Consider the following 229,072-nt stretch of genomic DNA (forward strand, 5'->3'; position numbering starts at 1 on the left):
TCCCAGGAATTAGCAGGCAGTATTCTGACTCCCACCTTGCTCCTCGGACCCCTCCCCACACCCTGGCCCATTCCGGTACGAGGGGGATTTGGTTGCCTTCATTATAGACTATAGCACAAAAACACAATAAAATAAAACGAATGTTTTCTCAGCGAAAATCCATTAGATGAGTTACTGTTGTAATTTAATAATGGGATGGGAAACTAGAGCAAATTACTGAAGTATATAATTAAAGTGAATCTATTTTAAAGTCCTTTATTGCTCAGTAGCTCTCAGACCCCCGTCTCTCTTTCACCTTCACTCCCCTCTCCCCGAATCCCCCTTCCCTTTTTCTGAGCCTGAGGAGGGGGGCTGGGTGTCACGGGTTTCTCTGAAGTTGTCAGTGCCTCGGTGGCAAACACAGCTTCCTCCTGTTTCCAAGGGAAGATCCTTGGCCCAGCACCCTGAGGCCCCAGGCGGGCCTCCCTCTGTCAGAGCAGGGGCAGAATGACGCTGCTACCGACTGACCCAGGACCCGGCTCTGCTGGATCCTGGGGAGTGAGGCTTGATTCTTGCCCTAAAAGCTAAGCCGGCCAAACCGGGCAGAGGGTGGTGAAGGAGAGTGGGGAGATGTCCACACTAAGGACACTTCCCCAAGGACAGCTGTCGCTGACTCTTGCACCTCAGATTTGCCAGTGATTGCCAATCCCAAAACAGTATTGTGGTTAAGAGGCAGCAGGAAGCTAAGGCTCAGAGAGGTTTAGAACTTGCCCAGGGTCACAGAGCTGTAAGCGTCAGAGCTGGAATTTGATCTCAGGCACTTGACATAGGACCAGCTGCCTCCAAGAAGCTCCCAAGTCTGGGTTCCTGCGTGCGGGGTGTAAAAGCCAGCAAGCCTGGCCAACGATTGCCATTTTCAAAGGAGGAAAGAGGAGAGGAACCAAGCAGCTATTACCTCCACGCTCATCTGCTTTCTGAAGAAGGAGAGCCCCAGGAGTGGCACAGTCAAGCCGAACCTGGGTGCAGGCACACCCAAAATCCTCTCCCAGCTCTGCCCCGCCCCCTCCTTGGTAAAGAGATAACTTACCTTCATCAGAAGGGCCAGGCTAGGTCCTTGGGGGGCTCACTGGAAGCCCGAGCACCTGAGATTGACCTGGCCTGCCCTAGGGAAGAGGATGCTGCAGCCGGCCAGCTCAGGACAGGAAGGGACCAGCCAAGCCTCTGGTCACTTAAAGTGAGCTTGATGTAAGAAGTTTTGTGATTCATTCAAACACAAGATGATGCATTTTCCCCCTTTCCGGAGCCCCCGGACTGCACTCAGGGACCTCTGGGCTACTGGCAGCCACAGAAAACCAAGTGACCCAAATGAAGCCACACAGACGCTTTGAAATCACAGTGAGCTCCTGGCCTGAGAGAGAAAATAACTCCCAGGGAAAACTCCCCCTGCTCAATGATGAGTTTTCCAGGGAAAGTTGGACCTCTGGAGATCCCATGCTGCGAGAGAAGCCACTATCCCACCCCAGTCCCACGAATGAGTCCTGTCTCCCTCCTCACCCAGCGCAGAACCGAGCTTCTGCAACCGAAAAGCCACCCAGGGCCCCAGGTGGCTAAGAGATGCTAGAAAGAGATGCAGTCTTTACCAGGTTCTGAGTCCATGCAAATGAGATGCAAAGTGAAATGCAAATCCAAGCTTCTCTTTCTGAATCTCAAGTTGTCATCTGGTGGCTGAGCCTTCCCAGTGCTCTGAAGGCCACTGTCTCCTTCCAGCCTCTTGCACATCAAGGACAGGGAGCTCTGGGGATGGAGCCACAGGGCCAGGTGCGCAGGGTTTTGTGGATGGCAGGGGCAGGATAGCTGCTGACCGCCCCGCAGGCCTGACAATCCCTCGGGATGCCGGACCCAGTGCTGTGTTTCCTGGAGCTCAGTGGCTGCCACTGCCTTCTCTGCAGCCTTCCTTCTCAACTCCAGAAAGGTGCCCCAAGTCATGGACCTCAAAGCCCCAAGGCAATGCCCCAGCCCAAGACACCACCCCAAGGGAATTCACCGCCCAAGGCTGAATGCACAGTGACTCCGGGAATGCGGATGCCACACTCACCCCTCACCTGTTTGGCTGCAAGAGGTAGTTGTTGAGCCTGGGTACCTCTGAGGGTGGAATTCTCCCCCAGGGTTTTCAAGTTTGGAGCCATCTTGAGCTGCTTCCCACATGAAGGAAGAAAGCCGAGTGGGGGTGACGCGGAGCGTGCTCTGCCTACTCAGCCGGGACTGTGCCTCTGAAACCACCCTTCAGTGCGCTCACAAGTTCAAGAGCTCAGGGCCCCCTCTCAGCCCCCATCTGGCATCTGTTCCCAGGGGGGAGCACCTAGAACCTGCTTAGAAAGCGCTTCTTGGAGCGTGTGAGAGCTGCAAGGCTCTGAACTAAAGAAGGAGCCAAAATTCATAACGATGGTGACATAGAGGCCAGGAGCAGAGGGGCTGGCCTTGGAGCAGCCACTTACAGGACTGGGAAGGGGACAGCTGAGAAGGGAAGGGGCTCTGGAGGCAAAGGAAAAGCAGGCAGTGCAAGAAACCTTCGAAAAGGGTCACGGGGTGACAAACATCCCCCAGCCCTACCCTCCAGCCCCGTCTGCGGTCTACCCGCCATGCCCATGGAGCTCAGCGTGGAGCTCAGGAGGACCCAAGGTTTCTCTGCACAGCCGCGGCCCCCAGCAACCCCAGGCACCTGGTCAAGGCCTCTGGCTTTTCTCTACACTTTCCTGTCCCTGCAACACCTCCAGGGTGGGGGTGAAAAGGTGGAAGCCCCGGTGGTATCCTCCTTTAGATCTCCATCAGGGCATGGCCTTCTGAACCCTGTGGCCCTGGGCTAGTGCCTGGAGTGGGAGGTGCCATCAAAGGTGCAGCTCCTTCCCTGAGACGGCCCAGGCAGGCACCTTCTTGCCTCATGCAGCCTGAACAAGGTCCTGCTGGTCCTGTGATCTGCCCCACTCTCCAGAGGAAGAGTGCGCTGTTTCAGAAATCCCCCTCCGATCAGCGGATACGAATACTCCTGATGCCCACAAAGCTGTATACAAGAACACGATGTACTTCTCTGGCCGTGAGCACATGCTGAGCTTCCGGTGCAAGCAGGCTCTGTGCTGGCCCCAGGGTCCAGGGATAGCCAGCAGGGGGAGTTTTCTCTGGCACACCCCCATTCCCTTCCCGTCCATGCCCATGCTGGCTCTGTGCCTTCTGCAATTAATTTCAGAATTGGGGCTTCCCATTGCTCCTCCATGGTGAACATGACCCCAGGCACAGACAAAGCCCTGAGAAAGGACAGGATAATTCACCAAACTAAATGGAAAGCCAGATCCTGTCACTGAAGCTACTCCCTCATACGGACAGGGTGCTGGCATCTCCCCTGATCATTAGGCAGCCCCTCTGGGTAATGTTGGTGGCAGCAGAGTGCTGTGGACTGAACTGTGTCCCCTCCAAATTTGTACGTTGAAGCCCTAACCCCCAAACCTAACGATGTGGTGGTATTTGGAGATGGGGCTTTGGAGGTGCAATTAACATTAGATGAGGTCATGAGGGTGGGACCCGTTGATGGAATTAGTGCCTTAATGAAGAGATACCAGAAGAATCGCTCCCTCTCTGCCATGTGAGCACACAGCAAGAAGGTGGCTGTCTGCAAACCAGGAAGAGAGCCTCATCAGAGCCAACCAGGCTGCTCCTCGATCCCGGACTTCCAGCCTCCAGAACTGCAAGAAAATACATTCCTGTTGCCTAAGCCCCCAAGTCTACGGTATTGTGTGCCTACATGTGCTTTTTAGAGCTGATTAACAGGCATGGAATAAGGTTTGCTTCAGAGGCCACAAATAACTCTCTAGAAACAAAGCATGGAAACAGGAGTCTCCTCTGCCCCAGATGCCAGGACCGGAGCCATCTGGACACTGTCTGGATTACACACTTTCCCTGCCACCCTCCTGTGTGTCCACAGCTGGCTCTGCTGTGATCTACCTGGACGGCAGTACCAGCCAGCCGGCTGGGTGCACAACCCCAGATCCCTGTCCTTGATCTGCCATGCGGAGCTTTCAGCTCTGAGCTGTATGAGTGGGATGAAGAGCCAACAGAGGAAGTTTGAGCGATACTCCCCTGCGTCCCAAGTGCACATGCCACCAGGGCAGCTCTTGGAATTTCCACCAACTCTGCCTGTTGGTTGCGGGAACACCACAATTGCTGCCATGATAAACAGCCTGGGTGCAGGAGTGGGCTGGAGGCACATACCTGTTGGTGGTGGGGAAACAGGGTTTCAGTCCAGCTGGTCCCCTGATTAAATTCCTACCTTACAGCTTCATTCTACTGGTCACACTCCTAGCTATGTGACTAATGCTGTGCTTTATTGAGAACTTTTTACAGAACAAGCATTTCATTAAATACTCACATACGATATTTCATTTATTTATTCTGTGAGGAAAGGGGAGATACTATCTGATAACGGTTTGGCTCGGTGTCCACACCCAGATCTGATCTCGAATCGTAATCCCCACGTGTCCAGGGAGGGCCCTGTAATCCCCGCGTGTAGAGGCAGGGAGGTGATTGGATCACGGGGGCAGTTTCCCTCCGCTGCTCTTGTGATAATGGCTGAGTTCTCACGAGATCTGACGGCTAGGTAAGTGTTTGGAAGTTACCCCTTTGTTCTTGTCTCTCCTGCCGCCATGTGATGAAGGGCTTGCTTCCCCTTCACCTCTGCCATGATTGTAAGTTTCCTGAGGCCTCCCAACCCAAGTGGAACTGTGAGTCAATTAAACCTCTTTCCTTTATAGCAGGCATCCCCAAACTACAGCCCACCGAGGCCATTTATCTGGCCCCCTGCTGCACTTCAGGAAGGGGCACCACTTTCATTGGTGGTCAGTGAGAGGAGCACAGTCTGTGGCGGCCCTCCAACGGTCTGAGGGACAGCGAACTGGCCCCCCGTGTAAAATGTTTGGGGATGCCTGCTTTATAGATTACCCAGTCTAGGGTGTGTCTTTTTTTTTTTTTTTTTGAGATGGAGTTTCGCTCTTGTTCCCCAGGCTGGAGTGCAATGGCGCGATCTCGGCTCACCGCAACCTCCGCCTCCTGAGTTCAAGCAATTCTCCTGCCTCAGCCTCCTGAGTAGCTGGGATTACAGGCACGTGCCACCATGCCCAGCTAATTTTTTAGTATTTTTAGTAGAGACGGGGTTTCACCATGTTGACCAGGATGGTCTCGATCTCTCGACCTCGTGATCCACCTGCCTCGGCCTCCCAAAGTGCTGGGATTACAGGCTTGAGCCACCGCGCCCGGTGGGTGTGTCTTTATAGCAGTGTGAAAATGAATGAATATGCTATCTCCACCTCCATTTTACATGTGAGAAAACCCAGGCTCATGGGGGGCAGATAACACATCTAGCACGACACAGCTAGGAAGCAGTCAAGCTGGATTCACACCCACACGTTCTGGCTCCAGACCCTGTACTTCATCACTGTCCGCTGGAGCCATCCTTGCTGTCACTCCTGGAACAGCAGCCAGCACGTAGAAGGCTGTCAGTGAGCGGTGGCTGCCCTCTCACCCCATGCTCACTATGGTAGCATGGCCTCTTGTGTAAGTCAACCAACCTAAGCTCCCACACAGGGTCTCTGCCTGGGGTTATTAATTCGCTTATTAGTTAGGGCTGCATAACAAATTATGCCAACACACAGTGGCTTAAGACACCGACTGGGGAAGGGTCTGTTTCCAAACTCATTTGGTTGTTGGTAGAATTCTGTTTTTTGGTGTGTGTTTTCTTTTTTTTTTTTTTTTTTTTCATGGTTCACCGATGTCTTTTATTTTGAGCACAAAACCACTGGGGATCTTGCCTGTGGCCACCCCGGAGATGACACTGGAGGTTCATACTGCTCCAGACACTTGGTGGAAAGCGGGGTGAGAAAAACAATGATTTGGGCCAATTACATGACTGCAAAGCTAGGGCTGCCAAGAGGGCTCCAGGGAGCCTGGCTGCTGCAGAAGTCCCAAGGAAGCAGTGCGAACTCCACGGTGGTGGGCGAGGGGAGCTAACTAGCAGGGCCCCTGCGAGTGTTGGTCGGGGGGCCTGGAGCAGCCCGAGCTGACACGAGGGGAGGAGTCTAATTAGCCAACAGGCGACTGAAGGCCTGGCCGGCCCACTGCTTCCTTGGCCAGGGGGTTCCTGAAGTTGCTGCCAGCAAACAACCTTGCTGCCCAGCTCCTCTTCAATTCTGAGGAGCTGGTTGTACTTGGCCAAGCACTCAGATCGGCAAGGGGCACCAGTCTTGATGTGCCCAGTGCACAGCCCCGCCACCAGGTCGGCAACGAAGGTGTCTACAGTCTCCCCAGAACGATGAGACACCATGATGCCCCAGCCACAGGCCTGTGCCGACTTGCACGCATGCAGAGACTCGGTCGCAGAGCCAGTTTGGTTCACTCTGAGCAGGAGGCAGTTGCAGGACTTCTCATTTGCGGCCTTTGCAATCCTCTTCGGGTTGGTCACTGTGAGATCATCCCCCACCACCTGGATTCCTGCACTGGCTGTGAACTTCTGCCATGCTCCCCAGTCATCCTGGTCAAAGGGATCTTCGATAGGCACCACTGGGTAGTCCTTGATGAAGGACTTGTACAGGTCGGCCAGCTGGTCAGGTGAGATGTACCTGCTGGGGTCATCAGGAGACTTGAAGTCCAGGTCATACTTCCCAGACCTGTAGAACTCGGAGGCCGCCACATCCATGCCGACGACCACCTTACCGGTGGAGCCAGCTTTCCCAATTGCAGTCTTCAGCAGCTCCAGGCCTTCCTTATTCTCTAGGATGTTGGGCGCAAACCCGCCTTCGTCGCCCACATTGGTGGCATCTTTCCCATATTTCTCCTTGGTGGCATTCTTCAGGTTACGGTAAACCTCCGCTCCAATGCGCGTGGCTTCCCTGAAGCTTGCGGCACCCACGGGGAGGATCATGAACTCCTACACGGCCAGCTTGTTACCAGCATGGGAACCACCATTGATGACGTTGAATGCCGGCACTGGCAGGATGACTTCAGTGTTGCTAGCCAAGCCGGCGATGTGGTGGTACAGAGGGACCCCCTTCTCTACGGCACCAGCTTTGCAGACGGCGAGGGACACCCCCAGAACGGCATCCGCACCAAACTTAGATTTATTTTCTGTTCCATCCATCTCGATCATCAGTTTGTCAGTCTTCTCTTGTTCTGTGACATTCGGTTTCTTGCTAACCAGGGCAGGTGCAATAGTTTTATTGATGTGCTCAACAGCCTTTGAGACACCCTTCCCCATATAGCGAGTCTTATCATTGTCCCGGAGCCCTAGGGCCTCAGAGATACCAGTTGAAGCACCACTGGGCACAGCAGCTCTGAAGAGACCTTTTGCGGTGAGGAGATCCCAACCTCAACAGTGGGATTCCATGAGTCAAAAATCTCCCTGGCATGGATCTTGAGAACAGATATGGTGGATTTCTAACCGCCGGGTCTCGTCCCCTGGAAGAGAAGCGGAGTTGTTTTCTTTTTTTTTTTTTTTTTTTTTTTCTTTTGTGACGGAGTTTTGCTCTTGTTACCCAGGCTGGAGTGCAACGACGCCATCTCAGCTCACTGCAACCTCCACCTCCTGGGTTCAAGCAATTCTTCTGCCTCAGCCTCCCAAGTAGCTGGGACTACAGGTGCGCGCCACCATGCCCAGCTAATGTTTTGTATTTTTAGTCGAGACGGGGTGTCACCATGTTGACCAGGATGGTCTCGATCTTTTGACCTCTTGATCCACCCGCCTCGGCCTCCCAAAGTGCTGGGATTACAAGCGTGAGCCACTGCGCTCAGCCCTTTTGTTTTTAGATGGAGTTTTGCTCTGTCACCCAGGCTGGAGTGCAGTGGCGCAATCTTGGCTCACTGAAACCTCTGCCTCCTGGGTTTAAGTGATTCTCCTGCCTCAGCCTCCTGAGTAGCTTGGATTACAGGTGCCCGCCATCATGCCTGGATAATTTTTGTATTTTTAGTAGAGATGGGGTTTTACCCTGTTGGCCAGGCTGGTCTTGAACACCTGACCTCAAGTGATCTGCCTGCCTCGGCCTCCCAAAGTGCTCGGATTACAGGTGTCAGCCACCAAGCCCGGCCGGAATTCTGGTGTTTTTGCAAGCTGTTGAACTGAGAGTTTCAATTTCTTGCTGACTCTCAGCTGGGAGCCAGCCACTCAAAGCTCCTTCACACCTGCCCCCTTCCGTAGGAAACTCACAATGTGGCCACCTGTTTTGTCAAAGCCAGCAAGGAAGAGAGGAATGCCATCTTCTTTGCTAGATGAATTCCTATATGGCAATCTAATTGCATGGTCCCCACCCACACTCAAAGCGAGGGAACCACACAAGGGCATGAGCGGCAGGAGGTGGGACTTGAGGCAGGACACCTAAGAGTCTCTCAGTCCAAGTGTGACATGACAGTCGCAGATGATCAGGTCCCAGATCCACAGATGCAGGAGGAGAGGCAAGGGCAAGTGAAGGACTCACCGAGGCCAGCTTAGCGTCAGTGTCCACATTTCGGATTCCCACCAACACCTGTGATGTTGCCCAGCCACGTGGACACATCCAGTAGATAAAGATGCTGTTGCTATGGAGTCCTGGCATAGGCAGACCAGGGCCAGAAGTGATCAAGGTAATTTGCAAATATCAAGGCAATCAACCCTAGACTGTGAGTCCCATGAGCCAGGAGAACACGCGTTTTCCTCACTGCTGCATCCCAGCACCTAGCAGTGCACAGGACTGCTTCCTGCCCAGCCAGTGTCTGCTGGGTGAAATGAATGGACCCACTGATGGCAGCAATCAGAACTGGCTTCCGCTCAGAGGGTCATTTGTGAGGAGGGGGAGAAGGCCGGAGAGGAGGCGTGGAGTAGGTAGCCAGGCATGGGACAGGTAGTATGCCACACTTACTCCTCTCCATGCCTGTCTCCTCATCATAAATGGAGAGTAAACACAGTGCCTCACACCTATAATCCCAGCACTTTGGGAGGCCGAGGCCGGCGGATCACCTGAGGTCAGGAATTCAAGATCAACCTGGCCAACATGGTGAAACCTCGTCTCTGCTAAAAATACGAAAATTAGCCAGGTGTCCTGGCATGCACCTGTAACGGCAGCTTCTCAGGAGGCGGAGGCACAAGAATCACTCGAACCCAGGAGGCGGAGGTTGCAGTGAGCTGAGATCGTGCCACTACACTCCAGCTTGGGCAACAGAACAAGATACCATCTCAAAACAAACCAACCAACCAGAAAAATGGCGAATAAAGAAATGAAGTGTCCAAGGAGCCAGAGAAATCCTCCAACCACCTCTTTGGCCCGTGCTAGTGTCAAAGGGGCTAATACAGCCTCAGAAAACAGGGAAACTCAGGTTGCATAGGGCAAGTAGGGAGATGATTTTCCCCCTGGAGCCTGGACTCGCCTTCCAAGCCACAGCCCTTCACCTTTAGGAAGAAAGAAAAGGCTTATCGTGTGATGAGAGTCCTTGTTCAAAGAAAGGAAATGCAGTCTCGTCAGAAGCCCAGTGGCAATACTTCCCGAACACAATGCACGCTGGTGACAATGTCTAATGAAGACTTTTATGACAGGGATGTAATTGTAAAAATAAAAAAAAAAAAAGATTAAAAAATTGGTTTCAATGCTTTGCCATCCAAGAGTTCATTTGTTCTCTCATTCATGCACTAAATAAGCCCCTAATTAATCTTGAACCTCAGAGAAAGGCGACTGGATTGCTATTTTCTCCATAAGGACGCACTTCACATTTTGGGAAGTTTGAAGAGGCTCTTCAGCATTTTCCTTTAGTGGTATTTTATCAGCATTTTAGAGAAGCTTCATTAGGCTGCCGAAAGCTGCTAATTGCATTACCATATTTTTAAGCCTCTTGGGTTCCGGTCAGAGTCATCGTTCCCCCAATCCTCCCACTAATCTGCGGGTTTGACACGCTGGAGATCCACCCATCGAGGGGAGAGGCCACCGCTCACGCCAGCGGGGACCATGTTGCTTTCTCTTCTCAAGGAAAATTTAGCTTCAAAAGTCATTGTGACGTCACCACTCTTAGGGAGAAAAATAAAAACCTCCAGCTTTCCAGCCAAGAAAAGAAAAACAAAAGGGCTGTGTGTGTGCATGTGCGTGTTTGTGTATAGACAGCTAGACATGAATATAGATGCACAAATGTGTGTTTAGAGAAATAGAAATATAATCTATATGCACAGATAGGAATAGCTGGATGTGTGTATGTAGATATGAATATATGTATATATGTGTGTAGACAGATATAAATATATGTATATGTGTGTAGATATGAATATATGTATATATTAGTATATGTATTTGTGTGTAGATAGATATGAATATATGTATACATTACATATACATGAATATATATGTATATATGGAGATGGATATGAATATGCAAGTATGAATATATAAATATGTGTATATATAAATAGATGTGCGTAGATGTGTGTATGTGTATAGATGACGTGTGTATCTGAATATATGCACAGAGGTATATATGTAGATAATGACTACATATGTGTCTCATGTGTGTACTAAACAATGATGCTTATATTTTATCTGGATTCTCCCCTCTCTCTAAAGAAAATTCAATGGAAAAAACTAATTTCCAAGCCTAGGCAGCTGAACACGCTACCAGGAGCTTCACAGACATTATCTCATTTAATCCTCTCTACAACCTTGCGAAGAGATAACTATTTCTGTCATTTTGCAAAGAGGGAAATGGATTCTCAGAGTTCATAAGTCACAGAGCTCACAAGCGGCAGAGTCAAAACTTGAAGCAAAGCCTGGGGAGTCGCCAGCATCCGTGCTCAGTCGGTAATGTTCTGCCTGGGAGTCGGGAGTCAGGAGTCCGGGAGGTGACGGGCCTGGGTCCACGCTGGCTCCACGCCTGCACACAAGCATCTTTACCCCTGTGAGCACTGATTCCTGCCGATGGAGTGATGCTGTCCACCTTTGTGGAGATAAGAAGATGAAATGAGATAAAACATGTAAAGCAGTAAACCCTGGCATGTCCACCAGCTGCTCACACCGGGGCAGCCCTGACTGGGGGCATCTCAAGACAGCTGAACCCCATAAAAGCAGGGCAGGCACCCCACATACTCAGCAGACCCCAGCCAACACACGAATCTGGGTCCTGCCAGCCGGCACAACTCAGAGACGGGATGGGGACAGTCCCATCTCCTGGCTTGAGAAGACCTACCCAGTTCCCCTCTTCCGAGTCTCACCCCTAGAGTCTAAATAAACACTGTATGAAGTCGGGTCCCCAGCCGGGCAGTGACACTTTTGCCCCTCCTGCTCCACTTCCAGTCTCCAGAGTCTTTTTTCTTCTAACACGAGAGCCTGGGACCCAGCGGCCACTTTTCAAGGAGGGCTCCTCCACTTGCCTTCTCTCCTCCCTCCTCCCCTCCTGTTCCACTCCCCAACTCTGGGGCTCCATGCAAGCACAGCCAGGACGGAGCTGGGCTTCGGGGCAGCAGAAAGAGAAGACTGAGAGACCCCCTCCAGCTGTGGCCTCAGGTCCCTGAGATCGCCACCTGGGGCATGCTGGCAGCAACTGGGGAGAGTTTTAGCCACCGATGGGGCAAAGAGGCTCTGTGTTGACACAAGGACAGCCCCCGGAAATGTGAAGCCCTCTCGGAGCTGGGAATACAGGGCCTCTGGGCCAGCACTGCCCAAGGGCCATCTGAGTCTTTGTTAATCACAAAATAAGGAGACTCCCCTACCCCAGGCTACCAGGCAAGGGCCACCTGGTCTGACCAAGGAGGAAGGAGGCAGCAGGTGGCCACAAGAGTTTCCAGGGCAAGACCCAGCTGGTTCCCTCCTACCTGTGGCCTGCTCGCCAGGAAGCCCAGACCATGTGTGCCATGCCCAAGAAGCCGGCCGCTGCCTTCCATCAGTCATGGAGGGGCCTGTCTGCGGGGTGTTGGCTCCAGCGGGTCTGATGCCTGGAAATCTCTGGCTTTTCTGCTGCCTTGGCAGGATTGGGAGATGAGCAGAGGGGCTTCCAGTTTGCTGTGTAGGACCTATCCGTGCCCCCACGTCTTACTCAGGGAGGGTGGCAGCAAACGGGCTCGGGAACTTGCTTGCACAGGAACCTCCAGACGGAGAGGGGTATCGTTTCCAGCTTGGGTTTTGCAGTCAGGCAGACATGGGTCCAAGTGTTGGCTCTGCCACACCCTACATGGGTGGCCTTGAGCAAGTGACACACCCTCCAGAAAACTGTTTCCTCCCTTGCAAAATGCAGCTAAGATCGTCACTACTTCTAGGATTGCTAGAGGATTAAATGAGATTCAATGACAATTAAATAAAGGTCAAATAGGACCAGTCATTCTGCAAGTATTTCTTGAGCGGCTACCCTGGGAACACAGGTCCCTGGCCACACAGGGCACATGAGCTGCTGGGGACACAGATAATACACAAGGAAGCCAGCAAGGTCAACAGACTGGCAGCGAGCGTGCGGAGAAGGAGGAGGTGTCACCAGGAGAAGAGCAGGGACCGGCCAGGGGTCGGTGCAGGCCTGATGCTTGGGCCAAGGGCTAAGGAACGAGAGGAGCCAGACGGGGAGACCCAGGCAGAAGGGAGTGTGCCAGCCCTGAGTGGGGAAAGGCTGGGTGTGTTGGAAGAACTGAAAGTGGTAGTGGTCAGTGGACTCGGACAGCGGGGAGCAGGGCGAGCCATGCAGGCCCAGGGCTCATGCTCCATCATTGCGGGGTGGCAGGCCTCGAAGCAAGGGTGCCTGGTCATGACCATGCCTTTTCCCACTGGGAGGGCTTCCCTGGAGAGCTTCCTCTCCTGCCCCAAGGAGGCTTTCCACTGACAAATCTACATCTGGAAGCCAGGAATGGCCACACGCAGAGAAACCCCAAACATACCCAGATCCCATCCAATCCCAGGTCCCGGGCTCTAGAGCTTAAACAATGTCACGTGCCCTGAACGCTGTTTTCTCTTATACCAGGGAATCCTATTTCATTCTGATTTCTCTTTTGATTGATCTCACTAGAAACTCAGGCCAAGAGAAAACACATCATACAAGATAGCTAGGAACGATTTTCTATTCCAGACCATTCACATTCTCTTTCTTTCTCTCTCCTTAGACACACACACACACACACACACACACACACACACACACACACCCTGGCTAGCCATAAGGGCTAGCCAAGGGCTACAGTGAGCCCTAAAGATTCACAATAATGGCCAGGCACGGTGGCTCACACCTGTGGTCCCCTTGGGAGGCCAAGGCGGGCAGATCACCTGAGGCAGGAGCTCGAGACCAGCCTGGCCAACATGGTGAAACCCCGTCTCCACTAAAAGTACAAAACTTGGCTGAGTGTGTTGGTGGGTGCCCATAATCCCAGCTACTTGGGAGGCTGAGGCAGGAGAAGCACTTGAACCCGGGAGGCAGAGGTTGCAGTGAGCCGAGACCGAAACACCGCACTGCAGCCTGGGCGACAAGAGTGAGACTCCACCTCAGAAAAAAAAAAAAACATTCACAATAGCACGACTATTTCCACACCTGTGCAACATTAACCTACCACAGTCTTCACCGCCAAAGAGTGATTTAAAAAAAAAAAAAAAAAAAAAAAAAAACAAGCTAACACACAAGCCCAATAAAACAGTTGTAAAATGTGGGAAGTGTGGGTTTTACATGTAAAACATGCACACGTGCACACACACACACATGCCTACATACATGTATCTACCTTGGGCAATGAAATTAGCCAGGTGATGCCCCTGAAGTACAGATTTTTTTTTTTTTTTTTTTTGAGACGGAGTTTCGCTCTTGTTACCCAGGCTGGAGTGCAATGGCGCGATCTCGGCTCACCGCAACCTCCGCCTCCTGGGTTCAGGCAATTCTCCTGCCTCAGCCTCCTGAGTAGCTGGGATTACAGGTACGTGCCACCACGCCCAGCGAATTTTTTGTATTTTTAGTAGAGACGGGGTTTCACCATGTTGACCAGGATGGTCTCGATCTCTCGACCTTGTGATCCACCCGCCTCAGCCTCCCAAAGTGCTGGGATTACAGGCTTGAGCCACCGAGCCCGGCCTGAAGTACAGATTTTTGTCCCATTTGACAGAAAGGAATTCAAGCCCCCGTCACTTACTCCAGGGAACAAGGTGACTGAGCTGGAGGGCCAGGTGACACTGACGGCGGTCCCACACTCTGCCATCTCCCAGAGCTTTGCTTCCTGACAAGTGACACTTCGGGCCTGCCTTTTGTCCTGGCTCGCTGACCTGAGAACAGGGACCATGTCTCCTGTATCTTGGTGCCCATCCCTAGGATCTAGTCAGGTATCTTTCATATGGTAGGTGCCCACGCAGCACGATGCAATCGCCCCAAGGCATAGGTTGACGGAAATTAAGGCGTGAAAAGGGTGACTTGGGATCCCCACAGCACCGCCCTCTCCCCCATCCCACGTCAACACTGTCCCACCTGCCTGGAAGCCCTGCCCTCCCCACACCTCACCCCAAGATGAAACACCCAACTCAGACATCAGCGGGCTTCCTCCAGGCGATAAATTTCAAAACAGAAAGCTAGGGACCCAGCACGGGCAGCCCACTCATCTTCCGAGTAGGTATTTTCAAAGCATTGGCCGTTCAAAATCACTATTAGTTTACAAAACAAAGCACTTTCTAACACCAAAAGGTGGAAGGGATATATTCTCAGGAGATGGAGCTGCCCTTGAAAGGACCACGCCCAGCCAGTGGTGTCACCGCTCTGTCCTGGTTCTTTTCACTGAGCCTCCAACCACAGACCCTCATCAGAAGCCGGAGGAGCAGCGTTTAGGAAGCGCCTGTCCAGGAAGGCCGCCCGCCCGCCGTGCCAGCCAGCGGGGACAGGAGCCAGGCCAGGAAGCCAGAGGCAGCGTGAGAGGGCAGCGGCTCCCAGTCAGAAGTGTGCGGATGCGGAGCAGGTGCCCGGAGTCCTGCCCGAGAGCGCCCGCCCGGGAGCCGAAGTCCAGCGCTGGGACGCCAGCCAGGCTCGGAGCAGGCTTTCTCCTAGAGAGCTGGGCGGGGAACGGCAAGCCCTAAAGCCTCCTCTGGACCCCGAGAGCCTTTCAAGTGTCTCAGTTCGACAGCGGGTCACAAATCGCGTTCCAGGCGGGGTCTCCACCGGGTCTCTGATTTGACACATTTGACTGTGGTCTCATTTTCCACAGTCGTTTCCTGCGAAACTCAAGAACACGGTTGTCAGGATGATTAGCAGGGAACAAGGAGGGCTACCTGCCATCTCAAGGCTAGCGGGAGACCCCCCCCCAACTTCCTTGACCACCTCCCCATCCCACCTGCCACACCCACAGCCTGTGGAGGCGGCCCTGCAAACATCAGCTAGAAAGCGGGAGCAGCCAGCCCGCCACCTCACAGCCACCCCCATGCTCAGCTCCACCCCTAGTCCCACACCCCATCCAGCCACACGCCTGGCACCCAAGAGGAGAGTGCCTTCTCCATGCCAGGCACACTCGTGATTCTCCTCCACCAAAGTGTCCTGCCTGTGGGATTGGTCTTGGAGGCTTTCCTGCTCCTTCCCCTTCTCCCCCAGGCCCCCTCTCCCGTCCCCCGCACTGCCTCTCCTGTGAGGTTCTATCTGGGGCGTTGACGATGTTTAAGTGTGATCGATGGCTAATCCCAGGGGGGCTTGGCTCTGGCTGCGACCTGGTGAGGGTCACTGGGGGAGGGGCTATAAAATTGGGGGTGCCCAGGCCTCATCCCAGAGACCCTGATCCAACAGGTCTGAGGTGGGGCCCAGGCATTGAAGGTTTTCAAGGGTCCCGCCAGAATTCTAGTGTGCTGTTCGAGTGAGAACCGCTGGTGCCAAACAACCAAGACACACCCGTGGGACCCCTGTGTTAGCAAACTGCCTCCCAGTCTTGTCATCTGGACAGAATGAAGCTCTGGAGCTTTGAGTGATTTAGAGCAGAGCCATGTGGTACTTGGGGCGGGGGCTCCCACTTGAGAAGTCCTCCCAACACCCCAAGACAGGCACAGACCCAACGGAAGAAATGTGTCCTTCTGCTTCCCTCCCATTCCCTGGGTCTCCCTCTCCCCCGCTCAGATTCCAAGCTGGGCTCCAGGCTCAAAGCCAGTTCTCTGAAACCCAACTCTCCGAAGGGGGCCAACTCAGGGAGTCATCTTAGCAGGCAACTGGGGACTGGCCATGTTCCAGTAGGACCTCCCTCTGTGCTAGTCATAAGCATTAAATAGCTACTCAATGTAAAGCGTTTTACATTTTCTACGTGTGCACGGCGTATTCACATGCTTCATGGCACCAGGTGTGTAGCCCCCGGAATCTCTCTTTTGCACCCATTTCAACAGTTCAGCTCCTCCATCCAACTCCAATTCCTCTTTCTCTGCTCCCCGAATATCCCCAGGGTCACTGCCTCAGCCCAGCACCTGGTGAAGTGGAGTGCTGTGCAGAGGAGGAGCTCAGTAAAGGCTGGAATGACGGGACAGAGGGTAGCCCCAAGCGAGCGGCGGGTAGATCTGAACCGCACCACCACCCGCCGGGCACTCCAGGTGGACCTCTGGGCCCAGCCCCTCACTCCTCACTCCTCACTCCCCCTCACCATCCCCAGGCTGCACTGATCCCCCCAGCCCCACCATCCCAAGGCTGTGCCAACCCCCTCAGCCCCACCATCCCGAGTCTTCATCGATCCCCACCCCCGCCCCACCATTCTGAAGCTTCACCGACCCCCCCAGCCCCACCATCCCAAAGCTGCACTGACCCCCCCGGCCCCACCATCTCGAGGCTGCACCATCCTCCTGCCCTTTTCTCTGCAGCTGCCCCACTTCCACCCCACTCTCCAAATTGGGTCCATCTTTGTCCCCGGAAGATGTGCACATGAAATTACTGACCATCACGTTTTTCCCAAGTGATGGGCTTCTTAGAACACAAATGTGAACCGAGCCAAGGTTATTTTTCCTCCATGAAAGACATCGTCACTTGGGTGCTTCCGATCCAGCACGCTTTCCTAAGAGCTGAGAACAGAGGGTGTCATCCCACCCCAGACCAAGGGAGTGTGGTTCCTGGGATTAGGCACCTGTCTCATGGGACCTCTCTGTGTGCCTCTGTTTCCTCATCTGTAAAATGGGAGAATTACAGGAGCTCCCTGACAGGGGTGTTGTGAAGATGAAATGAGTTGCTACTTGCAAAACTTGCAGCACAGTCTGGTCCAGCATGTTCACCATTATTATTAGCACTATCATTATTATTTTCAAGGGTGCAAGAAGCGACCTGAGGACTGTAGTTCTGCACGGTGGCAGGTGATGGCTTCAAAGTTACTGGGTTGGTCATTTCCCTCCGCTCATAAAAATCCCTCTGTGGCTCTCCAGTGCCCTCAGGCAACCTCCTTCAAGATCTGGTCCCTGCTGATCTTGGCAATCTAATTTCCCACCACATCCTCCGTCCCACCCACCACCCAGCCACCTTCAGCAGCCAACTTCTCTGGACTGGGTGGTGATGGGTCAGCGTAGGGCTAGTCCTGAAAAAGTCTTCATGGTTTTTTTGTTTGTTTGTTTGTTTGTTTGTTTGTTTGTTTGTTTTTTGAGACCAAGTCTCACTCTATCACCAGGCTGGAGTGCAGTGGTGTGATCTCGGCTCAGTGCAACCTCCTCTGCCTCCCGGGTTCAAGTGATTCTCCTGCCTCAGCCTCCCGAGTAGCTGGGATTACAGGCTCGAGCCACCATGCCCGGCTAATTTTTTACTTTTAGTAGAGACAAGGTTTTACCTTTAGGCCAGAATGGTCTCAATCACCTGACCTCATGATCCACCGGTCTCGGCCTCCCAAAGTACTGAGATTACAGGTGTGAGCCACGTCCACCGGCCTTAAGCCTTGCTCTTCAATCTGTTCAATGCAGCAGGATTCGTTTGCACAGCAACAGATCACTATCCGCCCCAGGGGGTGTCCTCTGGTTTAAGGGCAAAATGCAAATGACAAATCCTGAAATCATCAGCAATCAAGATTACTTATCTGGGGCAGGGAGCGCTTCCTTCCCCAGCAAATGCCGCCCGGTGGTGCCTGCCATATTTCCGGACGCTGTTTGTGTGTGTCACGAGCGTCTTATCTCATTCCACACTATTACTTTCTAGAGGATAAGATAGTGATGTTTGCTCTACTCAGAACTATCAGCCTGCGATTGCAGCTACCTGTGCTTTGCATTCACTGCTGAAACAGAAAAGCCTTCTAAGACTGGTAAAACCAACCTGAATTTGGCGGGGAGCGGGTGGGTGTGGATATAAAAGAATGAAGTCCATCGTAAGAGCCGAGGAGTAAAATATTATCTTGATTAAATATGGGGCGGGGGGGAGCTAATGTACTGAGGTTAAAAGGCATAGTATTTCTTTTCTTTTCTTTTTTTTCTTTTTGCAAATTGCGTTCTTGCGTGTTTCATGATGACTGATATGATATATTCTTGGCTTTCAGAGCAAGAAAAGTCGTCAGGGTTTCATATGTTATGTTTATGCCAAGAGAAATCAACCCCCACAGACACAAAGAAGGCCACTCGCACTCCCGGTGCTGTCTGGGGAATCGGCCGGCCACATCCTTGGCGGACGGCGGAACAGATTCTGGGTAAGACACGCCTTGGCCTTATTGATCACAGAGCTTCTTCATTACTTCTGTGGAGCTGCAGATCAATAGGCTCACAGAAACATAATAGATTTTTTTAGAAAATCAATTAAACAGAATATTTTTTACAGAATTGAGTTTGCATGTTCGTGTCTTTGGTGTGCAGTTTCACATTTTGAATGCAGTTTCTCTGTAAGAGCCGCCTTATAATGAAGAGATGGCAAAGCCTTGTTTAAAAGTTCATGCCTAGCAATAGGGACGGGTTGAATGAGAGGGAAGGAGGCAAGACTGCCTCTCCGGGGAACACGGAGAGCACGCGGCCGCAGCCTTGCTGGGGAGCAGTCGTGTCGGCCCCCTTGCCTGCCTATTGCCTACCCGTCGTCATCTGGGCAAAACCTACCCGTGTGCCTCCTCTCGGTCTAAGAAACGGAACTGAAACTTCTTGGAAAGCTCACATTGATGTCTGAATTTCCCCATTCTGAAAGCAGAAGGAAGCTCAGCAGGCATAAAGGTGAAATATGGCCAGGCTGCGGCTGTCCAGATTTGCCGTGGTGAACACATGGCTCCCTCCCCTGAGCTGCACAGGAGTCTCTGGAGGCGTGGAGATATGGGGTTCAGGCTTCGAAACAACGGTGGAGGGGGGCTGTGGCCCGGATCCCAGCCCATGGGCCACACACATGGAGCTTTTCGGGTCGCAGATACGAAAGCCATTTCCCACGGTGCCTGTTTATGCAGAGTGGCCCTTGCAGGTGCGCTGCAGTGCCCCAAACCACAGTCCTGGGCCGGCAGGGGCTGACACCATCCTGACTCCCTGTGCTTCCCTCCTCTTACCGTGTTCCTCTTGATGTGGTGCAATCCTGGAAGACAGGCATGAAGAAGAAAGAGAAGAAGGAGGAGGAGGAGGAAGAAGAAAGAGGAGGAGGAGGAGGAGTAAAAGAAGGAGGAGGAGGAGGAGGAGGAAGGGGAGGAGGAGGGAGAGGAAGAGGAAGAAGGGGAAGAGGAGGAAGAAGATGAAGAGGAGTTACTAGAAGAAGAATTAGAAGAAGAAAGAAGTTCCCCTCCCATTTCTGGCAACTCTATGAAGAACTGTTCACACTAAGCGTTGAGAAACCTGGCGGGAAGGCCGGCCTGAAAGTGCTCGGACTCTGCCGAACGCGGGACTTAAATGTTCCCACCGGTGCCTGAGAAAGAACAAAGCTGTAGCTCCACAGAGGAGCCCAGGGCCGACATTTAGAAATCTCCTTTAGCTTTGCTCTCACGGTCTGCGCCGTCAGAACCCCAGGACGGAGTCTCAGGCTTCACGTGTGTCCGTGTCGGGGCTGTGTGTTAATATCATTTCCTTCGGCCTGCCTCTTGTCACCCTGGGCTTGTTCTTCGGTAGCTCGGGTGTTCTTCCTGGGCCTCTGCCCTCCCGCTCCACCCCAGGGAAGGACAGAGGGCTCACCTCCGAAACTCTAGATCATTTACGTCGCTAAAGGGGCATCACTAAAGGAGCAATGTCTGGGCTTTGAGTCGCTTGTGATGCTTCTCTGTAAATTGTCCCCTTTCTGTTTCGTTTTGTTTTTACCCTGAGTTGGAAAGATTCTGAATTGCATCCTGAAAGCCGGAGTGAAATATGAAGCCCTGATTCCTTTCTGCAGGGCTAGAATAGAATCAGAAAGGCCCCCAAAACGAATCTAAGGCTGAGTTTGCCTAGAGACCAGCACGTGCCCAACTACGTTCATTCTCTGTTCCTTTGCGTCCGTACAGGCGGCATGACCAGGGAGCGACCCGAGGGTGCTGGGGCTGCAGGTGTTGTCTGGGGAACTGGGAACATTAGAAGGAAGTGCAAACAGAAACCTTTCAGATCCAATAATTTGGGGAAAATTCTTTCTTCCAAGGCATGTTTTCAGCCCAGTGGATTTCATGGCACCTAGTACGTATCTCAGCAAAACAGCGAATGAACCATCCAAGCATCAGCTGCCAGCCTTTCACATGTCATCATTCAAAACTCAACCTCGATCCACAATAGACACTAGAACGCAAGACTCTGAGAAAACTCTAGGGAAAAACAATCGCACTGCACAAAAAACAACGTGGAAACAAGAAACTTCCTCTGTGCCCTGCTGGGACATTTTCACCTGGAGAACCGTCCCTCTAAATTCTCACCTTGCAGAGAGAGGCCCAATGGGACGTGTGTAGTAAATATTCACTGAGTTCTGCCACGTGTCGAGTCTTCTAAGGAGATGACTCCTAAATAATTAGAAAAAGTGCCTGCCCTCGAGGCGCATACATTCTATGAGTGAGACAGTTAGACAAATAGACACAGATGTGACTGGCCACCGCAGCGCAAGGATTTTGTCTGCACGTTCATTGCGGAGTCCCCATGTTTGGCAGAGTACCTGCACGCTCACCTGGCAGGGGAGGCACCATGATCACAAAGGTGGTTTTCCCAGGCTTAGGTCCACGCATTGAATTCCAGGTGCACTGACACCTGCAATTTCCCCAAATGCAGGAAACCGGACTGTGTAGTCAGTGGCGGGCAGGGACTGTGTTTGCACTTTTCCCTGTGGCTTTTTTTTTCTACTATTAAAAAAAAAGAAGAAGGGGCTGGGCAAGGTGGTTCACACCTATAATCCCAGCACTTTAGGAGGCCAAGGCAGGTGGATCACCTGAGGTCGGGAGTTTGAGACCAGCCTGGCCAACGTGGTGAAAACCCATCTCTACTAAAAATACAGACATTAGCCAGACATGGATTATAGATGGGCACCTGTAATCCCAGCTACTCAGGAGGCTGTGGCAGGAGAATCGCTTGAACCCAGGAGGCTGAGGTTGCACTGAGCTGAGAGGGTGTCACTGCACTCCAGCCTGGGCAACAAGAGCAAAACTCCGTCTCAAGAAAAAAAAGAAGAGTACCCTGCACACAGCAGGCCCTCAGTGAACCATGAAGCAGACTGAGTCTGTATCACAGCGCATGTCAGGTGGTAACAGGTGATGTGCGTGCCCAGAAGAGTCTTCATAAGCACAAAACCTAAAGGCCCTACAGGCGCTGAGTGTGAATAGCCTTGACCCTGAAGGAGGACCTCATTTTATAGACCTCAAAATAGTCCCATGCTCACCCTTTGCACACCTCTCAATCGAGCCCACAGACCTTGCATGCACACACACACACACACACACACACACCTCACATACACAGGTACACACGTCCCTACCCATGGACCACACACACACACACACACACACACACCTCACATACACAGGTACACACGTCCCTACCCATGGACCACACACACACACACACACACACCCCACATACACAGGTACACACGTCCCTGCCCATGGACCACACGCACACACACACCCCCCACATACACAGGTACACATGTCCCTGCCCATGGACCACACACACACGCCCCCCGCATGCACAGGCACAAACATCCCTTCCCATGAAACACACACACACACACACACAGACACACACACGCCCCCCACATGCACAGGCACACGTGTCCCTGACTTGAGTCAAGCACGTTCTCATCTCATTCACAACAGAACCTGCAGTCCACACGCATTTTCTGCGGGCCATGCCTTGGGCCTCATTTCACTCCCAGAGCAGGTCGTTTTTAACCCCCTCCCCACATGACAAAACGATTTTTGGTCATTGTGGTGGGCCGAATAATGAGCCCCCAAAAACCCAGGTCCTAATCCCTAGAACCTTTCAACGTGACATTATATGGGAAGAAGGACTTTGCAAATGTGATTAAATTAAGCATCTTGAGATGGGGAGATTATCCTGATTTATCTGGTGGGCGCTAAGAGTCATCAAACGGATCCTAATCAGAGGCAGACAGAGGGAGACTTGAGAGCAGAGGAGACTGTAACCACGGAGGCAGAGACTGGAGTGAAGGGCTCTGAGGGTGGAGGAAGGGGCCCCGAGCTAAGGAGTGCAGGCTCAGAACCAGCACAGACTCCACGGAAGTCCCCAGGGCAGCCTCTGCAAGCTGGAAAAGACAAGGCAAGGAATGCCTGCTGGAGCCTCCAGAGGGCGCGCAGGCCTGCCAACACCCAAGTTTGGGGCGGATCAAACCCATTTAAGACTTCTGGCCTCCAGAACCGTAAGATTTATGCTGTGGCCAAGGCAGGAGGAACACTTGAGGCCAGGAGTTCAAGACAAGCCTGGGCAACATAGCAAGACCCCAAGTCTACAAAAAATTTAAAAGTTAGCCAGGCATGCTGGTGTATGCCTGTAGTCCCAGCTACTTGGGAGGCTGAGGCTGGAGGATCGCTTGAGCCCAAGAGTTTGAGGCTGCAGTGAGCCAAGATCTTACCCTTGCACTCCAGCCTGCGCCACAGAGCAAGACCTTGTCTTTTTTTTTTTTTTTTTTTTTTTTTTTGAGACGGAGTTTCGCTCTTGTTACCCAGGCTGGAGTGCAATGGCGCGATCTCGGCTCACCGCAACCTCCGCCTCCTGGGTTCAGGCAATTCTCCTGCCTCAGCCTCCTGAGTAGCTGGGATTATAGGCACGCACCACCATGCCCAGCTAATTTTTTGTATTTTTAGTAGAGACGGGGTTTCACCATGTTGACCAGGTTGGTCTCGATCTCTCGACCTCGTGATCCACCCACCTCGGCCTCCCAAAGTGCTGGGATTACAGGCTTGAGCCACCGCGCCCGGCCAAGACCTTGTCTTAAATACAATTTCTGCTTCTTGAAGCTACCAAGTTTGTTACAGCAGCCTTAGAAGACTAATAAAGTAATAGACATTCTTTTCTTGATTTATGATTTAAAACTGTTTTAATAGAAGAATAAATTTTCACGTTAAAAAATTATTCAAATTCAGTAAAATATTTCATGTATGAACTAAAACTTTTATTTGCCAAACACAAACACTTCTCCTTGCAGTTCATACTGTTTCATTTCTTTGCTTGTTTGAGACGGAGTTTCACTCTCGTTGCCCGGGCTGGAGTGCAATGGCACGATCTCAGCTCACTGCAACCTCCACCTCCTGGGTTCAAGTGATTCTTCTCCCTCAGCCTCCCGAGTAGCTGGGACTACAGGCATGCACTACCAAACCTGGCTAATGTTTGTATTTTTAGTAGAGATGGGGTTTCACCATGTTGCCCAGCCTGGTCTCAAACTCCTGACCTCAGGTGATCCACCTGACTCAGCCTCCCAAAGTACTGGGATTCCAGGCATAAGCCATTGCGGCTGGCCTATTTCAGTGTTTTGTGTGTGTGTGTGTCTGTGTGTGTGTCTGTGTGTGTGTGTGTGTGTGTGTCTGTGTGTGTTTTAATATTTTATTTTTAAAGAATAAAGACGGGGTTTCACCATGTTGGTCAGGCTGGTCTTGAACTCCCAACTTCAGGTGATCCACCCGCCTTGGCCTCCAAAGTGCTTGGATTATAGGTGTGAGCCACCATGCCCGGCCTGTTTCAGTGTTTTGTTTGTTTGTTTGTTTGTTTAAGAGACGGAGTCTTGCTCTGTCACCCAGGCTGGAGCGCAGTGGCACAATCTCAGCTCACTGCAACCTCCACCTCCTGGGTTCAAGCAATTCTCCTGCCTCAGCCTCCCAAGTAGCTGGGATTACACGTACACACCGCCATTCCCAGCTAATTTCTTTTGTGTTTCAGCTTGTTGCCCAGGCTGATCTTGAACTCCTGACCTCAGATGATCTGCCCGCCTCCACCTCCCAAAGTGCTGGGATTATAGGCATGAGTCACCACACCTGGCCTGCTTCACTGTTTTAAATTTAAATCACAAATAAAGACGCTCTGTGGTCACACAGAGTGATGGGGTTGAAATAAGTCCAGCTCTGTTGCTTCGTTGTTGCAATCCCCGTGCTGTCATTGTTCATTTCTAATCTGGTAAATGAAGGAGAATGCAATTCTGCAGGGGTGGGACACACGGACGACACCTGAGGTGCCCCAAATAATCCGACATCTCAGAAACGGACTCCCAAAACGAACAGCAGTGGCCAGCCTTGTGCTGGGAGCTGACTGAGCTTCCGGCCTTTTTCCAAATTAACTGCCATAAAGAATGCAGTGTTTATCAGAGTGAGTAATAAAAATGTGCTAATTTGGGCCGGGTGCGGTGGCTCACGCCTGTAATCCCAACACTTTGGGAGGCCCAGGCGGGTGGATCACAAGGTCAAGAGATCGAGACCATCCTGGTCAACATGGTGAAACCCCGTCTCTACTAAAAATACAAAAAAAAAAGTAGCTGGGCATGGTGGCATATGCCTGTAATCCAAGCTACTCAGGAGGCTGAGGCAGGAGAATTGCCTGAACCCAGGAGGCGGAGGTTGCGGTGAGCCGAGATCGCGCCATTGCACCATTGCACTCCAGCCTGGGTAACAAGAGCAAAACTCCATCTCAAAAAAAAAAAAAAAAAAAAAAAAAAAAGTGCTAATTTGAAGCTGACATATACATTATTAGAACTCAACAGTAAGCAGAAATTGTTTAGAGTAGAGACCAACCAAAACAATTTTCAGGGACATTGTTTAGAACTGCGGATGCGTGCTGTAAATAATCCACAGACCAACTTTTCGCCAGTTTTATTATTGTCTGTAAATTCCCTACGGATACTGCCTGCCCTCACTGCCCGCCCTGAGTACCACACTGATTTCTCATGGTGCAGGAAAAAGGAACACTGTTAACGTGGCTTAGGCGTTAAGTCTTCCTCGGCCCTCAGTGCGCCCAGAGGCTGAACGGAATCTCCAGGGCTGTGGCTGGTGGGCAGAGGACCGGAGGAAGAGAAAATTCCACAAAGGGCCCCAAAGGCCTTACTGGATGTCAAGTGTAAGGAGGCTTCCCTCTGTCCTAAGGCCGGGCAGCTTGCAAGGGATTTGAGGGCAGGGCCAGCCTAGACAAAAGCAGCACAGACCCCAAGTGGGTCCCTGTGCGTCCCTTCTCCCTGGGGTACAGCAGCCCCCTGAGCCCGGCCTCCCAGAGAGACTTGCCCTCCCTCCCAGCCCTTGGAAGTTCCTACACTGGCTTGGCCTGTTTCAGTGTTTTGTGTGTGTGTGTGTGTTTTTAATATTTTATTTTTAAAGAATAAAGACCGGGTTTCACCATGTTAGTCAGGCTAGTCTTGAACTCCCAACTTCAGGTGATCAGCCCACCTTGGCCTCCAAAGTGCTTGGATTACAGGTGTGAGCCTGTAATCCTTACCGCCTCATCCCCAGGAACACACCCCCAACTTGGAAATCATGGCTCAGCTGGAGACCAGCCATGTGCCACTCCAAGTGGCTGGCCCTGCAAATTGAGGGGATCTGGATGTTTCCTACCATGTGGCGGTGCCAGGCTGGTGAAAGAGTGAAGTCACCAGGAAGCAGAGAGGCAGCAGGAACAAGAAAGCAAGAAAGAGGTCACCTGGCTCACAACCTCCAACCACCCTGCACCTGCTCCCGTACATGGTCACTGCTGCCTACACAGGGGACCTTTCTCCTCTGAATACCCCAGGCTGCAGGCAGCCTCTTTGTGACCAGAAGACTCGGAAGTACCTCTGTGCTTTGGAGTCAGGAGAAAGAGCTTGAAGCCCTGCCTGCCGCTGTTTGCCCTCAGACAATGTTTCACCCCCTCCCCCAGCCCCCCAAAATAAGAGACTGGAACTGGGCACAGCGGCTCACACCTGTAATCCCAGCATTTTGGGAGGATGAGGTAGGTAGATCGCTTGAGCCCAGGAGTTTGAGACCAGCCTGGGCAACATGGTGAAACCCCATCTCTACAAAAAATACATATAAAAATCAGCCAGGCATGGTGGCATATGCCTGTAGTTCCAGCTACTCAGGAAGCGGAGGTCAGAGAATCACTCGAGCCTGAGGAAGTCAAGGCTGCAGTGAGCCGTGATCGCACCACTGCCCTCCAGCCTGGGCAACACAGCAAGACCCTGTCTCAAAAAAAAAAAAAAAAGAAAGAAAGAAAGAAAACCAGGGCTGGAAGGCTGAGCAGGGCAATGGTGCCTGTGAGGATACCCGGTGCGAGGGCGGGCTTTCGGTCTTCACCCCCCACTCCCCTCCTTCTGGGCAAATGCTCATGGGCACATCCAAATAGCAGGGCACAGTGCCATTTGCCCTGAGCCCCTCTTCCCTGACACCCAACAGGAAGGAGCTGGTCTGCTACCTCGAGTCAGCGTCCACCATTTCATAGGAGCCTTTCGTCTCCTGCCACCAAAGCCTCCTATGTAGCATTTTCAGCAGTCCCAGTGAAGGAGGCATGCAAGGACTCTAGGTGACAAAAGGTGGCTGCCGGGGCAGGCAGCCCCACTTTGAGTTGAGCTGGAGTGGGAACGGGGCAGGAGAAGGGAGGGTGAGCAGTTCCCGCCCCTTCAGTATGCAAATCACTCGCCGCTGAGATAAATGATCCGGCAGGATGGCAGGCAGGGCTCCCAGCGGGAGCCATTTGTCATTTCTACTCCTGGTGCGTGAGTGAGAGAGTGAGAGCCTCGCCCAGCCCTCCCTGCAATGCAGGGAGCTCAGCCAAGGCCCAGGTGTCTGGGACAAGAAGCATCTCCCTGACCTCCTCCTCCCTGAGTCTGGAGAGCAGCCTGCCTGGCACAGCCCTGGCTGTATGGGAGAACAATCCTCGGTGGCCAGAGAGGGGTGAGCCCTTTGTCTCCCGGCAGGACGATGTCAAACCGTAAGCCTCCCTCTCTTGGCAGTCAGCTCCCTGGCTAATTGACAAGGCATGCGTTGCTAAGATTTTTCGTGACATCAGCAGAGCCCAACCATATCTGGGGTTCACAGGGCGGGCCTGGCACAGAATGGGGAAGGGTCAGGCCAGGTTGTGTTCCAGCGAGACTTTGCCTAATGTTTGGACCCCATGGGCTCATTTGTAAACGGTTGATGAAGGGACAGAAGAATCAATCGATCTTGGAGATCTTGCATTTGCCAGAAATCCAATCCAACCATCCTGCCCTTTCCTATTTGGAGCCCCTCGTCTCGAGAGCAAAGCCTTGAGAGCACCACACTGGGAACGACTCAGAATGTCTGGGAGCAAACGGCAGGCACTAATGATTTACTGAGAGAGCAATGGGCCGCCCGTCCTCGCGGCCAGGGACACTGTCCCACGCACGCTTATAAGCTTCCAGTGCTTAGAGACGGTTCCCACCGTGGTGAAGGGCTGGGCTGGTGCGTCCTGCCCTTTGCTAGAGCTCAGAATCTGCCCAGAGTAGGGGGTCCAATAAATTCTTGCTGATGAATTGGTAAACGGCCAGAGAAGGCCCCTCATAGGACCACATAGCCCCGCCTTAATTCTGGAAAGAGATAAAGCTTTTTGGCACAGTCAGGGGTTGAACTTACAACGTTGGTGTAGGAAGCATATGGTCCCAGCTTGTTCTTTCAGTCTCTTGCTCTTTCCCTCACTCACTCACTCATTCATTCAAGAACTGGTTCTTGAGGACTCACTCCGTGCTCAGCATTGGACAGTGATGATTCTCAGTATGCCATGGGTTACCCATAAGCAGGATGCCGAACAGCGACCGGGGCCTCTCCGCTGACAACAGCCAGGAGTTCCCAGACACAAAGGGCCCCACAGCTCCTGGTGAATCCCAGATGTCACTAGGCTCTGCTGACATCACGGAAAACCTTAGCAGCTCATGCACCGGACGCACGTTTGTCAATTAGCTGGTGAGTTTACAAGCCAAAACAAGGGGCTCGAAGCTTTCCATTCCCTTTCCAGCAGAGAGTCTCGGCCAAAATGTAGCACCATCCGGGCCGCCTCTTCGGGAGGGTCCGTCTTTCTCTTGATGGTGAGAGGTTAGACAGGTCTGCCGTCTCCCACTCCAGGTCCCATCAGAGCACTCTGAGGTCAACTCCACCGACACTCTCCCACCACCAAAACTTGGGATGGCTCCAGAAAGGCAGATTTGACCCAACTCACTTCAACAACACGTTCTTTGATACCTCCTAATGCCAAAGTCCAACTACCTGCAGGGCAAGCAAGCTCTGAGATGGGGCTTAGTCCATGAAGGTTCTTGGTCTTGCCCAGGAAATAATTCAAGGGCAAGCAAGGATAGAAGCAAATGGCTTTGTTGAAGCAGCAGTGTTACAGTTGCGATGATGTGACAGCTCTGTAACTGCCCCAATGATGTGACAGGTCTGTGACTGCCCCCGCAGAGCAGGGCTACCGCACGGACGGTGTGCTGAGGGCTGCTGCTCAGGGCAGGTTTGCAGTCAGATTTATACCCACTTTTAATTGCATGCAGATTAAGGGGCAGTTTATGCAGAAATTTCTAAGGAATGAACAGTAACTTTTGAGTCATCAACATTGCCGTAGCGAAAGGCAGTAACTCCTGAGTGTAGCCACGGCAGTGGTAAACTGACGTGGCCCACGGGTAGCCGTGTCTGACCGGAAAGCTGCATCTGCACTGGTCTTGTTTCAGCCAGTCCTCAATCTGGTCTGGTGTCTCCACCTCTGGAATCAAGTCTCACCTCCGACCTCATTATGGTCAAACTTACCAGGAGGAAAAAAACCAAGTCTCTTTTCTTCAGGTACTGATGTCCTAGAGAAGAGAGGCGGAAACACCAGTAGCTGTAACGTAAGAGGGAGGCCAAGGGTCGCCGCCCACAACGGGGTGCAGTCGCAGGTGACCCGATGCTGGTGAGAGAAGGTGAGCCAGGTCTGCTCAGGGGCTGGGAGGCAGGGTCAGCAGGTGACAGCGATGGCGTAGCAGCTTACTCAAAAGAAGGGGGGGCTGGGCTGGGCGAGGTGGCTCACACCTGTAATCCCAGCACTTTGGGAGGCTGAGGCGGGTGGATCATCTAAGGTCAGGAGTTCAAGACCAGCCTGGCCAATGTGGTCAAACCCCACCTCCAGTAAAAATACAAAAAAACTAGCCGGGCATGGTGGCAGGCACCTGTAGTGTCCCAGCTACTCGGGAGGCTGAGGCAGGAGAATTGCTTGAACCTGGGAGGTGGAGGTCGCAGTGAGCTGCGATCACGCCACTGCACTCCAGCCTCGGCAACAAGAATAAAACTCTATCTCAAAAAAGTAAAGTAAAAAGAAGTGAGGCTGGAACCTGGGGAGGCGACAGGGAAAAGTGTCAGTTAGGAATCCTCCATCTCTTCCAGTCCTGAATGGGCCAGAGGTGCAGAGACACAGGCGAAGCTGCGGGAGGCTTCGGCCTGAGGGAGGCGCGGCAGACATTGCAGGGGGTCCAAATTCATTCAGAGAAGAGGGTCTCTGGCACTTGCAGGGGAAACTGAAGGATGTGGCAGGAGTCTGTGGGCTCAGAAGGAAAGGGCAGGAGGCCTGGACGGGGAGGGTGGAAGAGGATCAAGACAGAGTGGGCAAGGAAATCTCAGAATCAAAACCGGGAGCTGCCTCTGGAGCCTAGGCGCCACGAAACGCCTCTGCAGGGCCCGCAGCGCAGTGGCAACGTGCGTCTGCTGCGTCTGTTGCCACGTGTCCCTGTGTGCGTCTGTGACATGGCCCCAGTCATGCGTTTGCTGCAGACCCAGCCAGTGTGCACTCACTGCCCTCTCAGGATCACATTCCACTCGGGGAGAGAAACAACAAGCAAATGCACTTGATGAGTGAAGAAAAGGAAGCCGGCTGCCGGGGAGGGCAGCGGGAAGTGTGCACAGAGAGGAGGCTGGGACACGAACCTGCATTCGACGAGTTGCAGGGAGGTCTCCTTCTGGCTGGGCGAGATGGCTCATGCCTGTAATCCCAGCACTTTGGGAGGCCAACGCAGGCAGACCGCTTGAGCGCAGCAGTTTGAGACCAGCCTGAGCAACATGGTGAAACCTCATCTCCATAAAACATATGTTTTAAATTGGCCAGGCGTGGTGGCATGCACCTGTAGCCCCAACCACTTGGGAGGCTAAGGTGGGAGGATCGCTTGAGCCTGGGAAGCTGAGGCTACTGTGATGGCACCACTGATGAAAAGAGAGAGGGAGAGAGAGAGAGAGAGAGAGAGAAAGGAGGGAAGGAGAGATGGGGAGGGAGGGAAGGAAGGAGAGAGGGAGGAAAGGGAGAGGGAGAGAGAAAGAGAAAAGAAAGGAGGAAGGGAGGGAGGAGAAAGGGGAGGGGGGAGGTTTACTTTCTCCTGGGCAGAGTCACCCCTGAGAGGCTGGCATTTTCAGCTTTTCCAAGTCGCCTTTCACCCCCACTGGGGATGTGTGCTCCATCAGGTGCACCCACCAACTCCCTCCCCCGGCTGCTCTCTGAGGGCCACAGGGGAGTAGCTGGTTTTGACTGTGTTCCCGTGGTCTGACCCTCTGGGTTTGATCTGAGCCTGGTCCCAGCAGGTGGCTGTGGGGCCCAGCAGGGCCCCCTGAACCCCACTGAGAACGCATGCTCTGATCTTGTCTCTTGGCTGTGGAGAACAGAATTTGAAGCAAGATTGCAGCTTTAGAGAAAGGCAACCTCAGAAAGCAAAGCTCATCCTCAGTTCCAACCTGGTAGAGGCACAGAGACCCCACAGTTGTCCCTCTAGGAACAGCGGGCCCCGGCCTGACGCAGGTCCGCTCCAGTCGGATGCACCACCATGCTCCCAGCGGGTCCTGGGAGGGGCTGCGGGCTTCCAAAGCCTGCTTCTATCACCACCAGCTGCACTCATTTCTTTCTCGGCCACCAGCATCCCGCTTCCTGCGTGAGAGTCCACCCACGGGCTTCTCCACCCCTAAAGCTGGTTTCCTTCTCCAGACCCCAAAGCTGGTTTCTCCTCCCTGTTCCTTGCTGTGCCCCTCCTTCTTCCTGTCCCAGATCTCCCAAAGCCCTGAACTGCTGGGTAGAATCGAGTGTTCACTTTTTCTCCTCCACTGAAATCAGGCAGCTGGCAGCTACTGCTGCACTGAGGTGGCATTTGGGCAAGGTGAGAGACGGCCAGCGGCTGCGGGAGCGGGGGTTCCGGAGCAAAGGGCTGGCACCTTGCAGTCCTCAGCCAGACCTCCAAGTCCGCCTGCCCCTTGGCCGAGGCCAGACTCCCTGCCCCCCTTACCCGGGGCCCACCTGGGATCCTTCCTGCTTGTCCATGGTAGGCTGGGACTCACCCAAGGCTGAGTGTGTCCAGGAGGCCACTGAGCCTCCTGATGTCCACTGAGGAGTCCATGTGACCAGTCAGAGCCCCAAGCATGGACCACAACACATCACCAGGGCAGCAGAAGGGAGCCAGAGGCCAGCGACTCACATTTTTTAAAAGAAGGTTCTGGCCCTAGGACCAGCTTCCCTGTCGAGGCTTTGCCGCGCCCCTCTCTGTTCTCACCTCCTGCCCTTCTCTCCACCACTCCCAGCCTCCTTCCTGAAGCAAGGCGGGGGCCCAGAGTGAAGAGTGAAGTCCCGAGCCTTGCCTCGGTCTCTCTTTTTGTGAAATAAACAATCCTATGACCCAGAAAGAATAAAGGCTTTGAATATATATATATATATATATATCTATATCCATGTCCTAGTCTCTGGATGCGAATCCTCCCAACCTAGGAGTCCTCTGCTAGAGAGAAGGCCTGACCCAGCTCCCCAAAACCAGCTCTGCCTCCAGCCTCCCCTCCACCTCCATTCTAGCTCCCTTCATCCCAGCTTCACCAGCTCCAGCTCCCCGCCTCTGCCCCCACCCCACCTTCCTCACCCGGCTCCACCCTGCCCTGCCCCCACCAGCTCCCCCTACCCAATTCTCTCCCCCTCCCACCTCAGCCCTACCTCCCCGCCCCGCCCATCCCTCCTTTGCCTTCCCTGCCTGATGAAGCCTCCCCTCCCCTTCTGCCATCCCTCAGCTGTGGCCTGGCATGGAGATGTAATTACTGCATTAGCCCAGTGGCCTGAAGAAAGACTGGGGGTGGGAGGGGGGTGGGCTGAGAACTCAGGGAGAGAAAGGTTCTTTATTAAATGCAGATGTTTTTAAATCACTGTAATTAACTGGAATGGATACCACGAATCACAGGCATAAAAGCTAAATGGGCTTTTGTTTTAACTGTTTGCCATATATTTAAAAGGGTCATTGGAGAACGCGGCACATGGAGATGTTCTTGCTCTCTGCCTGGCAAAAACTTTCTTTGAACGCATTGGTGAACGCGCACATGCGCACACACACCCCCATCCATCCATCCTCTCCTTCAGAGTCTCTCACACCCACGCACATACACTCTGCACACACACCCTCCCTTCTCTCACACACACACTCAGTGGGACTGGCCTGGAAGGGTCCTGGCGGCAGAGGAGTGGGTATCCACCAAGCCAGCTGTGGAAGAATCAAGTTTCACCCCTTGGGAAGTTTCCTGGGAGGCCCGGGGAACGCCTGCCCCAGCGGCTTCTCCGTGACACACACAGGCCCATGCTCAGACACGTGCTAGAGCTAGAGGCAGATCCAGGGAGACACGCTGCCCAACTCCTCCCTCGTTTCATGGAAAAGGTAGGGACCGACACACACCCACTTTGGGACAGACTCCCCCTTTCTCCCCGGGAATGTGGAGCCATTTTTCTACTTGAGCACTGTTTTCCCAGGTCCAAGGCATCAGGGAGGAGGCAGGGCCAGGCCCTGCGGGTGGGCTGGGTGCCGGGAGAGGCCTTGAAGGGCCCCTCTGGCCAAACACTTCCACCTGCCCCTCTTCTGGGGCCTGTCCGCAAAATACTGGGTGACGGCAGGGCCTGCAGCCCACGCACGGCGCGTGGCAGAAAGTGAACGGCGCGGCAATGTGCACTGAATTCACCCTCAGCGAGGGTGCTCCTGGGCTGTCTCTTGTCAACCCACACCCACCATGCCCGGCATAGATGGGCCACTGCAGGAAGAAGAGCCAATGCCAGCTCCGTTCCTTTCGAGGGAAGCTGCCCCAGTGTGGAAGCCTGCGGCTCTGCTGCTGCACAAAGCCAAGGCCCTGGGGCCAGACCACGAGGCACGCACCTCTGCCTCCAGCCGCCGCCGGAGCCTCCCACGCCTTGCCCACCCCCATCCTTCCAGCACTGCTAAGTGTTTCCCTTCGACACTCTCTGCCTCTCTTCTCCCTCTCCAGCCCCCTTGCTGGAGCTAAGCTGAACCAGAGAGGAGAGCAAGGGGGGGAGGCTCCCTAGATTTGGGGGCTACTGATTGAGGTTCTCCCGGAACACCCCACTGAAGCCAGGAGCTCACGTCCTACTGTCCATAGAGTCCATGGTAGGCCAGTAATTCTGTATCAAATTTAAGGTTGCAATTTAGCTACACTCTGAGCCAAGCTAGGCCCCCGGCTCCACTGGAGAAGGAGACTCCGATGGGAAATGAGTTCTGGACGCAGCCCGCGTGCCAGGAAGTTTCATCGTTCGGGACGTCGTCCTTCCGTTCCGTGTGGCCAGGGGACAAGCCCAGGTGTCCAGTTTCCTGGTCAATGCCAAGTTCTCCTCCCCTGGCGCTTCTCTCTCTTCCCCTCCCCCACACCCCACCCGGTACTTTAAGAACTCCTTCTCTTGGGCAATATCTTTCTGTCTGGGTTCTAGGGAGGGGCCAATGGGTTTCTTATCAACCAAGATCTTCAATAAGGGACACATTCCATATCTTGGTCCAGTAACACACACACACACACACACACACACACACACACACACACACTTGTCCTTGTATATAAATAACTGAAACAAATGTCACAAAAGAGCATACCTTTACACAGCCTTGTACACTAGTATTTTCTATTCTATTTTTCTTTCTTTTTTTCTTTTTTTGAGACACAGTCTTGCTCTGTCGCTAAGGCTGGAGTGCAATGGCGTGATCTTGACTCACTGCAATCTCCACGTCCCGGATTCAAGTGAGTCTCCTGCCTCAGCCTCCTGAGTAGCTGCGATTACAGGCACTCCCTGACTACACCCAGCTAATTTTTGTATTTTTAGAGAAGGGGTTTCGCCGTGTTGGCCAGCCTGGTCTCAAACACCTGACCTCAGGTATCACCCACCTCAGCCTCCCTAAGTGTTGGGATTACAGGCGTGAGCCACCATGCTTAGCCTAGATCTTATATATATATAATACATAATATATATTATATCGAATATAATATAATAATATAGAGTATATATTATATATGTATATTATATATACATATATATTATAGATACACATATAAATTGTATATATGTATGTTTTTGAGACAGAGTCTTGCTCTGTCACCCAGGCTGGAGTGCAGTGGCGTGATCACAGTTCACTGTAGTCTCAACCTCTCAGCCTCAAGTGATCCTCCCACCTCAGCCCCCCAAGTAGCTGGGACACCTAGCACACATCACCATGCCTGGCTAATGTTTTAACTTTTTTTGTAGAGATAAAGTCTCACTGTGTTGCCCAGGTTGGTGTTGAAGTTCTGGGCTCAAGTGAGCCTCCATCTCTGCCTCCCAAAGTTCTGGGACCACAGGTGTGAGCCCCCAAACCTGCCAGCATGATTTTCTCTATTCTATTTCCAGTTTTGACAACGCACAACCTGGATTTCACCCACGAGTGGGTCTCCTACTGCAGTCTGAAAATCACAGGGCCTGCTCTTCCGTGACACAGGCTTCAGAAAGCTCTCTAGGCCCAGGCGCCAGCTCTGCTCTCAGAAACCTTCCAGGACTGGTGGGCGCGTGGTGGCTCCCGCCTGTAATCCCAGCACTTTGGGAGGCCAAGGCGAGTGGATCACCTGAGGTCAGGAGTTCAAGACCACCCTGCCAACATGGTGAAACCCTGTCTCTACTAAAAATACAAAAATTAGCCAGGTGTGGTGGCGGGCGCCTGTAATCCCAGCTATTCGGGAGGCTGAGGCAGGAGAATCACTTGAATCCAGGAGGCGGAGGTTGCAGTGAGCCGACGTCGTACCACTGCACGCCAGCTCAGGCAACAAGAGCTCCAGCCTGGGCAACAAGAGTAGGGACTCCGTCTCAAAAAGAAAAAGGAAAAAAAAAGAAACCTTCCAGGGGTGATTTTTGTCCTTTCTTTTCACCAGCTGAAACACACATGAAAGAGAGCATCCCGCCTTAGCGTTGGTCCGTCACGCTGTCCTTTCTTCTGGTCTCCTCTCCTGCCCACCTCTGTCCTGGCACTGCTCGGCTCCTTCTGTCCATCTCCTTCCTCGCAGTTTCCTCCATTTTCCAAACTCTTGAAAAGCTTCATTATTCGGAGAAGACGACCTGAGTTCCACCACTTGGAGAGCTCACAGGGAAGAAATCCAACTTCTTTCAATGTAAAGAATTCAGCTGCATGTCTGAAGCCCAACTTGACATTCAGCTGTCCTAATTCTGGCCAGCAAAGAGATAGTCTAAATTTGTAGAAAGGGTTTTTCAGGAAAGAGGGGGGCTCAGTGTTTACTGAGCAGTTACTATACACCCAACTCTCTCTTTGGAGTTCTACTGGGCATTATCTTTTTCACTGCTCTCAAGAAACTTATGAAAGGCAGGATGTGGTGGCTCGTGGCTGTGATCTCAGCACTTTGGGAGGCCAAGGCCAGAAGAGTGCTTGAGGCCAGGAGTTCAAGACCAGCTTGGACAACATACTGAGATTTCCTGTCTTTACAAAGTATTTTTAAAATTAGCTGGGCATGGTAGAGCATACCTGTGGCCCCAGCTACAGGGGAGACTGAGGCAGGAGGATCACGTGAGCCCAGGAGTCTGAGGCTACAGTAAGCTATGATCACGCCACTGTACTTCAGCCTGGGCAACAGAGTGAGACCCTGTCTCAAAAAAAAAAAAAAAAAAAAAAAAAAAAAAAAAAAACTTAGAAAATAGGACTTTTTACAACTCTTGCACGAGGAGACTCAGAAGAGGGAAGTGAGGGCCGGGCACGGTGGCTCTCGCCTATAATCCCAGCACTTTGGGAAGCCAAGGCAGGCAGATCACCTGAGGTCAGGAGTTGGAGATCAGCTGGCCAACATGGCAAAACTCCATCTGCACTAAAAGTACAAAAATCAGCCGGGTGTGGTGGCGGACATTTGTAATCCCAGCTACTCGGTAGGCTGAGACAGGAGAACTGCTGGGATCCAGGAGGAGGAGGTTGCAGTAAGCCAAGGTTTTGCCACTGCACTCCAGCTTGGGCAACAAGAGTGAGACTCAAAAAAAAAAAGGAAAGGGAGGGGAGGGGAGAAGAAGGGAGGGGAGGGGAGGGGAAGGCAGGGGAGGGAGGCTTAGGGGTTTAGGGGCTCTCATCTAAGGGGAGGAGAGTGAGGAGAATCACACGTTGGCTCCTGAGGATGATGAAGTCAAGTGTTTTCTTCTAGGGAGGTTGTTTCCCTGGGGGGTGATCAGATGGCAGAACAGGTCTCCAGACAAACAGGAATTGTTTTGCTAAATGAACGTGAACCAGTCTTTCCTAAAGCTTCCCACACACTCCTCCCACCCAGCTGTAAATTTCCAAGCTGAAGCCAATTGTTCTTAGGGTACCCTAGAACCAAAAACGGGAGGGGTGGCGAGGCACGAAAGGAAGAAGGGACACAGGGAGGGAAGGAGAGAAATGGCGAGAAAGAGAAAAAGAGCGAGACAGACAAAAACAGACAAGGAAAAAACCATCATACCTCTTAACGCATTTTCTCCATTTGAAAATAAACATTTTTGGCTGGGTGTGGTGGCTCACGCCTGTAATCCCAGCTGCTCAGGAGGCTGAGGGCATGACACTTGCTCGAACCTGGGAGGTGGAGATTGCAGTGTCGGGATGGTGCTACTGCACTCCAGCCTGGGCCACAAAGGGAGACTCTGACTGGAAAGAAAGAAAGAAATAGAAAGAAACATTGTTTTCATTTTTTTTTTTTTTTTTTTTTTTTGAGACGGAGTTTCGCTCTTGTTACCCAGGCTGGAGTGCAATGGCGCGATCTCGGCTCACCGCAACCTCCGCCTCCTGGGTTCAGGCAATTCTCCTGTCTCAGCCTCCTGAGTAGCTGGGATTACAGGCGTGCGCCACCATGCCCAGCTAATTTTTTGTATTTTTCATAGAGACGGGGTTTCACCATGTTGACCAGGATGGTCTCGATCTCTTGACCTCGTGATCCACCCGCTTCGGCCTCCCAAAGTGCTGGGATTACAGGCGTGAGCCACCACTCCCTGCCGTGTTTTCACTTTCTAATGTTCCAGAAATTGAAGTGAATCTTATAATCAATGTCGAAAGAAACTTATCAGCTAATGATACATCTTACAACCGAGGTGAATTGGAGTGGAGGAAAAAAAAGTAGTTGAAGATCATCCCTGCGGCTCCCAAGGTGAAAGCTGCCCTGAAGGTGTGTGTGGATTTTTCTTGTTTGCTATAAGAAGGTCTCAACATCATCATGGTCACCATGCTTTTAACCACACTGATTTACAGGGAAGGATGCTTTGGGGCCACAATTTTATTTCTATTTGCACAGCCTTATGTGTCTATTTTTGGATGTATACTCTTAGCAAAAAAAAAAAAAAAAGAAAGAAAGAAAGAAAAATTGCAGTAGCAATTAACCTAATAAACCACCTTTTCAGTGTTCTGCATGTAGATTAATCACTTCAGAGAATACCAGATCAACACAGTGTTTTGCATGCCTGCACCTTCTGAGAGGAGGCTGCTCTTTCAGAAGCCAGGCAGAACAAAGGGAGTCCTCTGGTGCAAGCCTGGTAATTAGAGAGAAGAGGCCCCTCAGGTAACTGCTGAGAAAGGTCCCTTAATTTGACCCTGCTTCACACAGTCCAATTTTCAATAAAAAGAGACACTTCAGCACTGTCCCTTAGGAAATCGCCTGGGAGTCCATAATCCCTCTATCTTCCTGGGGGTTATCCAGTTTAAAGTCCTCCCTTCTGATCTGTTTGCGTCAAACCAGCCATCCCTCTTCCCGCCGGGTATTTACCCAGGGACGTTTCCAGGACCCAGGCCTCGGTGCCCGGTGGCAATGTTGACCAAAATAGTCAAACTCTGTAAAATATTTAAAGAGAGTTATTCTGAGCCAAATATGAGTGACCATGGCCCGTGACACAGTGCTCCAGAGGTCCTGAGAACATGTGCCCACAGTGGTCGGGGTACAGCTTGCTTTTACATGTTTTAGGGAGGCATGAGACTTCAATCAAATACGTTTAAGAAATACATTGGTTTGGTTCAGAAAGGTGGGACAATTCTAAGTGTTAGGGGGGCTTCCAGGCTATACTTAAATTTAAACATTTTCTGGTTGATAATTGGTTGAGTTTATCTGAAGACCTAGGGTTAAAGGAAATGCTCAGGTTAAGATAAAAGATTGTGGAGATCAGGTTTTATTGTGCAGAGGAATCTCTCAAATAGCTGACTTCAGAGAGAAAGCAGGTTGTAAAATGTTTCTTATCAGACCTAAAAGGGTACCTGGCTCTCAGATGATTATCTCCTGGATCTGGTAAGAAAGGGAGAAAATAAAGGGGAAAGGAGATTCTCTGTAGGATGGGGATTTTTCCTACAAGAGACTTTGCAGGGCAATTTATTTATTTATGTTTGAGACAGAGTCTCTCTCTGCAGCCCAGGCTGGAGTGCAGTGGTGTGACCTCGGCTCACTGCAACCTCTGACTCCTGGGTTCAAGCGATTCTTCTGCCTCAGCCTCTGGAGTAGCTGAGACTACAAGAGTGCGCCACCACACCGGGCTAATTTTTTCTGTTTTTAGTAGAGACAGGGTTTCACCGCGTCAGCCAGGATGGTTTCGATCTCCTGACCTTGTGATCTGCCTGCCTCGGCCTCCCAAAGTGCTGGGATTACAGGCACGAGCCACCATGCCTGGCCTTTTGCAGAGCAATTTTAAGGTATGGCAAGGAAATAGATTTTGGGGTAAAATATTTTGATTTTTTTTCCTTGTTATGCCACAGTCAGATGGAAGTAAGTCACAATACACAGGGTCAAATAAAACCCATCTGATGAGAATTTGCGGTTTGTAGGGCATGACTCCCCAGACCCCTTAGATAGGAATTTGGGCAAGATTAAAAAAAAAACTCAGAGTGTGGCCCTCAGCAATCTCAGCCAAGCGCAGAGGCTTCCTTCTCCTTTGGTGCGCACCGCCCTTATCATTCTTGCTGATGATTTGCTTGAACTTGCTTCTCGTTCTCACTGTCAGTGGAAATCCAGAGCGGTTATCTGATGGTTTCTTTATTATTTACTTATTTGTTTATTGAACTGAACTTCTACTGCAAGTACGTTTTTATCAGAAGTAGAAAGAAAAATACGTGCCAGCTCCTCACCCCCAAACGCCCCTCCCCTGCCCACCCCGGATATACGCAGGATACACACTTAGGATCCGAAACAGCCCACACGCACTGATGTCTTTCCTCCCCGGGTACTTTGGAGTCCAGGTTTGTTTTTTTGTTCCCAGGTTTCCTTCTTTGAAGTCTCATCTCCTGGTAGCCCAGAACTGTGACAGTGGCTGCATCAAATGCAACCTTCCTTCTGGCAGAATTCTCTTCGTCCCCAGAAAACGGACATTTCCGAACAGCCACGGTTCTGCCTGCAGCGCTTCCTCCTCCGCACGTGTCGGCATTTCCCACACAGACCTCTGAAGTCGCATGGTCTTGGGCACCAAGGAACGCATCAAGGATTCGGGGCCTTGCTGTCCACGGCTCTCACACACGTTGCTGGGGACAGAAGGGCTTTCCAGGTGAGCCAGTGGGTCGGCAGAGTTCTGGGAGGAGAGGAACGTGGCCATTTCCCTTGGTTCCGGTGATCTGTCCCAGCATCAGATGTTGAAGGACACTGTGAGGATCGGTGAATATTTACAACGGAACTGTGCCCTACCCCTACATTCTATTTATTTATTCCCTTATTTATTTTATTTTATTTTTTTTTATTTTTATTTATTTTTTTTTTTTTTTTAGACGGGAGTTTCGCTCGTTACCCAGGCTGGAGTGCAATGGCGCGATCTCGGCTCACCGCAACCTCCGCCTCCTGGGTTCAGGCAATTCTCCTGCCTCAGTCTCCTGAGTAGCTGGGATTACAGGCACGCGCCACCACGCCCAGCTAATTTTTTGTATTTTTAGTAGAGACGGGGTTTCACCATGTTGACCAGGTTGGTCTCGATCTCTCAACCTTGTGATCCACCTGCCTCGGCCTCCCAAAGTGCTGGGATTACAGGCTTGAGCCACCGCGCCCGGCCTTCACTTATTTATTTTTGAGACCGAGTCTCGCTCTGTTGTCCAGGCTGGAATGCAGTGGTGCAGCTCGGCTCACTACAACCTCCATCTCCTGGATGCAATCAATTCTCCCACCTTAGCCTCCCAAGTAACTGGGATCACAGGTCCACACCACCACGTCCAGCCAATTTTTGTGTTTTTAGTAGAGACGGGGTTTCACCACGTTGGCCAGGCTGATCTCGAACTCCCGACCTCAGGTGATCTGTTCACCATGGCCTCCCGAAGTGTTGGGATTACAGGCGTTAGCCACCACGCCTTCCTTTCCTAGTTATATGACCATTCTTCCCCCTTCCTCTTTGCGGTTGCTCCCCCCTCTTCTAGCCCTTTAAACCTCACTGTTCTTCGGGCTTCCACAGCTTGGTCTCCAGCCCTCATTGTTCTGTATTTCTCCTTAAATGACCCCATCACTTTCGTGGTTAAACCCCCACCTTTGTGGAAATAGTTCTCAAATCTATGGCTCTCACTTGGGTCCCAGTCCCACGTTAGGCTGTCTCACCACCATCTTGGTTGGGAGAGCTCCAGGGCTTGGGGTTCCCAACAAGTGCCATCTTGTATCAGCGATTCCTTCCTCACTCACCAGACAGTCCCCTGAATTGCATGAAGCCTGTGGACCTCAGTTATAAAGCAACTGTATTGTATTTCAGCACTGTGAGTTTCGATGCGATACTCTGAGCATGTAACTGGCTTTTCACCAGACGCTTGAGAAGGACCGGAGCACACTCCATCTACTCAGAGCCTCCAGGGTGTCAGTTAGTTCCACGTCCCCTTTGGTACCAGAACGGGCAGTGCCCTGCCCTTTCATTCCCTCTTTGGCAAAGGAACTTCCCCCACTTTTTTCCCAGAACAAGGTAGAAAGAAAGGTGACATTCAAACATGTTCTGCTTCAGGTGTTCCATGTGTGTTCTGAGTCCCCCAGTCTGCTCTAGCAACACTCCTGGAACCACACACCTCAAGGCAGCATAGCCCAAACCAAACTCATCAACATCCCGCAAAACCCACTTCCTTTTTGTCCAGTCTCAGTCCCTCGAGGCCCAGACCCAAAGCACTGGTCCAGACCCCTCCCTTTTCTATGCTCAATACAGTCAGGCCCCATAGTCCTACTGATTCTGCTCCCTAAGCGTTTCTTCGACTTTTACCTCCTGTCCCCGGGTCCACACCTTCATCACCTTCTGCCTGAACCTTTGTGTCACACCTGGTCTCAACTGTGTGCCTTTCACATCCATCCCTCAACTGCCATTAGTTTCTAAATGACACGTTTGCCCATAATCCCCCAGGTTAGCCCCTCGAAGGACCCCCCCACAAGATGCTCACTCTGGCCCACCTGCCCGTCCATGGTCAGCTCCTGCCTGCCGTGCCAGCCTCACCAGAGTCGCTCCTTGCTTCACACCGAACCCCCTGGCTGCACTGAGAGGCTCCCAGCTTCCTGCCTTTGACTCACTCAGCTCGTGCAAGGTTTAGCTCGGGTATCTGTTCCTCCAGGAAACCTCTCAGGGTCCAGACTCAGCTTCTGGTCCCCCTGGAGGCCACTGTACCACCCCACACTCCTCTGAAGTTGTCTATTTGTCTATCTGTGCCCCTGACAAGACAGAAGTCCTCCAAAGGTAGTGCATTGGAAAGGACTCCTTCAGTCACAAATGACATCAACCCACCCCATTGGGATCAAGCGCAAGAAAAACCGTGCTGGCTTCAGAGGCTGAGGGTTGGGGCTTCCAATGGGGCTCAATGCTGCGGCCGCATCCTTAGGACTTGTTTCTGTCCCCTCTTGGCTTAGCTTCATTGGCTTCATTCCCAGGCAGGTGCTCTCAGCTTCGTATACAGTGGGGAACCGGCCTGGCCAACACGGAGAAACCCCGTCTCCACCAAAAATGTAAATCAGCCGGGCGTGGTGGCGCCCCCGTAGTCCCAACTACGTGGGAGGCTCAGGCAGGAGAATCACTTGAATTTGGGAGGTGGAGGCTGCAGTGAGCTGAGATTGCACCACTGCACTCCAGCCTGTGCAACAGAGCAACACTCTGTCTCTAAAAAGAGGGGAAAAAACATATATAGTAGGGAAGAGAGTCTGGTTTCTCGATAGTTCAAGTAACATAATAGAAGAGAGCCTTGCTGGACCTAGGTGGCTTGGCTTGCATCAGATACCTGTCTCAAAACAAAGCCTGTGGCTGGGGGCAATGATTGACTGAATCCAGGAGTTCACTGGAACCGTATAAAATAATAAGAAGAGCGAATTATTAGTCATCTAAAGTAGAGAGTGGGTCCTTAAACAAAACTTGGGGTACCTATTATCATAAGAAGGGGCAGTGGAACTGAGCCACAGAATCACCGAAGCCCGCAGTGCCGGGGGGACTGTGCTTGGCCATCTTGTTGGGGCGCTGATGCAGCCTTCGCATCCGAGGCACACTTGCCGAGTTGAGGCAGCCACCGACGCAGGTGCCTGGGAGCCCTCCAACACCCAGGCAGCGTGACAGTCAGCTGCAGACTTCTACGCCCTTTCAGAACCTCAGGAAACTCATCTTCACGTGTGTCTAGAGAAAGCTTTGCCGAAAGCCCTAACTGCCCAGTGGTCAGGGACACACGTCACCCCCTGAAGAGGAAACGGGGGACGCTGCAGGAGGCAGCCAGGCCCCACCCCGGGCCCCCCAGCGCCCCAGAAACAACTTCCTTGAAAGCCACCTGGATTTTCTGAGTGAGTTATTAAATCTTAAGCTAGAACGAGGAAGATAATCCAACACTGTTATTAGCCATTTTCATCAACTCTGCCAACTAATTTAAATGCTGCTGTTAAAGTTTATACTTTACTAAATGAAAACCAGGATGCAGCATATCAGCTATACCGTAAAAGCAATGCATGGTACGGAACATACTGAGAATGTAAGAAATTACGGCAGGGCACAGTGGCTCACTCCTATTATCCCAGCACTTTGGGAGGCCGAGGCAGGTGGATCACTTGAGTCCGGGAGTTCAAGATCAGCCTGGGCAACATAGCAAAACTTTGTCTCTACAACAAATATAGAAATTAGCTGGGTGTGGTGGCACATGCCTGTGGTGCCAGCTCCTTGGGAGGCTGAGGTGGGAGGATCACCTGAGCCTGTGATGTTGAGACTGCAGTGAGTGGTGATGGAGCCACTGCACTCCAGCCTGGGCGACAGAGGAAGATCCCAACTCAAAAGAAAGAAAAAGAGAAAGAAAGAAAGAAAGAAAAGAGGGAAGGAGGGAGGGAGGGAGAGAGAGAAAGAGAAGGAAGGAAGGAAGGAAGAAAGGAAAGAAAGAAAATGCTGCCATAAAAAGAAACGAGATTATCTCCTTTGCAGGGACATGGAGGGAGCTGAACGCCATTATTCTCAGCAAACTAATGCAGGAACAGAAAACCAAACACTGCGTGTTCTCACTTAAAAGTGGGAGCTGAACAATGTGAACACGTAGACACAGGGAGGGGAACAACACACACGGGGCCTGGGTGGGGGCATCAGGAAAAATAGCTAACGCATGCTGGGCTGAATGAACACCTAGCGGATGGGCTGATGGTGCAGCAACTCACCCTGGCACACATTTACCTCTGCAACAAATCTACCCATCCTGCACGTGTACCCCCAAACTTAAAAAATACAATTAAGGCCGGACACGGTGGCTCAAGCCTGTAATCCCAGCACTTTGGGAGGCCGAAGCAGGTGGATCACGAGGTCAAGAGATCGAGACCATCCTGGTCAACATGGTGAAACCCCGTCTCTACTAAAAATACAAAAAATTAGCTGGGCATGGTGGCACGTGCCTGTAATCCCAGCTACTCAGGAGGCTGAGGCAGGAGAATTGCCTGAACCCAGGAGGCGGAGGTTGCAGTGAGCCGAGATCACGCCATTGCACTCCAGCCTGGGTAACAAGAGCGAAACTCCGTCTCAAAAAAAAAAAAAAAAATTAAAAAAAAAATAGAAACAGTTACCAATAATCTCACCACCCAAAAGCAACAACTATTAACATGTGAGAGGGTACTTTTTTTCTTCCAGTCTTTTTCTTTTCTTTTCTTCTCCCTTTTTTGAGACAGAGTCTTGCTCTGTCACCCAGGCTGGAGTGCAGTGGCGCCATCTTGGCTCACTGCAACCTCCACCTCACAGATTCAAGCAATTCTCCTGCCTCAGCGTCCTGAGTAGCTGGGATTACAGGTGCACACCACCACACCAGGCGAATTTTTGTATTTTTAATAGAGATGGAATTTCACCATGTTGGCCAGGCTGGTCTTGAACTCCTGACCGTGTGATCCATCTGCCTCGGCCTCCCCAGGTGCTGGTATTACTGGTGTGACCCACCATTCCCAGCCCTTCCAGTCCTTTCTAGAGGATGTGGATGATGAACATTTTTGTGTAGCAGTGGTCATATTGCCTGTATGTTTGATGTCTTGCTTTTTCCTCTCTGAATGAGCTACTTTTCTCAGTTAACTTACAGCTTTTGTAAACATGTTAATAGTTGTGTAATAATACATTGAGATGATATGTATTACTCTATTTAAGTACTTTATAATAGGCTGCTTTTAAACATGTGCTATTATAAAAATGCAGCCCAGAGTATTTTAAGAGTTTGAATTGGGCATGAGGTATATTTTGAAGCGAATGATAAATTTGACCTCAGACAATCATCGCTGTGCTCCCAATTTCCAGATACTTCTAGAGTCTAGCTTCTCTCAACGCTCCTTAGAACTGTGAGAAGCAGAGGATGTTTCCCCTGGCATTCTGAATGCTTCCAGCTTCAACTAGGGACCCACACGGGCTCTCTGGTGACGAATTCATCACAGCGATGTGACTGCCCTCCTAAAATTCTCTTCGGGGAACAATTCTCCGAGGTTTCATGTGGTGCTTAATTGACAACTTTCTGTAATGGGCTGGGATGATAACTCTTTCTTTAAGCCACAGATGATGATTAATGGAGTTCCAATAGGACAAGGTCTTCACTTTATTCTCACCTTCATTATTTTAATCTCTCTCTAAATGATTGGCTAATGGATCTGTATTGCTGTAAGGTTCTGCGAGTGGTGGGTGGTTGTCTATAAATCCCTCAAAATCACTAGAGGTCCCCTCCACTTGATTAAGGGGGCTGCCTCACCCCAAGGCTCAGGAGAGTGAGTATAACTGGCAGAAGTGTGCATTAAGCATGACTCTCGAGTGGCCAGATGACTTCAGCCTCCCCTGAATGGCTGAATGGCGCCATCAAATTGTATTTGCTCCTTGCGGGTAGGGATAAAGAACAAAGGGTAAAATGGCAATTTGGAGGCCGTCGAGAATGCAGAGGGTAGTGAGGAATCACTCATTAAGGTGTCAATCGATGCACCCAGTCATTTAGCAATATGCTGAGCCAGCTGGTCTGTGCCAAGCCCAGTGCCGGGCATCAGGAAATCAAGATCACTGGGATGGCCTCTGGCTTCCAGGGTCTCACAGCCTCATTGTGGGAGGAAATAGCTGCAATCCGGCAATGGCCCTAGTGATAAAAGTGCTGTTAAAGACATGTAAACTAGCAGGGCCAACTTGCAGGGCCAGGGCAGGCAGCCAGTGTTGTACCACAGGGCCAGCAGGTAGAGAGACCTCACTTGGACCTCAGACTCCCGGTTCTCTGGACTCTGCAGCCTGGGTTGCAGATGGCCTATAATGGGACTCTTCACCTTGTGATCCTGTGAGCCAGTTCTTCCTAATAAACTCCCTTTCTTTTGCATTTTATTTTATTTTTTATATTTTTTGAGACAGAGTCTTGCTCTGTTGCCCAGGGTGGAGTGCAGTGGCATGATCTCAGCTTACCTTGGCCTCCACCTCTCGGGCTCAAGCAATTCTCCCACCTCATTCTCTCCAGTAGCTGAGATTACAGGTGGGCACCACCATGCTTGGCTAATTTTTCTATTTTTAGTCGAGATGGGGTTTCATCCTGTTGGCCAGGCTGGTCTTGAACTCCTGACTTTGTGATCCACCCACCTCGGGCTCCCAAAGTGTTGTGATTACAGGCGTGAGCCACTGCACCCCGCCCGCCCCATTTGTCTATCTTTCTATCTATCTGTCTATCTATCTACCTACCTGCTTGCCTATCTATCTGTCTGTCTACCTCTATCTCTACCTCTATCTCTCTGTCTCCTACTGATTCTGCTTCTCTGCAGAACCCTGATGGATACAGCCGTGTATACGGGACAGCTGTTAGCTCTGCCATGCTCCCTGCTCCTTGCCTGGGCCAGCTGTCAGGAGATGGGGCTACTGAGCCTGGGATGCATCTGAAGACTTCCCTCCTCCAAGTTCCCACCACAAGCAGCCGTGGGGGCTGCCCCGACTTGTGCCCATGGTCTGGCTGCAGGTACTTTCTCACTTGTCTCTTTTGAGGACCCCATGATGTAAAAGCCCTGCACACGGCATCTCACCAAAGTCTGCTGCCGGGACATTAGTGTAGAAAGAGAGGTCTGCATTCTTTCTGACTGCTATTGTATTTGGTTTGAGTTGGACCCCAGGATGGAGGCACTTGGTGGCAGATAATGTCCTTAAATCAAGCCCAATAAAACCTTTCATGCTGCTAATCACTGCACTGTGTGACACTCTGCACCCAGCGGTCTCCAGAGCTCGCAGAATCTCTACAAAGGGACTGTGGCCTGCCGAGCGGTGGGGGTGGTGGCTGCAGCCATTGGATGCCTAACAAGGTCCTTTAGTGAGGAGCACAGGATTCTCCAAAGAGAATTTTTGCTGAAATGTCAGGCTCTGACACTTTTTTTTTTTTTTTTTTTTTGTACATGGAAACACGTGTCATTGCTGCAGAACTGTGTTGTCTTCTGGGAACAAACACAGAGGCCCATTGTTTACGCTGCCAATTAGGAACCGTGTTTGGCTCCAACATACAAAGGCCCAGTTGTGTTCAGACAGCGGAGGGAAGTGTCTTGGATCTTTCGACACAGGTCTTTGGACAGAGGAGCCTGGGCTAGTCACTTACGGGGTTCCCGGGAGCCATTTTCTCCTGCTTAGCCGAGCTGGGAGAGGGCAGGTTGTTAGGGATGCCACCGCCTCCCATGACGTCACTGCACTGACAGCTCCCCAGCTCGGCTGCGTGCCACCCTGGGGTGTGCTGCCTCTGCAGTCCTGCAGATCTCCTCCTGCAGGCTGGAGGAGGAAGTTGGGCTTGGCAGAAGCAGCAGGTAAACTGAGCCTGTCAAAGGCTTCCTGGCTGGGCAGGGAAATGTTCCCACCCACAGGAATCCATTGCCTCCATGGGCCAGTCACAGAGGCAGCACAGGGCTTCATGAGCAACGCAAGGGGTGTCCCTGCGCCCCAGAAAGAAGCTCTGCCCAGTGGCAGAGACCCCCCCCCCCCAAGTGCAACATCAAAACCGCTTTAGTTTGACTTCTCTTAAGAAAGCTGGCCCACTTACTTGGCCTGTTTTAAAAGTAAAGACCAATAGAAATGGCGGGGCACCGTGACTCATGCCTTTAATCCCAGCACTTTGGGAGGACAAGGCAGGTAGATTCCGAGGTCAGGAGCTCGAGACCATCCTGGCCAACATGGTGAAACCCTGTCTCTATTAAAATACAAAAAATTAGCTGGGTGTGGTGACAGGTGCCTGTAGTGACAGGTGCCTGTAGTACCAGCTACTTGGGAGGCTGAGGCAGGAGAATCACTTGAACCAGGAAGCGGAGGCTGCAGTGACTGAGATCGTGCCACTGCACTCCAGCCTAGCAACAGAGCAAGACTCTGTCTCAAGAAAAAACAAAACAAAAAACTAATAGAAATAAGATCAGCCCCACCCCCCTCACTCCCACCCCGCTACCCCAGAAAAGCAGCAGTTTCTGCTCTTCAGGGGCAAATTTCAGTTGTTAAGTGGGTGAAAGCACTTAACTGAAAGGGAGGCAAGTTTTCTTTCTTTCTTTTTTATTTTTGAGACAGAGTCTTATTCTGTTGCCCAGGCTGGAGTGCAGTGGTGCAATCATGACTCACTGCAACCTCTACCTCCTGGGTTCAAACGATTCTCCTGCTTCAGCCTCCCATGTAGTACAGACTCCAGGCACCATGCCTGGCTAATTTTTGTATTTTTAGTAGAGACAAGGTTTTGCCATGTTGGCCAGGCAGTCTCAAACTCCTGACCTCGGGTGATCTGCCCGCCTTGGCTGCCATTACAGACGTGAGCCACCATGCCCTGCCTGGGGAGGCATATTTTCTAAAACACATTTGTAGCAAAACGAAGCCGAGCCCTTCAAATGCACCCTTTCTATTGCTGTCACTGGCATCACTAAACGACATCCACATGCCCAGTCCCATGAGAGAGGAGGGCTTGGATCTGGCATCCTGCATCTAATGCCTAGCAGAAGTTTCCCTAAGTAAATTATGGCAAATTCATTTGATGAAACAACATGCCGGCTATTAAAATGATTCCTACAAAGAGCTTACTAAGTAACATGAAAGATGATAATGGGAAAAAGTTTCTTACTCCTAGACTAAACATGTTCCTCTTTTCCTCACAGAGTAATTCAAACATCTTGTAAAGCGTGAGCACATCTATAGATTTTTTTTAAATTACGCTAAGATATGAGTCTGGGAGGAAACATTTTTAAATGTTAACATAGGCTTCTTTGAGGGGCAATTTTTCTTCCTATCCTTCTATATTCTCTACATTGTTTCATAACAAGTTTGTGTATTATGTTACAGTTGGAAAAAACAACATAAACAAAAATAAACAAGGAGGCGGTGCTGAGGTGACAGCATAGGGCAGGAACTTCATTGCCTAGCCTCTCCCTCGTTCCAGTGGCAGGCTATGCCCCTGGTCTGACAATCGGCAGCCGGAGACCCTGCCCAGGTTATGAGAGGTAAAGACTCAGGACCTCTCGGCCAACTCCAGGTTACACCAGGTGCCACGTTTAGAGGTTTGGCAACCTCTGAATTTCACTAGTTTGGGTTTGGAGTTTTCCCCCCACTTCTGGCGAGGGAGGAAAACACACACACACACACACACACACACACACACACACACACACACACACAGAGTCTACACATTTTGGCCTGTAGGGCTCAACATGGCACCTCGCACAGTCCCCTTGAAGGAAGGTGGACTCATTGGTAGACGCTGTCATCCCAAATCTCCGAGGGACATTGGCCCTGGCAGCCTAGCTACTGATGAGGCAGGTATTGAAGATAATCACCCGAGTCATGCTTTCCAAAATAAAGGCTTTGTTCCAAGGCCAACGGTGAGCATCAGCACAAGGCACCTCCCCAGAGCTTCTTCCTGTTAGTCCAAGAGCCGAACCTGTCCCCAGGAGGAGGGGAGCGCACTTGGGTCCCAGGAGACTGGCTATACTGTGACTGGCTCTGGGTAAACCTGCTCTCATTCCCAGTACATCAACGGACTGACACCACCCTGCACCTTGGGCAGCTGCATGAAGCCAGCGAATTTCTCTCCATGGCCCTGCTCCTCAAATTATTCAACCTGTTGCTTTTAACAAGAATTGCAGGTGAGTTCTAAGATTAGACTTGTTCCCAAATGACCAACTGAAAGAATCTGCTTCCATTGCCCAAACCGGCTCCTTCCCCCTTGCATACATGGAACCTTGAGCACGGAGCACTGCTCCTCCCTTGTTCCCTTGATACACACCTCCTCCTCAGTTCTAGTGCCTTCTTGCCGGCACCTCCCCTGACACCCATACAAAGAGGGAAGCCAGTAATGTCTGGTTTAGAAAGTCATGGGTTCTAAATTAATACCACCACTACGGAAAACAGTAAGGAGAGTCCTCAAAGAACTAAAAGTAGATCTAACCATTCAATCCAACACTACTGGGTATCTACTCAAAGGATCAGAAGTCATTATTTGAAAAGGACATATGCACATGCACGTTTATAGCAGCAAGATTCACAACTGCAAAGATATGGGACCAATTTAAGCATGATCTCAGCTTACCGTAACCTCTGCCTCCTGGGTTCAAACAAATCTCCTGCCTCAGTCTCCCGAGTGTAGTTGAGATTACAGGAGTGAGCCACCACACCCAGCTAATTTTTTTGAATTTTTTAGTAGAGATGGGGTTACTCCATGTTAGTCAGGCTGGTCTCAAACCCTGACCTCAGACGATCTGCCCACCTCAGCCTCCCAAAGTACTGGGATTACAGGCATGAGCCACTGCGTCCAGCCTAGATTAAGTTCTAATTCCCTAGCCTGGTGGCGCTCCTGGTTCCAACCTCCCTTTCTAGCTTTGTTTCCTTCTAACCTTCTATGGATAACCTACATACTATTCTAACTACTACCATATTTGCTTGGTTTGCCTGTCTAGAAAATGTACTCCCAATTCTGATGAAATCTTACCCATCTGAGGGAGGGAAGTACACAGGAAGACGGGAGGTAGTATACAAGAGACACATCCTCACCCTCTAGAGTATGATGTCGTGATGTTAAAATAGGAAAATCAAGAAGGAGAGAATAAGCACATTATTTAGAAACATTAAGGTAAATGGCAAAAGAAACAAATAAAGGATTTGAAAATAGTTGCCTCCAGGGGTAGCAATTGAGGGTGAGGCGGCTTGCAGGGCATAAGACAGGTGGGTTTTTTGCTTATTTTGTTTCAAAACTAGTAATATGTGATTGTCTTTTAAAACTACATACATGGTCGTGGTGGCTCATGCCTATAATCCCAATGCTTTGAGAGGCAGAGGCGGGTGGATTGCTTGAGGCCAGGAATTCAAGACCATCCTGGCCAACATAGTAAAACTCTATTTCTACTAAAAATACCAATAAATAAATAAATAAATAAATAAATAAATAAATAAATAACTGGGCGTGGTGCTGCATACCTGTGATCCCAGCTACTCAAGAGGCTGAGGCAGGAGAATCATGAACGCAGGAGGCAGAGGTTGCAGTGAGCCAAGATCACACCACTGCCCTCCAGCCTGGGCAAGAGTGAGACTCCGTCTCCAAATAATAATAACAATGATAAAATAAAACTATATCCATGAATTAGTTTGCATTTTAAAACTGTTTTTAAGGTCGGTGTGGTGGCTCCTGTCTGTAATCCCAACACTTTGGGAGGCTGAGGCAGGAGGATCACTTGAGCCTAGGAGTTGGAGACCAGCCTGGTCAACAAAGCGAAACCCCCATCTCTACAAAAAGTCAAAAATGTAACTGGTCCTGATGGCACACACCTGTCGTCCTAGCTGCTCGGGAGACTGACGCAAGAGGATCACCTGAGCCTGGGAGGTTGGCTCTACAGTGAACTACAATCCCACTACCGCACTCCAGCCTGGGTGACAGAGTGAGCCTCCATCTCAAAAAAACCACACTGTTTTTAATGCATACAATATAGCGAGAAAAACATTTAAATAAGAGCTAAAAATATTAAAAGAGGTAATGTATATAAAAATGCATGATGTCTGGTATGTAATAAGCAAAGAAAAATAGGGTTATCATTACTTTTGTCTTTTCTGTAAATTCTGCTGTGAAACAGGCAGGGTTGGGGATGCTAGGCTCCTTCAGGTTTTACCCTGTCACAACCCTGTAACAGCTTCCTAACTCACCTCTTTTTTTTTTTTTTTTTTTTTTTTTTGAGACAGAGTTTCAATCTTGTTACCCAGGCTGGAGTGCAATGGCGCGATCTCGGCTCACCGCAACCTCCGCCTCCTGGGTTCAGGCAATTCTCCCACCTCAGCCTCCTGAGTAGCTGGGATTACAGGCACGCACCACCACGCCCAGCTAATTCTTTTTTGTATTTTTTAGTAGAGACGGGGTTTCACCATGTTGACCAGGATGGTCTCTATCTATTGACCTTGTGATCCACCCGCCTCGGCCTCCCAAAGTGCTGGGATTACAGGCGTGAGCCACCGCGCCCAGTCCCCTAACTCACCTCTTATCCTCAGTGCTTCTGTCCCCGTATCATGCCATCCTGCCTGTCCACAGCATATCCATCTTCCTAAGACTGTTTGCAATCCCTAGCGAAAGACTAGGAAGGTTTCCTACTGTGTATTAGGAGAAGGGTAGTTGCCATTACAAACAAACCTAAACTCTCAGTGGCTTTACCTGACACGTGTGCACTTTTCACTCATCTGGTGTTCCTGGTTTTTAGGAGATGTTTCCCTCTTGAAGTTTAGGGACATGAGTCCTTTTCCTTTTGAGGCTCTTCCATCTACTGGGTCCTCTGCAACCTCCAGGCAGGAGGGGGCACAACTGCCTCTCAATTGCCTTTGTGTGGATGTGAATTACATCACTTCAGCTCACATTCCTCTGTCCAGAACTGGTCACTAGCCCCGCCCAGAAGAGAAGGGGGTCGGGAAACGTAGTCCTGGCTGGATATAGATGCCTCTTCTCAGTGGAAACTCACTGGGGAAGTGTAATACGGATTTGGGTGGAGCCATCTCTGCCGGATTCACCACCTGCAGAAACACATCCAAACTCTTGGCTCAGCCCAGTGGTTCACTTACTTAGCCAAACTGCTTGGTTTCTGCCTCCTAACAGGAGCCTTCTGTAGTCACCATAACAAGATCTTGACGTCACCCCTTAGTTCTGCACATTTGATGAGACACATTCCATCCATTTCAACACGGTGGAGCTTTTCAAGTGCAAATGCCGTCTCCTCTTTGAAGACTTTCTCTTTTTTGTAGCCATCCGCTGACTGAACCACTCGAACTGGGTTAGATGGGACCTTCGTCAGAGGGTCCAATTGCACTGATATAAGAAAAAGGAAATCCACCCAGGAAGATGAAGGAAATCCCAAAAACATGGCATTCCTAGCAAACCCATGCCCCTACCTGGCCAAGAATTCAGCCAGAACTTTAAAAGCCAGGACAGGTTATGACGTCATGAGTTTGAATTGTACGTGATGAGAACGAGCCCAGCTGACCTCGTGGCATTCGGTTTCAGTGTGAATTTGTTGTGTGGAAGCCAGTCTCCAAAATGGCCCCAAGGAGTTCCACCTCCGGGCACTCACACCCTGCGTGGTCCCCTTCGACACTGTGCCACAGTTGGTCTGTGTGACCAATGGCATCAGGCAGAAGCAGTGTGCATCTGCTATTTGATTATGAAGGACTTTGGATTCGGCCATGGTGCCTTCTCTCTTGGACTCCTCACTTGGGGGTGAGCCGTGTCATGAGTGGCCCTGTGGAGCTGTCCTTGTGGCAAGGGACCGAAACCTCCTTCCCATGGCCATGGGAGTACCTCTGGAGAAGACGCTCTAGCCTGAGCACATCTTTGGAGTTACAGACCAGGTCAACACTTGACTGCAACCTCACGAAACACTCACTCTGCAAGGCTACTCCTGGATTCCTGATTTTCAGAAACTGTGTGAGGCACACATGTTTGTTGTCTTAAGCTGCTAAATGTTGGAATAACTTGTTTCCCAGCAACAGATAACTAAAATAGTCCTTTTCATTGTCTACTCAAAATCAAGCATACCTTTTGGTTTACTTAAGAGAGGGGAAAAATTGAAAATATATAATATATTAAAGATTTTTTAAAATTGGGCTCTATAAAAGTCTCAGGAAATTTCACTTGTAACTGTTGAGTTTCTGGTTTGGGCACGGCGGCTCACACCTGTAATCTCAGCACTTTGAGGGGCTGAGGCAGGTGGATCACCTGAGGTTAGGAGTTTGAGACAAGCCTGGTCAACATGGTGAAACCCTATCTCCACTAAAAACACAAAAAAAGAGCCAAGTGTAGTGGCACACACTTGTAGTCCCAGCTCCTCGGGAGACTGAGGCAGAAGAATCACTTGAACCCGGGAGGCAGAGGTTTCAGTGAGCCGAGATTGAGGCACTGCACTCCAGCCTGGGCCACAGAGACTCCATCTCAAAAAAATTCATAATTAATAAATAAATGTCAAATTGCTGTTATTTCTTCTGTGTGTTGTTCTGGGTCTCTGAATAATTGATACACTACTAAGATAAAGGAAAAAATGAAGAGCGAAGAGGAAGAGAACATGACGGATGGAAGGAAGGAGGGAGGGAGGGAAGGACAGGACAGGACAAGAAGAGAGAAGGAAGGAAAGAAGGAATCCTCTCTATCCCTCGAAAGCCATTTTGGATCCCAAACCCCTTTGGGCCCTTTCCCTGACCCACCCCTCACACCTAATACCTAGCTGTGATTTCTCCTACAGCACATGCACATTAACTTTCTTACGATGTTAATCCATTTATCTTAATTCATTAATTGAGCCAAAATATGTATGGAGCACCTGGTGCCAGCTCTGTTCTAGATGCTTAAAATACATCAGTGAAGAGTCTTACGATTGTTCAAGCTGACAGTCTGAAGATAAACCACAAACACAGTAAGATGCAAATGGTAGGTTATGGAGGGTGATGTTACAGAAAAGAGACAAGGAGAACGGGGAGGTAAAATTGTGTCTACCTTTTTCACATCCTTGCTCTGACCATCAGTGGCTCTGGAGGGAGGACGGGAGGGTAGCCAGATGAGCTTGGAAAGTCTGCAGGGCTTTGCCGATGCCAGGTGCTTGCAGGTATTTGCTTAATTAATGTAAGACTGAAGGAGTTAACCCTGGAATGAGGCGTTCAGTCAGATGGCAAACCCAAAGTTACTGGCTGTTGACACAATGCCCTATTTCTAATTTATCATGAGCTCTGTCGGCTGAATTGGGGCAGGAAGCGCATCTGGGTAACAGCCCATGAGCAACCCTCCTTTCCGTGAGAGCCCACAGCCTGAATCACCTCATCTCTCTCCCTGGGACACCAGGTAGCCGGTTTTGTTTTGTTTTGTTTTGTTTTGTTTGAGACGGAGTTTCGCTCTTGTTACCCAGGCTGGAGTGCAATGGCGCGATCTCAGCTCACCGCAACCTCCGCCTCCTGGGTTCAGGCAATTCTCCCGCCTCAGCCTCCTGAGTAGCTGGGATTACAGGCATGCGCCACCATGCCCAGCTAATGTTTTGTATTTTTAGTAGAGACGGGGTTTCACCATGTTGACCAGGTTGGTCTCGATCTCTCGACCTCGTGATCCACCTGCCTCGGCCTCCCAAAGTGCTGGGATTACAGGCTTGAGCCACCGCGCCCGGCCCCAGGTAGCCGGTTTTATAGAACCAGATGGAATCAGCTGCAGTGCCCCCAAATCCAGCTGCCCAGTATCACAGGGTCCAGCTCAATGAGGCTGTTTTCCGTGCCTGAGTCCCCCAGACAAGTAACATCCTCATGGTGGTTACATCAGTCACCTCCTGTTCCATACCCACTTGCCCCCTACCGGTTTTTACCCCTGGGCCTTCTAGGAACAGGCCCAATGAAAGAGAGGACTTTGTAGTGTCCGAGCGCTGACCAAGGCTTGCCTCAGAAACATTGTAAGTGTCACTCTATGATTCAGACCCAAAGACGCAAAGGCAAAGGAAGCATGCCTTCCATGGTCTAGATACGTGGTCCTAGACAGTCTGGAGGCTGAAATTTGCTTTAATAATAGGCAAAGATACAAGGTGTATGCTCTTCTCTTAGGTTTAGTATACCATGAACGGAAAATTTAAAAGCAATGCTATTAAAATAAAACAGTAATTTGTACTCAATCCTAGAAACAGAACTTCAGATCTAGAAGAAATCTTCGGCCACTTTCAACTTCAACGAAGAAATAAAGAAGACTGGGTATAATGTCCTCCATTTTTTACAGATGATTCCCTAACACATGCATGCATGCACACATACAAGCTCACACACACGTGCACTCACACAAGCACTCACATGTACACACACTCACATGTATGCACACACACACGGAGACTTACCTGCCTCTGCAGCTGTCTCCATTGCCTCTTCTGGTCTCAGTAACAGAAGTGATCCTCTCCTTCCCTGCACCACTGCAGGGTCCCGCCTCCACCATGTGTCCAAAGACGGTTTTTACTCCACACTCAACCCCTTTAGACCATCTTCCCCACCTGGGTCCTCTCCTCTGCCTGACTCTTCTTCATGTTCACTGCTTGAGTCTCTCCCTTTACAAACAAAACAAAACACTGAACCAAATCCACCTTCTTGGTCTCACGTTGACCTTTAGTCCCGTTCCTTCCTTTCACAGTGTGAGTGTCCTGGGGTTGTCATAACAAGTATCACACACTGGGTGGCTTCAGCAACAGAAACTTCTTCTCTCCCAGTGCTGGAGGCTGGAAGTCCAAGATCAAGGTGCCAGCAGGGCTGGGTTCTTCTCAAGGCTCGGAGGTAGGACCTGTCCCAGGCCTTTTCCCTAGCTTCTCGTGGCTTGCTGGCAATCCTTCGTGTTCTTTGGCTTCTGGAAGCATCACCCCGATCTCTGCCTGCATCCTCACATGGGATCCTCCCTGTCTGTGTCTCTGTGTCCAAATTTCCCCTTTTTATAAAGGACACAGTCACATTGGATTAGGAACCACCCTAAGACTTTGCTTCGACTTTACCCACAAAGACTATCCCCAAATAACGTCACATTCTGAAGTGTGGGGAGTTAGGGCTTCAACGTCTCTTTTTTTGGAGGTACACATTTCAACCTGTAACAATGGCCGAACTTAAAGGCCTGGTCCGTCTTCACTCAGTCCCCATCGCCAGCCTCCCTCTCACCTTGTAGCCTCCTGCCAGCCCTGCTCTGTCACCTGAGGAGAAAATGACCTCGAGGCTGCCTGATTCCGTCGGTGCGTCCCTGCCCTGACCACATGGACACTGTTGGCCACCTGCTCCTTCCTCGACCCCGTTCCCCTTGCGGACCCTCTAGTTGAATGGGCATCTGTGGGGTTCAGCATCTCTGGCTGTCCCTTCGCAGACTCCTTTAGGGTTTTCTTCTCCCCTTGGGGCCCCTCAGGCTCGGCACGCAGCCTTCTCACTGTCCCTTCTCACCCCTATTCTCCAAGCTCATCATCTATGATCCTGCCTTAACTTCTAGCCCTGCGCAGACTGTCCCCGAGAGACTGCTCCAGCCTACACACCCCACGTCTGACCCTCACCACTTGACATGCCCCAGGTGCCTGCAACTCCAAATGTACCAAATCAGGCTCACCCCTTCCTCTCAGGGGCCCACCTAAAACCTCGAGCTCAGCCTACTCCTCCGTCCGCAGTCCCTGCCTCAGCATCCACGCTTTCTCACTGAGCAAGACAACGGAGCAACATTCTTTACCATCCTCCTTGCCCTCCAGATACGTCAGACCACAAGTCCCCGAGAGGTGCAGTTAAAGTTACCTTTCCAGCAGATTTTCTCCATTTCACCTTGACTGCTACTCGGGGGGGGCTTCCGTAAGTTCTAGTTTCCTGGCTGCCGAACTGTGCAGGCTGCTTACCCCCTGCCATCACCTCGACCCAGGCCCTTCCTTCTACATGTCATTCGCCACAATGTTCACAGAGAGGTCCCTCTGACAGTCAAGGGTGATCATGTCTCCCTTTGCCTTAAGGACAAAAGCTGAACTCCTCAAGGCCACATGAGATGCTCCTTGTGTTAATAATCTGGTCTCAGGTGTGGCGGCTCACACCTATAATCCCAGCACTTTGGGAGGCCAAAGCAGACGGATTGTCTGAGCTCAGGAGTTTGAGACCAGCCTGGGCAACCCGGTGAAACCCCATCTCTGCTAATAAATACACAAAATTAGCCAGGTGGGGCAGCACGCGCCTGTAATCCCAGCTACTCGGGAGGCTGAGGCAGGAGAATTGCTTGAACCTAGAGGCAGAGATTGCAGTGAGCCCAGATCATGCCATTGCACTCCAGCTTGGGTGACAGAGCATGGCTCTATCTCCTCTCCAAAACTAATCATCATCATCTGGCCTCTGCTCATCTCTCTCTTCTCAGATCCGGGCTGTGGCAGCCCCACTGGTCTTCCCGCCTCCTGAAAGTGCTGCGCTGTAAGCTCTCTTTGGTTTCCTCCACACATTCCTTCTTTCTTCAACACCCTTCCATCAGCTTCTGACCTATCACTGCTTCCCTCGCGTCTTTCAAGACTTAGATCTGAGGCCCTCGAAGAAGTCCTCCTGAGCGCTTCAGAATGACCTGAGTCTCTTCTGACTCAATGCAGTGTCATCGAAGCTCAAGCACCTCTTGCCGCTTTAAATCCCTGGCACCTAGTTCACTGCCTGGCACGTAATACACGGCCGTAAATATTCAGTGAGTATCGCTAACTCAGTGAGGAGTACAAAGGAGAAGTCAGAGGCCCAGAAACTCGCCTGAGGTCAAACAATTAGTGAGCGGTGGAGTTGAGACTCACTCTTATTTTAAGATTCTATTCCAATATTATTCTCAGCGTCGTGGGAGGACGAGGGCATCAAAATCACTTGGGGAGCTGATTAGACATGCAGATTCATGGGCCTCATCTGGACCTAAGGTGAATTTGTAATTCAAACAAGCTACCCTGGTGATTCTCATCGACAGAAAGTTTGAGAACCAACGCCCTACGCCTTGCTGCTTGTCCCTTGTAAATCTGTCACATTTTGCTAAGGCAATTCACTTGTTTTCTATTGGTGACAAGCAGGGAGAGCCGAGCCCAGCTTTCTTACATTTTCATTGAAAAGCCATCATGTGTTGGAGTCCTGAAGCTTTTCCCTTTAAGAGTCTGTCATTAGGATGCAAATTATACGTGTAAAATCAACAGAAATAGGAGGATGGAGTAATTCAGGCACCAGTGTGTGGTAGGAAGGGCTGGGCAAATACAGCCCCCCAAAAAGATGCCTTTATTACTCTTCTCCAGTTTTCCTGCGCCTGGGAATCGCCTGGAGGGCTGGCTAAGATGCAGATACCTGGGCCGCATCCCCAGAGGTTCTGACTCACTGGGTCTGACAGTGGGGTCTGAGAGGTCGCACTTCTAACAAGCTCCTAGATGAAGCCAATGCCACTGGTCCAGGGAACATACTTTGGGAACCGCTGAGCTAGCCAACACTTTTGCTCACTGCAGTCATCTGTTTTTGCGATAGCCATGGAGACAGGGACGTGATCATCCTGTCTTTCCGCTGAAACCCGTGCACCGATGTGGATCTTGCTACCTTTCAAAATGGAGGGTGTTTTTACAGCTTGTTGGGGTACAGGTGGGATTTGGTTACACGAGTAAGTTCCTTACTGGGGATCTGTGAGATTTTGGCGCACCCAACACCCGAGCAGTGTACGCTTACAAAATGGAGTTTCTATTAATAACTCCATTTGATAGAAACTCCATTTTGTAGGGTGTAGTGTATACTTGAAAAGAACCAAAATTTGCCTAACGCCTCTCGGGTTGGCCTCTTAGGATCTCACGGAATATATCTGTGCCTATTTGTATATGTGAGTTTTAAAAATATCTCAAGACAGCCTTCCTGTCCTCCTCGTCTCTTCTTCCCTGCCCCAATCTCTTCTGCTGCTTCGGTTGTTGCTCAAAGACTGGAGGATTTCCACCAACAACAATATCCCCAGTCAGTCTCTAACCTCGTCAATTTCTTTCTTGCGCCATAGTGCCCAGAACTGGCCAAAATACTCCGTTTGGGATCTGGCCAGCTCAGAGTACAATATCTTAAACTCAACACTATTTTATTTTATTTCTTTGAGACGGAGTTTCGCTCTTGTTGCCCAGGCTGGGGTGCAATGGCACAGTCTCAGCTCACTGCAGCCTCCGCCTCCCAGGCTCAAGTGATCCTCCTGCCTCACCCTCCTAAATAGCTGGGATTACAGGCACCCGCCACCACGCCGGCTAATTTTTGCATTTTCACCATGTTGGCTAGGCTGCTCTCAAAGTCCGGCCCTCAGGTTATCCGCCCGCCTCGGCCTCCCAAAGTGCTGAGATTACAAGCGTCAGCCAGGGCGCCCAGCCAAACTGGACACTATTTTAATGTAGCGTTGTTATTGTTGTTGCTGTTTTAAACAAACCATTTCACACATTTAGCCTTGGTGAGCATGGGGTTGTCTAAAACTAGAATTTTTTACATGACCTTGTCTCCAGCTAGGGCTTCTTCATTTGTCCTCAATTAGCTGACATTTTAACTTAAGAGAAACATTTAACATTGAATCCTCGTAAACATAATTTTGTTGGTTGTGCCCATTTTTACTAGATGATCAATTTATACCTTAGTTGTAAGGTGGTGGTGGCAGGGCTGATAAGAGGATCACCAACCCCAAACATCAACGTACCCATTTTACAGTTTGGCTTGGCGTTCCTACTCATATTGTATCAGTCCAAACGACCACTAATTAGCGACGCTACTCTGCAGTCTTAAGATTCGTGGCCACCATATGCCTCAACGTCTCTGGGTCAGCTTCAGTTTCAAATATTCTCTCTCCTGCCCCAGGTCCACATGCCAAACTACGAGTCCAGTTTGGGGTTCGGGACATACAGTACCCAGAGTTCTGCTCCTTCTCGGTGCTCAGAGTCTAATGTAATTGGAGTAAGAGGACGATTTCTGCCTGAGGGATGAGAAAAGGGAGCAGAGAGGAACTGGAGAGGTGAAAGGCACAAATCCAAAGTCAAAGACAATGCTAAATAACGTGTCTTGGTTCAAGCTTCCAAAAAGCGAAGTTCTGCTTATCACCATGATTGGTCCACCCAGATACCTGGATTCATTTATGTAGCAGTCCACTTCGTGGGCGCTGCCTGTTGTGACGATGTTATTTTGCACTCCCTTCTGGAACATGTGATAATACCTCTACCTTTGAGAAGTACAAAGGAGGCACGTTCTCCGCAGTCGGGAATTAAATGAATGTACATAAAATGAATAAGCAGAAGCCTCCGTGCCAGGTCCGTCTGCCTTCAGATCCTTCTAAGGGATGTGAGTTCTCGAGAGGGGAAATACACAACACAGCAGACATTTGACGACCCTTTAGAGGGTTGGTTTGTGAATCTAACTACCGGAGGGCTGAAAATATGGCAGTAAGAAGAAAGGAGCTCATGGGACCCTGAAGGGAAACGAGAGTGAGGAATTCGTCTCTTTCATCCACAGACGTTTCAAAGCATGACACTTGCGGTAACAAAATTGCATTGCGAAAGTACTAGTGTGTTATTATCTCCTCTTCGAGACGGGGACACGTAGACAGGGAATGGCCTCTTCCAATACCAACTTCCAAACAGCACCGCGGAACCTCCTCCGAGCGATGGGGGGAAAGCTAGCCTGCTTCTGCGACCTTGCATGAAAATGGAGAAAACTCTTGGTTTCAAAATCTTCTCCTGGCTCGAACCGAAAGTTAAAAACGGACTTTTCGAATTGCACATTGAGCGTGGCCTCACCTACCGCTAATGAATAATGGATCTCGAGGAGGAGCCGTGGAATGGAGGATCACGGCGGCGCCCAGAGCACTGGGGAGGAATCGCGGGGTGCGTAGCGGCCGGAGCGCCGGGGTTCGGCCGGGACAGAAGGCTCGCGCGGTGGGGGCGGGGTGTCTGCGCTCCGGGGAAAGGGCGGTCTCCCCGGGGCACTGTTTCGCGGCGAGGCTTGTTTTGCTCGCTGCTGGGCGCTCCCTGGGGAGCGACCGTGCGCAAGGGCGGGCCGCGGGGCGCGGGGTGAGCAGGAGGCTCCGGGGACCCTACGGGCTCGTGTGCGTGTGTGCGCAAGGTGGGGCGGCGCAGGGCGTGTGCACTGCACGAGCGGGACGCGCGCCGGTGCGGGCGCCGGGCGCCGGGCGCCGCCGCAAAACATGCCAACGCCGCCAGGCGAAATAACAGCGCAAAGCCCGGGCGCCGCCGGGCGCTGGCCGCGAGAACCCAGGGGAGGCGCAGACCCGGGTCGGCGCCCCTCCCGCCAGCACTCTCACGCGGAGCCGCAGTGCCCAGGGACCCGAGGGCAGGCGGCGACGGCGGAGGACACCCCGCGGGTCTCCACGCACCCCACGGAGGAGCGCGAGCTCCCGGGACTGGCGCGCCTCCGGAACAGGCGGAGAGCGCGCCGCTCGCACCCCGGCGCGCTCCCTGCGCGGTGTAGGCAACCACAGCGCGGGCGGGTGGGTATTAAGGTGGCAAGGAGGAGGCGTGGCCTGGCCGAAGAGCCAATGGGCCGGGGAGGGGCGCGCGGGGGAGGAGCTCAAGCGCAGAGCGCCGATTGGCCAGCTCGCCCTCCGGTATGCAGATACGGTGGGAGTCACGTGCCAGGGGCCGGGACGACTTCCTGTTGGAGGCCACCGCGGGGCGGGGAAGGGGGCGCGAGCGCCCCGTCTGGCTGTAGCGGGGGGAGGGGGGTTCTTGTCAGTTAGAGCAACAAGATGGCCGCGGTGGCAGCTCCGCACCTCAGCGCGACGGCCCCGGGACCAGCAGCCGCCGCCGTCGGCCCCGCCGCCGCGCAGCCTTGAGCGCCGCCCGGGCCGCCCCCTGACAGGGCTGTCCCCGCGCCCGCCGCGCTCCCGCCGCCGTCACCGCAGCCGCCGCCGCGGGCCCGCCCGAGCCGGAGGCGGAGGGAGCGGAGCGGCCCCGCGCCCAGCCGTCCGCAGCTGCCACCGCCGCCGCCGCCGCCTGGGACCCGGGCCGCGCCGGAGCCTCGTCCCGCCGAGCGCGAGGAGGAGGACGCGTCGCGGCGTCGCCGGGGCCGGACCTGGACCTGCGGAGACGCGCCGCCGCCCACCCGCCCGCGCCGCCCGCGCCGCCGCCGCCGCCGCCGCCCCCCGCGCCGGGACCTGAGCCCGCGGCGCCGGCGCTGAGCGGGCCCCCGCCGCCCGCGCACCCCCGAGGTCCCCGGGCGGTTGTTTGCGTCGCCGCCGCCGCCAGGCCCGCGCCGCCGGAGCCCCGCGGAGCCGCCGCCGCCGCCGCCGCCGCCCGGGACGGAGCCCAGGTGAGCGTGGCCGCCGGTTCGCTCCCCGCCGCCGCCGCAACTTTGCCCGGAGGTTCGCGGGCCCTTTGTTCGGCCGGGCCGAGCCGGGGCGGGCGCTGGCCCCGGGCGATCCGCGTGCGGCGCGGGGCCCCCCGGCCGGCCGGGGTCGCAGGGGAGCGGCGGGAAGCGGCCGGGGCCCGGGCGCGCGTGTGCGGGCGTGAGACCTTGAGACCGGGCCGTGCGGACGGCCGGCGCGCGGCACGGTCAGACGGGAGCGGGACGGGGGGCCGAGGACGGATGCGCGCCCTGCCCTTGCAAACCCGAGCGGCGGCGAAATTCGGTCCTCCCCGGGCGGCCACCCGCAGGTCCTGCGCTGGCGGTGGCAGGCGCGAGCCCGCCGCGTTCCGGCGCAGGAGCTCCGTGTCGTCGTTCGGGGGACGAGAGAGCCCGGGGCGTGCTGCGGGTGGGCAGAGGAGGACCCCTGGGCGCCCCGCGGGTCGGAAATCAGGTGGGTTTTCTCACGGTGCCGCGGACCGCGGAGTCACACGTAAGAGGAAAACGAGCCGAGCCGCCTGTGCCCTGTTAGCAGATAACGCAGCCCGAGCGCCCGGCCGCCACCTCTGCTCTAAGCGATGCCTCCTTCGCACCTTTACCTCGCGGACGAGATTTGGCTAGTTGGCCGGTAGCTATGAAAATATGCAGATGTGAATGTGTGTGTGGCTGGGGGGGGGGGGCTTCCTGCGCGTTCATCTGGCGAAGAAATCACTGGCGTGCGTGTTACACGGAGCTTTGGGGATCCTACCAAAAATGCAGGCTTGCTGCTTGGATGTGGTGCCGGGAGGTAGGGGAGGAGGAGCCGCTAGGTCGTGGCTGCACCTGGTGCCTTCGAAGGCATTTGACAGTGTTGGTGATTTCTGCACGGAATGAGTGGAGTTGTCTCAAACCTTTGCCTCCGCCAAATGAAACCTCCATTTGAGTGGTCCGCGCGGTTATTTCTAGGCGTGAACTGCGGATTCTAAACTCAAAATGGTGCTCTATAGATGTCCAACTTAAGCGTTGTTGAGGAGTTGCAAATTGGAGCCTTCTGACTGGGTTAATCCATTGTGTAGCCGAGGTTCGGTTTTTCTCGAGTATCTGGTGTTCACGTTGATGTACTTCGGCCAATACACGGTTGCCCATTGATGATCGCTGCGAGAGCCTTGTGCATCCCTGCGTGTAATTTGACCCTGTGTAAGGCTTATTTTCTGCCAGTTATTGCCTGCAGTTAGAATTGAATAACTATGCGAATGAATTGAGACCCTGGAAACCTGGCTTGAGTGATTTCAGAGGACAGTGGTAGCTGGTTTGAAATGTGTACGGATGCTGACAATTATATTCATAGATTCCAGATTTCCTTCAGTACTGTGTGAAAGAATAAATGACAAAACTTAGCCCCAGGCCAGATGAACTTGGTTGGTAGAGGGCACCTTGAGGAATGTACGTTGTTCCAGAACAACAGAGGTGGCAGTGGTCTTTGAACATCTTTCACTATGGCACCCCTAGGATGCTTTGTTGGGGAAAATAATGCAAAATAAGGTTTTAAAAATGACTAGTTATATTGTCTGAATTAATTTTGTTTGTGTTAATAGAACAAAGTAATGATGTGAACAGTTGTAACTTTGTTTACCTATACTGATAGTTTTTTTTCTAAGGAAAGTTTTTAATATTTATTTTAATAAGAGTAGACATTCTTGGAATCTGGTTTTCATACAGATTTCTCATGATCTGACAATAGACGTAGGCCATGAGAAATTGATAGCTCAGAAAATGGTAACAGTAAACACACACACACACACACACACTCAATTTTATTATAAGGATCTGATTTTAAAAGCCTGTTTGTAACTCTTCTGTGCTTCTTGTCCAAAACAAAGACCTTGCTGACCTTACTTCGGTTTTACTTTTTTTTGTTTTTTGAGATGGAATTTTGCTCTTGTTGCCCAGGCTGGCGTGCAATGGCGTGATCTCGGCTCACTGCAGCCTCTGCCTCCAGGGTTCAAGCGATTCTTCTGCCTCAGCCTCCCTAGTAGCTGGGATTATAGGTGCCCGCCACCACACCTAGCTAATTTTTGTATTTTCAGTAGAGATGGGGTTTCGTCCTGTTGGCCAGGCTGGTCCCAAATTCCTGACCGTAGGTTATCCATCCGCCTCTGCCTCCCAAAGTGCTGGGATTACAGGTGTGAGCCACCTCACCCGGTCAGTTTTACTTTTAAGGTATGAAATTAAATACAGTTGAAACTGAGACTGTCATAAAGTTTAATCTTAACAGTTTTATTTGGGATTCTGGCATTTAAATATTCTGTTAGTAATCTGGAGTATATGTAAATGTTGATTTTTAGATACTCATCCTTACAGTAATTATCGCTTTTTTTGGTCCAAGTAACATATTTCTTAACACGTAACAAAGATTATTTCGTAACAGGTTTACATTTACGTTTAATTGGCTTAGGAACTTTGGAGTAAATCGTTGCCCTTAGAATGCTGATCATAATGAAGGTAGAGTGGAATGAACTGTTTCATTTGACATTCAATGATTTAAAAAATAGCTAAGTCATACAGGGGATATATGAAACTAAATTACAGTATGTTTTGTGACAACTACCACTGCCTTTTTGTTGAACAGTTGGCTTTCCTGAGATAAATTTTTGCTTTTGCAAATGCTGCCGTTTGGCTTCTAAAACCAAGCCAGAGGAGGTAGTCAGGTCTGGAGTAGGGCAGCCTTTCTCCTTAGTGAAGAGAGCTTTCAGTTTGGAGTAAAATGGAAGACACGGTTCCTGCAGTAGCAGCTGGGAATGGCATATTTACATCACCTCTCCAACCTCAAGTGAAGGGGATGAGTTCCTGATTGTAACTTAGTCTCGCTTGACCCAGGAGAATGTTGCTAACTTGACATTTTTTTTAAAAGACTATGATGAAAGTTAGTTTATTTATGGTTTGATTTGAGTATATAGAGTATCTTTTTAAATCATAGACGCTCACTAACCTTTTAAGATTGAAGAACCATTTTAAAGACTATTAGGGGGTGTTTTTGGCCTTCGGCAGTAGGAATTGGAGCATTAGATTGCATGCTTATGCTTTGGATGACTGTTTATCATTCAGTCAGGTTTTTTGCATATCATTGTGCAAAAGTGATAGTTGAGATTTTATAAGAAAGAAAATTGGCTGTGAACTCTAGATTGTCCCATATACCAAAGTAAAACATATGAGACAATTCAGATTTGGGGACAGAGCAAGCAAAGAGCAGCTGAAGCCTGTGGGGAAAGCTTGAGAAATGGAGAGAAGGAGACGGGCAGATTGATAGACGGCCTTGGAGCTAGGAGAAGGATAGGCTGAGGGAACAGGAAGTGGGGTCCTGAACAGGCAGAGCAGGAAAGGGTCTATATAAGCTGGGAAGAACCAGGTAAGTTTATTTGTGTCTGTCTGTTTTTGTTATCTTTGACTGAAATTGTTTTGGCTTCTTTCTCATGATTTTAAGACAAATGGGTTTTTACCTTTTCTCCAGCTCTGTCTCGAAGGGTCATTCAAATATTTTTTGGATGAGAAGTAAGGAAATATTTTGAAGTGTTGGTAGCACAGTCTTTAGTCTCTCTTGCATGATAACTGGTTTCACAGTGAAGGTGACTGGATTTCAGTTAATTTAGATACTTAACATCTTAATAGTTTGTTTGAAGATGTCATATATTTGAGTAGGGACAGCAAAATGTCATGTGAGAAGTGGATCATATTTTGGGGGGAGGGTAGATCATACAGGTTTTCTTGCTTTCACCCAGTCTAATTATGACTATCCAAATTCAAACAAATGAACTTTTAAATAATCGTGTGGTCATAAGGAGAGCATTCATTACAAAATGATATAAGCTTTCTTTAAACAGACTTTAATGCAGTAGAGTCCATTTATAAATATTCAGCTTATACATAACTTTTTAGGAATATAATTGCTTAAAAATATAAAGGTTAATTGTCAAAAATAACTATATAACCTTGTGCAGAAAGTGTATATCTGATATTGCAACTGAAAAATATATAATCTTTGCCAGTGAACTCGCTTGAATAACCCGATTAAAATAATGGTGCAGTTTCCTATTATACAGATCATGCATTTGAAATGTTTAATGAAAAGTAAATTATGTAATTTAAAAAAATCTCCACCTGGGATATAACAAGGTTTTACATGTTTAAACATGCTGAAAATCCATACCCTTTGTTCCATTTTTGGAGTTTTACTAAAAATGAATTCTTTTCTTAGCCTTAAATATTTTCCGAGAATGAAGAAGCTATTGCAGGGATGGAAAGCTGTTTGTTAAGAATGCATTCCTCCTCTGTAGCCCTCAAAAGACTAGAGAGCTGTGTGCAGAGCTAGACAATCTGGGCATCCAGCCATAAAACATCACTGCTGTAGCACAGATAGTTGTTCGCACTCTCCTGAGCCCTCTGTGGCTGCAAACCACAACAGAAGGAATGGTCTTGGGAAAGCAACACTCACTGTTATTTTGAACTCTTAATATTCTCTGTGTCTCTCTGAGTTCCAGCTATGCATTGGAACTTTGGTTTTCTAAAATATAGTAGTGATTAAGGATGCACAATAATATAGCTTCTTAAGTATATGCCTCTTGTAAGCCAGCGGATTTAAATGTTTGCTCTAGGAAATAAGGGGTGTCTAGGAACTAAGAGTTGTCTGTCCCACCATCTTCCTCTTTATTTGCCTCTTTGTTGTGATACTTCTTTTCTGTTGGAGAACTGCTGCCCTAAGACCCATGTGATCACTGGGCCATGCACAGTGCAGATGGCCCAAAGAGTCATCTGGAGTCTTCCAGAGATCTTGTGGGATGGATTGGTCTAACGTGGCTCAGTTTCCACTTCCTCATCAACCTTTTTGGCATAACAGAATTTTAATTTTTTTGCATAAAAATGAAGTAGAGAGTGACTGGCATCTATTTGTATAAAAACAAATGGTTTACTCTGAAGACCCTCTGTTTTCCTCCTTCAGAGACTTTTAAAAATTAATACTCTATTGTATTTTTTATAACATCCCTCTCTGAAGGATTGAACTACAAACCTACAGTATCACAATATCAAGTCGAATTATTCTCAGCAGTTGGATAACTGCTCACATATGGAAAGTAAAGGCAGTTGAGTCCTTTGCTGATGTGCAGATTGTCTTTTGACGTGGCCAACTAATGCCAGATGCAATTTAGTGCCCAGGTGGTTATTGGGAATATGTGCTTTGTTTGATTCATTTTATGTGTGCCTTCTAGCTTATTAAGAATAAGATCTCTCACAGTTTAAATCAAGTGCTTGGTTTGAGCCTGGCAAAGGTATTGTTTAGCTTTTCATTCCCAAAGATAATTTCTTTTTATTTACTCTTTTAGGAAGCAGGGGAAACCCAAGTTAAAATAGCAACTGGGAGTTAAACTAAGATCTGAAACTGGGAAACAGCAATGCAGGCACAGGTATCACCTTTCCCACCGTCGTTGCTGTGAAATGATGTGGACAATAATTGTTCAGAAATTACGGTGGGGGAGAGGGAGGTGCGCAAGTCTTTTTTTCTCATACTACTTATGAAATATGAAACGCAGAGTGAGGGGCCAAGAGTGTAGGGAAGGAATTTAACAGGCTTGGTTCTTCAGGAGGCCATGGCTGATGTCTTAAACAAGGTTTTTTTGGTAGGGAGGCGTAGAAAGGGAAGAAGGTGATGGATCTGTGGGAACAAGTACATTTGAGCCACTGAGAACAGTTGGGAATTGTGAGGTGGGAGTGGATGAGGTTAGAAAGCACCCTCAGGTAACCAGATCTCCATTTACAATTAATCTAAGCATGTATGATGTGCTTATGTGCCAAGGACTTGAGTTTATCTTATTTAATCCTCACAACACTCCTATGAAGTGGTTGCATTTAACATTCCCATTTTACAGATGAGCAAAGGGAGTTATTTCCACAAGATCCTACAGCTTATAGGAAATGAAGCCAGAATTTAAACTCAGTACACTTCAAAGCCCTCACATATGGAGAAAGCTTGGATTATTTTGATACCTTCTTAATTAGTCTCCTCCTAAGGCCGCCAATATTAACCGACTGCCTTCTGAGCACTTTGGGTGTATGATCTCATTCATTCCTCCTCAGCAGCTTATAAGTTAGGAACTGTGATTATATTCACTTTATAGATAGGGAAGCTGAAAGCTGATGGAAGTTGAATAATTTGCCCAAAAGCAAAGCCTTAATAAATGTGTCTAGGTCCTCAGAAGCCAGAGCCTGAGCTCTCTATCATTCCACTGTGCTGCCTTCTGAAGCCTGAGCCTGGTCACATCATTCCTTCCACAAAACCTTTACACCTTCGGTAGGCAGTGGCCACATGAACTTCTTCCCGCCCTCCCTGAGCTGTCGTATTAGTGAGAGAAATTATGGGCACCAGGCAATTTGTTAAAGAGAGAGCAATACATGTTGTGAAGAAAGCCACGCACACATACCGAAAAGTTAACAACAATCGAAGGTAATGTATCATTACATAGCTGTATGCTGTTACTGTATCTCCTCTCATAAAAGGACGCATGTCAAAATACTGGATGCTCTGAGAAGTCAAGGAGCAAAAGAAATATGTTTACCTTTATTTGGCCCAGCATTTCCCAGACTTATGTGGCCATTGGACAGCGTTTTCCCTTCATACCACTTTTTAGTTCAGTGGGACTGACTTTAACAAAGTTAGGAAGAGTGCTGCATCATCCCAAGAGAGGGCCTGTGGGCTGGAGTGGGTGGGCAAGACTTCCCTTGAAATGAGTTCCGCGAAAGGCTGGCAGAGTTTGGTTGGCTGAAAGGGATAGTCTATAAGGAGACAAACAGGCAAGCCATGCTTGGGAATATTTTGTAAAGCGCATAACATAGTAACAGAGACACAGTAGGGACGGGATATAGTTAATTGACTAGATGAGTGCAGAGGCCTGGCTGTGAATGGAGGTTCTGTGTTAGCAATAATGTTTAGAAGGGTCTGGGGGCTAGCAGGTAGAACTTCTGGTTGTTGGCTTCTTAGGAATGGTTGATGTCTGTTGGTGGGCATGACATGAATCGAGCGGTGGATTAGAAACTTCCTTGAGCGGAGATACGGTGTTAAAACTGTGACTGTTGTAGCTGTGTAAGGTGATGCTTACATACTGGTAGGGTCAAACTGAAAAGGTGTTGCAGAATAAAATAATACAAAATGATTGACGTGGGTTGTTGGAAAGAATGCGCTCTAAAAGGCTATGGTACTTTCTGCTCTTCCCAGAATGTGCCGCAGAGGTTTTAAATTGATAAAGAAGCTAATGTTAAGGTATTTGCTTGGCCGGGCGTAGTGGTTCACGCCTGTAATCCCAGCATTTTGGGAGGCTGAGTTGGGCAGATCACAAGGTCGGAAACTGGGAGACCGTGAAACCCAGTCTCTACTAAAAATACAAAAAATTAGCCGGGCGAGGTGACACGTGCCTGTAATCCCAGCTACTCAGGAGGCTGAGGTAGGAGAATCGCTTGAACCTGGGAGGCGGAGATTGCAGTGAGCAGAGATCGCGCCATTGCACTCCAGCCTGGGGACAAGAGTGATAACGCCATCTCAAAAAAAAAAAAAAAAAAAAAAAAAAAAACGGAGCCCACGAGGTAGCGCGCTACCTCTAAGATGGCCGCCGCTACCTTTGTGATAGCTGCCGCCGCTACCGTGTGAAATGTGATGGCCGCCTCAGGTGAGGTGGGAAGGTAAAAGTATCACCCATCTGGCCAGGCGCGGTGGCTCCCACCTGTAAGCCCAGCACTTTGGGAGGCCGAGGCGGGAGGATCACGACATCCCGGCTAACACGGTGAAACCCGGTCTCTACTAAAAATACAAAAAGTTAGCCGGGCGGTGGCACTCGCCTGTCATCCCAGCTGCTCTGGAGGCTGAGGTAGGAGAATTGCTTCAACCCGGAAGGAGGAGGTGGCGGTGAGCCGAGACTGCGCACCTGCACTGCAGCCTGGGGACGAGAGTGAAACGTCATCTCAAAAAAAAAAAAAACGCCGAGCCCATGAGGCAGCGCGCTGCTCTTCTAAGATGGCCGGCGCTACCGGTGCGAGGGCTGTCTCGGCTCAGGTGGAAGGTAGAAAGATCCCGATTTAGCCTGGTGCGGGGGCTCACGCCTGTAATCCCAGCACTTCGGGAAGCCGAGGCGGGCGGATCATCAGGTTGGAAGATCGAGACCATCCTGGCTAACACGGTGAAACCCGGTCTCTACTAAAAACAGAAAAGGCCGGGCGTGGTGGCGCGCACCTGTCATCCCAGCTACCCGGGAGGCTGAGGTAGGGGAGTCGCTTGAACCCGGGAGGTGGAGGTTGTGGTGAGCCGAGATCGCGCCGTTGCACTCTAGCCTGGGGACTAGAGTGAAACGCTATCTCAAAAAAAAAAAAGCAAAAAAAAAAAGCCGCGCCCATGAGGCAGCGCGCTGCTCTTCTAAGATGGCCGGCGCTACCGGTGCGATGGCGGGTCAGGTGGAAGGTAGAAAGAGCACAGACCTGGCAGGGCGCGGTGGCTCACGCCTATGATCCCAGCGCCTTGGGAGGGGCGGGTGGGTCATGAGGTCGGAAGATTGAGACCATCCGGCTAACACAGTGAAACCCGGTCTCTACTAAAAATGCAAACATCAGCCGGGCGTGGTGGCGCGCACCTGTCATCCCAGCTGCCCGGGAGGCTGAGGTAGGAGAGTCGCTTGAACCCGGGAGGTGGAGGTTGTGGTGAGCCGAGATCGCGCCGTTGCACTCTAGCCTGCGGACTAGAGTAAAACGCCATCTCGGGGGAAGGGAAAAAAAAAAAAAAAAGCCGCGCCCATGAGGCAGCGCGCTGCTCTTCTAAGATGGCCGGCGCTACCGGTGTGATGGCCGCCACGGGTCAGGTGGAAGGTGAAAAGATCGCCGATTTATCCCGGCGCAGTGGCTCACGCTTGTAATCCCAGCACCTTGGGAGGCTGAGGCGGGCGGGCCATCAGGTCGGAAAATCGAGACCACCCTGGCTAACACGGTGAAACCCGGTCTCTACTAAAAATACAGAAAGCCAGGCGTGGTGGCGCGCACCTGTAATCCCAGCTACTCGGGAGGCTGAGGTAGGAGAATCGCTTGAACCTGGGAGGTGGAGGTTGCGGTGAGCCGAGATCGTGCCATTGTACTCCAGCCTGGGGACAAGAGTAAAACGCCATCTCAAAAAAAAAAAAAAAGTGCTGAGCCCACCAGCTGCCTCCGCAGCGCCCTGCTCTTCTAAGATGGCCGCTGCTACCGGTGTGATGGCCGTCTCACTCAGGTCAGGTGGAAGGTGAAAAGATCACCGATCTGGCCGGGCGCGGTGGCAAGCCTGTAATCCCAGCGCTTTGGGAGGCCTAGGCGGGCGGATCACGAGGTCGGGAAATTGAGATCATCCTAACACGGTGAAACCCAGTCTCTACTAAAAATACAAAAAATTAGCCAGGAGCAGTGGCACACGCCTGTAATCCCAGCTGCTTGGGAGGCTGAGGCAGGAGAATCGCTTGAACCTGGGAGGCGAAGGTTGCGGTGAGCAGAGATCGCGCCATTGCACTCCAGCCTGGGCAACAAGAGCGAAACTCCATCTCAAAAAAAAAAAAAAAGGTATTTGGTTAAATACACATAGTAAGTACATCCTGTCTAGATGCTGATGGGGAAAGATGACACACAAGACTCTTATTGTATGAAGTTGTGTTCTGCAGTAGAGATTTGACTCACAGCATAAATCCCAAGTATGTAATGAGCTGTGTATTTTATTATGTTAATTATGGTGAATACTCTCAATGAAATCAGATTTTCTTAGTGCCATACCCATTAAAACATTCTTGACCTAGATCTTATATAACAGTCCCAGGTATATTGTAAGTTGTATGGTTATGAAATGTTGGCAGAAAAGAAGAGAAAAAAATCTTCAATGTTTCAAGGAAACATAAGCTCAAATTATCACATAAATAGAATAGCAACATTAGTAATTATGTTGAAGTTACTAGAATTTTTAAATTTAGATAAACTTAGATTCCTTAAACTTAAGGAATAATAGATTCTTCTCTACTCCCATAGAGTGGGGAAACTTTAAAACAGATAAAAATATTTTTTATTTTATCAGTCAGGTGGCAAATGAGGATCTTATCCACTGTTGGATTTTTGTGTATATGTAGTATTGCTTTTTATTGACTGAGCATTGTTATTTATTCTTTCCTGTCAACTTTAGACTTCAAATTTGAGCACAGTTTCTTGCAGATTAATGCTCTGCAAAAAACTTTCAGTATAGTGATAATTTCTTTAGATTCTAATTACTTATTAACAGGGATAATAACATGTTTATTTTTGTAATCCCGTCATCTATAGTATTTTGAAGATATTTAGCTATCAATTTTTGAGTCATCTGTTTCTTCAGTGATACTGACAAGTCATGGGGGAAGAGAGAAGATTGATACTTTGAACACTTTTCTTCGGTTTTTGGTATTTTTGGATAATGACCAACTGGTTTTCAACTAGTCAGCCCAGTATGTGGGACTGTATCTGCAGATCTGAGGGGAGCTAGGAGGGTAACAAGTGAGGAACAGTCGTCATAGGGGCTCCTGCGCTGCTGTTTTCTGTAGGGTACCTGTAGGAATGGCCAGGGCCTTTTCCTGAGGCCCCTGGGCCCTGCCAGTAAGTGCCACTGACCAAATCATGTAAAAACAATGTGTGACATTTTTTATAGACATTAAAATTGTAAGTATGTTAGATCAATTACAGAATAATTTCTGGCTTGTCTTTCACAGATTTGATGATGGTCTTTAGATACTAGCCCATTGGAAAAATGAGTGATATGATTAACGAGATTATTCTGGCCAAGCCAGAATGTCTGGTTAGCATGTAGTCTGGATAGACTTACATTCTGTCTCCTTTAGGGAAAATTCTCTGGAAATGAGATTCTTTAAAAGAGATTGTCAGTATTCTTTTTCTTGAGATCAATTTATGTTTACTCATGATTTCAGTACTCCTTTAAAGGTTACTTTATAAAAATTTTAGATGTGGTTATTTAAATAGCTTATACATATGCCTGTTTAACTTTGAAGGGCAGAATTTTGATTAGGTAGAGCTTAAGACTTAATAAAATCGTTCGTTCTCTTTAAATTGTGATTTCCCAACTAAATCTTAGTGAACACCAATTTCAGAATTCAGCCTTTAGGAACACTCACGAAAGTTCTCATTAGTTTTCTCTTACTTTTTATTTGTCTTTCCCACAACCTTTCCCCTCTGGTTTTGCAGTTGCCCTCCTGAAACTTTGCACTTCCGAGTTGGGAGTCGAGAGAGGCCTGGTTTGAGGCAATAGGGTGAACACAGCACTCTTTCATTCTGTGTATTGTGTCGCTGAGCCTGTTAGTGTGGAGGTACCAGTCCACAGCTGGTGGAAGGATTCGAAACTTCATAGTAGCTGTAGTTTATCTTGTGCTTATGTGCCAATATAAATAATATATTAAGCTTAATGTGCTTAACACATTAGTTCATTTATTCTCCTTAATAGAGGAGGACGCTGAGGCACTCTGAAGCCAGGCCACCTGATTCAAGTGGCTTTGCTCCTCACCGCTCTGTCGTAGTATCTCATTCAGACTGGCTGAGGTAGTACAATTTCCGTTATCTTTAAAAATCTAAGAGGTCTTTGGGACCTCAGAATTGATCTGTGGCGTCTGATCTATAAAGAGAAAGCTAACCTTTACGTGTTGATAAGAATTGTTCTTTATATTTGAAAAGCCTGATGTTCTTTTCTCCCTGATTTCTACTCTTGTCATCTAGAATGCAGTGTAGGAAGGAGCGTGTCTGGGAGACAAGCAGAGATCTCACGGATTCCTCTATTTTTCCTGCCATAGCAGCACATTTTCCTTGGAGCACTATTTGAAAATTAACATTACTGAAAAAATTAAGCCCATTTAAAGGGACTCTAGTTTTGAGCTAAATTATAAAAGCTGGGAAGATACTTAAAAAAAAAAAAGAGTGTCACCTTGAAATTAGAATGCTTTAGTTAATGGGGTAAGGTACAAGTAAGCTGCCTTTGATAACTCACGTAAGAGCTGCCTATGAATGGATGATAACTGTCTTTCTTCCATTTAATTCAGCTACTTCCTATTCAATCTCAAATCTCAGTTGGAAAGCAATTTCCCTCACTTGACCTATTTTTCTTCTGCATTATATCTTTCCTGTGGTTCTTCAACATAAAAAGTTTAAAGGAATGGAGTGTTGTAAATCCTAAAAGACTTGTAAGGAGATTCAGAAACCTGGTTTGGGATAAGCGTATTTCATTATCTAGCTTTCTAGTTGGAAGGATAACAATTTTACTTCTTTATGCTTTGTATTGTTTTGTTTCTTGGTTCTTTTTGAGACAGGTTCTCGCTCTGTTGCCTGGGCTGGAATGCAGTGGTACAATCACAGCTCATTGCAGCCTCAGCCTCTCAGACTCAAGCTGTCCTCCCACCTCAGCCTCCTGAGTAGCTGGGACCACAGGCATGCACCATCATGCCTGGCTAATTAAAAAAAAATTTTTTTGTAAAGCCAGGGTCTTCCAATGTTGCTGGGATTGCAGGTGTGAGCCACCTCACCTGGCTGCTTCTTTACTTTGATATCACAGTTTTCAGGAGAGATATATGTTAAGTGACTGAGATTGGTATAGAGGCATATGGGTATAGACCAAGCTTATCCAGTCTGTGGCCCAGGATAGCTTTGAATGCAGCCCAACACAAATTCATAAACTTTCTTAAAATATGAGAGGTGTGTGCGTGAGTGTGGTTTTTTTTGTTTGTTTGTTTTTTGGGTTTTTTAAATTTTGCTCATCAACTATAGGTAATGTTAGCGTATTTTATGTGTGGCCCAAGACAATTCTTCTTCCAGTGTGGCCCAGGGAAGCCAAAAGATTGGACACCTCTGGTATAGACAAAAGTAGGTAGTCAGCCAGCCTGAGCAACACAGCAAGACCCTTGTCTTTTAAAACGTGAAAAAATTAGCTGAGCATGGTGGCACGTACCTGTAGTCCTAGCTACTCAGGAGGCTGAGGTGGGAGGATCACCTGAGCTCTGGAGTTCAAGGTTACAGTGAGCTGTGATCCTGCCACTACACTTTGGCATGGTTGACGGTGAGACCTTTTCTCAAAAAAAAAAAAGAAAGAAAAAAGTAGATGTGGGGTATAAAATTTTTGTTTTAGTAACATGGGCAATTTAAAGATGTCATAATTTTAGTAAACATATATGAAATAAGCCTCACATAGCCATATTGTAAAATGTTTATTGATGTGAGACCTAGGTCTCTTGAATTTATTCCCTGAATTAATCTATTAGCGGTATCATTAACTCATCCATTAGTTATAGGTGTCTCGTGATAACATTTATTTCACACCTTGGATGATAGAGTGCTTGAACTGGTTTCTGTCTTTGCTTGATCAAATTCTAAATTTCCTAAAATAGCTAACATCAAACCAGTCTCGTTTATGAAGCCTTCTCTGACTTCACTCATGGTAAACTATCTCTTCTTTATTCACTCATTCAGTCCTGTGACATTAAATACCACATATACACTGAAGACACCAGCCTAGACTGCCTCCCAGACTCAGTATTTGCATATCCAGTTGCCTGCCGCACTTCTCTCTATGGCTGCTTAATGGGCGTTCAGAACTGCACTCCTGTTCTTGCCCCATACCTGCTCTGCTTGCATTCCTTCCCACGTACTGAAAAGCACTGCCATCCTTCCAGCTGCTCCTCTCAGAAACTCTGGATTCCCCATTGACTTCCCTCTTTCACTCTGTATATGGGCCATCAGAAATTAAGAGGCTTCTGGCCGGGCGCGGTGGCTCAAGCCTGTAATCCCAGCACTTTGGGAGGCCGAGGCGGGTGGATCACGAGGTCAAGAGATCGAGACCATCTTGGTCAACATGGTGAAACCCCGTCTCTACTAAAAATACAAAACATTAGCTGGGCATGGTGGCACGTGCCTGTAATCCCAGCTACTCAGGAGGCTGAGGCAGGAGAATTGCCTGAACCCAGGAGGCGGAGGTTGCGGTGAGCCGAGATCGCGCCATTGCACTCCAGCCTGGGTAACAAGAGTGAAACTCCGTCTCAAAAAAAAAAAAAAAAAAGAAATTAAGAGGCTTCTAAATAACGTATAGGTTAAAGAACAGCTCACAAGGGAAAATTAGAAGATATTTTTGTGATGCAACCAAACCGTACTAGGAGAGAAATATATAGCTTTAAACGTATTAAATATAAGAAAAGGAGAAAGATTTCAAATAAATCACTTAAGCTTCCATCTTATGAATCTAGAGACAACAAGCTAAACCTATGGCAAGCAAAAAAAAAAAAAGCAAAAATTAGAGATTAGAATGGAAACCAAGGAGATACATACATTCAAAACAATAGAGAAGACCAGTAAAACCAGAAGCTGGATAATTGCAAAAATCAGCAAAATTGACAAGCCCATCGCTTGACTGACCAAAAGCAAACCAGAGGAAACACAAGTTACCAAAATCAAGAATGAAAGACAAGGCCAGGCATGGTGGCTCACACCTGTAATCCCAGCACTTTGGGAGGCCAAGGCAAGCGGATCACCTGAAGTCAGGAGTTCAAGACCAGCCTGGCCAACGTGGTGAAACCTCATCTCTACAAAAATAAAAAATTAGCTGGGCATGATGGCAGGTGCCTGTAATCCCAGCTACTCAGGAGGCTGAGGTGGGAGAATCACTTGAACCCAGGAGGTAGAGGTTGCAGTGAGCCAGGATTGCGCCACTGCACTCCAGCCTGGGCTACAGAGCAAGGCTCTGTCTCAAAAAGAATGAGAGGGGACATGACTGCTGATTTTACAGCAATTGAAATAGGTACCATAAACAACTGTGGCAACAAATTAGATGATTTGGATGAAAGTACAAATTCCTAGAAATAGCCAAATTAACAAAATCGATACAGGACAAATGGAAAATGTGAATGGACATAAAGCAAGAAATTGGATTAGTAATTTAAAATCTTCTCACAAAGAAAATCCAGGTTATTTTGTCTTCACTGGTGAATTCTGTCAAATGTAGGAAGAACTAATACCAAGGCTTCACAAATATTTCCAGAAATTTAAAAAGAAAGGTACATTTACCAACTGATCCAGTGAAGTCAATGTTAACATGATGCCAGATCCAATGACATCATAAAACAAAAAGACAATAAACTACAGTCCCAGGGCCGGGCGAGGTGGCTCACCCCTATAATCCCAGCACTTTGGGAGGCCGAGGCAGGCGTATCATGAGGTCAGATCAAGAGCATCCTGGCTAACATGGTGAAACCCGATCTCACTAAAAATACAAAAATCTAGTCAACTGTGGTGGCACACACCTGTAGTTCCTGGTATTCAGGAGACTGAGGCAAGAGAATCGCTTGAACCCGGGTGGTGGAGGTTGCAGTGAGCCAAGATCACACCACTACATTCCAGCCTGGGCAAGAGAGCAAGACTCCATCTAAAAAAATAAATAAATAAACAAACTGCAGCCCCATATTTCATAGACATAAAAATCTTCAATAAAATACAGTTTTAGGAAGCCAAGTCCAGCAGCATGTAATAAAAAGGATTGTACAGCATGACCCCTACTGCGATTTATTTCAGGACCTCCAGATTGAGTTAACATCCTAAAGTAAATTAATGTACTACACCATATTAATAGATGGAGAACAAAACCACATGATTATCTCAGTAAATGCAGGAAAAGCATTTAACAAAATCTAGCATTCTTTCATAATAAAAATTCTCAGCAAATTAAGTATAAAAGAGCTGCTTCAACTTGATAAATAGGGCATATATAAAAACATATAAAACAAAGTAACATCATGCAGAAGAGTGAATGACTGAATGCTTTCTCTCCAAAATTGGGGGGCGGGGGATTATGGGGAAGAAACAAAGACTATCAGTTCACTTCCATTCAGCATTGATCTAGAGCTTCTAGTCTATACAATCAGGTAAGAGAAAGTAATAAAAGGTACCTGGATTAGAAAGGAAGAAGTAAAACTGCCCTTATCCATAGGTGACATAATCCTGTGTATAGAAAATCCTTAGGAATCCACAAGAAAGATTACTTAAACTAGTAAATAAGTTTAGTAAGGTTACTGCTTACAAGACCAATATTTGAAAATCATTTGTGTTTCTTGATACTAACAGTAAACAATTTGAAAATGAAACTAAGAAAACTAATTCACTGTAACATCAAAAGCAACTAAGTCCTGGGGAATACATTTACAAAGGAAGTGAAGACGTTTTACACTGAAACTGCAGAAACATGGCTGAGAGAAATCAAAGAGGATCCAGATAATTGGAGAGACATTCCGTGTTGATGTATGGGAAATCACAATACTGTTAACATGGCACTCTCCCTAAGTTGATCTGTAGGTAGTTTTGATGCATTCCTATCAAAATCCCAGAAGGCTTTTTTTTTTTTTTTTTTTTTTCGGTTTTTGCAAATTGACAGGCTGATTCTAAAATTTATGCAGCAATGCAGAAAGATCTGGAGAGAGAGACAAAGTGAAAAGAGAAAACAGAGAAGGCATTTGCCAAGTTTGGTGCTAGGACTGAAAAGCTGAACAGAAAGCTGAGGTTGAACAACTAAGTAGTTTTCAGTAGACTTCTGAGGCTGGGGTCATAAAAACTGGAGTTCAGAGATGACAAAGACGAGTAAATATCACAGGCTTTTGGTTGGAACCACTCCCCTTGCCCCCTAAAAACCTCAACTTTTTACCCTACAGGTATGGTGAACGTAAAAATTTTCCTGAAATCCACTTCTCACGAAAACAAAAACTTTGTTTTGAATTGGCTGAAATAGATTGAAGTGATTCACCCCTGCTCTTAAATGCTTGTTAGAAGCAAAACTAAATCCTCTCTAGAGGAAGGTAACATTCACAGCCTCAGCTCATCTCCACAATTTTTTGCATGCAAGATTAACATTCAGTCAAAAACTGGACATATAAAAAGACAGGCAATAAGGTTACCCATGGGAGATCTGGATTTTAGGGTTATCAGTCTGGACCTTAAGGTAATGCCGATAAATGTGTTTAGTAAATTAAGAGAAATGGAGGATTTCAGAAAAAAAACTGGACAAAAAATTTAAATGGAAATTCTGGAATTGAAAAGTGCAATATAGGATGACTATAGTTTACAATAATATATTGCATATTTTTAAAAAGCTAGTAGAGATGAATTTGAATGTTTTTATCGTAAAACTCATATTTAAGGTGATGGATATCCCAGTTACACTGATTTGATCCATACACATTTATATGAATGTACTAAATGATCATACGTACCCTGGAAATATGTATATCTGTTACATATCAATTAAAAATTTAAAACATTTTTTAAAAGTACAGTAACTCAAATTTTAGAAATTAAACAGGATGGTTTAATAGTATTTTCAGCTCAAGAAAAAAATTAGTAAACTAGAAGATAGATCAGAAGACAATGTCCATGCCAAAGCACAGAGAAATAAAAGGATGGAAAATGAAAAGAAAAAGAAAAGAGAGGAAAAATTGCTAAAAGAAGATCTTAAAATCAGCCAAGGGAGGAAAAAGATACATTTCCTTCGAAGGAGCAACAATAAAGACTGACAGTCTACTTTGCAGAAGAAATGGAAATCAAAATACAGTAGAACGGTATCTTCAAAGTGTTAGAAGAAAATAACTGCCAACCGTGCCGGGCACAGTGCCTCATGCCTGTAATCCCATCACTTTGGGAGGCCGAGGCAGGCAGATCACTTGAGGTCAGGAGTTCAAGACCAGCCTGGCCAAAATGGTAAAACTACTACAAATACAAAAATTAGCTGGGTGTGGTGGTGTGCGCCTGTAGTCCCAACTATTTGGGAGGCTTAGGCAGAAGAATCGCTTGAACCCAAAAGGAGAAGGTTGCAGTGAGCCAAGATTGTGTCACTGCACTCCGGCCTTGGTGACAGAGCGAGACCCTGTCTCAAGAGAGAGAGAGAGAGAAAATGACCGCCAACCTAGAAATCTGTACGAAGCAAAAATATCTTTCAAAAATGCAGTGAGAATATAGACATTTTCAGAAAGACAAAAACTTGAGAGAGTTCATCACCAGCAGATCCACATTAGAGGAACTATAAAGTTCTTCAGGTAAAAGGAAAATTATCCCAGCTGGAAGCATGGAGATTGAAGGAGGAGTGAAGAGCACTGGAAAGGATGGATAGATGAATATATCTAAAGTAATGTGAACTGTGTAAAACAGTAAAAATATTGATAGGTGCAGCAAAACACCATGGCACATGTTTACTTGTGTAACAGACCCTGCATATCCTGCACATGTACCTGGAACTTAAAAATTTTTAAAGTGAAAACGATAAATGGCAGCAGCAGCACAGAAAGCTGGAAGAGAGTTCTGATGGGGGAAAAGGCAAGTTACTTTTCCTCGGCTCTCATTCTGTGACAGCGATCACCATCACAGAGGACTTCCTTGACCAAATGTGTGGATTTCTCCCCACATGCCAAGCAAGCAGTCATTTCTGTAGTGGACACCAGCTGGGTCTTTCTCAGCACAGAAGACTTCTGTGACTAAATGTGTGAGGGTTTCTTCCCACGCATCAAACAAGCAAGCAGTTCTGTGGACATCAGATGGGTACCCTCCAATTCCACGTTAACATTATCTACCTGGAAGTAACTCAGATCCCACATGTTGAAGACTCAGTCTCCAAGACTGTCCCTCCTTGAGACACCAGTTGCAAGTCTGGGGCTCCAGAACTTCTGACCTACTAGCTTCAAGTTGGGGTTCTCACCACCCCTCTTTAGGTTCATGCTAGGCTGATTTTTTAAAAAAAAATTTTGTAGAGGTGGGGGGTCCTACTGTGTTGGCCAAACTAGTCCCACCTTGCCTCCCAAAGTGCTAGGATTACGCTTTGGGAGCCACTGCTCCTAACCCTTATGGGTTTTTATGAGAACTTCATTGTGGGAAGGCATCACTGATTAAGCTGTTGGCCATTGGTGATCAATTTAACCTTCAGCCCCTTTACCCTCCCTTGAGATTGGGTGGTAGGGCCGAAAGTCCTAACCTTCTAATCCTGCCTTCTTGTTTATGGTGACCATCCGCCATCCTGAAGCTACCAAGTGACTGCCAGCTATCAATCAACTCGTTAGCACACAAAAAGACTTGACTTTAGAGTCTCTCAGGATTTTAGGAATTATATGCCATGAGGCAGTGTCAAAGACCAAATACATATTTCACAGTATTACAAGGATAAATATAGTTTAAGTGTCCTGAGGTCTTTGTAATTTATATGAGACTCTAATGAGTCAGAGATACATAATATCTAAGGTAGTCTTTTTCAATCACATTTGGTGAGAGAATCACATCTTAATGTTCAAAAACAGTAAACTTCAACCTGTGGGTCAAATCTAGTCTGCCAGCTGTTTTAGTAAATAATGTTTTATTGGTGCAATACAGCCAGGCCCGTTAGTTGGTATATTGGATAGGGCTGCATTCATGCTACACCATCAGAATTGAGAAGCTGCTACAGGGACATTGTGATCCACAAAGCTTAAATTTGTTGTCTAGCCCTTGATAGAAGAGATTTGACAACCCCTGGGTGTTGTGGACTCAGTGTATGTGTTCCCCAAAGATTTGTATGTTGAAATTCTGACCTTCAGCATGATGGTATTAGGAAGTGGGGCAAGTCACTCAGAATATTTTCTGCAGGGGGCTGGGCGCGGTGGCTCACGCCTGTAATCCCAGCACTTTGGGAGGCTGAGACGGGTGGATCACGAGGTCAAGAGATTGAGACCATCCTGGTCAACATGGTGAAACGCCATCTCTACTAAAAATACAAAAAATTAGCTGGGCATGGTGGTGCGTGCCTGTAATCCCAGCTACTCAGGAGGCTGAGGCAGGAGAATTGCCTGAACCCAGGAGGCGGAGGTTGCGGTGAGCCGAGATCGCGCCATTGCACTCCAGCCTGGGTAACAAGAGCCAAACTCTGTCTCAAAAAAAAAAAAAAGAATATTTTCTGCAGGGCATAATTCTTCCGTAGAACTTGAGTTGAGAAAGTTACCCTAGAATCATCACTGAAAGGATAGAAAGAGAATTTATAGCTACCAAGCTAACAGGAGAGAGGAAAGAGAATAATAAAAACCACTTACTGTGCACAAAAAGACAAAAGAGAAAAAAGGAACAATAGAGTAGAAGAGACAAGGCCAGGCATGGTGGCTCACACCTGTAATCCCAGCACTTTGGGAGGCTGAGACAGGCAGATCACCTGAGGTCAGGAGTTTAAGACCAGCATGACGAAATCCCATCTTGACTAAAAATACAAAAATTAGCTGGACGTGGTGACACATACTTGTAGTCCCAACTACTCAGGAGACTGGGGCAGGAGAATTGCTTAAATCCAGGAGGTGGAGGTTGGAATGAGCCAGGATGGTGCCACTGCACTCCAGCCTGGATGGCATCAAGACTTCATTTAAAAAAAAAAAAATAGGATAAGTTCAAAAGAAGTAGTAAGATGGTTAATTTAAGTAATAACAGGCAAAATTGCCTTTTTTTTTTTTTGATACGGAGTCTGCTCTGTCACCCAGGCTGGAGAGCGGTGGCGTCATCTTGGCTCATTCCAACCTCCGCCTCCTGGGTTGAAGCAATTCTTCTCCTGCCTCAGCCTCCTGAGTAGCTGGGACTACAAGGCGTGCGCCACCATGCCCGGCTGATATTTTTGTATTTTTAGTAGAGGTAGGGTTTCACCGTGTTGGTCAAGCTGGTCTTAAACTCCTGACCTCATTATCCACCTGCCATGGGCTCCCAGAGTGCTGGGATTACAGGCATGAGCCACTGCACCCAGCCACAAAACGGACTTTTAAGCCAAGACATTTCTAGAAACAAGGAAATTTTGTAATGAAAAATGAGTCAATCCACTAAGAAATACGTATGCACCTAATAATAGAGCTTCAAAAACCAAAAATCCAGTAGAATCAAAAGGATAAAAAGATTAAGTATCCGTATTTCTTTTGTTATGCACAAATTAGGGAGAGTGGGGTGTTTGATGAATATGGCATAAATTCACAGACCAACCTCCATATTATACTTACTGGTAAAACCCTTAAAGCAGTTTTTCACTGTTACTATATCTTGTAACCCAGACTTAGAATTTCTGCTTCCCATCATAGCAACTGAGCTCTGCTGGGATTTGGAGTTCTTGTTTTCCAATAGGGAATGTTACTACCAGAGGATACAGAATGGTTCCATTGAGTTGAAAGATGAGGCTACAACCCATTTGAGATTGTTGATGCCACTGAACCAACCAAGGTCACTCTGCTGACTGGAGGGCTTTGTTCTAATTACCAAGGCAAAATGGGGTTATGCTGTACAGTGAGGGCAAGGAGGATGATGTTTGTACCTCAGGATTCTCTAGAGCAGGCATCCCCAAACTTTTTACACAGGGGGCCAGTTCTCTGTCCCTCAGACCGTAGGAGGGCCGCCACATACTGTGCTCCTCTCACTCACCACCAATGAAAGAGGTGCCCCTTCCTGAAGTGCGGCGGGGGGGCCGGTTAAATGGCCTCAGGGGGCCGCAGTTTGGGGACGCCTGCTCTGGAGTGTCTCTTAGTAGTTCTTTATACCATATTAAAGACTAATGAAAAACTGCAGTACTCAAGAAAAGGCAGGTCTGTTGAGGAGTCAGATCTTTCAGGAATGAAAGGTTAGGTCACCCTGTCATGTTGAGAACCCAGACTGTCTGAAATTCTGATTGAGGTCACAAGATATGTTGCATGCATAGTGAAAGAAGAAGGTTAGGGATACCATCCATGGCTTTATCACCAGGTGCAGAAGCAAGGATTATAGTAACTTAAGGTATTTTTCTTGTGTCTATATATTTATATGTATTAATTTTTCTTTCTTTTTTCCCTTATATATAAATGACCGGAAGTTAATTTAACAATATGATCTTTAGAGAACAGAATATTTAGTGGGACTGAATTTTAAGGAGTAATTAATATAGCCAGTGATTAATACAAAGTCTATTAGGACTGCAGCTCATTTTAGGGAGAAGGTGAGAACATGTTCATTTATAGGAAGGTAGCTGGATGTTATTAGGTGGAATCAGAGTTGTTTGGATACTTAAAATGTGTATAGAGGGTGTATGTATGGAAGCCAAGTAGCCAAAGGGGGTGTACTGTGCCAGTGATTGTCACTCACTCCCCAGTTTATGTAAATCCAAATCCATTTATGCCCTGCTTTTGATATAGGAGCTCAGCACTGTAAACATTTCCTTTTGGTGAGCTGGCTTCACTTTAGGCGTTGCCAGTAGAAGACACTGGAGGCACAACGTTAGGAGGGAGAGAGGAGAAAAGATACTTCCCGCGAGGCACGGTAGCTCTGGCCTGTAATCCCAGTGTTTTGGGAAACCAAGGCAGGAGGATTGCTTGAGCCCAGGAGTTCGATGTCAGCCTGGGCAACGTAGCAAGACCTCGTCAGTACTTAAAAAACGAAACAGAAGAAAACAGATTAGCCACGTGTGGTGGCGCATGTGGTGTAGTCTCAGGTACTCCAGAGGCTAAGGTGGGAGGATCGCTTGATTGAGCCCAGAAAATTGAGGCTGCAGTGAGCTGTGATTGCACCACTGCACTCCAAGTCTGAGTGACAGAGCTAGATTCTATCTAAAAAAAAAAAAAGAAGTGGGAGGGTATCCCCACCCCCCCGCCCCGTCTTCGCACTTCCAACGTGCGTGCTTTTGGTGCAGCAGTCAGCAGGCTGGCATAGGAGAGCTCTGGCAGTGCTCACCTCAGTGGTGCTTATGAAGCAGCCTCAGCCTACCTGTAGCCTCAAGGACGTTTCTCTGCCTCCCAGTAGGGCCCTCCTATGGACCACCTCTTCCCTGTTCCCTCTTCTAGGTCTTTGTGCTACTCTCTGGCTGTGTGTTCTGTGGCAGCCACATCCTCTCCAGTCCCGCATGGAGGGATCTTCTTTTGAGTTCTTAGACTCTTTGTTATTCTCTCTCTCTCTCTGTCTCTCTCTCTCTCTCTCTCTCTCTCTCTCTCTCTCTCTCTCTCTCTCACACACACACACACACACACACACACACCCCTTAGCTTGGAGCTATTATAATAAGTATCCGCTTTTTGCATTTGCTCCCTCTGGACCCCATAAGGAACTATTTTTACCCCACTTAAAACATAACCACCTTTTACTAGTTAACACGTCTTCATGTTATCTCGATCCTGTTCAAGTTATTGATATGGTTTCTGGCCTGACTATTCCCTGACTGCTAAGACTTGCTAGCAACATTGCATTTAATCTTTAATATTGCTGTCTAAAGATGGGCCAGTTAAATAAGACACGTGTATTCATTTTCTGTTTTTACATACTTAAAATGTATATAGTATGTAAACTTAGAGGTTTAAAGCATGATTATTGTTACTTCATAGTCCTGTAGGCCAGACATCTGGCATGACATGCCTGGGTCTTTGCTTATGATAACACAAGGCCAAAGTCCAGGTGTTAGCCAGGCTGAATTTCCATGTGGATACTCTGGGGAAGAATCGGTGCTCCAGGCTTCCTTGGTGCTGATAGAATTTCAGCTCCTTTTGGTTATAGGACTGAGGTCCCTGTTTCCTTACTAGCTGTCAGAGTTGCTCTTAATTCCTAGGCCACCCACGTTCCTGCCTTGTAGCCTCCATTTCTAAAACAGCAATTGTTGAATCTGTCTCATACTTTGAGATTCTGACATCATTAAAGGGCTAATGTGATTGGGTTAGGCCCACTTGGATAGTCTTTCTTAAGGTCAACTGATTAGGGATTTGAATTACATCTGCAGAGTCCCTGCAAATGGTACCCACATCCGTGTTTGATTGAATAACTAGGGGAAGGTATGTGTACCCCAGGGGCCAGGAATCTCTCGGGTAATCTTAGTATTCTGACTACCAAAACACAGAATAGACATTAAACCATTAAAAAAGGTTATTTACAGATTGTATACTCAGAAAACCCAAGATGATTAGCTAAAAAAATTATTTGATGCAGTGTAGATATGTCAGTAACTGGCCTAGACACTTAGTAAACATTCAGGCAATGCACAGGATATTTGATCTAATACATAAAATCAAATTTAAAAAATTATAACATACCTAGAAATGAGGTTAACATGTAGAGGAAATAAACATGAAGAAATGGGCTAGGCACAGTGCCTCGTGCCTGTAATCCCAACACTTTGGGAGGCTGAAGCAGGCAAATCATCTGAGGTCAGGAGTTCGAGAGCAGCCTGACCAACATGGAGAAACCCCGTCTTTACTAAAAGTACAAAATTAGCCAGGCATGGTGGCACATGCCAGTAATCCCAGCTACTTGGAAGGCTGAGGCAGGAGAATCACTTGAACCCAGGAGGCAGAAGTTGCGGTGACCGAGATGGTGCCATTGCACTCCAGCCTGGGCAACAAGGGTGAAACTCTGTTTTAGAAAAAAAAAGTGAAGAACTGACAGTTTGACTGAAAGAGGGAAAAAAGTAAATGGAGAGATGTTCTCAAATAGGAAAATTAATTCCTACAGAGCTGTCAGTTCAGTTAATTTTTACGTTTACAACAATTCTAATTTTTAAAGATATGATATTTTTCTTTTGGAACATGACAAAATGATTGTAAATTTTATCTGGAAGGATAAAATCATACTTTTTAAAAAGAATAATGAAAGGAACCTAGTGGTAGCAGATAACCAAAATTTTATGAAACTGGAATAATTCAGTGTTATCGTGGCAGAAGCATGCAGTTATTAATGGAGAAGAATGGTCTTCAGGCCCATCTGTTATACATGAATTTGATGTATGAAGAGTCATTGTCACAAATGAGCAGAGACAGGAAGGATCATTTAGTCCTGGTGTACTAAATGACTCCCAAGCACTGATCGTTAAAGAAAAAAAAGGTAGATCCTACTGTCTGCCACACACCAAAATAACCCTTAAATAAATCTGTATAATAGAAAAAATTCTAAGAAATCTAGAAACTAAAAATGGCTAATTTGAATAATTTCTATATGTAGAAGTAAAATCTCATGAAAATCTTCTGTAGAATTTGATTAGCATTTAAAACTTGTAAATGCCAAAAATAAAAGACAAACAAAAACTGGGGAAATGTTTACAGCAACATGATTAAAGGTTAATCCATTTAACATGTAAAAACTTGATACATTTATTGTGAAAAAGCCCACTAAGAACTGAACAGATAGGCCAAGATACATAGACAGGCAGTGTACAGAAGATGAAATTCATGTGGGTTAACAAATATGGGGAAATATGTTCCTTAAATAATCAAAGAATTGTAAGGCCATTGAAATACTCTATCAGATTAGCAAGGATTAAAAATTATAATACTCAGTGCTTATGAGAGCATTGTAAAATAAGCACACTTGTATTCAGCTAATAAAATACAGATTATTAAAATGCTTTTGGAAGCAGTTTGGTAATGAAACCCTTAATTATACCCTTTTGTTTTAGGAAGAAAAATCTCTCTTAAGACAATAATCACAAATACAGAACAAACTGAAATAATCACCAATACAGAACAAATACAAACAAAGGGGATTGGTGATAAAAACAGTGTAAAATGGGAACACCTAAATAAACAGTTGGGGGAATTAAGTAAATTATGGTCCATCAACACAAAATATTTTCTTGTCATTACAAATTATATTTGTGGAGAGTTTGTTTGTTTGTTTGGTTTTGTTTGTTTGATTGGTGTTTTGTTTTGTTTTGTTTTGTTTTGTTTTAATGGAGATGGAGTTTCACTCTGTTGCCCAGGAGGGACTGCAGTGCTGTGATCTTAGCTCATTGCAACCTCTGCCTCCTGGGTTCAAGCAATTCTCCTGCCTCAGTCTCCCAAGTAGCTGGGATTACAGGCACACACCACCATGCCCGGCTAATTTTTGTGTTTTTAGTGGAGACGGGTTTTCACCATGTTGGTCAGGCTGGTCTCAAATTCGTGACCTCAAGTGGTCGAACTGCCTCAGCTTCCCAATGTGGTGGGGTTACAGGCGTAAGCCACTGCGCCCAGCCCCAAGATAAGCATTTATAAGAGTGTAAATTAAGTTGGTGGTCAACTGTGTACCAGCAGTACTGTGCTAATGAGAAACATGTATCAGCTATAGCCAGGCTCAGTGGCTCATGCCTGTAATCCCAGCATTTTGGGAGGCCAAGGCAGGAGGATTGCTTTAAGCCAGGAGTTTAAGACCAGCCTGGGCAACAGAGCGAGACTACGTCTCAGAAAAAAAAAAATGAGACCCCCGTCTCTACAAAAAAATTAAACTATAAAACTGAGCTGGGTGTGGTGGTGTTGCACCTGTAGTCCCAGCTACTCAAGAGGCTGAGGTGGGAGAATACTTGAGCCCAGGAGGTCCAGTGAGCTGTGATGTAATAGCACCACTGCACTGAGTGTAGCCTGGGTGGCAGAGTGAGATCCTGTCTCTTTACACAAGCACACACATTTTCCAGCTGTTTATTCTTCCATTGCATCTTCATCACAGCATCAGAATTTCTTCTCTTCATCTGCCTGTCTGCAAATCTGTTCTCATGGAAGATTGTTCCTGTGCTTTAATGATTCCCCCTGTTAAAAATTCACAGCTTCCATTTTTGTTTTATCTGACCATAGTTAGAATCCACAAAAGTTTGGTTATAATGAGCATTTTTACTACCAGGGGCTACTATTTGTATTTCAAACAGTTTTTCAAATTTTAACACTGCTTCAGTGGAATTTGAAACTATGTGGTTGTTTCTTTCAGTGTTGAGCATCATTCTTTGGGTGATGAATGTTTAAATTCTATTTTATGGTACATGTGTCTAGAAATGAAGAACAGTTAGTGGGGAAAATAACATTAACGTTCAAGGAGACTTTTTGTATTTTAACCTGAGAGATGCAAGGGTATATAGATTTTAAATGTGAGAGTCACATTCTGGATCATCTTCATTTCAAGTAGTTGGGTTAGTTGGGTTGACTGTAGCTTTCTAAAATGAAAGCTCCGTGAAAGCAGGGACCTAGAACATCATGTGGCACGTATAGTACACTCTTCATAAATATGTATTGAATGAAAGATTGAATTTTCACCTGGTGGAAGTATCTACAACTAGAAGTCATGAGTATGTAGACCTCAGAGCATCTGAATTTCTTGGAATCTGTGTCACTTAACAAAATGTTACTTTATTGTCTTAAAGTGGCAGTTCTGAAGAAGGGAGGGACCAGCCCCTTCACCTTTGGAATGATGGACTTGTATTTAGGGATATCATGTGATTAGAGTTGGGCATGATGGCATTTCGTGGGTAGGAGCCAGAGATCCTAGGTATTCTGTGCCTGGACCTAGTCCCATGCAAGAAAGACCGTTACTGCACCTGTTATGACTTCCAAATGTTCGTCTGGAAATTATGTAGGTGAAAAATTCATTGAAGCTCAGAACCTGTTTTACATGTTTACAATTTTTTGTACTGTTGTAATATATGCTGAGTTTCTGGAAACTCAGGAAAGCAACTGTCATTCACATTCAGGGAAGATTGTCTTTTGTCTGGGACTTGCTTAGTAGTTAACTCATCATTTTAGAAAGTTTTCACCTGCTAATTAGTTCCAGTCATGGAATTTGAGTTCAATGCCAATTTTACTGTCTTCTTAGGACTTATGAAATTACTTATGAAAAACCGAAATTACTTTATTTACCTGTGTTTTTATTTGTTTACCCACTAACTGTAAGCTCTTCATAATAGAGATCTTACGTATCTTGCCGCTGGATATCCTTACACCTAAAATCAAGTTTGGCACATTGTGTGGTCAGTTATTAATGAATGTTGTGCAAATAATGGACAGATGTTTGAATGAGTGAATCATCCCCTTGGGCCTGATCTTTAAATGCTGCTGTTTCTAAGCCCCTGTCCCCCATCCCAAGCCCTCTTTTCTGTTTACTCTGAAACTCCCTTCCTACCTGATCTCAGCTATAACCCTCGCTTTGATTTATATTTCTGCACTGACATCTCCTGAAACTTTTCTCCAGTCTGGATCTTTCCTCTGAACTCTGGAGCTTTACATTCAGCTTCTTTCCCTAGTTTAACGTCTCGAGCATCTCAAACTCGGCAGGTCGTTCCCCAGTGTTTATCTTAGTGAACGGTGCCACCACACACTTAGTCACACTGGTGAGAAGCCTAGAGATTGTTCTTGACACCTCCCTCTCCCTTATGCACATATTCAATTCATGACCAAGTTCTGTTCATTTTATCTCCTAAATAGTGTGTTCAAACCCTGCTTTGCATCCCCAGATCTAAACTACTGAGTCTAAACTCTTATGCTGACTGCAGTAGCCTACTCACTGGTTTCCACCAGTCCACTCTTACCTTGAAATCCATTCCACATAGGAGCCAGAATGATCTCAAATAATTGATGTTATTCTCTTGCTTAAAGTTCTTCATTGGCTTCTCATTTATCTTCTATGAAGATAAAGACAAAAAAATTTAGCGCTAGTTCACCCCACCAGACTGGGTCTAGCCATTTCTTTCGTTGCCCTGCAGCCTTTAGGCCCCCACATCATCTTGCCATTTCTCCAACATCCCGTGCGCCTTCCCACTGTAGAGCTTCCATGCTTCTTGTCCCCTGCTGTGCCACTAGGTCTTCTTCAGAACTTATCTCACTTTCGTAGGAAATCCTCTGTGACCTCCTGACCAGCCAGAATCCTTCCTCTTAAGTGCTCTCATAGCATCCTGCACTTATTATTAGCATGCTGTAATGAATGTGTTGTGAAGGGAATCACCTGTCTTTCCCACAGAATTAAGTTTTTTTTTAATTCATGAAGTGTAGATCCAGCCCCAATATAATGTTTAGCTATATTATCACCATAAAGAATGACCTACCAGCAACTATAACAATTTGTCTTCCGTTATCTAATCGGTTTTTATTCAGTCATTTCAGAGTCAGTCGGTTTGATTTGTTACCTAAGGGGCATACTGTATTGCATTTGTTCTAAGAAGCACATTTTCCCCATTTTGAACGTGTCTGAAATTGACATGCATCATATAGACAGTGGCATCTATGTCCTGATATAATTGGCAGCGTTTTTCTTTCTTAGTGATGCATAAAATAATAGTGCATCTTATATTTGAAGGTATCTTAGATTAGGTATAAAATTTGGCATTTTATAACAAATTCATTCTTTAAGGGTTACCAGGAATGTATATTGCTGGTTATTCTGTGGAAGTATTAACAGGATTTTTCTGTAGCTACAGCAGGTAACTGATGACATGTTGATCCCTTGAAGTTGTTTCTGGCTAAAATCATTTTTGTCATATTTCTGTGGAGTCAGATCTCAGGGGTTTGATTTATGTATTGTTTGTTCATGTAACACACAAACTGAAATTTGTATGTATATCTGGGTTGTTTTTTTTTTTTTTAGAAAAATTATTTTTTATCTATGTGTAAAGGTGGGCAGGCCATCTATTGGTTCCAGAGATGGTTAACTAAATCCCTGAATGCGTTCTCCCCATCTGCCTTTTGAAAGAAGTTTTAGCTGGGTACATCTTGGGACTTTTTCCCCAGCCTTCCTCGTGTCTAGATAGGGGCAAGTTCTGGTCACTTGCATGTGAACAGAAATAATACATAAACTTCCAGGGCATGAACCAAAAAGTAAGTAATTTGCTCTTCAGTGCCTCTTTTCCTTCCTCTAATGAATAAAGCAAACTTGGAACAAGGATGTTTAGCCAGCCTGTCTGGACTATGGGGAAGAAACATCTTGAGTGTGTTGTATTTGGGGGTCTCTTTGTTACAGCAGCTTCGCTTGTACTCTAAGAAATTGTTTAGATTGTGCTCTTCAATTTCCAAAAACTGAGATTAGCCTTACCATCAGTATATTGTAAGTTTGAAGCATATGGCTGTTACTGTTTGACCATAATGAAGATGTGCTCTTTAGGGATAGTGTGGTATAATGGATGCAGCATATGCTTGGAACTCAGACCTCAGTTGAATGATGACGGCTCTGTCACTTACTGTCTGTGTCTGTACACAGAGATCCTCTGAGCTTCATTCTCTGATCCTGTCCTTGAAGATGCAGGTGATGCCTATCTCAACAAGATTGTTTTGAGGAGGGAATGAGATCATCTGTTTCAAAGACCTTCCAAGCCCAGTGCTGAGTAAATGACAGCTCTTGCATCATTAGTTTTTTCAGAGACGATCACTTCACCCTGTCTGCTGCCCTAGTATCCTCAGTTGTTTATGGAGGATTGTTTGATTTTCTAAGTTTTATCTTCAGATTAAGCAAAACCACTGGAAACCTTCACACTTGGACTATGTTGCCTTGGCCCCCCAGAGAATTGCTGACTTTTTTACAGATTCCCTGAGCTTTTTCCCATCATGCTTTCTGGCTATCAGGAAGCTAAAGATGATAGAATAAAGCCTACCCCTGCACACACATGCTAGGGCATAAAAGACACTTTCCAGTACATGACTGTGTCACCTATGTGGGGTACCCACTAAAAAAAATCACTTTTATACCTGAATGCTAGGGAAACTTTTTCTTCCCTTATAGAACATGTATGTGTCCTTACGGTTAAATGAGAATCCATAAAGGACAAAGAGGAATCAAATAGTAAAGTACTTTGGCAGGTTTTAGGCCACCTCTCAGTACGTGTTAATCCATTAGTAGATGTGGTTCCATTAAAGTCTTGGAGGAGGTAAACTCTACACTTATCACTTTTTTCAATTTTTATTTTTTTTTGAGACGGAGTCTCAATTATTGCCCAGGCTGGAGTGCAGTGGTGCCATCTCAGCTCACAAGCAACCTCCGCCTCCAAGGTTCAGGTGATTCTTGTGCCTCAGCCTCAGCCTCCTGAGTAGCTGGGATTACAGGCACCTGCCACCACGCCTGGCTAATTTTTATATTTTTAGTAGAGCTAGGGTTTCACCATGATGGCCAGGCTGGTCTTGAACTCCTGATTTCAGCTGATCCACCCACCTCTGCCTCCCAGAGTGCTGGGATTACAAGCGTGAAGCCACCGCATCTGGCCCTATCACTTTTTTTTTTTTTTTTTTTTAAGGAAATCAAAAAGTCAAAAGTTGGCAATTAGCAGTACATTTACTTTATGAGAGTAATAGGAAACATTTGCTCCTTGAGATTGGTATATGAACATAGTATCAGATGTACAGGTCATACAAGTTTTATGCTTTCAATTTGAGTTTTTGATTTAAGATAGTAATTTCCAGGAAGTCGTTTAAGGCACAGAAACAACAAGCTATAACTAATAAATACTTGTTAGTATACAAAGTACAGGACTGTGCAGGTCACAGTCTCAAATGTAATCTCAGTTTGTTCCAGTAATCAGTATACTGCTTTGTGTTTGTTAAATAAATGACTAAAGACTAAACTTAATTAGAACACTTTTTTTTCCTTATTAGGTAGTTCCCTTAGGATCTAAACTTTTGTGGGGGTGGGCAGCATCTGAACCTGTTGTGTGTTTGAAAACAGAAAATTAAAATGTTTTTTCATTTATTGATATTTTTCAGGTAAGTTTTCCTCATCATTTATGAAATTTAAGTTTTTGCATTTCACATTTTTAATGTGAAATATCAGCAAGCTTCTTAGTACCTGTGGGTGTTTTTTCCTGCACCAATATAATCAGTCACTTTTTTTTTCTACTTTGTTTCATTATAGAAACTATTGGCTGGGCACAGTGTCTCATGCCTGTAATTCCAGCACTTTGGGAGGCAGAGGTGGGTAGGTCACCTGAGCTTAGGAGTTCGAGACCAACCTGGACAACATCATGAAACCCCATCTTTAATAAAAATACAAAAATTAGCTGGGTGGGCATGATGGTGCGTGGTGAAACCTGTCTCTACTAAAAATACAAAAGTTAGCTGGGCGTGGTGGTACCCGCCTAGAATCCCAGCTACTCAGGCTGGGGCAGGAGAATCACTTGAACCCGGAGGTGAAGGTTGCAGTGAGCCAAGATCGTGTCATTGCACTCCAGCCTGGGTGACAGGTTGAGACTGTCTCAAAAAAAGAAGCTATTTAGGCAGACATTCATGTCCTTTATCAGCTTATTACTCTAGTGTAAACCCCTGAAACTCTCCTGCTATCCTCACACGCAAACCCTGGGCTTCACTGATGTTTCTGGATCAAGGGGCTAGGTAGATGATGGTATTATCTCTTTTTATCTTTGATTTTTCTCTTTTGCAGATTGCCATTAAACTATTTCTGCCCAGGTCTTGTATGCTCACCTGCTCTCCCAAATTCAAACCTGACTTTGAGCACAAGTTAGTTTAATGGCTTCTGAAATGGAATCCACACAGTTAACAGTCCTTTTAGTTCACAGAATTACAAAACCTTTGAATAGAAGGCTACCCTGGGGATCATCTGCACTCCACTTCTCATATTGATAACTGTCCTAGGGTCTGCTTCATTACTTCAGTAACTGGCTCATGCTTATATGGTGCTGGAACTTTGTTCTTTCTTTTTTGTAATCATGAAGGAGACCCTTTTCTAAACTTGCCCAAATATGCCACAAGTTTCAGAACACAGAAATACCATGGAGTTGAAAAAAGACAAAACAGGCAAATGCCAAATTCAAGGAAAAAATAACTCTTTCCCTCCATCTGTTAGGGTTCATGTTTCAGGTCTTTGTACTATGAATTAAATACAGCTTGTTGTTTTATACTTTGATGTAATTTGTTCATTTAGGCACATTTGTGAATTTTATCTATTGATTAATGTGACAGTATTTAGAAGTCTCCAGTTTATTGACAGGATTGAGATAAACTCTAATTTATGGGCTTCTCCATCAGTCAAGAGAGAGAAACCATACAGTGATGTGAACAGGGAAAGTTTACTGTCAAGAATTATCAACTATAACGGGATTAGAATAATGAGGGGTTGGCTAGTCAGAGTAAAGAAAGCCTTGGAGAATGCAGGAGTAGCACAAATAAGGAGACCGCTACTCCTGGCTTGAGGTGGAACATCCAGTGAGAGATCACAGCCATGGCTTTCAGGGTGGCAGAGAAGTCACTGTGATGCTGTGTTGACAGAACTTGAAAGCAGTTCATGGGAAAGCATCTCACCAGAGGCACTGTGCCTCAGAACCGCCTGTGCAGGGGTGGTGACATGGCTGGAGTGTGCCTGCAGGAGCCTGCCAGGGAGCCCTCCGGCCAGGAGGCAAAACTCTTCTCCCACTGTGTCTCTCTAGTGCCCTGGCTGAACATCATGCCAGCTGGCAAAGGAAAAATAGTTAAAGGTCACAGATCCATTTTCACAGAGCAGGCAAAAAGCAGAGTTTGGCGCTGAGATGCAGTAAATTCCCCATCTCCAAACTCCTTAGTAGTTTTTTGGGAAAAGCATTATGCTTATCAGTGGTTACACAGTACATATTCCTACGATTTCTAGCAAACATTGAAATCCTGAGCATTGTTGTTAATCGCTCTAACACATGGCCAGGATGTACCAGCAAGGACTACTGTATTTGACAGACTGGTTGGATGTTTTCTTCTATTATTTTAGCACATTTAAAATACACACACACACACACACACACACACACACACACACGTGTGTGTCATTATATAATTGACTGAGAAAGTAGGGTTCTATTAAAATTACACTGTCATTTTCTGACTTAATTTGAGGTGACTTTAAACTCAGAAAAGAAGAAAAGATTTCACAACATGGTACTTAAAACTCCCATGCTTCTAGTGTGGGCAACACAGCAAGACTCTGTCTCCACAAAAAAGTTTCAGAATTAGGCAAGCATTGTTATGTGTGCCTGTAGTCCCAGCTACACAAGATTCTGAGGTGGGAGGGTTGCTTGAGCCCAGGAGTTCAAGGCTGCAGTGAGCTATGATTACACCACTGCAGTTTAACCTGGGAGAAAGAGCAAGATCCTTTCTCAAAAATACCAGTTCTCCTGTATTTGTAATGGACATGTTAATACAGTAATACTAAAGTAATTTTTATACTAGTAAAACTTTACTGAACGTGCTTAGTTAAGACATCATAATCAAATAATGCTGCAGCCATTCATTGCTTACTGAGTAAGCCTAGGTTTAAATAGATTGTTGATAAACTGCATCATCAGGATTCTTTGGTTACAGGCAGTGGGAAGCAACTGTATAATTTCAGGGGGAGAAAAAGAAGGAACATTTGGAAGGATGTGAGGGTAGATGACAAAATTTCAGGATAAGCTGAAAAACCAAGACAGCTGTGCAGCCTAGAGCATCTAGGTAGCAGGTACTGATGGCAGGTATTGTAGGGCACGGTCAGTGCGGTGAATCCGCTCCAGCTGTCTGCCACTTAAATTCAGAGTTCCCATTCCAAGATGTGTCTTGATTGGCCTAGTCTGAGTCTCATATTCGCCCCTTGGTCAGGGGAGGGCAAAGCCCTGAGATACCAGGCTGCAAACACAACTTATTCCTGGATTCAAAGGGCATATCCGACAGATACTTAGTTTTTCTCTCCATTTCTTAGTTCCCTTCTTTGGTGTTGGCTTCATTTTTTGGCTCCATCTGGTTGAAAGGTAGTTAAAGAAACTTCCAGCGCTCTGATTCTGTTTGGTTCACATCCATTGTCATCCCTGGATCTAAGCACTGTGGCCCAGGGGATGCTGTGCCCTTCTGTTAGTCAGGCACATAATGCATCCCTGGAGCCACTGGCCCTAAAAGTGCACAAATGGTGGGTGAGAGGAAAATAAGGATACGGATACCAATGGGAGGAGGAAAGGAAGCTGAGTGGCAGAGTAACGGATACAGTTCATCAACCTTGTTTCACAGAGACAGCCAACCAAAACGAGAAGCGTCAGTTGTTCTGTGATAAAAAGCCAAATGGAAGAAGATACTTTAGAAAGACATTGTTAAACAAGGAAGTGGAATAGCTATGTCAGTGGCTAGACGAGAAGTACCATAAGATGTTTAAAAGGTGAGAAGCAAGAGATGCCGTTTCTTAAGAAGTATGGTCAGTTCAGGCTGCAATAGCTCCATATTGGGCTGCTGGATTTTGTCTTGTTTTGTTTTAGTCATAATAGTGAGTCTTGAGAATTAAATCTTGGGGCTGAAGTCTGTACTAACTCTAAAGTGAAAATAATATCAGGGTTCCTCTGACGTAACTGGGGCCAACTGATTTTTATCATACTCCTCTTCCATCTCCATGATTCTTCACCACCCTTCCAAATTGTGGGTCCCTGCTGTCATCTTTTCCGAACCAGTAGTCAAATCCCAGTGCTGCTCTGAAGTTTCCTCATCCTTTTCTCCAGATCTTTCCTCCATGCCTTACGGCGCATGGTTCTCTGGTTACTAATACCTTTATCTGTAGCCCTGCACCCTCCTCAGTGCCCCCCAACTCAATACCTTCTGCATTTCATTGAAACCCCCACTTCTCATCAGGCCAGGAGTCAGGGTCGGGGGGAGACAACAAGGGAAGGATTCAGCATTCTCCTGAACCCTTCCCACCGTAAACATTTATAGTTTTTATTAATTTTGTTTTCTGTCATTCCTTTTGTTCACTTTTTAAAAGTTTAGCTGTAATACCGTTCACTCTCTGGTGTACAATTATGTGAGTTCTAACAAATGCATGCAACCATATAACCATCATCACATAAAGATGCAGCATAATTCCATTGCCCAACAAACCAGCTCCCTTGCACTGCCCCTTTGTGGCCGGTCCCTTCCTCCTCCTGACTGGTCTGTTTTCAGTTCCTACAATTTTGCCTTTTCCAGACTTGTTATGCAAATGGACCCTATGCAACATAGCCTTTTGAGTTTGGCTGCTTACCCTTCATATACATCATATCCGGGTGTAGTTTTCTTTGAGTATATCTTGTTTGGTATTCACAGAGCTTTTTGAATTTGTAAATTTATGTATATCACCAAATGTGGAAAGTTTTTCACCATTATTTCATCAAATAGTTTTTTCTTCACTAATCTTCCTTCTTCACGTCTGGGCCTCCAGTGACGTGACTGTTGGGCCTGGGGCTCTATTCATGCTTTTTTGGCCTCTTTGTTTCCCAGATTGGATAGTTTCTATTTCTCTGTTAATATACTCTTTCTTCTTTCGTGTCCATTCTTCTCTTGAGCTTATCCAGTGAAGTTTTTAGTTCAGAAGTTTTAGTTTCTTGTTTCTAAATCTTTGTTTATATTTTATTGTTTTATTTTTCTACCATGAACTCTGTATTCCCACTTGTTCAAGTGTATATATCTTTATTTACCTCCTGGAGCATAGTTAGAGTAACTGCTTTAAAGCCATCGTCTGATGATTCCAAACCTTGAGTCATCTGGCCATTGGTGTCTATTGTCTTTTGCCCTGACAGTTGGCCCCATAGTCTGGTTCTTTGTATGAGGAGACATTTTAAACTTTATCGTGGACATTTTGAATATGTGATGTAGGCTTTGAGTACTATCAGACTCCTCTAGAGAATGTTGGTTTTTTGGAGTATGTTTGAATTCAAGTTGTTGGAAGTAAAAAAAAAAAAAAAGAGAGAGAGAGAGAGAGAATGTTGGTTTTGTTGTTTTGTTTTTATTTTAGCAGGCGATCAACCTGGTTAGGTTCAGGGGTTCCAGTGTCAGTTCAGTACTAGGCTCTCACTCTGCTACTTTGGGCCTGGCCCACATGCAAGAACTAGTCTCAGGCTTGGGGCAGTGGGGTGTTGACATCAGAGTTCAGATCTCAGAGCCTTTGTTGCACTGTTTTGGGTGTGCATTTATGGGATCCCATAAATGCATAACTCAGAGGTGAACCCCAAATGGTAAAGGTTTGTACACAGAACTGGGGGATTCCCTTTTCCAGCTGATTTCTCTCTGGGATCCCTGACTGTCCTGGGATCATGGGCGCTCCTTAGTCTTCTGCTGAGAAAGATGGGGTTTCTCTCCATTGTAGGTGTCAGTGCCACACCTGCTGCAGCACGGTTGTGATAGGTGCCCACCCCCTGGGTTGGAGAGAAGGAAATGAGAAAGGCACCCCTACACAGATTGCCTTCCCTACATTTTAACTCCTCTCCCCAAACCACGTACTTTTGTTACTTTTCATTAATTGTGTTTATATTGTACTTTGTCCAGTTTTTTTGTTGTTGTAATTGGCAGGAGAGAGAGGCTATAGCTTGCATAATCCATCTTGCCCAGCCCCAGAAGGCCTGAATCAATCGCTACCTAGTTTGATTTTCTATGCTGCATGGCAAATACCACTAAATGTAGTGACTTAAAGCAGTGCACATCTATTGCATGGTTTCTGTGGGTTCAGGAGGCTGCACTCACCTGGGCCCTCTGTAAAGCTATGCAGTCAAGGCCAGGGCTAGGTTTTCATCTGGAGGCTCTGCTGGGGAGCAGTTGGCATCCAGGCTTCCTCAGGCTGCTGGCTGAATGTTGTTCCTTGCAGCAGTAGGATTCATAACATCTTGTTTCTTCAAAGCCAGCAGCCAAGAGGGAGACTCTAAAGCCAGCCTGCTAGAAAGTTGGAGTCTTATGTAACACAGCCAGGAAGTGGCATACACCTTTGCCATACTCAAATGGTTAGAAGCAAGTCACTAATCTCTCTGATACGCCACGGGAAGGGATCGTACAAAAGTGTGGAAATCAGAAGACCATAGAGTCTGTCAACCACAGGTCATCTTCCCAACTCCTGGTCCTGTTGTTCAGAGCCATTTGGCAATGGGTTGCCTTTTTCACTCCAAGTCCAGGTGTCATGCTGAGTGACTTAAGCATTCTTACAGGTAGTCCATCTGATATACTGGCTTACAGACTTGGGACCTTCTGTATACCAGTGACTTTATTTTACTTTAGAACTCAGTCCTTGTGACTCTAAATCCCAAGCATACTCTCTCTTCTGTTTCTTTCCATAGTCTATAGAGTCTTAAATACAATTAAAGCTTTACCTTGTCTTTCCTTTTAGATTTTATGCTCAAGGCTAAGACTATTTTGTCTTACCCTTCTCATACTGCCCACAAAGGTCTAGCAAATACTTCCTGCTCATAGCAGGTAGTCAAACACATGTTGAATAAATTAAGACCTTAACTATTTCTATGACAACTGCATAGCATACCATTTCCGTCCCCTTCTCTTTTTAATTTTGTCTGATAACATTTTGCCAGCCCTTCCTAACATAAACACTGAAAGGAAATTCTAATTGAATTAGTCAGTTTCAAAATAGTGACACGTAACACACTCTCTCTCTCTCTCTCTCTCTCTCTCTCTCCCTCCCTCCCTCCCTCTCCCTCCTTCCCTCGCTCCCTCCGTCCCCCTCCTCCCCTCCTCCCCTCTTTCCCTCCTCTCTCTCCTCCCGTCACACACACACACACACACACACACACACACACACACACAGACACACACACACACGTATGTGAGTATTTTGATAACAAGACATTGTAGTCTAGCCAGTATAAATTCAGAGTATAGGCTCTGGTGTTCTTTGTAGGTGAGACTGAGAATGAGAAACGTTTACAGTTTCTGGTAACTAAACCTCAAAGACAAAAACAGGCCCCTGCCCTCTTTTATTGAATTCTCTTCTTTTACAAATACAGCAAATAATCAACTAACAAAAAGACTGGTAATTTGTAACATTTTTCATCCAGAATAGTTTTGCATGAGGTGGCTGGATTCCCTACCTACCTACATAGTTTGACCTTTTGAATCATTATTTATCTTTCTCCATCAAACCCTCTGAAAAAAATAGAAAAATCATTGTTTGATATATTTTAGGAAAATCTACAGTTTAACTAGGAAAACTGAAATGATACCCACAGAGGCCCACTTGTGGGAAATCTTACCCCTTCCTCCTCCTAGCTGCCTCCAAAATATGAGTGTTACTCCTTTTTCTACCCAGAGCCTCCTAATCTTGTGATTGCTAAATTATTTGAGAATAAAACGAACATGGAAAACCCAGGTTATTAAAAAATTTTTCTTTCTAGTAAAACTCAATACAGAGGGATCCTTTATAGTATACCTCACCATATGAGATATAGGTAACTTACATCCAATTTGGCCCTTGAGACTTGCTCTGGACCCAGCAGCCGAGTCCGTATCAGATTTCCTCCTTACCTAGTTCCCATTGCTACTGAAACATAAGCTGAAATGCCAGTCGAAGGATGCTGTTCTCTTCAGCAGAGCTGTGTACGACAGCTGGAGTTCTTTGTAGTGGCAGTAAACTGGAAATGAAGTGAATTAGGTATGAATAGAAGAATGACTGAATAATACGATAACATTCACACAATGATACATTATGGAGCCATTAGAAATAACAGATTGGATCTGTCAGTGGGAGAGGGGGAGAGGAGGGAGATCCTCCTTCCCTACAAGTATTTAATGAGAAGAGCAAGATGCAAGGAAGTTTACGTAACATAATCCCAGTTGTGCCAGCAATGGTCTGATAAAATCTTTGTAAAAATGTGTAAGTATATATGTTTTCATATAATTACAAAGCAGAGACAAACGCAGATAGGAACCGGGTGGTTTTAACGTGGTCGTTGGGGGAGCAGATATTTGGCATGGATATGGAAGAGGGAGCAAGAGTGGATAAGGGATGCCAAGCATGTCAGAAACAGGAAAGCAAATTGTCGTCGGCAGCGGGGGGTGGGGGGAGCATGATAAGATTATATTTACAAATGTTTGTTAATCATGTGTATTTAAATGTAATTTTAAAAAGAAAAAGTTGCATGATGAAAAAGTAAAATTCTCCCAGCCTGGCCATTCCTTTTCTTTATTATTCTTGCTTCTTGACTTAGAAGTTTATTTTACAACTTAGAAAAAATACAAATTGACTCTCCATTTAATTGATAGATTTGTTTTTTCCTCTTTGAATAGGTGAAAACACTTTTCAAATCCAAGTATATATTCTTAGTAACTCTGCAAGGTAGATAGTAACTTTTTAAGTACTACTTGATCATGTCAGAAAGTAAAGTTTTTCTTGAAAGTATACTTAGAGAAGATTTTCTCTACTGTAAATTTCAGCTGAGATTATATACCAGAAATTGGTACCAGAAATGCCCTGAAGGGCAATACATTCTTCTCAGGGACGCAGAATAGAAGAGAGTCCTCCTACCAAGGCACTTATAGCCCAGAGGACAGGGGAAGCTCATAATTTCATTTAAAGCCAGGATATGTGGCTTCCCTGACTGTAACAGAAAGATAACCTTATAAGCAGGAGGCCAGCACCCAGGCAGATGTAGATGTTCATCTTGTCGCATTCTCACTTCATTTTTGTACATGTTGTTGTTATAATAGTGATGATTGTTTTACGCATTTATGTGAATATCCTTGAAAGTATATGTATTCTTATCTTGCTTCCTGCTATAATCCCAGAGCACTTACAAAGCTATTGTTCAGGCTGGATGCGGCGGCTCACACCTGTAATCCCAGCACTTTGGGAGTCTAAGATGGGAGTATCACTTGAGGCCAGGAGTTCGAGGCTAGCCTGGACAACATAGTACAACCCCATCTCTGTTTATAAAAATAAAGCTATTGTACAGAAATTATTTATTAAATGAATCAGTTCCTGCCTCCCTCCATCCTTCTTCTCGTCCCTGGTGCTTACCACAATAAATAGCACATGTTAGTTGTATAGTTTTCTGATGATTGAGTTAGTAGACATATGAGATGGTCTTGAGGTATAGGCTCTCTAGGAAAAGAACTGATTAAAATAGCTCAAGAGCAAAATGGAAGAGTCGGGAAGTAGAAAGATTCAGTGAGGACAAAGAACAGGTGCTGTGGAAATAGTGATAAGAATAGGAAGTTATGGTCAGAATGCAGGATAGTTGCATCTACAGTTTCAGCAGTGGAGCAATTCTGGGTGGTTAGGGTCTAGTAGCTAATGCTATAGATGAAGCACCCTGGTGATCGAGGGGATGGGGGGGGAACCGCATGTTTTGGCATTTGAGGCTGTGCTAGTAAAACAGCTAGTTCCCCACGTAATATCCCTAAAGCAAAACCCACTGTGAAGGAAATCCAGCCCATACATCCAAAGCTCCGAATTGGAATTTCAGTACCTGAACAGACAACCAAGGATTACTACATAGTTGAGGAAACGCTTTCAGATCAGAGAGTCTCTAAGGGAAGAAGCATCAAGAGAAGAAACAAAGATATGCAGAAAACTTAGAAGATTTTCAGAAAAAAGAATAGAGATGATTTTGCATACCTAAAACAAGAACAGGGTGTTGTGGAAAAGGAGCATTCAAGAGCGCAAGAAAGTTATCAACGATTTTTAAGATCACAATAAAAAACTCAGTAGAAAGATTAGAAGATCAAGTTGAATCAAACACCCTCAAAATAGAAGCAATAACAAAGAGTAGAAAACAGCCACTGCACCTGGCCACATTTACAGATTCTTTATAAGGCAAATGCCGTTTATGGATTTGACTTAAAATAGTGATGCAGGTAAGAGCCAAACCCACAGTCATCATTGCAGGAATTAAACTGTTAAGGTCTCAAATTAGGCTGGATTTGGTGGCTCACACCTCTAATGCCAGAACTTTGGGAGGCCAAGTTGGACAGGTCATTTGAGGTTAGGAGTTTGAGACCAGTACGGGCAACATGTGAAACCCTGTCTCTACAAAAAAATGCAAAAACTAGCCAGGCATGGTGGCACACGCCTGTAACCCCAGCTACTTAGGAGGTTGAGGTGGGATAATGGCTTGAGCCTAGGAGGTGGAGGTTGCAGTGAACCAAGATCGTGCCACTGCACTCCAGCCTGGGCTACAGAGTGAGACCCTGTCTCAAAAAAAATAAATAAATAAAATAAGTCAAAAAATAGCAACTTTAAGCATACCATGTAGAGATGGGAACAAACTTAGCCTCCCCATGCATATTGCAATATATCATTAAGTGGGAAAAGAACAGTGCAAAAAAGAATACATAGTATGAAATAGGTGTATGTATAGTCATAGAAGTTTCTTAAAGATACTCAAAAACTATAAAGTAAAAATGTGATTAGATGTTGATTTTTAAAAAATTATTAAAAGCAGAAATTGAACACTGAAGATTGGAGCTAGAAGAGATTACTGCCAGCTAGGGGGACGTTAGAGAAATTTTGTTAAAAGAGTAAACATCTGAATTAGGCTTTGCCACCTAAACACGAACACAGGTAGGAAAGTGCAAGATCTCAGAGCTACATGGGCTCTTTATTTACAACGTTCTATCTTACCATTAAAGTAAAATCTGAACTGTGTTACTGGAGGAATAGCTAGCTCTTACTAATTTGTAGATTAATAGAATTAAGCAAAAATCATGTTTATTCCATTTGTTAAATATCCTTTAAAACACAGCTTGTACTTGTCTACTTTATTAAGCTTAGTATTGGGAGATAGTTTAAGGATCTCATTGTGCTGTAGATTAAGAAAATATAACAATAGCAGTGGGCAGTTACTGTGTGCTTGGTTTGTGCCCACTTTTCCCCTAGATTTTGGCTTCAGCCTGATAATAGCACAGCCATCACTCCTAAGCGTTGCCTGTCCCTTATAAAAAGGTTGTAAGTACAGATTTCTTAGTGTTTCTGTACCTTTTAACATGAAAACTTTCCTGAAAAGTATCATCTAAAATAATGAATAATCATTTTCCAAACTGGATACATGTGCACACCTCCTTTAAAAACAATGTTTCTCAACCTTGATTGAAAATGGAGTCACATCTAGAAGCTTTAAAAAACTGCCAGTGCTTGAGTTCCATTCCCAGAGATTTCCCTGACATGGGTTGCAGACATTGGATATTTTTGAAGCTTTTCAGATAATTCTGAAGGACAAAGACTGAGACCTACTGTTTAAAGAAAACTACTCATTAAGACATACCCACCATCATGTAATTTAAATTATTTTTATTATGATAGTTATTTAAATATGGATAAACTAACACTAGATTGAAATTCTTTATGCATGTAGTTACATGGAAAACACATTTACACATTAAAAACAAACTAAAATTAATAAATTCAAAACATAAATGGATAGATGATGTTTTGCTAATACTTTTGTGTATGTTTTTCCTTCTGTGTGGTCTGTTAAATCCTTCCCACCTATATCAGTCTGGGGCCATTTGGGATTTAGAAACCACACAGTGATATAAACAAGGAAACTTTAATATAAGGAATAATTAAACTGTGAGAAAAGGGTAACTCTAGAAAACTATATGGTACCTAGGTCTGAGAGAGGTGCCCAAGGAAGGACCAACTTTGGAAGGAGGCCCCCCTCCAAGACTAGGGAGGATCACAAGGGACAACTCTGTGGATGGGGTGAGTGGCAGGAGACCTGGGCCCTCAGTGTCTGTGTTGAGATGGTCATGAGAAGGTGACACTAGACTACACCAGAACCACAAGGTTGCTGAGAAACCACCCATGCTGGGCCCATGAAACCACCCATTCACACCTACACACCTACCCTCACTCTCTTAGCAGCTAGAAACAGAAGGGCCCTTTCCTCCTGCAGTGTCCCTAGGGTGCCCTCTACTGAGAAAGCTCCACATTGTACTCAGTGAGAGGAGAAATGTTGAAAGGAACTTGGTCATTATTGCAGAGCAAATGTTTAAGGGTGACTTTGAAGCAAATAGTCAATACATTAATCACTGGCATAACACCCTATATGCCAGCCAAACTCTTTTTCAAGTTTTCAACGCTAGCTCATAGGCTGCTGTGACCTCTTCTGAGCAGAATTGCTCTACGTTGTGTTTCAGTGTATCTTTATGGTAGCTCACCATGCTGTGTGGGAATCTTTGTTTTTTTTTTTTTTTTAAATTAGCTTATCAAATAAACATAATGATAGTGTACATAAGAGTCACCTCCAAAGATTCTGATTTGGTTGTGCTAGGGTGGAAACTAGGAATCTACATTTTTAATAGGCACCCCAATGATTCTAATGATGGTGGTCCCTGAGGTAGCACTTTGAGTAATATACTGGTCTGTATTTCTTGAATACATCCTGGAGGCTGGACTGTAGAAGCTGTATCTTACGCGATATTGTGCCCTTATCCCCAGCACAATGCCTCATGATAGGTTGGTGCGCTACAGTGTGGGCTGAATGTAAGACAACCAGTCGCTCACTTCCTGCTGTGCTGTTGGGAAGTGTCCCATTCTGATATCTCAGAGTGTCCTCCTGTATCCCATATGGGAAATTCTGACTTAAGACTTTCAGCAGCTAATGCTTTTTCATTTTTTGACTTAACATGATCATTATACTTACACTAGTTTTCTTTAATAGGGAGAAAGAGCAAGAAACACAAGAAGAGGAACGTTTGATGGAAGAAAAGAAAAAGAAAAAGCAGGAAGAAAAGAAAAAGAAGGAAGGTGCTCAGAAAAAGGTTCGCTTCAAGTTTCTACTTCATTGTCTTTGTATCATTGTGTGTCTCATTTGTATCATCATAACCCTTACATGACAAAGTTTCATTCTGTTACTTTTTAAATCAATATGCCAAGTCTGTAATTAGCGAATAATAGATATCCTACTGGTGAAATAAATACAGGTGACAGCCATTAAATGTCTAATGGGAACTAGGCATGTTAGAGCTGTGTTTTAGGGAAGCTGTGTTTTGGTTTGTGGTGGTTAAGTGTGTCCATGTTATTCTACTTAAAATGAACTGTCCTGAACAGCCATGTCCAATAAATGAAGAAAGGGCCATTCAAGTGATCTTATTAGAAAAACTAGAAATATATATTTTTTTTTTGGCAGCTTTGGCAAATGTTCTTTTACAAATCCTATTAGTAAAGATTAAAAATAAAAGCCCTACTGTAAACTTTATAGTCAAGCTCGAATTTTATGGCATTTAAAATACCAAGTTACACCATTTGTCTTTGTTCTTACCTAGTTTAATGTATCTTGTCGTTTAAACTGTGTACTTGTCAGAAGCTGTTAAAATTATAGCACTTAAATGAGCTCCAGATAGAATTTTTTGCCTTTAGATTAATATTGTCATGTAACCAATGGCATGTAGACAGTTACACATTTTTCCCACTAATTATAATAAATTAACTTGACAGAAACTCATTTTTAAAATTTTCAGTTAAAAGTTTGCTTATAAACTTTCATAGATGTGTACATTCTATACATTATTATTCCTAAAGAGTTTCTTTTCTTTCTTTCTTTCTTTCTTTTTTTTTTTTTTTCCAGGCTGCTGATCAAAAAACCAAAGGTAAGTTTATTTATATGGTGGGGGGTGTATTTACAGCAGTATCAAAATTTTTATGATCTAAGCCTGCCTTTGAAACTACTTGTTATTATTCATTGTGAAATTCCTCATTTTTCACCGGTTTTACATCTGCATCTCACTGGCATTTGGTTAATCTAAAAACGCCTGAAAAATGTTGTGTTAGCTTTTCAAACAATGCTTTTAAATTTTCTTTTGGTTCATTTCCACCAAATAGGACTGAACTGATAAAGTTGATTCAGTTTGAATAAGAACAACCAAAGGATACCTGCATTTTTTTTAAAGGTTCCAATGTGTCTTTGCCAGCTATCCTTTATAATAAAAAAGGTATATTCTTTCTGGATTCCCTCTTTGCTTATTAATATGTAAAAGATTTCTCTTTTTATCCTCCATGTCCAGAATTTGCTAGTTATTATAAAAGGTGTTGGTGGAAACACGCATTTCTTGCTGTAACTCAGGCATCCTGTGATGTGCTGGAGATTCAGAATAAACGAAATGATAGCCACACTCTAAGCCTCTTCATGTTATACATGTATGTTTAGTTATTTTCCAGTGGCTAAGAGTACACTCTCAGGAGTCACGTACACTAGCTCTGTTTAATTTGGGACAAGTTACTTCGTATCTTTAGGCTTCAGGTATCTCATATTTAAAATGACAAAGGTAGTGAATGGTTCCTACATCATAAAGCTGTTATAAAGACTAAATCAGTACAATTATTTGTCAATTAAAAATAAAATATAAAAGACTAATTGAGATCATGCAGGAAAATGGCTCAGTACCTAGCATATAATTGGTGCTCAGTATAAAGGTTTCCTATAACTGTTATTCCGAAGTTTTTATTTTCCACTGGACCATCACATGTACACAACTGTACATGTAGAGACACTCTCACAGCTAATACTCTACTTTTGTGTGACATTTTATAGTTTTCAAAGTCAAGCTTATGTATATTACCTCATTTGAACTTCATAGTTGAACAGGAAAGGAATTTGTTTACAGATAATCTACCATGAGTTAAGAGGCTGGTTCTTGGTTAAGAACCGGTTAGTGGTAAAGACAAGACTTGAGGGAGCCCAGGTCTCCGAACCTCTAGACTAGAGTCACATGAAGAGAGGGAGTTAATGTTCAATGAATATTAAAAAAAGCATAGCAAAAAAGACATTTTTCTCTCATACTCTCAGAAGCACTGTGAATTTACATAATACTTTTCCAGAAGGGTCCAAAAGGGTTATGGTACATAGTCGTATTTGAATAAGAAACAATGGTTTCTGATAATTGTCATTTCAAAGTATAGAATTATCTGTTCTGGATCATCTATCTTTTTTCTTTTTTCTTTTTTTTCAACATTTTGGGTTTTCAGTCTGATTCAGCACTAGTTATATTCTTTGTCCTTACCATTGCTTTCTCCTCAAGTAGTAACAAATTGCTTATTACTGAATAGTGATTGTGAATTACATTGTCCCGCCACTTTACACGGAGCTGTTATTTTCTGTTACTGTTCTGATGAGAAATTTCTCTCTTTTTTTGAGACAGACTCTTGCTCTGTCACCCAGGCCGGAGTGCAGTGGCACAGTCTCAGCTCCCTGAAACCTCTGCCTCTCAGGTTCAAGTGATTTTCCTGCCTCGGCAACCCCAGTAGCTTGGATTACAGACTTGCACCACCACAGCTGGCTAATTTTTTGTATTTTTAGTAGAGACTGGATTTTGCCATGCTGGCCAGGCTGGTCTTGAACTGCTGACCTCAAATGATCTGCCCCTTCTTGGCCTGCCAAAGTGCTGGGATTACAGTTGTGAGCCATCGTGCCCAGCCTCTGTTGAGAATTTTCATTGCTGACTTTAAACGCTACTGGATTTTTCTCTTCTTCTCCTATATCCTCTAAAATACTGTTCCTTTGGGTACAGTTTATCAGTAACTACTAACTAGCCTTAGAATGGGTTGTAATAATAACTAATGTCTTTCTAAACAAAAAATGCTTTTTGAATTATAAATAATGTAACAGTACTGCTAGGTAATTCATTGATGAATATTAGCAGCATCAAGGTTTATGTTTTTCTCAGACTCTACGTTATTACTGGTTCAATTCAAAATTCACTGCCTGAGAAATACTGGTTCCAGCTTTCTGACTGGACACTGTGTTGGGTGACACAGCCTGGGCTGACTGTACATATGGATACATGTTAATAGTACTAGTATTAGCGTTCACACATAAAATTGATGCTTTTCTAACATTCTAGCATTTTGACTTCTCTCCCCTGCTCCAGATTGTGTGTCCATGAGGGCAGGGACCACATTTGCCATGAGGCAGCACCCAGAAGTCTCAGGGCCTGAGTCGTTTGAATATAGGAAAGTGTTTAGCAATTTGAGAGAGTCTGAGAGTTGGATACTTTTAAGAGAGAGGCTGCAGTTATATATTAGATTGTATGATATGCTGTATCAATTAACATTGTAGAAAGAAGTTTGAGTAATTTTGGTTTTGATAATTAGCTCAAAGTAGACCAAATCAGTTAGAAATTCCCTTGTTCTGCAGTATTACACACCACTAAACTTGCAGCATTAGTAAAGCAGTGCCCCAGTTATTTAGCATTATATTTGACTTAATTTTCTCAATAACAGAAATGCTTTCGATTTTGATTTGTTTTAAACATTTTCAAGGAACTTTTTAGAATATATACCATGCCCATCTATTATACCCCTCTACCTTCTTACCTGGAGAATATTAATGAGTCTAATCCATTTTTAATAGATAAGTCTTCATTAGAACATTAATTACACTTAAAAAATTCTTGCATCTGGCTATAACCATTGAACTTAAACTATGAAGGTTTTTTTTTTTTTTTTTTTTTTTTTTTTTGAGACAGTCTCACTCTGTTGCCAGGCTGGTGTGCAGTGGTGCAGTCTCCGCTCACTGCAACCTCTGCATCCTGGGTTCCAACGATTGTCTTGTCTCAGCCTCCCGAGTAGCTAAGTTTACGGGCACAACCCACCACACCCAGCTAATTTTTGTTTTGTTTTGTTTTGTTTTCTAAGTAGAGACAGGGTTTCGCCATGTTGGCAAGGATGGTCTTGATCTCTTGACCTAGTGATCCGCCTGCCTCAGCCTCCCAAAGTGCTGGGATTACAGGCCTGAGCCACCACACCCCACCTGAACTATGAATTTTTATTTAAAAGATTAATGCTGAACTGAAGCTAACTAGAAATATATCTTTTTTGAACAGCTTAATCTAATACATAGCATGCTTTCCTGCGCTCCCTTCACAAATTTGAAAAGTAGATTTCTAGAAAGTGTGCTTTGTAAAATTATTACTAAACAGAAATTTTGTTTCTGGCTCTCTTTTCAAATTCTAACCCGTGATGTCTTTGTTTGGGTCATTTTCTTTTTAAGATTCAGGCCAAGTGAGTATATTTGTGTGAAACACTATGCTGCCAGGATTCATACCCCAATCCTACCCTGATGTGATTATGGGAGCCACATTTTCTCTGCAGCTAGGAGATACACTTTTATTCAGCCCTGGGGGTATTCACTCTAAGAGTTGATTCACTTTGGCTTTCACCAGTTTCTTCCTTTTGACCTGTCCTTGATTCTCCTCTGTGCCTCTGAGTCTGCAAACCCTGCAGTGCGGTTGATGTCCTGGACGCCTAAGGAACCTGGGCATGTTTGTATACCTGGAGGCCTTTTCCTTGATTGTCTCAGAGAGTCTTGGGTTGCTGTCGTATTCAACTTTTTCTTACTTTTGCCTGCTGTGATGAAAAACAAAAGTTATATATTCTCATTGAAAATAATTTGAGGTTATCTAAAGATAAATTAGATTTCACTTGAAATCCCTCTATCCTGAGATACTTACCCGTTAACAGTTCATTAGCCATCCTTGAATGCATCTCTCTCTGAATTCATATACATAAATATATGTTGATAGGGGTTCTCCACTGTTCCCCACAGTTAGCTCTCCCAGATCCCTGTTCCTTTCAAGAGCTGCACCAAGAAATTTGGAAACCTCTGAAGGAGCCTATTCATAAACTAGTCCTTTGTAAATTCTGCTGAATATTGTCTTTGCGTTGGTGATCAAAGAAAGAGACTGCTGAACACAATTACCTGTTACCCTTAGTGAGACCCCAGATGCTCCTATACTGGGGGAAAAGGGAATCAGATAGAATCCTGCTGCCGTTAACTTGTGCATTGTAGCTCTCTGTGGAGTAACTAGGGTCCAAGTGTCACTTCAGACTGGCATGGGTTTTGTGACCGTAATGAGTAATCAGTTTTCTTTATTTTTGTCACTGCCTTTAATTTAGGCACTGGTAATAGTAGCTTTATTTGTGATGTAATGACCTTGTGGGCCTAGGTTTTCAGTATTGTTTTCTGGGTGTTTTCATGGCTTGAGTGAGGAGTGTGTATTTTTTTTTTTTTTTAATGATTATGATAATTCTCATAAATGTGACAATTCAATTCATTGGTTTTAGCCAGATTTTTTTAAGTTCATAAAGTAGATATTTTCATACAAAAAGCTCAAAGACTGTGTATGAAAGTGAGTATCTTGATGACCCAGTATGGCTTGTGCTTTATATCATTGAGTTACAATTTTTAAGCCACATACATTTAAATTTGTACTTTTTTTTGAGAAAGAGAGGGTCTCACACTGTCACCCAGGTTGAGGTGCAGTGGCACAAACACAGCTCACTGCAGCCACCCACCACCTCCGAGGCTCAAGTGATCCCCCCGCCTCAGTCTCCCAAGTAGCTGAGACTACAGGTGCACGCCACAGTGCCTGGCTAATTTTTTTATTTTATTTTATTTTATTTTTTAAGAGAGACAGCGTTTTGCTCTGTGCCCAGGTTGGTCTCACACTCGAGCAATCCACTGACTTTCGCCTTCCAAAGTGCTGGGATTACAGGTGTGAGCCACCAGTTCAGCCGAAATTCATACATTTAATTAGTATCCTAATCTGCTTGTAAAGAGTATAATTTCAGTTTTGTAATGAGGTATTAAACTTTACCATGCATTCAATTTGTAATTGGTAAACAGAACCTCTAGGTGTTTTCGTATATAATGTAAGTCAGTTGAAGCCATGGTCTTCCAGTAGTTTTCGGTTGAGTGATGAGGGTTTTAGAGTCACAAAATACTGGCAGTGTGCTTAGGCTCAGTTGAAACATACGAAGTTTTCTATCAACAAAAATGAAAAGTGGTGAGAATTGAGTTTTATAGCATGTCTTCCCAGTTTTATAGTCACACATAGAAATATATGTTTTTTATATTTTTTTTTTCTGCAACCACATAATGGGGCTGGAGACATGGGTATTCTACATCGGTTATCAGTAGAATCATTAATCTTAGGAAGGAACTTAAGGTGTTTTCAAATAAGGCTGAAAAAAATTTCTAGGAAATTTATTCTATGAGGTATCTTCAGGTCATGGCATCTTTTAGGTTTTGAAATATTAGATATGTCTTTCTTTACCTATGTTGTTTTATGTTTAAAGTGTTTATTTTACTGTTGAATTCCAAGGGAGAAATGTAACTATTATTTTTTTTCCATGGAAACAAAAGAATGTATTAAGATGAGACATTTTTAAAATACGTAAATTCAGAAGGGGTGAAAATGTGTTTATTGCCAGAACCTCCAAGTAGGTAGGTGAATGTTTAAGTTGTTGATCAAATGGTGCAAGAAAGGAAGTGAGCCTAGCGATTGGAAGCGGCATGCTGTGCTCCAGGGGTGTCTCCCAAGGGCACTTGTGAGTCTCAGATGAAGTGAACATTCACATCTCTGTTTCACATGACTTTTCACTAAAACTTAAACAGAAAGGCAGTTTATGTGTTTAGACAGAGTTACAGTTTATAACTGTAAAGGATGCTGACAATCTGCTTTCTAAGAAATAATTTGTTTACGCAGCTCAGTTTCTTTTCTGTGATTTTTAAAAACAGCTTTATTGAGTTATTGTTGACGTTATATTTTAAGAGAACAATTAGACAAGTGTTGGTATGTATTCACCTATGAAACCATCACCACGATCAAGATGACATCCATCATCCCTGAAAGTGTTCTCGTGGCCTTTTCGGATCCATCTCTTCTGTCCCCACCCTGCCCCCATCTGTCTCTAGGCAAACACTGATCTGCTTTTTGCCACTCTAGAACATGGTATTGAGGGACTCATACACTGTGCACTTTGGTTTCTTTCACTCCGTGTTTTGCTTTTGGAATCCCTCTGCACTCCAGTGTGTGTCAGTAGTTCATCCCCTCTCACTGCTGGGCAGTGCTCCATTGTGTCGGTGCGTCACGGCTCTTTCTCCTGCTCATGGACATTTGCGTTTTTCTGCTTTTGAGCTATTGAGTGAAGATTCTTTGATCATTTATGTACAAGTCTTTATATGGCTGTATGCTTTCACTTATCTTGGATAAATGCATAATATTAAAATGACTATATCATATGATAGGTGTATGTTTCATTTCCCAAGAAATTGCACAGCTCTTTCCCAACGTGTTTATACTGTTTTATAGTTCGGCATCCGCACCAGTGCATGGTATGGTTATCTTCATAATTTTAGCCATTCTAATAGGTATGTAGTGGTATCTCATTACGGTGTTAATTTGCAGTAACCCAGTGACTAATGATGTTGCACCTTATTTTCATGTGCTTATTTGTCATTTGTATATCTCCCTTAGTGAAGTATCTTTTCAAGTCTTTTGCCCATTTTTCATTGTTACTCATTTTCTTTTTCCAGATTGGTTTCCGACACTAAATTGGCCTCTAGAGTTGGGCAGAAAGACTCATCACTACAGCTTAGTGGTCTGCATGCGTCAATCATTTCCCTTCTGTGTCTGTAGTTACTTGTAAATAGGAATCAGAAAATGTGGCCCTGCAAATAGAATCACATTTTATCTAGCTTTTGGCTATAACTAAAGATTCTATTAATAAATGGACTAAATATTAGTCACAAGTCACGTTTTGCTACCTAGAGATGGCTAATTTATTAACTTAACAAACAGTTAATAAATATAGATTGCAGAGATTAGTTCCCTGTTTTTAAAGACGGTAAACCACAGATACTGGGGTCTGCTTGAGATGAGAGAGTGAGAGGAGGGAGAGGAGCAGAAAGATCACTGTTGGGCACTGGGTGATGAAATAGTCAGTAAATCAGACCCCCATGACATGAGTTTACCTGTGTAACAAACCTTCATATGTACCCTGAACCTAAAATAAGTTTTTTTTAAAAAGTTCCCTGTTCTCAAGAGAGATTTTAGTAGGAAGAGCCAGGCAGATAAGCAAATATATTTATATGCATATGAATGCTATAAAATGTTCTGGACATTGTAACTTCTTTATCTCAGCCGGGTATCAGTAGGGCAGCATATGCACTTCATGGCCAGTGGCTGGGAGAGAGCCAGTGCTTCCAGGTATGAGAAGTCGCGCTCTAAGGAAAATACAGAAATAAATTTTACAATTGTTGGCAGCAGACAAGCTGCTGAGTGAGGTGGTGGCTGCTGCAGTGAAGACTCAGCAGGGGGTCAGTGAAGTTGGTTGTGATTTATTTATCTCACACCTTCTACCTGAAAGGATTTTAGGTTTGGTCATCTTTTCATCAAATATTCGTATCTCTGTAAGAAAAGATAACCTGTTTTTAAAAGAACGTTGAGAGAATTGGGAAAGGAAAATACTGGTACGAATGAGGTTAGTGTGTACTGGAGCTGGGCCGCTCCCACTTGTGCCCGAAGTTTGCTATGAAAGCGAGAACAAGGAGGGGTTGCCTCATACCAGTCATCTTAAACCCATCCATCAGGTCATTAAAACCGAGTGCTCGTACCAAGCTATTCTACCCAAAAAAGAGTTGAAACTTTTTTTCAACTCTTGAGAGAGGTAGAAGGTGCAAAGCCAGCTCACAGAGTCCTTGAATACCTTCTTAAGGACTTTAAATGATCTTCTAGACCAGAGGGGGAGCCATTGGAGTGTTTTAAACGGGAGAGTGACATCATGAGATTTGTGCTTTAGAAAGATCACAGAACATGCAGAATTGAAGATGAATTAAACAGGAGGAGAGAGGGCTTGGAGGCATCAGGTGCAGTTAGACCAGTGCATAGTCAAGACTCCACTGACTAAGTGGTGGGTAGCTAAGGGAAGAGTAGTGATGACTGATAGAATGGGCAGAACTTAGAAACTAACTGGGCTAATTATTTGATCCAGCAGATATTTATTGAGCACCTATTATTTGCTTGGTACTGTGCTGACAGCTGTGGGAAGAAAATGATAAAATAGAGATAACTTCCCCACTCTCATGGAGCTGAGTCTTACGAGGAATGGACATAAATCTCAACCACAGTTGATACATGTATCCTTTACTAACTGAGATGGTGACTGTATGACAGCATAAACAAAGGAGCCTGAACTTGTCAGAAATTGTGGAAGGCATCCCTGGGTAATGCTGAACTGAATCTGAAAATAGGCCAGGGAGCACTCCTACGTAGAGAGGGAACAGCATTTGTAAAGACGCTGTGGCCGGATGGAGTATGGCATTTTCCACAAACTAAACAAACAGGAAGCTGTGAAACAGCAGGGTGTGAGGTGAGGCCAAAGCGAGAGATGGGGATTGGTCTGCTGTGCGAGGCATTGAAGAGGAGTTGTGCTCTTTTGCCTAAGAGAATAAGAAGGCTTTTCCAAATCAGTTTGAAATATGGCCAGCGTTTTTCCTCCTGCACCAGCCTTGTCTTACTGTATGTTGGAGTAATTTAACTTTGGCTCCCTCTTCTGGCAGGTTGTAGGATTCTGCACTTTCAGAGGGAAAATATCCTAGGATTACGGCTGTTTCGCAATTAATCAGTCCTGGGAGAACACGTTTGAGACATAATTCCACTTAAGTCTTCTGTGTTTCATGAGATTTAGGATTTGCCGTTTGTTCTGAGAGCTTACTCAGTTCAGGATGATTTAGCATGAAAAGCGACGTGGTCAAGAGGAGTTAAGGGAAACTGACAAGCTCTGTACCCAGTGGACTCGCTTTGCCCGCCATGTTTTGTCCACTGTGTTGCCTTACTTAGGGGTTGTTACGATCGATGTTACATATGAGAAGGTTATAGAAGAGCCTGTGTGCATTAATGACGTCTTCATGACTCAGCTTTAACACACGCTGTTACCAACATTTTCTAACTTGATCTTGTAAATAAGCCTATTGTTTAAAAACAACTTAGATATACTTGCATACGTGATAAATAGTACATTTTCTTATAGCCGGAGTATCCCAGGGCCAAAACAAAGTAGCCTTTTAATGAAATGATTCTTACTGTTTGTAGTCATTATTAAAATAATTTTACTTTCTTTTAACATTTATGTTATCTAGTCTGTGATGTATTGAGAGTGGCATTTAATTTAATACCTTTTAGAGAGGTAACTGTAATATGTTAGAATAGAAAATACCTCTGAACGGCATTTCTCATTAGCAACAGACACTAAGTTAATGTAGTTTGTAGTTAATGAGTCTGTGCTCATTTTGAGTTGGGCTCCACACGTTGCCACGGTGATAGATCAGCCAGAAGCATCCACTGAACAAACAGAAGGCACCGCTCGTGTCCCTCTGGGACTGCTGATGAGCAGAGCAGATGGGCCCTCTGCGCTCAGAGCTGTCTTCTGCTTGCATCTCATGGTTCTAAGGCAACTTCTTGCCATGATGTTTGCCGCTGGATAGGCTGCAGAAGAAATGATAATAACAAAAACATTCCTTGGAATCAATGGTTGTGCTGGCACAAGAGAGTACTTCAATTACATAGTCACATTTGCAAACAAGCTTATATTTGAGTAAATTTAAATTTAAAATGTGAAGAAACTGAATCTTTGAATATATATTCTGAAATGACTAGAATTACTGCTTGATTTTTTTTACCGTTTTCTTTTTTCATTGTGTGGTGTCCGTGCGTAAGAGAAGTCCTATGCTTTATCATACAAAAGCTTGTTTCTTAAGTTCTGAGATGACATCAATCATAGGACATATCATCGATTCAATAACGTCCTGTTGACAGGTGGAGCATGAGTGAAGAAACGATGTTACATTTATGCACCAATTTTAAGGTGCACCTAAATTTCAGAATGATGTGTTAAAATGTGTGTGTTTAAATGTCCCTCCAGTTAGCATTTGCCTTTAAAATGTTAATTTTCAAATACACTGCTCTCATCCATTTCACACCTACTTATCATTATACTTTAGGCTAATGGTGGCAGCCCACGGGATTCTAATTGAGGGTCCTTTTAACAGTAAATACCATTATAAGGAAACAGTGGTATACCTAGCTTATACCACATACTGTGATGTCGTCTAGGTAGATGGAAGATTTAAATGTACTACTTGGGCCGGGCATAGTGGCTCATGCCTGTAATCCCAGGACTTTGGGAGACTGAGGCAGTCAGATCACCTGAAGTCAGGAGTTCCAGACCAGCCTGGCCAACATAGCAAAAACCCATCTCTACTAAAAATACAAAAATTAGCTGGGCATGGTGGCGGGTGCCTGTAATCCCAGCTACTTGGGAGGCCAAGGCAGGAGAATCACTTGAACCCAGGAAGTGGAGGTTGCAGTGAGCCAGATCATGCCATTGCACTCCAGCCTGGGCAACAGAGCAAGACTCCATCTCAATAAATAAATAAAACTTCTTAAAAAAAAAGTCTATTCTCTTAACCAGATTTTGGCTGAAGAATATAGAAACTACTCTAGCTATTATTGGCAGAAAGGGATTTAAAATGTGGGGCACTGGGTGAGTATAAAATCACTGAAAGGGCTGTAGGGGAGTAAACTCTGGCCTGTGCCTTCAGAAATGATTCCCTGAAGAGTTGCTACCTCCAGGAAGAATTGGGAGGCCCCATTGGCTCTCTTGATTCCAGAGCACAGTGCCACTGCCGCAGACCAGGGATCAGGGAAGCGGCACTAACGCTGTCTGTCATAGCCACTAACGCTATCTGTCAGCAGCCACAAAGGAGCGAGTGGGAATGTGGCTCCTGCGCAGAAACTTCCACCATCTCACAGGCACCCACAGCCAGTACCCGGCCAGGTCACATGCACCTGCATGTAATTGGGGGAGCGGATCCCTAGCCTCAGCTGTCCTTGCCGGGAGGCTGTGTAAACTGTGTGCCAGGCTTGTCAGTCCCGTATCAGGTGTGCCTGTGGTGGTGGGTGGGAGAGACCACTTTGACTCCTCGCTTTGTAAACATTTCAAAAATAATGGATGGCCGTTCGTTAACATTCATCTAGCACCTAACACTTTCCAAACTGTTGGAGATACGAGAACCAAATTAAGAGGGGAGGTTTAGAACCAGCCTAAGATCTAATCGTCCACTCCTGAGTACAGCTGTCATTATCTCTTCTAAATTAGTGCAGTCTCTGCCTGCCTTCTTCCCTTCTTTAGGCTATTCTCTGAGGTTCCTCCTTTAACATGATAATTTAACAAAGACACTTCTGTGGCTTCTATTGCTTCTGAGAGGAGGAGGATTATTACAATATAAACACTGTGTCCCAAGTGCAGTCGCTGTTCTAAACTGTTCTTTACATAGATTAACATTCTGTCCTCAAGGAACTCAGTAAGGGATTCTTAGCCCTCTTTCTCCCCCCCCCCCTTGCCCGCACAAAATGGATGGCACGACTGAGGGACGGAGAAGCTAAGTCACTTACCCAGGATGCCCAGCGAGGAAGTGGCAGAGCTGAGGTTGCAACCCCAAGTCCATACCCTTAGCCACTGCATTACCTCTCAGGAGAGGTGTATGGAATTGACAAACCTCTGGGAAGGTGGAATATACAGTCAGGGAGGGAAAGATAGGTGGGGCTTTGGTGGAATGGGGACATTTTATTTCTTAAGCTGGAGATTGGCTCCATGGAGATTTGTTGATTATTTGGTCTTTATGCCTTTTTTAAAATGTCTTATATTTCTAAATAAATTTTTAAAGAAAAGACTTTCTTGGTAGTATGACTTGGGTGACGGAAGAAGATAGAAACACCTCAGCATGCTGACACCCCATGCTCCCCTGCTCTGCTCATTCCCGGGTGAGGACTGTAAGGTGGATCCATAGGGAACTTCTTTTCCCAAGGTGTGTTCCCGCTGAGGTGGCAGAGCTGAACAAGGAGGGCACCACTGCCTTGCTGTCTCCTCTCCCAACCGCTTGGCTCTAGAGCCTGCCCAGGGGCTCAGAGACCTCGACAGATTTAAGTGCCTATTGAGTTCGGACAACTCATGACTGCACGGCCATTCAGCTTACCGTGGGTTAACAATTGGGGCAGCCTGTCCCTAGAGTTTCTGAAACTGGAGGCTCCAGGCTTCTAGTGTGGCAGCCAGGTGGGAACACTGAGGAGTATCCATCCGTGGAACCACCCAGTGTTCTCCCAGCTACAGGTCAAGTGATACCATCCAAAATCCTTCCAGGGTCTCTGCCTCCCTCTCCAGCCTCCTGTGAACCAACCCTGCTAGGCTTCAACCCCTAAAGGCAAGAAGCTCTTTTTCATTTCGGGAACTTCCCATGCACTGTGTAGGCTGGTGGGAGTGAGTTTGTAGACATGAGGTACATATACACTCACACACGCAGACATACTTGACCTCGATAACCCTGACAGTTTTCCAGGCTCAGTTTAATTGTCACTTTGTCAAAGGAGCTTTCCGAGTCCCTAAATTGGTCCTCTCGTCCCACTGTTCCTCTCGTCATGAGTACAACAATGTGTAATTTTATATTTGTGGAATCATTTTAAAGATAATGTCTCTTTTACTATATGATAAACTATAAGGACAGGAACCATGTCTTTTTCTATTACTCATTATTCACAGTGCCCAGCATGGAATAGGAACCCATAAAATGTTTTCTAAATAAGGGGAGGATTGGTGAGGATATTGACATGTGTTCGGGGGTGGAGCAAATGATAGGCAGATTGCATGGGAAAACAAGGAGTTTGAGCCCTTATAGACCCTGCTTCCCTTTTTTTTTTTTTTTTTGTGGCACTTCACACCTGACGAACCATGTATCTTACACATCACGTTTATTGTTGACCTTTTTTCTCTGCTGAGATGTAAGCTCCACAGGGCCAGGAATCTCTTTTTTGTTCTTTGATGCAGCCGCAGCCTAGAAGAGGCTGAGCTATAAAAACCTCTGTATTTGTTGAATGCATGAGTACCTTCTGTCTCTATAAACTACAAATCCAGGCCATAGATTAAGAGAAGCTGGATGGCATCAGAATTCTAGAGTGCAGGAAAAATGTTAAGCAATTACAAGAGGGGAGTTTTGGCAGTCCATGTCAGGTTAGTAAGAGGAATTCTTGGTGGCAGCAGGCGTTTATGCTAGCGTTAGCAAGTCACAGAGTGCATTGCTGTTTCTGAGACTGCGTGTAGCAGTGTCAGGCGGTCTGGAAGTGACTGAAGGTTGGGATAATACAGGACTATGGATAGGAAGGAAGGTTGGGGGCCTCCGCCATTACAGATGGCAATATTGAAGTGACTGAGCATGATGAGACAAGCCAACTAAAATGGCTAGGAAAGAAGCAGAGAAAATGGGTTGCAGCCAGGACTTGAAAAGGCGCAGAGCCTTGCAAGGGTAGACTGGAGGCTAAGGAGGCTGGGTCAGCGAGGCAAGTTCCTTCTCCCTTGGTCTCCTAGAGATGACAGTGTAGAAAAGTCTAAAAAAGGAACTTCTTCAAGATAAAAATTCTCCAAAATCTAAAGGTACAGCAGTCTGAACTTCGTATCCATACTGTAGCCTGTGGTTTTAGGGAAAGCAAAATGTGGGAATCTGTTTGGCCCTATTATGATAAAACTACCTGAAAATTTTAGCTGAAAGCAGAAAATCGTTTCTTGGAATGAAAATTTGTTTTAAAAGACTTGCTTTCTTATATAAAGAGTTATCATCTACCTTTTCACCAGCAGATGTCACCCTCAATTAAAAAAAGGCAGAAGCTTACTAGGCACAGAGTAACCAAAGTTTCCAGTTTGCTGAAAGTTTTTTTTTAAACTAAATATGTAGTTATTAAATGGTTGCTATCTTAATTTTTCTTAAACAAATGATTTGTTGAAAATCATAAAGAAGCTCAAGTTCCCACGTGAGCCCTTGTCTTCAAGGTGTGACCCTAGAGTCCAGTCTTTTGGACGAAGGGGGCTGTCAAGATTGCTTTGATACCTGTTTTTTGGGACAGTAATAGATTCATAAATGAGGATCTGAAAAGAGTATATGGCTAGGCCAAAATTGCCCATTTAATTTATCTGTGTTATAAGAATAGATCCACATTTGAGATCCTCCACTTCCCATTTGAGATTGTTAGGTGGCTTCTTGATTCAAAGATCCAAAAAGTACTGGCTTAAGTCACAGAAGGTTTATCACTACATGACATAAAAGAGACCCAGAGGTACAGCTCAGCTGGGTCAGAATTCCCCATTCCTTCTGTCTGTTGCTTTGCCATGTGAGGCTTCTTCTCCCTTTTCTTAAGGTCTACCAGCCATAGCGTTAGTGTTGCAAGGTGGAAATACCACTGTGAGAGCAAGCATTTGGGTAAACTGAGGGTGCCATGCTTGTGTTATACTCCAGGGCCCTTGGTCTTTATGTTAGTGAGTAAATGCTTAGTGGCATTGTTTTCTGTTTGTGAAATAATGTGCTAGTACTTTAGTGTAGAGTAAATAGTTGTGAGGGAAAATCTCCCACCTGAAAAAGCTTGCGAGCTGTCACAACTTCTAGTTTCTCAGTCTCTGTTTCACTTTCAGTCTTTATGAAAACAGGTAATTATTGAAATTTAATAGCTTCTGAGAACCTAGCTTATCTTTTTCAAGAGTGCCATTTCTAGACCAGCCTCATTCAATAGAAATAATGCAAGCCACAAATATGAGCTGTGTAAATCATTTTAAATAGCCTAATTACATTACTTAAAAAGTAACAGGTGGATTACTTTCGATAATGTTTGTTTAACTTGATGTATCCAAAATACCACTTCAATGTGAAAACAGAAAAATTGTTAATGAGGATTTCTCTCTTTTGTTTTTTGTTTTTTGTTTTTTGGTACTAATTCAGCGTAATCACATCTCAATGTAGACATCAAGTCACAACAGCCACACTTGGCCAGTGGCTACTATACTGGGCAGCACATGGTCATTCTTCCTCTCTACACCTGAGATTTCCAGTCAATTGCATAAGCTTTAAATACTCTGTGGGTCTTATTTCCCCCGTTGATTGTTGATTCACTTAGGTGAGAAACCTAAGTGCTCCAGTACCTTCCTGCAGCAACCAACACGGTCCTGGATTCAGACCAGGACATTCTTGTTTGACTTTGGGATGTGTTCAGTATGAAAGAAAGCTTCCTTAGGCAGCACTGTCGAGTAGGCAGCTGACGAAGGAAGCTGCAGTTGGAGCTCGAGGTCAACACTGGGACAGTACTCAGGCGTCAGTAGCACAGAAATGATGGTCAAAATGGTGAGCATGGACAGCATCTCCAGAGAGTCCAGGACTGGAGAACCGGTACGAGGACTTGCAGCCCGTTAGCGGTGAGAGGACCAGCAGAGCCAAAAGAGTCTGAGGGACACAGGAAGGGCATGGGCAGCACGTTCGGACAAGCCTGATGTACGTGTACTAATTCACTGATCCTGTTGGGCTTGTAGCTCAAGGCTTTTGTATAGTTAGTCAAAGCACCTTCGTTTCTAAGAGTAATCTCATTTATCTAAACTTAATATGTTCCTGTTTTTTCTTGATTAATAGCATCATTTTAATTTTTCATTCAGTAATCATAAAAATTATTCTCACAATTGGAGAGGAGACATGACATAGGTTTTTTTTTTTTTTAATTTATTTATTCATTTATTTATTTATTTATTGAGATGGAGTCTCACTCTGTCACCCAGGCTGGAGTGCAGTAGCACAGTCTCGGCTCACTGCAACCTCTGCCTCTAGGATTCACATCTGCCTCAGCCTCCTGAGTAGCTGGAATTACGGGTGCCCACCACCATGCCCAGCTAATTTTTGTATTTTTAGTAGAGATGGGGTTTCACCATGTTGGCCAGGCTGGTCTCGAACTTCTGACCTCAGGTGTTCTGCCTGCTTTGGCCTCCCAAAGTGCTGGGATTACAGGCATGAGCCACCACACCTGGCCTGTTTATTCATAATTTTTTTAAATTAAAACAACACGTACACGAGACTTTGGGATACATTTCCAGGGTTTTTCCTCCAGAAGGTTTCTGTGTCTGACAGTCTGATATCACACGTGCTTTCTGTTCCTTGTATCTGCCCCTTTTCCTGTAAAGGGCCAGATAGTAAATATTTATTTTTTAAGTTGAAAAACCATTTATTTTACCCAAAATAAAATAGTGACCCAACTCTATCTGTCTAGCCTTTGGGCCAAAAAGAGGCCCAGGGGCAGTGAGACTCTCATCAAGGTCATTCCCAGAATTGTAGACTTCGCTGGCCCTGTGTGGTCTTTGTCATACATTTGTCTCTGGGTTTTTTCCCCATCCTTTAAGAACATAAGGGGCATTCTTAGTTCACCTGCCAGTCCTGCTCGACTCACATAACAGTTCCTCAAGGTAGAAAGGGAAGACTGGACAGGAATGCTTTGACTCTTAAAAAACAAGAATTGACTACACACATAATGCATCGGGCAGATAGTACACAGGAAAACATATTCCATAGTCAGATGTCTTAGAATTTGGTAGTTTATATTGAAAAAGGACGGATAACATTCATTTATGATTTGCTTACTTGATTTCTGTAGCAAGAATTTCTTTTCCTCTGAAGGTTTTGAGGGAAAACAACCCTGAGTTTGTCCTTCGATCATTTTAGAAAGATTAGCAGCAGCATGGTGGAAGAGTACGGTCAAAGATGTTGAGTTCTAGTCCCAGTGGCAGCTGTGGCAATCATAGCCAGATTATCTCGGTGGCCTGGGTCTCTGCAGTTGAGGGAGGGACTGGATGATTTCAAGGTTCCCATCAGCTCAAATTCTTTACTCCTGAGTCCTTGCCTAATTGTTTCCATCAGGTTTTGAGTTCTGGTGCATTTTCTACATTTCCAGTCTTTTAAAAGGCAAGATGACAGGTCAGTACAAAGTCCAAGTGCAGTCGGCCTTTCTTTTCTTTTTTTTTTTTTTTTTTTTTGAGACGGAGTTTCTCTCTTGTTACCCAGGCTGGAGTGCAATGGCGCGATCTCAGCTCACCGCAACCTCCGCCTCCCGGGTTCAGGCAATTCTCCTGCCTCAGCCTCCTGAGTAGCTGGGATTACAGACACGTGCCACCATGCCCAGCTAATTTTTTGTATTTTTAGTAGAGACGGGGTTTCACCATGTTGACCAGGATGGTCTCGATCTCTCGACCTCGTGATCCACCCGCCTCGGCCTCCCAAAGTGCTGGGATTACAGGCTTGAGCCACCGCGCCCGGCCTGCAGTCGGCCTTTCTTATCTGTGGCTTCTGCATCCATGGATTTAGCCAACTGTAAATCAGAAATATTTGAAATATAAATGGATAGTTGCATCTGTACTGAACATGTACACGCCTTTTTTATTGTCATTCCCTAAACAATATGGTATAACAGCTATTTATATAGCATGTAAATTACATTATTATAAGTAATCGAGATTATTTAAATATATAGGAGAGCTGGGCATGGTGGTATGACCTATTGTCCCAGTTATTTGGGAGGCTGAGGTGGGAGGAACAGTTGAGTCCCGGAATTGAAGCCCAGCCCACCCTGGCCAACACGGTGAGACCTGTCTCTTAAAAAAGATTAAAAATTAAAATCAGCAATAAAAAGTATGAGGGAGGATCTGCGTAGGTTATATGCAAATAATAACCCATTTTATATCAGGGACTTGAGCATTTGTGGATTTTGGCCTCCAGGGGGTTTCTGGAGCCAGTCGCTGTTGGATACCGAGGGATGACTGTACTTTGACCTGCATAGTAGCTAGCCATCCAGTGCCAGTTATTTACAAAAGAGAAACTGGGTTTTTCATCACAGAAATTTCTTTAGCTTGCTAATAGTTCTCTTTTTTCATTCCTTCCTCCTCCTCCTCCCCTCCTGCTGCTGCTGCTGCTTTTGAATTTCATAGTAAAAGAACCAATACTCCTAGCTTCCCAAGAAGCACTTGTTGAGTCTAGAATAAAACTTTTGAGCCAGGTGCAGTGGCTCACACCTGTAGTCCCAGCACTGTGGGAGGCTGAGATGAGTAGATTGTTTGAGTCCAGGTTCTTGAACTTACCAGGAGTTCTAGACCAGCCTGGGAAACATGTCAAAACCCCACCTCTAAAGATACAAAAAATTCACTGGGCGTGGAGTTGCATATCTGTCATCCCAGCCACTTGGGAGGCTGGGGTGGGAGGATCACCTTAGCCCAGGAAACCAAGGCTACAGTGGGCTGTGTGATCTTGCCACTGCACTCCAGCTTGGGCAACAGAAGTGAGGCCCTGTCTCAAAAAAACAAAACAAAAGAGCCTGACTGGGCACTGTGGCTCACGCCTGTAATCCTAGCTCTTTGGAAGACCGAGGTGGATGTATCACCTGAGGTCAGCAGTTTGAGACCAGCCTGGCCAATGTGGTGAAACCCCATCCCTACTAAAAATATAAAAATTAGCCGGATATGGTGGCAGGCACCTGTAATCCAGCTGCTTGGGAAGCTGACGTAGGAGAATCACTTGAACCCAGGAGGCAGAGGTTGCAGTGAGCTGAGATTGCACTATGACACTTCAGCCTGAGCGAAGAGAGCAAAAAAAAAAAAAACTCCATCTCAAAAAAAAGCAAAAACAAACAACACTTTTGAGGCAGATAAGTATGTGAAAAAATAGTTGCTGTTATGCTAATTGTCATTTTTAAATACATTGAGTGGTTTTAAGTTTGCCGTACAAATGTGTATATATACTGTGCTCTCAGTTTTATTTGAAAAGTTGCTATTGTGAAAGAGATGGCAAGTTTTATTCTCTGTCCTGGGTTGGTTTTGTGCTTTATTAAGAGCAGTTTTAAGTTAACAAAACAATTGAGCTACAAGTACAAAGTTCCCGTGTATTCCCTCTCCTCCCCACCCCAAGTTTCCTGTATTTTTATGGTACATTTGATAAAACTGATGCTCCAGTATTGATACCTTTTTTTTTTTTTTAAAGACAGAGTCTCACTGTGTTTCCCAGGCTAGAGTGCAATGGTGAGATCTCGGCTCACTGCAACCTCCACCTCCCAGGTTCAAGTGATTCTCCTGCCTCAGCCTCTTGAGTAGCTGGGATTACAGGTGTGCGCCATGATGCCCAGCTAATTTTTGTATTTTTAGTATGTTGGTTAGGCTAGTCTCAAACTCCTGACCTCACCTGCCTTGCCCTCCCAAAGTGCTGGGATTACAGGCATGAGCCACTGCACCAGGCCAAAACATTAAGATTAACTAAATTCCACAGTTTACATTAGGGTTCACTCTTTGTGTTGTACCCTCTGGGTTTGGACATGCACAATACTGTGTATCCATCGTGGCAGTTTCTCTGCCCTAAAAATCCCTGTGCTCTACGTAGTCATCCCCCACTCCCCTGGCAACCACTGATCTTTTCACCAAAACTAGTTTTGCCTTTTCCAAAATGTCACATAGTTGAAATCATACAGTATCTACATACTGTCGATTTTTCTACATACCGTAGATTATCTACATACTGTACTTTTCTGATTGACTTCTTTCACTTAGCAATGTGCATTTAGAGTTCCTCTGTCTTCATGACTTGATAACTCATTTTTAAAAATCACTTAATGTTCAATCGAATGCACCAGTTCATTCATATACTGAAGGACATCTTGGTTGCTTCCAGTTTTTGACAGTTATGAATAAAGCTACTATAAACATTTGTGTGCACGTTTTTGTATGAATGTAAGTTTTCAACTCATTTAGGTAAATACCTAGTAGATTTTCTGTTGTTATAATTAGCTGAAGGTCACTATGAAGAAAATACATATTTATAGGCCCCTATACACTTAAGAATCAACTTAAAACAAATACGTTCTTCATCTTTCCTTAAAAAGAAAAGATACGGTGGATGTTCATTCCATGTAAAGATAAAGAACTTTAAAATCTAAAGTAATTAGAAAAAAGATTTCATGTCTTTATCAAGGGCAGGGAACTAGGAACAGAGACAGGCTGGACACAGGGAAGAGGAAATTCGTGGACTCCGAAATGCCAGCCATCACAAAATTAAAACTGCGTGTCACGTTCTGTGGGCTTTGCTTAAACCATATTCTTTCAGAATTAGAAGGAGCCATAGAGTGCCAGCTAGTCTGAACCTTTCATTTCCAGATGAGAAAACTGAGGTTTAGGGATATGAAAATTACTTGATTGAGATCATATATATTCTTAGTGGAAGTGAATCCAAGGTTTTTGTATTTTATTTAAGGCATTTTTTTATTTCATCAACTAATTTCTTTACGTTACGTTGCTGTCTCTGCATTTTGTTAAACTTTATATATTTGAGAAAAACAGTCACTTGTTCAACATTTATTGAGCACTCACTGTTGTTGGGCACTATGCTGCCATAATTTACAGCCTAGAGAAGACGACGGTCATTTAAAAAAGTAATACACACAATGCTCAGTACTGTGCTAAATGCCAGGTACTATGGATGTTTAGTCAGAAGCACCTAGACTGGCTTAAGCAACAGGAGGTTTGGAGAGGAAGTGACATTTAGTCTGATATTTAAAGAATGACTAGGAATTACCACGTTTTTTGAATCTGACATCAATTGTATTATGCACTATTTTATATACCACTAAGAAAGAAAGAAAATTGCCAGTTAAACTGATAATACTCATTGTCAGTTGTAAGATGCATCCCCATTTCAGAAATGTTGAAATGTTTGGAAATGTTCCATAGAATTGATGAAATGCAGTGGTTAGATGAGAAGCAAGCAGCTCACAGGGGAGCCGAGCACAGTGAACCTTGAAGCTAAGTCTGGAGAACTGGGAGTCTTACTGCGCAGGACTCTGTAGACTGCAGATTATTTGGATTTTAGTCCGAGAGCGTTACGAGGCCTCATGTTTTAAATCAGGGAGGAGATCTCCATTTCAGAAGGATCGCACTGGCTGCACTGTGGATGGTGGATTAGAACAGAGTCTCTTAACAGTGCTCCAGCTAAGAGATAAAGGTGCCCTGGTTTTGATGGTAATAGTTGCAAGGAAAATAGATGGGTGAGATTGAGGGATATTTGAGGGTGGAGGGCATTTAGGAGCTATTAATAGAAATTACTGAATAGAAATGACAAGATTTGGTGACTGATTAGGTGTAGGAGAGATTGAAATACTCAGAAGGTGAGGCGAGAAAGCTGATGAGTATATGGGACATGTTGATTTGGAAGTGTATCAAGTATAAAAGAGTGGGCAACAAAGCCGTAAGAGAAAAGGCAGCCAGCCTGCCGTGGAGGAGTAGACAGGCAGGAAGACACACTGGCCATTGCTGATAAAGACAACTGTAGGGGTCAAAAGACAAAGGTTAACATAGCCTTGGATTTTAGCATCAAGGAAGAAATTACAGCCTTGGATAGTCCATTTCTATAAAGGGGAGACAGGCAAGCAGGGAAGCAGGAAGAGGCAGTGTAAACAGGCCCTGAAAGATTTGGCAGGAGAAGAGGAGAGAGTGGGAGGAGCTGGAGGGGAATGTGAAGTCCAGGAAAGAGGTGATTGTTGCCATTGGAAGAGATCAAAGATTTGAACATGTTCAAATGATGAGGAGAAAGAGCTAATTACAGTAGCCAGACAGTCCCTGGGCCAGTTAGAGGGTGGAAAGGCAATCTCTGTCACTCTGCACACAAACACAACAACCCCCTTTTTTATATTCGGTAATGTCCATCATTTTAAAACTCCAGCTAGAAAAAAACAGAAATATTTGTAAAGCAAGGAATTGATCCAAGACCCAAGCTTGTGTTTTGGGCCTTCATACCTACTTTGGAGAGAATTGTGAGTCTAAGACCCAGGACATGCAAAGTCCCTAAAATAGGATCCAGAGGTTTGGAGGGTGCCCCCTTGCATTTCCTCTCTGACACCATTGATTGTGAGGTGTATCAGTACTGCATATGCCATCAAGATAGGAAAATACACTGCCTGTGCACTAATGTGTCATCCATTTTAAGACACATCCCAGCATAAGTGATGGGAACATAGGAAGGGATATGCGTCTTCGAGTGGATAGAATACGGTATCAGCCTTAGGAGTAACAGATGCGGGACAAAGAACAGGTGACACTTATGTATCTGTAGTGACAGAAACTTGAAGTTTTTACTTGATAGCTTTTATTTCTTTTGTAGAGTAGTCAAGTTCATTTTCTGGGGATGGGGAGAAGTAGGAACAGGGAGGTAAAGGCATTCGCAGCTCAGGAGTGGAAGATCTTTAAATGAATTCTTGACAGCACTGGAACAAGGCAGGCCCAGGAAGTTGCAGGAGTGACAGGAAGCAGTGAGGGTGTTCTGAGGCTAGGAATTGAATGGTCACATGATTTTCTTGAGAGATACTTAGCAATCTGAGTCAGGAAGTAGGGAGGGTAGACAGTGGGTTCATCCTGCACTGAAGACTTGCCAGGCACTGGTGACAGACAGAGAGGCAAAGACCCGGAGGATACTGGCAGTGTAGACAGTGTAGTGTTCACATAGATGGCTAAGTCTGGGTTGAGAGACAAGTAGTGCGGGTAGACTGGAGCCAGTAATGTAAAGGAAAATGGTACCATATCGTGAACCACCCCTCCGGTGTTGACTTAAAATATTTTTGTAATATTTCTTCTACATAAAAGGTATGCACAGAACTTGGTATAAACTCATTTCGTACATACCTTTTACTCAACTATCGAACCAGTGATTTTGCAAATTGAGTCGAAAACCAAAAGTTTTTTAAAATAACAAGATTAATGTCCTGGATACTGATGTTTTGTATACAAGATGAGGTGAGATTGGCTGTTGAGGCTCAGATTCTTTTGCACTTTACGTGTCGACGTGCGTTGGTACTACTCAAATTTGCGTTCGGCATGCTTATTAGTAAACCCTGTTACTGTATTAGGTTATCACCCAACTCTTCTGCTCCTTTTTAAAATTTAAATGCCTATGAAATCTTTGTTTATGCAACTTACTCTAATGTGATTTTGGACTTTCAGTTAATGCAAATTCATTATTCGCACAGTATGTCCAACTGCAGTTTCCGGTAAATCTGTGGCAGAGCTACAGATGCCATATCACAGTGAAATTCAGTAGTATGGTAATACCTTGCTTGACAGCAGAGATACATTCTGAGAAATGCATCGTTAGGCTGTTTTGTCATTATGTGATCATAGAGTGTGTGTACACAAAGGATGGTATAGGTTGCTGCTCACCTACGCCATGCGACAGAACCTAACCCCTAGGCTGCAAGCCTCTACAGTGTGTTACTGTACTGAATACTCTAGGTAGTCGCAACACAGTGGGAAGTGTTTATGTTATCTAAACATAGAAAAGGGACAGTAAAAACATAAAGAATTTTTTTTTGAGATGTAGGCTTGCTGTGTCGCCCAGCTGGAGTGCAGCGGCACGATCTCGGTTCACTGCAACCTCCACTGCCTTGGGTTCAAGCAATTCCCTTGCCTCAGCCTCCCAAGTAGCTGCCACTACAGGCACGTGCTAATTTTTTTTTTGTATTTTTAGTAGAGACGGGATTTGATGATGTTGGCAAGGATGGTCTTGATCTCCTGACCTCGTGATCTGCCCACCTCAGACTCCCAAAGTGCTGGAATTACAGGTCTGAGCTACCGCACCCAGCCAGTATAAAGAAGGTTACCTTTTTAAAAGGTGACCTGTGTAGGGCACTTAACTATAAATGGAGCTTGCAGGACTAAAGCTGCTCTGAGGAGTCAGTGAGTGGTAAGTGAATGTGAAAGCCGAGGACATTACCGTGTACTTCAGCCACACTAAACTTACTTTTTTAAAACTTTTTTTCTGTAATAAGCTTAGCTTTCTATAACTTTTTATTTTATAAACTTTTTAATTTTTTAAAGATTTTTCACTCTTAAAATAATACTTAAAAGACACATTGTACAGCTAAACAAAAATATTTTCTTTTCTTTATAGCTTTATTCTGTAAGCTCTTTTGAAAACCGAGACACAAACACACACGTGCGCTGAGGCCTGCATGGGGCCAGGATCATAGTATCACTGTCTTCCCCTCCACATCTTGTCCCACTGGAGGATAACATGCCCGGAGCTTTCATCTCCGGTGATAACAATGACTTCTGGATAGCTCCTTAAGGACCTGCCTTAGGCTGTTTTACATTTAACCATTTTGTTAAGTGCAAGCAGTATACTCTTATAACAAAAGTCATAGAAAATACATAATCCAGTTAATATAGTTATTATGAAGCTTTATGTGCTACTGTATATAATGTATGTGCTAGATCTTTTTTTGGGGTGGGGGGAAGACAGAGTCTTGCTCTGTTGCCCAGGCTGGAGTGCAGTGGCTCAATCTTGGCTCCCTGCAACCTCTACCTCCCAGGTTCAAGTGATTCTCCTGCCTCTGCCTCCTGAATAGGTGGGATTGCAGGCACTTGCCACCACACCTTGCTAATTTTTTTTATTTTTTATTTTTTAAAATAGTAGAGATGGGGTTTCGCCATTTTAGCCAGGCTGGTCTCAAACTCCTGACCTCAGGTGATCTGCCCACCTTGGCTTCCCTAAACTTTTTATATGACTGGCAGCACAGTAGGTTCGTTACTACCAGCATCACCACAAACACGAGTAGTGTGTTGTACTACGACGTTATAACGGCCGTGTCACTAGACAATAGGAATTTTTCAATTCCATTATCATCTTACGGGACTCCACTGTCATATATGAAGTCAGTTGTTGACTAAAAACGTCATTATTTAGCTTTAGTTATTCATATAACCCAGAAGACACCAATATATATTTTATATATTATCAGAGTTAAAAATATGTGTAAATTAATGGATACCTGAAGACTCCTTCATTATTATAAATATTGAACACGGGCAGTGGTTCTCATAGGGAGGTGCTGGACCCAGCAGCATCAGCATTGTCTCAGTAACTATCAGAAATGCAAATTCCGGCCAGGCATGGTGGCTCAGCCTGTAATCCCAGCACTTTGGGAAGCTGAGGCATATGGATCATTTGAGGTCAGGAGTTTGAAACCAGCCTGGCCAACATGGTGAAACCCCATCTCTACTAAAAATACAAAAGTTAGCCAGGCCATGGTAGCCTTTACCTGTAATCTCAGCTACTCTGGAGGTTGAGGCAGGAGAATCACTTGAACCTGGGAGGCAGAGGTTGCAGTTAGCCAAGATGGCACCACACTGCAGACCAGCCTTGGTGACAGCCTTGTCAAAAGAGAGAGAGAGAATGAGAGAGAAATGCAAATTCCCAGTTTCTCCTTGCTCTTTGATACTGAATCAGAAAGTCTGGAGGTGGACACCAGGTGTCTGGGCTCTGATAGCCCTCTAGGTGATTGTGATGCAAACCAAGTATGAGAACTGCTGCTCCAATCTTACTGTATCACCTTGATTTTACAGATGAGGAAACCAAGGCCCAAGAATAACTGACTGAAACTCTCAAGATCAGTTTGTGTGTAGCAAAACTAGATCTCAAACTTAGAAGTCTAGACTTTGCTCCAGTTCTATTTCCAAAGCACTACGTTGTCATTTTTCCTCAGGTTTTGGTTATGGTTTCCTTGGTTTGGGTTGGGTTTTAAGGGGGTCTAACTAAAGTTTGGGTGCTTTTGCCTTTTGTTCATTTTAGTGCCAGAACCTACTAAGACCTGTTCAAGCCAGCCCCAACCTGCCGGTACCGGTACCAGTACTTCCACCAGCACTATCTCCAGCAGCAACAATGGCAAACGTGCATCTGCCAGTGGCCAGCAGCCAGCTGCATCCCGTTACCTGCCTCGAGAGGTACCTCCACGCTTCCGCCAGCAAGAACAGAAGCAGCTATTAAAGAGAGGTCAGCCATTGCCTACGGGGACTCTAACCAGTGTGAGCCCAACCCAGGGTGCTGGGCCTGCAGGGCTAAGCCCACCTCCCCTATCTGGAGCCGGAACACAGCATCATCCCAGTAAGCTCCAGCCAGGTAAAATCCATATAGGATGAGACATTCTTTTGATCTGAAAACTGTTTGCTATTTTCAGCTTTGCTGCTGAGCAATAGAAATAGACATGCTTTGGTCCGTACTCACTACCTACACAGAGACAGACAGATTCAGTGTTCTTCAAAACTGTGACTTTGTTGTATGGTCAGAACTAGTATTTTTAGGCAACTTTACCATGTCTCTTCAAATAGTCTTGACTTTCATCTGCTTACCACTTGGTAGAGGGGATGTAGGTCAATGATCGTCACCAAAAAGCAAGGCAGAAAAGATAAACTATACTCACGAACCAAGAATATAGTCTCTTCTGTTTAGTTGCCAGCAGTTTATAATAAAACACGCTACTTCCCCAAAATGGTCCTTGGGAAAATCTTAAAGACAAGCATTCTATAGTTAGATCTAAGTAGCTTGGTGTTTTTTTTTTTAAAGAGCTTATTGTTTTTAATTTAAAGAGCTTATTTTGAAAAACTGAATAAGAAATGTAACAACTCTGCCTTTTCTGGTTGTATCTGGTTGTGATGTGATTGGTTGACAGTATTGCGTTAGTGTTCTCATCAAATGCTGCTGGTGCAGGATGTTACTGGTATCTTCTTAGATAAGTAGAAAATAAGCAATTAAGTCAATAAAATCTTGGTATGATAATATTCCTTCATGAATTATTTGTCTTTGTAAATATGATCACGTTGGACAAGAAAATATTCCTAGTTCATAGTCATTATAAAATACATATTGTAGGCCAGGCACAGTAGCTCATGCCTGTAATCCCAGCACTCTGGGAGGCCAAGGCAAGTGGATCACCTGAGATTGGGAGTCTGAGACCAGCCTGACCAACATAGAGAAACCTCGTGTTTACTAAAAATACAAAGTTAGCCGGGCATAGTGGCACATGCCTGTGATCCTACCTATTTGGGAGGCTGAGGCAGGAGAATAGCTTGAACCTGGGAGGCAGAGGTTGCAGTGAGCTGAGATCGTGCCATTACATCCTCTAAAGTCTCTGATCTTGTAGCCAGATACATCTTTCTAACTCATCACCTTTCATTGATGAAGGGTCCCCTCGCAAACCTGCCCTGGTCACCTAGGTACTGAAGCACAAACTCCATTTTTCTGCCTGGCTGTGAAGGGCCTTCGTAGTCTCCCCAGCATTGTTCCCTCCTACTCTCCATGGCCTTCTTTTCCTTTTCTTTTTCCTTTTTCCTTCCCCCTCCCCTCCCCTCCCCTCCCCTCCTTTTTTTCATGATACAGTTGTTTAATTAATTCATATCCAGGTGAAATTCTTCTAGTGTATTCCTGAAGAGTAGCCAGATTTCTGGGTTGCAATAAAACTTTTTTTAGATACAGTTTGAAATAAAAGATCTTAAAAGTAATACATAGGGCTAGGCGTGGTGGCTCACACTTGTAATCCCAGCTTTTTGGGAGGCCGAGGCAGGTGGATCACCTGAGGTCAGGAGTTCGAGACCAACCTGACCAATATGGTGAAACCTCGTCTAAAAAAAAAAAAAAAAGTAATACATAGATTTTTATTGTATTTGTATCTATGTAAGCATGTTTTCACTCTTACCGTCACTTCTACATTAAAACGAAAAATACAGTTTTACATGATTACATTCCTCTAACTTGAAAGGTATAATTAAAAAGAAGTACAGATGCTGGGTCAACAGAACTAAGATTGAACTAACCAAGCAGGGGGCAGGTGAGTAATCCTTAGGAATTTCATAGCACACCATTCCTAATGAAAAGCAATGTGAAACTGGGAGTTATTTCAGCTTAGCACATTAATTTCTGTGTTTTTCCCAGGTGTATTAGTATGTCAGTTCTTTGCTCCCTCCCCCCAATTTAAATGTGCTTAGAAGGTGAAGTATCCGTGGAAAGAATTGGAGTCTGAGTCACCTTTGTCATAGCTTTAAAAACTTGCACAGTGTCAACTTTTGAAGATTTGTGGGCATCCTTGGTTTCCCATTACTGAGTATTTGACCAGTCACCTGCTGCCTTTCCATGAAAGGAGATTGTTACAGGCTCCTACTATACTAATGGAAGACTTATGTGTCCATTCCAGTAAACAGAGAAGATTTATGGATAAAATTAAGCAGCAGAGGAGCAGAAATGGGAAAGTTTTAAGAGTTAAAAATGGAATTTGTAGTGTTTTTAGCTGTGTACATATAGATAAAATTTATATACTGTTACAGTACAAGGCAACTGGTGAAATTAAAAAAGAGACTTAATGTAGGCCAGGCGCGGTGGCTCATGCCTGTAATCCCAGCACTTTGGGAGACCAAGGCAGGCAGATCACCTGAGGTCAGTAGTTTAAGACCAGCCTGGCCAACATGGTGAAACCCTGTCTCGACTAAAAATACAAAAATTAGCTGGGTGTGGTGGTGCATGCCTGTAACCCCAGCTACTCAGGAGGCCGAGGCAGGAGAATTACTTGAACCCAGCAGACGGGTTGCAGTGAGCCGAGATCACGCCACTGCACTCCAGCCTGGGCAACAGAGCGAGACTACATCTCAAAAAAAAAAAAAGGAAAAGAGACTTAGCCTTACAGTTATTTCGTTGTTCTTTTTCTTTATATAGCACATGCTTCCTAACAGGATGTAAATCCGTAGATTTGTCTGGCTCTTACAACATTTTGTCATAATTCACCTTTCGATTTACATTAGCCTGCAAACTTGTTTCTATAGAAAATTGCAACCACACGTTTTGCCATCTTTTTAGACAAACTAGTGTGGTGGCTTCACACTTTGTCACTCTTTTTCCTTTTCTTCTTCTTCTGTCGGAATGTTCGGGTAGCAGTGCCACACTCAGCTCGCACAGCCCCGAGAAGGGAGGAAAGTACTGGCCTTTCAGAACTGTGGTTTTGCCATGTTTGTCTTCATTGATTCATCGAGCAGAACATTTACTGAATTCCTACCAAACATCAGATAACCCTGCACTGGAGATACACAATTCATGAGTGAAGTGTTTTGGAATAACCAATAAGTAAATAAGCTACTTCCAGGTTTTGTAGCAGAGATAAGCACAGAGTGCCATATGGAAAGGACAACTAACCCTAACTACAGATAGGGAACTACAAGGAAGCCTTTCTGGTGGAGGTGGTATGGGCTGAGTTTCAAGTTAGCTGTGCTGGGCAAAGAAGGTAGAAGGGCCTCGCAGATAGAGTGACCTGCATGCACAAATGCACAGGCCAGCAATTGTAAAGCCTCTCAGCAGCCGCTGCTGGCTGATCATGGCAGCGGGGCAGCAGGAAGATTGAAGGCTAGAAAAGTTGGCTGTTGTTATGACTAAACAGTAGTAATAAACCAGCATAAAAGCTTCTTTTGGTAATAGAGCCAAATGAAAATCAAATTTAAATGCTTCCAACCAGTTGCTTTTGGGACTTAATAGATTAATTCTGAAGTTCATCTAGAATAGCGAATGTACATGAATAGACGAGTCAAGAAACTTTTGAAAAAGCTTAATGAGCTGTCACCTGGAGCTGTGATCCTCTAGTAATTTTAACTGTGTTTCTAGGGCAGGAGTAAACACAGATCCGTGAACTACGATATAAAGAGAGCAGGGGGAAAAGTAGATGTGTACACGGAGACTTGGGTTATCATGGATGTGGCATTGCAGATCACTGAGAAAATAGTGATTCAGATCAATATCGAGTGCTAGAAAGCCATATGCAAGACAAATAGAAGAAATACAGAAAGATGATGTAAGAGAATATTTTCTAAATCTTGGGATAAATTTTTCTCTTAATCATAGCCATGAAAAGAAAGACTGACAAATTTGAGTGTATAAAAATATAAAATTTTTGAACAAGAATATGAATAAAATCTGAGAGAATATGTTTACAGTATAAATAGCAAGAGTTAAATATATCAGAAATACCAAGCATTCCTACAAATCAAAACAAAAACAGTCCAGCAGAAAAATGCGCAAAGAATGTGAACAGGCAGATCATAGAAATGGGTCCTAAGTATGTTGAAAGTATTTCCTTGTAATCAGGGAAGAGAGAAATGGAAACAACATTAATACAGCACTTTTCACTTACCAAATTGTCAAAACTTTAGATCTTGTTAATATCCCTCTACTATAATAACTGTACCATTGATTGAGTGCTTACCATTTACAAGATCCAATTGCTTTACACATATCAACTTATTTAATCTTCTCAAGACCCTATAACCACCGCAGGCAATCATCGAGAGTGTGGGAAAGGGCGGCACTGGTGTGCTCTTGGTCGGAATGTAAGTAGGCATTTGGCAGGATTTATCAAAATGTTGGGTGATATGATCTAGCTGTTCAGACATAGGAATCCATCCTGCAGACACCTAGAGCACAGCTCTTTACTGACAACCGAATGCTCTGCAGTTGTTCTCTCCCCAGTGGCATGAACTAATGACAGGCAAGTTGGGATGTGTCAAGAGACAGTAGGGACCAAAACAGAGTTGACTGTTCTTTACAGAACAGGCTCAGGTGTAGATAGAATTAGTCTTCCAGTGAGCAGCAGTCTCACTTTATGTGACGATAAAGAGCAGCCTGTGTTCGAGAAGCAGTTGAACTTTTGCTAGGTCACGGGTGTCCACAGGACAGCAGTTTCAAATCTTGCTCCCCAGCTCCCTACCTCTTATCAGGTCAGCCATCCCCTCTGTTGTCTGTGTCAACTTCTTGCTGCCACCCACATTAGCCAGGCATTGGGCAGAAGCTTTATTGTTTTTGTATCATTATCCATGTCAACAAGTATCCCATTTTAGAAGGTAACCAAAACTTCTAATACTTGCATACAAAAATCAGTCCTAGATGCTTTTAGTATTGGATAATGCTGATGTTGAAGTGAGATTCAGTCAAGTGAAACCAATTTTGTAATGGGCTGACAATTCTGAATGGAGCTTTCCAGCGTCCTGCTGACCCTCCTGCCAGTGGTTCATGCTGTGGCTGTTCTCAGGAAGCATCCTGCGGCTGCCATCCCTCGTGGGAAAAATGGGCTCTCACACAAGGGCATCCAGAGCAGACAGGGCAATAAAGGCCTGGAAATGCCCGCTAAGGAACAACGTAGGGAAGCCTCCAGCAAGCCCTGGAGGAGGAGGGCCTGTGGGCATTTCAGCTGTCAAAGGACTGGCCTGAGAGCCCACTGCCCCTGGGCAGCCCCAGAGGACAGAGATAGAATAAGAGTGGTGGAAATGCAGGGTGATGGGCAGGGTCCTCAGCTCTCTGGAAGAACTTTTATTCCTTTCCCCTTAACTGGCAGTAGCCAAAGAGAGACAGTCAGTTATTGCCAGTAGTGGAAGGGCTTGTGTGAGGCAGTCAGGCCACGGCGCCTCCCAGCCCTGGTTCCAGGTTCTCTTTAGATAAAGACCGTTACCAGCAAATGAAACATTGGCGTTCTCATAGAATAATACAGGGAAAAGTGGATTTGTAAAGTCATGTATTGACTTGGAGGGGAGTTCATTTAGCCAAGTGACAACATCTTTTTTTTTTTTTTGAGACGAAGTCTTGCTCTGTCTCCCAGGTTGGAGTGCAGTGGTGCAATCTCGCCAGCTCTCTGCAACCTCTGCCTCCCAGGCTCAAGCGATTCTCCTGCCTCAGCTTCCTGAGTAGCTGGGATTACAGGTGCCTGCCACTACACTCAGCTAATTTTTGTATTTTTAGTGGAGACAGGGTTTCACCATGTTGGTCAGGCTGGTCTCAAACTCCTGACCTCGTGATCTGCCCCCCTCAGCCTCCCAAAGTGCTGGGATTACAGGTGTGAGCCACCGGGCCCGGCCGTGGCAACAGATCTTAACTGGGAAGATGAGTATTCGTAAGTACAGTGATTTCCAGAGATTCCAAAGGATGCCACTTGATACCATGTCATGTTCAGTGCAGATTATGTTTTTGCAAGTCTGCAGAATAACTCCAGCTTGAAACACTTGAGAGCTTTTATCTTTAAAAAATAATAATAACTTCTTGTGCCAAAAGCAGAACAATGTATTGTTTTGGTGGCTGCTTTGAACATTTATAAACAGAGGCTTTGATTAATATACAGCAGTGTTTGCTATTTAGATCTTTTTTAGATAGAGGCAGGAAAGTAATTAAGAAGCTGGACACTTGCCAGTTTACATATGGGGCTCATTTAGAATATTACAGCTAGTGTTGGGATGCCAAATGTTTAGGAGTTGTTTAGGGGAAAAAAGAAAGAAGAAGCGGAAAACAAAGGCAGGATGAGAGAACAGCAATTTATTTGCCTACAGCCAGTAGGCAAAATGCCATTATTCTTTTGGCTGCCTTTGAAAAAAAACAGAAGAAAAGTGGCTGTGATGCTAATTGTAACTGGGTCCTGAAGTGAAAATGTTTGTGACAATTGAAAGAATTTAAAGAGGAAGGAAGATCGGTTTAGTGTCAGCTGCAATTAGAGAATCAAAGCTGTAAAATCCCATCCGTCCATGCCTCCACCCCTAGTTGAAGGGGATGATTCGGATGCCTCCTGGAGTAGAAAGGGTATTGCCCAGCCTTGCCCGGCTCTCGGCCGCAGGCGCCCGCGGGTGGCCCGGACGCAGGCTGGCCCCGGGATCTTCCTGGCAAGCTCCCTGGCAGCTCTACAGGAGGCGGCTCTCGCTGTACCCAGCCGACATGTTGTAGCGAGAGCCCAGGCGAGCCTAGATGCAGGCATAGAGGCAGCTGTGCACGCGAGGTGGTGTCTCCTAGGAGGGTTGGGCGGCACCGTCTGCAGGTATTTCCTCACCCATCAGCCCCTCATAGAGCAGGTGAAACGGAACAAACACGAAACAAATAGTGGCTGCTTCTCGCGAGTTCGTGTGTGACATAACATTCCAGCGTGTGAGTGGTAGCTCCGCGTCCCTAGGCTCTTGGCTGCAATTCAGATTGGATAAAATGGCGTCTTGGAAAAGAGCTGCTTGCTAAAGATGTACTGTACTGAGCAGAGACTTGCCCATGGCTTTACCTACCGTGGTTTCTCTCTGCTGGGCTGGCACAGGCAGTCCCTCCCAAATTAGGAAGCAAGCTTCTTCTGCCCGCAGTTTCCTTTATTTAATAGACTCTTAACCTTCAGGAAGCAATCTCATTTTACTGCCGTTTTGAAGAAAAACACAAGGCAAAAGCTTATTCTTTTGGACACTTTTCATGTTTCCAATAAATCTTGTACTCTGTTGTGCATTTCATAATTCCTCGTATTTATAGTAGTTGACAGATGAAATGTTTGGGAATCTGTCCAGCAATGGAATTTTGAATTCAAAGTACTTTCTCCCTGAGATCTTTACTCCCAGTGAATGCAGTGGAGGGGGAGGCATCTTTGGTTTTCAAAAACTGAAAGCAGTTGTAGCATTTATCCTACCCCTGAAAACCAAGCAGCGAAGGATTTGGTATCAGTAAGCCTTAGTAAACATATTGTCAACTGTTGCAAGCATTGAGAATTCGTTTTTATAATCTATATTGTATTATTTCGGTTAAAAGGACTGTGATGATAAAGAATGAACGCATTTACTCTTTGTCAGCGTCAGGACCAGTGAAGTGTTCTGCACACCTCTGAGTAAATCTTGTCCACACTTTCCTATCCGATTAATCTGATACCTAATTAAAATTTTGCTTTCTGTAGCTTTTGAAAGCTCTTCCTTAAATACTTTCCTGGGAAAATTTTATCTTTATATGGTGACATTTTGAAATTTAAAGACAAAGGAAAGCTTCTCTCTTTCAACCATGCTATTATGTAATCCTTTTTAATTTAATCACTTAAGACAGTTATGTTGCTTAGATTTTTATAGACACCTATTTATAGGCTGTGTAAACCACTTAAACAGCAGAAGAAAATAGAATTTAACATTATACAGGAGCTTCCATTCTTTTTTCTTTTTAAGGCTTTTTTTAGGGGAAAAATTATTTGATAATAGAATGGTGTGGTGGGAAAAAATACTAGATTGTATTCTGAAAACCCAGATTTCAGTTCATTTCTTACTGCTTATGAGTTACAAACCCTGGCCACTTCCCTTGGCCTCTCTGAGCCTGTTTCTTCATCTGTAAAACTGACATTGTTTGTAAGGTTCAGTTAAGCCAATATGTCTGGAAATACTTCAGACTGCAAAATGGTATAAGGTATATGATGTCTTATGAATATGAGGACTTTCATCTGTAAACTCTCTTCAGACGTGGTGTGTTCACGTGTGTGGATTTTAGCCTTTGAAAGCTCATGTGCTGAGCAGGAGAGTCTCAAAGACCTGTAAGAGAATTTAATCTTGGTTCATTTCAGAATTTGTATTCATTTCAAGATGGCTGCTCATAAAAGTCATTTCATAAATTTTTTTAACCAAGTTTAATCTTTTAGACTACATTTTCATTTTGGGAATAAATCCTAGTATTCTGATTAGAAGAGACATTCAGAGATTTGATAGACTAGAACTAAAAGCGTATTTTAATTAGCTCAGTATGCAATACAGTCCCTGGCTTGGGTTTGTATTTATGATTTTCAGAGCGATCCCTAAGCCTGCCCTTCAAAAGAGAGCTTGTAAGTGGTTGGTGCTTTTTCCCCCCACAAACCTGCATTGAATTTTCAATAAAATTAATTTTGGGGGAGCCAGGTCATTTGATGAGATGGATAAACCAAGAAGGAGCAAGAGAGCAGCTAAAATACGAAAAAGAAAAAAGAATAGCAATATGTCTCATAATGGTAGCCAAACATGGACTGTCAGCAGCTGTAGCCTGAAGTTTCGGTGGGCTGGGCTGGGCTGGGCGCACTCCCTGCTCCTCTCCTGTGACGGAAGATGCGCCAGCCACAAGGTGGCCCCGAGGCCACTGCTTATCCCAGGAAGCACAAGGAGGCTACGGAGAGACGGTTGGTTTCTTTTTAGGTAAGATAGCATTGTTCCAAATTGACTTATATGGTAAAACTTATATTTTTTTATATATATTTTTTATCTTTGTGGGTACATAGAAGGTATATGTAGGTATTTTTATGGGTTACAGGAGATAATTTTGATACAGGTATGCAATGTGTAATAATCACATCAGGGTAAATGGGGTATGCATCACCTCAAGCATTTATCCATTATGTTACAAATAATTCCATTATACCCTTTTATATATTTTTAAATGTACAGTGAAATTATTTTTAGCTATAGTCAGCCTGTTACACTAGTAATTACTAGGTCTTATTCTTTCTGATTATTTTTTGTACCCATTAATCATCTCCACTTCTCCCCACTCCTCACTCCCCAACTACCCTTCCCAGCCTCTGGTAACTGTCCTTCTACCCCATCTCCGTTTAGCTCCCACAAATAAGTGAGAACATGCAAAGCTTGTCTTCCTGTGCCTGGCTTGTTTTAATTAGCATAATGACTTCCAGTTCCATCTCTGTTGTTGCAAATGACAGGATTTTATTCTTTTTATGGCTGAATAGTATTCCATTGTGCCATGTTTTCTTTGTTCATCTGTTTATGGACACATAAGTTGCTTCCAAATCTTGGTTGTTGCGAGTAGTGCTGCAGCAAACGTCGAAGCTCTCTCTTCAGTGTACTGATTTCCTTTCTTTTGGGTATATAACTAGGAGTGAGGTAGTATAACTCATTACCAAAGGCAGCACTATGTTTTCAACATAGATTCATGGTCTCAGTTGTAATTTTTTCTGACTAAAAAATATTTTGAACTGTCAGTTCCTCTTGTACTAATTTTTCTGAATGGATAACTCAGTGTCTTTGCAAATAACTTCAGTTGGGTTGGTTGCTAGTCAACATGGCAACCTAAGCTTAATCTTAACATTACCTTCAAGACTGAAAATTTAAGCATCATTTCTATTACTAGCAAACTGCTTTCAAGTATTGATAAAAATTATTAATTCATTCCTTCAGTGGATGCTTATTTACTGCTGCTTCTCTGTCAGATACTCTGCTGAACACTGGCAATAAAAAAAATAGGACCAAAATAGTCACCCGTTGCCTTCATGGTGTTTACAGCCTAGAGGGAGAACCCTCCAGTCACATAATAACTCACACTAGGATGTGTGCTCCATTAGAGAAAGAAGTCGTTGGGCTTGTTCTGGCTGTGTCCCCGGCACAGTGGCTGCACATAGGAAGCACTCAGTCATAGTTACTGTGTCAGTCGGGCTGGCAACTTCTGGGCCCAGGAGCCATATCTGGCCCATCACCTATTGTTATAAATAAAGTTTTGTTGGCATATAGCCAAACTCATTCTGGTTTTGTTCCATAGTGGCAGAACTGAGTAGCTGTGACAGAGACTATATGGGCCACAAAGCCTAAAGTAGTTTGGCTCTCAGGCCCTTGACAGAAATTGTTGGCCACCGGGTTGGTCTCAGTGACTTGAAAGGAAGACTGTTAAAACGAATGTTAGGAGCGAGGCCTAACTGGGGAATGAAAACTTCCCAAATTAAGTGTCCATGGATTTGAGATAGGAAAAAAGAATAGACATTGAGCCCAGGCAGGGGATGGCACCTTTAACAGCCCTGTCTTTGGGAGGGCGGGACACAGATGGCACCTCAAGGAACTGGCTGGAGCACAGAGCAAGGGAAAGAATGATTTGAGCGGCCTAAAAAGAGAACCAGCCATTGGTGATTCACTGGGCATTCAGTTGGAAAAGAGCACTGTACACAGCGTTGAGCATGTTGCTGGGGATGGGGCAGGAGGGGGCATGGGAAGAGACCTATGGGAAAGTTATTTACAGTAATCTAGTCAAGACATGAGGGTGCTTGGTCAGGGATATTCAGAGAGAAGTTTTGTTTCTTGTGTTTTAATGGAAAAGGTTCTAGAAATACCCAGTATGTAAATTCAAGAGGCATGACTTCATCCTTATGGCATTCTATATGGCCATCCTTATGGCACTTCAGCTATTGCAGATGGATTTTGGCCTTTGTAGAACTGACTTTGCTTCCTGCCAGCATTGCCCCATTGGTGGTTACTTTGTTGTGGCATAGTTGAGATCTATACCTCAAGGGTATAGATCTAGGAATGTCTGAGTAGGAGGCGTTATCATTGTGGTGGAAGTGGTTCCCTCAGAAGACAGACATGCTTGTTCAAAGCAATCTGGGCTGTGCAAGTGCAGCTAATTGATGACTTTAGCTAGAACTCAGATTGTAGCACTATGCATTTATGGTTTTGTTTGCCTAGGAGACATATATTGTTTGCCTACATGTGGCAAGCATTTTGAATGGAAAACAAAAGATTATTTGCCATGCCCTCAAGGAACTCACCTTCAGAAATTTTAGACACTTAGGCTGGACGCTAAGGCGCAGTGGCTCACGCTGTAATCCCAGCACTTTAGGAGGCTGAGGCAAGTGGATCATGAGGTCAGGAGTTCAAGACCACCCTGACCAACATGGTGAAACCCTCTCTCTACTAAAAATACAAAAAATTGGCCAGGTATGGTGGCATGTGCCTGTAATTCCAGCTTCCTCAAGAAGCTGAGGCAGGAGAATCACTTGAACCCGTAAGGCAGAGGTTGTGGTGAGCAGAGATCATGCCATTGCACTCCAGCCTGGGTGACAGAGCAAAACTCCCTCTCAAAACGAAAAAAAAGGAGACAGTTCAGGGATCAAATGGGTTTTTAATAAGACTTCTGTGCCACCTCATTTGTATCACATTTAAGCATGACAATTGAAAATTTTAAAAATATTTTTTAAATAGAAACTATACAGAAAATAATATAACTATTCACAGTAGAGACTTAACATAATATGATGTCATATTTGCTTCAGAGCTCTCTGTTTTAGAAATGTTATAGGTGTCCCCATCCCACCCGCAGAGGGAACCACAGTTCACAAATTGTTGTGTTATGTCATTTTCATCTAGAATGTGACATGAAAGTACATTTCTTGATTGCTAATAAGGTTGATTATTGTTTCATATATGTCAATGGCTATATGAGTTTTCTCTTTTCTAAATTGCCTGTTCCTATCCTTTTCCCATTTCTGGTTGGGATGTTGGCCTTTTTCTTACTGATTTTTAGGATTGATTTTTTCCTTTTGAGATGGAATCTCGTTCTGTTGCCCAGGCTGGAGTACAGTGGTGTGATCACAGCTCACTGCAACCTCTGCCTCCCGGGTTCAAGCGATTCTTCTGCCTCGGCCTCCCAAGTAGCTGAGATTACAGGCACATGCCACCGTGCCTGGCTGATTTTTGTATTTTTTGTGCTATATGAAGAAAAATGAAATAAATAATTGTCAGGCTAAGTCTCTTTTTCTTTTTCTTTTTTTTTTTTTTTTTTTTTGAGATGGAGTTTTGCTGTCACCCAAGCTGGAGTGCAGTGGCGTGATCTCACCTCACTGCAACCTCTAGCTCCTGGATTCAAGTGATTCTCCTGCCTCAGCCTCCTGAGTAGCTGGGGTTACAGGCATGCACCACCACGCCCAGCTAATTTTTTTATTTGTAGTCGAGATGGGGTTTCACCAGGTTGGCCAGGCTGGTCTCAAACTCCTGACCTCCAGAGATCCACCCCTCGGCCTCCCAAAGTGCTGGGATTACAGGCGAGAGCCACAATGCCCAGCCAGGAATTCTTTAATCTGATAACCATACATTATCTGTTGTATCTTCTCCCTGCCTGTGGCTTGTGGCTTGTGTTTTTAGTTTCCATTATGTGCTATCTTTTGTTATATAGATGTTTGTAATGTTAGCATAGTTGAATTTATCACCTGTTTATGTCTTAGGTATTTTATGTCTTTTATAAGAAGATACAATGTCCAAGATTATAGAGATGGTCTCCTATATTTCTTTCCTTAATAAGCTTTAAGAAGTTTTGCTTTTCCTAATTAGGTCTTTATCTAGAATGTGTTTTTGTATATTATATAAGGGATTTACTTTCATTTCATGTGGCGAGACTGTTGTCCCACAGCATTTATTAGCCACCAGCTTGTAATGCTCTGCTTCCTTCAAACCTGTCATATAACTGAGTGTGAACCTGTCAAACTGGGGGCTGCGAAATCCTCAAGTCGTCAAAGCAGACCATTAACAAAGGGCAGATTCTTTCACAATGTGACTTGTGGAATGGAACCAACAATACTGTGTATTCAAATGACACCTCACATATGGAAAAGAATACATTGGTCAGCCAGGTTGTTAACCTCCTGCTTTCTGGGTGTAGGTTGCAGTGAGTGCCATCCTAGTCAGGAGGCAATCTGCCTTATGGCACAACCTGTCCCTGAGGGAAGCCAAACAGATGGTAAAATGAAATGTGACAATATTTGCTGGCAACCAGCCATAATCTTAGTATGTTAACTTTATTTTACTTTCTGTGTTAAATGAGGAATGGCTCATTTATCTCTTTAGTTATTGTATTAGTATTTAGAGTATGTTCGAAACCAGATTGTCATAAACCAGGGTTATAGAGCCAACCCCTAATATTTGGCAGTGAGAAGAACCTAGTCATTTTATAACAGTTTCAGTATTTAAAGTTTTCTGTTGGCCAGGCACAATAGTTCATGCCTGTAATCCCAGTTGGGAGGCTGTTGCAGGTGGATCACCTGAGCTCAGGAGTTCCAGACCAGCCTGCCCAACATGGTGAAACCCCATCTCTACTAGAAATACAAAAAATTAACCAAGTGTAGTGGCACATAACCTGTAATCCCAACTACTCTGGAGGCTGAGGCAGGGGGAATCTCTTGAACACAGGAGGTAGAGGTCGTAGTGAGCGGAGATTAGGCCACTGCACCCCAGCCTAGGTGACAGAGCAAGACTCTGTCTCAGAAAAAAAAAAAAAATTCTGTTGCCTGTCTTCATTTTCGTTTGTAGTTTTCACCTGGAATTATGTACCTTCCTTGAAATCACCCAGAGCATCATTCTAAATTCATTACATTGCTCTTAAGTCAGGCAATAAAAATCTCTCTTATGTCGATATTAGCTTTAGTATGGTCTTTCTAATGATAATGATGATTTTTTACATGTATGCTTTTTTTCCTTTAGCTCTATCGAACTTTAAAAGATAATTTATTTGGCAAATTCATGTTCTAACTGTCCATAATATTTTTCTTGTTAAAATACATTTGAAGAGAACATAATTAAAATATTCTAAAAGATAAGAAAATGTTTTATTGCAATTTAATTGTATATAATAGTATTTAAAGAAACTCACCTGAGATTTCTAAATCATATATGTGAGTTGTTTGTTTAGGTTAAATTTTTTTAACATTTCTTTTACTTTATTTTTGATTGATAGATACTTTAAAAGTCTGCCGAAACGTTGATTGGAATATAAGTTTGATTGCAATGTTGGAAATACTCACATAATTATTAAAGTCATAAGAAATAATATGCAGATCCCAAACAGTGGATTCTTTCAGAGGACCCAAAGAGTCATATAAATACTGTAAGAAGATAGCATGTGAAGTTATTCTAGGGATCGCCAAAGAAAAGGCTCTAAAGAAACAGAAAACCAGGAGTGAGGGAATCCTTGGAGACCCAGAGGATCCCACCTGTAGGGCCGAGAATCTTTTTCTTCTTTTTTCTTTTTTTTTAAGCCATGTCCTTGAGTTGCAGATTTTTTAATTTAATGCACAGGAGACAGTGATAAACTAAATTGCAGATGAGATCAGTTAAAGTAGCATAAATCTAATTAAACCTTTCTCATCCTTAGTATTCTTGATAAACGTAAGATAGCACCGTCTCCTGTCTGGTCTCCCTTTCCTTCCGTCACCACTTCCCCCACCCCAAATATTGGTTCTGTTATGCTTTCTGCGGTGCACTTTACAATTTGTTTCTGCTGAAAGCCGTGTTCTGCCTCTATATAATACTGTAATTAGAGGTCTTAAAGAGAACTACAAGTTTTGTTCAAAACTCCATATGAACTTACTGTCATTGCCAGCGTTTCGCAGTCTGTATGGTTATAGGAGTTGCAAAGTCACGTGTCTTTCAGAGCTGCCTTTCCTGCAGATGCTTTCAGAGATCCTTATGTGCTAATGTGCATTGTGAGTATTCTCCAAGGGGAATAATAGTATGGTGTAGTGGTAGGAATTGATATGATTTTAGAAACATGAACACTTTTTAAAATGGAAGAAGACAAACAGCTTTTTTCTTTAAGTCATTTTTTAGTGTTTGTCATTCAGATTTGAAGACTCGAAATAAAGAGCTTCCCCAAAGACTAGTTAACAGTTGAGTCATTGACAAATGGGTAGAAAATCTAATTTTGAATTTTGTTTCATCTTTTTCAGATCTCAGTCATAGTGGATTGGCAGATCATTATGAAAATTCCCACTGGGGACAGCAGCCTACTTACAGAAGCGAAGCCAGCTGCAGCTGGGATAAAGTGATAATAGATAGGACTGACAAGGAGGCGTGGCCTTCCATCACAGGAACAGAGACTGAATCTGCCTCAGAATGTACTACAGACACTGACTCTGCCTCCAACTGCGGCTCAGAGAACAGTAGCATGGCTACAGGGAGTGCCCAGGGCAACTTCACTGGACATACCAAGAAGACAGATGGCAATAATGGCACCAATGGCGCACTCGTCCAAAGCCCTTCTAATCAGAGTGCCCTTGGAGCAGGAGGAGCGAACAGTAATGGAAGTGCAGCCAGAGTGTGGGGTGTAGCCACAGGCTCCAGCTCTGGCCTGGCTCACTGCTCTATCAGTGGTGGGGATGGAAAAATGGACACCATGATTGGAGATGGGAGAAGTCAGAATTGCTGGGGTGCTTCCAACTCCAATGCTGGCATTAATCTTAACCTTAATCCTAATGCCAACCCAGCTGCCTGGCCTGTACTTGGACATGAAGGAACCGTGGCGACAGGCAGCCCTTCCAGTATTTGCAGTCCAGTCAGTGCCATAGGTCAAAATATGGGCAACCAGAATGGGAACCCAACAGGCACTTTAGGTGCTTGGGGAAACTTGCTGCCGCAAGAGAGCACAGAACCACAAACGTCCACTTCTCAGAATGTGTCTTTCAGCGTACAACCTCAGAACCTTAACACTGATGGACCAAATAACACTAACCCCATGAACTCTTCACCCAACCCTATCAATGCAATGCAGACAGATGGACTGCCAAACTGGGGCATGGCTGTTGGTATGGGGGCCATCATCCCGCCCCACCTGCAAGGCCTTCCTGGTGCTAATGGATCATCAGTTTCTCAAGTCAGTGGGGGCAGTGCTGAAGGAATAAGCAATTCTGTGTGGGGATTGTCCCCAGGTAACCCTGCCACAGGAAATGGTAATTCTGGGTTCAGTCAGGGGAATGGAGACACTGTGAACTCAGCATTAAGTGCTAAACAAAATGGATCCAGCAGTGCTGTGCAAAAGGAAGGAAATGGAGGAAATGCTTGGGATTCAGGACCTCCTGCTGGTCCTGGAATACTTGCTTGGGGAAGGGGCAGTGGCAACAATGGCGTTGGTAATATCCATTCAGGAGCTTGGGGCCACCCCAGCCGAAGCACCTCTAATGGTGTGAATGGAGAATGGGGAAAGCCCCCAAACCAGCATTCCAATAGTGACATCAATGGGAAAGGATCAACAGGGTGGGAAAGTCCTAGTGCCACCAGCCAGAACCCTACCGTGCAGCCTAGCGGTGAACACATGAACTCCTGGGCCAAAGCTGCATCTTCTGGAACTACAGCAAGTGAAGGAAGTAGCGATGGTTCTGGCAACCACAGTGAAGGAAGCACTGGGAGGGAAGGAACAGGAGAAGGCCGAAGGCGAGATAAAGGGATTTTAGACCAAGGGCATATCCAGTTGCCAAGGAATGATCTTGACCCAAGAGTTCTGTCTAATACTGGTTGGGGACAGACTCCTGTAAAGCAAAACACTGCCTGGGAATTTGAAGAATCCCCTAGGTCTGAAAGGAAAAATGATAATGGGACAGAGGCCTGGGGTTGTGCAGCTACTCAGCCTTCAAACTCAGGGGGGAAGAACGATGGGTCCATCATGAACAGTACAAATACCTCTTCAGTATCTGGGTGGGTCAGTGCGCCACCTGCCGCTGTGCCAGCAAGCACAGGTTGGGGGGACAGCAACAACAAAGCGCCAAGCGGCCCAGGGGTTTGGGGGGACTCGATAAGCTCTACTGCTGTTAGTGCTGCTGCTGCTGCTAAGAGCGGCCACGCTTGGAGTGGGGCTGCAAATCAGGAGGACAAGTCACCCACCTGGGGTGAGCCTCCAAAGCCCAAAGCCCAACACTGGGGAGATGGACAAAGATCAAATCCAGCCTGGAGTGCAGGAGGGGGAGACTGGGCAGATTCATCGTCTGTCCTGGCACACTTGGCGGATGGGAAAAAAAATGGATCTGGATGGGATGCTGATAGTAATAGATCAGGGTCTGCTTGGAATGACACCACGAGATCTGGGACCAGCGGCTGGGGCAGCAGCACAAATACAAAGGTCAATCCAGGTACAAATTGGGGGGAGACTTTAAAACCCGGCCCCCAACAAAACTGGGCTAACAAACCCCAAGACAACAATGTGAGTAACTGGGGAGGAGCTGCTTCTGTGAAACAGACAGGAACAGGGTGGATCGGGGGCCCAGTACCAGTCAAACAGAAGGACAGCAGCGAGGCAACTGGCTGGGAAGAACCCTCTCCACCGTCCATTCGCCGCAAAATGGAAATTGATGATGGTACCTCAGCTTGGGGGGACCCAAGCAACTATAACAATAAAACTGTAAACATGTGGGATAGAAACAACCCGGTCATCCAGAGCAGTACCACGACCAATACCACCACCACCACCACTACCACGAGCAACACCACACACAGGGTGGAGACGCCGCCACCGCACCAGGCCAGTGCTCAGCTGAATCGATCACCATTGCTCGGTCCAGGTATGGAAGGTATTGAATATTCCTTTGCGACTAAAAAAATAGCGTATTCTCATTATATATTCATGAATACTCTCAGATAGTGTTTTTATAGCAGATAGCATTAAAATAATTTAAGTTCCCTATCACCCTACAATATTTAAAGAGTAGCCAGTGAGAGCAAGCAAAGCAGCACCCTTTGGTAGTTTTCTATCCGAGAAAAAATATATGAAGCATATTCAGTAGGACATGAAATGAATGTTTTGGTGGTGGTGGCGGTGGCCTGGGGTGGAGACGGAGATGGATTTGAAAGCAATGACAGTGCATGACCGCAAGATTTCATAACCATTTGGATGTAGGAGCAAAGAAGATGAGATAGACACAGTTCAGAGCTGGGGCAAGTTGGCAGATGACTGTGCCAATTCACCGACATGCCCATGAGCACAGCAGTAGGCACAGAGCCTGATGTGTCCAGTGGAGATGATAAAAAGTGCCAGATATGGAGGACCAGTTCTCAGCCAGAGGGTCAAAGTCACGAGTAGAGAGATTTAAGGTGACAGAGTCATGAGCATGTTTCAAAGCTGTTAGATAGGAACAAGTAGAGATGAGAATGGATGAAGAGGGAGGAGATCCCTGCGTGCAGTAGGACAAGGGCCCTTCCTCCATCTTGTGAAGCAAGGAGCTGGAAAGAGTGCTGCACAGGTGGGCCAGGCTGTCATGGCCAGAGGGTCAAGGCCACCTGCTGGGGTTCTTTTCTCTCTGGGAATGTGATGGATACCAGCCCGGAGGGGAAGAGGGCCAGCTAGGAACAGGAGCGTGCATTCGCCCATTTAGAGAACAGGAACAGAGAACTGACTGGGGCCCTTGGAGGGTTCCTGGGCAATGTCAGGGCCCAGAGATCACCATACACAGTGAATTTATTAGGGCCTGCCATGTGCTAGGCTGTGCTTTAGTAGCTGGGGAAACTGCAGGGAGCAAAACAGTCAAAACCCTGCCATGGTAGAGTGTAGATCTAGTAAGGAATTCAAGCGTATCCCTAGTATCGGGCGGTGATGGCGCAAGGGAGGAAACAGCCCACGGGGTCTGCACACTGGGGGCCAGTGGAGTCGGGGTGGGTCACCGTCGTGTGTAGGGTAGCCTGGACATTTGGGAACCTTTTTGGTATTCGTCGTAAGCATTCAATAGAATGTCCTACTTGCTGCATTAATTCAAATGTGACTGCTCTAGAGGACCTCCGTCGGCCCACCAGCTGGGCCCTCTAGCCGCCTTGCAGACTCCTGGTGGCTCACTTGTACCTCTGAGGCTGCCGCGTCAGAGTCCTTGACGGATCTCAAGACAGTTTTAGCCTCCGTCTAACACGTCAGTGTCACTAAACTGGACGTCAGAAACTGGTGGTCCATGGGCTGCACCTAGTCCCACAAGTGTGCCTTTTTGGCGTACATTTATTCTGTGAATCGGCATTTTTTAAATGCAAATGTTTTATATTAAATTCTAGATTGCTGGCTTCCTTTGGAAACCTGAAAAGTCTAACACATTGGATTCACATGGCAGCAGTCAGTCAGAGCCTCTGCCTTCGTAAGGGCCTGTGTGTTCTCTCCATATGAGGCCACACTCCGAAGCGCCCCTGACGGTTCCCAGCATTGAGGCTTTTGATCAGTGGCCGTTAAGCTTCATCAGGCTTGTGCTGCTGTTCTTACACTGGGCCTGTCTACGTTAACTGGCTGGTTCCTTGGGGTACTTGAATTTGCATTTTCAATTTTTTACTAACATATGACTAACATTTCTAGGCACTTATATTTTATAGAGTACTTGGGGCAATAAGGAGAAGCAGGAAGAAAGAAAATGAAGGGATTTGAAAAATAAGATTATTTTTCAAATCCCTTCATTTGAAAATCCCTTCTAGTGGGACAGACCAGTAATATCAAATTTAATAGGCTTTAATTAGCATTATAGTAAAGGTATGCAGAAAAGTGATCTGAGAGCCCCCGCCTATAATCCCAGTTACTTGGGAGGCTGAGGTGGGAGGATGGCTTGAGCCCAGGGATTCAAAGCCTACCTGGGCAACATCGTGAGTCCCCATTTCTTTTTTTTTAAAAAAAAAAAAAAAAAAAGGGCTCCAAGAACAGAATTAATACGGTCAACATTGCTTAACGGTGATATATTCTAAGAAATGTGTCATCAGACAATTTCAGCATTGTGTTAACATTATAAAGCATAGTTACACAAACGTAGATGATGCAGCCTCCTGCTCACCTAGGCTGTATGGTACAAATTGCTCTTAGGCTGCAAACCTGCGCAGCATGTTTCTGAATACTGTAGGCAGTTGTAGCACAATGCTTAAGTATTTATGTATCTAAATATGAAAAGAGGGTATTAAAAATATGATCTAAAAGGTTAAAAATGACACACCTGTGTAGGGCACTTACCACGAGTGGAGCTTGCAGGACTGGAAGTGGCGCTGGGTAGGTCAGTGAGTGAGTGACGGTGAGTGAATGTGAAGGCCTAGGGTGTTAATGTGCACTGCTGTAGACTTTGTGAACACTGCACTTAAGCCACGCTACACTTATTAAAAGATTAAAAGATACTTTTGCTTCAATAACACTTAGCTTAAAACACAAACACATTGTACAGCGATACAAAAGTATTTTTTATGTACTTACTCTGTGAGATTTTTTTGTTGTTCCTTTTAAACTTTTTTTGTTAACTAAGACACAAACACATTAGCCTAGGCCTACACAGGGTCGGGATCTTCACTGTCACTGTCGTCCACCTCCACACCTTGTCCCATTGGAGATGCAATAACGAGTATAGTAAAGACATAAACCAGTAACGTAGACTTTGGTTAGCATCATCAGTTGGGTGTGCTAGACCTCGCTGCGGCTGGCCGCACAGTAGGCTGTTTACACGAGCATCACCACAAACACCCGAGGAATGCATTGCGCTACACTGTGATGGGTACAGCGTCACTAGGTGATGGGAGTTTTTCAGCTCCATTATATATAATCTTAGGGGACGTTGTCATATACACAGTCAGTTGACTGAAATGTCATTATGCAGCCCATGACTGTTTTTAAATGGCTAGTATGTCGCATCCACCCATAGTGAATAGTCCCATACTCTTCCTCCTAGGTCACAATTTGAGTGTCCTCTCCTGCTCAGAGACTCCTGGAAGAGCTCAAGCTAAGAGAGTCCTGTGCCTGGCACTGAAGTCTTGCAATAAGTGTGGTCTGGCCATGCTTGGCAGTCCCATGTGGAGCATTTTTATACATCATCTCATTGAATTTTTACAGCTCTTTGGGCCTCATTTCACAAACGAGATCTAGGAGATTAAGTAGCTCTCCAAGGGCACGTATGTGGAAGGGAGATGGTGAAGTCTCAGATACGTAATATATACCATGACCCGATTGCTGATATTTCTAAAATATTACATCCATGACACCCTACAGAGGTTAGAACCACATTATATTTGTTGGGGGATTTCTCTCCTTTGATATGTTATCCTTAGAAACTTTCTCTTTTAGAGACAGAGTCTTGCTGTGTTGCCAAGCCATCCTCTCACTTTGGCCTCCCAAAGTGTTGGGATCACAGGTGTGAGCCATCATGCCTGGCCAGAAACTATGCTTTTTTTTTTTTAAGGCAGAGTCTCACTCTGTTGCCTGGGCTGGAGTGCAGTGGCTCAATCTCAGCTCACTACAGCCTCCACCTCCCAGGTTCAAGTGATTCTCTTGCCTCAGCCTCACTAGTAGCTGGGATTGCAAGCACGCACCACCACGCCCAGCTGATTTTTGTATTTTTAGTGGAGACTGGGTTTCACTATGTTGGCCAGGTTGGTCTTGAACTCCTGACCTCGAGTGATCCACCCACCTCGGGTTCCTGAAGTGCTGGGATTGCAGGCATGAGCCACTGTGCCTGGCCCAGGAACTACTTTTAACTGGTTTTTAATAGCCAAAAATGGGAGCTTCACTGAGAAAAGCATTCTTGTTCAATTAAAAGGGCCAAAATAATTCTCTTATATGGAAAATATTTACAGGTTTTTTAAAACAAATGGCATGTATTATTACCAAATATAAAGAAGAAAAATGTGCTGTAACTGCTACAGCTTAACAGAGTGAGTATTTGTATACTCCTTTTATGCTGCAGCTCTTGGAGCTTCTGCATGCCTGTGCTCTTTGTAGTTGTAGCAATATTATAGGAGCAGCTATGAATCTAGTTTTACCAATTAACAGAGATAAACAAGTTACACAAACTTTTTTCCTTGTAGAAGTAAGCTCATATGCTGAAACTATGCCGAGTTTAGCGTATTAGACCACATACGATGAGGTTACTTGTTTATTTTTTTCATTTATAATGTTAATCTCTTTTTCTACCACTGGTGTAAAGTGGCTGCACTATTATTCCTGCGCTGTATTACCTGTGGTGTTTTAAGTTTCGGGCATCAACCATGCCTTCTTTGGCGGTGAGCGTGAAGTTCATCACCCTTAAGAATTACGAGTAATCATGGTCTTTCACTCTCCAAGCTTGTCAGACCAAGCGATTCTTTGAGCCTATAGAAGTAGCAGACACAATTCCGTACCAGTTCCCTTCATAGAGGTGACAGCATACGGGAGTGGCATTCCTTTCTGGGGACTGTGCCTTCTGGCCATTCAGGGGCAGCAAGGGCAGCAGCAATCTCAGCATCTGCCAGGCCGTGCTGCCCACTGGCTTGGATGCCTTGCATAGCTTTCAGTAGCTACTGGGATTCCCAGACAAAAAGCCTTCCACTTGTGACTGCCTCGTAAAGTTTCTGTTTTTCAAGTTGGTGTTTTTAGGTTTTATGTAATTTTGCCATTGGCCTATGCTGAATTTATAGAATTTTCACTTACATCAGAGTTTGGGTTTTAAATTTTTGATCATTACCACTTAAGGGTATTGACCTCTCCTATCTTACAAAACATGATTTCTGAATTACATATTTGTGTGTGTGTGTGTGTGTGTGTGTGTGTGTGTGTGTGTGTGTTTTAAAGGAGTGAATGCTACGGTACAGTCATTTTTCTCCTGTGTTTGTTGATACTAACTAGTATTCTGTGAGCCTGAGGAAAACCGATAGTATTTTAGGAAATGCAGTGTAGCTTCCTAAACTGGGTTGTCTGGACCTGGTTCAGATTCATTCTGGAGCTAAAACAATGGTGTGAATTCAGAGAAATATCCCTGTGCCTGTCTTTTTATCAGAAAGTATAGGCTGCCTGAGAAGGGCTTCAGAGGCTGCACTTGACCCAGGATGTGAAGTTGTCTACACTGGCTCATACACCTCCTCCTCATCAGAACATTCCTTAGTTACTCAGTCTCTGGTGCAAGCCAGAATTGCAGGACCTGCACCTGGTGTTCTGCTGCGCATACAAAGCTATTAAGTCGTCATGAAATCAGTCTGTTTTACCGGTTACAGTAGTGGGATGTGGCACAAAGGGAGAAAGGAAAAACATAGCATTTATGTGTGTTCTAAGGGAATGGAACAAATCCTAAAAATACTCAGCAACGTGATTACCTTGTATACTTAGACATAAATATTCTGGGACACTTAAAAACCCACTTGCAGGCCGGGTGCGGTGGCTCATGCCTATAATCCCAGCACTTTGGGAGGCCAAGGTGGGCGGATCACGAGGTCAGGAGATCGAGACCATCCTGGCCAACATGGTGAAACCCCATCTCTACTAAAAATACAAAAAAATAACCTGGTATGGTGGTGCGTGCCTGTAGTCCCCCCTACTCGGGAGGCTGAGGCAGAAGAATTGCTTGAAACCGGAAAACGGAAGTTAGAGTGAGCCGGGATTGTGCCCCTGCACTCCAACCTGGTGTTAGAGCTAGACTCGTCTCAAAAAAAAAAAAAAAAACAAAAACAAAAACTTGCAGACACACAAAAGAACATTGAATACTAATTACTAAAACCATTTAGTGAGTGACGGAGCCTCATAGTTGACTCTGAATCTAACAATGAAATTGAAGAAGAACTTGCAGGGATTTCGTCTCTGAACTCAGATTTCACCAAAATGTAGATAATTTTAGAGTAAAGTATGAAGGCTGTTATACACTTGATCCAAGCTTAACCAGCAACATAGTGGGGTCTCGACATACTGTGTATTCCACAATGGCTAGAAGTAAAATATTATTACATATGCCAATCAGAAATTAACCTATGCAGGAACTATACTGCTAATACTGATCTTAGTCTAGAATTTTTTGTGTTCATTTTACTGCCTATTCGCAGCTCTTTAGAGATGTCTCTCGACCACAGCAGGTATTTCAGCTGTGCTGGTGGTGACCACTGTGGGCTACTGCAAGTGAGCAAAGGCTCTAGCCAGAGGCAAATTTTACTTTGCGTATGGGTACTTAATCTGGTGATACTTGCTTTAAAACTTGGTTTTCTGAAACATTTATCATAATATAAAATCTAAAAGCAGAGATTGTATGTATTAATCATGGAAGAGGCATATCTCCCTTTCACTAAACTAAAACTTGGAAAAAATTAGGAAGCTACTACCTACAGCAGTGAAGCATGTATTGTTTCTCTAAGTCTCTTCAGCAGCAGAAGCTAGAGAGCTTTGGCCTTCCTGCTAGACTCCTGGCCTAGGAAGTTTATCATTCTTTAATATAAAAACTCTACCAAAAAACAGTCACCTTCAGATGGAATGAATCAGCAAGATCCTGTTATAGCTCAGCTGTTTTCACATAACTTCAGAAACAGATCCCATTGACCTCCCCAGTCAGAAGGAATTCTATTTTAAGCACTACGCAATGGTTACTAAAAGAGGAATGATCTGAGTGATCTATGCTTTTTGTAGGTGTGGCATTTTTTTGGGGTTTGGATTGGACTGGGTTTTTGCCTTCCTGTGTTCGAGGGGTTTGGTAAGTGGGGCTGGACTTGAGCAGGGACTGGGGAGTTAGAAGCCTGCTAGGAAGTAGGAAGAGATGCTTCTCGGCGCAAGTCCCTGGCGTGAGACACTCAAACCCCACGTGCAAAGGCCTTAGCTTTGGGCAACTCAAAATAGGTAAGTGATGAAGACAGTTAAATACAGTGTGAGGCCGGACACAGTGGCTCACGCCTGTAATCCCAGCACTTTGGGAGGCTGAGCCAGGCGGGTTGCTTGAACCCAGGAGTTTGAGAACAGCCTGGGCAACCTAGTAAGACCCACATCTCTACAAAAAAAATACAAAAATTAGCGTGCCTCTAGTCCCAGCTACACAGGAGGCCGAGGCAGGAGGATCACCTGAGCCCAGGGAGGTCAAGGCTGCAGTGAACTGTGGATACACCGCCACACTCCACCCTGGACAACAGGAGATCCTGTTTCAAAAAAAAAAAGGAAAAAAATACGGTGTGTCCCCCCCCACCCCCTCATACCAGTAGGGAAGAGTGAGCACATTAAAATCTATATTAATGTACTGAAATCAAAACTAAATAAAATGGCTTTTCCTTTTCTAATACTTACTCCATGTGATGATAAGGCAGGGAGAAGCTCTTCTAAGGAAAGTTGCTGTGCAGCTCGAGGCCTGTGGTCTGCTTCTAGAAAGGACCCTGAATCTGAAACCCTCAAATAGAGTCCCCTGAATTTGGAACAGAAGTGTAAAATGCCCACAGCAAAGGCTGTCAGAAAAGTAGGATACTTTGCCATCTGACTGTATTCTTGTATAATGAGCAAACTCTTCTATATAAAGTTTCACTGTATAAAAATTCATCTTGATTTCAGATATGAAAGATTCATTGATCTTGAAACTGTCAGTTCTGCTCTGTTTCTCCATAAGCCAGTACCCAACCAACTATCATAGTAAATTTATGTTAACTTTTAAAGGCCATTGGTATGACTAAAAAATCTCATCTAATTAATATTTAGGTCGGTACCTTAAAAAGCCAAGCACAGAGCAAGCACTCAGTAAATGCCTGATCAATTGAATTTTTAATCCTTTATCATATATAGATGTATATATTTTATTTTTATTATTATTAGTAGTAGTAGTAGTAGTATTGAGACAGAGTCTTAACTTTCACCCAGGCTAGAGTGCAGTGGCGAGACTTCAGCTCACTGCAATGTCCCATCTTCCAGGGTCAAGCAATTCTCGTGCCTTATCCTCCTGAGCAGCTGGTATTACAGTTGTGTGCCACCACGTTCGCCAGACTAGTCTTGAACTCCTGGCCTCAGGTGATTCACTTTCCTTGGCCTCCCAAAGTGCTGGGATTACAAGCATGAGCCACTGCACCCAGCCTAGTCCTTTATCATATATTCTCAATTAATTATAATTGGCCACTTTTTAACTAAACCTTTCTTCCCAAAAAGGAGTATTGCATTTATGAAGCTATGTAAGTGGCATCTGTGGAACAAGCTAGAATTCATTTTTTATTTCATAAAGGAAAGGATTCCATCCACTGACTGAATTATCTGTAGTGCTTAAGGTGCTATGTGCTTAACGATGTTTAGTGAGTGATTCTCTGTTCCTGGGTCCTATTTCTTGGCCTTTTCTCTGTCTGCTGCTCAATTTTATAACCATCTTCCGGGTGCACACCACCTAGACTCTTTGTTTTCTCCATTCTGAAGGAAAATTAGAGCATATTTTAAAATTGAAGAAAACTACATAAAACTATGTTTTATTATCTCCATCTCTGTTTGTTAATTCGAAGAAATTGAAGGGAGATAATGATTCCAAAACCCCATAGTACAGAGATACTCTGCAAAAAGCAGTAGTATTTGAAGGACCATTTTTAAAAGTTTAGGATCAGTATGTTAAATGTAAGATAGAAATTTGTTCTGCCTCTTCAATTCAGACTTTAAAAGAATCCCTATAAATTATTAACAAAAACGATGCCAAATTCGCTCTGATGATAAACATGTCACAGTGGAGATTATTTTAATTCTAGGTACTTAAAATTATTTTCTATGTGCTAAGAATACTTGTTCTGCGTCAAAAATTTCTATTGCATTTCGATTTTTAACATCTCTTCTAAAACCTTTAGAGTGTCAGATGATACATCCTAGTGTTTCTGTTAGGATGGCATTATAGGTAAATTATAATCTTGCCAGATTCAACTGAAAATGAAAATATTGGGCCAGGTGTGGTGGCAGGCGCCTGTTAGCTACTCAGAAGTAGGAGTATTGCTTCAATCTAGGAGTTCCAGGCTGCAGCGCACCTTGATCCCACTTAAGAATAGCCACTGCACTTCAGCCTGAGCAACACGGAAAGACCTTGTCTCTATTAAATAAAAATAAAAACGGAGATACTAGGTTTTTTTAATTTTTTGAGAAAGCAAGTGTTCTTTCATTTCTAAGATTTTGAAACATGCTTGCAAATCGTTTTGCCTTCTGCATGAAAATACTCTGTAGGCATTTCTGCTGCTTTTAAGAGGAATTTAAAATTCTTTATAAAAATCAACTATGCTAACCACAATCTTAGTATTTTATTCTTAGTTTTGACTTAAATAATTTGTAGTATATATTGACTCCTCAAAGAGATGGAGGTCTAGAGATGATAAACAAATTCTAGGTGACTTCATTATTTAATTACCTGCAATAAGTTAGCATTTTTATAGCTAGTTGGTCTTCAGCAACACGTTATTTTAGCATTCCAAAACCGTCATAATTTTTATTAGCTATGTTAATGTCCCTGATTTAGTTTTGTCCTTTCAATTTGTGTAACTATTTTTCCCAATGTATATTACTGTCTTTTGTGTAATTAAAGGTAATGTAGTTATCAATTGCCAGCAATAACTGGTTAGGGCTAATCCCATGTTATTAGTAACTATTTGCATAATATATTGCTTAGCATAGAGCTTGTACTTTAAAATGATTTCTGGGTTGTGTGTCCTTCTGTTATTAATCAGTGTTACTGCATTTTAGTAGAATAAAAAGTATCAAGGGAACTGATTCCATGTTATTTTTAGTCAGAATATTAATACATTTCATAATTGATATTGTAATATCCATGTTGAAGCCAAACAATGTAAAATTTATGGTTAACTATTTGCATTTTATACTGTAAGTTTTTCTCTTGCACACAGTCACATGCTTTCAACAGTTACGACTTAAAATATTCACACTTCTGTCTCTGAACAAAATGTATATGTATAAAAATTACAGCAGGCTAGGCACGGTGGCTCATGCCTGTAATCGCAGCACTTTGGGAGGCCAAGGCGGGCAGATCACCTGAGGTTGGGAGTTCAAGACCAGCCTGCCCAACATGGTGAAACCCTGTCCCTACTAAAACTACAAAATTAGCCAGGCATGGTGGGGCATGCCTGTAATCCCAGCTACTTAAGCTGAGGCAGGAGAATCTCTTGAACCCAGGAGGCAGAGCTTGTGGTGAGCCGAGATCGCACCATTGCATTCCAGCCTGGGCAACAAGAGCAAAACTGTCTCAAAAAAAAAAAGAAAAAGAAAATTACAGCTGATACAAGCCATCAACCTGACTATTAACAGTGTCAGGTGAGCTTATAGCAGAAGCAAAGATTAGAATTTGAGTTGATTTGGAAAAATAAAATTGACCTATGCAATATAAAATGTTTTTTGTACTGAATGTGAAGGGCTTGGGGAAGTCCTTCTTATTGCCTAGTTTCATAGCCTCTTCTGTGCCTATAGAAGACATTATTAAGAAAATTATAAGGGCTGGGCTTAGTGACTCACCTCTGTAATCCCACCACTTTGGGAGGCCAAGGCAGGCAGATCACTTGAGGTCAGGAGTTCAAGACCAGCTTGGCCAACATGGTAAAACCCCATCTCTGCCAAAAATACAAAAAAAAATTAACTGGGGATAGTGGTGGGTGCCTGTAATCCCAGCTACTCGGAAGGCTTAGGCAGGAGAATCACTTGAACCCAGGAGGCGAAGGGTTACAGTGAGCTAAGATCGTGCTACTGCACTCCACACTCCAGCCTCGGCAGCAAAGTGAGACTCCGTCTCAAAAAAAAAAAGAAAAAAGAAAAAATGGCTCACACCTGTAATCCCAACACTGGGAGGCTAAGGTGGGTGGATCATGAGGTCAGGAGATCAAGACCATCCTAGCAACATGGTGAAACCTTACCCCCACTAAAGATACAAAAAATTAGCCAAGCATGGTGATGCACACCTGTAATCCCAGCTACTCAGGAGGCTGGGGCAGGAGAATCGCTTGAACCCAGGAGGCAGAGGTTGCATTGAGCCGAGATTGCACCATTGCACTCCAGCCTGATGACAGAACAAGATTCCTCAAAAAAAAGAAAAGAAAATTGTAAGGGTTGGGCACAGTGGCTCACTTCTGTAATCCCAGCACTTTGGGAAGCCGAGGTGGGCAGATCACTTAAGGTCAGGAGTTCAAGACCAGCCTGGCCAACATGGTGAAACCCCATCTCTACTAAAAATACAAAATTTAGCCAGGCATTTCGTTGCATACCTGTAGTCCCAGCTACTGGGGAAACAGACACGAGAATCTCGTGAACCTGAGAGGCGGAGGTTGCAGTGAGCCAAGATTGTGCCGCTGCATTCCAGCCTGGGCAACAGAGCAGGACTCTGTCTCAAAAAAACAAATTTTTTTTTTTTTTTTTTTTTTTTTTTTTTTTTTTAAGAAAAAGAAAAGTGGCCAGGTATGGTGGCTCATGCCTGTATTCCCAACACTTTGGGAGGCCGAGGTGGGCAGATCATGAGGTCAAGAGATCAAGACTATCCTGGCCAACATGGTGAAACCCCGTCTCTACTAAAAATACAAAAACTTACCTGGGGGTGGTGGCATGCGCCTGTGGTCCCAGCCACTCTGGAGGCTGAGACAGAAGAATCACTTGAACCCAGGAGGCGGAGGCTGCAGTGAGCCGAGATTTGTGCCACTGCACTCCAGCCTGGTGACAGAACAAAACTCCATCTCAAAAAAAAAAAAAAAGAAAAAATTGTGAGGAAGAGAAGCATGTTTACTATTCGTTAGGTGGAAGTAGATCATCATAAAGGTCTTGATTCTCATCTTCATGTTGAGGAAGGGGAGTGCTCTTGGTCTTGCTATCACTGAGGTGGTGGAGGTAGAAGAAAATCTGTGTCTAAGTGGATCACTGAAGTTCACACCCATGTTGTCAAGGGTCACCTGTAATGCCACAGGCTTCTATGTGCATCTGTAACCTGTTTTCACAAGGGACCAATTCCTGAGGATGCCGTTGCAGAAGGACTTGGCAAAGGAATGAAAGAGTTTCTGAAAATCCCTCCCAGAGTGCCTGCAGGAACTACTCTGATCCATAATTTAACTGTCTTAAGACAGACACCTCTGATCTCTCTCAGCTTGTGGGTGGTACCATGGGAACTATCTGCATTTTCCAGTTATTACTTTACCTTTATGTGTTTAATCTGCTGTTTTCTCATTTCTTTGCTCAGATAAGGTGATCTGTGTCTACAGTGGTCAAAAGTTAAGAATAATATTTCAGTATATATTTGCAACGCATAAATTTTTCTTAGAATCATGTAACGTATCATTTCTTTTATGTCATTATGTATAATACAAGAAGTAAACAAGCTACTTAACCATAATTTTAAACTATTCTTTTAAACCCTACTGTGTTGCAAATGCTAAGAATTAAATAGGCTTTCATTTTTAATGGACTTTTAAAGTTGTAGATGGGTAGAGGTTAGGAGTTAGAAAATGGCTATTTTTTATTTTACTTTTTTTGAGGTAGATTCTTGCTCTGTCGCCCAGGCTGGAGTACAGTGGCACAGTGGCTCATTGCAACCTCTGCCTCCCAGGTTCAAGAGATTCTTCTGCCTCAGCCTCCTGAGTAGCTGGGACTAGAGGTGTGCACCACTGCACCTGGCTAAATTTTTGTATTTTTAGTAGTGATGGGGTTTCACCATGTTGGCCAGGCTGGTCTCGAACTACTGACCTCAGGTAATCCGCCTGCTTCAGCCTCCCAGAGTGCTGGGATTACAGGCATGAGCCACTGTGTCCGACCATTTTTAATAAGCTAAACGATCTATATGCAGTGGCAGGCCCCAGGAGTTGAGGCCAGCCTGGGCAACACAGTGAGACCCTGACTCACTGTGTTTATATATTTACAAAAATAAATAAATACGAATTTTAAAATACAAAGCTAAACAAACCTGATTACATGTAATACATTTGCCTCCTTTAAATTTTCTACTAAAGGCTATTCTAAGGATAGATTATCTCGAAATTATGTTGAAATTGAAAACTGAATTACATTTGTACTTTTCTCTGATGTACTTTTATGATTTTCTGTACCCCTTGGAACCTTTTTCAGTTTCATCAGGCTGGGGAGAAATGCCTCATGTTCACTCAAAGACTGAACACTCTTGGGGAGAGCCATCCTCCCCTTCTACGCTGGTGGACAATGGCACAGCAGCGTGGGGGAAGCCACCCAGCAGTGGCAGTGGGTGGGGAGATCACCCAGCTGAGCCACCCATGGCATTTGGAAGAGCTGGCGCACCTGTTGCTGCCTCGGCCCTGTGCAAACCAGGTAAGCCTAGCATCTTGCTTTCCCTGATCTGGCAATTTAGAAATGACTCTCAAAGTGTTGAATTTTTGAAATAGAGGTTTAGGATACTTTCCTCATAATGTTTATACTTTAAGATTAACCACAAACCAAGAATCTTAGCCAAACACAGTGCTTCACACCTGTGATCCCAGCACTTTGGGAAGCCAGGGCAGGAGGATCACTTGAGCCCGGGAGTTCAAGACCAACCTGGCCAGCATAGTAAGACCTTGTCACTACAAAAAAATTGAAAAATTAGCAGGGCATGGTGGCACATGCCTGTAATCCCAGCTACTTGGGAGGCTGTGGTAGGAGGATAGCTTGCGCCCAGGAGGTTAAACCATGATTGTCCCATTGCGTCCAGCCTGGGCGATAAAGCAAGACCTATTTGCCATGTCTGATATGTGAACACAAACGCGCTTTTAAGAGATGTCCATGCCCTCATTTTTTAATAATGCAAATAAATGATATCGTCACAGCAACCCAGCGTTGTATTTGATTCTCCTAGTAATGCCTACACTACTTCAGCAGCAGTCTTGTGCCTGCCACATTGAGTAATTTAAACCTGCTTCACCGAGCAAGATAGATAAAGCATGTCATCTTTTCTTCTTGAGGTTAGTTTTGAAAATACGTATTACCTCACGGCAATCTAACACATCTTGCCGTCTTGCCCTTTCATCTTGTGAACAGAACTCTACTTTGGGTGGAATTTACCATGTTTATTTTCATGTTGTTATGCTTACCCATAAACAACTTGAAAAAAGGAAAGAACTGTACATTTTCCTCCCATTTAATTCTGGCTGGGCACGGTGGCTCATGCCTATAATCTTAGCACTTTGGGAGGCCAAAGCAGTAGATCACCTGAAACCAGCCTGGCCAGCGTGGTGAAACCCCGTCTCTACTAAAAATACAAAAATTAGCCTGTCGTGGTGACGGGTGCCCGTAATTCCAGCTACTCAGGAGGCTGAGGCAGGAGAATTGCTTGAACCTGGGAGGCAGAGGTTGCACTGAGCCAAGTTTGTGCCACTGCACTTCAGCCTGGGCGACAGAGAGACTCCATCTCAAAAAAAAAAAAAAAATGGTTCACATAACTGCAGAAGCTTCATCTTTTCTTTGAACATCTTAAAATATAACTTTATCGGTTTTTTATTTTGTTATTTTGCTAAAACTAGATAGTATGTTCCATACAGCCGCCACTATGCTCAAGGTATTTATTCCATTTACATTTTTGTTACAAACCTAAAAGATAAGGCAATTTCTGAGTATTTAGATTAATGTGCTGTTTTGAGGCAGTGTATTCTATTTTCAGATTTGTCCTGGGAGGCACAGTTATGTGCCTATTCTGTGTGTATATCAGCCTTGTATCCTCATTAAAGACCCAGGTAACTGCCCTGTTAGTGTTTTTCCTTCTTCATATTCTTCAAAGAAGTGAAAATTTGGGGTAATTTTGATATCGAAAATCACTTTGTGTTTTAAGAAAGGAGGAAAAAATATCTGCAGTCGAAGTTCAGTGGTTAGTTTGTAGCTTTATCTGCCGAAGGCCTCCGTCCTGCTAGTTTGTCAGTATCTCCTGCAAGCTTGGGAGAAGTGCAGCCTGCCAGGCCTGACCTCAGGCTTGTTCCATTTCACATGTTCCAGCTGACTATCACAAGTGGGCAAGTTTGAGAAGCACTGGTCTGTGTGACATATGCTCACAGGTTTGGATCAAGCAGTGATTAAGAATCAGGCAGAGGTGTTCATTTCAGCAGCACATGTACTAAAATTAGAACAATACGGAGAAGATTAGCCTGGCTCCTGTGCAAGGATGAGATGCAGATTCATGAAGCATCCCATATACACATTTTCCTGCCACTTGTGATGGCTCATGCCTGTAATCCCAACATTTTGGGCCGCCAAGGCAAGCGGCCCACTTGAGCCCAGGTGTTTGCGACCAGCCTGGGCAACATAGTGAGACACCGTCTCTTATTAAAAAGAAACAAAATTAGCTGGATGTGGTAGCACATGCCTATAGCTACTCGAGAGGCTGAGGCAGGAGGATCACTTGATCAAGAGTTCAAGGTTGCAGGATGCTATGATTGCACTGCTGTACTCTAGGCAACAGAGCAAGACTATGTTTCAAAAAGAATAGAAAAAAGTACAAATGTTTAAAACCACACAGGACAATGAAATTTTTTAGGAATCTACATTTCTGTAGCTTTTTCATACCGTGTAGAGATTGCCACCTTCCCTACTGGCCCCAGGATTTGTTTTTAGCATGTTTATGTTTTAGGATGATCTGCAGTTAGTCAAGGAAGTTTAGAACAGCACAGAGTACAAATAGCTGGTGTTTGAAGGAAAAATTATATACATGTACGTGTTTATTTACATATCTAGCAGGAGAAATTCATTTCTTAGATCTGGGAGAAAGGAAGGTGTAAAAAGGTAGATTACATCTCATTTGTCCCACCTCCCCTAAATTACATGTTATAGTGGAAGCATCGTCCGTGTTAGGGGCATGAAATTGGTAAGTTCATGTTTGATCTCTTTCTAGCTTCAAAATCTATGCAAGAAGGCTGGGGCGGTGGTGGAGATGAAGTGCACCTCAGTACCAGCCAGTGGGAGGACGAAGAAGGAGACGTGTGGAATCATGCTGCTTCCCAAGAAAGCACCTCCTCCTGCAGCTCCTGGGGGAATGCCCCCAAAAAAGGGCTTCAAAAGGTAAATACAGCACTAAATACAGCACTCTTAAAGATGGTAGGCCCTGAAAGCCAAAGGTACTTCAGACACATTCAGTATCCAGTGAGTCAGATGGAAAGGTAGACCTGAGTTTCTCAGAGTAGTCTCAGGGCCCAGCGACCCTTTCAAGGGATTAAGCAAGTTCACAACTATGATGCCAGTACTAAGACTGTCTTTTTCATTTGAGATCTGTCTCCAGTGTAGGGTGGAGGCGTACAGAGATCTTTATTGTAGCAGAGAATCTGCGGAAACAGATATGAAAATCCAGCCATTTTCTTTTAAGCCAGACATGAGATTTGCCAGAATACCAAACAGTACACTCTTTTCATGAAAAATTAAGTACTGTTCATTTTTAAATGTCATGTTAATGTGCAATGGCTTTATTTTTAAACAAAATTAATATTTCCAAATTTTCTCAGTTTTAATTTCTAATACAGTAAATAGCAATAGACACAACTCATATAAACAAAAGTTCTTTGGGATCTTCAGTATCTAAGAGAGTATTGTAAGGTCCTGAGACCAAAAAGTTTGAGACAGATGATTAAGAAGTCTTAAAACAAGTGGGCAGGCCAGGTACAGTGGCTCATCCCTGTAATCCCAGCACTTTGGGAGGCCAAGGTGGGTACATCACTTGAGGTCAGGAGTTCAGTCCAGCCTGGCCAACCTGGTGAAACCCCATCTCTACTAAACATACAGAAATTAGCCAGGTGTGGTGGCGGGCGCCTGTAATCTCAGCTACTGGGGAGGCTGAGGCAGGAGCATCACTTAAACCTGGGAGGCAGAGGTTGCAGTTGCAGTGAGCCAAGACTACCTCACTGCACTCCAGCTTGGGCAACAGAGCGAGACTCCGTCTCAAAAAAAAAAAAAAAGTCACAAATGGTCAGTCATCTAGAAAAACCTGAGATACGTATCTCATATATACAGGAGATGTGTATCTGTTTTTTCTAGATGACTGCCCATTTCAGTCACACATTCAGCATGACTGAATTTCAAGTAGATCATAGATTTAAATATTAAAAATGTTAAGATGTAAAAGACATTAAAAACAATTTTGGAGTCAGAGAGGCCTATGAATGACCAAAATCTAAAAGCCATAAAATAAAATTTTTTGTCTGTAGACACAAATACAAAAACATAAAAACTGTACATGACAGAAAATACCATGATCAAAGTCAAAAGAAAAATAGCAAACTGGAAAAACTTTTATAACTCATATCATGGAGAGGGCCAATCTCCCTGATAAAGTCCTAGAAACTGATTTTTAAAAAAAAAAATCAGCCAGAAACCCAATAAAAAAAGGAGCACAGAATGTGAACAGTAGATGGTCCACAGGGAAGGAGCACGGATGGCCACTAGACACAGGGACTCACAGGAAGGCAGTTCAGTTTCAGACAGCACTCAGAGATGCCTGCCATTTTGCATCTCTCAGACCCGCCAAAAGCCAACATTTTTACTTTTTTATTTAAAAAAAAATTGTTTAGAGACAGTCTTGCTGTGTCACCTAGGCTGGAGTACAGCGTTGAACTCCTGGGCTTGACCTGTCTTCCTGCCTCAGCCTCATGAGTAGCTGGGACTACAGTTACATGCCACTGTGCCCAGCTAATTTTATTTTTTATTTTTTCTGTAGAGACGGTGTCTCATATTGTGGCATTTGTGCAGTTTTGTATTGCAGCAATTTTGTAGTAAAAAGATAAAAATAGTTTAAACGTACATTGATGGAGTAACCAGGAAAACTATTTAAAAGGAAATTCTGTATATGTGTTGATATGGAAAGATCACTAAAGTACATTGTTAAAAGATGCAGAAAAACATATAGCACACACCCAATTTTGTGGGGTAAGCGGAAGAAAACAAGCTTGTGTGTGCGTGTGTCTATGTGTGTGTGGGCATACATGCACACATAGTGTATCAGCCTCTATGGAATGTTCTAAATTCTCTGGAAGGCCAAATAAGAAACTGCTATGAGTAGTTTCCTCTTGGAGAGAACAGGAACTAAGCAGTTTGGGTGGCATGAGATGAAAACTTTCTTTACACCACGTTTATACTTTTGAATCATGTGAATGTATTCATGGTCAAAAAAATTTAGTTTAAAAAGCATTCAGTTAACCATCAGCAAAACCCAGAAACTAAAATCAGGGCTCTCTGCTCATGCGGAGTAGAAGTGATTACAGACATTCAAAAGAATCCTTTTGATAGTTGTTGGGCTGGCAGATAATCCAGTTAATGATGGGACCAGAAATACCAAATTGGTAAATTAAAATCTTGGCTAATCTGGCTCTGGCAACAGAGTAATGATTAAAATACCCCAAAATAAGCTAGTTCCTTGAGGAAAGAAAGCCTGTTTGTTTATAAAGCCTTATGTGCTCCATTATATAGCTGTGGCAGGCTCAATTTTGGAAAGTACTCTGAAGAATATTTTTAGAAGGAGATTTTTTTTTTTTATATTGTAATAATGCTGCATTAGAACCTTTGCATTTATAGGCTCAGAGGGAAGTTAGTGAGAAGCCTCCTGGCTTCTCTGTGGTGCTGTGCCCTCCGCACTCCCACTGCTCTTTCAGTAGCAGGCCTTTTTCGTCATCGACTCCTTCGCTGACATTTTCGTACTTAGTCCTTTTCTCTACCCTATGAGCTGCAAGGAACAAATAGTTAGTAAAAATTAACAGTTCTTTCTTCCTTTCTTCTTGTTGCCTCTTTATTCATTGGAATAAACCCCCTCATTTTATCCTTTTTGAGAATAAAGCTTATAAAAGGACAAAAACTGTGTAATTTTTAGTAAACACGTAGGGCTGTGTTCAAGGGAGCACTTAGGATTATTGGACAATAAAAGTAATGTGTATTTGTGATGAACTAAATTATCTGGAAAGAAAAATATCCTGCTTTTTTTTAAGTTCATAAATCGCACATATATACCAACCTGCAAATGTACCTTGATGCTTTCCGTAGTAGAAGCCATGAAATACTGTTAGGGAGTTTCTGGAATACAGCATTATTCAACGTTAATACAAAAAGATTCAGTGACTTTTAAATGACCTCGTCTCCCGTTTCTGAAAGAAATGCATTAAAATGTAGCTCATGGACTATCCCCTTTCCCACACTTTGTTACAGGGCATGAAGACGTCTGGCAAGCAGGATGAGGCCTGGATCATGAGCCGGCTGATCAAACAACTCACAGACATGGGCTTCCCGGTAACTGACGTCTTAGTTTACTCCTACCTACCATGCTTCCCAAAATGAAATGCCCTGGTAGTTTCCTCTCCATGTTTGTTATATGTGATAAAAGACAGCAAGAGCATTTCAAGAATGAGATACTGACATCATCTAACTCTTTTTTGTTTGTTTGTTTGTTTTTTGATATCATATAACTCATAAATCTCCCTTTTACCTGGGCAGTTTGGGTTAGGGATCACTGCTTTGTACCACAGCAAAGACCCACATAACTTCTATCAAGAAAGGTGTCAGAGCGTTTTCCTAGAATGGAAAATGCTGTTTGTTGTTTTTTGGTTTTGAGATAGGGTCTTGCTCTGGCACCTAGGCTGGAGTGCAGTGGCATCCTCCTGTCTCAGCCGCTTAAGTAGCTAGCGCACAGGCACGCACCACCATGCTCAGCTAATTTTTATATTTTTGGTAGAAACGAGGTTTCACCATGTTGGCCAGGCTGGTCTTGAACTCCTGGTCTCAGGCAATGTGCCCACCTCAGCCTCCCAAAGTACTGGGATTACAGGCATGAGTCACTATGCCCAGCCATAAAATGCTGTGTGATTTTTAATTTTCATTGGTTTATACAGTTTTATATTTTCTTTTAATTTATAATTAAAAGTGAATTTCATTAGTGTATACAGTATATTGATAAAAATCACAAGAGAAAACTTGGTATAAAGTACTAAGGTTTTGTATCCAAAAAAAGTATCCTAACCAGACCTACTTAGTTCCCAAGATTCCGATCATGTGTAGGGATAATTATATTGCAGGGCATTCTCCTGAAAAGATCACAGTCTGTTCAGTTCCTGAGACTGGGTAGCAGTTAAGGTGGCAAGGGATGTCGCCCATATTCACCATCTATTCCCTTCATGTGCCTTCTTTCAAAATCCTTATTCAAATGAGTGTTTGTCTTTCAATTACTGTGGATGTCCCTTAAAGAATGAGTCCAGAATGGCCTCCATGTAGAGGAGGAATCCCATCCTTCACACTGGGCACAGGCCCTCTGCATTGGGCAGGGCATTGTGTTAGTGGGCCAGGCTCTGCCTGCGTGAGAGGGCAGGAGGTTGACCGTGGCCTCGGGGTGTCTTTAAAAGACATTATCTCTAACCTCAACAGTGAAGAAATGGAAGAAATGTACTTCCAGTTCCAAACCTAATAACTGTGTCTTTAAGTAGATAGTGATTAAACTATTTATAAACTTTCCTTTTGTTAATTAATGTGCACTAAAGAAAGCTCTGTTTTCCTACACAGAGAGAACCAGCTGAGGAGGCCTTGAAGAGTAACAATATGAATCTTGATCAGGCCATGAGTAAGTTATACAGCATACCTTAAAAGTTACCTAGATGTGAAGTTTTACTTTCCAGAAGCATCTTATTGTAGTCATGGTTTAATGATTGAAGATGTCCTGAGAGACAGGACCAGGCCACAGTGAAGGCTCAGCCACACAACAGGCGGGAGCCACAGAGTCTCTTGGGACTAATGGACTTTGGAGATAAATGGCCAATGCCATATTTGAAGCATGGTGGCTTTTCTTCATATTTTCCCGTCTGTTTTGAGGTAAAGTAATAGTGACACTCTGAGAGACACTGGAGCCACCCACCAGACTTCAGTGGACACTGAGTGCCTTCCTCGTGCCTTGCCCCAGAGTGGGCTTGCCTAGGGGCCGGCAGAAACGGCGCCTTGCTGGCTGAGTACTGACTCTTTTTTTTTTTTTTTTTTTTTTTTTTGAGACGGAGTTTCACTCTTGTTACCCAGGCTGGAGTGCAATGGCGCGATCTCGGCTCACCACAACCTCCGCCTCCTGGGTTCAGGCAATTCTCCTGCCTCAGCCTCCTGAGTAGCTGGGATTACAGGCATGTGCCACCATGCCCAGCTAATTTTTTGTATTTTTAGTAGAGACGGGGTTTCACCATGTTGACCAGGATGGTCTCGATCTCTTGACCTTGTGATCCACCCGCCTCGGCCTCCCAAAGTGCTGGGATTACAGGCTTGAGCCACCATGCCCGGCCGAGTACTGACTCTTATTGAGAGATGAGATTTTCTGTCAAGGAACAAGCAACCCTAGTTCTGGAGCTGCTTTAAAAGTAATAATAATGTTAAATATTTATATTTAAATATAGTTGATTCTTATTTTCTTGGTAGTTATATTCTGTCAAGTCACCACAAACACCGAATTGACAAATACTGAACCAGTGCTCCTAGGAGACATACAGGGTCGGCTTCCTATGAGCCTCTGCTCACGTCATTTTTGTCAACCAATCAATATATAACCTTTTTTATGTGTTTCTTATTTCAAAACAACTTATTTAACATTAATATATATTTCTCGGCTGGGCGTGGTGGCTCATGCCTGTAATCCCAGCACTTTGGGAGACCAAGGTGGGCAAATCACCGAACGTCATAAGACCAACCTGGCCAACATGGTGAAATTCTGTCTCTACTAAAAACACAAAAGAAATTAGTCGGACATGGTGGTGGGCACCTGTAAACCCAGCTACTCCAGAGGCTGAGGCAGGAGAATCACTTGAACTTGGGAGGTCAAGGTTGTGATGAGCCAAGATCATGCACTGCACTCCAGCCTGGGTGACAGAGTGAGACTCTGTCTCTAAGAGGAAAAAAAAAAAAAATATATATATATATATATATATATATATATATATATATATATATATAAAATTTTTAAAAAATATATATATTTATAATTATGTAATATATATTATATATTTTTTATATTTTATATAAAAATATGTATAATATAAATATATATAATATTTTTTTTCTCACAAATAATTATGTGCCATATTTGTTAATACTAAAACATTAGCCAAGAAGAGTGTAACGTTTTTCTGACCCTGGATAATGTGACCATAAATTTATTTGGCTTTCAGACTCATAACAATGACATCCGCTATACTTATCAGTCATCATCTCATGAATCCACAAATGTAGCCTCTTTTTCATAGCTCTTTTACATGCCCAGCTATTACTTCAGTACTTTCTGAGCAGCCTCACATACAGGTCAGTGAATTTCTCTTCCTTTTTCTGGATGTACCTTATCAATGATTGATGATCATTGAAGTCAGAGCCAACAGTGCTTTTTTTTTTTTTTTTGAGACGGAGTTTGGCTCTTGTTGCCCAGGCTGGAGTGCAATGGCGCGATCTCGGCTCACCGCAACCTCCGCCTCCTGGGTTCAGGCAATTCTCCTGCCTCAGCCTCCTGAGTAGCTGGGATTACAGGCACGCGCCACCATGCCCAGCTGATTTTTTGTATTTTTAGTAGAGACGGGGTTTCACCATGTTGACCAGGATGGTCTCGATCTCTTGACCTCGTGATCCACCCGCCTCGGCCTCCCAAAGTGCTGGGATTACAGGCTTGAGCCACCACGCCCGGCCCAACAGTGCTTTTTAACTCATGCCTAAATTAAACTTACCAGACACACATATTTTCTCCATAAGGCACATTACTGCCTTTTTGAGCCTAGAAACATGAGATGGCACCTCAGCACCACAATAGGGGACCATTTTAAACACTAGAATCACTACAGAAAGCACAGAAACATGAAAAGGATGACGGTAGATGGACCACAAAACGGACACTTCTTTACTATGTGAGATCTGAAGCTAGACCTGAGCTAGGAACACGAATGTTGGGTAACTCAAATTTTTGCCAATCTGTCCACAAATAGCCACAAAAGTGCCACAGATGTTGATTTGGGGGTTACAAATTTTAGCAAGCAGGCCAGTTTTACAAGCGCAGAATTCATGAGTAATGAGAGTAGCTTGCACACTGTCTAATCATTCACATGCAAAGTGTGGTGCAGAGTGCCACGCAAGCAAGGCAGAGCAGCGTGTGCTGCAGCCACTGAAGCCTCACTCCCTAGAACTGAAGTAGGAGAGTTACTATGGGCTAAACGAAAAAGAGCCATGAGAACAGAAACAATGTCTGTTTTGCACAGTATCATATCCCGCATATCTGGAGGAGTCCTTGCAGATATCAGGACTCAGTGAAGGGGAGGGCCTGGCCATGCAGTAGGAGAGAAGCTGGTGCAGACAGGATCATCAGGAGGCCCCTGCAAGAAAGCCACCATGGAGCCCACGTGAAATGAGGAAGCAAGCCATGTAGAAAACTCAGGGAGGGGTACATCCCGGGGAGAGGACAAGCTGAGCCCCTGAGGGCCAGCAGTGGCTGGTGTGGCTGCTGTGGAGAGGGCCGAGGACAGCAGGGCCAGATCACAGACTGCAGGAGCCATGGAAGGATGTAGGGGGTCAGCCTCCATCCCCTCCCCCTGAATCCTTGTCAGCCCCTTGTTGGGCTCCACCCTGGCAAAGCTAAGGGCTCTCTCTGCCCCTGGCTTCCCTATATTTGAAGGGGTGGAGGGTTTTCATCTCTCCTTGAGGCCTTAGCTGGTGCCTGTCTTGTGCTCAGCACTCACTTGTTTTGTTTTCAGCGTTGCTTCTGTTTGTTGTGCTCCAGGCGCTCTGCTGGAAAAGAAGGTGGACGTGGACAAGCGTGGGCTGGGAGTGACCGACCATAATGGAATGGCCGCCAAGCCCCTCGGCTGCCGCCCGCCAATCTCCAAAGAGTCTTCCGTGGACCGCCCCACCTTTCTTGACAAGGTATGAATTTAGGTGGTTTTTTGTTTACTTTTTTACAAGAGGAGTTTTTTATTTCAACTGTGTCCTTAATGCAAGCCAGATTAAAAACTTGCTGGACTGTAATACTTAAGTGACTTTTATCCATTTTTCTCTAATATTATGAATGTTTAACTCAAAGAAGGGAATGTTGTATTTCATTATGATGTTACTGAGAATGGCAAATACGGATTGAAAACTGATTTTCATTTTTATTGTGTGAACTTGGCTGGTTATCTGCTTCAGTTTGTCCAGTGGGCAGGGGTCATCAAATTTCTATTTTGCTATCTCATTTTAAAAACAGATCTTCTGTTTGGAAATTATGTGTTACCTGTTTATCCTCAGGAAAAGGGATTGGAAGTGGTGAGGCTTAAGCACCCATCTCTGGCTGGCCCTTGTCAGTTGGCCACATGAGTGACCACAGCAGTCGTCTGTAGAAAATTCCCTGGATGTCTAACAAGTCCAGGCACAGCTCAGTCCCCAGCGTCGTCATGTAATGATGTCCCCACTCCAGATTAGTGTGACTACAAAGCGAGGAAAGGCATTGCACTAAATTCAGTGCAAATGTTGAGCCTTGAAAATAAAATTGAAGCAAGGAAAGACACAATAAAAAATAAAAAATAAAAAGAAACAGTGAAAGGAGACTGGGTGTGGTGACTCACGCCTGTCATCCCAGCACTTTGGGAGGCCAATGCAGGTGGCTTACTAAAAAATTACTTGCTCATCTAAATTCCATTGTAACTCAGCATCATATATTTTTATTTGCTAAATCTGGCAACCCTAAATTGGGATCCTGACATTTAAAATATGGAATAATGCATAGGCTAGTTGTATTGTTAGATAAATTTGCAAAAGACCTGGCACATAACATGACCTCAATAGATGTTAAAAAAAAAAAAAAAATTAGTAAGGTTCTGTTTATAACTTACTTTTATAAGTCACCCTCTTCTTAGATTACACCCTATGAAACTGCTGTGTTTGTAGGTAAACAAAAAAAAAAAACAATGTCCTAGAGTTCAACCTAATGTATTCCTAGAGCTTTGGTAATAACTTCTCAAAAAGAGTGTTTGAAAATGGTTGTAAAGCGCTTGCCATATGAGACTTGCCAGTGCCTCCATTCTTCTCCATGCTCCTACCCCAGGCAGGGCCAATAGTTAGAGTTGTAGCAGCTAATATATGTGTTTGTAACTTACTTTTAAACTGAAAACAGCGTCTTAACCCTGTTTTTCTTTTTCTTTTTCCCATGTTCTCCATTCCCTTATCCACACGTTTTTGATCTGTTAATTACTTCTCCGTCCATGCCGCCTCTATTTCCTTGGGAAACTGTTTGGTGCTTTGTCTGCTGATGGACACTGCACGCAGCTCACCCTTTCTTTCTCCAATCAGGATGGCGGTCTCGTGGAAGAGCCCACGCCTTCACCGTTCTTGCCTTCCCCAAGCCTGAAGCTCCCCCTTTCACACAGTGCACTCCCCAGTCAGGCCCTGGGTGGGATTGCCTCCGGGCTGGGCATGCAAAACTTGAATTCTTCTAGACAGGTAAGGCTGTTGGGAGAGAGCAAAACATGGCCTTTGTTTTACCTGCCTTGTAAAAAAATGTGTTTGAGACATTAACTTTTTTATTTGTAGTTAATACCTCTATTTTAAAATATGACTGAAAATGTACACGTAGTTGAAATACTACCAGGATTTCCCTTCAGGTGACTGGAGTTATGAGTTGAAGTAGGAAATGCTTTAGTTATATTTATTCTTAGACTTAACTGTGTTTGACTCTCAGCACCCTTGGTGCTAACTTGGCCCTGGTTGAAGTGATGATGTGTTACACAGTGGTCTTTGGCTGCCAGATCCATCCAGGGGTCCAGGTAGTACCCAGCCTCTTCCCTCCTGACAACCAAAACATTATTATCTGTTGATCTGCACGAAAGCACCACATTCTCCCCATTCTTCCCAGAAATAAAGATGACACCTCTTGCAAAGTGGTTTTCAGGAATCACACTGGCAATTTTTTCCAGGCTTCAGCACTCTGGGTAAAGGTGGAGATTAGTTACTAAAGGAAGGACTGAGAGTGTTGTTTGCCACTTCCTCTCCCTTTTCTCATACGGACTCCTACATGAAATGTACAAACACACAAATCATCCTTTCCCATGCATAGAAGATCCCTTTTCTCTGATTTTCTTAGGGATGAGGTTGACACACACACCTCAGAGACATGTCTCTAAGTAGACATTGTGAGATGTGGGCAGCCAAACAGCCTCTGTGTGCCCATTGTCCCGGTGTTGTTACCAGCGGTGCCCCTTCCACTCACCAGTGCCCAGCTGGCGTGATCCTGGTGGTCTGACATTGCCCGTTCGCCCCCCGTGGTGATGCAGTGAGATGCCAGCTTAAAGTCAGCAACCCAGCTAGGGTGTGCACTGGAGTTAGGTTCGCAGCAGGGGGTCTCGCCCAGTGCCTTTCAGGTGGCTCTTCCCAGGTGAGCTATAGAATACCTTCCCTCACCTGTTTGTTAGGTAACTCATTACACAAGAGTAAAAACTGCAGCTACCATATGTTTATCTTAGTTAACACAAAATTAACTGCCTGAATTTGTCAGTTTATTCCATTTCAAGGCTTGTTGAAATAATAACTATAGTTCCTGTCTGAAATGTTGCTATCCTCTGAGATTAGTGATCCCCACACATTATTACTCTCTAATTCTTATCACATCCTTTTGGAAATGCATATTATTCAAATAGTCATATTTTGTGTGTGAAACATTGTATGTTGGTAGTTTCCTGGAATGGTGTAGCCTTCTTGTTGTGTAAACAATGCCTATTAAAAATTCACTTGACCCCTGGCAAGGTGGCACACGCCTATAATCCTAGCACTTTGGGAAGCTGAGGTGGGTAGATCACCTAAGGTTAAGAGTTTGAGAGCAGCCTGGCCAACATGACAAAACCCCATCTCTACTAAAAATACAAAAATTAGCCTGGCATAGCAGCAGGCACCTGTAATCCCAGCTACTCAGGAGGCTGAGGCAGGAGAATCACTTGAACCTGGGAGGTAAACGCTACCGCGAGCTAAGATCGCTCTACCACACTCCAGTCTGGGTGACAGAGCAAGACTCTGTCTCAAAAAAATATCTCTTGGAAGTTAATCGGGCATGGTGACACACACCTGTAATCACAGCTACTTGGGAGACTAGGACAGGAGAATCACTTGAACCCGGGAGGCAGAAGTTGCAGTGAGCCAAGATCATGCCACTGCACTGCAGCCTGGGAGACAGAGCAAGACTCCATCTCAAAAAAAAAAGAAAGAAAAAGAAAAAGAAAATCATTTTGGTCAGGCATCGTAGCTCATGCCTGTAATCCCAGCACTTTGGGAGGCTGAGGTGGGCAGATCACTTGAGCTCAGGAGTTCGAGACCAGCCTGACCAACATGGAGAAACCTCGTCTCTACTAATAATAGAAAAATTAGCCAGGCATGGTGGCGCATCCCTGTAATCCCAGCTACTCGGGAGGCTGAGGCACGAGAATCACTTGAACCCAGGAGGCAGTGGTTGCAGTGAGCCAAATGGCGCCATTGCACTCCAGCCTGGGCAACGAGCAAAATTCTGTCTCAAAAAAAATAATAAAATTCTCTTGGGTATAAGTTAACAGTAATAGGAAGTAGAAACAATTCTGCATTCACTTAGAACAGATTACTTCACCCTACCTCCAAACAGTGTTACTCTAAATGCCTGCCTTGAATGTGTCTGATTCTGTCTCTGTACAGATACCGAGTGGCAATCTGGGTATGTTTGGCAATAGTGGAGCAGCACAAGCCAGGACCATGCAGCAGCCGCCACAGCCACCAGTGCAGCCTCTTAACTCTTCCCAGCCCAGTCTCCGTGCTCAAGTGCCTCAGTTTCTATCCCCTCAGGTCAGACGCACATCCAAGCAGTCCTGTGCAACAGAATGTAGATGCCGGCGTTTTGTGGGGTCCTGTGTTACCTAGAAGTCACTATTTTAAAGTGAGAGCTGACTAAATCCATGTTTAAGAGAAGGCCTTCTGGTTTTGAACCTATAAGTTACTTTTAGACTATAAAGTAGTAAACGGATTCTCCTGAGCCAGGAGACATTTTCAGAGCTTTCTCCTTGGAATGCCTCAGCCACTCAAACCAGCATTTGGCGTCTTCCTGATCAGCAGCAGTACTGAGGGGGAAGGATCTGCATAGCGCACTCCCACTGATGTGTTTTTGTCCCAGTCTTTCTCGAGAATGATTTAGACGAACCCAGTGAACCGTCCTATGTTGGCGGGAGAGGAGAGTGACACGCCTGTGGTACTGCTGAGGGCGTCCCCTGGGGGCAGCCGGGGGCCGGAGGAGTCATGCTTCAGTGAGGAACTAAACGTCATTTCACATAATAGTATCTATGTTACAGATGTTTAGTGATGTTTAATATTCAGTATTAGATCATTTTTGCCCATAGAGTTTGTTTGTTTTTTTTTTTTTCCTTTCTTTCATCCCTTTTCAGGAATAAACCATAGAGATTATTAAGAAAAATGGTCACTGGGCAAGGCAGTTCGCACCTGTAATCCCAGCACTTTGGGAGGCCGAGGCAGGTGGATCACCTGAGGTCAGGAGTTCAAGACCGGCCTGGCCAATGTGGTGAAACCTCGTCTCTGCTAAAAATACAAAATTAGCCAGGTGTGGTGGTGCGTGCCTGCGATCCCAGCTACTTGGGAGGCTGAGGCGGGAGAATCACTTGACCCTGGGAGGCGGAGGCTGCAGTGAACCAAGATCATGCCATTGCACTCCAGCTTGGGCCACAAGAACAGAAACTCTGTCTCAAAAAAAAAAAAAAAGGAAAAAAGGTCAAATCAAATTGAGGAAAAGGATATTTGCTGTTTTGCATATCTCTGAGGACTAATATATATCAATTGTTAATATTGTTTATTTTTGGCACATTTTATAATTTCAGATTTTGGACTAAGTTTTTAATTACAGTATTAGTTCTTACCCCTTATAAGATACTTGATAATCTGTGTTATTAACAACATCTTCGTTGCATGGGGTAGCTCAAGGCGCTACTAGATACTTGATTCTGGTGTGAGGGTTGACTGGAGCCCTGCCCTGAGAGAACAACAGCATCTTGAAGTACTTACCGTATTCTAGCTTCTAGCAGAGAGGGAGAAAAGACTGCTTTCTTCCCCAGGAGACCTCTGTTACCAGGAAGATAGTTAAGATTTCTTATTTTCAACCTGTTCCAAAAGAGAACATTTAATTTATCAATCTTCTATTATTCATAAAATTTAATTTAAATGTGTTTAGTTTGTTGGAATTTGGAGGCTGAGAAGTCCAAGATCAAGGCGCCAGAAGGTTCAGTGTCTGGTGAGGGCTCGTTTCTCATAGATGGCAACTTTTATGCATCCTGATGTGGTGGAAGGGGCAAACAAGCATCCGCAGGCCTCTGTTGTGAGGGTGCTAATCCCATTCATGATGGGGCTTCTGATCACTTCCCAAAGGCCCCAGCTCTGGATTCCACCACAGGATTTAGGTTTCAACATAGGAATTTTGGGGAGACACAGACATTCAAACTATAGCCTGTGGGAAGGCAGTGCTAGCATACGAAAGAGAGCAGGATGTGCTGGCACTGCACTGAGTGTAAGTCTCGTTCTGTCTTTGTCTGAACCCAGGTTTGTGCGCTGAGTTGATAGTGCACAACTATCAGTGTAACTAACGCATTTAACTATTGTCAGGGAATAAGATCATAGATAACAAGAGAAGATGCAAGTTATCTTAGTAGATAATAATTGAATGTATTAGGATATAGGATAAGCTGCTACAACAAAGAGGCCTCAAAAAACAGTAATTTAACTAGGTAGACATTGAGCACGCTCAGGTTACAGTGCAGAAGGAAAGCAGTGCAGGGATTGGGGGCAGCTCTGCCACAGCCACTTCCCAGACACAGGGAAAAAGGCAGCACCGTTGTGTGGGTGGCCTTGAAATTGCACAGACCACCTTTGGTAGCATCCCACTGCCCAAACCTAGGCCACAGCTGCACCCAGTCTGAGAGCCGATAGCAGAAGAAGCAGTTAGCAGTCTTCCCCACACAAAGCAAACCAGCATGTCCCAATCGGCAAAGCATCTGTGTGCCATCTCGCTGTTTCTTCCCTATCTCCATGTTATGTGTAAGTACTGATAGGGAGGACACCGAACCTTGGAAAGCTCATTTATAACTAAAATACTTGGAGGAAGAGATCTCTGAAGACTTCCCTGCGTCCTCTTCTTTCTTTTTCCTTTCTTTCTTTTCTTCACATGCTAACTACTAATGTTAAAATGTCCATACATTTTGTTAATGGCCTTGTGACCTTTGAACTTAATTCTCTCACAAAACCCCCAGTCGAGAATAGCTGGTGTGACCTAATAATTCTTGGAAGTTTTATAACTTCACATAATCTTGATTGTCCTTTTTATTTTCAAACAGTCTTGCTGATTTTACCACAAATCAGTCTTACTGATTTCACCCGTGAAACAAATATGATTATCGCTTAATCAGTTTTGAATTTTGAAAAACTACATGAACAAGTAACTATTTAATAGAGATACAGTGGCTAATAGTATATTCTATGTTGAACAGGTTCAAGCACAGCTTTTGCAGTTTGCAGCAAAAAACATTGGTCTCAACCCTGCACTATTAACCTCGCCAATTAATCCTCAGCATATGACGATGTTGAACCAGCTCTATCAGCTGCAGCTGGTAAGTGGATAGACACGTGCGAGTTAGAATGTGAAGGCTGAGTGCTCTCCTGCTGCCGGTGCAGATCCGCCAGCGTGGCACGCCACTGAGAGCAGCAGTTATGATAACGTTTGTCTGCACATCAGGGATGTCACTGAGACTCTCACGAAGTGTTTAAACTCTTCATGATTTAGGAAGTTCTCACTCAAAAGTGTCTTTGCTAAGTTTTGTCAATTTTTTGGCCTTTTTGTTTCGGTTTTTGTTTAGAGGCAGCATCTCACTATGTTGCCAGGCTGGTCTAGGGATCCTCTCACCCTCAGCCTCCTGAGTAGCAAGACCACAGATGTACACCACTGCATGTGGCTTGGCCTCTTTGTGTTCAGAAAATCTACCAGATTTTATAATTAGGCGTGTCTTTTTATATGAGCTCTCAGCCAGAGTTTCTGACAACCACTGAACACGAAAAATCATTTTTTCTAAGGATGGTTTACACAAATACCATTCTGGAAGCGTAGGAGAAAAAACACTCTATGACATATAGTAGTTGCCTGAGAGCATTCGAACTTAATTCTCTCACAAAACCCCGGTCTAGAATAGCTGGTGTGACCTAATAATTCTTGGAAGTTTTATAACTTCACATAGTCTTGATTGTCTTTTTTATTTTCAAACAGTCTTGCTGATTTTACCGTAAATTGCCGTGTCATTGTATATCTAGATGCTTGCTGAAATTACATACACTAAAGGACCACGTGTGTTACTTCATTCTTTAATGCAGGCACCTGATTTCTTTAGCAATCTTAGCCGGCAACTTTACTACCTAGAAAATGGCCAGGAATTGGCTTGGCACTGTGGTTCATGCCTGTAATCCCAGCTCCTTGGATGGCTAAGGCAGGAGAATCACTCGAACCCATGAGGCAGAGGTTATAGTAAGCCTCGCACCATTGCACTCCAGCCTGGGCGACAGAGCAAGACTCCATCTGAAAAGAAAGAAAATGACCAGGAATCATGAAGGAAGGAAAAAAAAAAGAGTGGGGGCTCTGAAAGAAAGAACCATTGACATAAAGTCTTTGCTAATAAGAGGGTACTTGAGCCCTCAGTCCTTTCCCTTTGCTAATTTTTAGACACGTCCAGTGTCCAGTAAGTTTGAGGTCTGGCTTTTCTGTAAGCAGCAGGGAAGGATAGAAGGAAGGAGGGAAGGACATGCCTGAAGACACGTGCTGTGTGTCCTGACCTTAGTGGAGAGCACAAAGCTCTAGACATGGGGTCAGGACCAAGGGTTGGCCCTCAGAGACTGCTTTTTCTTTTTTTTTTTCCCGACAGAGTCTTGCTCTGTCGCCCAGGCTGGAGTGCAGTGGTGCAATTTCGGCTCACTGCAACCTCTGCCTCGTGGGTTTCAGCGATTCTCCTGTCTCAGTCTCCCAAGTAGCTGGGATTACAGGTGTGCGCCACCATACCCAGCTAATTTTTGTATTTTTAGTAGAGATGGGGTTTCCCCACGTTGGCCAGGCTGGTCTCAAATTCCTGACCTCAGATGATCCACCCGCCTCAGCCTCCCAAAGTGCTGGGATTACAGGCATGAGCCACCACACCCAGCCGGAGACTGTTTTTTCATCTATCAGAGGAGAGGCGGTGCTGTAGTTAGGACTCGCAGTGGGTAGGCTGTGCACGTGTGCATTCCTGCAGCTTTCAGTCCTGACAGCTGGAGACCACTGTCCTCTAAAGGAAAGGAGGCCACTCTGAAAACAGGCACATACAGAAAAAGCATGCGGGTTTAGAACTGTTACTATAGAGGAAGATCACTTTCTGCCGCTTGATGACGCTGCAGGCATTGCTATACAGAGTTAATTATCATACTGCTGCGTTAGAATCATTTAGTTATACAGCAAGTTTTTATTGATTCCTGTGGTGTGAAGGACATCAAGAAAATGTTGAATTACCATTAGTGTGTTCTGATTTTAAAACAATGTATTTCGTTCATAAATTTTTTTCCAGAAAAATTGAAAAAATGAAGTTTCAGTGCTTCCTAAGGTTAAGTTTTAGGGCTGATGAGGATTCACCTAAGTATTTTATTCCTCCATGATTACAAATTAATGAGGCATTTCTAATAGTATAATCTCTACCTTTATTTGGATACTATTTAAATGAGTTATCTTACCAAAAATGTCCCCAAAATTTGTGTTGTAAGAAAAAAAATTACGATATTCAACCAGCATTTCAAAACAAATGACCAAAGCTGCTATGTCAGTGTACAAAAGAATATCATTATAACTTTAACCAACTTTGTAGATGACAAGTTGATGTGACAAAAGTGCTCACAAATCTGTATTTCAGGTTCTCTCTTAGCTGTCATTCCCATGACATGATGGAGAGAATCATGCTGTTGAATGCTACTACCAGTGTTCTGCCACATTGTCTGGGCTGTCCTGGACTTCAGTCTTCATCATTATGGAATAGGTGGTTTTTTGTTTGTGGTTTTTTTGTTTTTTTTAAGTTTCAGTTTGTATGAATCAGGCAGAACAATTTTGATCTCTTCATTAAATGAAAAATATTTGCTGACCAACATCATTACCAACATTAGATGGATATTGACTCTGATTTTTAAAAATTCTGTACCCTAAAAAAGTCTTGATAAGACGTTGATCTTTTAAAAGGGCTCTGTGCCTCCACAATATGTATCAGCCACAGTCTGGTCAGAAGGCTAAGAAGTGTGGCTAGGTTCTTTTTATTTTTTTATTTTTTAACTAATGTCAGAAAGTTGAACCATCAGTTCAACTTATACTTAATTCTTATACTATTTTAACTCTTCTTTCCATCAACAGGCATACCAACGTTTACAAATCCAGCAGCAGATGTTACAGGCCCAGCGTAATGTGTCCGGATCCATGAGACAACAGGAGCAGCAAGTAGGTGTTACCCAGATTAATTTTTGTCATGAGCTGTAATTTTCCCTGATAGAAGAGACACTAATTGATGAACTCTTAGATGATCGTTGATTTGTCTCTAGCCAAGCCTTCCTTTGTTGCTAGATTTGGGAGGTGGTTGGCCTGTCTAGTGGTGGCCTCAGCATAAAGACAGTGAAGAATACACTTAGTCCTAGACAAGCATGAGCGTCCCTTCCCACCCTGGTTAACCCCCCTGTGTCTCTGCCTGCCAGGTTGCGCGCACAATCACTAATCTGCAGCAGCAGATCCAGCAGCACCAGCGCCAGCTGGCCCAGGCCCTGCTCGTAAAGCAGCCACCGCCACCACCACCCCCGCCGCACCTGTCTCTGCACCCCTCTGCAGGCAAATCGGCCATGGACAGCTTCCCCTCACACCCCCAGACTCCCGGCCTACCTGACCTGCAGACCAAAGAGCAGCAGTCTTCACCCAACACCTTTGCTCCTTACCCTCTTGGTGAGTGTCCCATGGTCTTCAACGGCTGCACCGGGTGGAGAGGATGCCCAGAGTCCATGTGTGGTGGCCAGGGCTGCACGTTAGTGTTAGGAGGACTGGCCAGCACTGAAACCACAGCCTGTTGGAAGGGCAGCTCCAGACAAAATCAGAGAACAGGCATCTCAAGGCTTTTTAATTTAAAAAAAATTTTTTTTAATTTTTTTGGAGAGATTAGGGAGGTCTCGCCATGTTGCCCAGACTGGTCTCAAACTCCTGGGCTCAAGCAGTCCTCCAACCTCAGTCTCATAAAATGCTGGGTTTACAGATGTGAGCCACCATGCCCAGCCTCAAGGATTTTTAATAAGGGAACAATTCTAAGTACATTCTATAGAGCAAGAGTTCTGCTGCTGCCGTAATACTCTCAGTATAAAATCATTAAAGGTAGTACCAGTGAGAGCCCCCAAAATCTCATTTCCATTGTCAAATCTGCAAAGTTTGCTCCATTCCTGGTTTACTCTGAACTGTACTTTACCAGCCACTGTCTTCTAGCCTAAACTGCAGAGAAGTTTGGTCAATAAAAGTATTCAGATTTACATTAAAAACACTTCTTAAAAAGCAGTGGTTGTTGATACAACTTAGTTTTGTATGGAATGTGATTTGTATAATCGACCAAACAGCATATATATGTTGAAATCTAACTTTTAGAAGCACACTCATTTACATGAAACCTGCAGGTGAGTATAAGACCTCAGCCCAGCCTCAGGGTCAGGCCAGCCAGGAGAGACACAGCTCACCTATCGAGACCAGCCTAGCCAACATGGTGAAACCCCGTCTCTACTAAAAATACAAAAATTGGCCCAGTGTGGTGTCACGTGCCTGTGATATATACACCAGAGGCTGTAAGTTAGTAAATTGATTCTGCATGGACTCATTTGCTGTAAGAATTCAGATGTTAGTGAAAGCACTTCAGGCTTCTCTGTCGATTGCTGTTGGAATCCGTAGATACAGGACAAAGGGAATCAGTAACTTGGAAAATACATCTCTAAAGGGGCAAAGGCCAGTTAAGTGATAGTGAATTTGCTACCAGCAGATAATATTCATGTATCTAATACTATTCAATGTCTCTGAAAAGAGCAGTAGATTCTAATCATATGAATACTTTTTACTTGACATATTATAAATGTGGTATATCTTTAATAAGAGATTGATAAATACTAGACTTGATTATCTCATTCATTAGCACCCTTTGTGTCTAAGTAGGTAAGACCTGACTTAGGAATTAATTAGACTGCCTAGGTTTGAATACCAACTCTCCACCAACAGGCTCACTACTAACTTTAGCAAACTTGCCTAACTGCTGTTTGCCTCAATTTCTTTCTCTCTCTCTTTCTTTCTTTTTCTTTTTTTTTTTTTTTTTTTTTTTTTTTGGTATAGACGGGGTCTTTCTCTGTTGTAGGCAAGTCTCAAACTCCTGGACTTAAGTGATCCTCGCTAAGTGTTAGGATTACTGGCCTGAGACACAGTACCCAGCCATACCTTAATTTCTTCATCTATAGTGTGGAAATACTTAATTCATAGGGTTGTTTTAAGATATGTAAAGTTCTCTTTTTTTTTTTTTTTTTTTTGGCTGGAGTGCAGTGGTGCAATCATAGCTCACTGCAGCTTCAAACTCCTGGCCTCAAGTGATCCTCCCGGCCTCAGCTTCCCAATGTGCTGGGATTACAGGCATGAGCCAGCACACCTGGCCTAATATGTAAAGTTCTTAAATAGTGCCTAGCACATAGCAAACACTTTGTAGAATGTCAGCTCCTTATGTAAACACTTCGGTTATAGAAACAAATTTCATTCCACCTATTATCCTAAAATGTGTTAGCTTCAGATTTCTTGTATTCAGCTATCTTCTTTTTTTTTTTTTTTTTTTTTTTGAGACGGAGTTTCACTCTTGTTACCCAGGCTGGAGTGCAATGGCGCGATCTCGGCTCACCGCAACCTCCGCCTCCTGGGTTCAGGCAATTCTCCTGCCTCAGCCTCCTGAGTAGCTGGGATTACAGGCACATGCCACCATGCCCAGCTGATTTTTTGTATTTTTAGTAGAGACAGGGTTTCACCATGTCGACCAGGATGGTCTCGAACTCTCGACCTCGTGATCCACCCGCCTCGGCCTCCCAAAGTGCTGGGATTACAGGCTTGAGCCACCGCGCCCGGCTTCAGCTATCTTCTTAACCTATATTTGGAGAATAAAATACACATCTTTACCTTTTTTGTGTGCGTGATGGTGTCTTGCTCTGTCGCCCAGGCTGGAGTGCAGTGGTGCAAACTCAGCTCACTGCAGCCTCCAGTTTCTGAGTTCAAGCGATTCTCCTGCCTCAGCTTCCTGAGTAGCTGGATTACAGGCATGCCTCACGACACCCAGCTAATTTTGTATTTTTAGTAGAGACGGTTTTACCATGTTGGCCAGGCTGGTCTCAAACTCCTGACCTCAAGTGATCCACCCACCTAAGCCTCCCAAAGTGTTGAGATTACAGACATGAGCCACCGTGCCCAGCCACTTATCTTTACTCTTCAGGATTTTTTCTCTTAGTACAAGTTAAAGAATTCATGCAGTGAATCTTCAAAATTAGATGAAAAATAATTTGGATAATATTTTATAATATTCACAGTAAAGTTATAAATGTATCGAAAACAACTAATAAAGTATAGAAAACTTTGGTTGTAAAATTGCCTATCCTGTTGACTCTCAGCATTTCTCTGCACCAGCACCTATGTTGAAGAGCCTATTAGAAACTCAGCAATTCATGTAAGAAGCCAGCAGCACATGATCAGCAATGGGGGCTTCCAGCTACCTTCCTTCACTCACATTCAGCCTATCCTTGTTATTCTTAGTCTTTTGCCACCTCGAGTTCATCATCTAGATGGGAAGAGCAGGCATATAAACAGGAAAAAATAACCTTGATACCAGTGTGATGTGATTCTTACAGGGCTCTAGAGGAAGAAAAGTTTGCTTTCACTTTGAGTGGTGAAAGAAAAATCAGAGTATAGGATTTAAGCCTGAACCTCAGATGATTAGATAGGATTACAGTAAGTAAAGAGAAAGTCTTTCCAAATAAAGGCGAAGCCTTACACAGAAGTACAGAAGAAAAAGGCCTGGCCTGTTTCAGGAGTCCATTTTGCAAGGGCCAGGCCAATCTAGTGACTTACGCAGAAAGGAAAGTTGGGAGAGATGGGTTGGGGCCAAATTGTATAATTTGGAGCATACTGAAGGCCAGGTTGAAGCCCTGACATTATTGCCACCTTACCTGACTAGATCTGTACAAGCTGAAAGCAAGAGAACCCATAAAGCAGAGGTTGCACGTAGGCAGCCCCTTGGCACTATTGGACTGACTTGCAAAGATGTTTGGTTAGGTCTGCAAATTGTGTGTGTGCGCATGTGCATATGCGTGTGTTAATTCCCAACATTCAAAAACTGGGGCAAACGGCTTCTCTTAAAAATGGCTGTAGGCTGAGCACAGTGGCTCATGCCTGTAATCCCAGCACTTTGGGAGGCTGAAGCAAGAGGATCATGAGGTCAAGAGATTGAGACCATCCTGGCCAACTTGGTGATACCCCTTCTCCACTAAAAATATAAAAAAAATTAGCTGGGCATGGTGGCACGTGCCTGTCGTCACAGCTACTCGGGAGGCTGAGGCAGGAGAATCGCTTGAACCCCGAAGGTGAACACAGTTGCAGTGAGCCAAGATTGTGCCGCTACACTCCAGCCTGGCGACAGAGCGAGACTCTTATCTTTTTAAAAATTAAAAAAAATATATATATATATATATATATATTAGCTATGTACCAGGTACCAGGAAAAAGAAAAAAAAAATAGCTGTAGTTGGGTCTGTGTTCCATGTAGCAGTAAGTGATTGGCCCTAGTAGCACCTATTTATTGAGACAGGATAGACACTGTCTGGTTTGCCACAGTCCCTATTAGGCCCACTTCTTCATGTTCATGGTCCACTTGGCTCCATGGGCATTTGAATTTGCAGCCTCTGAAATAAAACTAAGAATCCGAACGTTCAGCACCTGGCTTAGTAGTAGAAGCTTGCTGTGCTTACCTACCGTGTGGCATAGTTGTACATATGGTAAGGATTTACGGGGTATGTATATGTGATACGGGAACTACAGCTGTAAATACAAGCGGAGAGCGCACTCCTGCTGGTTATTCTCTTTTAAACAGGCAGTCTGTCCTGCTCCAAACGAGTGAACTCTTCAACCTTTTTATCATTGTCCTCCTCATCATCTTTCTTTATTAACCTAGCTTAGAGAGTGCAGGTCCTAAACATATGTCCAAGAACCTGCTTTTAGCTGTAAGAAATGAGCCCAGAAGCCTAAGCTCAGCATCCCAACTGGGGGCAAATGGCAGCACCCACCCTGTCAAAAGATTCAGTTCCTTAAACGTAGTTTGATATTTAATTCACAAACTCTTTCAGGGCAGACTAAAGTACTCACTAAAGGTTGAACTGAATTTTCCTATCAGCATGCGTCATAGGTGTTTTTGACTCCTATCAGCATGTGTCAAGAGTGTTTTTGACTTGATGGGTTTCCGTAAGATATCCCGAAACCAGGAAAGATTTTCCTGATAGTTTGGACTTTTTCTATTTTCTTGTGGCCTCTGAGAAGCCTCAGGATTCTCAGGACCATGTTTATGTGTCACTGAAACAAGTAAATTGAAGAGAATCATGAGCCTCACTTAAAGACTCTGCATTTTCACCTTAACTTAGGAATAATGTTCCTACAAATACATGTTATGATGAAGATAAAAAGTATTTTTTCACCAGCACTGAGAGTTACAGTTAAAATGTTTGGCTGTAAGTGAAGACTGAAATAGCTTCTGTAGGAGAGCTTCAGAATGAAGTCATTTAGAGGAGCAGGTGAATCCTAATCGCATCTCTCTCTTTAGCTGGACTGAACCCAAACATGAATGTCACCAGCATGGATATGACAAGTGGCTTGTCGGTGAAGGACCCATCCCAGTCCCAGTCACGCCTCCCCCAGTGGACGCACCCCAACTCCATGGATAGCTTGCCCAGCGCCGCTTCCCCCCTGGAGCAGAACCCTAGCAAGCATGGTACGTCTGAGCTAGGACGCCTGTGGTGGGATCAGTGCTGGCTTATTAATCGATCATCCGATTATGTAGTGTGCCCATTCTATACTTTTCTAAGAATTGAGTGCTGAAAGTTGGATTTAAAATAATCCATTCCATTGCAGTGCACATAAGATCTTAGCTAGTCAGTGATCAGACTTCTTAACACCCAACCATTAGATCTCAGCTACAAACATAGAAATAATTTGAAAACCCCAGAGCAGCAAAGAATCTAGGTCATAGCCTGTGTACTTTTTTTTATATATCTGTATTCATCAACAAAAACTTGAGTCTGCTGAAATGTAAAACACAAATAGAAAATCAAATACGCGGTATGGCAACTGCAGCTGTAAATACTAGGGTGCATTTCAGTTGGTTATTCCCCTCGATGCAAGCAGTCTGTCCTACTCCAAACTGGTATCCCCATCAGGAACGCTTCACTGATGGACACACCAGTAAGGTGGAAGCAAAAATGCTAACTGTAGGAGGTCATCTCCCTCTCAAGCATTAAGTTTAGCTCTGAGCTTCCTTGTAGAATAAACAGCAAAGAAAATTCGGTAGGTTATGTAGTTCTCTCTCGATACAAAGCATTCTAAGAAGAAAAAGGAAATTATGTCTCACAGTTACCATATGGAAAATCATCACACACTGCTGGCACCTTTCTTAGGAGGGCTCTGCTGCCTGTGGCTGGTTGGTTTGGTTCTGTGTGAATTTTTAACATCCATTCTGTTCTTCCATAGTGAAGGTTTCAGACTAAAAGGGGGGAAGAGATAACAGCAAATTGGATAGCTAACCACAAAAACTCTTAAGTTGTCCCCAAAAAGGTTTATCAAGGACAGCTTCCCATGGTTTAGATAGGTATTTTATGAAGATTTCCAACTGGTCAAACTAAAATTGTTCTTGAAGGGTTTCAGTCTTTCAGGGCTGAAATTTGAGCTAACTGAAATGGTCACTGGCCAGACAATGGTGGCTCACATCTGTAGTCCCAGCTTCTTGGGAGGCTGAGGTGGGATGATCGCTTGAGCCCAGGAGCTTGAGGCTGCCGTGAACCCTGATCACACCACGACACTCCAGCCTGGGCGACAGAGCGAGACACTGTCTCAAAAAAAAAAAAAAATAGTCATTGATTCTTAGGGAATCCTAGATAGACCAGGTCTTCCAATTCATGTAACCGAACAGGGCAAGGCATTGGACCTAGAATGGAAGGTGCATAGGGAGGCTTAGGGCGTCTTCTGGTGTCTCTCAAGTGGAGTGTTCACTTGGTTCTTTGTTCCCTCTTGTCCCCGTAGGTGCTATCCCTGGAGGTCTAAGCATTGGGCCTCCAGGTAAGTCCTCCATTGATGACTCCTATGGCCGGTACGATTTAATCCAGAACAGTGAGTCACCAGCCAGTCCTCCCGTAGCTGTTCCCCATAGCTGGTCACGTGCCAAATCTGACAGTGATAAAATCTCAAATGGCTCTAGCATCAACTGGCCCCCAGGTAAGACCATGCAACACTTCTGTGCAACAGCAGCAGGTCAGAACGTGCTCCAAGCCTGCAGAGCGTGATTAGGCTGAGAGGACCCAGAATCTGAGCTAAGGATCTGGAAGCGTTAAGCTGAGAGCTTTGGGATTTTCCTTGGAAATCCATTTGTCAGAACAATTTTGGGTATGGTTAGCATCAGGCATTTTTCTGTAATCCCTTAGTTTGACATGAGGAGTAGAAGGGGTGGCAGGGAACAAGCACACTGTATACCATCTAGTAAAACTATTTCGACCCTATGTGAAAACTCTCTGACTATGGTAGCTATAATACCTGGTTCTGGTTTGTTCCAAAGGATTGATTGCTTTCATGAAAGAATATAAAGTGTACCTCTAATTTAATTAGCAGATTATAGAAATTACTGCAAACAGGACACAAAATCTCTTAAAATGTCATGAATCAATGTGCAGGTGTTCTGATCTGTGGCTTCCTGTTTTGGTTTCATAAACAGAATTCCATCCAGGAGTTCCATGGAAAGGACTGCAGAATATTGACCCTGAGAATGACCCTGATGTCACTCCTGGCAGTGTCCCCACTGGGCCTACCATCAATACCACCATCCAGGATGTCAACCGCTACCTCCTCAAGAGTGGAGGTGAGGGTGCAGCTCTGCCTGCCTGTGCATGGATGGTCTCTCTAGACCCCTTTGGAGATGTCGGGGGTGACAGGTTGAGCTGTGAGGCAGGGATGGTACAAGGCACAGTTGGTAGGCACCTTTTCTAGTCACCCAAAGCAGCATGAAAAGACAGCAGGTAATACTTACGGGAAATCTAGTGCTTGTGGAAATCTATCTGAGTCTCTGCTGGTTTTGTTTTTGTTTTTTGAGACAAAGTCTCACTCTGTCACCCAGGCTGGAGTGCAGTGGCACGATCTAGGCTGTCTACAACCTCCACCTCTCGGTTCAAACGATTCTCCTGCCTCAGCCTCCCAAGTAGCTGGGATTACAGGCACGTGGCACCATACCAGGCTAATTTTTGTATTTTTAGTAGAGACAGGGTTTCTCCATGTTGGCCAGGCTGGTCTCGAACTCCTAACCTCAGGTGATTCGTCCATGCTGCTGGATTTATTGATAGGTAATGCCTTTTTATTTCTTTTTTTTTTTTGAGACAGTCTTGCTCTGTCTCCAGGCTGGAGTGCGGTGGTACGATCTTGGCTCACTGCAACTTCCCTCTACTGGATTCAAATGATTCCCCAGCCTCCCGAGTAGCTGGGACTACCGGTGTGCACTCCCACCCCTGACTAATTTTTTGTATTTTAGTAGAGGCAGGGTTTCACCATGTTGGCCAGGATGGTCATGATCTCTTGGACCTCGTGATCCAGGTCTGCCTCAGCCTCCCAAAGTGCTAAGATTACAGGTGTGAGCGACCACTCCCAGCCGATAGATAATGTCTTATCATAGAAGTGCCATCTCTGATAAAGTTTTATCACAGCAGGCTATTTTGTGGGAAAAAAAGCTAGATTGCCATAGGTACTATCACTAATCAAATCACCTAGGTACTTCCCAAAACATTAAATTTCCCACTTGAAATATAACCCATTGGTGCCATGTGTTTGCTTCTTTTTGTTGTTGTTGTTGAGACAGATTCTTGCTCTGTCACCGAGGCTGGAGTATAGTGGTGTGATTTGGTTCACTGCAACCTTCACGTCCCAGGCTCAAGTGATTGTCAGCCCTCAGCCTTCCAAGTAGCTGAGACTATAGGTGCACACCACCACACTCAGATAATGTTTTTTTTGGTTGTTTTTTTTTTTTTAAGATGGGGTTTCACCATGTTGGTCAGGCTGGTCTTGAACTCCCAACCTCAGGTGATCCACCTGTCTTGGCTTGTAATTCAAGTGCTTGGATTACAGGCGTGAGCCACCACACCCAGCCAATGTTTTGTATTTTTCGTAGAGACAGGGTTTCACCATGTTGGCCAGGCTAGTCTCACTGCTGACCTCAAGCAATCCACCTGCCTTGGTCTCCCAGAGTTCTGGGATTACAGGCGTGACCCAGTGCAGCTGGCTGCTTCTGTGGCTCTTTAAAGTGATAGACTTCTCAATGTATCTGTGGTTTGACTGGAGAGCCAACGTAAGTACAGAGGGCGCTTTCTGTTTAATGCTGTGCATTTCTTGGGGTTTGATGCAGCTGCTTTTCAGAGCAGCAGTGTTAGGAGTGTCCCTCCTGTCAGACACAGGCAAGTGGGGCAGGAAACAGAGCCGTGTGAGATGGCAGAAGACAGGTGAGGCACCAGCCAGAATTGGAGACCCAACCCTCCCTGCTTGTCATACCGGATGGGGTACCAGGGTTGTGCCAGACAGGAAAGTTAGCGTATTTTGAGAGTTGTAGAAAAGTGGGATGCAAGTTGTACAGAACCAGGTCATGAGAGAAGCTGGGAAGAATCGAAGTTGCTTGAGACATGCCAGAGCTTCCTGCATGGTGCCCAGATGAAGCATCAAGTGGCCCCTTAGTCTCTAGGCAGAACCAGGGGCATTGGGAGTGGCCTCTGTCATCACCTGAGTGTGCCATGGTGTGATGAAAATGGCCTGAGAAACACGTGGCAGCTGTCCTCCAGCTCCATCGCCTGCCCAGTTAAGGAGCTGGACTTGCGGGGAGGGCAGAAGAGAACCCTAAGAAATGCATTGGCCGTGAGATAAGGCAAGGAAATGGCATCTCTAGCCCTGAGACTAAAGAAACCGGCCAGCCAGCCAACCTGGATGACTTGTAGCTCCAAGGGAACGTTATTTGACTTCTGGGGTGCTGGATGTTGGGGTCTTGAGCCTGCCATGGCGCTTGCACATAGACATCAGTATTCAGCAGCAGCCCTCAGGTGGCTTATGCCAGGCCTCTCCTTCAGCTCATGACCAGCACTGGGAACCTCGATCCTCCACTCTGGTACCTCTCATGGTTGTGTTTAGGAATACATTAGCATTTGTTATTGAAAGAAAGGGGAGTACAATGAACATCTCTTCATGTAGAAGTTAGAAAGCTAGCCAGAAAGCACTACCGGGCCAGGAATAATGACTTACACCTGTAATCCCAGCACTTTGGGAGGGAGGCCAAGGTGGGAGAATCACTTGAGGCCAGGAATTTGAAACCAGCCTTGGTAATACAATGAGACCCTTCTCTATAAAAATTAAAAATGAAAAAATTAGCTGCGTTTGGTAGCACACATCCATGGTCCCAGCTACTCAGGAGGCTGAGACGGGAGAATCAACTTAAGCTTGGGAGGTCGAGGCTGCAGTGAGCTGTGATTGGGCCACTACACCCTAGCCTAGGTGACAAAGCAAGACTTCATCTCAAAAAGAATAAAGAGAAGGCGGCACTAGTGCCATTGTGCAGTAGGAGTGGACTGCAGTGGCCAGACCTTCTCAGCAGCCCTCTGCCACTGAGCTGGGCTGAGCTGGGCTGGGCTGGGCTGGGCTGGGCTGGGCTGGGCTGGGCTGGGCCCGGCCCGGCCCGGCCCGGCCCTACCCCTGGCAGCTTCCAGGCTTCTTGCAGACCCATCACCTAGCTCAGGCACCCAGCCATAGGTGGTCCTTGTATTATTGATATTGGTTTGTTTGTTTTACATATTTTATCATGGAATTTTGTTTTCTTTTACTGAATATATTGGGTGTGAGCTTTTGATTTACTTTTTTTGTTCTTGCCATTGGCATTAAGCTCTGATTTATATTAAAACTTACATTAGGTCAGTATTTGTTTGGATATTTACAGTTTTAACCCTTATGAAGTGAATATTAACCAGAATGATGAAATACAGTTATGCAGTTTCATAACACATTGATACTAATGCTTGTCAAAAAGAAAAATGAGCTGTAATCCAGTGGAACAAAATTCACTACTGAAACTAAAAGTTTCAAAACTAGAAAACTGTTAAAATTTACATACTCTATTGTTAATTATAAAATAAATACCACCGGGCTCAGTGGCACATGCCTGTAGTCCCAGCTACCCAGGAGGCTGAGATGGGAGAATCGCTGGAGCCCAGGAGTTCTGGGCTGTATGTAGTGCACTATGCCGATCGGGTGTCCACACTAAGTTCAGCATCAGTATGGTGACCTCCCGGGAGCGGGGGACCACCAGGTTGCCTAAGGAGGGTGAACCAGCCCAGGTCGGAAATGGAGCAGGTCAAAACTCCATGCTGATCAATAGCGGGATCGCACCTGTGAATAGCCACTGCACTCCAGCCTGGGCAACGTAGGGAGACTCCATCTCTGGAAAGAAAAAAAAGAAAAAAGGAAATAAATAAATGCCGTGTAAGGCTAAGAGTCTGTAACCCTGGGATCCTTAGGTTGATTACATTTTGCTGGTAAATGAAGAGCATTTAGGAAACAGCTTAGGCTGTCAGAGCTGACACCTTTTTTTTCCCCCTTTGGGACAGAGTTTCACTCCTGTCGCCGAGGCTGGAGTGCAATGGCACAATCTCAGCTCACTGCAACCTCTGCCTCCTGGGTTCAAGCGAGTCTCCTGCCTCAGCCTCCCAAGTAGCTGGGATTACAGGCACGTACTACCACACCCAGCTAATTTTTGTATTTTTTGTAGAAACGGGGTTTCACCATGTTGGCCAGCTGGTCTCAAACTGGTTTTTTTTTGTTGTTTTTTTTTTTTTTTGAGACGGAGTTTCGCTCTTGTTGCCCAGGCTGGAGTGCAATGGCGCGATCTCGGCTCACCGCAACCTCCGCTTCCTGGGTTCAGGCAATTCTCCTGCCTCAGCCTCCTGAGTAGCTGGGATTACAGGCACACGCCACCATGCCCAGCTAATTTTTAGTATTTTTAGTAGAGACGGGGTTTCACCATATTGACCAGGATGGTCTTGATCTCTTGACCTCGTGATCCACCCGCCTCGGCCTCGCAAAGTGCTGGGATTACAGGCTTGAGCCACCGCGCCTGGCTCAAACTCTTGATGCCAGATGATCCGCCCATCTCGGCCTCCCAAAGTGCTGGGATTACAGGCACGAGCCACTGCACCTGGCTGAGCTGACACCTTTTTAAAGTGAAGACCTTCCTGAGTGAATTAACACAGGAACAGAAAACAGCTCAGGTTCCGACTTAGAAATGGGAGCCAAGCACTGAGTTTACATAAACACAAAGAAGGGAGCAGCGGATACCGGGGCTTGCTTAAGGGTATAGGATGGGAGGAGGGGAAGGATTGAAACACTACCTATTGGGTACTATGCTCACTGCCTAGGTCAGGCGTCCCCAGACTTTTTACACAGGGGGCCAGTTCACTGTCCCTCAGACCATTGGAGGGCCGCCACATACTGTGCTCCTCTCACTGACCACCAATGAAAGAGGTGCCCCTTCCTGAAGTGCAGCGGGGGGCCGGATAAATGGCCTCAGGGGGCCGCGTGCGGCCAGTGGGCCGTAGTTTGGGGACGCCTGGCCTAGGTGATGGAATGATCTCAACACCACACCCCCTCAACACACAGTTTACCTGTGTGACAAACCTGCACATGTGCTCAGTGAACCCAAAATAAAAACTAGAAAAAACAAAATTGAAGACCTTCAGATTACCCATAAATGTTACTTCCCTCAACACCGGTGCCCTCATTCTTTTTTCTGTTCTTTTCTTTTCATTTCTTTTCTTTTTTTTTTTTTTTTTTTTTTTTTGAGACAGAGTCTCACTCCGTCACCGGGCACCAGGCTGGAGTGCAGTGGCACAACCTCGACTCACTGCAACCTCCACCTCCCGGGTTCAAGCAGTTCTCCTCCCTCAGCCTCCTGAGTAGCTGAGACTACAGGCATGCACCACCACGCCCAGCTAATTTTTTTGTGTTTTTAATAGAGACGGTTTGACCATGTTGGCCACAATGGTCTCTATCTGTTGACCTCATGATCCACCCGCCTCGGCCTCCCAAAGTGCTGGGATTACAGGCGTGAGCCACCACGCCCGGCCGGTGCCCTCATTCTAAAGAGGTCACTTGCAGCAGGGCAGCTGCAAACAGCTGTGCAGGTTGGACGCTGCGCAAGTCCCAGATGTGCCACACGCCTGGTTATTCCATGTAACTGTGCACAGCCCCATTTGGGGTCCTCAGCCAAGATGCCATCCTTTTGAGAAACCATCGCATTCTGTTTATGGTCACAAAGTGACAGGCTTCTAGTTTAGCAGCCAGACTGTGCTCACGTTCCCTCTGTTAGCCAGGATCCACGCACTGGCAGAGTCATTATCCCAATTAGAGCTCTTTTCATCCTGCGTTCACCCCAACTGTCACCATTACTCCATCCTCGCTCTACTTCCCCAGCTTCTTGCTTTCTTCACAGAATTGAGAGGGAGGGAGAGCCCCATCAGAAAATATAAAATAAAATTTAAAAACCAAGCAGCGAAGAGCTGAGCTTTTTCACAAGGAATCGAAGTGCCTTAAGGAAGGCCCATTTACCCCAAGTCTCCCATCCAGGCACAGGGACAAGCTTTCCTCAGAAAACTGCGGTCCTAAGGATAGAATAGCTTAAGTTCATATAAACAGTTATTAGAACAGATGTCTCTTAAATATTCCTGTATTTAAAAAGGGAATTAGGAGCTGGGCATGGTGGCATGTACATGTGGTCCCAGCCACTTAGGAGGCTGAGGAAAGGGGATCACTGAGCCCAGGAGGCAGAGACTGCTGTGCACTGTGATCACGCCTCTGAACAGGTACTGTGCTGCAGCCTGGGTAATGCTGCAACGACCTCGTCTCTAAAAAACACAATTTTTAAAGCAAAATATGACTGGAAGCTGATGGGACACCATCAAAGCATTCTTCTTTGAGAAGAAATGCTCAAATTTTTATGGCAAATTTTATAATAAAAGGCTTGGAGTTTTGTTCTTGTATTTTGTGGCCATTGTTTGAACTGTGAAAGGATATAGATTACTCTGGGTTTTTATTTTCTCTTATTTGGGAGAGGAAATCAATGTAGTCCTTTAAAACTGTGACATGGTATTTTAAGCATTCTGGCAGGAATTCTCCTCTCAAAGAAGCCGATGCTGCTCCTTGCCCTTTGATCCTCAGCCTTCAGCAGCATCCCAGGCCTCCCTGAGTGGCTGCAGGGACCCAGAGTAGGAGGCATACCCTGTTCCTTCCTTCCCACATGACACTTGTGTTCAGGCTTCAGCAGCCTAGGGAGAGGTTGATTCTTGATGGTTAAGATTCTCGCCCCCCACAATTGGAGTCACGAACCCGCATGCTGCCACCACCTTGCTCAGTGCCGCCTTTGGTTCTGCAGGGTCCTCCCCGCCATCATCTCAGAATGCCACGCTGCCTTCTTCGAGTGCCTGGCCACTCAGTGCCTCCGGCTACAGTAGCTCTTTCAGCAGCATTGCATCCGCACCTAGTGTTGCAGGTACGTGCCCGACCTCTCCACTTGCAGGTAGAATTTTTTTTCTTTCCAAAAACAACACTTTTGACAGGCCCCGGCTTTTCCTGTCGGTCTCTTTACTGACTCCCTGAGCTGGGAGGCTGTGTGGTGTGATAGAGGATGGGTGGGGGCCTTGCCCAGGCACAGCCGGTGCCTTGGGCACATGAGCTTGCACATGCATGGAAGTGGTTACGTCTTCTGCATACAAGTGTGTGGGCCCGCTGCCTTCTCTCTTCCTTACCCCCATGGCCACAAGACAAGGGGTATGCAAGGTTTTGAAAACTTAGAGGCAGAAACTTCTGGGAATTTAGTTACTTGAGTTTGCCAGGGGCTTGACTCGGTGTTCCTTTGTCTGTCACAGTCTGCTGGTGTTGAGAGCACTCTGGGTGGCTCCCCACACACAGCAGTGACTTTTCTTTGTCTCAAGGCTGCATATGTTCCATCTCTGCTTTTCTAGGTAAACTGTCAGACATTAAATCAACGTGGTCCTCTGGCCCTGCCTCCCACACGCAAGCCTCTCTGTCTCATGAACTGTGGAAGGTGCCCAGAAACACTACTGCACCCACAAGGCCACCTCCAGGGTTAACCAATCCCAAGCCTTCCTCCACCTGGGGTGCCAGCCCCCTCGGCTGGACCAGCTCCTACTCCTCGGGTAAGTTTCATGCTCTTCATGTTCCAGTGGGGGCCTTACCATTTAGGGGATGTGCTTATCACTTTGTCCTCCACTTCCTTTGTAAGGACTCCTGCCTCTAACTCTTGAGCCTGGGAGGCTTTAGGAGGGCACCAAGGCTGCCCTAGATGTCAGGGCATTAGCTGGGCGAGCCTGGTGTTTTTAGCATCGGCCTAGGTGTGCCAGCATGCAGCAGGTTTGCTCTGGGCCAGGAGGTCCCAGCACCCGTTGAAGGCCCATACTGGCCAACTCCATTCTCAGGAGTGTGGCTGCCCCACACTGGGCCATCAGAGGCCTGCACAGCCCTTCAGGCTCTCTGCCCCCGTTACCCCATCACCCAGGGATCTGGATTTCTGCTTTTTTTATTTGCTTCTCCACAAGACATCATTGGAACATAAGGCTTTTCCAGGCCAAAACCAAACCCTGCCAGTTTGAAAACACAACTCTCATAATATTGCAGCTCTGTAGGCTTCTCCCAGGTGCTGCTTGCTGAAACTCAGAGATGACATGTACTGGGAATTTAAGAAACTAAAGATTTAAACCAGTGTGGACAATAAAGCAAGACCCCCATCTCCACAAAAAATTAAAAAATTTACGGGGGCATAGTGGCGCACAGCTGTGATTCCAAATGCTGGGGAGGCTGAGATGGTAGGATGGCTCAAGCCCAGGAGATAGGCTACAGTCAGTCAGCTGTGCTTGAGCCACTGCCCTCCAGTCTGGATGACAGAGTGAGACCCTGTCTCTAAAAAAATAATAGTAAATAACAAATTTTAAAAATCAACTACAGATAATGTATTAGTCCATTTTCACGCTGCCGATGAAGGCATACCCAAGACTGGCAAAGAGGTTTATTGGACTTACAGTTCTTCGTGGCTGGGGAGGCCTCACAATCATGGCAGAAGGTGAAAGGCATGTCTCACGTGGCAGCAGACGAGAAAAAAGAGAGAGCTTGTGCAGGGAAACTCCTATTTTTAAAACCATCGGATCTCATGAGACTTAAGATGGGAAAGAGAGCTGGGCGCGGTGGCTCATGCCTGTAATCCCAGCACTTTGGGAGGCTGAGTGGGTGAATCACCTGAGGTCAGGAGTTCAAGACCAACCTGGCCATCATGGTGAAACCCCATCTTAAAAAAAATAAAAATAATAAAAAATAAAATAAAAAAGATGGGAAAGATCCGCCCCATGATTCGGTTACCTCCCACTGGGTTCCTCCCATGAAACATGGGAATTGTGGGAGTTACAATTCAAGATGACATTTAGGTGGGGACACAACCAAACCATATAGTTCCTCCCCGACCCCTCCCAAATCTCATGTCATGCTTTCCCACCAGTCCCCCAGTCGTAACTCATTTCAGCATTAACTCAGAAGTCCACAGTCCAAAGTCTGTTTGAGATAAGGCAAGTCCCTTCCACCTATGAGCCTGTAAAATCGAAAGCAAGTTAGTGACTTCCTAGATACAGTGAGGGTGCAGGCATTGGGAAATAGAATCATTCCAGATTGGAACAATTGGCCAAAACAGAGGGGCCACACGCCCCATACAAGCCTGAAATCCAGCACGGCGGTCACATCTCAAAGCTCCAAAGAGACTCCATGTCTCACATCGGGATCATGCTTAGGCAAGAGGTGGGTTCCCATGGTCTTGGGCAGCTCCACCCCTGTGGCTCTGCAGGGTACAGCCTCCCTCTTGGCTGCTTTCACGGGCTGGTGTTGAGTGTCTGCGGCTTTTCCAGGCACACAGTGCAAGCTGTCAGTGGATCTACCATTCTGGGGTCTAGAGGACAGTGGGCCTCTCCTCACAGCTCCACTAGGTGGTGCCCCAGTAGGGACTGTGTGGGGGCTTCCACACTGCCCTAGCAGAGGGTCTCCATGAGAGCCCTGCCCCTGCAGCAAACTATTGTCTGAACATCCAGGTGTTTCCATGCATCCTCTGAAATCTAGTTGGAGGATCCCAAACCTCAATTCATCACTTCTGTGCACCCGGAGACTCAAACATCACGTGGAAGCTGCCAGGGCTTAGAGATTGCACGCTCTGAACCATGGCCCAAGCTGTACCTTGGCCTTTTTAGTCACTGCTGTAGTGGCGGGGACACAAGTCACCAAATTCCTAAACTGCACACAGCATGTGAACCCTGGGCCTGGCCCATGAAGCCATCTTTTTTCCTCGTAGGCCTGTGATGGTAGGGGCTGCCATGAAGACCTCTTGACATACCCTTGGAGATAGTCTCCATTTTCCCTATGGTCTTGGGGATGAATATTCAGCTCCTCCTTACCTAGGCAGTTTTTTTTTTTTTTTTTTTTTTTTTTTTTTTTTTTTTTGAGATGGAGTTTCACTCTTGTCACCGAGGCTGGAGTACAGTGGAGCAATCTGGGCTCACTGCAACGTCTGCTTCCTGGGCAATTCTCCTGCCTCAGTCTCCCACGTAGCTCCTGTGCACCACCACGCCCAGCTAGTTTTCATATTTTTAGTAGAGGTAGGGTTTCACCATGTTGACCAGGCTGGTCTCAAACTCTTCACCTCAGGTGATCCACCCATCTCAGCCTCCCAAAGTGCTGAGGTTACACGCGTGAGCCACTGTACCCAACCAGTTTTCCAAGCTGAAGTGCAGTGGTGCAATCTTGGCTCACCATGACCTCTGCTTCCTGGGTTCAAGTGATTCTCCTGCCTCAGCCTCCCAAGTAGCTGGGACTACAGGTGCATGCCACCATGCCCAGCTAATTTTTGTATTTTTAGTAGATAATGGGTTTCACTGTGTTGGCCAGGCTGGTCTCAAACTGCTGACCTTGTGATTCGCCCACCTCAGCCTCCCAAAGGGCTGGGATTACAGCCATGAACCACTGCGCCCAGCAAAACTGAATGCTTTTAGCAGCACCCAAGTCACCTCTTGCATGCTTTGCTGCTTAGAAATTTCTTCTACCAGACACCCTACGTCACCTCTCTCAAGTTGAAAGTCCCACAGATCTCTAGGGCAGAGGCAAAATGCCACCAGTGTCTTTCTAAAACAAGAGCCACTCTTGCTCTAGTTCCCAACAAGTTCCACCTCAGCCTGGACTTTATTGTCCATATCCCTATCAGCATTCTTGGCAAAGCCATTTAACAAGTCTCTAGGAAGTTCCAAACTTTGCAACATTTTTCTGTCTTCTGAGCTTTCCAGATGTTTCCAACCTCTGCCTGTAACCCAGTTTCAAAGTGGCTTCCACATTTTTGGGTATCTTTTCAGCAGCACCCCACTCTACTGGTACCAGTTTTCTTTATTTGCCCATTTTCATGCTGCTTATAAAGACATTCCAAAACGAAGCAATGTACAAAAGAAAGAGGTTTATTGGACTTTTACTTCCAGGTGGCTGGGGAGGCCTCATAATAATGGCAGAAGATGAAAGGTACATCTCACATGGCAGCAGACAAGAGAAGGGAGAGAGCTTGTGCAGGGAAACTCCCATGTTTTAAACTATCAGATCTTGTGAGAGCCTTATCACCAGAACAGCACAGGAAAGACCTGCCTCCGTGATTCAGTTACCTCCCACCAGGTTCCTCCCACAAAATGTGGGAATCATGGGAGTTACCATTCAAGATGAGATTTGGATGGGGACACAGCCAAACCGTATCAAACAGTTTGAAAGTAACAGTGTCCTCGTTCTAGCAGCAGCCTTTAGGGTTCTGCTGTGTTGTATTAACGAGAAGAACCTGCGAGCACTGATTCCACTTGGGGGCTGGGGGCAGGCAGAGTTGGAGACCAGAGCTTCCCTGGAGATTCTCAGGCCTATCATCACCCCGTCTCTGCTGGCACCGATGGGAAAACACGGGCCTCCTGGGCTGGTGGGAAGATCCAAGAAGTCAGTTTCCACAGGGAAGCAGGAAGGGGGTCTGCAGGGACTGCGAGATTTTGGTTTACCAAAGAAAGCATGGGCCTCCCAGGCTGAGAAGGGCTGTCCTAGAGCATGCGGTGATGGCCTGTGCTGGCCCACACTTGAGCACAGGAAGAGGCGGGAGGGCTGCGCTATCCATTGGCACGGGGCCTTGTCAACTGGGTTCCCCCTCTTGTTGCAGGTTCTGCCTGGAGCACCGACACCTCAGGAAGAACCAGCAGCTGGCTTGTTCTTCGAAACCTCACTCCCCAGGTGCAATGCCGGTGCCCCTGCGTCACTGAGCACGATCCAGGGAGGGGTCCTGCTTGGCTTCTGATGCAGATGAGGCTGTCTGGTGTGGCAGGGTGGCGGGGGGTTCTTGGTCAGGGTCCAGAGGTGACAGTGCACGGGAGGAGATGAGAAAGTGCCAGGATTGCTCCAGCAGCAGCAGCAGATGGGGCCCAGGGGCCTCTTTTTACATGTTCCTGGTAAACTGTTTACCCACTAGAGGCTGGAAGAGTGTTGTTCTCTGTAGATAGAATTGTTTATCTTACAACTACCCATTCAAGAGTGGTTTGGCCTGGCCGGATGCAGTAGTTCACGCCTGTAATCCCAGCACTTTGAGAGGCCGAGGCCAAGGATCACCTGAGCCAAAGAGTTCAAGACCAGCTTGGGCAACATAGTGAGACCCCATGTGTGTATTTTTATAATGTTTTTTTGTTTGTTTGTTTGTTTGTTTGTTTGTTTTTTGAGACGGAGTTTCGCTCTTGTTACCCAGGCTGGAGTGCAATGGCGCGATCTCGGCTCACCGCAACCTCCGCCTCCTGGGTTCAGGCAACTCTCCTGCCTCAGCCTCCTGAGTAGCTGGGATTACAGGCATGCGCCACCATGCCCAGCTAATTTTTTGTATTTTTAGTAGAGATGGGGTTTCACCATGTTGATCGAGATGGTCTCGATCTCTTGACCTCGTGATCCACCCACCTCAGCCTCCCAAAGTGCTGGGATTACAGGCTTGAGCCACCGCGCCCGGCTATAATGTTTTTTAAGAGAGTGGTTAGGCCATGTCGGACTGTGGGCTAGCCAGTCTTCTGGGACCCAGGCCGCACCTACCTGCATGTCTCCCAAGTCCTGTCTGCAGCTGGGCCCAGGTGGCTTTTGCAGACCAGAGGCACTGTGTGACGTGCTCTGGTGAAAAGAAAGCAGAACTCAAAATGGAGTTTTTCTCCTTCCTCCAATTAGCCCAACTCATAAAATAAAACCGAAACATGCAAGGTTTTTTGTATGTTTGTTTGTTTGTTTGTTTGTTTTAGACAAAGTCTCACTCTGTCACCCAGGCTGGACTGCGGTGCACAATCTCAGCTCACTGCAACCTCTGCCTCCTGGGTTCGAGCAATTCTCCTGCCCCAGCCTCCTGAGTAGCTGGGATTACAGACGCCCACCACCACGCCCGGCTATTTTTTTTATTTTTAGTAGAGACAGGGTTTCCCCATGTTGGTCAGGCTGGTCTCAAACTCCTGATCTCCTGAGCCACTGTGCCCGGCCTCATCCAGTATTTCAGTTACACATTTGGCCACAGAGATAAAATGTTAATGTTGTAAAGTTACTAGCCCTTTTAAAGAAAAACATTTTCCTAGTGTTCAGTGTATCCAATGTCATGTTTTTTCTTAGGAAGGATGTAGTGAAAGAAATTAGAAGCAAACTCATTCATGCCTCTGTGCTTCCTCTGTCAGATCGATGGCTCTACACTGCGGACACTGTGTTTGCAACATGGGCCTCTCATCACATTCCACCTGAATCTGACTCAAGGCAATGCCGTGGTCCGGTACAGCTCCAAGGAGGAGGCCGCCAAGGCCCAGAAGTCTCTGCACATGTATGTTTCCTCGTGGCCACCTCAGCGCTCCAAGTAGCTCCACATCCCCCAGAGTGTTAGGTTAGGGGTGTTGCACGGGTGTCCTGAGCCACAGCAGGATCCCACAGGCTGGCCGCCCGCCCACCTCTGGAGGCCGGAAGTCTGACACCCAAGACGAAGGTGTGGGCAGGGCTGCTTTCTCCTGAGGCGTCTCTCCTTGGCTGTAGTAGATGGCTGCCTTCTCCCTCCGTTCTTTTTTTTTTTTTATTTTAATAGAGACAGCGTTTCACCATGTTGGTCAGGCTGCTCTCGAACTCCCGACCTCAGGTGATCCACCTGCCTCAGCCTCCCAAAGTGCTGGGATTACAGGCGTGAGCCACCACACCCGGCCTCTCCCTCTGTTCTTACATGGTCGTTTCTTTGTGCATGTCTGTGCCATTATCTTCTCTCCTTATAAGAACACAGTCATGTTGGACTAGGGCTCACCCCTGTGACCTCATCTAACTTAATCACTTCTTTAAAAACTCATCTCCAGACACAGTCGCGTGGGAGGTAATTGGGATGAGGACTTCAGCAAAGGAATTGGGGGAAGGTGATGCAGGTCGGTTCCTCACAGGTATCTTGGGACTTACTATTGGTTTCTTCTGCTGAGTTACTGTGTCTACCCCCTCCACTAGGGAGAGGCCCCCCAAAAAGTACACACAGATGACAATGATAGAAAACACCCTCCCACCGGGGGAAGCGTGGGGGGACTGTGACCCATTTCTACACGGGGCCCAGCAGCCGTCCTCACAGCCAGCCCTTCAACGAAAGGTTGGTTTTGATAGAAGTATGAGTAGACCTGATCGGTCACATCCCTTGAGACATGAGACCTAGATATTAGTCCTTCCTGTTTTTAGCCCAGGATGCAAATGAGCCTGGCTGACCCTGGCCCTGAGTGAGCCCCGAGCTTCCGCAGGAGGCTGCCGCAGTCCGCCTTCCACTAGTCTCAACTGAGAAAAGCATTCACAGGCTGGGTTTGGAAACAGTGGCAAAACAGAAGCCACAGGATGACTTCCGGGTGACCTTTCCCAATACAGAGACAGCAAGCCAGTGCCACAAATGCAGCAGGATTTGGGTGGCCCGGCTCACGCGCCCCATCTTGCTGTTGCAGGTGCGTCCTGGGAAACACTACCATCCTGGCGGAGTTTGCTGGCGAAGAAGAAGTGAATCGCTTCTTGGCTCAAGGCCAGGCACTGCCACCCACCTCCAGCTGGCAGTCCAGCAGCGCGTCCAGCCAGCCTCGGCTCAGCGCAGCGGGCAGCTCCCATGGCCTGGTGCGCAGCGATGCTGGCCACTGGAATGCCCCATGCCTCGGTGGCAAGGGGAGCAGTGAGCTGTTGTGGGGCGGGGTGCCCCAGTACTCCAGCAGCCTGTGGGGCCCACCCAGTGCCGACGACAGCAGGGTGATCGGCAGTCCCACCCCGCTGACCACCCTGCTGCCCGGGGACCTGCTCAGCGGGGAGTCCTTGTAGGAGCCGCCATCATCAGCACCAGGAGAGCTGACCCCTCCCGGGACCCTCCCAGCTGGGCGGCCCCACACACCCGCTGGAACCCCGCGGCAGCCGCCCTTTTGAGTACCTCTGTCCAGGACTGAAGACGAACCTTGGCCACAGTCCTTGCGAACTGTTCCGAAAACAGTGCGGGCTGCGGTGGGTCAGCGTCACATGCTAATGACAGGATGTTCCTCGTAGCTTTTTATTTTGTGTGTCTTACGTTTGTATAGTATGTTGTCATTTTGATTTTTTTTTTAAGTATAAAAGCTGCTTAGAATAGTTCTATCATGAAGGGCACTTTTCAGATTGTGGGCTGGAAAGGGTTATTTTATCTGTGGGGAGGGAGGGAGACGTGAAGCCTATTTAAAATGAGCCTGTGATGCTTATGCACATGACCAGAGGCGGCCGGTAGTCAGGGCAGAGTCTGGTGCGGACCGCGGGCGCAGAGCGGCTCCACGCGGGAGCCGAGTGGAAGGCGCAGGCTGCGATCTGCTCTCTGTCCCCTGGATCCGCCTATGCACATTACCCTTGTTTCATTACTTTTTCATGTCATTTTTTTATCCCAAAAAATATTTTTTAAAAGTTAAAAAAAAAGACATATCAAACATGCAAATACTTGAATCCAGCAGGCCAATAGTGAAATGTGAACACTTTCTAATTCTACACTTCCAGGTTGACATCAGTACACAGAACAGGCTCTAGGAAAAATTGCTAAGTTCATAGCCTACGTGCGTGTGTATGTGTGCGTGTTGAAACAAGTGTGTGTGTGCGTGTGTGGTGCGTGATTCTCACAGCGCGCAGTTCTCTGTCCGTGTGTTTGAAAGCGTGTGAGGATCTAACTGTGGGTTTCCCTTGTATTCAGTATATGCTTTTTTTTGGCGCATTGGTCAAACGTTTGTTACTATTAGCTTCTAACTTTGCACTGAGTGTCCTCGCCCTTCCTTTAGCTAATCCTATACACCACAGAGAATTCCCAGGACAGGGCCGGCGACAATTCACGTGTAAATGTTTACTCAAGGACTCTGTGACTGCGTGTAAAAAGTACAGTGTATATCTCTGGAGAAATAATACGTATACCTACCTTTAGCAGCTTTCTATTGTGGACTAATGCAAGAAAATTATTACCAGAGTATTGCACCATTTTCCATTTGGAATATAAAGTTAAAGAGAAAAAAACTGTTGTTGAACTGTGGCCATAGATACTTGTAAAGAATGGATGGTTCCGCGGGAGGAACAGAACAAGCACTTGGACGTGGGTTGTGACTGCTTTTGGGGGAGCCTGGGGTTTGGGCTCCCACCTGTTTACAGACCTTTTTTTCTCCTTCAGACTTTAAAATTTTAAAAATTTAAAAAGGAATTAAAAAAAAAAAAAAAAAAAGACTTCCGTCGTAAAGAAACCTATTTTCAGAATGCAGATACGCCCCTTCAGAGCTCTGGGACGGGACAGTGCTGTTCCCTCGGCCATCGTCGTGGGCTCTGCCGATTGCTTTCGCCCCTTCGTCAAGGTGACAGGCCTTGTGGCCACTGTCTTGCACATGCCGGACGCGCTCTCAGGAAAGCCAGGGCTCCCGAGGGCAGCTCCACACCATTTCATGTATTTTTAAACCCAACTCCTAGCACTGAAGATGTTATTTAAAAAAAAAAAAAAAAAAAAAAAAAAAATGAAAAAAAAAAGAAAACGAACAAAAAAACAGACAAAGAAGAAAAATACCTAATCTCTAATGTGTAGCAGTTACATATTTACCAAATAATGGACTCAAAAGAAATAGATGTTTGAAGAGTGCTTTATATATTAAAAATTGCTTTATGTTTTAAGAATGATCAATGTTTTGATTGTTTTGCAAGGAAGAAAGACAATGGAATAACATACCCTCAAGTATGTTTTAAAAATATATATATATGAACATTGTGCTCCCTGCCTGCTTGATCAGGAAACTTGTGCATTACATTTTTTTTAATTAGCTTTTTAATGGTTTTATCAAAACAAAAATATATACAAAAAAAAAAAGTCCTGCAAGATTGCAGATCAACAAAAGCTGGTTTTATAGAGGATCATGAACTATGCACAAACTGGGTTCAAGACTTTTTTTCTCAAGTTTAGTAGGGTATTTAGCAAAACCAACCTCCCTCAGAGTGACTGCATCTCATTGCCATTACATGCATTCTGTATACTCGATGGACACACACCTGCGTATGTCTATCCAGTATCTGTGCGTGTGAGCGTGCGTGTGCGCGCCCAACACACCACTTCCCATGCTGCCAGCGAGCACTGAGCTGTAGAAGAACTCCTGATGTTTTATTAAAATTGGGGATGAAAGTCAACAATATGTTAGTTTGTTTTTGGGTTTTGTTGGGTTTGTTTGAGTTTTTTTTTTTTTTTTTTTTTGGACCTTTTATTTTGGATTTAATTGTCTGTAACTCTGAGATTAAAAAACAAGTTTGTGGCTCTTAACGTTTTTCTCATAGAATGTGATTGTTGAAGAACATGCATCGAAATTTGCTTTCAGAAGTACAACGCTTTATCGAATCTTAATAAATTGCAATTTTTTTTCTTGGCTGTTCAAAGTAATGTGTATTTCATCTTTCAAAACGGACACTGCACGGTGCAGCTGGGAGAGCTGGCCTGCCATCATGTCCTCAGAGCCTACACGAGTCTCCATCTCACGAGGGAAGCGCAGACTTCCAGTTGTTTTGCTTTATTCTGTCATTTGCTTTGTGGGTTTGCTGTAAATACTGAAATCTTACTAATAATTGGTGAGCGGCATAACCAAGCTTTCTAGCTCTCTACCCACACAGCCCATCCGAGGCAGTTCATCTGGGAACTGCTGTTGTCGGGGACGGCAGCAAGAAGAGGAGGCTGGGGCCTGCCTGGAGTCCTGGCGGACGAGTGCCGCTCGCTTTTGCCTAGGGTCCACTTTGGGCCTAAAGAGGCTTTGGAGAGAAGAGTCATGAGGGTTTTTTGTGTTTCCTAGACATCTTACGCATTCATTTTTGGATGAGCACAGTGGAATGTCGGTGCTGGGCGAGGCAGCAGCAGCCTAACCCCAGAATCTCAGTGGCACAGCTAGGAGTCCCTTCCTAGGACACTGGCCGTGGCCTTCAGGGTGTCCAGTCAGTGCCACCGGTGTGACCTTGGTGTTACAGACAGGCCTTTGAAGAGAGACCGAGCACCCTGGTGGCCCCTAAAACTAAGCAAGTGTCTTTTTCTGTTTCCACTTCAGAGAGCAAGGTCAAAGGTGGACCTGCCCATTGTGGGTCAACTCCATCAAAAGGATGAGACCCCCACCCCCACCCCACCACAGGCTGACCCCCGCACTGGGGAAGGCGGCTGCCGCTGGCTCTGAGCAACCTCTTGGAACTTGAAAAAGAAAGCAGTAAGTGAGACCTAATCCAGAGAAGAAATTAAAGACCAGAAAAAGCATTCTGGGAATGAAACTCAAATGCACTTGAACCTGGAAGCAGCAACCCTCAGCTCTGCACTCCGGACCCTCTCTGCAAGAGTTCGTTTTGTGCCTGAGTGGCTACAGGGGCAAGCTGTACCCAGGCATGTGCGCTGGGGGAACAAGGTCAGTGCCCGAGAGTGTGCAAAGGACGTGGCAGGCTCCACGGAGGAGGTGGTATTTGCCCTGGGCCTGGGAGACCAGGTTGGATTTTGACAGACTGGGAACTCGGGGGACAGGTGGGGAGCCCACGCAAAGGCCTCGTGGTCCTGGAGCGCCATTTCCACCATGGGTGAAAAGCAGGTTTGAGGAAAATGACAGGTTCTTCACTTGTATCCGTGGACTTTTTTTTTTTTTTTTTTTTAATGACAGGTTCAGAGTAGCCCTTTGTGGTATTTTTGTTTGTTCATACAGTCTCTGTCTCCCAGGCTGGAGTGCAGTGATGTAGTATCAGCTCACTGCAGCCTTGACTTCAAGCAAGCTTCCCACCTCGGCCTCCCAAGTAGCTGGGACCACGGGCATGCATGCGCCACCCCACCCAGCTCATTTCGTTTTTTTGTTTTTGTAGAGATGGGGTCTCACCATGTTGCCCAGGCTCGTCTCAGACTTCTGGAAATACAGGCATGCGCCACTGTGCCCAGCCTCCTTTTTGTTTTTTAACTAATTTGGCAATACCATGACAGAACAGTAAAGGTCGAAAGCAGGGTATCCAGTGGCTAGCAGTGTGGTATGCAGAGAAGGCTGTTCAAACACGGGGAGGGGGAAGCCAACAGACGAAGGGGCATCATGGTGAGCCCAACAGAGGCAGTGGGTCATCCCACGAAGACCCGGTGCAGGCGTGCAGTATCTACGGATGGCCCAAGAAAACCTGCACAGGATCCAGACAGAAACAAAGCTGCCTAGCTCTGCACGTCAGCGCTTCTCGGAGGAGCTGTGGCTGACAGGCCTTCCTGGTGCAGGACTGCCCCGAACAGCAGCAAGTGTCGAGTGCCTGGCCCCCAGGTCGCCATGAAAACCAGAAGCAGCCACTTGGGATGAGGCACAATCACCTGAGCCCAGGAGGTCAAGGCTGCAGTGAGCTATGATCGAGCCACTGCACTCCAGGATGGGCAACAGAGCGAGACCCCATCTCAAAAAAACAAACACGTTTCCAAAGCCTCCCAGGCCCACGGGTGTGAGTGCGTGCGTGCGTTTGTGACAACCTGGTGCTTGGATGGGGCCCAGAGCAGGGGTTCTCAACCTTGACCCATATTAGAGGTCTCTTGCTTGTTTTGAGAGTCTTGCTCTGTCACCCTGGCGGGAGTACAGTGGCACGGTCTAGGCTCACTGCAACCTCCACCTCCTGGGTTCAAGCAATCTGCATCAGCATCCCAAGTAGCTGGGATTACAGGCACCTGCCACCATGCCTGGCCAATTTTTGTATTTTTGGCAGAGACCAGGTTTCACCATGTTGGCCAGGCTGGTCTTGAACTCCTGACTTTGTGATCCGCCCGCCTTGGCCTCCCAGAGTGCTGGAATTACAGGTGTGCGCCCCCGTGCCTGGCAGATAATTCACATCCAAAATGTTAAAGATGATTCACATCCAAGTCAGCTGGGGGTGGGCCTCAGGCACCAGGGTTTTTTTTGTTTGAGACCGGTCTTGCTGTTGCCCATGCTGGATTAAAAACTGGGCTCAGTGGGCACAGTGGCTCACACTGTAATCCCAGCACTTCGGGAGGCCGAGGCAGGCAGATCACTTGAGGTCAAGAGATGGAGACCAGCTTAACCATCACAGTGAAACCCCATCTCTACTGTACAAAAATCAACCAGGTGTGGTGGCCCCAACCTGTAATCCCAGCTACTCGGGAGGCTAAAGCAGGGCACCGAGACCATGGGACTATACTCCAGCCTGGGCAACAGAGCAAGACTCTGTCTCAAAACACAAACGAAAACTTCTGGCCTCAAGCAATCCTCCACCTCAGTCTCTGAAGCAGCTGCCACTGCCTCCAGCGAGTACTAGTGTTTTCAAAGCCTCGCCAGGGGATTCCATCGTGCAGCCAAGGCCGAGAAGCAGTGGCATCGAGGAGCCTTGACCTTCGTCCAGAAATAGCGTCAAGTTGCCATCCACTAGAACCGTTTGCAGTTTCCACGTCTTAGGCTGCGCTCATGGGACGAGCACGGCCTCCCTGCAACATGCCAAACGGTGCCAGGCGTGGTACGAAGCGCACACGGGAATCATGCCCCATGAGGCGAGGAGCTGGGAGGTCACAGAACATGCCCCAGGGCACCCAGGGACAAGCTAAAGCCAGGCCTGCAGCATACAAGGGCTGCTCTGAAGAAACACGCGAGGTCCTCACTGGAGGGTCTGGGGCCACACAGTCCAGAGACTGAACCAGTATGAGACAGAAACAGGAAAAGGGGACAGGCTCAGCCAGCCATGGGGGGGGCAAGCTGGATGTACAGCGGGCGTGGACGCCTCCCTCTGAGGCAGAATTCCTTCTCTGGGAAACATCGGTTTTTGCTCTGCAGGTTTTCAGCTGATTGGATAAGGCCCACACGTTCTCAAGGATGATCTTTAGGTGAATCGACGGTAGGTGTTCACCGTCTACAGCAGCACACGTTCACAGGACACCTCGGTTCCTGTTGATGAGATCACTGGGCCCCACAGCCTGGCCTGGTTGACACAAAAGACTGACTAGCACACACAGCAACTCCAGAAATAGCCAGGGCAAGTTCTTCCACTTCCCTGCCATAAGCAGTCACTACTGTCTTTTGTGAGGTTGGCAAGGTGGGCTCAACAGATCACCATCAAATGATCATGCTGTCAAACCAGCAGTGGCAGGCGTACGTCCCCATCCAGAGAGGGACCATAGTGGTTTGGAGGACGGCGTCTGCACAGATGGGGGCCGCAAAGCCCAGGTCAGTCACTCCGGACTGTCAGTCACTTTCCGGACTGACCATGCAGCTTCGCCCAGCGGCGCTCGCACCTGGAGATGCTGCCACAGGCGGCTGCCCAGAATCCACGCCAGCTACTTGCAGAGGCCCCGAAGCACCACTCTGCTCAGATCCATCCACCCGAATGCCTACTCTTGTCGGGCCCCAGTGGCAGCACCCAGATGTCTTCAGAGTGCAGGAGCCTCCCCATGGGACCGGGTGGGCTGGGTCCAGCCTGGAGGCTGCTAATGGCCAATGGCATCTCTACCTGCGTCTGACCCTTTTCTGGGCCCATTGCTTTCTGACCCTGGGCTCACCACCCTAATCCCAAGCGCAGCTCCTACAAACATGGATCCCTGGGCCATGATAGGCTGGTCCCCACAGACATGGAGCCCTGGGCTGTGATGGGCTGGTCCCCAAATCCCTGTGCCCACCCCACAGCCTTGGGTTTTTGGTATCCCAAAGGCTCCTCAGCCCAGTCAGACCCAGGGTCGCCACCCCCAAGCTAGCTGCTGGCAGCCAGAAGCAGGGGGCCAGCCCTACCAAACCAAACCCTGTTCACCTCCAAGTCCAGGTACTGGCTGCCTCTGTGTAAGAGTCACCTGTCCCCACAGCTCATTTGTAACTGAAACGTCATCCCAAGTCCCTCTAAATTTCCCTCCTGCTCCAACAGATGCTACAGCATCACCCAGTGGTTGATGCATCGCTCTGGTCACAATCTGCCCGCTCGGCTCATCTGTGCAGGTGAGTCCCTCCCAGGCACAGGTTCAGGCTGGTCAAAAGCAGTGAACAGATCAAGCCCTGGCACCGTCCAGCCCCTGCCATCTGGGGTTTGGCCAGCAGAGGGCGCCCCTGCTCCAGCTGAGGTGCCCACGACCTGGACCTGTGCCCAGAGGTGGCCCCAGGGCAGCGGGAAGCGGACCCTGGACGTGGGCGTGGTGATCGGGCACAGGCCCCAGTCACAAGCACGGAGCCTCAAGGGACAAGCCCACCTGCACAACGCGTTTAATCGGAATAAACAGTCACAGGGAAGAGTTCACTGGGGGTGCCCAAGCCAGATTCACCCAGCCTTCTAGCTCCAGCCTAGCTTTCAAGAGGAGAGGCAGAGTGACTTCCTGGTCCTGGTATCCGGCGGGGTCACTGGGAGACACCAGTGTGGTCTCAGGGTGCTGGGCGGGCCCTCGAGGCCCATCCCCATCCCCTAGGCATCCCGTTCATCTGTGAGCAGGGTAGGAGGTACCACAGCCTGGCTCGTCCTAACCCTGCCAGAAAGAGACGTCAGCGAGGGAACCCCACAAGCGTCAACATCCCTGCAACCTGGCTGGGCACAGCCAAGGCCAAGCAAGGGACCGGCCAGATTCCCCACAGCCTTTATCCTGAGATTATTTCAAGTCCCTGTCAAAACCAGGCTCCAGAGGCCAGTGAAGGTTCTAGAGAGAGTGAAGGTGGGCCAGAGGCCAGGGTGGGGACTTCTGTAGGTCAAAAGTGGTCAAGTATCAGCAATGTCATGGTGCAGCCCCAGGGAGCCCCACCGTCCAGTCGTGGCCCCTCTCTCCTGGCTCAGAGTGGCCCCAAACCCTCCACGGACTCTCACCTGCTCCTCTCCTCCCTCTCCTTCTTCTCGTAGATGGAGTGAAGCTTGTTGATTAAGAAGATTTTGTCCTCCCCCTCCTAGAAAGTCCAGAACACAAAGGGAAGGAAAAGTCACCCATCCATCCATCAGCCCATCCAGAGCCACCCTGTTCCAAAGTGCATTTGAGGGAAAACTCATGAGGTGTATTCAACATCATAAGCAGCAAAAGTAAAATAAAAGGTGAACGAGCCACCAAAACAAGGACAAGGAAAAACCAAGAGCCAGGAATTGGGCATATGTGTGGCTCTGAGCTTCCTAGTGGCCAAAGTGAAAAGGGAAATGTGATCAGCAGCCCAGAGCCAGCCTGACTCAATTTAAAACCAGCCTGGCCACTTACTGGCTCTGCCTTGGGTTACTAACTCTCTGACCTCAGTGGCAGCATCTGTAAAGGGGGTAATAACACATGTCATAGGGTTTACATTCACTTCCTGCTTCAGCCATAATGAACTATCATCAACTTCGTGGCTTAAACCACCACCAGTCTCTCATCTTTGAGTTCTGGAGGTGAGAAGTCCAAACTGAGTCTCACTGGGCTACAATCGAGGCATCGTTAGGGCTGCGTTCCTCCTGGGGGCTTCCGGGGAGAATCCCCTTCCCCGCCTTTTCCAACTTCTAGAGGCCCCGGCAGTTCTTGGCTCTCAGCCCTTTGCTCCACTTCAAAGCCGGCAGTGGCCGCTCAAGCCCTGCTCACGTGGCACCACTGTGACCCTGACCCTCTGGCCTCCATTTCTCACCTCTAAGGACCCTGAGATCATGCTAGGCCACCTCAGTAATCTAGGGTTGTCTCCCACGCGAGGTCAGCTGACTGGCAACTTTAATTCTACCTGAAACCTTAATTCCCCAAGCCACGTAACAGTCACGGGTTCCAGTCTTAGGACGGGGACTTCTCTGGGGCCAGTCCTAGAGTGACCCGGGGCTCTTTCGACAATGAAATGTGACAAGCAGAGGGGGCACTCAGCATAGGACCTGGCACACAGGAACCCCAGTCACGGGCACTGGGGTCAGACCGGGATTCCCTGCCGGGAACCTTCACAAAGAGGACAGAGCAGTCCTGTCAGGATCCACGCGGACCGGCTCTGGGCACCTGGCAACCTGGCGCGGCCTACGAGGGCCACTTCCAACACCTTCAAGGAGGGACCACGGGCCCCTTAAGCAACATCCCAAGCTGCTTCTGCCGAGTTGCTGCTGAGGACAGAGGGGCTGTGCGTGCGAGCCATGACGACCTGGCTGGGGAAGGCTCAGGTCGGGCCCCAGAGACGGGTCAGAAGAGCTCGGCCTTGGGTAGCCGCTGCCGCCAGCGTCCTCCAGGAGAACGCTCCTCCCCATCCCAGAGCATCAGCCGGCGGAGGGAGCTGGGATTCTCCTCCCCTGCATTCCCTGCCCATCCCACCTGGCCCCGGGGGGCTCTGAAATGCCACTCAGTAGGGCAGGAGCCATTTCCCACCTCCAGCGTCTATGGCCAGACGACCACTGCAGTCAAGATGCCCAGCTTTCAGCTCTGTGTGGCCAAATGGAAAAGGCAGGAGATGGGACAGTGTTCACAACCCAAGAAACAGGGGAGCTGTCCCCATGAGCTCTTGGGACGAGCTGCCTGGAGCCCTAGCTCCTGGCACCAGCTAGCCAGCGGCAGGGCCACATGTCTGCCGAGGCCCACTGGCTGCAGCCCGCCCTGCCCTCGCCTTGGAGACAGCAGCCACTGACCCGGACAAGTGCCCCCCAAACCCTGGTGTGGAGCACACCTGCGGACGCAGGCATTCGCCAGCCCAGAGTGAAATACTGCGGGAGGGCAAACGGCAATGGGAGGGGACCGGGAGCCCTGGCGAGGGTGGGGCAGAGCCCAGCAGCAGGACGCAGGCCGGGAAAGGCCAAGACCTGCCTCTCAGGCCGTTCCCCAGGGGGAGAGGCCTCGGGGGAGGAGGCCAGGCTGGGTGGCCCGGGGGGTGGGGGGAACGTGCCTTGTGGCCAGCGTGGCGGCTGTCCAGTGGGCAAGGAGGTCCTCCTGGGCAGAGAGGAGCAGAGGGAGTGGGCACGGGGGCCAGCTACTGGGGGAACAGTCCTCTTGGGGGCTGCCGCTGGGATGTGGGGTCTCACCCCCCTAAGCAGCTCACTCCCATGACAGCATGAGAGCCTCATCAGCGCCCTCTGCTGCCCAGGCTGGAGTGCAGTGGCGCCATCTCGGCTGAGTTTCCCGCCTCAGCCTCCCGAGTAGCTGAGATTACATGCGCCCACCACCATGGCCAGCTAATTTTTGTATTTTTAGTAGAGACAGGGTTTTGCCATGTTGGCTAGGCTGGTCTCGACCTCCTGACCTCAAGTGATCCACTCCCTTCAGCCTCCCAAAGTGCTGGGATCATAGGCCTGAGCCACTGCACCCGGCCCTTTTTATTCCTTTTTTTTTTTCTTTCTTTTTTTAATGAGACAGGTTTTCGCTGTTACCCAGGCTGGAGCACAGTGGCACGATCATACGATCATAGCTCACTGCAGCTTCCACCTGGGCTCCAGCGATCTCCGCCTCAGCTTCCCAAATAGCCGGGACTACAGACGCACACCGCCACACCCAGCTAACTTTTAAGTTTTCATAGAGACGAGGTTTCACTATGTTGCCCAGTCTGGTCTCGAACTCCTGGGCTCCAGCCATCCTCCCACCTTGGCCTCCCAAAGTGCTAGGACTACAGGTGTGAGCCACCACATCCAGCCCAACAGTGTTTTCTTCAAAAAACTATTTTCAGTCCTGACCCTCCTTCAAGCTTACTGCACCTGTTTGTAAAATGAGTGAAGATTCCACAGGGACCCAAAATCCATTTCTAGGAACTCAGAAGTCCTCACGGAGACTGTCTGAACCCTCGAGCAGGGCCACACCCTGGCGCTGAAATCACACACTCCCCCAGGGCCCCAGTTCCAGTGGGTTCCTGGAGGTCCCTGGGGATCTGTCTCACGGCTACTTTGTCACTTGTACTGAAGTGCACGTACCGATCAGGGTCACTTGTTTGGCAAACAAACCCTCTCACCAGCTGAGACCTACCGGGGAAGGTATGCAGGGGCTGGGGATGAGCTGGCAGGGGAGTGGAGGGGAGTGTCACCCAGATGACTGAGAGGGTGGGGGCCAGGGTAGCCGAGGCGGGGGCACTCACGTTGCTGATCTGCTCCTTGAGCAGGCAGATGACCTTTCGCTGGCCCCGCACCACCTGGATGTTGAGATAGATCACGGCCCTGCAGGAGAGGGGCTGTCGGGCTGATGCAGGCCCAGCGAGGGCCATCTCCCCAGGGCCACCCCCACCTGCGGGACTCACAGCAGCAGCGCAGACACCAGGAAGACGAAGAAGGTGTTTTCCACCAGGTACCGATGCACCCAGGGCAGCCAGGAGACCCTGGGGCCCGCCGCCTCCAGGTGACGCACCCACACCCTGCCGGCCTCGTACATGGTGTCCAGGGTCCGGAAGGGGCCACAGATGTCTGAGGGCTTCACCCTGGGGAAGAGGCCGCCCAGGAATCCCCAGCCTGGGCAAAAGCCCGCCAGGCTCCCTCCCAGCCTGTCTTCACCCCAAGCCTCGGCCGCCCAGGCACCACCACCCAACCCCGGGATGGCACAGAAGGGTCGCCCTCCACCCGCCTCACTCACTGCCAGACAGCGTAGCAGAGGAAGACAGCGGCGCCCAGGAAGGCGGGGAAGCAGAGCAGCGTGAGGAAGACGGTGCTCATGTGCGAGGCCAGCCACGGCCGCCGCGGCGCCTGGCAGTTGGCCAGAAGGCTGGTCTGCGGGGCAAGGCTGCGTTCGGCCACCGTCCTGCCACCCCTCACACCCTCCAAGGCCTGGGGGGGCTCAGGAGGGAAGGGCAACCGAGGCTGTGCGTCCAGGCAGAGCCCAGGACAGGAGCCCGCTCCCTGCGGCTACCTCACTTATAGGGGAAGGTGGAGGCCCGCAGGTCACCTGCACGCAAAGCGCTGATGCCCACAGCACCTCCGTCCGCCGAAGGTCGCTGCCATACCAGGCTCTGCACACAACACGCTACGCGCCACCTCCCTCAGTCCCCACTGAAGCGTGGTCCCCATGGCACGGATGAGGAAACAAGGCCAAACAGGACAGGAGCCAGGATGGGAACGAAGGTCCCAGTTCTCAGCCACTGGGCATGCCCCGGTTGGGGACAGAGGACCAGGGTCACTTTCCCAGGGACCCAGAGGGCGGGAGGGAGGCTTAGTGTCTCCAGAGCCCTGGCCAGGTGCACACAGGCACCAGGTGATGACCTCTGAACCCAGCGAATGCTCCCCCGCCTGCCTGACCTCAGGTGATCCGCCCCCCTCAGCCTCCCAAAGTGCTGGGATTACAGGTGTGAGCCACCGCACCCAGCTCCGGTCTGCCAAAGACAGCGATGCCAGGAGGGGTCAGCCGCCCCTTGGGCTGAGGAACAGAGCCCAGGGCAGCCAGGGCTGCCAGCCACACTCCACTCTCAGGGGGAGGGTTCCAGTGTCCCACACTCTGCCCACTGAGTCCTGCCCCACTGCCAGGCCACCCTGCCAGCCCAGCCCTCGGCAACCTCACCTTCTTGATGTAGAAGACGAGCAGCAGCTTGATGATCTGCACAGCGGGAAGGAGGGGCGAGAAGAGCACCCCCAGCCTGGAGAGGAACGGCAGTTCAGGGGCCACTCCAGTACCACCACCCCGCCCCCCACCAGGCTGCTTCCAGACCTCGGGCAGGGCAAGTGAGAGTGGCCACAACTGGGTCCCCGGGGTCAGGGCCCGCATCACTCCAGGATCCACGGCTGGGCCTGGCTGTGGCCTCGGGGAAAGGGGCACCAACCTAAGGGCCAGACAGCAGGAGGCAAGCGGAGACCCCTCACCAGGTCAGAGTCTGCCCGTAAATCAGCTCCAGCACATTCCGGGCAATGTCAAACTCAGGCTTCCGCCTCCTCTTCAGCTTCTTCTCGGAGATAATCCTGCCACCCAGGAGGACCCCAGAGAGTTAAATGGAACGGCCACGTGCAGGGAGGCGGGTCCGAGTCCCCACACCCAGAGGCACCACCGTCCAGGTGACATCCTGGGCCTTCCACAGATAATGCCAAGGAGAGGCAGCCCCCAGCCTGGGAGCCCTCACCGGACGCTTGGTCACACTGGCCTCATCCTAAGTAGGTTCGGATACACCCAGCGCAAAATAACAGTATTAACTCCGGCACTAAGTGATTTTTTTCTTTTTTTATACAGAGTCTGCCGTCCAGGCTGGAGCACGGCAGCACAATCACGGCTCACGGCAGCCTTGACCTCCTACGCTCAAGTGATCCTCCCACCGCGGCCTCCCAAGTGGCCGGGACTACAGGCACATACCACCATATCCAGCTAATTCTTATTTTTAGTTATTTTTAGAGACGTAGTCTCGCTCTGTTGCCCAGGCTGGTCTCAAACTCCTGGGCTTAAGTGATCTTCCCACCTCAGCCTCCCAAAGTGCTGGGATTACAGGCGTGCCCCACCGCGCCCGGCCTGGAACATTTTTAAAATGTTCCTGCGCTGTCTGTTCCCTACTGCCTATTTTTCCTTTGCGTCCTAGACTGAGGTTGTGATATACACAACACTTGGAAACTGTTTTCCTTTCCAATCTAAAAACGAGTTAGGTTCTGTTCCCTGCATGTTCCTCTGAAGGGTGGAGACACGGGGCCCTGATTTGAAAGATGCAGGTCGGAGATGCTCCCTGGCCACGCGCCAGGATGAGAATGCTGCCGCCAGCCCCGCTCAGGGTGCCCAGAGGGCGCTCGAGGGACTCAGGGGTGGGCAGATGGGCCCAGCCCACCCCGGGCCCCCTCACCTCCACACCAGTTCCCCAAAAAGCGTGTCCAGCAGCGTGAGGACGAAGTCCATCACCAGGAACCGGTACAGCTCCTGGCCCACTGAGTCCTCCCAGCACTGGCCCCGCAGCACGCCCACCCTGCGGCCCAGCCAGCGGTAGCACAGTGTCCCTAGGATGGCCAGCTTGAGGATGAGGTTCCTGTGGAGGGCGGGGCACAGAGGCTGACGCATGCGTGCAGGAGACAGAAGGTGCACCCCAGGGCCCCCACCACGCGCCTGGTCACCCAAGATTCCCCCAGAGCCAAACAAGCAGTACCAGCTCCAGCACCAAGGGTGTTTCCATGCGCGGCCACACACCTACAGATGGCCACGTACACCTCCAGCACCGGGGAGTCATGTGGCTCCAGGGCAGCCAGGATGCGGCACAGGTAGGGGGACCCCAGGTTGAGAAGGCCCACCACCAGGGGCAGGACCAGCAGCGCGGCCTCCTGGCCAGCAGCCTCCAGACTCTGCGGGGTGCAGGGAGCGGTGTCACGGAAGCCCCCCCATCCATGGTGGGAGGGGGCAGCTATAGGGAGAGGCCGGGGTGGAACTGGCAGGTAGCACCTCCCTCCCCTGAGATCTGGCCCTCCCCAGTCTCAAGTTCAAACCACACAGGAAGTGGGAGGGGCACAGGTCGCGGAAAAAGGCCGTGAGATAAGACAAGGGCTGAGAGGTGGGGCTGGGAGGGAGCCCCAGCACGGGGCACGGCGTACGTGGCACCCTGGCCTGGCTGGGTGGAGGAAGGGAGGCAAGGCTGTCTCCCCAGGGGGCTGGTGCCCAGAGTCGCTGGGGACATGTTCCCAGCAAAGGCCAGGCTCCCCCCGCGATCCTCGCACCTGGATCATGAACTCCGAGAAGACGTGGACGGCCACAGCGCAGCCGAGCGCGGTCCCCAGACACAGCAGCCACACGAGCCCCAGTGTGGCCACCTGCCGCAGCCTCCTGCACACGCTCCTGGGGCTCTGCCGCAGCTGCCACTCGGCCAGAAGCTCCTGCAGGCAGCACCATGTCCCCGTCACCCACACCAGAGCACGGACACGTGTGTGCGGTGCGCGGACACAGCATGACACACAACACGCACACCACACATCAGGAGGCTTGACCCAGGACAGAGGGTTGGACCCCAACACCCCACCTGCCCTCTCACCTGTCTAGAGCCCTCCCTCCACGCAGAGAGGACCCAGTCCCCTGCCGGGAGGCCCCCGTGCCTGGGCTGGCGTTCACTCCCGAGGCCTGCCCTCAACCCCTCTCCACCCACCTCCCAGCCCTGCCTGCTGGGGCCAGGGCCTTGCTCAGAGGTCCCTTCCTGTTCCCTGTGGATGTGGGTGGCTCCCCAGTGACGAGAAGCCCCCCACAGAATGACTGCTGACGACTGCTGACAGGTCACAACTCTGAGCTCCTCAAAGCAGAGAACCCCAGAAAGGCAGGGAATGTTCCACAAGCCCCAGCTCCGCAGCCTCCTGGCCACGAGACCTCTGCAAGGGCCTTGGCCTCTAAGCCTCGGTCTCCTCACTCAGACACAGAAAAGATGACGGCTGGGCGTGGTGGCTCACGCCTGTAATCCCAGCACTCTGGGAGGCTGAGGTGGGTGGATCATGAGGTCAAGAGATCGAGACCATCCTGACCAACACGGTGAAACCTCGTTTCTACTAAAAATACAAAAATTAGCTGGGCGTGGTGGCACGCACCTGTAGTCCCAGCTACTCGAGAGGCTGATGCAGGAGAATCTCTTGAACCCAGGAGGCGGAGGTTGCAGTGAGCCAAGATTGCACCACTGCACTCCAGTCTGGGAAACAGAAAGACTCCATTTCAAAAAACAGAAAATAGAAAAGATGACAGTCCTCACCCACTGGGCACCTGGGGCCACCAACCAAGCTAACACCAGCCAGGGAGTATGTGCCAGCTGGGGCCTGAGGCCTCGGGGCTGGCTCTTGGGTGCTCACTGGGCCACGGTGCTACCACCCACTAGCAGACAACAGAGGCAGCACCTAACTGAGGGACATGTACCCCAGCAAACCCAGGGCCTTCCCGGTCACTGCAAGCAGAAGGCCACGCCTGCCCAGTGCCCGGAGTTCAGCTCACAGAGGGCCCTCCCTCTAGAGCGCAGTTCTGGCCGTGTGGTTCTAAGTGGGCCCAGGGAGCTGGGCAGGCCAGCTAGGTGCTCCAGGGCCCGGGGATGGGGGCTCCCAGGGCCGCTCACCTTCAGCCGGGTGCGAATGTTGTCCTGCTGGAGGCGGGAGGCCCACTTCTGCGTCACCTTGTAGTCCCAGGAGCAGAAGACGGTGATGGCGTGGATGCCAGAGGTGCTGCCCACCCGGTAGCTCTCCCCGAAAGAGTGAGCCATGCTGAGGAGAGGCACACACAGACAGGGCAACCGGCAAGCTGAGGGCAGAGGCCAAGGGGAGAAGGCAGACGGGATGCTCTCGGCAGCCAGGCCCCGCCACCTACTCAGGAGCCCTCTGGGCCCCACATGGACCTCCTGCCATGCTCCCGCCCCACCCCCAGCCCTCTACACCAGTCTCATCCAATCCGGCACCCGCCAGCCACATGTGCCCAGAAGAAGGGGCACGGCTGCATTCATCCCTGACTCGGCTGGCTGTCTCCAAGCGAGTCACGGACAGAACTGCTGGGCCCCTTGACCGAAACATCTTCCCTGCTGCTTCATCCTTCCCCACTCTTATTTAACCTTCCTCTCTCACAGCAAGTGCCAACTCCCCTCAGAAGCAACCTGACTCCTTCCCCAGTGCTCCCATGACATGAGAAACACCGCTAAGGCTCCTGGATTGTCCCAGCTCAGGGGTCCACCTTCTCCCAGAGACAGCACACCCCCTAGGACCGGCTCCATGCTCATTTACCACCGTGCCCTGAGCTGAGCACAGGGAATGTTTGTAGATGTGTGGGTGGGTGCGTGGGTGGATATATTTGTAAATGGTCGAATGGATGGGTGGATGGATGAGTAGGTAGATGAGTGGGTAGATGGATTTATGGGTGAATAGGTGGATGGGTGAATGCGTGGATGGGCCAATGGGTGGATGGGTGGATGGGTAGGTGGATGGGTGGGTGGATGAGTAGGTAGATGAGTGGGTAGATGGATTTACGGGCGAATGGATGGATGGGCGAATGGATGGGTGAGTGGATGACAGCAGACAGGTGGATAGATGGGTAGAAGGAAGAAAGGGAAGATCAATGGCCGGGTCAAAGGATGAATGACGGATGAGCGGAGCTCGGGGCCTGGGTCACCAGGGGGAGGCGGTACCTGTATACCAGGGTGATGCAGGTGATGAAGAAGCCCACGCCCACGGTGAAGAGGTAGGCCAGGGGCATGTTGTAGGGCAGGCCACTCGCCCTGGGTGAGCACCGGCCACCCTCCAGAGGTCCACCACATGGCTGGTTCAGCGTGGCATTACTGTAGTGGCCGTAGTACATGACAGTGTGGGTGAAGCAGCCCTGCAGCAGGGAGAGCCACGAGTCAGGGACTCCCCACCCTCACCCCGACCTCAGGCCTGACAGCCACGGGCAGAGCAGGGGAGGCCGGGCAGGGGAGGCAAGGGACACAGAGAGGGGCCAGGGCCACAGCAATCTTAGGCCTCCCAGCCCCATAGGAACCTGGGCACGATGGGCATCCAGGGGCATTGAGGGGGAGGTGGGGAGCTGGCTGTGGCCACCTGGGGTCACAGTGGGGACAAGGCTTGGGAGCCCCAGGGGCACTGGGACAAGAAAGGGACACAGTACCGAGGCAGCAGAAGACAGGTGCCCCCCAGCCCCCAGCCCTAGGGCTTCCTCACCGCGCCTGTGAGGAGCTCCAGGCCCGTGCAGACGGGGACGGGGCCCGGCAGGGCGGGCGGGAAGGCAGCCTGCGGGCCCACGATGAAAGCCAGCAGCAGCAGCAGCAGGAGGGCATTGAAAGCCAGCAGCGTCTTGAGAAAGAGGAAGTAGGAGAGCACGCTGGAGCCGAACTGGCCCCCGATGCGCTTCAGGGCGTAGCGCCACGGCGTCAGAGCCTGCAGGCTGGAGAGCAGCGCCAGCCCCAGGCTGTGCAAGGTCTGCGGGCACAAGCAGAGAGGCCCTGAGGGTGAGGCAGGAGGAGGGACCCAGGCGATGGGGCCCTGCCCAGCTGCCCCAGCCCTGGGGCAGACCAGGGGCCTCTACCAGCACGCAGGCATATCTGAGCCAGCCACAGCAGGAGCAGACGCCGCCGTGGCCCCGCTGGCCCCTCCACTTCCCCCTCGGGGTCTGGCTCTTCTCTCTGGGGACAGAAGCAGCCATAGGTGACCAGACCAATGAGGAGCCCGACTCCCTCCTTCCTGGGGACCAGCCACCCACAGGCTCAGCCCCTTCTTCCGAACCACCTGGCCCAGCCTGGGGGTTGGGGGCACGGGGGCTAGGGGCGCAGGAGCCGGTGGGGGAGCGGGGCACTCACCGCAGGCTGCGTTTCTCAGCCAGGCTTAAGGGCATCCCTCGAAGCATGTGGTCCCGCTGCGCCACTGCCAGGCTCTGGAGCTCCTTCACCAGGAGGCTCTGCTTCTCTGCGAGAGGGAGAGGCAGGTCCCGTCCATCCCCAGTGCCCCTCCCTGCCACCCGCAGCCGGGACCCTGGACAGGGCTGTGTGTCCCTGAGGCACCGTCCTGACTCATCGGTGCCCTTATCTGACCCTGAATCGCAGGTCGCCCACGTGTTTGCTTGAGTTGAGCAGGAAGCTCACAGACAAGACGGCGTGTTTCCCCTGCACCGTCCCCAGCGCGGGGCCCAGGGTCACAACACTCTGAGCACTCCAAGATGCTTGTGAGGTAAGACCCCCCTTCCCTGTCCCCGTGGGTCCCTGCAGAGGGACGGAGGAGCCTTCAGGCAGCCTGCTAAGGGATAGGGGAGGGGGCCCGAGCTCGGCCGAACCCCAGCCCCCCGCCACCAGGCTGGCCTCCCGCACCCCCCCCCATGCCAGTGTCTGTCTGCCACTGGGGCTCTGGTGCCCACTTACTCACCCTCCTCCTCCTGGGCCCTGGGGTCCAGCTCCAGGTCGTACATGCGGAGGCTGGGCCGGGCAGAGCGCACCAAGTTCCCCAGCAGGGGCCGGCTGCTCCGGCGCCGAAGCTGCACCGTGCGGTTGTAGTACTGGGAGATGATGGCACCCCGGCTGCGGCCTACGGAGGCGGCTGGGCAAGACTGGGCCAGGCAGGGCCAGGCCTCCCTCCCCTAGGATGGGCTCACCATAGGCCTCCCTGTCCCTCGCCCCTTCCCAGGACCCAGGAAAATCTTTTCAGCAGAGACTCTGGACTCCACTGCATTCCAAGAGACTATTTTTATCCCATGACGACTCTGGAGTCTTTTTTGGAGCCCAGCGAGGGCCGCATGGGGCTGTCCAGGCAGCAGCCGGGGTGGGCTAGGAACCCGCACGGGGCCTGGCTCTGAGCCACGCAGATGCCCAGCCCAGCCCAGGCACCGGGACCGACTCAGGGCGAGGCCGAGGGTCCCACTCACCAATGGTGCGGCTGGGCATGCTGGCCAGGATGCGGAGGGTGGCCGTGCTGTGGGCGCCCTCAGACCCCGACAGTGTGTGCAGGCCACTCCCTGCAAAGCAAGAAAGACTCACCAGGGGTCCCGGAGATGCCTCTGGCCACTGTCTCTCCCACCGCACCCTAGGCCTGCAGAGCTGGGAGGCCCGTCCTGAGGGGCTGGGGCACCCCAGTCTCGGCCCACACCTCCCAGCAGCCAGGCCGGAGCTCACCTGCGGCCCCCCTCGCTCTCTGCTGCAGCTCCAGCCCCTCCTGGGCAGCCCACCTGCTCTGCTCTTGGATGAGCTGGTGGAAGGAGTCGTGCACCTCGCTCTCATCATAGGGACTGGGCTCCCGGCTGCTGTGGGGAGTGGGTGGGGGTCAGGCTCCAGCTGCCTGTCTCCTTCCTCAGGCCCCTGCTCAGGTGACCTCTCCATGGGGGTGGAACATTCCAGCCTCCAGCCCCCAGCCCCAGAGCACTTACCCCTGGTCCCCTGGGGTCTCAGGGACATCGAGGACAAAGGGCGGTGGCTGGGCTGTGTCCATGGCCAACACCCCGCCAGTCTGCGGACCTAGGCCAGCTCAGAGCCTGGACGCCGCCTCCGGAGCCTCTTGCTGCCCATCTGACAAGACAGCGGCACTGAGCCAGAGCCCGCCTTCAATGCCTGGCGGGCATCCACACCGCCCACGGCAGGTGCCACTTACAGCCCAGGCAGTCCTGCCCACCCCCCCACCCCAGGTAAACTCGCGGTCAGGCTGGTATAAGCCTCATGCCGGAATGGACTAGGGGCCCCTCCAGAGTCTGGGGAGGGGAGAGAGGAAGGAAGGGTGTGGGCCTGCAGGTCCCTGTTTCCTTGATGGCGCCAGTGCCTGGGAAATGCGGAAGAGGTGGGGTGCCTGTAGACACGGCCCTTTCAGACCCTCCATTCCCGGGGTTCTGGCCCAGAGATACCTCCTCTTTGGAGAGAAAAGGCAGGACAGGCTGGAGGCCTCTGCGTCTGCCCTGTGACCCCAAAGCACTTCCTCTAGCAGGAACTCAGCTGCTGGAGCCCTCACCCCAGCCCCAGGCGGAAGCAGCAGACAGGACGCTCCTCCCCCACACGGTGTCCCTCCCACCACCCCCAGCGGGGCTCCAAGGTCCTTCTGTTCTCAGAAGACCCGCTGTCCCGAATTCCATCATCCCAGGGAGGCCAGCTGGGGAGGGGTGGCCAGGGCCTCAACAGGCCTCCTTTGTCCTGGCTCTGCCGCCACCCGGCACAATTGGAACCAGAGCGGCCTTGCCAGGGGCCCTGGCTCCGGGCCGATTCGCCCTGCGGGAGTGGAGCCAGGACTCTGTCCCAGCCACCAGCGAGTGGCCCAGGCCTCTTCCCTGGGATTCTCCTGCCCTCACCCTCAGGGAACTCAGGGCTCAAAGTCGGTGGGCCGCGTGGAAGGGCGCTGACTCGGGCAGCCAAAGCCCGGTGCCCCGACAGGACAGCTCCCTGCAGGGCTGCCAGTCCCAGGGCCAGATGGTGTCCTCCCTCAGTGTCCAGGGTGCCATCCTCAGCCCAGGCCCCACACCACCAGCCCTCCCCTCCCTCCAGCAAGAGTAAGATGTGGGGAAACCAGCCCAGAGCTGGGTCCGAGGCGGCCCCCACCCAGCCTAACCCGGGACAGCTGCCGAAGGAGGGGCTGAGGGCTGCAATCCCTTCCTCCAGTCAGGCCCTCCGAAGCTCCGGGGGACCCGGGGACCCAGCGCCCCAGCACCCCGGCCGAGGCCCGGGCAAGCCCAGCGGAGTTTCCGGGGCGCACCATTCCTGAGCCTTGAGCCAGGTGGGGAGGGGCTGGGTGGCGCCCGTTTCCAGGAACCCACACCGCAGCCGGCAGCGAGCTCCCCGGGAGCAGCCGCTA

The 229,072-nt window shown here is 46.7% G+C and overlaps 2 protein-coding genes, 2 non-coding genes and 1 pseudogene across 16 annotated transcripts; 3 read left to right on the top strand and 2 right to left on the bottom strand.

Moving 5' to 3' along the window:
• Positions 1–6,102: 6,102 nt before the first annotated feature.
• Positions 6,103–7,390, bottom strand: LOC101032639 (alpha-enolase pseudogene; annotated as a pseudogene).
• Positions 7,391–20,959: 13,569 nt separating this feature from the next.
• Positions 20,960–21,123, top strand: LOC120367081 (U1 spliceosomal RNA). Its single transcript, XR_005581571.2, has one exon. It is a non-coding gene; the product is annotated as a U1 spliceosomal RNA (small nuclear RNA).
• Positions 21,124–61,243: 40,120 nt separating this feature from the next.
• Positions 61,244–207,871, top strand: TNRC6C (trinucleotide repeat containing adaptor 6C). Of its 6 annotated transcripts, none has more exons than XM_074389010.1 (23): positions 61,268–61,720; positions 107,320–107,419; positions 108,226–108,247; positions 133,939–134,265; positions 149,396–151,996; positions 165,196–165,411; positions 167,957–168,123; positions 171,247–171,327; positions 172,591–172,648; positions 175,814–175,956; positions 177,358–177,507; positions 179,719–179,865; positions 182,565–182,684; positions 185,483–185,566; positions 185,818–186,058; positions 190,977–191,144; positions 192,449–192,640; positions 193,134–193,277; positions 199,863–199,979; positions 200,452–200,646; positions 204,711–204,781; positions 206,239–206,378; positions 207,511–207,871. In XM_074389010.1, exons 1-23 carry the CDS (start codon positions 61,650–61,652, stop codon positions 207,869–207,871), a joined length of 5,916 nt encoding a protein of 1,971 aa, XP_074245111.1. In that variant the 5' UTR covers positions 61,268–61,649. The 6 variants fall into 6 exon arrangements, with proteins under 6 accessions (XP_074245115.1, XP_074245111.1, XP_074245113.1 ...); XM_074389012.1 differs by lacking the exon at positions 61,268–61,720 and adding an exon at positions 62,528–63,164; XM_010342363.3 differs by lacking the exon at positions 61,268–61,720 and adding an exon at positions 63,368–63,651.
• LOC120366983 (U6 spliceosomal RNA) lies at positions 167,159–167,265 on the top strand. Its single transcript, XR_005581491.1, has one exon. It is a non-coding gene; the product is annotated as a U6 spliceosomal RNA (small nuclear RNA).
• A 2,386-nt stretch (positions 207,872–210,257) lies between the features above and the next one.
• TMC6 (transmembrane channel like 6) lies at positions 210,258–227,751 on the bottom strand. Of its 8 annotated transcripts, none has more exons than XM_010342358.3 (19): positions 227,667–227,751; positions 227,416–227,543; positions 227,169–227,258; positions 226,673–226,831; positions 226,114–226,219; positions 225,843–225,939; positions 225,479–225,736; positions 224,950–225,140; positions 223,894–224,038; positions 222,530–222,685; positions 222,009–222,160; positions 221,671–221,850; positions 220,715–220,810; positions 220,416–220,491; positions 219,498–219,631; positions 219,169–219,345; positions 219,010–219,088; positions 215,840–215,916; positions 210,258–213,985 (listed from the first exon to the last, which is right to left on the bottom strand). In XM_010342358.3, the coding sequence occupies exons 1-19, from the start codon at positions 227,726–227,728 to the stop codon at positions 213,964–213,966; spliced, it is 2,385 nt and encodes a 794-aa protein (XP_010340660.1). In that variant the 5' UTR covers positions 227,729–227,751; the 3' UTR covers positions 210,258–213,963. The 8 variants fall into 8 exon arrangements, with proteins under 8 accessions (XP_010340660.1, XP_074245116.1, XP_003931734.1 ...); XM_074389015.1 differs by having other exon boundaries at positions 210,258–215,507; XM_003931685.4 differs by having other exon boundaries at positions 210,258–215,507; positions 227,416–227,540; positions 227,667–227,750.
• Between the last annotated feature and the right edge of the window lie 1,321 nt (positions 227,752–229,072).

Source organism: Saimiri boliviensis, chromosome 17 (assembly GCF_048565385.1).
Source record: "Saimiri boliviensis isolate mSaiBol1 chromosome 17, mSaiBol1.pri, whole genome shotgun sequence".
NCBI classification, from domain to species: domain Eukaryota; kingdom Metazoa; phylum Chordata; class Mammalia; order Primates; family Cebidae; genus Saimiri; species Saimiri boliviensis.

Coding starts and splice junctions, on each gene's coding strand:
- TNRC6C (XM_074389010.1), top strand. CDS start 61,650: ATGGATCTCGAGGAGGAGCCGTGGAATGGAGGATCACGGCGGCGCCCA. Junction 107,420..108,225: donor AGGAAGGTGCTCAGAAAAAG/GTTCGCTTCAAG, acceptor TTTTTTTTCCAG/GCTGCTGATCAAAAAACCAA. Junction 108,248..133,938: donor TGCTGATCAAAAAACCAAAG/GTAAGTTTATTT, acceptor TGTTCATTTTAG/TGCCAGAACCTACTAAGACC.
- TMC6 (XM_074389015.1), bottom strand. CDS start 227,728: ATGGACACAGCCCAGCCACCGCCCTTTGTCCTCGATGTCCCTGAGACC. Junction 226,220..226,672: donor CAGGGCCCAGGAGGAGGAGG/GTGAGTAAGTGG, acceptor TCCCTCTCGCAG/AGAAGCAGAGCCTCCTGGTG. Junction 224,039..224,949: donor TGCATCACCCTGGTATACAG/GTACCGCCTCCC, acceptor GCCTCTCCTCAG/CATGGCTCACTCTTTCGGGG.